The sequence below is a fragment of the Furipterus horrens genome, unplaced genomic scaffold (assembly GCF_987537825.1).
Source record: "Furipterus horrens unplaced genomic scaffold, mFurHor1.1.pri manual_scaffold_6, whole genome shotgun sequence".
In the NCBI taxonomy this organism is placed as follows: Eukaryota; Metazoa; Chordata; class Mammalia; order Chiroptera; family Furipteridae; genus Furipterus; species Furipterus horrens.
The window spans coordinates 179190205-179478562 of NW_028327176.1; the positions used below are offsets into that span (position 1 = coordinate 179190205).

The 288358-nt window shown below is 37.4% G+C and overlaps 2 protein-coding genes and 1 non-coding gene across 7 annotated transcripts; all 3 read left to right on the plus strand.

The window, feature by feature from the left end:
* The first annotated feature begins 34104 nt into the window (after positions 1–34104).
* Positions 34105–176642, plus strand: STXBP5 (syntaxin binding protein 5). Of its 5 annotated transcripts, XM_090279947.1 has the most exons (29): positions 34105–34581; positions 35829–35926; positions 60238–60319; positions 63753–63853; positions 80977–81111; positions 82767–82830; positions 88048–88131; positions 97670–97793; positions 109062–109140; positions 124716–124870; positions 126772–126844; positions 129369–129516; positions 129739–129806; positions 130061–130101; positions 132711–132931; positions 133409–133587; positions 137514–137639; positions 139224–139375; positions 146372–146437; positions 150017–150103; positions 151925–151984; positions 152085–152132; positions 156167–156217; positions 161426–161665; positions 164009–164378; positions 164644–164809; positions 168567–168678; positions 173997–174217; positions 176120–176642. In XM_090279947.1, exons 1-29 carry the CDS (start codon positions 34429–34431, stop codon positions 176159–176161), a joined length of 3546 nt encoding a protein of 1181 aa, XP_090136073.1. In that variant the 5' UTR covers positions 34105–34428; the 3' UTR covers positions 176162–176642. The 5 variants fall into 5 exon arrangements, with proteins under 5 accessions (XP_090136073.1, XP_090136074.1, XP_090136075.1 ...); XM_090279948.1 differs by lacking the exon at positions 152085–152132; XM_090279949.1 differs by lacking the exon at positions 150017–150103 and having other exon boundaries at positions 34106–34581.
* A 58000-nt stretch (positions 176643–234642) lies between these two features.
* On the plus strand, positions 234643–274668 carry SAMD5 (sterile alpha motif domain containing 5). The gene is made up of 2 exons (XM_090280689.1): positions 234643–235143; positions 274532–274668. The coding sequence occupies exons 1-2, from the start codon at positions 234700–234702 to the stop codon at positions 274592–274594; spliced, it is 507 nt and encodes a 168-aa protein (XP_090136815.1). The 5' UTR covers positions 234643–234699; the 3' UTR covers positions 274595–274668.
* LOC150007906 (U6 spliceosomal RNA) lies at positions 253130–253236 on the plus strand. The gene has a single exon (XR_016512052.1). It is a non-coding gene; the product is annotated as a U6 spliceosomal RNA (small nuclear RNA).
* Positions 274669–288358: the final 13690 nt, after the last annotated feature.

The window sequence follows — 288358 nt, forward strand, 5'->3', positions numbered from 1 at the left end:
AAATAGCAACAAAAATAATTTTATGGTTGGGGGTCACCACAACATGAGGAACTGTATTAAAGGGTCGCGACATTAGGAAGGTTGAGTACCACTGTCCTATCCACGTCATGGTCCGTAGTGGCCCCAAAGCCTTCTAGCCTGCCTTTGGATTCTCCAGGGCTAACTTGCCATGACTTCCCCTCCAGCCCCTGCACCTCTATATGCTGGATTTATTTCACCGCTGTCAACCTAGACTGGGACCCTAAGTATCAAGCATCATCATCCGTGTTCGTAATAATAACACTCACCCTGACCCTTTCTGAGTTTAACAGAAATCTACAGATGATCTTAATCATTGGGGATATCTGATAGAAGAATGCATGAAGAGATAGAAATGCCTTTTACTGGCCTCCTCCTAGCTTCCTGCTTTCTCCTTTACAGTTGCAAAACAAAATCCGTTTTCTCGTCCCACTTGGATCAACTTTCCAATGCCTCTGAAACGTTTGTAGCAACAACAATGAAGCCTCTGGGTGTTGGGGGAAGGAAAGGAACATCGTAGAGGCCTACTTTCTACAAATAATTGCCAATGCTTTCTTCCATAAAAAGTAGAATGGTATGAAGAATGTGTTTTCACTTCACTACATATATCAAACAATTTTTATGGATCTTTTACAGTCACTAAGATCTTATTTTCAAAGAACATTTATGAATATGAAATGCTTATAATGTGATAACTGGGAGGGACATCAGGCTATATATGTAATATAACAGTTTTTATAAAAGTCATATATATTTATATCCTTAAAAGTGACCAGAAAAATATACTAAAATATTAAAATATCTCTGAATATTAGGGTTATGGATGATTATAACGCTCTCTTTTATAGTCCTTTATAAATATTTTATCATGTAGAGAAATTATTTTTAATAAGAAAGAAAAACTTAACTTTTAGAAGATGTCTTAGGGTCATACTCAGTAAAATTATTTTTATATTAAGGTGATATCTGGTTAGTTTGAGTTACAGAAAGGAATTGAGGGCATTTTGAGTCTCCTTTGAAATGTGAAATACATACATCACTTGTCCTTGAAACCCAAGCAATTTGATTCTTTGAGACACTGTGAATTTGATTTCTCCTTGGGGAACTCAATCCTTTTCAGAATTGAAGTAACAGCTTTATGAAATTAATTCATAAGGTAAAGCAAGTAGAAAAACAGAAATAAATTACGAAAATAATATATGAACTAGAGATACAGTGGCAGTTTTTTTTTTCTTTCAATAAAAATTTTCATTATGAAGGATTTGATCAAGTTACTTAGCTTGAGGCCTTGGCTACAATCCTCTGAAGTTAGATATCTAATAGCTACCTTTTTTAAAGTTACTTTTTAAGTGCATGCTATATTATGATGGTCATATTCATATCTCTTAGTCTCTTTAAATGATTTCACAAGTATTAACTATGCAAAACATAACCACAACGTCCCTTTCTATCTCTGGAGATTTTTATCTTGCCAATATAACGTCATAGACATTTGAAGGTGAATTTAGAATTTATAAACAAAAATCCAGATTTCCAGCTTCTTAGAAGTCCTTCTTGGAATCTGTAGCCCAAGGGAGAGTGACCCATTCTCCTGCTCATCCCACATCCCTTTCCAGCCCACAAGCCAAAGCCAGGCTCACATGTAGGTGGATATCTACACAAAGAGCTACACTCCCTGCCACCGCCCCTTAGGTCTAGGAATAAACCGCAAGTCAGTATCACAGTGATTCTCTTGGGCTTTTCATCATGTGATTTTTTTAATGTATAGCATTCCAGGACTTTTGCTAAATATATACATTCACATTTAATACTTGCTAAGCAACATACCTTTGCTAAACATCTGTAGTATTGTTTACATAGGTTACTTCTTTTTTGCATAATATAAATAATAACATATGTATCTATCTGCAGCTTGTTCTATTACTGTAGAGAAACTCTTGGAGATCTATCTGACTTTACAATTTTGCCTTAAAATAATATATATAATTGAGATTGTGAGACTGATTGTACAATGGCCATACAATGTACTCTGACCCATAATCTGCAGCAACCAATTTAGAGAAAACCAACCCATAAGCTACAGTAACCAGCCCAGGAACCCAACCTGTTATCTGTAAGTTAGACTTGTCAGAAATCAGATCTCTATCTCTAGCATCTAGTCCAGGAAGTCAAATAATAATCCCTATAACAATCAGCTTCCCCAACAACAACAAAAAAGAAGAAGAAGAAGAAGGAGAAGGAGAAACAAACAAGCAGCCCAAGTAGCCAGAGCTTGGTTAATAACTGCCAGCTTCCCTGATTTTTGTTCTGGCTTCCAAGTTAAGACCAACCAGAGAAAGGGAAATATACACCCCTAAGCAATCGCATAGGATGCCCCACTTGTAGCTAGGGCAACCTCAGCTTCCCTAAACCAACAACTCCAATCAAATCATGCCTGAAGCCTTTCTTTTATTCAGTATAAAGCCTTTCGGATCCTCTGCCAGTCTTTCAGTTCTGCCAAACTCAAGCAATGGTGGCTAACTTTTTTGCTACAAGAAACTCTGAATAATAATCTTTGCTTGTTCTCGTTTGGTTAGTCTTTGTTTATCTCCACATGTAACAGGCAAAGGTAGTTTTCAGGCTTAATATCATTTTCACAATGAAGCAGTTGGCAATTTTAACTGTAACATATGTTTGGTTAATATGTATTTATTTATAACTTAATAAATCAGTTTTCTTTTATCATTACAATTCCATTCGGACTTATTTCCATTATAGAACTGGCTGTGCTCTATTAAAAATGGAATTTGGACTGCTTAAGGAAATTTGTGAGGCTCTTTTTATTAATAGAGTTGGCAGTAAAAGCAAACTTCTCAATAATAATTTATGCAGTAAATGATAGATGTTTTTGAGTTTTGCTTATAAAAATGAGTCATCACCAAGGGGTACTTTATATAGTGAAAAAACAATGCTCATAATTGTAGAGAATTTTTACTTGATTTGTTTAAGAAAAGGATGTCAAATCCAAAAATATAATTGATTGTATTACTGCAAAAGCATTTGGTAAGTAGAATAAAAAGGCATGATACTTAGAGCAGTAAAAATTCTAAATCAACATAGGTTGCCAAGGGACATGAGTTTCCAAATATCTTCTAAGTCCTTATAGTAAGCTGCTTATGAGATCTTCGACACAACATTTAAAAATTCAAACCATGAATCAGAAGAATTCATTTTGAAGACAGATAAAGTTAACTGGTCAGTTCTAATTCCAGTGTTTTCTGTTTTCTGCAGATAGCAGCAATGCTAGCAAAGCCATTTCCAAACTACAACAGACGTATCCCTTTCTTTTACCTTGAGTGCACATATTTCTCCAGCTTTCCGATTCTCTCCCAAATTAACCTCTTCAACCTTTCCTTCTTCGGTTATGTCAGTAAATCCTCAAGGTATAAATGGAGACAATCTACATCAGAATCCCCAAAAGGTGATTGTCAAAATCTAGATTCCTGGGCCCCCTCCCAAACCTTGTGTCTCGGAATCTCAGGAAGTAGAGCCAGAGGAAAGTGTATTCTCACGAGCTCTCCAGATAATTCCTATGCACATCTGAAATCGAGAATTATTGTTTCAAGTAATTATCTACCTCAGAAATCTTATTGAATCTCTTGGATTCACAGATGGTCTAATATGGTAGCGACAATATAATCTATATTTTTAACCTTAGCTTCTCTTTTGAAGTTCAACAGTTTTCTCTGATGTCTGATAATAAATATTTATTAGATGACAAACTATCAATCCACAGTTCAAAAATAATTAAACCAAACTTGTTATATTTGCTGCAGAAGAAGCTCCTCCCCTTTCTTCTATCAATGGTCCCATCAGTCTTCTAGTTACCAACTATTTAAAAATTTAAAAAGAAGACTCATCTTTGGCCTTTGGCCCTACATTGCAAATTCAACTGGTCACTAAATGTGTGGCTTTATCCTTTATTAAACATCTGACTGTAGCCAAATACATCTTTAAATCAATGACTATTACCTGAGCACCTATTATACGGTAGGCAATGCTGATGTAAAGATTAATCAGGCCTAATTCTTGCTTTGAGATACTTACAGTCTAACACCATGAGAATTCAATAAATAAATAATCCTCTGTGCTAAATGCTATGGTGTAAATGTGTCAAAAGTGCTGAGAGTACACAGATAATGAACCACTTAATGATTCCCCTGGGGTCTGTGAAAGGTACAGAGATGAGGCAATATTGAAGCTGATGTTTTCGAAGGATAAGTAGTTTACCAGGCAGATAGAGAGGGAAGGACACTCAAGAGAAAAAAACAACAGCAACAAGAACACAGGCTTGTAAGAGTGTGTTGGATAGAACAGTTCTTTACCTGGTGTTTGCTGGTGTCTGTGTTGAGGTTGACAAGGGGTGCTGTGGCCAAGTTATAGACTAACTTGTGTGACATGCCAAATAATATGTGGCATTGTTTTATAGGCCTTGAGCATCACCAGGCAGGCTTTTCTTTCTTATTTTTAATTAAGTTATTATATCTATCAAAACATATGTATTTATATAATATTTTACAAGCAAACACAATAGAAACAGACTCGTAGCTACAAAGAACAGACTGACAGCTGTCAGAGGGAGAGGTGGGGGGGTGCTGGGTGAAAAACATGAAAGGATTAAAAAGAAAAAACAGAGACAACAGTATGGTGACTACCATATGGAAAAGGGGGTTGGAAGGATTTAGAAGAGGGTAAAGGGGGCACAAGTGGTGACAGAAGGGGACTTGACTTGGGGGGATGACGAATACAAGACGCAGTATGCAGGTGATACATTATGAAGTTGTACACAGGAAGCCTGTATAATTTTATTAACCAATGTCACCAATAAATTCAATAAAATTTTTTAAAAAATATTTTAAAATTCAAATATTACTACAGAGTTTAAAATACAATCAGTAGATTCTCTGTTCCACCCCTCGTCATCCCCAAGTCTTGCTCCCCTCTGGCATCTACTTTCCGTAGTTAAAGCTAGTACTTTTAGTATTTATTTCCTATGTCAGAATCATAGGGATCATTGAAGAAATTTCATTGTGAAAACAACAATCAGCATCATTGAGTCTTTTCTTCCTGGTGATCTTTTCTGCAAAGAGGAATTCTCTGTTCTCCTGGCCACGGGCACAAGCCTGGTAGTCCAAGTAGAGGAAGTGAACCCAGGCTTCACTATCAGTTATATAAATTCTGACTCAATCATCCTACATTCTAGTTACTTCACTTTTCCCTGGAAAGTAGTCCCTATTGCTTAACCTGTCAAAGAAACCTCTTTCAATCTGAAGTCATGTCATTTATTTAATAGCCAATAAATCTTACATTAATTTTAGCTCTATACTTTGAAGATCCCAAGTTACGTGAATTTTATATAAGAACTGGACCCAGTTTCTATTAGACAGATGAGGAAACCGAATAGAGCTGGAGAGAAGGTAAAGTCTGGCAAATGCTGAAGTCTTCCAGTGAGAGGTCAGTAATCTATTGCCTGGGGGCCAAATTCAGTATGCTGCCCGTTTTTGTACAACAATGAGCTAAGAATGGCTTATATATTTTTTTTTTTTAAGATTTAATGTGTTTTATTGATTAAAATATTACATTTGTGCCACTTTCCCTTCCCTCTGCTCCCCTCCACCCGGTGGCCCCCTCCCTCCAGTTGTCCCCCCCTTTTAGATTATGTCCATTAGTTGTGCTTACAGTTCCTCCCAACCTCTCTCCGTCTATTCCATTCCCTCCTACCATGATCTCCAATTCCTATATCATCTCCCTCCCTCTCCCCACTCCCCCTCCCTGTTGACCTCCCCCCACTATATTTCCCTTACCCACAGTTCCTTTTCCACTCTCGTTGCCTGTTTCGTTTGCCTTTGTTTCATCTCCCTAGCTTCTGTTTTTTAAACCAGTCCCTTTAACTTCTCATATAACAGTGGTTTGGATCTAATGAACTCTTTCAGTTTTATTTTGTCCTGGAAACACTTTCTCTGTCCTTCTATTCTGAATGACAATTTCGCTGGATAGAGTATTCGTGGTTGTAGGTTTTGGATTTTCATTACTTTGAATATTTCTTGCCAGTTCCTTCTTGTCTGTAGGGTTTCCCTTGAGAAGTCAGCTGATAGTCTAATTGGGACCCCTTTGTACATAATTCTTTTCTTCTCTCTTGCTGCTTTTAAGATTCTCTCTTTATCTTTAATTTTTGACATTTTGATTATAATGTGTCTTGGAGTGGTTCTCCCTGGGTCCAGTCTCTTGGGAACTCTCCTTGCTTCTTGGACCTGCAAGTCTATTCCCTTCCCCAAGTCTGGGAAGTTCTCCTTTATTATATTTTCACTCAATTTTTCAAGTTCTAGTTCATCTTCCTCATTCTCTGGCAAACCAATGATTCTTATGTTGGGCCTTTTATAGCTGTCCCAGAGGTTTCTGATCCTCTCATTGTTGCTTGCCATTTCCTCTCGCTGCATTGGTTGACTGCTAGTTTCTTCTCCATATTCCAGTTTGTTGAAATGGACTCTGGATTCCTCACCATCTGTCTCATATGTGGTTTTGTTCCTTTCGTTATGAAAGTTTTTCGCTTCTTTCATATCTTTTTCCTGCTCTTTTGTGAATTCTGTAAGCCACCTGATAACAATGGCCCAGAACTGAGCCTCTGACAGGTTTCTTATCTGTTCATCTGTCAGGTTCTCTATCTGCTGCCTGGTGAGTTGTGTCACCGGGATTTCTAAAGTTGCCTGCCTCATTTTGACAGATGCGTTTTGTTTTCCTGGGCTGGCTGTCGGGAGCAGGGGGCAGTGCCTGCGTACGCGTCACAAATCAGAAACCGGCAGGCGCGCGATCTATTTCGCAGCCCTGTGGTGCTTTCTGTGGGGGCGGGGGTCCAAGATGGATTCACACAGTTATTCAGCTAGGAGACCGGGATCCGTCCTCCCGCCCCCCTGGGCCTCACTGTTCAAGGCGATGCTGCGGCTGCTCCCCAGCGCCGGAGTCGCGCAGGAGTCGCGCAGGAGTCGCGCAGGCCAGGGGCTTGATTGGAGTCGCGCACGCCAGGGGCTTAAATGCCTCCAGGATTTTTCGCCGCCCCGCCCCGCCGCTCCGCAAGCAGCTTTGCCTTCTTTAACTCTTACCTGCCCAAATGGCACCGCTGGTTTATAACTTCATATGTTGGGCTTCCGTGTAGCTTTATTTTCTGGAATTTCTAGTTATCCTTTGTTTTGAAGTAGTTGTATTCCACTATAGTTGTAGAGGGAGACCTAGCGTGTCCGTCTAAGCCTCCATCTTGGCCGGAAGTCATGGCTTATATTTTTAAAGTGGCTTAAAAAGCCCAAAGATGAGTACTATTTCATGATGCATTAAAATTATATGAAATTCCAATTTTCGTGCCTATAAATTAAATTTTATTGTAATCTTTCCAAGCTCAGTTTTTACATATTGTCTATGGTTGCTTTCATTCTATAACTGTATAATTGAGTTCTTGTGACAAAAATCACATGGGTTACAAAGCCTGAAATATTTATTATCTGCCGCTCTTTACAGAAAAAATTTACTGACCCTTCTTCTAACACAATTATTTGGAGCAATACAAAGAGCACCAGGTAGTCCAGCCAAAGGAAATAGATCCCTACTAGAGAAATTAGGAGAAAAAAACTAAACATGTTTTCTGCCCCTAGGACTTTCTTTTATTATATCTAACAGGTGTCATGCTTCTGGTTAATATTAGGCCACAGAGCATTAAGACTTGGCACATTTAAATTGTTAATACTTCTTCGTGGAACTTTCCATTTCAGCTTCTTACCTCACCCTCTCTTACATCATTACTGTCTATACAACTTACCAATATATCTTTAATTATCTGCTCCTCAAATAAATTGTAAGCTCCTGGTGGTTAAGAGAGGGGTTTGGGGAGGGAGAGAGATAGAGAGAGATAGCAGAGACAGGAGAGAGAGAGAAGGGAGAATGCCTTACACTCCCCTGTATTCTTTTTCCAAGACCTCAAATGATCTACTCATCCCAGGTGCTCATAAATGTTGAAGATGATGCTAATCTGCTAGGCATTATCTGAAGGGAAAAGAAAATAAATCCCTACAAAAATATATTTCCACATTTTAAGAATTGTAACAAAATAAACTTAGATGCAGCTAAAATTATCAGACCTATACCACAATGTGGGAATTTGGAGAGTACCCAAACTGTTGGTTGAAGAGTTGACCAAAAGAGACCTTTAGAATTCTCTGATTTCTTTCTCTTTGGGGCTCCACCCCCATCCCCAACACACACACACACACACACACACACACACACACACACACACACAGCTTTCAATCATTCTTCTCTGGTATATTCAGAATCAAAGGAGAAACTTCTTGACAGTGAACTAAAAGTAGAGATTCCAAATGAGCATGTGCAAAAGCATAGAGTGAAAAGAAAACAAAATCTAAAAATACTTCTAGCCAATGCAGCTTGTATCTTTATATTTCACCCAGGATTCTGGGAAAAGAGTGAATGCAGTTTTCTTTTAATTCAATAAGACACCCATTTGGCAGAGTTAACCTTTTCCCTCACTTCTTCATTGTGACTTAGTTGATACAAATTGCTTTCATTAGGCCATTAACGGGCTTCTGGCTGGTAGTCTCAGTTGGAACCTGTTGCAATAGTTCAGTGCACAAGTGATCAAGATGCTGCTAAGAAGAGGAAGCAGGCCAATAAAAAATTGCTTGCAGGCTCTGTATGAATGGAAATTTTAGACCCTTAAGAGATCCAAACAGAATCATAAATTACACTTTTAAGATGAAAGACTTGAAGATATTCTATACATTGCATGAAGGAAACCTTGGTGTATTTGACTTTAAAATATTTCTCTGTATGGACAAAGTAAGGGGAAAGTTGGAAGAAAAGGAAAAGAGCTGTGGACCCAGGGCTGAAGAACTGGACAAATGGAATGCAACAGAATGCCAAAGGCTTGAGACAGGCTTTGAGGAATGATAGGAGGAGAAAAACAAACTGGCAATCTTTCACAAAGAACAATAATGCGTACTTTGAATTCTCCTCATTCCTTCCCCTTCGGTGCCAGCTGACTGATGATGCCGAGATACAAAACTACTGTGGAGACACTTCTCCTGGGTTGGATAATAAACAACCTCAAGAGAAATGCATGTCTAGGAGGTTTGTTACTTTGCTGCTAATTTGGAACTCAAATGTGAGGAAATATTAGTACAGTCATATCAGTAACCCCAAACCATAAAATATAGCAATGAGCACATTGAGCATTCTGCATTGCCATAATAACTTTGAATATCCCTCATTGTTCCAACCATGTCTCAGATTGTAAATTGCAATAATGAAACTGAGAAACTGGCATACAGTAGACACTTGGTAAATATCTTCCAAGTGAACATACGGATGAATCAATAGCTTAATACTTCGGGGTTTGAGTATGTGGCTGCACCAGTCCTGACAGTGCAGAAAATACAAAGCCTAAAGGAGTTTGTATGTAACATGGGTGAAGGCAAACATTTTAAAGGCTCAGTCCAAAGCAGATGGGGTTATAGAATTCTGTATGAGACAATTCTTGGTGAACCATTTCTAATTGTGATAAAAAATATCAGCACTACATCAGAGAAACACATTTGTTCATTTCTTATTCAGCAGACATGACCAAATTAGTGTCTGCTCTCGTGGTTACTCTGTTTGATGGATCCTGTTTATTAAAGAATCAATGATTTCATCCTTGGAGAGAGAGAAGGATTTGCAATATTGCCTTAGAATCTTTCTTCTGTTTATTCTGTTAACATTTTGATCTCTGGAATAGTACACATTGACCACTGTGTGAAAATATTTCTTCTTGCCATTTTATAGTGTGAATAGTACACAAAATTTGGAAAATATGCTCTTTTACATGAAGTTGAAGAACTTGATTGAGTGCACATATACAACATGGGAAGGACCAGAATCGTGTGTCCCAAGGTTTTAGTCTGCTCCTTGGTTCTTTTGCTCCTTTAACCCCTCATAGATACACACCAGAAATAAATGTCCTTCTAACCTGAAAAACACGCTCTGGAATTCCCTTTTACACATTTAAATAAAGGTTTTGTTTCTACTATTCTTTAAAAATAATATTTTTGTTCAAGTATCACAAAATCAGATGTCTACAGAAGCCAGGCATGCAAAATGCAGTGGGGTGTGATGAAAAACGTAAGTGACTCTCAGCCCCAGTTTCTGGGGGACATGGGTGGTGGGGACTGTGGGAAATGAGACACAAACCCAGTGTAGAGGCTCCAGTTTTCTGAGAGGGAGCAGAAATCCAGAATTTGTATTTAAGCCTTTTAAATTTCATTGTGTTTATTTTGAAAACTAATTATAATGTAAAACATTGTCCAGGCCAAAACCGCAGACCAAACCAAGCATGCTTGTGGGCTGCGTCTAGCCAGAGGGACAGCTCACTTCCTTTTTGCGCTGCCAGACTAAGCTGCTGGGAGCGTATTTCACTCTGTTTGGATTGGCTTCCAATATATCAGCAATCAATCGCATTAAGGAAAGTCCAAGAATGTTTCGGTATCACCAATGTAGGCGAAACTGTACAGCTTCTCCAGATGGCTACTCAGCAGGACCACTCATTTGAGGTTGAGAGATGCGTTGTACCCTAGAACACACGTTCTGGAGCCAGGTTTCCTGGATTGGAATTCCAGCCCTTTCACTTACCGCCTAGGTAACCTTGCACAAGAAATGTAATTTCTCCATTGCTCAGTTTCAGGTCTGTAAAATGGAGATAATGATAGCTACAGGAATACATTGTTTACATGTAAAGTACATAGATAGTACTTAAAATAATATCTAAGTTGAGTACTATCTAATTACTTGCCATTATTATTCACAAATCATACTGATGGGGAAAAGTAACAAAAATACATATCTATCTCACATTAGACAGCTCTGGCTACCATAATTGGCCTCAGAAAACTTTCTTCTTCAGACAGAACAGGTGGGAGAATCAGGCTTCTTGTGGTAAATTTCCGCTATTTTGGCCTTAGCGCCAGATGCCATTGCTTCTTGGAAACGTCATAACTGCATAATTTTAGTGAGTAGAGTGAATACAGCAAATATTTTGAAATACTAAAAATACTAACAATTAATAGCATGTCAAGTTATCTTTTCATGTTCTCTTTTTTGGAGATCAACCATTTGAAAGTCAGGGACATTCTGTTTCAGAGTTGAAAGGCAGAAAAATCAAAGTACTTTTATTTTCCTCCTTTATGGACTAGTGAAGCATGAGACTTATTGACAGATGCCCAAGCTAGATAGAAATTGCCTTGCTATTTCATTCAAGTTTATTTTCATATTAAATGATTCTGGAGGTTTTTATTTGTTTGAAAAGTACCCAACATTCTTTTGGATGTCTAGAAATAAACTGATGTTTCCGTAACATCTATTTTACTGAAATAATCACCTGTTTTGTGAATGATAAAGGATGACATGACATCTATTTTCTGTGACACAAGCACATTTGCTCACCAATGAAATTCAAGACACACTCTGCCTTAAAGAGTGCATAACTTTCTTTTATTTCCTGCACTCTTATTAATCAGTAAAATGAGCAGACCCACCATGCTTTCCTTCTCCCAAGTTCTCCCTTCCCAAGCAAGACTGGAGAAGACAATCATAAACTCTCACAAATAATGCCGGTTGACTTGATTAAAATTGGGAAGAACATCTACCCCCGCTCTAGACCTCATCAAGCGCTGCTAGACAGTGAGGTTTTGCTCATGTGAAACCCAACCCAGGAGGCAAGAAAAGCGGAAGTACAGAAACGCAGAATCACTCCTGATGGGAGGGAGGCACATTAGAAATAATGGAGCCCACACACCGCCACCACCGCCCTCCACTTAACAGCGAAGGACCAAACCTTGGAGACAGAAGTGATGTACAAAATGTGCAACTGGGTCCAGAGGAGCCGGAAGCCTAGTCTAGTATTGTCCATTGATTCAAATATTTTTCTCTCCTGAACTGGGTGTCGATAAGCTACTAAAAGTATATTACAGTTAGATTTCCATAACTTACAACATTAACTGCTTTTTCTTTTATAACTGTTTTCAAACTCAGTTTTCCTCAAGTATAAAGGGTGGGCCATGTACATCAAAATCTCATGAGGTCCCTGAAAATTACAGATTCTCAAGCTCACCCAACATCGACTGCATGCAGAGGGGATTCAGAATTTGGGTACATGCAGTTCTCACACATCACTCGGGGTTGCCACGAACAATAAAATGTGAGAGCCCCTGACGTCTAGGATCTGTTAGGTATGTTAATAATGATGGAATTACTGAAGTAGGAAGAAATACTACCACTTTATTTATTCAGAAATTGATATACTTCAAGGTCTGAGGCTTGCAGAGTTCATCTACTTTAAGAAGTAGTCGCCTTAGAGATCCTAAATGCACTTTCACACACGGGCACGCAGTGATTTTTCATCGGGTCCCTTTTGCATCCGGCTTTGAAGCCTAGGGAGCGATCCAAGAATGAGTCGCCCTGAAAAGTCAGTGAAAGCACTTAGCTCGTATTAGGTGTGAAGGCGTTGTGTCCGGCTGCACCTCAAAGAGAAGGACAGCAGCAGTTAACCCTGTCGCTCTTCTGAAAAGAGGCAACGCCTACAGGGCTCAAGGGTTTCAAACCCAGCGAATGGCACAGGCGCTGTCATCTGAAGACAACGTATTTGTTTCACTCCATTTTTCTTTTTAAATTATACTTCAACCTACAAGAGAAAATCCTCAATAACATTAAATATTAATACGGGTTAGAGTTGAAATTGTATATGAAATTTAGAAACATGACAACTTTTAAAACGCATTAAATCAGGAAATGGCATTTCAAATATAGAAGATCCTCCGATGAACTAGAATTCTAGCTTAAATTTGGTTCTGTTCCCTGCCCTGTAGCCACTATTTCCAATTAGAGTCATTCAGTACAAACCTAACACTCTAGGTACTATGCGGGTGAATTTGGGCTTTTTTTTTTTTTTTTTTAAGATTCTATTTTAAGACAAAATATCTGTTTAAATTTAAAACAATAATGATTGGTAAATCCCCAAGGATGCATGCCCAACATTTCATTATGCAAGAGCTATTGTATTTATCCTTTTTTTTCTGAAAGTGAATATAATATTACATTATTGTTATATTATTGTTATGATGAAATATCTCTGCTTGTTACATTCTTGTTATGCATATTCATAGTGTTATTGCCACATTAAACTGAAGTTTTTTTCTCAATGACAGCTACTATTTTTAGTAAACTAGATACCCTACACTCTAATACTCATGATATTTGCATCATATAGGAAATTATGAATGTATTTAGAATAGTCAAAATTAATTTAACAATAATCTAGAATGGTGAAGAAAGTTAAAATTATTCTTCTGAACTATTGTCACTATAAAGTAGTGTTTATTATGCATAAAGTTTTCATTGCATTTTCCATGCACTTCTTACAATTTTCATGTAAAGATATATCCATATTTAATATTGTCATATATTTTATTCATCATTATATTAGGACATAGGTTGGATTTCAATGATAGCTTTCTGCAAATATTTGTGAAATAAACTAGGTGGGCCTGGTGAAATGTTTCCTAAATTTGTACTAAGTTGGTTCTATAATGATTCTTCAAGAGATTGCTTGAGAACAGTTATATCTTAAGTTTTGTTGAGAAGTGAAGGGCAGAGAAATGCCATCTGATTGGCTGACATTTCCAGGAATTAATGACCAATAATAACCCACCTCCCAGGAGGCAAATGCAAGAAACCGTATCATTTCATACATGCGGTGTTAGATGAATGCAAAGAGGTTAGTTACTTGCTGTGAAACTCTACACCTGAGACCACATTCCTACACCTGGTCAGCTTCACACTTCTTATCCTTAATCTCTCTCTCCAAAGTCCATTCTGGGTCAAAGGTCAGAGCTAACATTTACTTCTGTAGTTAACATTCTTTGGACCTTTCTTTGAAAGTCAGAAAACTAAGAGCCTGTGCTCATAATAACTGTAACATATAACTGGAAGTAGTTTTCTTTCTTTCTTTTTTGGCAAATATTTTGATTTATTAACTCTTTACATTTCCTTGCAATTCTCCTTTTTGGTAAAAATATTTGCATAAACAAAGATATATGCTACATATGGTAGGTAAATAATTAAACACTTTTTTTTAGGTTTCATATATATATATATACTTGTATTTTTTGAAGCATCCTTTGTTACGTAGAAAAAATTAGTGACTAGTAGTGTAATATCTTGGACTTAGAAATCACTCTAGGCAATTGTAGTCCATTTTCTACTTCAGAATATTAACAAAACATTATTGTATACAAACCTTTACTGTTTCCCAAGTGAACATTTGATTATGCCAACTCCAAGGTAAGCAGGAAAGAGATTACAATCCTTACTTTAGAGATAAGAAAACTGAAGGGAGGGGAACTCCAGTCAATTGACTTACTCAATATTACATAGTTAAATAATGGCAGAGCTTTGTCTAGAACATTGGCCTTCTGATGACTCACTCAAAGTTTTTCTAGTAGAATGTCCCTCAAATAACACAATTTTCTAGCCAGTCAGTCCTTGTATCTCACAACTTTTATTCACTTGTTAATTTTTCCAAAAATAAAGAACTCTATGGAATACAAAACTGACCTGAAAGAAAAAAAGATATAGAGATCCAAAGCAAAGATGTATTAAGTTCAAAACCATGTAATAAACAATCATAAAAAAATATTCTCTGGAATATTGGACTTGAGTCCTCAAAAAATCTGTAAGACTGACCTTCAGAAGGCTAATTCAAGAATTTATAGTTTCCTAATAACTGCATTTGGAACAGAACACCTTTGCAGTAATTTGCTTTTGCTATTCTATGCTGGCTATAGAAAGAATTGATTTTAATATAACCACTAGTTTTTGGTCATTGCCATTTTGGAAGAAATAACTATAAGAAAACCTGGCTCTCAATCACAAATGACATTATTACAGCTATTTTTAATTTTTCAAGATGAATATGTGTAAAAGTAAGGCCAGCATCCCAATCTTGTGGAGTCACTTCATTCATCAATGTTATTTGGGTTTTTATTATTTATTATAAATTCATATATTAAAAAGCAAGTCAAAGTACTATGGAAACATAAATCTTTTCTCTGTCGCTTACAAAGATTTTTCTGTAAATGTGATTTAAAGATATTTTTGATTGAATGAATCCAAGCTCAAATTCATGAAATAGCTGCTCTTTTGCTTAGTCAGGTTGAATGGTCTCTCTTCCATTTATCCCCAAACATCAATTCCATTTTTCTCTCTGAAGACCCACCTTCTTGGCTTATTCATTATCCCTGCTTTTTCACATTCTGTCTGTGATTTTGTAATGTAGGACTTTTTTTCCCTTTTCCCCTTCTAACCATGGACCCTGGTCCTCAATTTTCATGCTTTATAAGTCTATCATGAGTATTAACCAGCCATAATTTTCTAGTTTTCTCTTAATTCAAACTATGTCTCTTAATTCAAACTAAGTTTCATAGCTTTAACTCAGATTTTCATTAGCTATAACAACATTAACTCAGCCCAGTTTTGAGGCATGTTTCAATCAGATCCAATAAACAGGGCGAAAACTCACCTATAAATAATGCCACTGAAGCCCACCAAGTGAAGAGGGAAAACCCACAGATAAAGGAGGATAGGGCAGGCTAATACTCAAAACATGTCTACCATTATAAACACTTATAAAACATTATCTTAGTTGCTACAATAAAGGAAAATGTAGGGTATTATGGATGCATATTGACCGTGTATTCGAACTAGACCCAAAAGCGCCATGAAGGGATATATATACACACATAATATAAAACACTATGGTAAGGAATGATCCCATTTCCAGTTATGGTTCTAAGGTTATCACCCCTACCACCAATAGCATGCTGTAATCTTGACTTTCTGCTTTATCTGTTCAGGAGATCAGCCAAAGCACATAAAAGGCATATTAGAAACCTTTATATAACAGGCAATTTATAGGAACAATTAGTATGTTAACCCAGGTTTGAAGTGAATGAATAATGCTCTGATACTAACAAGAGAAAATTTCACAAAAATACATGCACTATAGTTTCAAAAAATTAAATTCATAAGAAAAGAGGGAGGAGACCTAGTTGAACAGTAGTTAATACAAAAAGGCCTTAATTTTATTTGACCACAGAATCAATATGCAAGAACACTGTGATAGAGCTACTAACAAATTAATGCAATTCTAGGCTTTATTAGTAGGTTTGGCACACACAAAAAAAGTATTGGTACACAAAACATTTTACATGGAACTCTTGGGAGTGCCATACTAGCATTCCCGACTTATAGTCACCTTGAATTCTTCCTCTCCCTTCCCCACACCCAATTAATATCAAGTCCCAGCTATTCTACATTTTAAATATTTTGTGATCCTTGTGGCACTGAATTGGAATTGGAGATATCAGATATCAGTATGAAGTCATCATATTTATATTTACACATATATTATTATCAAATATACAATACATATATAATTTTACAGAAAGAGGTATAAAACTTGTGTGCGTGTATTCACATTTCTTAGGTCTGTCAAATGAATGGGCCTAGAAGTAAAGACACCACAAAAGCAATAAGCCTATCTAACACCCAGCTCTCTTTTTCTAAATATCATTTTTCACTAAAAGGAAGCAGGATACCTAGAGAAATTGTTGAGTTCGGGGTCAGGACAGGGAAATTAAAAATGAGCATGAAACTTTTTGTTGTGCCAGAATGGAAGAAATTACTAAAATAAGGGCATGTCAAAAGGGGCAGAGGGGTCAGCTTCATGAATACTAAAAATAGTGGATGAAAGCTTGATAAGCCAGAAGATATTTACATAATTTCATAATCTAGCTACAAATCACTTACTAATTACAAAGAGGAAAAATCGTAACTTGATAATAGATTAACCTTACAAACACAAATTATTTAAGTTATCAAGGTTAACATTATTAATAATGAGACAAATTGACATTTTGTGTTTCCTGATATGATATTCTGAGGACACATCGTATCTATATTATTACAACAAAAAATAAAAAACTTGATGCTAACTGTGAGGAAACGTCAAAGAAATCCAAACTGAAGGATATTTTACAGGGTTGCTGGCTTTACTCTCCAAAAACTATAGTATCATCAGAGACTCTGCCCTACCCAATTTGCAGGCCCACCAAAGCCATTTTCAGAGACTTTTTCATACAAATGGCCTGTCTTGGCTCATGCTTCTGACTTTCCTAAAATCTCTCAAACAAACAGCATCTGGCCTCACCGTGCCCCATACCTCTTGCTAAGTGGCCCCGGGCTCAGCACTAGCAGCAGCCAGGCTAGGGTCACAGCTGGTCTTCACTTGGGAACCTCCAAGCCCGGCACAAGTAGCAGCCATCTGCGGATTGTGTTGTGGTTTGTGCCCGGTGGCCCCGGGCCTGTATTAGAAAAGTCAACCAAAGACAGAAATCTGGGGAACTGGATGTCTACTTTTGCCTGGACTCATCCAATAAGCTGGGAAGTAAATAAAGCCCCAACCAGTTGTAGGCTCTGCTCTGGAGGGAAGAAATTTGGTGAGTCACAGATCAAAAAAGTAAATAATAAGGGGAAATTGTTCATTTCACAATCACCCAGTTTTCCAATGGGTCAGGGCACATACAAGAATCAGCCAATGAATGCATAAATAAATGGAACAACAAATTGGTTTTAAAAAGGAGTACCTTTTGGGGGCATCTACATAGAAATGTTCAGATGACAGCTGAATTTTTAAAATTATTTCCTTTTCTCTGGCATAGAATTGGGGCCTTCAGGATCCATAGCTCCCCTCCCTTTGTCATGTGGACACACTTGAGAGGACGACCAACCTAAGAAGGAAGTGGGCTTGGCAGCTCTGAGTGGACCTTCTCTCAGGGAGCAGGGACAGACTGAGGCTGGCCCTGGACCTACACGAGCAGAATTTCCCCTGCTCTAAGCTGAGTCTAAGGCATCATCTCTTAGCTGTGAGTCTGCTTTTCTGAGCGCGCTGGAAGGCTAGAGTATGTGTCTTCTCTCTGCTCAGGACTAGGCTTGGCTAGTGTTTTTGTGCATGCAAAAGACACAAATAAAGCTGAATATGCACACACTCAATTAAAAACATCCAATTAAGACAAGCAAATTAACCACTAGCTATCTTGGGATAATACCATCAAAAAATTATTAATCATATAACTGGATGCAGGTCTCTGGTAGGCATCCCATAAAAAATAATTAAACTCTGTCCATCATCCAAGAGATTTTAGAACACAGAAGTTCAAATATCAAATGACCAACAGACATGAACGACCACTCAGGATTAAAGCGATTCAACATGAACAAATATATAAATATCAACATAGTTTGAGGAATGGTGAGTTCAGAAAATTGTACATGGGGGCAAACTAAAATATTTAAAAACAGTCACCTCCCTTTCAAACCATCAAGAAAACTCCTTTGAGGACACAGAATTGTAGCTCTCTGCAGAAAGACGAGCTTAAATATTTGGGAACAGGAGAATTTCCATGTACTGGTTTGTAGGAAAGAACAGGATAATCTGATAAAAGGAGAACTGGGCCAGTTTTCTTGTGGAGAGATGATACTATGCATACTTTAGAATTAAAAATGCATTTCTATTTCAAGTGAGAGAAATGAGCTGTATAAAAAGAGGAATTCCTGAACGACAAGAAAATTATTTTTGTACAAATATTGTTAGTGGTGAAAAAAATAAAAGGGACCGAAAGGAATCCAGAACATTTTCAGTACTACAGTATTACTGCCACAAAATGTTGATTCAAAAAATGTGTCTATAACTACAACCAAACAACCTTCATCACTAGTAACTATAAAGGAAGAACAGGTTTTTCAAACTATCACTTGTAAACAAAAGTTACCAGGCCAGAATTCTTTTATTATTTGTAAACACTAATAATAATGTTTATTTTTTAAAAACTCCCAAATAAAGTCAATGATTTAAGTTTTTTTTATTATATAAGTCAGAAGGACAAGCATACAATTTTCATTTAGAATTAAGTACATTTTTAACTCTTCCTCAATTTGACCTGAGAGGGATGCATTTTTTATATGCCATTATATGAAATATAATAATAATAATAGCAATAACAAAACCATTTTTACTGAGGACATACTATGTGCAAGGCATTGTTCTTTGTGTTTTTCAGGTGCTGAGTTATCTAAACCCCACAATTCCCTGTGAGGAGGTACCTGGTCTGATGGAAGAAATCAGGACTATTTACAATTTTAGGCCCTGAAACTTTTCTGAAAAAGATTATTTAATGTGGGAACAGGGCATTGTATAAAATCTTCAATTCTTAAATCCAGATATTCAGAAAGAAATGCAAAGGAGTATTATAGAATAATCCTATTGATTGAACTCAAAGATTTTTGATGAGAAGAAAATTCGGTGGATGAAGAGTTAGAGCTGGTCTAGAAGAAGAATTCATGGGAAAAGGTTTATTGAAGGGTGTGGGGGAAATCTGGCAAAGGATAGGGATTAATCTTTAAAATAAAGCCATAACAGCACAAGCTCCCCACAATCCTGTGATCTATCATTTTATAACTTGGGTTTTCACAAAGGCAGTGTGCTGTAGAAGAAAGGATTCTGGAAAGAGGGTCCAAGAAGTCGAGTCTTCTTCTTTGCTCTGCCATGTATTGGTTGTGTGATTTACAAGTCACTCTTTTCCCTGAGCTTTGCTTCCACAATCCTAAAATAGGACCAATGATGTGTAGGTGTTGTTGTGAATATTAAATAGATAATAAGCCTTTAGAACTGTAAAATGCTATACCAATGAAAGATTTTTAGGTTGTTACTGAACATTATTCTTTCTGTTCTTGATCCTTTTTCTTGTTGGCATAACAGAGTATCTTGGCATCAATTTAGAATTTATTTATGCTGAGCTTTTGAAATTCTTAAGTAGAAAGGCAGTTAAATGACAAAGAGAGAAAGTGTTTCTGAGCCTGAGGCAGGGCTGAATTTCTGACCCCACACTTTATCAACCCATATGCTCCAGTTTCCAAGTCCTAAATCAATGGACTCTTTCAGTCAACCTAGCCCGTCTCTGCCAGTCATGGAATCAATCCTTGCAAGGCCCCAGGCAAGGAATAAGCCCGAATTTGGAATCAGCCACAACCTAACAACAGATTATGCAAATAACCAGTTTAGTAAATCCATGTTGTGGTAAGAGATTGTGTGTTTTCTGATCCCGGTATGTGAATCTTGGAGATGTTCAGGAGTGCTGCCTGTTCAGGTTAACTGAACATTACTCTGCATCGTAGAGGCTAACCCGCTCCTCACCCCCACAATCCCATTAACTCAGCTGCGTCCTGGAGGGGTGGTACGGTACAATGTCAAGTCGGGGAATCAGAGGTGGCCAGTCTGTGTCTCTTAGAGCGGTGATGGCTGGAGTCAGTAGAAAATTATCATAAGTTGTACCCAAGGTCATGCAAGGCCAGAGCCGGGGGTAACAGCAGAGAATCACACAATGTCCCCACTGGAGCCAGAACAAAAGCCGGAGCCGAAGTCCAGGGTGAAACAGGACAGGATGACTGCGCCAATGAGGGTGGGATATGACAGCTGGCGGGAAACCAGCCTAACAGACCTTTCTGTTTGCTGTGCTGACACTCAGAGTAGATTCATTAAAGAGGATACAATGGAAGATGATATAAGTAGAGTAGCTATAAATATATATTTTTCTAATAATTTTAATAAATACCATAACATTTAATAAATGTTTCAAGACCATGGGGACACCAGTGTTAGGCACCATAACAGCAACGTCGCTATGACCAGCAGATATGATGCTGAACCTTCAGATTGTTATGGTCAATTGAATTTTCTCATTGTTTGGATGGGGAGCAGTCAAGAGTCCATGCAACATTTTCAAAATGACTGATGTAGAAAAGTCATCAATAAAAAAAAAATAAGTAAAAAGTTAGTGTCAGCAAAGGAAAATCAGGAAGTCAGAGATAATAAAACATTAGGAGAAAGGCTATTTATTCCAATACTTGGATAGAAAATCAACTAAAAACTCTGACCAGTGAAACAAAGTGAAATATAATGAGCACTGAGGAAAAATTAACTGACCCCTGGAGAGTGGTTCATTGAACCTAGGAGGAAGGACAAAGTCAGGGTGAATCAACAGAGTATTTGCGATTGATGCTGCTTGTACCTTTGATACAGAATCTTGAAATTTTCATTGAAAATTTCTACCCTTAAATTCCAATCATCTCCATGAGGTTATAGAAGTGTATACAATAAATAGTGTTCATTTTCATAAACTCTGAGATTTATTCCTAACTACCCTTTTTCTAAGTAAAATGAGAGGGGGGTTGGATTAAAGGCATGGAGAGACGGATAACTTAGATTCTTAGAGGAGCACAGGCTCAGAGCACTGTGTGGAGGAGCTGGGCTGTCATATAAAAGAGACCACACCGTTGATTAAGGGGATCTCTTTGATTATTTATGTCAGATTGTCTTGGTCTGTTATTGAAAAGAAGTGGAATGTTGTGCAGTCAACAGAAACCCTTGCTTGACCTTGAATCCATGACTTCAGAAAACCTGGATGTCAGGATTTTTCTCCTATGGGAAGAAAAAACAGTGTGACACTTTTCAAAGTGTGGAGTATAGAACTATGCTGAAAGTGGAAAACTAACTCTTAGGATTTTTATGATAATATTTAAAGATGAAATCCTTGATTTCCTTCTTTCTAGAGTTCATAAAAACTTATGCCAAGATGATGATAATAATAATAATATTACAAGAATGTGGAATATAATCTAATATTGTGGGATAAGAAAACAGATATTAATTAGCATAATTTTTCTCTCATTCATCATCCACCCTTCCGCTGTAAGGCTCAGAGAGCTGGGTCTCTGTTTGGCTCATTGGAAAATTATGAAAATTTTGCTGTTAATCAAATGAGACATCTTAATTTTTAAACTTAAGTTTTAAACAGAAAGGTTTAAGACACAGACAAAAGTGGTCAGGGGAAAGAAATACGTCTGTCTGCTCTCTCTGTCCTCCCCATAGAGCTAGGAGAAGAGAAGAAAGGAAGAGAGAAGTTGAAGAGTCAGCTATTAGTTGTGGGGAGTCCTACGCCTTCTGCCTCTTTCCCCAGGTGGAGTAGAGAGTTGGGGATGGGCACCCCACAAACACATCTATCTCTTCACATATCAGCTTTCTTCCTGCAATCCCTTTAAGCATAATAATCCAAAAGTAAAGAACCTGTGCCTTCTGTTTCAGGGGTGTCCAAGAAAACTGAAAGCTTCCCAGAAAAGAAAGCACACTCCCAATTCAGATGGTGTAACTAGCCAAGTACACACATAGCCTGACAGTAGGCAGGACAGGGCTGGAGAAAGGCCCTTGCCCCTGATGTGGGTCCTACAACTGGACAAAAGGATATCAAGTTGGAAGGATATGGCCTGGGCATTCCCCACTAGAAACCTGTTGAGTTTATGGCAGAATCTCAGCTGACTATCACCTGTAGGAAGTCGAGGTGTCTTTCCAAAACCATCTCTTTGTCCTTTGAAAGGTTGTGATTTACTACCAGTGCTCCAGACCTGGCAAGTCAAACCAAGGCTGAGAAACGGATACTTCTTCATTCCCCACATTGTGAGAAAGGGACAGAAAACAAACACCTTGAAAGGACTGAGTTGAAAACCTGAAATGGCTGAAAAAGCCCTGAGCCTACTTGATGTGACAAAAGACCAATTTCCCACATAAGGTTAAAAAAAAAATAGAGGGTGGGTTTCAATTCTGAAAATAATTTCAATATTTGAAAATGAAGAATGTTTCACTTCTTGCTTTGTGTCAACTTTGTGCCTGCTGCTATAATAATAGTGTTTCAAATAAGCCCTTTTGGGGATCTCTGTCCCTCTCCAAAATATGCTCCTGGATAATTATTTGGCTGCCACTAAAGCAGCAATCTGAGTTGTACAGCAGCCAAGAAAATTTCAGATCCTATGTTTGTTAATTGGACATAACAATTCATGCTCAGGGGCAGCAGGCAAAATGGGCTTTACTCTGCCAGAATTGTATTGGTGTTTAGTGTTAGGTTAGCCCTACTCCCTCATTCCAAGTTCTCTGACACTAAAGCTACTCTGCTGGCAATAGCACCCCATTTCTCCATCCGGGTATTAAAAAACACCCATTCCACTGTTCAAAGAAGCCAAGGTTTTCTGTGGGAGAAGATGAGGGTTTGCAGTTAATTAGAGCTTTGCACATCCCTGAAACTTATCACTTTAAAATTAATAAGAGCAAATATTAAAATTAATTCACAAGGAACTAGAAGTCAAAAGTATTAAATAATAATATTCTGGCATATGATCTTTCCATTTTAAATGTCCTATAAATATAAATCATAGCTTACAAATCAAATTACAGGGGGTCGGTGATGCAACTCTAGGTTTAATTAATTAAAATTTAATAACTTTTAGTTCTTAAATTATAAAATTGAGGCCCAAATGATGGCCTCTGCCTAATCTCTGCAGTGGATGTTTAAATTATTAAGAAATGATTGGGAAAAGGGGGAATCAATTAGATTGACTCTTTAAATGATTCCTGAAGATTTCAATATTTTCCTCTATATACAAAATTTGAAATGGAGAAAATTACCATAAAGAGAAAATTACTTTTGTCCTTTAGAACTTTAAGTAAGTCAAAGATGTATGAAGTACTTATATTTTTCCTAAGAGATTAGGGTGCAACAACTAAAAAAAAAACTTAGATTTCTATGTTTATAGGTTTTTAATTTGTTATCTAAAGCATGTCTGTATTTCCCCATTCTACAAAAGAAATGTTTTTAATGTTAGTGATTAATTGACTTGCTAAAGGTTTATCCTGGCTTTTACTAGAGGCCAAAAGGACCTGTTGCCTTCTGTCCCAGAGCTCATAGATTCATTCTGTCTCAATCAACTGTTCTATGCACCGGGAAACAGCAAAGAGGAAACAAAGTCGCTTACCAATAAATGTATAGTGTGTCAGGTAAGGCTGCTAGGGAGAAAAGTAAGGCTGAGTGGGGCACTGGGGTGGGAATGGCAAGTGACTGATGGTGAGTATGTTCTGGAGAGGGGGAAGAGAGCATAAAATTGCCCCTATTTTATGGGGGAAAACTCAAGGAAGACCACATTGATAAGGTGACCTTTGTGACAATTATGCAGGGACATGAAAGAAATGTTTGACTGAATAATATGTGGAAATAGATTATATAGACCAAATGTGAAGAAAGAGCAGTATTGGCTAGAGGTTGGTAAGTCCTACCCACTGCTTGTTCCTCTAAATTAAATTTTATTGGAACTCAGCCACGCTCAGCTCTTATATTGTCTATGTCTGCTCTTGCACTACACTGGCAGTGTTAAGTAGTTGTGACGGAGGCTATATGTGGCTCATAAAACTAAAAATATTTATTATCTGGCCCATTAAAGAAAGGTTTGCTGACCTCTGGTTTATGCAGAAGGAACAATAAATGCAAAGCCCTAAGGCACACGTGTTCCTGTTATATTCAGGAATATGAAGAAAGCAAGTGAGGCTATGGTGAACAAGCAGACAGTAAGCAGATGTAAGGACAGAGTGGGGACCCCACAAAGCCTTTATAAGCCATGGTAAAGAACTTGGACTTTGACTTAGAGTGAGATAGGAAACCACTGGAGGAAACTGGGTACAGAACTGACATAATCTGATTTACCTTTAAATTGTTCACTGTTTTTAGAATAGATGAGAGAAGATTAGTCAGGTATACAGTGCAATAATCCAGATGAAAAATGATTCTGGCTTCAATTAAGGCATGAAAAGTGGAAGTTGTGAGAATTTGTCAAATTCTGAAAATATTTTAAAGGTAGAGCTGGTGGGATGCACTTGAAAGAGAGGTGTGTGTGTGTGTGTGTGTGTGTGTGTGTGTGTGCATGTGTGTGTTGTGTGATAGGGAATCCAGTACAGGAGTAGGTGGTATAAGTTAGATTGTGTGGGGGGCCTAAACATCTGGAGTGTAGAATCATCATTAAAACAAAAGAAAGATTGTGGTAGGTGTAAGCTGTAGTTTACAATTGGAAGTGAATAATTTATTTTAAACATTAAATTGTAGATGCTCTTAGGGTATCTAAGTGGAGATGTCAAAGAAGAATATAAAAATAATATCTGAGTTTTGGGGAAAGGATATGAAAAGACATACAAGCTGGGGAGTCATCAATGTTTAAATAACTTTTAAGTCACATGAACAGAATAAAATCACCTAGACAGTGGCTATAGACATGATGCAATGATTTGAAAGCTACCGTTTAATTTTAATACATAGGATGGAGCAAAAGTGGGGTTATAGATGTTCATATGGAAAATAATAGTTAATACAAGAATAAACTCCGTTTCACATACTTATACTGTAAACCTACTTTTGCCCACCCCATATTAACAAGTTTTGAGCTATGAACTTTATACTCTTTGTCTCCAATCTTACAACACTATTTATGGCGTTTATATACTTGTTTTACACACGAGAAAACAAAAACTTAAGCATTAAGTGACCTGTCTGATGCTACTTAGCTAGTGACAGAACCCAGGTATGCCTGCGTCCTTGGTCTGAGGTTTTTCTGTTCTGCCATGACAAAAGAAATAGAAACACAAAAAAGTGAACATCAGCTCTGCATATTTAAATATCAAAGAGGCAGGAGAATGACCCAAGTAGGTCGCACATTAGCACTAACATGATCACCAGATGGGGGACCTCTGCCCTCAGCTTCATCTACAGAGAGATGTCCCTTTAAGGAACCCACTAGGCTGGTGAGCCATGATACCACTATCATGGACCTGCTTCCTCAATTTCCTGAATTTAACAACCTCTATCATCATGAATAAGCAGAACATTCCTAGTGTAAAAGTATATTAAGAAGCAGCCACTGCAGAGGAATTAATGCATCAATGCTACACAAATGCATTTTAGGCAAACAAAGGTTACTAAGGTTAGATGCTCCTATAGGACACTGGCAAATCCTTTATTAAATCAGAGGAAACAAACTTCATGACTGAAAATTGAGTATGAATCATTTGAAATAGCACAGAGACAGGGACTATTAGTCAGAAATAGATGTGTCTCGCAGTGCCACTGAAATTCTTACAGTGTCGCATTCACCCTCATAAATGTATTGGTTCTAAGTAAAAGTCTTGGTTGACTGATAGGCTCACATTACCTTGTCTCCAGTGGCTTCTCAAAAGTGCAGTCATTCCAACTGCTAAAGAACAATGTGGGTAAGGAAAAGCCTTATGACATCCTCCTACCTTTTCTTTCTATGGGCCTGGGCTGAAAGGAATCATCGCTTCCTTTATCACCAGAAAATCAAAAAGGGGCACATCACTCCATACTGGAGGGTGAATGGAAGCTAATCTCGATGTGAGAACCTACACTTACCCTAATTATGAAGCCACACCTTGAAGTTACATCCTCATTACGGTTATGGGGAAACCAAAAAAGGGAAGTTGTATTTGGGGCCTGTTGAACAAGACTGTCTTAGTGGAAATATTTGGGTCATTCTGGTCTGGATGAAACCTAGTGAGAGTGGTTGGAGGTTTTGGATGAATAATAGGGAATTAAGTGATTCCAGCATCTTTCCGCCTCCTCCCTCCATGCTTCCCAACCCCAGGTGTTGATTCCATGGAAGCCTGTCCTCTGGGACCGTGATAATGAGTACATACCCAATGGGCTAATGTCGCGATGGAGAGTTTGAAATGAAACGTGGTAATAATCCTTAGGAGAATAAAAAGATGATGTGCTTGGCATTAGTTCTTGCCACTCTTTTTAGGGAGTTTGCTTCCTTATGACTATATTGTGATCTTTTTAAGGGCGACAACCAAGTTGTATCATGTTTGTATTTCCCACAACACCCAGCAAAGTACTATACCTGGCACACGGTGAGCACAGAGCAAATGTTTGTGGAACAGAATGCTCAAGATCATCCTGCTGGCAGGTGCACTTAGCACCAAGACTCAGATTCTGATGCTCTGTTTTGGGAACTGCACTAGTCCTGCACCCTTCCTGTTTCTCCTTTTCTTCATAGGCTTTAGTCACTTTATGTCTCCAACATCACGATTATTATCTCTCTGGATGTATTTATGGACCAGGGAAAACTAGAGTTATTCAGGTGTACATAGTCACACGCTTCATTTCTCCTTTGTGAAAAAACATTCTTTGTGCTTCTGAGAGATTCACCCTTTATTTTTTTATTAGCTGAGTGTCAGGTAGAAGGGACTAGACGGTGTTACATAAGAAAGTATATAGACAGGGAAATGTCTGGGCAGTCTGAGGAGGGGGTATGTGAAGAGAGTGACCATGGGCTCGGCTTTCTAAGGAGAGAGTGACGGAAGTACAGGAAAACCTGCCACGAGGTGGGATAAAGTGGGGTGAGGGGATTTACAAATACATGAAGAGAAATCTGGGGAAGTTTTCCCATAATGTTTTCCTTCAAATGTTATCTTAAGAAATCATTTAGAAAAGATCTAAATTGTTCTTCAAGGCTTTGGGAGCCAGGTGTTTGTGTGTGCGCACACGTATGTGTAATTGTGTTGAGAATAAAAAGGCTTTTTAGTTTTATTTGGAGTGAGTGCAGTCAATATCTTTTTTATTGGTTTTACTAATGTTTTGGTTTACTAAGTTAGTAAGTTACTTAACAGGTATTTTTATTATTAAAAATTGCATACCAAAAGGACCTTAGTCTGTGCCATTGGTCATAAAACCAGGAACAGAACGGTGGCCCCTGCAGGTAGAATTGAGACTGTGGGTGTGTGAAAATAGAATAACAGAGCAACCTAAAAAGAGAAGATGACCAGGCTAGAGGTTACCTAAAAGTTGAAGATGATTGACTTGGAGCTGGAGGAAAGCAGATACTGTAATTACAGGTTTGTAAGTTGCTGCTGGACTAAGAGCATAGTGCTTGCTAAAAGCCTCGCCAAGGAATCCATTCAGAGTTTAAAGCTAAATACCTGGTCCTATTTTGATAAACTTCATCCTTGTACTGAGACTATGCTTACCTACCTTCTGCATAAAACCTCCAAGAGTTCATTAGTATCCCTGGCGTGTTTTCATTGTTAGTTCTAGTATCTTGGCTCTGACAGATCCTTGGCGAGAGGATTGCTCCCGCTCTCCTCACCTTGAAGGTTTTTAAAAATCATTTCTTGATTTCTCAGTCAGTACAAGTAGTAGTCTTTAGGGTTGACCAGACAAAAAAATAAAGAGTTGGCATCAAAATGTTCTTCTATAAGCAGATGACTTAGAAATGTGACACACGTGTCAGAACCTGAGATAGGAAGTAATGTGTTGCCTTGGTCAGAGGTGACTGACTCTCTTTTACTGGGTTCCCATGTCAAGGACCTCTCTCTGAGGGAAAAAAAAAATCATTCAGGTTTCTGTTAGCAAGCTAGCACTTAGTTAATTGACATGTGTTTCAATTTGAAAAAAAGAAAAAGGAAAAAGTGTGGTCTGGCAATTCCCTCAGGATCACACTGGGTATGTTTGACCTGCTCTAAGAGAATGCTTTTTAGAATATTATGATATATAATTTATTCTCTCTCTCTTTTGGGGGGAGGGCGATGAGTAGTTAGTTGAGGGGAGGGAACGTGCAGCTAGAGTAGAAAGAAGCAGAGGGACTGGGGGACTGAAACGAAATAGTAACTTTAACTGCTTTTCAAAGCTTATTCATTAACCATGGTATATTAATTGTGAGTAATTGAATAAAATACAATAAAGTACAAACTTTGTCGCCAGCTCTTCAGTCCACAGATCAAATTATAAGGAGTTATTTGAAAATAAAAGCTGAACTTTGGGTCAAGTTTAGCAAAATTCTCAAAATATTTACAATATTTAAATTCTAAAATATAATACCTAAATTAAAAAATACTGAGAACATTATTCCTTACCTCAAATGTTGTTTCCATTGTACAAATAGCATCTGAAATATATGAGAATTTATTTCAGAAACTCCTGATTGACCGGTTCCTAAGTTTTAGGAATTTGACATTTTTCTCTCACATTAGTGCCTTATATTTTACATTAAAGTGTTAATTTGATTCACTTCATTTTGTTTTGCACTTCTGGAATTTTCACTTCAACTTACTGACCTTTGTCTAGACATTTTTGTATATAGTTTAATAACACTCTTACAAATAATATTAAATAGTGACAGGTGTAATTTAAGGAATAATAAAGGCTCACTAATATCTGACTAATCTGTTTTCTAGAAAATCCAGAGCTTGACAATGAAGATCACGAAGTAGTGAATCCTGCTTGCTCCCTGACAAGACTTGTTTATTTAGCTGATGATATTTGTCAAGTCTGCTCTTGTACAAATGGTAACTGGAAATTATCCACGAGTCATAAATGTGAAAAGTAAATGGCAACACCACCCTTCGAAGTGCTAACGCCGAAAATTGAGGCATCATCCTTGCCTCTTCCCTTCCTCTCATACTCCCCATACTGTCAGCAAATCCTTTTGACTTTACCACTAAAATATCATCGAGAATCTGACCCTTTCTCACCACCACAATTACTTTGAACCATTCCAAACTAAACCACAAACTCCTTGCTAGACTATTGCAGTAGCCTCTTAACATTGGGGGAGAATTATTAGTAGAAGATAAATGTGGCAATGAAAGATGGCTATAAAATCTCTACATTTCTTTATATTCTGGGGCAGGATATGTCTAAATTTGTAAGAATATTTGATTGGAAGAACCGGAAACCCATTCAAACTTGTTTACACAAAGAAGGAAAGGAAGCGTAGCCAGTTTTCACAAGGACCAAGAACTAGAAACTGGAGAGTAGGAATGCAGACTCTACGCTTCACCTCCTTAGAGCCACTTCTCCGTAATTTGTGTCTGCTCCACTCACCCGTGTCCCAGCTAAGGATGGGCACTCTCTGCTTCAGTCCCAACTCTACATGATTTCCTGGTTTGCACAAATGATCATCTTTATGATTCAATTTCAGAATTCCAGTAGAACATGCTCTCTTGCCTTGGCTTACTTCAGAATCTGCCTCTGATCCAATCAGTTTGGACCAGGACACTTGGTCACCTGATAAAAACATGGTTGCCCAGGCCCAGCATTTCAGCAGGACTAGGAGATTCACTTCAAAAATAGTCCTGAAATAGGCAAACTAATTAATACCTCTGCTGCAATTTACAAATAATTTAAATTCAATATTCTGTTAAATGGTGTAGTGAATCAATTATTGTCATGCACACATCCTTCAGGACTCAGTAAACTGAAAGTAAGTCTATATAAATTAATGCTAGCAGGTGAGATAAATTTGTTCTACCTTCTAGAAAGATTTTGCTAATAATACAATTTCTCACTAAAATATGTTTTCAGTTTCTACTTTATTCCTCAATCAGCATCCAGCTGCCCCTGTGAGACCAATAACAGAGCCTTAGTTAGCCTGGTAGCCTTAAAAGAGATAATGAGGACTGGCAGATTCAGAAATGTTATGAATTCTTTGCTTCCGGTCTTTGGCCTTCCAACGCTAAATAATTTAATGAGCTGTTTTTCTTTTTGTATGTCAATTCTTTTATTTTTCCCTTTAATTTTCATTGTATTAACTGAGTATTATTTAGAGTTAAATGTAATATAGATATTTGTAATTTGTCAGTGGCATATATTTTTACATCTTCATCTCCTGGTACATTCTTCAAAAAGCAGGTAAGGAAGGATTACACTTGGGAGAATGTCACATACCCAAAGGCAGAATGCTGTTGACTTGCTTGGAATGAACACACTGATTCATTCATTAAACAGGACATACACACACACACAAAATAAAACTTTATTGAGGGATTGTTATGGGTAAACCTCAATGCTAGGTGCTCAAGTTTAAAATGAATAATAGAAAATATTAAGTTTTCAGTAATTTTATTCTAAACTTAAAATTTCTAATAATTTTAATTTAAATTCTTAAATTTTTATCTTAATTTAAAAACCAGTTGACCAATTAAAACTGACTTATAAGAGGTATCATGAATTTGAGGATCTATTATTTTATCTTTGCTATCCTAAAAGTAGATATTTTAGGGCTTTTGTTTTTTTTCTAATAGAATTCTGTATTTATCCTGGCCTGCTTGAGCTTGGAGAGAATGAACTGCAAGTTCACAAAGCAAAATTACAGTAGCATACATACTCCAAGCTCATCTTAAATTCCATATGTCCTCTATGAGCCAAAGTTTTGGGAATGTCAGGATGAATTCACATTTGATAAGAGGGATGAGGTATGGAAATCAAAATAAAAATTATAGTCAACAGTGGAGACCTGGCTTAAAGATCTCTTGACATCCCTTTCTCAAGTATTCTGATAGTAGAATGAAAAAACTGACATTTTTAAGTATCTACAGAGTGCTAACCAATGTAGTGCAACCTTTACATTTTTTTCCCAGTGTATCTTCACGAAACCATAGGCAGGTGATAGTATTAATCTCATTTTACACATGAGGAACCTAGCCCTGAGGAAAAGTAAGAAATTTGCCCAAGATTGCACATATTACCAAGGCCTGAATTGAAATTCATGTCTGGCAGACAACAGAAGCCAGGATTTTTCCACTACACCACCACAAGGTCTCTCAGCAAGAAGCTGTCCCTTCTCCAAAAAGTTTTATAATCCAATGATGATAAATTACCCAACAGATTTATTTTCAACCTAGATGAGAAGGTGGATCCCAAAAATCTGCGTGGGAAGTGATCTCCCTGTTTTGCAATTTATCCCTATGGAGGCATTAGTATTTTCGAAAATACTCTCTAGGTACTTTTGATTAGCTCCCCTTCTGCCTTCTGGGGCTCTTCTCCCTCCTCTTCACCTGGTCAACTTCTACTCATCTGGACTCAACTACAGAAAATACCATCATTTCCAGGACTTCTCTCGCTGGTTAAATCACCCTCTTCAGTTTTCCTCATGCACGTTTCCATCAATGAACTCATCACATTGTTTTACAATTACTTATGTGAGGTTTCCCCTCTTTTTAGGCTGTGGTGAGCTTGTGGAAAGCACGAACTGCACTTTTGCACTGTGAGTACCTAGCACAAGGTCTCACATTCAATAAAATGACTCAGAGCACTAAAATTAGTAAACAAAAATTTCAGAACTACTTGGAAATAGCTTAAGAAAATCCTCAAATTTGTTTTATTGTTCGTTGCACCCACTGAATTAACTGAATAATTCAATAACTATTAAAACACAATTTTTATATTTTTCCAAGTGTGAGGCAACATCCTTGGATGCGGAAGCCTCATAGAAAACTACATTTCCCGAAACCCCTCAGCCCCAGTCGTGGTTGGTTTGCTGACTGTTGTTGAAGGCCTGTAAAGTCAACCAATAATCTGACGAAAATTTACCTAAACGGGCAGAAGACGGCCAATCATAAAGAAGAGGGCGGGCACTTCTGTATTGGATTTAGAAAACCCTGAGTAAGCTCTTTCGTAGCTCCTCGCAGGACCCTCCGGGCTGATGAATCAGTAACCCAGCAGTCCTTCGTCCCAAACCCAGGAATTAGAATTAATCTTTATGAGCTTCTATCATTCCTTTACGTTTTCCCTAGTTTCCAATTTTCCCACGTCCTTCCTGATCAAATACCTCTGCTTCCCATCCACCTTTCCTCGTGGAAAGCACTCTTCGGGAGAGTATCTGCAATTTGAATCTCTCTTTTCAAACTTGAGCCAGACATTTGTCTCCAAGCATCCAAGCGAGATTGTGTCAGGGAAGCAGCGAAAAGGTTTGAGCAAAAACTTCATCTTTCCCTCCTTTTCCTAGCACGAGTGGAGAAGCTGCTGGGGGTTACTTAGCGAATAATCAACGTTAAAGGCGGATTGAAGGTTCTGAAATGAGTGACAGCAGGGTGTTTACTTGCACCCTCGCTCCCGCCCCCATCCACACCCACCCTAGCGTGCGGACAGAATTCGGAGGCGGCGTATCGCTGGTCCGGGCAGACACCCAGCCCTGGAGCTGTTCCCCTTCGGTAGCCTATTCCACTGGCAGCTACCTGCCATAGCCACGCTTTAATCCTACGAACAGTTTCAGGAAAGATTTCATTCCCCCAACCCCGCCCCTAGGTTTATCTCTTCCTAGTACCTTCCTAAATCCGCCATCCTCTTGCCACAGACTTAGTCGTTCTCTAGACGCACTTTTTCAAATGTCAAATCCAAATCCATCCAAAACAAAGCCCATCAATAAAGCAACAAGAATAAAATTGCAGCCAGCAGCCGGGAGTCTGTACCTCTAAAGGGCGAGAGCATAACCCCCAACTTTAAAGACCGAATTTGAAATAAATGTTTCCTGCTGCTTGCTAGTCGTCAACATTTTTACTATCCCAGCTGCAGGCGCAGCAGCTGCATATACTCCAGCAGGACGACTGGGGCGGGAGAAATTTAGCCGTGGTCTGGGATTTTCGCAGAGGATAATTTAAGCCCCGGCTCCACTCCGCGGAGGAGGGGGGCGCGGGGGTTTGCAGTGGGCGTGCGCATGCTCAGCAGCTCTGCTCCGCGGAGGCCCAGCTGCCGCCACCGCCGTGGCCGGCGCTGAAACCGCGGCTGCTGCTTCTGCTCGGGGCGGGCGCTGGTGCCGTGTGCCGAGGCTCCTGCTCAGGCGAGGGGGAGCGGCCAGGCGGGAGCGCGGGCGGTCCTGGCGCCCGAGGAAGGCAGCCGGGGCTCAGAAGGAGTGAGGGCGGGCGGGTCCGGCGGCGGACGAGCGAAGCGGAGAGCGCCGGGACCAGCGCCGGGACCCACCCCGGGCGCCTTGCGTGCGATGCCGGGCGGGCGGCGGCGCTGAGCGGCGGAGAGGCCGAGAGGCGAGCGCGGACGGAGAGCCAGCGACCCCCGGGGGCAGGAGGAGCCGCGGAAACGGGAGGAAGCGCCGAGGGACTGCGGGGCCGGGGCGGGCGAAGAGCGGCGGGGCGACCCGCCATGGACGCAGCAGCGGCGGCGCCGGGGGCGAGCCGGGGCGGCGGCGCGGCGCAGAGTCAGCCCGCGGCCAGGTGAGGCTGGGCAGAGCGGGCTCTGGGCGCCGCCGCCACTGCTGTGCCGCCGGGCTGCGGAGCGAGGCGGCGGCGGCGGCGGCTGAAGCGGCGGCCTCGGAGGAAGAGGGGTCGCCGCCCGGGGTGCTGGTGGCCGCCGCGCTCTCTCTCGTCGTCGCAGTATTTCCTGTTCGGATTATCTTCTGCTTCTCCCCAGCTGCCTCCTTCCTCTCCCACTCCCACTGCCCCCCACCCCTCCGAGCCCTCCATCGAAGCTGCCGGCGGCCCGGACTCACTGCTGCCGCTCGGGGACTCCGCTGGCCGCCGCTGTCGGGCAGCGCGGGAGCCCCGCCGAGACCATGAGGAAATTCAACATCAGGAAGGTGCTGGACGGCCTGACCGCCGGCTCGTCCTCGGCCTCGCAGCAGCAGCCGCCGCAGCAGCATCCGTCCGGGAACCGGGAGCCCGAGATCCAGGAAACGCTCCAGTCCGAGCACTTTCAGCTCTGCAAGGTGAACGGAGCGTGCAGCCCGCGAAATGTGGGGTCGTTTCACGGGGGCAGCCGGGGCTTCACCGGGGAGCCCCAGGGAATAGAATAATCGTACCGCGAGAAAAGGGCTCGCTCCTCCTCTAGAAAACATTTGCTTGGTGGGATGTTTTGGAGATTTGACATCATCTTACACCTTATCGTTGATTCCCCCCCCCCCCCCCCCCGCCGCCCCTTCACAGGCAGCAATCATTCGAGGTTGCTTCCAACTTTCTATACTGATCTTGAATTCGTATTCTTAATGAACGATCTGATAGCTTTTAGAGTCAAGCGTTTTAATGTAATTCACCAACTTCGAAGTTTCCCTTGAAAACAGTGTCTAATGAATGCTGTTAATCAAAAAGCCAAACCTGTTCAGCGAGATGTTTGCTCATTACTTTTCTTTGAGAATGCAGTAGGAGGCTTTAAAATAGGAAGCCTCCGGGTCCTCTTACCTTTGGTTAAAAAGTTAGTACTGTGATTTTTGCCTGTTAATGGCACGACAATTGCCATATCGGTCTGTAATTCAGAAAGAATGATGCAGCGAATTAATTCAGCAGCTGCTGGGTGAGAAATACAAACTTGTCTTTGTATTAGTACCTGCCTTGCTCATCATTCCATGCGTTCATATGTTAGAGTTTCTTTTAGTGTGTAGGTACACTTTTTTGTCCCAATGCCCTAAAATGTAGCAGCAAAATGCAAAAGTAAGTGTTTTACTTACTCTCATTCTGTTGTAATTGCAAAACGTTGTTTGCAATAGATATTTGAGAATTTGCTTCACTGAATCCTTGGGTCGCTTCTATGACAGCTTTTCCTTAGAAGTGCTTGCATTAGCCCCCAAATAAACAGATGAAGTTATCACACTTGAAATAATACGCGAATTGCATGTTTACACGAATTTACAGAATTTTTGACCATTGTGAACTTAGTAATTTGGTCTCAGACATAATAGTCTAGAATATTAATAAGAAATTTTTCTTCATGGAATGCTAGTATTATGGAAAAGCAGAAATTGCAGTGTGAAACTTGAATAGGTTTTGTTTGTTTCAGGTTCTATGTGAATAAGTTTTGTTTGTTGATACAGATTTCGTAATTTTTTCAAAGCAGTAAGTATATGTATCTGTGTTTTGCATCAGTTATAATTGGTTCTGGATTCTAATGCCTGTATTGACTTCTCTGTTTTTGCATTCTGTGTGCTGCCCCGCTGGTGTGATGTCACTTGCCCATCCCTAGACTGTTCGCCATGGATTTCCCTATCAACCCTCAGCCCTGGCCTTTGATCCTGTGCAGAAGATCCTGGCGGTGGGAACGCAGACTGGTGCTTTAAGGCTGTATCCTTTCATTTCATTTTATTTTCTAAACGTTTACGGTATTCTCCCCAGTCCTGCTGTGACGCTGACTAGTTGTTCTTCCTGTTGCATTCCAAAGAAATGATCTGGCAGATACTATGTGACATCATGTGGTGTTGGCTTTTCTCTAGATTATACACACATTCAGGTTATATGTTGTGGAGATCGTGAGGCTCTCAGTTTGTAGCAGCTAAACATATGTCCACATAGAGTTCTAAAGCTGTACCGTCTTGGCCAGGAGCTAGAAGTTTCTAAGGGGGCATATATGTGCTTATTCTAGTGGTCTGTTGAATAGAACATGTTCAGGACCAGGTTTAAAGACAGTAGCACAGGGTTCCTGTTAATTGGATTTTAACAATCGTGTGTGGTCGATGTTGAACTTACGGCCTATTGTTCTAAAGAATTAGAGGTTAAATGTGGCTGTTTCTGACTTGTCCATATAGAAAAATCAATAGAAGACAAATGTCTTAATTTTATATAACTAGTTATGAAAGGTTGCTATTTCCAGAAGTTATGGAGCATTTTCTTAACATAATGCAAATAGGTAAGTGTATTCTTTTTGATGTTTTCCTTGCGTAGTATGCATTTGTTAAGTGTGTGTAAAAACTGTTAGGTTAGCAGTATTCAGAACTATTTGCGTAGAGAATTATTTTTCCTGGTTATGCATGAACTATAGTATTGTCATAGCCTGTTTTCCAAATACCTACTCAGTCTTGAAGATAATTTTTTAAATCTGAACAATACAGAATACTTCTCATTTCCTCTTTCAAAACTAACATAAAATTGTGTTTGCTTTTACAAGGACATTAAACCATTTTAACCTAAATACCCTTATTTTAAAACTTAAATGTAGGATTTTTAAAAGAAAATATTGTGTTCGGTCATCTGTTGGATATCTGTTTTCTACATATTATTGAAGTAATATGTTGGTAATAAATAGAAAAAATCGCTGGACATTAAAATTGTCAAGACAAACAAATGTCAGAAAGGGGAGCTTTTTACCCCTTACATCTGGCTCCTGATAGGGGGCAGGGAACCTGCATTTAAGTTAACATGTGCTGTGCTTTTTTCTTATAATTTTATAAAATCTTTATCTCAAAGAGGTACTGTATATGGTATCACAACATGCCTAAAGTTTCATTTGATTTTAGTGGGCAGACTTCAAAATGATCATAGAAGTTTTTTCAGATGGTCCATTAAACTGTTACTAAGTGAAGTCTCCCATTCGTAGCAAATATCAGTCATGTACTCATACCTATTAAAATGCTAATGTCTGACCAGCCAAGATCCAAACTGGTGAATTTCTAAATTGTTTGTCTAAAGGGCTCTTGCCCACATATCTAGCTAGCTGAGACTAGAATACTTTTGGCTTCAGTTGTTCTGAGATTTTTATTCCTAAACCAAATGATTGGTACCTTCTAGCTTAGTACATATTCCTATTTTTCATCTTATGAAGATGGGAATGAAGTTCATTTCTGTCAGTGTAGGTACTGAGTGTTCAGTCAAACTGTAGTGACGAGCAGTGCATCCTGTTGGATCTAGATGGACTGTTTACAGCTGAAAGCTGATTCTTTTGTTGTTGTTGTTCCCAACAAAAGGATATCATCACTAGATTAAAAGACAAGGTTGAATTAAATCAGTTACTTTTAGATTATTTTGCTTTTTTTTTAAATGGGTTGAATTTTTCCAATTTTCCCAATGTAGTCTCAATTTTTTCATGATAAATAACTTTTCTTTTTCTTTTTAACAGCTAATCCACCCCTTTTGTAATTAATGTAATTATAAGGGAGTACCACTAGCAAGGCTGATTTTATAAAACCAAATATTTTTCTTAGACTTTTACCCCTACTGCTGTTGAGTAATTAGCAAGTTGACACAAGGAAGGAGTAAAAATGGTAAGCCTAATCCTAATTGCCAAATAAAAGCAAGGATCAATTGCTTTTATGACTTTTGCTTATACGCATTTTTAAAATAGTTAAATACTATATGAATGTAAATAAATTTGTAATTGCAGTTTACACTCAGACTCTATAATTTATTTTAGAACCTGTTTACTGTATTTAGAATTAAGTCAGGAAAACTATTTTCCAAATACATTTCTATTTTGCCTTTTTTTGAGATTTATATGAACATTTCAGAATGGTGAATTGATTTGTCTACCAGTAATAATACCACCTAGTCATTCCTTCTGTTAAGTTTAAGTAGCAGATCAGCTTATGAGCTTTATTTATTCTGGCTGTGACTTATAGAAAATGACTAAGACCTTTTTATTTTTATCTAATTTCCACATATGTGATTTAAGATATATTAGTTTCTCTTTATTTTCAAAGATAGACAACTAAGATTTTAGTTTCTAATTTCACAGCTCCATAGTGATAGAATATGCAGACTTGTTAGAGATCAATCCTCTGGCCCTTGTTCTTTTCTATTTTTCTTTATTGAAATTGGTTTCTTGTCATATTACACACTTGTAGCCTGTAATATATTTGTCTTAAAAGGTATCTTTAGAGCAGAAAAATTCTTCTAGATAAAGTTTGTTGTTTCCTTTAATTGTTGAGCAGAACTAAGGAGATTATTCAGAAGTATAATTGGGCCATTGAAATTTGAAATGCAAATCTGATTAGACTAGTAGAGAGTCTTCCTAAATGTTGAGGGCCCAAACTGTATTAATCTACTTTGAGGTTAAAAAAAAAAAGAAAACAGATGAAGAAAGTTACATACGATATCTCTTATTTGTAGACAAGAATTATTGAGAATCTGAATCCTTAAATAATATCTAATAGTGAGACAAGATGAATTTTATGTATCTGCTGCATTAATGTACAGCAGATGACCTAGATGTTAGTTATAATCATGCTTTATGTTCAGCCTTGGCTTCTGGTGAGAATATGAGGTTGGAATGTACTTATTGATAGGAAGCAGGAAAGCTTATTTTAAATAATTCATATAATAATGGTATGATTTAATTATTTTAATCCTCATTTTTGCCATGTACAATTTGATTCTTATGTGTGATCTAGGGATCAGAACTATTGGGATAGTAGGGAATATAGTCAATAACGTAATCACTATGGATGGTGTCAGATGGATACTAGACTTATTGGGATGATCACTTTGTAAGTTACATAAATGTCTCACCGCTATGTTGTACACCTGAGACAACTGTAATTGAAATATGTCAACTGTAATTAAAAAAAATGTTTTAAATTTCTGAAAACTATTGGGATATAATAATTTAATTATCTATTCCCATATGGATAAGTAAAAAGGGGACAAAAGTTCTAATTGAAGAACGAAGGTGTATCTAGTAATATGGCTTGGAGTTCATTTAACAAGCATTAATTAATTGTTAACATTAGATTACAAACTGTGGCCTGAATTCTGGTTCTTGTCTTGTCACTAAAGAATTAATGTGTTCCTGAATTAGGGTGGATTTTTTTTTAAATGAAGGTGCTGTATTAGATGATGATTTCGTCAGGAAATAATTCTGTGATTCCAAGTAGCTATACCATACTTGCCTATGTGAGTGTTCAAAAGAAATGAAAATGTGGTTTTTACCTTCAGAAAGTTTCCAGTCCTAACTAAAGGACTAGAACTAGATAAATATAATTGATATTAAAGCATTATTTAGGAGTTTACTGATACTGCACAAAGTTAGATTACAGGTAAATTCATTGCATTTGGTGACATTTATACACACTAGTAGAGAAGCATTCTGAATGGCAGAGAAGAGTGAGTGGGAAATTTTTCTAGACAAAGAGTGCAGGTAGAAGCAGAGAAAAGGGAATTATCACGGTAATTTAGAGGAATACTAAAGAGACTCCTTGGAATAATGACCCTGATTGAGTTGGGAGGGACATAAAGAGCCATTTGGTGGCGAACCTTTAATGTTAAGCTGGGGTTACCTGGGTATTATTGAGGAAATCATTGTAGTAACACAAGAGATGCCAATAGGAAGACAGTATGATTTTTAAATGATTATTGGGGCCATGGTGTCATGAAGGAGAAAAATAGGCTTAAGTAAAACTTCAAATGTAACTATTAACCTGTATGGTTAGTCGTCGGCAGCCGTCCGTCTCGAGAGACGATGGTGTAGCTTCTTAAGAGTCTATGCACCGCCGAGAATGGCAGTACAGTCCGACTCGGGAGTGACACGGTATCTGTCTCCTCCTGTGTTGAATCGACATCTTGCAATGACGCTGGAGTGTCCTCTCCAGTGAAGCTGAAGCTACAGAGCCTGGGCAGGGTGATATGGAGGGTCTGCTGTTGCCCATGCAGCAGACCCCCCCTCTCTTCGCAGCTGAAAGGTCCAAGGGAAAGACGGAGTCAATACAGCTTGGCTTCAGGTGCGCCGCAGGAGTTGCCGGTGTTGACTACAACGTCAAACCGCCTTAGGGACTCCGGCTCCGGATTTTCTGTTGGGGTTTACTCCCTTAGCCTTTCCCCTGAAGAGGTATGCCGCAAGGCAGCGGAGGTTTTTTGGAGTCAGAGTTTTCCTTCTCTGATGTGCCCTGACTGGAAGATCGAACCAGCGACACCTGTATGGTTAGTATAATGTGTATAAAACAGGGGTACGTAGAATGGGACCTGGAGAAGGACTCGATGAATCCTTTACATGACACTTAGACGGAGTAACTAAAGGTGATCATAAAGTTTTGCAATTATACTGAGACAGTTACAAGACAAATGGAAAACTTGTTAAAGAGTGTGGCAAAGTAATATCTGCACTTGCCATCTTTTACTTTTGTCATAGGGCCATTTTGAGAAGGTAGCCTAGACTACTAGTTTTAGCATGAGAATTTGATAAGCTTTTATACTTGAATTCCTTGGTTTTGTCGCTGAATTGAAGTACTTCAAAGCTGCTATTAGCTGTGTGGCTGCATCCATTAACCCTACTCAGCATCTCTCAATAGTGGTAGCGTTTTGGGGCGGGGTTATTCTGTGGGTTTATCCAGCACATTACAGGCTGTATAATATCCCTCGTCCCACCTACTAAGTGCCAGGGTTGCCCCTGCCCTCAGTGTGGCAACTTAGACTCTCCCATAGTCTTCCAGGAGCTCTTGGTTGAGAACTACTGCACTTGGCCCAAGTTCTTCACCAGTTAAAAAGGAATAATAACCCTGCCTAGCTCATGAAGTTAGCCTCAGGATTAAACGCCATAATGTGCATGTGTAGCTTTTAAGACCTCATAGGGGCAGTTTTGGTGAACATTCAATATAATTGTTCCTAATGAGATTTTTTCTGTGATTTTAATTTTCAGGTCCTTTATATATTTCAGCAAATAATTGCTGAGAGGCACTGTGTAGGAAGGAGTTAGTTTCATTTATTTTTATGGTTGATAGAGTTTTTGAGTAAAAGGTCTTAAAAAGTATTGTTTTTCTCTTTTTTTTCCCCCTAAATTTTATTTATTTTATTTTTAGAAAGAGGGGAAGGAAAGGAGAAAAAGAGAGAAATGTTGATGTGTGAGAGAAACAATTGGTTGCCCCTCACACACCTCCAACCAGGACCTGGCCCACAACCCAGGCATGTGCCGGGACTGGGAACCGAACCAGTGACCTTTTCAGTTTGCAGGCTGGCACTCAATCCACTGAGCCACACCAGCTGTTTTCTCTTTAAAGTGTGTCTTTAAAATGGTTGTGTTATTCTCAACTATAAATTTGCAACATTTCTATTTAGATGTAATAAAGTCATATGTTCAAGTTTGTTATACATAGATGATAAATAGATGATTGTTTAATAATTTTGCACTTGTAAGATAGCTAGTGTTAGAATGTTTGAATGCTGCTTATTAATTTAATGTTAGAATTAAAATATCAGAAAAAGGACTTGGAAATATGATTTGTGCTCAGAATAGTTAAAAGTGAAACAATTACTCTAGCTTGAATTTAGCCAAATTTTTATCTATTCTTCTTCCCTGCCAGCCTTTCTGTTCAGAAACGGAGAAACAAGAACTTAGAAATACTTTTACTTCTCAACTCTTAGCTTTTTATTTAAGATGACTTTGTATAAAAGAAAGAATGAGTACTGTGTCAGCTCTAGGTTGTGATTCTCAGCAGGGATTACCGCAGCAGGAGGGACAGGCACATTTATTTTAGAAACCACCAGAAATGATGTCTGCGCGGAAGCAGTTATTTTGCAATGAAGTTCTTGTGGAGGGAAACAATGTGTGATAAAATCTGAATGGAACTGAAAAGGGATATGTTAATTATTAGGGAATCAGGTCTGTGCTTGATAAGCCCTTCTACTTGAAGTAAGATGAGGGTTTTTGTTTTGTTTTTTTCTGTTGGGTATTGTTTTTTATTTGTTTTTCAGAATAATTTGCTCTTAAATTATAACCTGACATTGCCATTCTGAAGGAAAAAGGTAAAGGGATTTTGGAAGAATTACTTTCACATTAGATGATCTGTGTTCTAGTTTCGAGATAAACCAGCTAAAGTCTCTGGGCTTTTGTTTTTTTCTCCTGTAAAATGAGAAATTTGGAATGAATGATTTCCAAGAGTTCTAAAATCTCTAGTATCTAGAATATCTTCTTCTGTGAAGGATTTGGGGGTGCTCTGGACCATTTCTGTCAAGAGTGGTGTTTTGATGGGTTGTTCTGAGTACCTGTTAAAGAGGATGAAGTTTTGGACTCCTTCCCACTGTGGGTCCTTTGTATCCGTTGACTGCTTTCATAGTCCAAGTCAGTAGATACAAGTATAAACCTTTTCTACAAAAGAGGAAGGAAAAACCATACGAAAATCACTTTTTTGTTGATGGAACATCTGGCATTGAATACTAAGGTGGTGGGTTGTTACTTTTCTTTGTACCAGTAGTCCCCCTCCCACCCCCATCCATGAGAGATACGTTCCAAGACCTCCAGTGTATGCCTGAAACCAATTATTGTACCAGACCGTATCTATATATAATGTTTTTTCCTATACTTACATACCCTATGATAAAGTTTATTTTATAAATTAGATACAATAACTACTGATGAAATAGAACAACTATAACAATATGCTGTAATAAAAGTTATGTGAATATGGTCTCTCAGAATCTCTGGTTGTACTGCACTCACCCTTCTTTTTATGACTGTCTGAGATGATACAGTGCCTCAGTGAGGAGCTGATGTGAGGTGAACGGTGTAGGCGTTGTGACCGGGTGTTAGGTGCAAGATTTTATCACACTCCTCAGAACAAGTGCCCTATTTAAAACTTATGAATTGTTTATTTCTAGAATTTTCCATTCAATATTTTCATAATCACAGTTGACCATAGGTAATTGAAATCACAGAAAGGGAAGCCACAGATAAGGAAATCTGGGACATTTAAAAATATTATTAACAAAGTTTACTTTCTTTCTTGAGTGTTTATGATCAAGATGTCAAAATAAAATAAAATTACTTAAAAATAATACTGGGTCCCTAATCACATGATTTTACTAATTTTTATACAAGAGATTTAGTGTACAGACTGTCTTTCTTGAGTTACTGGTACATAATTTGAGTGCTAAATTTGTTAATTGTATAGTAACTTGGAATCGTAGTAACTTCCAATGTACATGTAGATAATTGGACTATAGGGGTGAGCATCACTTTAAAAAAAAAAAAAAAAAGGATAAAAGGCAAAGACAACCAAAGCTTTAACTTCAAGCGTTGGAAGTGGCCCATTATTTACAAGAAGAAAATTAGTAATCAGAGTGTCAGTATTGATTTGTTTTGTAATATTTCAGTGAGAATTTCTTGTCCTGATGTGGTATGTTATCATCAGAAGGTATGCTACTCAGTATCTTAGGATTGCAGATTAATGAAATGTTTTTGGTTTGACCTAAAGAGCTGTCCATCTGTTTGAGCATGTAACAGAATGACACAGAGAAAAGAGCACTTGACTGTGTACTACCTTTTACTTTGAACGCCTTTTGTTAAGATAGGTTTTAAACATAATCTAGTACTACAAAACTTTTTGGGAAGCAAAACAAAGTGTTTGTTGACTTGATTTTTATGAAATAAAAGAGTTTATAAAACTAATCATAAAAACCTGTTCCTTTAAAAGATACTTGAAACATCTGTCTTCTCTTAGTCACATGTGAAGTAAAGCATTCTAAGGAAAGGAAATAGTATCTTCCTATTTAATTACTTAGACTTCTTCCAATAAATATGTTCAGGCTTCTACATAATAACCCATTTCTAATTTTTATTTGCAACAATAAAGAAGAAAGACGGTGATCTTCATGTATCAATATTATAATTTTTAATAGTTTTGAAGAATTTAATATCTAGAAGTCATCTACTTTTGGATTTAACAATCCTAATTGCTTTAACCTCTCATTTTCTTGTGTTTCATTGTAAAGAAGTTTTAGATAATAGTTCTGTTTGCTGTGTAGCTTTTTTTCTTTTCTTCTTGGGCTGTGGATGGAAGGTAGACTTAGAGGGGAGGTAGGGGAAAGAATCGTTGACACAGTTTACTCCTCATTCCTCAGTGTTCCACAGTGGACCATGTCTTTAAGTGATTTTCCTTTCTTTTGCAAAATTTAATCTTTATTGTATATTTTCTCTCCATTGCCATTTAGTCCCCTCATACACTCCTCCCTCCAGCAGTCACCCAGTGTTTTCCATGCCCATGAGTTCTTTTTCCTTTTTGTTCGATCCCTCTTACCTCTTCAACCCTCCCTCTGTCACCAGCTGTCACCTGCTCTCCATCTATGAGTCTGTCCCCATTTTCGTTGTTCAGTTTGTCCAGTCGATTCCACATATGAGTGAAATTATATGGCATTTGTCTTTGACTGGTTTATTTCACGTAGCATAATGTTCTCCAGGTGCATCCATACTATTGCATAGGGTAAAATTTTCTTCTGTTTTACAGCCGAGTAGTATTCCATTGTGTAATTGTTTCATAGTTATTTTATCTGCTCATCTGTTGATGGATACTTGGGCTGCTTCCATATCTTGGGGATCGTAAATAATGCTGCAGTGAACATAAGGGTGCTTATGTTCTTTCAAATTAGTGTTTTGGATTCCTTCAGATATAGTCCCAAAAGTGGGATTGCAGGGTCAAAAGGCAGGTCCATTTTTAATTTTTTTGAGGCAGTATGGAGATAACTCAGTTTAAATTTAACTTTAGTCATAAATAGAAAAATATTTTAAGAAACAGTCAATAATACTTAATGGTACATAGTACCACAGTATGCCAAGTAAAATTTTCCTAAGTGTTTTTTGATCCTGTGAAAGAGGCATTATTTTTCTAGTGAATTCTAATTAGTATAATAATAAAGTTGATTAATTAGACATTATTTAGGGGCAGTTCAGTGATCGATTCTATTTAAGTACTCAACTTGAGACCTTTACTTTCTAATTTTAATTTAAAATATATTTACATTTGTAGATTTTTTCTAATGCTTTCATTACTGTTACATAGATATATTGATATAATTACATAATTCACTTTTATCTTTAAAAGTAAGCATTTTATAAAAATATTGTGATTTCTTAGATAGCTGCAAATGTTGATAGAAATAATTCATTTTCACTTGTGGAAGAAGACAACCTGGAAAATAGATAATGTATTAAAAATAAAAAACCTTGTAAAGCTCCTAGAAACAAATTCAGGTGCATGGTTATCGTCTTTAGAGTCAGATATATTGCATTTCCCCTTTGAAAGAATGTACATGGTACTTTAATTGGAAACTGAAATCATATCTACTTTTTGAAAAAATTTTATAGTTACTCAGTGTTTGCCTCATTTTCCAGTAGCAGTAAATGTAGATATAATATTACTCAGTAAATAAGGCTAATTTCTACTTGATTTCATTTCTCCAACTGTTGTTAGTCCTTTTGGAAGTTGTTATATAAGACAAATAAATGAAGGATGACACACTGGGCCTATCTTTATATTTATCGATGCTATGATTTAAAAATAAGCATTGATCTACAGTAACTGAGATTCCCTTAAAATAGGGGAGAATGTAAAGGCATTTATCTAAAAACAGTTAAATTTTTGGTTTTATAATCATCTTTACTTGAAAATTAAGGTTTGCTTAACATATATTTACAAAATATATAGTCTTAGAAATTGTATGGTAGTTACTGTTAAATACCAAGGAATTTTTTTTAAAATTAGGGGTATTTTTATATATATATATATATATATATATATATATATATATATATATATATATATAGTTTTGCTTGTGTGTTTCTTCCAGCAAATGCTATCTAGAACATTGACACTTTTCCCTGTGAGGCTGTCTGTTGAAGAGTGATTAATCCTACCATTTCTTAAAAGTACATAATCTTTCCTTGTAATAGCAGTACCTCTGCTTTTTCACAGCAGTCCTCTGCCAAGGGTGACTATAAATCTAGTGGCATCAACTATTGCAGTACTTTCTGCTAAATTGCTTTCCTTTTGTGCATTTTTCCTTTTTGTCTTTTGAAAAGGAGAAAAACGTTAAACCTGTTTTTCCATCTATTCAGTCTTTGTACTATATTTTTCATAATGTGTCATATTTTTCTTTTAAAATTCCCTTTATCATACTTGAAAAAAGAGCTTAGCCATTAAGCATCTGAGAATGGCTACTGGGATAAAAGATTGTTTTTAGTTGGCATGTGAGGATATATGTTCCTTCTTGTATCTTTAACCCATACCACTACCATTTATGACTGTACTTTAGAGTAGACTGAGCAAGTGGTTCATTTAAAAATATATTTATACATCAAAAGCTATTTTAAGGAATTGCCTGTGATAAATACAACTCATTTTGATCCCTTTAGTTTTAACTCCAAAACAGTAAATAATAAGAATGAGTATTTTTCAATGAGTCTTACCATGTTTATAAATAATAAAAAAAATTAATTGAAAATAATAGTGGGAGAAGTAACTAGTGGCCTATTTCAACCCAGTTAGTACTGTAATGATGTATTAGTCTAGATGCTACAATTACTTTTTTTGTTTTGACCTTCATTTTATATTAAAAGACTGCAGTTGATTGACATAATTTTTAAAATACAATTGGCCATTTATTGTAAAATGTTACAATTGTGTTGCGTTAAGGCATTTTTAAGTGTTGACCTGTGTGTTTTTCTCAGTTAATTTGATCATTTTGTTAATTTTTAACTGCAGAAATAGTGCAAGTTATAGCTTGGTTTAAATAGCAGACTAGTAGAATGTCAGACTTGTGAGTCAGCAGTGAAAATTAAGTATGTCTGCAGCTAGCTTCAATCTTAACTGTATTATTTTTTTAAATGACTTTATATTTTAGAACAGTTTTGGGTTCCCAGCACATTTGAACAGGGAAGCTGCAGAGATTTCCCATACACCCCTGTTCTCACTTGGCACAGCCTCCCGTATCATCAGCATTCCCCAGGAGAGTGGTGCATTGGTTACAATTGATGACACATCGTAATCATTCAAAGCTTATAGTTTATATTAGGGTTCACTCTTGGTGATGTACATTCTCTGAGTCTTGACAAATGTGTAACATGTATCCACCATTGTAGTATCATACAGAATACTATAATTTTATTGCCTTAAAAAAACCTCTGTTCCACCTCTCATTCCTCCCTCCTCCCTAACCTGTAGTAACCACTGATCATTTCACTGTCTTCATACTTTTTTTTTTGCCGTGTAGTATAGTTGGAATCCTGTGGTATGTAGCCTTTTCACATCAGCTTCATAGTAATATGCATTTAAGTTTCCTCTGGGTTTTTTCATGGCTGATAGCTCATTTCTTTTTTGTGCTAAATATTACTTCATTGTCCGGATGTACCACAGTTTCTTTGTCCATTCACCTACTGAAGGACATGTGGGTTGTTTCCAAGTTTTGACAGTTACGAAAAAGTGGCTCTAAACCTCTGTGTGCAGGTTTCTGTGTGGATAGCAGTTTAGACAAATACCAAGGAGCTTGATTAGTAGATAGTACAGGATGAGTTGTTTAGTTTTATAAAAAACTGCCAAACTGTATTCTAAAGTAGCCATACCGTTTGCATTCCCACAAGCAATGAACGAGAGTTCCTGTCGCTCCACCTCATCAGCAGCATTTGGTGGTGTTAGTCCTGGATTTTGGTTATTCTCACAGGTTTTTAGTGGTATCTTTTTATCTTAAGTTGCATTGTCTCAATAACATGTGACGTAGAACATCTTTTCGTACGCTTATTTGCCACTTGTGTATTTGTATCTTCTGTGCTGAGGTGTCTGTTAAGGTCTGTGACCCAGTTTTTGAATGGATTATTCATTTTCTTATTGTTGAATTGTAAGAACTCTTTGTATATTTTGGATAACAGTCCTTTATTAGATGTGTCTTTTGCAAATATCATTTGCAAATATCTTTTCAAAGTCTATGGTTTGTCTTATTATTCTCTTGATGTTCTGTTTCTCAGTTTTTACTTTTAGTGAAGTCCAGTTTATCAATTATTTTCTTCATGGATGGTGTCTTTGGTGTTGCATCTAAAAGGTCATTGCCATATGCAAGGTCACCTAGGTTTTCTCCTGTTATCTTTTAGGAGTTTTATAGTTTTGTATTTGACATTTAGGTCTATGATCCAATTTTGAGTTAATTTTTTTGAAGCGTATACAGTTTGTGTCCAGATTCATTTTTGTGGTAAGGTGTGGGGGAAGGGAGAGCATTCTATCATACTGTAATTAGGTTTTACTCTTTCAGGGAGCCTGTGAACTTCGCAGGTGCTTCTCAGTCCTCTCCTGCCCCTCCCCTTTACCCCCAGGTGAGTTAGGCTGGCTAGAGTAGGTTGGAATTGGTATTTTCTTTCCACCAGGTCAGTTAGGCGCTGATAGACTGTCAGCAGTTTGGGCTGTGGTTAGTTTCTCCTGAGGGAAGACCTTGTTAAAAACTGAATGCTCTAGTTTATTTATAAATGGTGGCTTTACCCTTCTGCCTGCTAGATGTAGGAGAGGACATTTCTCAGATATTCACTGTGAGAACCTGGTGGGGCTCATGCTGGTGAAACTTAGTCAAGTGTGGGTCCCTCTGGAGTTCCTAACTCTCAGCTTTCTCTATTTTAAGCCTCCAGCAATTCATCAATTTACAGTTTAGATTTTCCTACCCAGATACTGATTCCTGTGGAGGTGTCTGGTGGTTGGTTTATTTTGGTAAGCTGTGATTCTCTGTATTGGCCTGCCTCTGCAATTTTGGGACAGTGATTTGCTCTTGACCTCACTTATGGATCTAAGAAGAATTGCTGATTTTTAGTTTGTTCAGCTTTTTACTTGTTGTCAGGGTGGAATATCAACTTTTGAATTTCTTGTATGCTGGACCAGAAACCAGAAGTCTAAAATTTTTTTGGCTAAAAAAAAAATCTTCAAAAAGATCTTCAAAGGGAGATTTAAAAATTGATAACTGTCAATGAGGTAAAACTATAGAATAGGGGTACTCAATTATAAAAGTGTAAATAATTGTTATTTGATAAAGGCTTTGTGTTGCAAATATGGTCATAGGTCATAAAATATAAAATGAAGCATTTTTCACTATATTAAATTTGGTAGTGCTTTAAGATCTTGTTTTGAGCATATTCCTATCAATTTGATTAGAAGCTAGTTTAGGTAGAAGTAACAGATTATTAGAAGTTTGAAAAATAAGACTTGTGATGAGATATTAAGGCTATTCATGATTTTTCTATTTGAAGAAAGTCTGAGAAATTATTTAATGAATCATTAATATATATTTAAATAAATTTGTGGAATATAATCCTTAATTATTCTTATGCCCCCACAAGGTTTTCCAACTTTTCTCATCCATGGCTATACATTAGAATAATTTATGGAACTGAAAAAACAAAACATACAAACAGTGCCCAAATACAGCACTCCCTCACTTATCGCAGGTATTGCATTCTAAACTCCCCCTGCGATAGGTGAAAATCCGCAAAGTAGGAACCTTACATTTATTTTAGTACTTATATATATTTTAAGGCTTTATAAACCCTTCCCACACACTTATAAACCATTCTCAGTCCCTTATTAACCCTTTCCACACTTTTATAAGCACTACTTACCTTCTTAAACATATTCTGCACTCTTAAACCTACATAACTTTAACAACATACATATATAGTACCGCAAAATCCCACAATATAGTGAAAAATTCGCGATAAGTAATTAAATATAATATTTTTAAAAATCCTGTAATACAGTGAGGTCACGATAAGTGAACCATGATATAGAGAGGGACTACTGTATACGATTGCATTTCTTCTCTAGTTATTCAGATTCAGTGAGTTTGGCATGAGGCTTGACATCTGTAATTTTTTAAAAAATTTAAATCTTTATGAATGCTTTTGATATAGAATCAGAATTGAGAAGTACCAGTTAAATATTCAGCAGGCAGTGTAGCAGTATTCTTAGTGTAGCAGATGGTAGATAATAAACATGTTCAATACAGTTTGTGTAGAGAGGTTGCCACTGGGAAGGAATCATAGTATGTTCAGATTTGTGACATAAGGGTAAGGAAATAAGCTGGTCCTTTGATCTACCTTGTCTGCCTTTGAGGACAAGGCTGTGAGAAAGGGATGTATGACAGTCACATGAAGATGGAAAGGACCAGGAATTCCAAGTGTTAGTTTCAGAGTTTGCCCTTCCTAATGGAGTATCTGCCATTGGCCCTGAAAACCAGCAACAAAAAATGGCCATGTTGTAGTCTAATTATGAGTTTGAAAAGTCTAGTTTTAAAGTTGGAGGTGATCCTGACACTGACCAGGTAAAGGAGGCAGGTGAGGCATTTTACAGATCAGACAACTGTAGTACACACAGTGTCTTAGTTACACAGGTCATTTTCCATTTCTCCATTTGATAATCTAGCTATTTTATTTATTTTTTAAACAGGTTGTATTATATTACGTAGGATAAATGAGTTGGTCTGATGCTAAAGCCTATCCTCTTTTCATTTTAAGAGTGCTTTCATCAGTATTTCTTTATATCTCCATTACCTTTTTTATGTAAGTATAGTTGGTATACAGTACTACATTGGTTATATTAGTTGCAGGTGTACAATATAGTGATTCACATTTTTATACCTTACAGTGTGATCACTCCACTAATTTAGAGAAGATATGCACCCTCATGTTCATTGAAGCATTATTTGTAATAGCCAAGATAGGGCAGCAACCTAGGTGTTTATCAATAGATGAACAAGTAAGTTTGTACTTGACACAGCAATATTCTTTGACCACAGTGATGGTAGCATTTAGATTTTAACTTTGATATTAAAAAATAATTGCATTATGGTTAAATCTCTTCAAGACCTGTGCCATTAAAAATAAGTCATCCACTGACCTTTTATTGACAGAGTTGTAAGCCTGTTCAGAGTAGCAACACACTGAAGACTTATTGAAGACTTACTAGAATACTTACTAGAATACCCTGTTTGCTGAAAGTATAAGAAAGGTGGAAAAGAAACGGCAACAGAAGTTTTCAGGGTTTCTGATGGATTAAAATTATGTTCTTTAGTTTCTTTCTTGCTTTTTTTTTTTAACTACAGAAGGAACAGTTTGTCTTTAATAGTCTTTCTTGGTTTGTTATCAGAGTATCTACTCAATGAAAGTTACTTTCATAGCATATTTGATAATTAAATGCATAATACTGTAACTTATTATTCACTTATCCATATTCTCATCTTTAAACTGCAGGATATAAATATCTTTTCAGAAACAGCATAAGATATCAAAGTTCTCCCGGTGTTCTTCATTTTGTATGTACTCCAGTCTTCCATTTCTAGGTTGGAAATTGAAGACTATGTCACTTCTGTAGAGGGGGAATAATATCAATATTTTACCTTTTTCCTTGTTGACTGGAATCGATGACAGATTCTCTGAGAAAATATATAATCTATAAAAATCTTCATATTTTACTAAGTCTCCACCAGTCTTGATATTATCCTTCCTTCATAAAAGTAGAGGTTGTCAAAATATGTGTGGTAGCGCCTGCAGTGAGGACTTGCCTGGGAGGTGTACTTTCAGAACCTAGCGCTGGCTGAGGTCCCACTGCCCGATTCTTGTTCTGCTTTTCTGGCAGTACAGTAGGAACCCCAGAAGGAAGAGAGTAATAAGAGGAAGGGTTGCTGTCAGTGTAATACCAACCTAACAGACGATTGGAAGGTAAAATGCCCAGGCTGGAAATGTAGTTTCATGGTTAAGAAATATTCTTTTGCTTGCCCTTTTTACCTTTTAGGAGCTTTAAGATGGGAAAACATGAAGACAAATTGGTTCTCAAGTATAAGAAGCTCTGCTTTTTGCCCCCCGTTTAATTTGTCCATTATCATTGCCACCCATATCTGTAAAATAATGAATGAAAGAAGGCATAGTTGGAAAGGAACTCGTGGTTATGGAGAAGGGAGATGTACTCTGGGACAATAAACTACTAGTCTAATCTGAGGTAACATGAAGACAAGGCTCACCTACGGTGTGGACCTCGAGAGAGGCTCTTGATTCAGTGCTTCTGGTAATACTGATGGCACGTAGTAGCACAGATGAATATAGTAACGTAAGTAAACCCAGTAACAGTTTTCTAATGGGCTGTCTGATTCTGTACTGTTACTTTTCTCCACTTTAGAAATTCATCAAAATAAACTAATTTTTAAAGGTAACGTGGTTTAAAGATTAAAGGATACAAAGGCGGTTAGGATGAGAAGTAACAATCTGCCCTGCTGTCCCTGGCTTTCCCCTACTCCACATCCGGGACCATTTACTTGTTTCTATTCATGTTGCTGACTCTGTAAAGAAAACACTTTGCCGTTGTTTTTTAAATCATCACCTTTAGAAATTATCTTTTGATTTTCTGCCTTGAAAATGAGCATTTGATGCATAACTCTTCTCCCAATATAGTCATGTCACTGTTTTTACTTTCTTGTGCGTTTGTAACTTCCAATAACTGTTAAAATTATTACAGTTAATTCTTTTACTGCTGCATCAACTATGCATTCTAGCCCTTGGCTCCCCACTTTGTAAAATAAAAATGTTAACCTATCTTCCTTTTCCTTCCTCCTTTCCCACCAGCTGTCATGGAGCTACAAGATGGGAAAACATGGAGACAAAATAAACTTCTTGTTTGGTTCTAAAAGTTGAAAATGCATTAGGACTTCTTCCTCTTCCTCTTCCTCTTCCTCCTCTTCCTCTTCCTCTTCTTCTTCCTCTTCTTCCTCTTCTTCTTCCTCTTCCTCCTCTTCTTCCTCCTCTTCCTCCTCTTCCTCCTCTTTCTCCTCCTCTTCCTCCTCTTCCTCCTCCTCTTCCTCCTCTTCTTCCTCTTCTTCCTCTTCTCCTTCCTCTTCTCCTTCCTTCTCCTCCTTCTCCTCCACCTCCTCCTCCTCCCCCTCCTTCCTCCTTCCTCCTCCTCCTCCCTCTCCTCCTTCCTTCTTCTTCTTCTTCTTCTTCTCCTTCTTCTTCTTATTATTATTTTTCATTTGGCAGCCAAGCAGCATCCTATATGAGTACATTTCCTTTCTTGTGCAGTTGGCTTCCTCTGCCCCCCTTCCCTGGCCTGGACGCATTGGCTGCTTTCATCTCCTGCTTCGGATCCTCAGGCTTCTCAAGGAGGAAGTCACATCTCTGGAGCCCTCGTGTTCTCTGCCGGCCCTTCCTTAAATCCCTAACTGTCCTCTTCAGTCTGGAGCAGGGCTGTTTAGCTGTTTCTGTCAGCTGCATTGCTAGTCTGGACTTTTCCTTCATCTTTTTCTGGGTTGATTTCATTATTTCCTAGGCCCCATATCACTGGGGTTTTTTATTTGTTTATTTGTTTCCTCCTTTGATTTTGGACCAGTCTTCAGAGGCGTCTTAAGAGAGTGATAAGATGTCTAAGGGCTTGCACGTCTAAAAGTCTTCTATTATTAAATTTTTTTAGTGTTTTGATTGAATATAGAATTAAAAATTGAAAACTACTTTACCTCAACTCTGAGGGCATTGCTTCATTGTCTTTGTCTTTACTTTGCAGGTGACCTTTTTCTCTTTTTTCTTTTTTCTTTTTTGGTATCCTGTGGGGTGTCTTTCAAGTATTCATGTGACAAGATTTTAGAGTGATGTATTTAGGTGTGGTCTTATTTATCATTCTGGGTACAGTGTATTTCCATTTGAAGACTTATTCTTTAGATGATAAGTAAAATATATTTTCTTGTTATTTCTTTGATAACTTTTCTTTTTTCTTGTTAAATGTTAACATCTAAAATAATCCTTTATAGTGTGTATTTTTTTTTTTTTAATTTTCCAAGTTCCTTATTTTTTGGCTGTACTTTTTATATAAGTTCTTGGAACAAAGTGATGGCAAACATATTTGTTCAGCCTGCTATCTTAATCCAAAATCTTTTTTTCCCCTACTTTTTGTTAGAATTTAAAATTAAAATTTCCTGAATAATTTTCATCATTGTATTTTAAAAATTAGAATATATTTCATTTGATTTTTTAAATTTCTTTTTAAATTGTTGTTCTATTACAGTTGTTCCATTTTTCCCTCATTGCTCTCCCCTGCCTCGCCCCCCCCCCCCCCCCCAGGTCAATCCCCACACTGTTGTCATGTCCACAGGTCCTTTATACTAGTTCCTTGACTAGACCCTTCCCTTTCTTTCCTCCCTTCTCCCCCCTCTCCCCTGGTCACTGTCAGTCTGTTCCTTGTTTCCCTGCCTCTGGTTCTGTTTTGCTTGTTTGTGTGTTTTGTTCATTAGGTTCCTGTATTAGGTGAGATCATATAGTATTTGTCTTTTGTATATTTTAAATTATTAGATGGATATATGAATCCTCATATTTTATTTTAGAAAAGCTATTTTTTTTCCTGTGGTGTAGAGATACATACTTCTAAAAGCATAGTACTTCCTTATGTGATTGACATTCTTAATTGTTTAAGAGAGTACTGCATTTTCTTTGTTGCTTTTCATCTGTTAAATACTTCCTGTGTTTAAATCTTGAATAAAGGAAAATTTTTTAAAAATTGAATACAGAGTAGAAGGAAATAAGGAGCTTAAGGGCCAAAAGACTCAACTGCAGTCTTTATTTTTTCCTATTACTACGCTGCATTTATTCAGGTTGCTAACTAGTTAAGTTCATTCATTGCTTATGAAAGATATTTTAAAATTTATATATAAAGGGAGTATATTTAAGAATATAATATTTTAACTTGTTTTATTAGTAAATGCAATCATTTTTTGCCTTAAATTCAGTCTTTATTTTTGCCTATTTGTGTGTTGTTATTATTTATCATTCATACCAGCTAGTTTTTTGTCTTTTAAAAAAGTTTTATTGAGATTTTTACATACTGTTAACTTCACCCTTTTAAAGTGTACAGTTCAGTGCTTTTCTTTATCTTCAGAGTTACGCAATCATCAAAACTTTGATTTTAGAACATCTTCATTATCCCGGTAAGAAACCTCATATCCATTATCAGTCACTCCTCATTACCCTCTCCACCCAGTCCTTCACGCCACCTATCTACTTCCTGTTCCTGTGAATTTGTGTTTGCTGGGCATTTTATATAAATGCGGTCAAATAATACGTAGTTTTTTATGACTGGCTTTTACTTTGCATGATGTTTTCAAGGTTTGTCCATACTGTACCATGTAGCAGTAGTTTATTTCTTTTTATGGCTGAATATTCCATTGTAGAACTATACTGCATATTGTTCAGTCATCACTTGATGCACTTTTGGATTTTCCTCTTTTTAGGCTATTATGAATGATGCTGCTGTGAACATCTGTGTAGAAGTTTTGTGTCTGTGTTATCATTTCTCTTTTTAATATTCCTAGGAGTGGAATTGCTGAGTCATGTGGTAACTGTTTAATGTAGAGGAATTGCCGGTCTGTTTTCCAAAGTGGCTGTACCATTTTACAGTCCTACCAACAATAATTGGGGGTTCTAATCTCTCTACATCATCACCAACTGTTGATATTGTCTTTTTTATTACAGCCATTCTAGAGCATGTGAAATGGTTTTCATTTTAGTTTTTATTCACATATCCCTAATGACCAATGATGTTGAGCATCTTTTCATGTATTTTTTAAATTTTTGCTATGTACATATCTTTTGAGAAATGTCTATTTATATCCCCATTTTTAATTGGATTTTCTTTTTGTTGTTCAGTTGTAAAAGCTCTTTATATACACTGGACATTAAATCCTTTTCAGGTGTATGATTCACAAATATTTCCTGTGGATTGTCTTAACTTTCTTCATGGTGTCCTTTGAAGCACAAAAGTTTTTAATTTTGGTAAAATCTTATTTGTTAATTTATCTATTTTTTTCTTTTATTGCTTGTGCTTTTGGTGTTTTACCTTATATAGAAACCATGCTGTTATCTCAGGTCACAAAGATTTAGTCTTATGTTTACTTCTAAGAGTTTCATAGTTTTAGCTCTTAGGTCTCTGTTCCACTTTAAGCTAATATTTGTTTATAGTGTGAGCTAGGGGTCCAGATTTATTCTTTTTCATGTGGATATCAGGTTGTCCCAGCACCATTTGTTGAAAGCACTGTCCTTTCTCCATTAAATGGTCTTCATATCATTGTCAAAGTCAACTGATCATAAATGTTTATTTCTGGACTCTCAGTTCATTCCATGGCTCTATATATCTACCCTTAATGCTAGTACCACAGTGTCTTGATTATCATAACATTGTATGTTTTAAAATTAAGGAAGTGGGAGTCCTCCACGTTTCTTCTTTTTTGTCCAGATTATTTCTGCTATTCTGGGTCACCTGCATTTTCATATGAATTGCAGGTTCACCTTGTCACTTTCTGAAAAAAGCTGGGATTCTGGGATCCTATTAGAGATTGCCTTAATTTTGTAGATCAGTTTGGTGAATATTGCCATCTTTACAATGTTAAGTTTCATGAATATGAGATATCTCTCCATTTACTTAGATCTTTGTTTAATAATGTTTTATAGTTTTCAGTGTATAATTACTGCATTTCTTTGATACATTTATTCTTAAGTATTTTATTTTTTGTGTTATTGTAAATTTGATTCGTTGTCTTAATTTCATTTTTCAGAGTGTTTATTGCCAGTGTATACAAGTACAGTTGATTTTTGTGTATTGGTCTTGTGTTGTTCATAGCTTGCTGAACTCATTTATCGTTCTGATAATTTTTAAGTGGGTTCCTTAGACTTTTCCACATATGAAATCATATCATCTATGACTAGAGATAGTTCTACTTCTTTCTTTCCAGTCTGGACACTTTGTATTTCTTGACGATTTTTCCTAACTAGAACATCCTGTATAAGGTTGAATAGAAATGGAGAGAGCAGACAGGACATCCTGCCCTTTTCCTGAGCTTAGCAGGAAAGCATGTAGTCTTTCAGCACTAAGTATGATGTTAAGATGTCAGGTTGAGGAGGTACCCTTCTTGCTGAGTATTTTATCATGAAATGGTGTTGGATTTTGTCAAAAACCTTTTTCTGTGTTCCTTGAGAGGATCATGTTGTTTTTAGCTTTTATTCTATTGTATTATTTGATTTGTGAGCTTTATGAGCATAAGGTTGTTTACTCATTTTAATGTCTTATTTAATTTTGCCAAGAATTGCTTCTCTCACATAGCTATAGTCTCTAAAATGTTGATCATTTTACACATGAAGACTTCATAAGGAGGCTGTCTCAAAATTTCAACTAGATTTTATACAGTGCTCTAGCTTTTTGCCTATTCTGCAGGACCATAGTGCTTCATTATTAACATTAATAGGTATTTATTACCATAACTAATATGAAAAGTGAGTCTAGAAAAAATTTTGATTGCCATATTGTTTATGCCTAATTGGTTTTTATAGTGTTTACTTGCTACTAAAAGTTACTTTTGGTCTAGTTTTATACTATTAGACTAGTCTGACTTTATTATATCCCCAGGTACGAAATACTGATCATACATGCTTCCTTTATATTTATTCTCCAATTTTCAAATAACTTAAAGTTAGGAAATGACATATACATGTAAAAATTGACTCTGTGTATGTGTGTGCGCTTATGTATTCAAGGCCCAGTACCTGAATGTTAGTAGATAATCAGTAAGTAGTTCTTACATTAAGAAAATAGATTTATCATCTTAGCTAGAAATAAGTAATTATTTAATATTAATCTCATAAACAAGTACAGTTTTGTCTGGAATAGTGCTCTACATAAAGTAGGAATAAAACTGTTCTTGACCTCCATGTAACTGAATTTCTGAATTTTGCAGATACTTTTCATTCTCTTTGAATAAAATATTGATTGATGCCCGCAACATGCCAAAGTTTCAAGACTGATAGGCTATTTCCCAGGAGTCCCAAATTAGTACAACTATTTACTTGTTCTTTATTTACCAACAATCAGTTTGTATATTTCCAGATTTGATATTATAATCTTTAATAATATGTAAATTGATGAGAAATGAATGTAAAAAGAGTGGGTTTTTAATATGTAAAAATGTACACTGAATACTTTGGAAAAATTTCAGGAAGGTTAATCACATAAAATTTCCTGTCTGGTGTTTTGTGGATAAAATAAAAGATGATTGGAAAAGAAATAATGAAACTATATGAATGCTCTACTTGATTGCATTGCCGGTATCTTTAAAGTTCTATTTGAAATATTAAATGCAAATCTTGTACCTGGGTAATTCTGGTTATGTTTTTTATTCAAGAAAAACAATCCTGAACTCTAGTTAATAGAGCCACACTTAAAGAAAATGTCTTTGTCTAATATCACAAGATTAGCAAAATTATGTTTTATGTGAGAATAACATGTAAGCTAAATAGAAATTTTATGATTCTCCACAGTAACTCACATTTTGAATGAAGTTAATTATCCTGATCTGGTCATACAAGAGAAGGTTTACACTATTCGTGTAAAACGGGAATTATGGAATGGGCTAAATGGTACCAGAAAGAATGAATACTTGATCTGGGAAGATTTGAGTTAGACTCACTTTACTGACTGAAAGGGCAAGTCTCTGCTGTTGTCTGAGAAAAATGGATGAATGAAAATGAAGACATTTCTTTTCTTGTCCTATGAGTGTGTGATTTGGTACCACCAAGGGCCAGAAGTAGCAACATTAAATCTAGTCTCCTGTAGTTGCATTTGGGCAATTGGTGTAGCAAAAATACTACTATCTATGGCAATAATGATTAATTCAAAACATGCTCAATTAGTCTATGACTTTATAAAATAATAGAAAAGTTAATTGTTAGTAATAAAATGAAAAAAATCCTTTGAATATAAATATCACCTAAAAATAGTTCTAGAAGTCAAAAGGAAAAAAAAAATGGATAGAAAATAGGAACTTAATCTTTGTTACAATTATTTTTAGTTAAGAAGAACCTACGACATGTGTTAATGGGATATAGTAATAGTCTATACACCTGAGTGAATTTGTATAGAGTGCTATTATTTTATTAAATCTCATGAAATGTTATTTTTATATTTAGCTTTTTATTTTCTATTACTAATTATTGAGTAGTGAAAGGTAGATTATTAAAGCAGCATACTAAAATGCCTAACATCTTATTTCAAGTTTAGGAAGGTTAAAAGCATATAACAATGACTGGCGCATAAGTTCTGTAAGTGTTTGGGTTTGTTTGTTTGTTTTTTCTTTACTCAGCATACCTTATTTACTAAGAGTGTAGGCTTTGGAGCCACAGTGTTATTCAGATTACATCTCTGTTACCTTCTAGTTGTGTGACTTGGGGCAAGTTACTTAATTTCTCTGTGCTTCAGCTTTTTATCTTTTTATATGAGGTGAAATGATATATTCTTCATGGGTTTTAAAGATTAAGTTAGTTAAAGTATGTAACTTGTTTAATATAATGCCTGACAAGAAAATGCTCTGTTTGCTCTTATTATATGCAAATTCATATAAATTTGCATTTTAATCTATATTCAAACCTGTTGTAAAAAATTGAGAATTCATTGGTGATATAACATCGTGCCACATAGTTAGTAGCTCTTCATTATATTTTTAGTGTAAATTATTTTAAAATGACACTACAAGAACGAAAAAGATTATTTAGGAGCAGTATGCTAAAATAACATTTGTCTGCTTTTCAGATTTCTCATCTTTTTATTTTAAGTGGAAGAGAAAACTTGGGGCAGAGTAAAGTATATTAAATATATTTTGTTTTGTTCTGCACGTTGCTGTTTTAAATACTTTTTTTCCCTAATATTTCTTTTAGACCTGTAATCATTGAACATTCTGATTTTCAACAGAACTGCCTGATTAGATTAATGTGCAATAAACCTAGCTCTAAATCTAGACCTCAATAAGTAGCATGTATTGAATATCACTTAATTGGAATATTTAGAGTCTATTATATAATTTACCAAATTTCTATAAAAAGCCCACACACCCCATAAACTCCTTAATGGAATTAATGACAGCTTTGGTCGCCCAGGAGTAGAATGTTATTGCCAACATGACAGTGGAGCCGCAGTAATCCAACTCCAGTTCCTGATTAATGAGGTCAGTGACTTCCTTGAATGTCTCTTACTTATTATGAAATAGAGCCATGTCCCGTCATTCAGATTTCTTGCACTCATTCGTATTGAAATATGTAAACCAAAAACTAATTTCTTATAGGTCAGAGATAATAGTAATTTAAGGCATCATTTTGGACAGTTATATAAGTTATGTAAGATGTTTCTCAAAACAGTGTTGCAAATAGAATGGTGTAAGCTAAATCTTTTTGGTACAGGGGGCTGAATTTAAATTTTATTTCAATGATATTGAAAGTTATAGAATATATAAAAATCCATATTAAAGTGTTTTTAAAGATGAAGCTTATTACAAATAACAAACGTGCTTGTTGACAGAGTTTTGAAATACAGCCAGAAAACCCAAATCCATTAGAAACGGATTTCTGTCCGAAGCTCTTGCTGTGTCACTTATTGGTTGAAGTAACTGATGATACCTTTTTTTTTTTTTTTTTTTTTTTTTGGTAGACTATAAAGTTTGGAAGGAGCTGGAGAAACCCTATTTTAAAAGCAAACAGTGTGTTTGCAGGTTTTAAAAAGTATGGTTGGCTCTGCGGATAGATGCTCACTATAAGAAGTGACAGGCAGGAAAAGCTGCTCATAAAAGGAAGAAAGAGAAACTACTCCAGAAAAGGCTTTGCTATTCTTATGTGAGGATAATTTGTGAACATTATTTTTCCCCTAAATTCTTAAATGTGTATGAGAGAAAAAAAGATTATTGGTACCTCTGGCTTATGATAAATGTTTTGTTCATATCAGAGGATTAAAGGCATCATGGGTATAAAAAGCTAAAGATGATAAAAGAAAAATATTCAGCAAAATTAGGATCCAAAAAATAAAAATAAAAAATGTAATTGTGTAGGTTTTTAAGGTAAGAGGAGCATTATTTTTTTAACTTTAATATTCTCCATAGAGCTGAATTGTAACGTGTTAAGGTTATTGAACTCATATATGAGGACTCATATTAATATATTTTTCCTTTTTAACATTTTTCTTATTTTGAAATTATTAGATTGGCAGTTAATTTCAGAGTAGAGAGGTCCTGTGCATCCCCCCCCCCCCAGCTTCTCCTGTAGTGATATTTTATATAACAGTAATATAGTGTTAAACCAAGAGGATGACAGAACTGCTAATCTAAACTATCGAAGACATTTAGATTTCACCACCAGTTTCTACATGCACTCTGTGTGTGTCTAGTTTTCTGCAGTTTTAATACATATATAGATTCATGTAATGACTATCACTAACAAGATACGGATCACTTCCACCGCTGTAAAGGAATGTCCTCAGGTTCCTCCTTTAGAATCGCACTCCTACCCCTCCTGTTCTCAGTCCTTAATTCCTGGCAACCACCAACCTATTCTCCATCTTTATACTTTTGTTAAGGTTATTTTGTAAAGCAGTACATGAACCAATATAAATAATATATTTGTAAATTGATTACCTATACTCATGCATTTTAGCAGTCTTAAGTAGTTTATGCTGTCATTCATATTACAGGATTTTCTCTTCAATAACATTAGTCGCCAAGTTCAGGGATATGACTATTTTGCTTTATTTTACATGCTTACATGTTACATTTAAGTGCTTAAAATGACATTGCTGTTTTAAAAATGCTTAGTAAAAACTGAATATTTAAATGGGTACAGCTCTGGGAATCTGACAGTTGGGAGTAGCTCTTTTTCTTCAATTGGGGAAAACTACAGGTAAAGGGGCCACCATGGAAGCAAGTCAGCTGTTATGACTCTACATAATCTTTTATTAAGATTTTTAAGATGAGGCAAAGATGTTGAGAAGGAAGATGACAAGGTTTTGAACTACAGTGGGAATAAGAATGAAGAATACAGACCTCTGATAATCGGGATCCTTTGAGTTTCTTTGCTTCAAAGTGATATAGATTAAGAGGATATTTTCTAGTGAAGGGGAGAGTATGTGGACTTACATATTTCTCCTTTCCAGTAGTCATGTTGTAGCCATAGGAGTTACACAACAGAATAGCCCTCATAAAAATTAAAGTATTTTTAAATTAGTTTTATTCCTCACCCAAAGATATATTCATTGATTCCAGAGAGAGGGAGAGAAACATAGATGTGAGAGAGAAATATTGATTGGTTGCCTCCAGTACACACCCCAACTGGGACTGCACTTGCCTGCTAGGCATGTGCCCTGACCAAGAATTGAACCTGTGACCTTTCAGTTTATGGGATGGCGTTCCAACTAATTGTGCCACACTGGCCAGGGCTATTTCTGGAAATTAAAAAAGATACACCTGCATAGGTTCTCTCTGAAAAAGACTCCGATCTTTCAGGTCTGGGATGATACTGAGTGCCCTGCATGATTTTCACATACTGCTAGAGATCTCCGTATCAGATGTTTTTACTTTCTAAGTTAGATTTTTAGACCTACGGACATTGAAGTTACACTGTGTTGAATGCAATCTTCATTTTCCTTATCATTTCAGTAGTAGAATTATGATCTAGGAATAGTACATTCATAAAGATTTATATTAAGCCAAGTAAAACAGGAAGGTTATCTCATACCATATTTTGCTCTTTTAGTCAAGGAAGTGTGTATGGTAGTGACCACGTAACTTATAGTCTGGCTAGTAATCAACCACAATGTCCAACTAGATCCTAGTATACTTCTAGTTTATAAGATACTAAGTTTTGCTTTATTAAAGAAGTTTAAATATTTTTATACATACTTATGAGGGGAGGGACCCAATAAAACTGGAATTTATTTATTAAAAAATTGTGTATTCTTTCATGTTTAAATTTCAGTCACCTTCACAGTACTCTCCATTTGATGTAACACACCTATCAAGACATTTTTCCACTGCTCAGAACAATTTTTAAAGTCATGGATTTTGATGACTTTTAGTGCTTCTGCCGTTGTTTATTTCACCTCTTCCACATCAGCAAAAACATTTCCCTTTGAGGACATTTCTCATCCAGGGAAACAAAAAAAAAAGTTTCTTGGGGTGAGATCAGGTGAATAGGGAGGGTGGGGCATGGAGGTCATGCCATTTTTGGTCAAAAACTGCTGAACACTCAGCACGGTGTGGGCAGGTGTGCTCATAAATCTTCCATCATGAAATAGGCAAACGCGTTGAAGGAGCCTTCAGAAAAATTCACTGAAGCCAAACACAGCCTCATGACAATGCCAGCCAGTGCACTGATACAGATGGGTTCTTAGAACACTCACATAACCGGAAGCCTGTACTCGTAGGGGCCCACCTTCCAGAAAATAATTCCGGTTTTGCATCTGCTCTTTAGAATCTGGGTAGGGCAGATATTTCTCAGAGCTAAATCTATTGGCAGAACATTTAGAAATTTGGAAAGGTTTTTTTTTGGCAGCTTCTTAGTAGCTTTAATATTTGTAAATTGTGTTCTATATAAAATATATCACATTTTATTTTTAAGGGAGCTCTTGTGAGTGCCTTGGCTGATGACACCTTACATTTATGGAATTTACGTCAAAAGAGACCTGCCATTCTTCATTCACTTAAATTTTGCAGAGAAAGGTGAGAATCTCTTAGTTTTCCGTTAAATATATATAGGATGCGTATTTGTTATCTCTTGAAATATTTTCTTTGAATTTTATTCTTTGGTTTTATTTTCTGTGATGGACTTTATGCACAATCCTAGAAATAATTCAGAACTTCAAAGAATGTCCAGTGAAAAGTAAGTTTTCTTCCTTTTGAGATTCATCTTTCTCTCCAGAGGCAATCACATAAATTTCTTTTGTGTCCTTTTAGAAATACTTGCAGTCTGTATGTATAAGCAAAATTCTCTGTATAGCTTTTTCTTTTTTTTGCATAAAAAGGAAGACATATATTTTTTTCTGTAACTTTACGTGATACATTGTTTCATATTGGCACATTTAAATCGTCCTTAGTCATTTTCATAAATGCATGATACTCCGCTGTATGGAAGTGCCATGATTTGTTCAGTCAATCTTTGTTGTTAATGGGCATTTAAATCATTTTCTGTCTGCTGTTCGATTTGCTGTGTTGTAATATTGTTACATATATGTCTGTCCACATTAATGAATATATCTGTAAGGTACTTGTGGAGTGGAATAGGTTGATCACAGAAATCTCTTATATGACATATGTTTGTGCTTTGATTGAAAAGGCCTTTTTCACCCCAATTTTATTAAACATTCTTCCATATTTTCTTATAGTACTCTTAAAGTTGCAGTTTTTATGCTTAATCTTTGATTTATATAGAACTTATTTTTGAATGAAATATGAGTAAGGACTATACAGGATTCCCTCACTTATCGCGGGTATTACATTCTAGACACCCCCCTCCCCAGCACACAATAGGTGAAAATTCACGAAGTAGGAACCTTACATTTATTTTAGTATTTATATATATTTTAATGCTTTATAAACCCTTCCCACTCACTTATAAACCATTGCCAGTCCCTTATTAACCTTTTCTACACTTTTATAAACACTACTTATGTTCTTAAACATATTCTACACTCTTAAACCTATGTAACTTTAACAACGTACGTATACGGTACTGCAAAATCCCTCGATATAGCGAAAAATCTGTGATAAATAATTAAATATAATATTTTTAAAAATCCCATGATACCGTGAGGCCGCGATAGGTGAATTGTGATGTGGAGAGGGACTACCGTAGTCATCTTCCTGCCCCGTCGCAGACTCTGACCAGCAGTGTCTGCGGCGTTTGTGGATGCGACGAACAAGAACAAAATCACACGGACTGCCGGTGGAGAAAAGAAACAGAAGGGCCACTCCCTAAAGCAGTGAGAGCACCACGACCCTTGCCTGGACAGGCTTTTATTCCTTTCTGGGCGGATCACATCAAAAAAGTTACAATTCTCTTTGCTAAGGTTGCATTAGATGGTTGTTGTTTACAGATAATGAAGAAAAGAATATTGCGTATGCAAGGAAACTATAAGGATGGGAGATCTGGCCACATCCTGTCCTTAAAACAGTTCATAATAGACCTTGAGAAGTTACTTTAAAGTTATACATTAAACATCTGTTGTTTTTCAGCTCAGGGTGAGGAAGTTTTTTAGCAAAAGCAAGATTTTAAGCATTATAGTTACAATGCAGGCCTGATTCCCACGGGAAGCCGGTCTGCGGGCCTGGCCCCTGTGTGCCGCCTCGTGCCTTTCGGTTTTCCAGACCAGGGCTGAGTTACATTCACCATTGCCACGCGGACCAGTTCTGTATAGACCCCCATTGCTTGTGAGACATACTTTTCAATTTATATACATATAAAAATATGTATGTGTATATGTATGAGTATATATTATATCTTAAGTGTGTAAATGTCCCATAGTTGTTTTATCCACTCATCTACTGATGGACACCAGGGCTGCCTCCGTATCTTGGCAATTGTAAATAATGCAGCAATGAACTTAGGGGTGCTTATGTTCTTTCATGGAAGTTCTCTTAAAACTACCGCTCACTACAGGGATTCTGCCAGGATGTAGAATTCCAGCAGAAGACTACCTCTGATACCTTGCTAGTGGCGTATCCATATTCCTCACTGGACACAGGAATGTGGCAGTATGTAGTCCAGGTTCATGAACAAATACACTGCAGGTTATAATGGTATATTGTCATGGAGAGAGTCAGGAATTGATGATGGTCAGGTATGGAGTAAGGCTCTATGGTACCTCTATGGATTGTCTCCAGGGAATTTTGGTAAACATGGGTTGGGAACCCTGAGCTAGTCTATAAGGAGCCTAAAGGCACATGTCTTGACCAACAGAAGGAACCTGTGAGTCAAGTACAAAAAAAGTGGCCCTTCATGGCGGATGCAGCCTCACAGTCTACCACACGCTTCCTTAATTGAGTGCTGTAATTCAGCGCACAACCTGCATGGTTGTGTGCCATGGTCCTAGAAGTCACAAATGAGATGAACTGGTGGAGTTCCCAGTTTTGATTTCTCTAATTATTTGATAATTAGAGAATGCTTATTGTGTGCCAGCTTAATGCTAATTGTTGATCACACTTGTAAACAAGATCTGGCTGACTAGTAGAACCTAGGTGGTCCTGTTCAAAATTCAGCTTCCCCTTGGCCTTCATTAGGGCAACAATATACAAAGTACTATAGCATAAATAACCCTGGCTGGTTTGGCTCAGTGGATTGAGCGTCGGCCTGCGAGCTAAGTGTCGCTGGTTCGATCTTCCAGTCAGGGCACATCAGAGAAGGAAAACTCTGACTCCAAAAAACCTCCGCTGCCTTGCGGCATACCTCTTCAGGGGAAAGGCTAAGGGAGTAAACCCCGACAGAAAATCCGGAGCCGGAGTCCCTAAGGCGGTTTGACATTGTAGTCAACACCGGCAACTCCTGCGGCGCACCTGAAGCCAAGCTGTATTGACTCCGTCTTTCCCTTGGACCCTTCAGCTGCGAAGAGAGGGGGGGTCTGCTGCATGGGCAGCAGCAGACCCTCCATATCACCCTGCCCAGGCTCTGTAGCTTCAGCTTCACTGGAGAGGACACTCCAGCGTCATCGCAAGATGTCGATTCAACACGGGAGGAGACAGATACCGTGTCACTCCCGAGTCGGACTGCACAGCCATTCTCGGCGGTGCAGACAGACTCTTAAGAAGCTACACCATCGTCTCTCAAGACGGACGGCTGCCGACGATAGCATAAATACCTGGTCTTTGAAGATCACCTTTGGATAAAATTTTTTAAGATAGCTCCAAAGTTGTATGGCAGCTCTTGGATTAAAATGCCAAGAAATGGGCCTGGTGCCTCATGGATGAACCTTGTTTTATTCTCTCATGACTGAAGTTCAGATTTCCTCAACTGGCAGGAAGGAGAGACATGGTAGGACGGAGGAGGTTGAGTGGAGGCTTTCCTCAGCTCTGGGAATCTGTCCCCAGCCACAGAACTTGCTGCTCCTCAGTCTGAGTGTCCTTCGGGACTTTTCATATGCCCTGTAATGTATACCTTGATGGAAGCATTCTGTTGGGGCACATTCCTGTCCATCCTTCCATTTCCCTTATTTGTAGGACCATTCTTTTCTTTATACAACTAACTGCTTTACATTCAGTGTTTATATCTGTATTAAGTCAGGATAGTATAAGCTATGCTATAGTAACAAATACTCTCAAAATCTTAATGACTTAATACAACAAGTTTATTTTTGCTTACACTAATGGCCTATGTGGGTTGGCTGGAACTCTGTTCCATTTCATTATCATCTTCCAGAATCCTGGTAGAGGAACAGTCTTTACAATATTTCCAGTCACTGTGGTAGAGGATGAAAGAGAATATGATGAAGCACTCATTGGCTCTGAAAGCTTCTGCCTGAAAGTGATATGAATCCTTTCCACTCTTATTTCATGGGCCAGAAAGTCACATGGCCATCCCTAATTTTAGTCATATAACCAGGAAGAGAAAAAGCTGGATTATTTGTGAATACTCGTAATGACTACCATACTAGTTATTTTATTGTTGACACTGAAGTAAAATAAGCAGTAGCTTAATTAGTTTTCCCCTTATTTAATGATGGATTTGGGCTAACTTAATAGTTAAATCACTTTGTTTCATCATTATACTATTTACATTGTTTTTTCTTCTGTTTTACATTTGTAGACAAGACAGACTTGGGCCTTGCCATTAGAGTCTTGGTCAGAGTTAAGACAAGCTAAGATTCCCAGATAAAATGACATTTGTTTGCACTAAGTAAATAAGTATCTCAGTTTCCGTAGAATGATTTTGAGTTGAGGGATGACACAAACTTATGAATGTCGTCCTTGGTTAGCAGCCAGCTTATACAAGTTCAATTCTTACCATATTTGGTCACTTATTTCAAGGTGTGATTTTATCTTATTACCTGAGCAGTATACGTAATGGTTATGCAGGCCAACTCTGGAGGTAAACTGTGTATGTTGAATCTTAGTTCATAGGCCAGTCACTTATATTTATATCCATTTTTTTATCTATAAAATGGATAATTATTATCTCACAAAACCCTAAGATTCATATTATAAAGTTAATGTGTATAAAGTAAGAAATATGTATAAAGCACTTACAAAAGTTTATAGTATGTAGAAATTACTTATATGATTATTTTTGTTTTTAAAGGTATTGGATTTACTTAAAATGCCTACATTAACTTAAACAAGGGAGTTTACTTAGTGTTTACAGAACCAACTAATCAGAAAAGGAAAATCATTAGAGCCAGTGATATTCACTATATCAAATCTATTTAAATTATAGACAGTTCTGGGCTTCAAGTTAACACTAGATACCCTACCCTACCTCCAGCTTAACAGTTATACATTCCATGACTTTTTATGTGCCAGTCATCTGAGGGAGTGAGATAATTCACCTCAAAGAGTTTTTCTGTTCATGAGTAGGGAAATGTATTAGTTTGCTAGGGCTGCCAAAACAAGTACCACAGACCAGGGGACCTAAACAGCAGAAAATCCTTTCCTCATTTCTGGAGGCTGAAAGTTTGAGATCGAGCTGTTGGCTCTGCTGGTTTCTTCTGAGTCATCTCCTTGGCACATATGTAGATGGTCATCTTCTCCCTATGTCTTCATGTGGTCTTCTGTGTCCACCTGTGTCATATAATTTCCTCTTCTTACAAGGACACCTGTCATATTGGATTAGTACCCACTGATAGGACCTTATTTTACCTTAATTACCTCTTTAAAGGTACTGTCTCCAAGTACAGTTACATTTTGAGGTACTAGTGCTAGGTCTTCAATGTGTGAGTGAGGAGGTGGGGGGCATATTTCAGTCCAGAACAGGGAAGTAGGCTAAAACCAAAAAGGATGCAATACAGAATACTTTTTTTAATCACGAGAAGTAAAAATACTTTGAAAGTTGAAAAATACAATGTTTTAAATGTCCTCTTTAAATAGTATGTAACTTACTGTGCCAATTGCCAGGTTCATGTCTCATTAGGGATTTATCTGTTATACAATTTACACTATAAGAAATAATTAGCCAATAGTAGTAGCTACATCATCTAAATACCCTGCAACCTGGAAAGGGTTGGTCATGGAGGCATGGCCTTTAATGCCCTGTACTTCTTATGGATTGAATTGCGTCACCCAGTATTTGTGGATATAACCTTATTCGGAAATAGGGTCTTTGTGGGTGTAAGCAAGTTAATATGAAGTTATTAAGGTGGGCCTTATCTATTATGAGTGGTGTTCTTATAAGAACAGGAGAAGAGAGACAGACATACAGGGAGATCACCGTGTAATGATGGGGTTAGGGATTGAGGTGATGCCTCTACAAGCCATGGAATCCAAGGATAGCTGGCAGCGCCAGAAGTGAGGAGAGAGGCATGGAACACATTCTCTGGAGCCTTGAGAGCAGGCATGGCCCTGCCGACACCTTGATTTCTGATGGCTGGCCCTCCAGAACTCTAGGATCATAAATTTCTGTTGTTTTAAGCCACTTAATTTGTGGTAATTGGTTCTGGCATCCCGAGGGAACTAATACAATATGTGTGTCCTTCATTCCACTTGCTTTATATTGGTGAAACTTGTTATTATGCACCTTTGGGCTTATATGTGTAAAGAAGAGGTTGTTTAGTTATATCAAAATTGAGAGTTTGACAGGCAAATTATGTCTGGTGATTGCCTTAGCAATTATGTTTATGTTTCATTGACCTTCTACTTTGTTTTTCTCCTTTAAAAGAAATTTAATTGGGAGGGAGTCATGGGTTTATAAGCAACTACAGCTAACTGCTAGTCTTTTTTCATTACTTTGAGTTAGCATGATCAATATTCTCAACCATGTTAAATTTTTGCATATACGAAGCATTTTAAGACTGAAGATTAAGTTATATATATGGGCTTTTTAATTTAGATCCCACCACTATTATTGTCTAATAATTATATCTTATTCTATAATTCCTTGTTGTTTACAAAATGCTTTCACACAAATTATTTATTCTCAGGGATCAAGAAAATCTTCATCGTGAAATTTCAGGGAATAGAATTTTTTTTCGCCATAAATGTGTTAGGCACCTGAACAACTGAGTCTTCCTATTAAAATTAATATATTTATTTTAAAGATAAATATTTTTCCTTTATTCTAAACTGATTTACAGTTTATTTCTAATACTCTGATTCATAGCTCTTTCGTTTTTTAATAGCTATATCTATTAGCTTTAGAGAATAAAATAAGCATGCATGCATCTTACACTAATGATTATGTGTATACAATATCACATGGAATACATTAATAATCAAAATTACATCCTAACAATTATCAATGGAGCATTGATGTCCAAAGTCCTTTTAAGAAAAAAAAAAAACAACTGTTTGTCAAATGGAGTAATTCATTCAGATACCAACACAGCAGTGGGAGAGTTGGTGCCTATAAGGTATAGTTCAGGGACTGACTTTTGCCCTGGCATCTGATTTTCTTAGTAGCATAAATAAATTAATGTAGGAAAAGAAACTGATTTATGCATTATACTCTCATCAGAATACTACTTAAATATTGTGCTTTGCATATGTATGAGGCTTGTAATTTGCTCAGTGCACATGAATAGGGCATAGCTATAAAAGAGTATTTGGCTAGATACCAACTCTTAAAAAATGTATACAGGTCTTCCCAAGATTTTGAATAAATTCACTGCACATATTTCTGTGCAGTAAAAAATTTAATCATAATATTGGAACAAATCAGAGACCTAGAATTACAGTTTTTGTGGTAATTGCATCATATCAGCAAAATATTTTTCTTTCAAAGAAGCATAATGAAAAGTGTACAAGCATTAGACATGAGAGCAATTTGGTGGGATGATATTCAGGACTGGAACATAGGAATGGAATGGTATCCAGGCCTGGTAGGAAAGCAGACAGAGGGATCTACTTCTGTGGACCTCAATTTTAATCTACAAAGAGAATTGGTTGGTGGTATGGAAATGTGCGTCATCTTGGGAATCCTGACTATAGAGAACCACGTACTAAGATAAAATTAAAAAGAAAAAATCTGTGTTTGACGAAAGACAATTACGATTTGATGGCCTTGAAACTGTAAAAGGAAGGATGGTTAAGCAGTGTTGGGTAACTTCCTAAAATAAAATTATCCGTAACAACTAAGAAATTCCGACAAGGAAATTGGGAGAGACATTCAGAGATTGGTCTGGTTGCACAAGGGCCTTAAAATGTGCTCAGATATAAAAAGGTTATATGGAAGGAGGGGCTGTGTATTCAAAGGAATGTAAGAGCAATTTAGCTTTGCTCATCAGCGTGAGCTAAGCCTTGTGAAAAATACAGGAGACAAAATAATGAATGAAAGACTTTGTTTTTATACTTGGGGCATACAGGGGTGCACACAAGTAGGTTTTGAGTATAATACAGATAAGCAATACAATAATTAATAATACAAGAATAAACTCTGTGTTTCACGTACTCACAACTGTAAATGTACTTTTGCCCATCACAGTATATTATTCCTCTTAATTATATTAATGCAATACTGGCTCAAAAAAGTTATGTTTTAGACTGCTGAAAGGACTGTAAAATTACTGGTTGGCTTAGGAGGAATAGAGAATGGTAGTAGTGCTTCACATCTGAAAATGAAATAAAAACTGAAGACTAAATTATATATATGGGCTTTTAAATTTAGATCCCACTATTATTGTCTAATAATCATAGCTTATTCTATAATTCCTTATTGTTTATAAAATGCTTTCACACAAATTACTTATTCTCAGGGGTCAAGAAAATCTTCTTTGTGAAATTTTAGAAGATTGGTTAATTAGGTTCAGTTCACCAAACATTGGGTACCTTCTGTGTACCAGGGATTATGCTTGTTGTTGAGATTACAAAGGTGAATAAAATACTTCAATAGTTTATTGAATACTGGAAGGATATATTGTAAATATTGGAAGGAGAGAATACATATTGACTATAATGTTAAAATCGTTAGAGGAAGAAAAAAGGAAATTAATAAATAGAAGTAAGGAAAAGAGAAAAAAATCATTGAAAAAGTTGACTAAATAGGATGGAAAAACTTAAGTTCAAATGTATCACTAGTAAAATCATTAGATTTTCAGATTGAATTAAAAAACTCAAAAAACGCAACTGTTGAACTGTTTATAAAATATATACTAAAGCATAATTACTCAGTTTGAAAGCAAATGAAAGGAAAGAGGGCAAACGTCATAAAAGTTTCTAGAAATAACACTAGCAAAAATATATAGGACCTCTATGGAGAAAATATCAAAACTATTGAAGGACTAAAAGATGATGAACATTTGGAGAACTTCATAGGACGGAATACTCAAGTTGTAAAATATGTCACTTCTCACCAAAATAATCTATAAATGCAGTACTATCCCAATCAAAATTTTAACAGGATTATTTATGGGACTTAATCAGCTGATCCTGAAATTTATGCGGAGTATAGAAGGACCAAGAATAGCAAGATAGTTTTGAAAAGAAATATGAGATGGTAGGACTTATTTAATTACGTATCAAAAGCTATAGAAGTTAAAATGGTGTAATAATTACAAGGAGAAGACATATGGATTAAAACACAGTAAAAGGACTCCAGAATCACATATATTCAGAGAGAGACAGACACTTATATGACAGAGGTGACATTACAAACAATGCAGTAAATAAAACTGTGACAACTCTTTATGTATATGGGCCCTACCTCACAACTTAAATAAATTGCAAACCAGTTAAACATTTAGATGTGAAATGACCACAAAAAAATTGAACTTGGAAGAAAGTGATATAAGGAGTATCTGTAACATGGGCAACGTGTGTCTAAATAGCATACATAACAAAGCTATATTTAAGGTTTTCTACCACAGGCTTACCATAGAGTTAAAAGACAGACTTTATCCAGCAGGTGCTGATGTGTAATAACACAAGATTCAGAATAATTGGTACAATATCCTTAAAAAAACAAAACAATGACTTTCTCTCCACCAAAAATTCCTTATGTATTATATGTGTATTTTATGAACATGAAAAAATAGGGAAGGATATGTTGTTCAAGGCTTTTTATATGACTTATAGAAGGAGGAAAGACAAAAGAATAAAAACTAATAAAAATATTTGATGTAGCAAATTTATATAATGTACAAATAGGGTTATATTTGTGTGTATGCATGTATATCTATATATTCATACACACACACACACACACACACACACACAGAAGGAGGGAGGGAGGGAGGGAAAGTTCCTTAATAAAAAAAGACATAAGTCATAGACTGGAAGATACTTAGAATACACCTATCCAATAAAGGACAACCTAATATAAAAATAGTAAAATGTAATTAACAGTTGCTGATGCTTTTAGGTTACTTTTGCTTTTCATATCATTTCTTATATAAAAACACTCTAGCATCTTCATTATTTGAAGTAAGATAATTAAAAATAGAACTTTAAGAATCTCCCTTACAACAAGAAACAGTTTTTTCAGATGTTATTCATTTGATATATATGGTTTTTTCTATTTGATATTCACTGTTTCACTAATTGATACTCAGTTGATACTTATTTTTATTAAATATATTTTATTGATTATGCTATTATAGTTGTCTCAGTTTTTACCCCCATTCCCTCCAGCATCACCCCCCCCCGCCTTAGTTCATGTCCATGGGTCATGCATGTAAGTTCTTTGGCTACTCCATTACCTATACTGTCCTTAACATCCCCCTGTCTATTTTGTACCTCCCAATTTGTGTTTCTTAATCCCTGCATCTTTTCCCCTATTCACCCTCTTCCCTCTCCCAGCTGAAAACCCTCCAAATGATCTCCATATCTACGATTCTGTTCCTGTTTTGCTTGTTTGCTTAGTTTGTTATTTGGATTCAATTATTGATAGTTGTGAATTTATTGCCATTTTAATGTTCATAGTTTTTATCTTTTTCTTAAATAAGTCCCTTTAGCATAATAATAGGGGCTTGGTGATGATGAACTCCTTTAGTTTTACTTTGTCTGGGAAACACTTTATCTGCCCTTCATTCTAAATGATAATTTTGCTAGGTAGAGTAATCTTGGTTGTAGGTGCTTGCTTTTCATCACTTTGAATACTTCTTGGCAGTTCCTTCTAGCCTACAAAGTTTCTTTTGAGAAATCAGCTGATAGTCTTATGGGAACTCCTTTGTAAGTAACTCTCTGCTTTTCTCTTGCTGCTTTTAAGATTCTCTCTTTATTTTTAACCTTTGGCATTTTAATTATGGTGTGTCTTGGTGTGATCCTCTTTCTGTACATCTTGTTTGGGACTCAGTGCTCCCTGGACTTGTATGTCTATTTCCCTCACCAAAAATAGGGAAGTTTTCTTTCATTATTTTTTCAAATAAGTTTTCAATTTCTTGTTCTTCCTCTTCTCCTTCTGGTACCCCTATGATTCGGATGTTGGGATGTTTAAAGATGTCCCAGAGGTTCCTAAGCCTAGCCTTGGCTTTTTGTTTGTTTTCTTTTTTCTTCCTGCTGTTCTGATTGAATGCTTTTTCCTTTCGTGTGTTCCAAATCATTGATTTGATTCTCAGCTTCATCCCCTCCATTGTTGGTTTCCTGTAGATTTTTCTTTATTTCACCTAATGCGATCTTCATTTCTCCTGAGGTTTTTTTTATGCTGTTGAAGTACCTAATGAGTTCCTGGAGCATCCTGATAACCAGTGTTTTGAAATGTGGATTTGATAGGTTGCTTATCTCCATTCCATTTAGTTCTTTTTCTGGAGTTTTGTTCTTTCATTTGGGCCATATTTCTTCATCTCTTTATTTTGGCAGCCTCCCTGTTTTTGTTTCTGTGTATTAGGTAGGGCTGCTTTGACTTCCTGTCTTCATTTGATAAACATTGATTACAATTCTGGTCTATGCAGATTCTGTGATAAATTCTAGAGATATATGGAAATTATAATTGTGTAAGGGAAATGGACAAATTATTTTGTTGACTTTATGTGGCCTGTGGCCTATTGTAGAAAAGTTCACCTGTTAAGTTGTATGGGACAGAGCCTCAGGTAATCATTGAGGCGGGGGGAGGACCCCAGGGGGGTGACCCCTGTAACTGCTCTGTGGCTCTGTGTGGGCGAGGTCTCTGAGAGCACACAGTGCTGTTGCCTGGCCTCTGTAGTTCTGCCTGGGAGGAACCTTTCTCCTGGAATTCACACCTCACTTTCTCCCCATGTGCCGTTGGTGCCCTTCCAGCTGTTGCCCTGGTGCTGAATCCCAGAGGGGGTGGGTCTATGTAAATCCTAAGTTCATTGTGGGCCCTTTAAGAGGAGTCTCTTGGGAATCCCGCAGTTTCTTCTGCTGCCCCATCCACCACTGGTTTTTGCAGTCAGAAGTTATGGGAACTTACCTTCCTGGTGCTGGGACCCTGGGCTGGGTGCTCTGGACTACGGCTGGTATCCCTCCTGGTTATTAGCCACCACATGTGGGTGTGGGACTGCCCATTCCCATCTCTGCACCTCCCCACCTCTCCCATGCCTCTCCACGTCTCCACACCTCCTGCCCATCTGGATGAATGTGACTTCTTTAAATCCTTGGTTCTCGGACTTCCACACAAGTCGATTTTCACAATTCCAGGTGATAATCATTTCATAGTCTAGTTGTATTTTTTGCTGTAATTGTGCGCGGAGGCAAGGCATGTTTACCTGTGACTCTGTCTTGGGCAAGGATGGATATTTATTTGTTTTTGATAGTCCTTGATGTTTTATTAGGTCTCATTTCACAAGAAAGGTTAATATTTTGATTTCTTTGGAAACATTTCTAGAAGTTTTTAAATATTTCATGTAAATGAAGTTATAATTGGTAAAGAATGCAGTAGTAAATCAATACAAATGTAAAATGACCTTCAAAGATCTCTGAAGCTTATTTTTTTAAACATTTATTACGTTTTACTTCTGGATTATAGATATGATGAATATTTTTCTAAAGTAGCTATGGCAGTTCATCAGAAAAGGTATGTAGGACTACAAATAGAAAGGAAATTTTTTGAACAGATTTCAAGTTGCTTTCATCTGACTGCTATTATTTTAATACATTTCTGTGTTCATTAATGCAAACTTGAAATTTCATCTAATAACCAGACAGTGTAATGGACAGTTAATTTGAGAAAAGTACTGAATAATATCTGCTTTATTTTCATGTTCTTCTGCATTAATTCATTTGATAAACATTGACTGTGATTCTGGTCTATGCAGATTCTATGATAAATTCTAGAGAGATATTGAAATTATAACTGTATAGGAAATGGACAAACTATTTCATTTGCTTTATGTAGTTTAAATTTGCCTGTAACTTTTAGTTGGTAGGATATCATTTAGTTTTAATAATAATTATCTAACATCTATTGAACTCCTACCTGTGTGGGCCTCTTTTGAAGCGTCTGTCAGGCTTTGTCTTATTTGACCCTCAGATGAACACTGCGAGGTCGTTGTGCTTTATTGCTTAGATGCTGAGCCTCTGAGAGGCTGACTGGTTTAACTAAGGCCGTATATATGCTAGTGGGTGGCACAGCTGGAAATTAAATTCAGGCAGTCGAACTCCAGAGCTTGTTACTATATATTAATCAGAATGACAGTCTGTTTTCATAATTCCTCAATCCACAAACCTATGAAAACAAAAAAATTTAAAACAGCCTTGTGGAAGTATAGTTAACAAACAGCAAACTGCACGTATTTGAAATGTACAGTTTGGTAAGTTTTGACATAGATATGCATGCATGAAACTGTCGTCACAATCAAGATAAGGAACTTTCCCGTCACCTTAAAATGTTTTCTTGCGGTAATTCCCTCTCCCTGTTACTGGCCTCTAACTCCGTAATCTCTAGGAAACCATTGCTCTGTTTTCTTTTACAAGAGTTTAGTTTTCATTTTCTATCGCAAATGAATTACAGATTAATGGAATTATATGCCCCTTTTTCTAACTTATTTTATTCATCATAAGGATATTGAGATTCATCAATGTTGTTGCATATATCAATAGTTTTGTTTGTTTTTTTAACCCCTGAATGGTATTTTTAAGTACAGTATTCCCTCACTTATCACTTTCTAGACCCCTCCACGATAGGTGAAAATCTGCGAAGTAGGAGCCTTACATTTATTTTATTATTTATATATGTATTAAGGCTTTATAAACCCCTCCCACACACTCATAAACCATTGTCAGTCCCTTATTAACCTTTCCCACTCACTTATTAACCTTTCCTACACTTTTACAAACACTACTTATGTTCTTGCCCCTGGCTGGTTTGGCTTAGTGGATTGAGCGTCGACCTGCGAGCTAAGTGTCGCTGGTTCGATCTTCCAGTCAGGGCACATCAGAGAAGGAAAACTCTGACTCCAAAAAACCTCCGCTGCCTTGCGGCATACCTCTTCAGGGGAAAGGCTAAGGGAGTAAACCCCGACAGAAAATCCGGAGCCGGAGTCCCTAAGGCGGTTTGACGCTGTAGTCAACACCGGCAACTCCTGCGGCGCACCTGAAGCCAAGCTGTATTGACTCCGTCTTTCCCTTGGACCCTTCAGCTGCGAAGAGAGGGGGGGTCTGCTGCATGGGCAGCAGCAGACCCTCCATATCACCCTGCCCAGGCTCTGTAGCTTCAGCTTCACTGGAGAGGACACTCCAGCGTCATCGCAAGATGTCGATTCAACACGGGAGGAGACAGATACCGTGTCACTCCCGAGTCGGACTGCACAGCCATTCTCGGCGGTGCAGATAGACTCTTAGGAAGCTACACCATCGTCTCTCGAGACGGATGGCTGCCGACGACGACGACTTATGTTCTTAAACATATTCTACACTCTTAAACCTATGTAACTTTAACAACATATGTATACAGTATTCCAAAATTCCGCAATATAGTGAAAAATCTGCGATAAATAATTAAATATAATATTTTTTAAAAATCCCACGATACAGTGAGGCTGAGATAAGTGAACCACGATATAGCGAGGGACGACTGTACTGTATATGACACAGTGTTCATTCATTTATTTGTTGATGGACATGGCCATTAGGATTGTTTCCAGTTTTTGGCTATCACAAAGCTGCTATGAGCATTTGCATACAAATCTTGTTATAGGCATCTGCTTTCCTTTCTTTGAATAAATACATAGAAATGGAGGGGGATGATCACATGATACATGTATGTTTTATTTTTTGAGAAAGTGCCAGTAACTATAGTTAATAGTATTGTATATACGAAAGTTACTAAGGGAATAGATCTTTAAAGTACTCATTCCAAGAAAATTTCTAACTATATATGTGGTGATAGATGTTAGCTAGACTTACCGTGGTGATCATTTCATGATCTACACATACATAGAATCATTATGTTGTACATTTAAAACTAATAAACTGTTATATGGCAATTAGACCTCAGTTAAAAATAAACTTTAATATTATACCTCAAAAATATTCAGTGTGTATGAGATGCTACCCCCATACTCAGTAATATATAAAATATGGATTATGTACCTTTCTAAGACCTAGAAAATTTTGAATTCTGAAACCTAAATGGCCCTAAAGTTTTCGGAATGGTACTGTGAATGTACTGCTTTGTGAAGTAGTAAGGTACTGTAAAATGTTTTGTTTTCATTGTTTTTCCGATTCAGTAGACATTTCTGTGCTCTGTTAAATTTACATAAATCCTTTAGAAAGATGTTATCTTTTAAAACATTCAACAGAAAATATAGACAGTGAACTTGAAGTAATCACCTAAGTGAACATTACCTCTGGTAAATAGTGAGACCATGAGTTGCATGTACATTTATTTAATAAACGTTTCATCTTAAAAATTCTTGGTAATGAAATTGTGTATTAGTGGGAATAGCAAATGTTCTATATGCTATATCTTGCCTAATACCTAGTGTCAGTATTGATAGTCTAGCAGTGATTATTATCAGTGTATTACTCGAAATGCTACTCCATTGAAATTTAGTCTGTTTTGAGAGACACAATTAGAATCTGAAAAGATGAGCATTATCTAGTTTCATAACATACTACCTTTCTTTCCCAAAAGTAAGTACTACTAAAAAGGCAAGGTAGTTTCTGTCTTTGTCTTGAAAACAATTGAGCTGATACAGAAAATGTTTGAAATTGTTGGAATGATAATAAAGTATAATCGTCGGCAGCCGTCCGTCTCGAGAAACGATGGTGTAGCTTCTTAAGAGTCTATCTGCACTGCCGAGAATGGCTGTGCAGTCCGACTCGGGAGTGACACGGTATCTGTCTCCTCCCGTGTTGAATCGACATCTTGCGATGACGCTGGAGTGTCCTCTCCAGTGAAGCTGAAGCTACAGAGCCTGGGCAGGGTGATATGGAGGGTCTGCTGTTGCCCATGCAGCAGACCCCCCCTCTCTTCGCAGCTGAAGGGTCCAAGGGAAAGACGGAGTCAATACAGCTTGGCTTCAGGTGCGCCGCAGGAGTTGCCGGTGTTGACTACAACGTCAAACCGCCTTAGGGACTCCGGCTCCGGATTTTCTGTCGGGGTTTACTCCCTTAGCCTTTCCCCTGAAGAGGTATGCCGCAAGGCAGCGGAGGTTTTTTGGAGTCAGAGTTTTCCTTCTCTGATGTGCCCTGACTGGAAGATCGAACCAGCGACACTTAGCTCGCAGGCCGACGCTCAATCCACTGAGCCAAACCAGCCAGGGAATAAAGTATAATACATGTATATAAATTATTATAATTTGTTAATGAAGGCCTCTCATATCATCAGGACATAGAAGGAGATTATATTTCAATTATATTCAAATAACATTGCCTACGCCTGATACAGAGGATCTCTGCCCTTGCAGAGCCTCAGAAGTTAGTGAGAAGACTAGATCCTAATTCCCTTACAAGGCAAACCTGATAGGCATACAGAAATGTTGGGATATCAATTTGGGTGAAGGTGGTATTTGAACTGAATCTTGAACAGAAAAAAACTATGGGAAGAGCGGTTTGCCCCGAAGGAATAATATGCACAGGTCCTGAGTGATACTAGTGTTTAATAATGCCTGAGAAATACAGTATTATGTAGGGCAGATACAGGTATTGGACTCCTGGTTTGTTGCTTAAAGATTAAGTGTGATATGCCTAAAGTGACACAGTTAGTGGAATACATGGTCAGATTTGAAACATACAGTTGGCCCTCCATATCCTTGGATTCTGTATCCACTGGTTCTGCATCTGCAGATTCAACCAGCTGTAGATGGAACATATTCAGGGGGAAAAGGCCTTATAATGGTTTCATCAGTACTGAGCATGTACAGACATTTTTCTTACTATTCCCTAAACAATACAGTATAACAGCTATTTACATAGCATTTACATTTTATTAAGTATTACAAATAACCTAGAGATGATTTGAAATATATGGAGAATCACATAGGTTATATCCAAATAAGCCATTTTGTATAATGGACTTGAGCATCCGTGGATTTGGGAATTGGTTTCAGAATCCCCCAAGGATGCTGAGGGACAACAGCTCTAACTTCAAAACTTATCTTCATTCTAATGCCATAATATCTGTTTACTGTAAGGCCTTATATTTGAATAAGCATAAGTTTAATTAGCCTAATGAAATATTAATCTCAATGAGTAGTTAAATCTGATGGGTGTGTGTCATTTTTGCTTTTCATAGATTTTATATATCATGGCAATTACTAAAATATAGCCAGCATTTTTCTCGTTTTTAAAGCCTGTACTTTCTCCTGCAGGGTTACCTTCTGCCACCTGCCTTTCCAGAGTAAGTGGCTGTATGTGGGCACGGAGCGCGGTAACATACACATCGTCAACGTGGAGGCCTTCACGCTCTCGGGCTACGTCATCATGTGGAACAAAGCCATTGAACTGTGAGTCTGAGCGCACTCCCCTCCCTGCAAGGATCCGTGTCGTACATGATAGCATATAACAGCTAATTTTAAAATTCATATTGAGTTAAATATATGTTAGACATTCTTGATACTCAATATAAAGTAGTCTTTTGTAAGTGGTTCTGTCCTTCCGGCGGTTTACATGCTTTAGATACAGAAGTGGGCAGAAGTAAGGCGACGGTTGTGAGTCTGTGAGACAGTTTATTCTTATTCTTATATTCTTATTTATTAATTATTGTGTTTTCCATACAAACAACTGTAGACCTACTTTTGCCCACCCTGTATGTATATATACACACACATGCATGTGTTCACATATGTATAAACTAGCACAGGTTTAATGAGGAAATTATTCTTACTAGGTGAAAACCTCTTCATTTTTATTTTGTAATCACTTTTATTTCAGATGCTCATCATGCCCCACTATTGGGTTGCTACCAATGTTTGGAAAATGCTCATCTAAACTACTACTTACTATGTTTTGATAATTAATAAATGTAATGTAAATATTTGCCGTGTAACATTGCAAAATTAATTTGGCAGCTAATTTTCCTTTATTTTGATATAATGATGATTTGATTGCTTTCATTTTACAGTAATAACAATCAAAAGTGGGTGAGCTAAAGGGCTTTAAGGCTCCTAACTTTTATCACTGACTTTTCACTCTTTTAGAGTCTTATCTTTGTATCATATCTCTTTCTCTTAAGTTCTTCTTATATAATTTAGGCATAAAAATAAAAATTTAAGAATTTTGGCAAGATTTATTTTCATTGTTTCTTTTTACTTTGTTTTTAAACAAATAATTCTGTATTGTTGCATTTCACAGATTTTATGTCACTTCAACGTAATGGTAAATTTGCGGCATATAGCTTAAGTGGTGTGTTGAGACAGCTACACTAGTGCATTAAGTCTGCTTTTCCTTCCTGTGGCAGGGATGTTCTTAATGTAGCTCAGTCCCTTGGTACCAGGTGTGGGTTTCCATGGTCTGTTGTTGGAGGGGATGACAGCATCTAGTGGGTAGGTCGGGTGTAGGTGTCTGTGTGGTTTCACAAATGGCTCTCATGACATGGACTGATCTTTCCGCCCTTGGAGTGACTAGGGAGGCGCTCATTTGTACTGTGTAGGCATCAGTTTAGCTACATCTTTACCTGTGTGACTTCATCTTATAGGAGCAAGTTTATCTGTTGACTTTTTTTTCTTAAAAACACAATAGAATTTTTTCTATTATTGCTGTAAACCATGGAACTGGATGAGATGGCCTAATTGGAGGCTAGAATTGAGTAAAATAAGATAGCGATACTTTAGATGCTACTTTATTAAAAAGTATTAATTCTGGGACTTCTACCATGAGAATAGATTTCCTGTGCTAAAATACTAAAATGAAGATGATTTCCTGTATACAGTGTACTTAATTTTAAGTTTTGCTTATTTGTATCAACTTAACAGTCACTATTTTTTCTGATTACTATTTTGATCCATATTAAGAACTATACATCTGTTATTGATCAGTTACTGAAATGTTTACATCCTTCATAAATGTATCTTTATTTTCCATTCATTGTTCTTATTGTGATGCATGTATAACTGTATTTAAAATTTTAGCTGAGAAAAAAATCTTACTTTTTCTTTTTTAGGTCTTCTAAATCTCATCCAGGACCTGTTGTCCATATAAGTGATAATCCAATGGATGAAGGAAAGGTAGAATTTTTTCTAAAAAATATATTTATTACCTAAATGTATGAATTTTGTTATTTTATAAATATGCAAACTATTCAAGAATCAGACCTTGCAGTACATGTATGGCTTATGTATACATTGTGAAAAACAAGAAAACAAGTGAAAGAATTGGAATCATTCATAATTTTAAAGAACAAGAAAACCCTAAAAAAATTTAAGTTTAATAGGAACAATTAAAGTTTATTAATTTATTTTTGGCTTATTCAAAATAATTCCCCAGATTTTCTGAAAATGTTGACAAAAACTGTTTTCTTTTCATTTTGAATTCTTCTTAGTGCTTTAGTGATACAGTTTTTATAGGCAGTTATTATAAAAGCATGTTAGATTTGTATCTATATTATCCCTAAATTTTTCTTTAAAAGAGCTATATTAACAATGTAGAAATTTTAAAAATATTACTTAATTTTTTATCCTCAGAAACCAGTTTGATTCAGTCAATATCTAGCTATTGTTAATTTGGTTTTGTTAAATATATGTGAAGATAATAAAAATTTCTTTTCCATGGATTTCTATTTTCTAATCCAACCAATCTTTCAGGTAGTTCTATTCAAAGTAGAATTTTGTTAAGAGAAAGAGATACGATATAACTTTATAATGATAGCCTATGTAAATACCAGGAAATTTACCAGTATCAGAAATTAGTAAAATGAAACTTTTGCATTTATGTGTTTTGTGAAGAAGTTTCCCCAGGTTTTAACTTTTCTCAATTAGTGGGAGTGGTCAGCCTGTAGATTGTTTAACAGTGGTCTTTTATTTGCCACTGGGGAAACAAAAGGGTAGCTGTACTGTTTGGGGTTAGTTTATAATTATACAAGTATATGTTTTGAAAGAAAGTACATTAAACAAGTTAGAATAATGTGTATCTTCACTTTATTTTCTTTGGTACAAGATACTTGTTTGAAAGGCACGCCTTTGGGTGATAGGCATGGTGGGAGAATTGAAAACGTCCCTTCCTTCTACCTTGAATTAGTCACTAAGTCATTTTAGACCTTCCTTTGTGATGCCTCTTTTCTGTTCCATCTCATCAGGACCAAGGGGGTTCAAGCCATTCCAGTCCATTTTAAAATCATTTCCTGATCAATCTTCTTAGAACACCGCACTGTTATAATCTTACTGCTCTCCTGTTCAGAAGTTTTCAGTGGTTCTGCCATATCTAACAAATAAAATCAAGTTTCCTTAAAGGTAGCCCTGGGTTTCATTATCTTTGAGAACATCTTTACCCAAATGCTGTATTGAAGCAAATAGTTATTGTTTCCCAAATGTGAGCTGTTCTTTGCTGCATCCATGTCTTCTTTATGTGAGTTCGGCTGTTTGGAATTCTTTCTGGTAGTTCACTTTAATGATATTTGCTGATGAATTCCTATCCCCATTTTAAGGCTCAGATTAAATATATATTTTTCATGATATCTCTCTCGATAATTCTCATAGAAAATGCTTTCTCAGTCTTCTAAATTCACTTAACACCTTATTTGTGTAAGCTTTACAGTATTTACCACATATTAGAAATGTGTGTGTATGTTACCTTCCCTGAACTTGAAAGACTCCTTGAACACAGAGATAGTATTTGTGCAAGTTTGTATTTCCCGTAGTACTCAACATACAATGTAAACAGGAACTTTTCAGTATATACTTAATTCATTGCATAAATTGTGTGTAACTATTTATGTCATCCTCATTTTTTGAAACCTTCATTATATTATTCTCATTAGTTCCCAGAGTTAATCTTATTCAAACATTTTTGAAATAGTAAGATACCAGAATAGATTATATTGATTACCATTTATTGACTTCTACTTTGTGTCAGGCACTATGCTAACCTCTTTTTTTTTTTTTTTAATGTGTGACAGTTGGAACACATGTTTGTTTATTTATTTATTTATTTATTATCTCTTGGTTTTTCAGTTACAGTTGTCCCATTTTCCCCCAATTTCTCTCCCCCACCCAACCCACCCCCTCTCCCACAATCATATCCCTCCCCGTTGTCCATGTCCATGAGTCTTTCATACAGACTCTTTAATTAAACCCTTCCCTTACTTATCCCCCTTCTCTCCCTCTCCCCTCCCCCCTATTGACTGCTATTCTGCTCTTTGTTCTATTTAGTTCCTTTGTTTGTGTTGTTCTTTAGTTTCCTGTATTAGGTGATATCATACGGTAGTTTTCTTTCTTTGCCTGGCTTATTTCACTAAGCATAATTCTCTCTAGTTCCATCCATGTTGTTGCAAATGGCAGGAGTTCCTTCTTTCTCTCTGCTGCATAGTATTCCACGGTGTAAATGTACCACAGTTTTTGATCCACTCGTTTATTGATGGGCACTTAGGCTGTTTCCAGCACTTGGCTATTGTAAACAGGGCTGCTATGAACATAGGGGTGCATAGGTTCTTTTGATTTAGTGTTTTAGGATTTTTTGGGTATAATCCTAGCAGTGGAATCACTTGTTCAAAAGGCAGTTCCATTTTTAGTTTTTTGAGGTTATGCTAACCTTTTTATATACACCATTTCATTTGATCCTCCCAGCAAATTTAAGTGAGATATCTTTTCTATTTTACAGATGATGAGACAGAGACTTGGTGGTATTATGTGGTCAGGAGGTACAAAGTTAGATACTGGTGGAGCTGGGATTTTGAACACTGATTTTTCTCATTTCAGCCCGAGTCCTCTCTTTTATACCTCATTTCCTCTGTAAGATACAGATCTGTTCTTGATGTTGTACAGAGCTGAATTCATATTCAGTGCACCTGCTGATGCTTTGTATGAGAGAAAAATTAAAAAGAAACTAGTTAGTGGCATAAGTTACTTAAAACCTCTGAGTTATAAAATATTCTAGTAGGAATAAGCATTGAAAGAAGCTTCCAAGTTTAAGTACTTTATTTTTAAGTTAGGTCTTCTATTTTTTTAATATTTAGGAGATTATGGGGATTAAAATTTAATCACTTGGCACAGATTTCTGACATTCTTAGGATGTTAGAACTGACTTGAAGGGGTAAAGTTTACTATAACCCTTTTATGTTGTTAAGATCTGGAGGGGTAAATTTATTTCTATAAAGTTACATGGCCACTAAGTGGCAGATCTAAGACAAAAGCTTAGGTTACCTGTGACCTGAGCAATTCAGTGCTATTTACACTGTACATCATTTCTTAAATTTTATGCTTTTCCATGTCTTTTTTTTTTTTTCCTTAAGTTTTTCTAATTCCCCCGTCAGAAAATGACATGTCACATATCCAAGATATTTGGAAGGACTAGGAAAAGGTAAAGGAAACAAATACCGGTTTTTCCTAGAAGGTGTATGTATGTAAGATTTCCTGGAAAAGAAGAGTTTGGGTTATGGAAATTAACTATACTCTCTACCAAGGTGGGAAAACTTATTTTGTTAGCTTCAATGGCCCCTTCAAGTGCACTGTAGTCTGAAATCTAAATTGCCGTTTCATTAAAATTACTGGGCCTGCCCCGAACTTTGTTCATATCTCATTACATGAATGATTATTGACTACCTACTGATGACTTATGTATTCATTAAACAAATATTTGAGTGTCTATTATGAATAGGTCAGTATATTAGCTATTAGAAACATACAGATGAAAATGCATGTATTAGCATAGGAGAAGGAGCATTTTTTGTCTTTCTAAAGATACTGGGTAGGCTTACCCAAGGAAGCAACACTAAATTGAGACTGAAAAATGAGTAGAACATTGCTGAGTAAATAAAAGGGGAGGCAGTTTCAAGCAGAGGGAATACTGAGATTTGGAAAACACTGGGTGGGGGATGATGGACAGCAGAAACTGGATAGACAGTGGACAGTTTATAAAGCAAGAATGTGCATTCCATTCTCCAATGTATTCATTCATAAAGGTTTATTAAGTACCTACAACAGATCAAGCCCTGTGTCTTATGTTAGAAGTATAGTGGTGAACAAGATCAAACCAGTCTTTGCCTACATAGACTGGTGGTATTGTCTGCACGAGAATTCCATTACATTGCGTGGTGACCCTTTAGGTAAAAATAGCACAGAGTGCTATGAGTGCCCAATGAAAGGGCATTGACTCATATATGGAAGGTCAAGGAAGGCTTCACGGAGGAAGTAATGGCTAAAAGGATATCTGAAGGATCAGTAGGATTAGTCAGACAAAACATGACATTTGAATAGAGTGGCGCGATAGGAAGAGAGTGTGTGCAAAGGCTCCAAGGTAAGAGAGAGCATGAACTGAAAGATACCCTCCCTAGTGTACTGGGAACAAAGTGCGTGGTGATGGATGAAGCGGGGGAGGTAAACAGAGGTCAGACCATGATGAATCTTTAAGTCATATTTTTATTATTGAGTTTGGAATTCATCCTAAAGATAATGGTAAGGTATTAAGAAGTTTTCAATAAAAGCATATATTACATGATCAGGTTTGCATTTTAGAACTGTTACTCTAGTTACAATATGGAATGGGTTAAAAGAGGAACAAGACTTGGAATTGAGGAGACTGGAAGACCAGAAGAGATCTTGGTGTCTTTATTTTCTTTAGTTGACATACAATATTCATTTAGTTTCAAGCGTACAACATTTTTAAATTACTTGATGATTTTACCTGATGGGGGAGAAGCGCAAGTTAAGATGACCCCCAGGTTTTTGCCTTAGCAGCTTAATGGATTGTGAAGTAAGGAAAGTAAGGAACAGGGAGATAACAGCGAATACCAGGGGAGGGCGGGGAAGGCAGGAAAGAACTCGCTTTGGACACATGTACTTTGAGGTTCTTCTGGAGTAGAAAAGTGGAAATGTGGCCATTGGAATTATGAGTCTAAAATTTGGAACTAATTAATATATAGATAAATAAATGAAATTACCTGATGATGGTGTTGAATTAGGAAAGTATGTAAAGTCTAAAGCCATACAAATGTTAACTTGTAATGCTAATTTATTATGTTCTATTAATAAAAATGTACATTGACGACTTCAAAATGGTAGTTTTCTTTTTCAAAAAACTTGTGTGATAGATCTTGAATCCCTAATAATCAAAGACATAAATATACAGTGTGGTATTACAAATCACCCATGTGATTTGTAATTAGCAATGCAAATGTTTATATTATTATATTGGAAGCATATTAAAGATAATAGTTATTTTTGTTGTCTGAAAATGAATGTTTCATATGATTAATATCATTCCAGGTAATTTGGCATTTTCTTTTATTACAGCTGTTGATTGGCTTTGAATCTGGAACAGTAGTGTTATGGGACCTCAAATCAAAGAAAGCTGACTACAGATACACATATGATGAGGTAATAACATTCATTGTCTTTGCTAATCAAAAAATATTGTCACTTCTCTAGGTCAGAGCAGCTTTTCTAAGAACTTAATTGATGATTTTAGTGTAGGTAACCTTTCAAACTGCAATAAAACACACAAATATCTTTTGTATAATAGATAATATATTCATGTAGCTCAAAATATATTAAGAAACTCTTTCCCATACCAGCCATTTGGCCATACAATTCTCTTACCCCAGTACCGGTGCTACCAGTATTTTATGTAACTTTTGCAGAGGTATCCTATGCATTTACAAGCAAATTAATAAACCTTGTATTTTTGTAATTAATGATCATAATACACTATAGATACTTATAGTTTGCTTATTTTAAGACCCAAATATAGATTGATTGTGATGGATTGGTAAGTCTCTTAAGTCTCTTAAACTGTAGACTTCTTCTCTCTCTCGCTCTCTTTTTTTTAGTACTTTATCTCATTTCTTCTTTTTCGGCAATTATTTGTTGAGGGTAGAGTCTGCCAAAGAATAGATTTTTCTGTATGCATTCTTAACACTCTTAACATTTTTTATCCTCATATTTCCTATAAATTAGATAGTTTACTGAGGCTTACTGTAATTCAGGTTCATTTTTCACTTTTAGCAAGATTACGTCATAGACACCGCTGTTGATCTTCTACAAGATGGAATGTTAGTGTGTGCGGTATTAGCAGTCAGTGACATTCAAGGCCTCTATCTGTTACTGCAGAGCGGTTGCAAAATGGGGATATCCTAATTCTATACTTCCTTATTTATTTTATTAGCTAGGACACTTTAGTAAAGAGAGGTTTCCTCTTAGCTATTGTACTAGTTGAGTATACAGTAGTACAGTTCATATTAGAAAGGTAGGATAAATACTTTGTTCTTTCTGTTTCATTCAGTATTTACTCTAAAGGGGTTGTGTTGTTGTAATCTCGATTGTTACCGGTTCTTATTTTTAGTTTTACCCTGTACTCAAAGATTTAAACCTATTTGATGTGCTTCAGTACATTGAAGATACCGATTTTCAAAATATTTCATCTTTCGTTAACGAACCTTCTTTATTTGGTTCCTGATAATAGTCTTGGATAACTTTCTTGCTCCCTGTTATAACAAAGTATACCTATTAGTTCGTGAATTTTTGTCCCGAACTTAGAATAGCATTTTTTTCTTCTTCTTTATGAAACTGGTTTATTTCAGTATGTAGTAGTATTTGACCAAAAATTTGGATATTGATAATTTCCAGTTCAGTGAATGGAGCTAGGAAATGTGTAAATGGTTTTGCTTGTTTGTTTGTTTTTAAAATAAAAGGTGTCATGTCTTTGTATTGATGGTTTCAGTTACTCAAACAGCAGGCTATATTGAATAACTATAGCGATAATTGGAATACTTTATAAATGACTGCCTGTTGTCCTTGTAAGCGTAACTGAAAAAGAATTCTCTTTGTTTTCATAGCTGTATACTTTTTGTTTTTCACGCTTTTAGTTAGTAAGCATGGTTTGGCTCACCAATTCATATCTAGAAGTTATAAAAATAATATTTTAATATAAGAAGTTTTGATCTATAGATCTATTTTTAAAATTGACTTTTTTATTTTGTTTTTTATAACTTAAATTACTGATCTTGGCTTTAGCCATTTTGGAGTGACGAATGACGGACCGGATTTACCGTCTTGCCTAAACTAATACATTGGAAAAAATATATGGAACAATAGTTTTTAAAAATAAGGCAGCATGTAGTAAAGAATAGGCCTTAGAGAGGTGGTACAAACAAGGTGAGCCCTTCAGTTATTATAGCTTATGGCCTAGAGATATTTTTTAGATCTCAATATATTAATGAAGCCCAACAATCTCCCTGAATTGTAGAGACAGAGCTGGGAAACTGGGGAAGCCAAAACGTCTGTAGCTTATACAGCAAGACACCGGAGAGTAGGGAGGTACCTAGAGAAGGGGTTTTAGAAGTCTGCAGGGAGCTCCCCAGCCCGAATCTTCAGTTGACTACCAATAAGTGCATGAGTGTGAGAGGCTTAGAAAGGATCTACTGGAAAGGAGTAGGTAGAACAATCACTATAGCACACACAAGACAGAATAGTTCACATTCCCAACACAGTGGAGAAACTTTGTAATGCACGGGGCATCAGGAAAAGAACTCACAAAGGTATTGCCTCAGTAGCAGGACCAAACTAGTCCTATACTAAAGACTGGCCTAGCTAGCTTAACAGACCTGAAAAACAAGCCATGGAAAATCCAAACCGTTTCCAAGTAATATAACTACATTCTAGAAAATATTTAAGAGGTGATAATAACCCACCATAAATTTCACAATAGCGACCATCCAAATAAAACTTTATGAGGCATGCAAAGAAGCCAGAAAATATGATTCAAAATGTGAGAAAATACAGTTAATAAGAAGAATCAGAAATGACACACATGGTAGAATTAGTAGACAAGACAAATACAGTCTCCTGTTGCAAAAGGACATGTTGGTCAGTGACGGCAGGTGTGGTGGTGGTATGCCATGCAGCCTGTATGTGGAGTAGGCTGTACCATCTGAGTAAGTGTAAGTATACTCTGTGATGTTTGTGCATCAGCTAACTCACCTAATAGCACATTTATCAGAACGTATCCTCGTCATTAAGTGGTGCATGACTGTACAAGTGTCCCCTACTTTTTGAAAGTTCATGTTACTTCACTTCTGCAAACGGCCTACATTAGTATAGGACTTTCACCAAAAGAAATCTGAAGAGGATTTTCACATTTCTGAATAAAGGCAGAAAATGAAATTAGTGACTCTTCAGCATTTGTTTTATGGTGAGGCTTTTAGAGAAAGCGTAAATTCCAAGGAGAGAGAGTGGCACTTCCAAGTTCCTTTCTGGGTTCTACTCAGCCTTTCAGCATCAAGCCTCCATAGCTTTGAGCCGTGTCTGTGAGCATCTGTGCTTTATCTTGATGTATTTTGTGCATTCACTAGCAAAATGTGTCCTAAGGTATCAAAAAACCTTGAGAGAGCTTGTAAGGGTATTATGCTTAGCATAAAACCAGATGTAATTAAACATTTTGATCGGGATGAATGAAATAATGACATTGTGTGAGCACTGAATTTTAAGTCTGGAAATGCCCCAAAATTTTAAATATAAATTAATGGGAATTGCTTCTTTGCTTTATGCCATTTTGACTTACAAAATATTTCATAGGAGTGCTATATTTTTAGATAGCAGAGAGAACCTGTTATTATAGACTCAGTTGTGTTCTAGAAGGTAAATGAAAGCATGAACATGTTGAGAAAAGATATAGAAGACTTTAAAATACAAATAGAATTTCTAGTGATCAAAAATAAAACATCTCATACAAAAAATTCTCTGAATGGCTTTACCAAAAGATTTAATAATGCATTGTGGAAAGCAGTATACAGATACCTCAAAAAGTTAAAAATAGGTACTTAGGAATAGCCGTGGGGATGTAAGTACAGTATGGGAAATGGAGCAGCCAAAGAACTTACATGCATGACCCGCGGACATGAACAATGGTGGGAGCATTGCTTGACGGAGCGTGGGGTGGTTGGTAGAGGGGGACAAAGGGGCAAAATCAGGACAAGTGTAATAGCATAAACAATAGAATAAAATTTTTTTAAAAGACAGCTGAAAAGCCTTTATTAGTATCAGTAAAGTAAATATCAGGACACTCAACATCATTGTCAAGTACATATGGAATATCCACCAAGACAGTAGATTGCCATAAAATCAATCTCAGTACCTTTTAAAAGATTGAAATTATAAGAAATAAGGTTTACTATAATAGAATTAAACTAGAAATTAATAATAAAAAGGTAAATGAAAAATTATGAATATTTGAAAATAACATACTTTTAAATTACCTGTGGGTCAAAGAATACAAGAGAGATGAGGAAGTATTTTGAACTGAAAACTAGTATTAAAATCTGACATACAGAAGTCTATGGAATGTGGTTAAAGCATTCATCATAATATCAAATGCTTACGTTATAAAACAAGAAGTCTCAAATCAGTGGCTTCAGTTTTCACCATGAGAAACAAGAAGAGCAAATTATATAGCCTGAGTAAGAAGAAATCAATGAAATAGATAACAGCAAAGCAACAGAATAAGTTGACAAAATTAAAAGTTTGCTTTTGTGAAATTCAATAAAATTGATAAACACATAGTCAGAGTGATGAGAAAAAAGATAGGCAGACATAAATGGGAAATGGGATGATATCACTTTACTTTAGACAGAAATACAAAAAGACCGATAAGGAAATACATACAACTCAATGCCAATAAATTCAGTGATTTAGATGAAATGGACAGATTCCTTTAAAGAGATCAGATGCCTTGAAAGTATCAGAGTTCACTTAAAAGATATAGTCAAATTGAGTAGTTTTCTATTTACCAAAGGAATTGAATTTTTTAAATTTATTTGTTTGTTTATTTTTTAGAGAGAGGGGAAAGGAGAAAGAGAGGGAGAGAAACATCACTGTGTGGTTGCCTCTCACTCGTGTCCCCAACTGGGGACCTGACGTGCAACCTAGTCATGTGCCCTGACTGGGAATCGAACCAGTGACACTTGGTTCTCAGGCCGACACACAATCCACTGAGCCACAGCAGCCAGGGCTAGGCATTGAATTTTTAATGAAAATGTTTCCCACAAAGAAAATTCTAGGCTCAGAGAGCTCACTCGTGAATTCTACCAAATAAAACCCAGTGTACCCAAACTCTTCCCAAACGAGAGGAGGAAGACATACTTCTCAACTCATTTGATAAGGCCAGCATTACCTTGATACTAAAACCAAAGCCAAATTATAGGAAAACAGCAGACTTATGAATAGAGATCCAAAAAGACACAGTCATAAAATTTACTCTTAGTAAATATTAATATACATAATGACTAGGTCTTATGTTTAATACGGCTGTAAACATAAGCTTTAACTTCTGTGTCAGGTGAACTGAACAAAAGTTTCTGGCTATATTTCCATTAGTTCATACTATTTTATCATGTTCTTGGTTCACGTAGAAATGTTTTACCAAGTGTACCATTTTAGACATTCAAGAAATTATTGTAGGTCTAATTTTAACTCACTAATGAGGGTTAAAAATTTCTGGCCTTCATAAAGTATTGCTTCTGTCTCTCCCACTCCAGTATTTACATTCTGTTCAATGGTATATTACTCCGTTCAAATTCAATTTTTTAAACCCTGGCTGGTGTGGCTCAGTGGATTGAGTGTCGGCCTGCGAACCAAGTGTTGCTGGTTTGATTCCCAGTCAGGGCACATAACTAGGTTGCACGTAAGGTCCCCAGTTGGGGGCGTGAGTGAGGCAACCACACAGTGAAAAAAAAAAAAAAATTCAATTTTTTATACTAATATATTAAATGTCATTATGCTATTAATTTGGAACATTTCTAATACAATAAAATTTCTACTTGGTAGCTTTAATTGTTCATTTGGTCTCTTGAAGGCCATTTGGATGAGTGGGAGTATTGGGAACAGTAATTTATTTTTGTCCTTAAGCTTTTGTTGTTTTTGTAACTATAGTACTTCTCTAATTGACAAACTCTCCCACCTTTTGTTTAAATTGTAGGTTTTTGAGTGTACTTGGGTAGTATTCATAATTTTCTCTAGATATTTTCTGCATTTGATATTTCAGTTTATAGAAAATTATATTTCTTCAATGGACAAAAATTTTAGGCTATAACCAGTATTAAAATATCAGTATTCTTTTACTATTAAAGTGTTGGTAGAAATGAAATGCAGCATTATACTTATGAACCTCTTTATTTTATGGTTATTCTTTGTCATAGTATCTAAAGGCATTTATCAGTGACTTTTTTTATTTTGGTATCATGTGGGTTTTCCTAAGTAGACTGAGAAGTGACTCATAGAAATACAGATAGCAAAATACAAAGAAATAATAGTTTGTGTATTGCTAGTTCAGTGAGTATGTTTGTATCTCAAGACTGTCAGAAGTCTTTTTTAAAAGACTATTTAAATAAGATATCTTTGTACCTCACAGCATTGAAATCAGTAACAGCTTCAAAGGAATTATTTGTTTACAGATATTAATTGAAGCATTTATTCCTTTAAGGTCTTTTTATTTAATATTTAGACAGGTGCTTTTAAAATAGCTTATTTTCTGCTTTTTTCCTTCTCTCTCTGTCTCCCTTCCTCTGTCACATACATACACACACACCCCAAAGATAAAACGGTACTTAAAAGACTGAATAATTCAGTCACATTTTCAAAATAGCTAAGAAAGTTCCACTTGGGTTTATTTTCATGGAAATGACAGTGTTTTCAATTGGTGCTTGTTTAAAATCTTAGTAGAGACTGCAACTATAAATAATTTAATGTTTAATATGTAATAATTTTATCAACTGTCTTACAAAATGTATTTTTCAGTAATTATCTTTTTCAGTTATCCAGTACTACTGTTGTCTCCCTTCTGTAGTGGAACTGATATTGGAATGTTCACATGTTAAGATACTGGGGCCAGAGCTGCACAACTTAATGGATTATTCATATGTACAAGAAATAATTCATTCAGTGCTTGTGCTTATCTTACTATTAGATTACATGAGAATAATAAAAATAGACCTTTTTAATATTTAATTTCCAAGTATTTGCAAGATTATTGTTTGAAATCAAGTCTACATTATAAAATTATTTTTCTTTTCTCATTTTGTTCAAGTTTTTCTTAAGATTTTAGCAACATTATATAATTACACTAGGAATCAGCGTTGCTTTTGAATTGACTATTAAGATAAATCTTATATTCTAGGAGAACAGTGTGGTTTTTGATATAAGTCTGCTAAAACTATTAATCAGTATATGTATAATGTGTGAGCGGCTGTACTAAGATGTATATACAATTTTTAGTGTTAAGTGATTCTAATAATACCGATTAATTTGGAAAACCGGCAGGTAGGGGATTTATTCAGTTTCGCTACTATTTTGAGTTAGAGTATAAAATTTGATAAATAGCCTGTTCTCTTTCTAGAAAATAATTCTTTACAGCACACTCTTATTTTCTAAGAATAACGGGAAGCCTCATAGGTACTACTTTTGTCAAAGGCTAATTAGATATTACTCTTAAAAAAATGAATCAGAGTAAGGATTTTTTTGTTTGTTTTTTTCTTTTTTAGTATTATCAAATATAAAAATACTGCGAGCCTCTTAATCCATTAAGTACTTCATGAGCTTTATTATAGTTAAGATATATTTTTGCCAGACATTGCATCTTTTAAAGAACTTTTGGAATTGTACATACTGCTCCTTTGTGGTTTATGACAATAACCATATCATTTCCCCTCCTTCTCTCTGCCCTGAATTCATCTTTTTCCACAGCCTTTGTACATGTCTCATTTATTGGTGCTCTTTTGCTTTCCATTTATTCTGCCCTTGAGCTCTCTTTTTACCTGTTTCTTTTAATTCATCTCTATCTATAGTTTTCCATATTTTAAAAATCATGTAAACCTCTTAAGAATCTCCTGGATATTTTATATTCTCTTGGGAAAAAACAAGCCTACTTAGACACAAAATTCCTCAACCCCAAATAATCCTTTCTACTTTATATCTCATATCTTCTCCAGGGAATTATTCAGATTTGCTCCTCACCTATCTTTTAGTGCTGTGCTTGTGACTGATTTTGTTACCGAGATTTGCTTTTCCCACTTTGTTTATATAAACTTCAACTTCATTTTCCTAAGAACACTAATGAATAAATTCAATTATGTGAATTATACATATCAATATATAATTTATATGTGGCATATATTATATACATATGCTTTGTGTATATAGATATACTACATATATGCTATGTAAGTATATATAATATATAGGCTATATGTGCATACATATGTAACATGTAATAGTATTAGAGCGAGAATATTAGACAATGAGATCCTCTATCAAGTTGAATTTGTATTTAGAAAATTGCAGAAATAATAGAAAAACTTGGTCATGTTTATTGCATGTAAAGTTCATTTTGTTTTTTTCTTTAGTAGGATGTTTTCTTTAATGTTTTTCTAACTGTTATCCAGAATAATTGTGAACCACTGGTCTCTATAATTAGTACTTATTTTTGGACTGTTGAACAATTTAATATCTTAATTGCAGGTATTTTTAAATAAAGATATATTGTTTTCTTTGGCAAGTTAGAAATACCAGTTTTCCATTTATGAAAATGTACATATTTTTATATATAAGATTAGAATTTTTTTATATGTTCCAGACAATACTTGTAGGTCTCTCTTGTATTGCCTTATCACTTTAAAAAGTAGATTTAAATAGCTTTGCCAATAAGTTTCTTAGCACTACTTATGTTTTGCAGAAATGATGTATCTGTTAAAGGGTTGCTTCTTTTAAGATTGAGTTTGTGGAATGTCATATGTAATTTAGAATAAATTTATTACTGTTTTAAGATTTCATTTAGAAATTTTTAGAGATACTTTGAACCTAAAGCATTGCGTTAAATATTGGCATTTGGAAAAATTCTGATTATCTCTATCCATTGTCATTTAAATTTTGAAATCTGATCCATAATACTATATTGTTGAATTTAACTTAAATTTATAAGCATTGAGGAACCCAAATGAATGAACATTGAATGAGAGCATAGTAAATGTTGACTTTGTACCTATGCGGAACTTTTAAGTTTTACTTACATGATTTTTGTGCTGTACTCTACAATCTGACACTCTACGAGGGCAGCTTTCAACAATTTTTGACTATTAAATAGAACCAGAGTGTATCAGCTTGAGTTGAGAAGTAATATAAGGAACCTGGGAGAGTGATTAAAAAAATTTTTTTACAGACAAAAATTTAATATTAGAACAAACAACTGAAGGGTAACATTTGGTTATATAAAAATATTTTTTGGATCATTCTTACGTGACTTAAAACTATAAAATAAATTTCTAGTCAAAAGAAGGTCTCTTCAGATTTTAAAATATGCTTCTGTACTTACTGTGAGAAATGAATAACATGTTTTGAAGGCCAGTCTGAGGTATTTTTAATTGATCTTAATTCCAAATATACATTTTTGTTTTCTTAGAATTTTACTTAATTTGAAAAATTTGTTCTATGTCAATGCAAGTAGTTTTTACGTGGGATATTGGTTGTAATTACTTGGTATTTTATATAGGAATAGTTTACTCTTAAGAAAGTATAAGAATACATTTCATTTTCCTGAACTTACAATATTATACACACACACACACACACACATACACAAATATATATATATATATATATATATATATATATATATATATATATATATATATTTCAGGCTGGTTTAGGGAGTAAATAAAGTAAAAATAATTAAAATAGTGTCAATACTAAATTACATCTTGTGTTGCAAGAGGGCTAAATTATTATGGAAATGTAAGATTACCATATTGTTTCCAGTTTGGGAAATATAAAAAAATTAAATGAAAATGAATTACAATATAAATTATTAATAGCTTGGTGTTTAAATAAGTTTTTGTTTTAAAAATTTTATTCGTCACCCTTTTTTTTATAGGCTATCCACTCTGTGGCTTGGCATCATGAAGGAAAGCAGTTTATCTGCAGTCATTCAGACGGCACCTTGACTATATGGAATGTGAGGTCCCCTGCTAAACCTGTACAGACAATCACTCCACATGGTAAGAATGTATCACTTTTATTTTATTTTACTTTTTTAATGGAAATCACTAAATTTAGTCATCATCAGTAATCAGTTGAAAAAAGTAATGGTAGCAGAACATAATCTGTAGTTCTAGAAGAATCTGAGATGGACTCCAATTCAGGACATTACTCTCAGAGGTGTGGCTGATCGGTTCACACAGTGACGCCCTCATGCTTCCTTACATACCGTCCTCAGATCCCATCCCATTACTTATTCTGAACACCTGTTTTAAAAGACTTTCCCAGTACGTGAAAAATAAATTACAGTCAGGGCAGGGCATTTCCTTTCCTCAGTAGAGGAATGGTGAATCCATTGCTTCGCTACTTCATCAACACGTATTTCTGTTTAGATTTTAAAAAGCAACTCAGCATAAGGATTAAGAATGTGTGACTTCTGAATAAATAAGTCCAAAATTAAAGCATAATTAGAAGCCTGTCTCTTATATTTGTCATGATATTTGGAACATAAGCTAATGAACTGTTAAAATATAGTCTATCCTCTTTGGATTTGTTTTCCTGTTTGTTTATTTATTTATTGTTTATTTATTTATTTGGAGGACAAGGATGAGTCTAATTTTGATGGGATTAAAGATAATTACAAATATAGAAATAATGTGTAATAATTATGTAATAAAATCTCAACTATTCATAGTTGAAATAGCATATTTGAACTTTGAGAAAATGAATGTTAACATTTTTTGAATATTGTTTCACTAGTAGTTCAAAAGTAAATAATTTTGTGAGTACTGGAGGACTGACTGACTTTAAGCTTTTGTCCTCTTAAATTTATCAATTTGCAAGTTGCTAATGAATATGTAATAGTTCATTAACATACTTGGAACTCTGTAGAAGGAATTTTATACATTAGTGTCAGGAAACCCCCAGTCATCCCTAGGGAAACTCACAGGACTCCTCAAAAATGATGCAAAGCAAAATCAGTAAATGGAAAAGGCATGTGGGCTGAAGTCTGGGGGAACGAACCATGCCCAAGTATCCAAGAGTCCTCTCCCAGGGGGCTCACACAAGGCCTGCTCAATTCTCCCAGCAATGAGTTAGTACCACATGTCTGAAATGTTTTCTACCGGTGAGGCTCACCTGAGTTCGGTTTTCCAGAGTTTTTCTTTGGAGTCAGGTTATAGGCATCTTCTGCTTCAGCGCATGACAAAATTTTGGACTCCCGCAAGGAAAGCAGTGATTGGTCGTAAACTGCCTTGTTGTACAGACCGCGTAGGCCCAGTGTGCCACCCTTGTCTCCAAAGTCAACTTACCAGATGCCAACCAAGAGCTAACTTTTCAAGCCAGCCTTTCCAGAGACAGCAGTCTCAGGCCTGCTATGTTAACTCTTTTCTGCACAAGTAGTATTTTTTTTTTTTTTTTTTCAATTACAGTTGTCCCCTTACAAGTAGTGTTTATAAAACATAAAAGTTTTTATTAGGGAATTTGTTAAAAACAGATTATGAAAGCCTTTTGTGATGTGTGAGTGGAGCCCAGAAATTTGTATGTCTTTATTAATCTGCATTCTACAACCCCACCTTAAAAAATTTTTACCTAGCAAATTCAGGGAAATCACATTAAAGAAACTGTTCTTAAAAATGGTAGTATATTGAAGGATATCCTTGTAGCTATTGCTGATATTTCATTGCTTGCTTTAAAATATGAATGCTTACTTTAAAAAATAACTGGTACATTCTGAAATATTACAATGTAGATATTAAACAGTAAAATTTAAAACTTATTTTATCTATTTGTAGCAGTGTGGATTTTAGACTTACCTGTTTTGTGGTAAAAACAACAATTTTTGAAGCTAATTATTGTGATACACTTTACCACTGCTTTGTAGCAACAAGCATCTTTCTGGAAAAGCATGTATTTTAAATTTGCTACAGATCTATCTGTGCATATGTCCAGGAGACAACCCTATGGTAGCAGGTTCCATTTTTCTTTAATACATTTTTTCTTCCTTTTGTTCGTGCCATGGCCCCTAATCTTGGTATTGCCCCTGAGAATTCTCATGAATCTTAGAATCCCAGTCCCAGTGGAACCTAGTAATCCAGAACATCAAAACAGTAGATGATTAGTTTAGAACCTGTCAGAAGCAGAAGAAAATGAAACTAGTATCGAAGATGCTAAAAGTGCTTAGTATTAGTTTTTCACTTTTCAGTTTATGTAATTTTTTTGGTAAGAACAGTACAAAAATATTTTTTTGAACCATTTGAGAGGAAGTTATCAAATTACTGCCCATTTGCCCTCAAATATTCCAGCATCTGTTTCTTAAACACAAGGACATTTTCCTGTATCACCAATATTTGCCTTTTTTCAAAAAGGGTCTACATGTAAATTAGATTTAGTTGTCATGTTTCTTCAGTTTTCTTCAGTCTGGAACAGTTTTTGAGCCTTTTCTTGACTTTCACAACTGACAAATTTTTAATATTATAGGTCAGTTATTGTATGGAATGTAACTCACTTTGGTTTTGTCTGATATTTCACTGTGATTAGATTTAAGTTGCACATTTTTGGCAGGAATATCCCCAAGGATTGATGTGTTCGTTTTGCATCCTTTCAAGTGGAACTTGTATTTGATGTGCCCTGTATTGGTGTAATCTTTTGATTAAGCTTCTATTTGCTATGTCTCTCCATTGCAACAGTATTGTTTATCCCTTTGAAATTAATAAATATTTTTTATTGGATTTGTAATCAGTATTTTGATTTGAAGGTATTTTGGGACTAGAAACATACTGCTCCTCATCAAACTTTACCCTCTGATTTGAGGATCTGATGATGTTTCCTGGCTGAATCAATTACTACTGTGATGGTTGCCAAATGGTGATTTCCTATTTAATGTTGATCCTATTTTTATATAAAAACTTACCACTTTGAAAGTCAACTCTTAGAGGTGGCATAAATAAGTTTCTGTAGAGTTTATAGTATCTTAGCAAAAAAGGGTCATTAGCTAAAATTATTTTTAAACAAAACAAATAATACTTATTCAGTGTTTTTCAATATTAGAATCCAAACAAAATGTAAGTAAAGAAAAATTTTTCTGTGGCAGGTGTTAAAAAGTAGGATGGGATTTATTGTATAATATAGCAGTCTAAAAATGTAAATGATCAGAAGTTTTTTATTTATAAAATATGAAATATTTCCAATAGTAGTAATATTTACTTCTTACTGCTAGTGGTAGATAACCTACCAAAATTGAATTCATGTCCATAGCTGAGTTCCATGGCAAAATTAAGTGCATATTTTGCATTAAAGTATGATAATCTGTTATACCCTAATAAGGTATCATATATTCCAAGTATGCCATATTTTTGTATATAACTTTTAGTATGCTAAATGATTTGATGCATCAAAATTTGGGTTGTTTTTTTCCCCCCCTCATTACTATTACTAAATTTAGGGGTTTTTCCTCAATAATTAAAGTGTTGTGGTCTCTTGCCCTTACACTCTAACAGACAGTTATGATAAATTACTTTAAATGTACTAGACTTTTAAAATTTTGTCCAGGTTGGGTTTTTTCATATTTAAACCCATTTAATGACTAAGTATCTTATTCCTAATAAAACATTTGTAAGTGTTACCTTGATAACCAGGAACTAATTGTACTTTAAGGCTTCTACCGGTATGATATTTAGTGTTAAGAATACCTTAAGATATCCTGAAGAATCTGTGAGAAGACATAATGCTCCACCAGCCTAACATGGAGTTTTCAAGCCAGTAGACTTGTGGTGAAGCCCTGATTCCATAGTTCCTGGCTCTGTGACTTTGGGAAGTCAGTTAATATTTCTGAACCTCAGCGTTCTCATTTATACCTAGAAGTAATAATTGACGTGAAAGAACCTAGAAGTTGTGATGTACTATACATATGTGATTACAGTAAGTCTAAATCTGGAAATGTTATTTACTTGGTAAGGTGGGCCCAAAAGAGTTAGATAGTATAGTATTCTCCAAAGTGTATTTCACAAATACAAATTTTTAAAGATATTTATTATTTGTATTGATTTATATACTTAATATATTTATTTTATGTGCCTTTTCCAAGACTTATTTGATTTGGTATCTCTTACTCACAGACTACCTTGTGGTTCTCTAGTGGTCCATGAAATATAGTTAGAGAAATGATGGCCTAGTGCTGGAACTATAATTGAATTATGAGATAGTTCTCCAGATTTTCCAGTTATGTTCAGTCATTAGCCTTGGATGACATCCTTCACTGCTCAAGTTGTTGATAGTGGACTCTTATTGTGAGGGACCTAGCAGTTATTTGGAAAGTGATGGTAAAATGACCAGCAAAGGAGAATAATTTGAATTCATTTAAGAATTTGTAGGGTAATTTTACTATGTGTATCAAAATGGCAGATAGTTTTTTTTTGAAAGTCTCCATTTCTGTATCTTAAATTACTCAACGTGATTTTTTTATTAACCAAAACAAAGACTAAAAAGTGATACTCCCTTTAATCTAGCTTTTATGATTATCAAAGAACATTTCCCTGGCAATCAGACAACCTGGAATATAATTCTAGCTTTGCTTTGTATGAAAAACCCTGTGGAGATAATTACTATTCTCTGGCCTTGGTTTTATCACACGCAAAATTAAGCCAGATTTGGTCCCATCTTGGTGGGTTGTTAAGTCCGTATTTATCTATGCAGAGTCTAGAGGGTAAGCTCTGCTTCTGTTTTCCTCCTATGGCAGATGGGCTTTCATTGTTTAGGAGGGAAGAAGTTTGATAGTTCTGCCAAGGCTCACATGTAGTCATCATGGTTAAGTGATTTGCTGCCCTGTAAACATGTGTGTGTGTGCTGTATGTATGATGTGTTGCAGAGCACATTTGATTCTCAAAGGAAATGGGGATGCTAGATGGTCAAAATTAATAGGTGTCCGCTATAGGTAATGACATTTTAAAATTTAGTTGCTGGAGCTTTTTCATAAGTACAATCAATAAATGTATCAAGGAATAAACCATGATTGGGGAACTTTTATTAAGTGTTAATGAAGAAAAACTAAAACCAAAGTTTACAAAAGTAAAAGTCATTTTAATTTTTTTAAGGATGTGACCTACAAATAATTTTATTAACATCCTTTTAAGATTCATCTAAAGCATAAAAATTCAATAATAAATAATAAATACTTGAGTTCCTTATTACCCCAGTTTATGTATTTGAAAGGACTTACCAAACTCCACAGAGTATACTCAAAGTAAGACTTTTATTTAAAGGCAAAGGACGTGGTCTAGCAGGAGAAAGAGAACGCAGGCCAGCATTCTGCCGGATGCCCATACGCAGACCCCCATGAGTCCTTATGTGCACACGTGCATTGTGCAAGTCTCCTAGCTCCACTCGCAAGAGCTGACTTGTAGGAATGCAAAGAGAAACTCTCAAGAAGGCCCTTTACATGTTAAAGCCCTTCTCGCCAAACCAGTTAAGCTAGCTGCCAACCCTCAGTAAAGCGACAATACTGGGGTCACCAGGGAAGTTTGGGGTGTTTTGGACCTTGAACAAGCACATCGAAATCCCACTGCCTTTAACCAAGAGTAAAAAACCAAATATATGTGTGTGTATCCAGTCCAGCTGTAAATCAGCTCTTTCACACTCATTAAGGACTATTTCAGACTAATATTATTAACAATGTGATTCTCTATTTTGAATCATTTTTTTTTCTTAGAAATCACTGTTCAGTAGAAATATGTGAGCTGTATGTATTAATTTTACTATTAGTATAATTTACTATTATACTAATAGTAAAAACAAACAGGTAAAATTAATTTTAATAATAAATTTTATTTAACCCAAAATATGCAAAATATTGTCAGTTCAACATGTAATCAGTGTACAAAATTGAGATATTTTACATTCTTTGTACTCTTTGAAATCTAGCGTGCATTTTACACTTAAACACATCTTAGGTCGGACTCGCTACATTTCAGGTGCTCAGTAGTCATGTGTGAGCGGTGGTTCCCATACTGGACATGCAGCTCCGTCCTGAGAACACAGCTGCTGCTTCACAGCTGTACCTGTTAGAAGATGTTTTCTACATTCTAAACGCAAATCTAAAAACTTAGGAAGCACTTGTTTTTGTCAGTGATCCTCCCTTGTTTTTAATACATCTTCATTCAACAGACATTTATCGATCATTTCCTGTGTATCAGAATTTCAGTATTGGATATATACTGCCCTTGAAGAACTCATAGTCCAGTGAATGGAAATGATCTGTGAGCTGACAGCTATATTACATTATGCTAAGTGCTGAATTTCACAAATTCAGGTTATATGAGCTTGATCATAAAGGATGAGTGGGGTGTTATGAGACAGAAAAGAATATAAAAGGTCATTTTAGTCAGAAGGTCCAAAGACATAATCAAAAACAGTGTTCTTGGAAAACTGCGAAGAGTTTAATATGACCAGAGTTTAAACTTCCTGTGGGCACATAGCAGGAAACAAAGACAGAAACACACACCATAGCATGAATATACACCATAACACATGACAGAGTTTCATTTTCGTGATGGAGACCTACCTCTTAATGATTTCACCAGGAGAAACATCAGGTACGTCAGGTGAGCTGCGGGCAGAAGCAGGAGGCCAGTTAGGGAGCCATTGCATTAGTAAACCATAAATAATTAAGAGTTCAGTTTTGACGGCAAATAGGAAGAACTGGACATACGTGGATAAAATTTTGAAATTAGAATCAATAGAACTTGAACCAAATAATTCATTGTGGCTGCGTGGTTGATGGGAGTGGGAAGCAGGACATAGTAATAGGCAAGAAGAAATCAGATGCGATGTGGAGGTTTATGTGATTGATCAAGTGAAGTTTTATAATTAACCAGAACTTTCAACAGTTTACCAAGGTAACTCACAAGTACTTGAAAGAACAAGCACAGAATTTTGCTACTCAGGTGGCATAGCAAGTAAGTAAAATGACACCTAGTGGTAAAATTTGGTGATCTCGTGAACATCCTTTAATTTACATGTACTTTATAAGATCTTAGCTAGGGCCTTATTACTAGATTTGATTTTGAAAATGGTTAATCTTGAGTTAATAATGAATAAATTAACTTTTCTGGAACATAAGCAGTAATCGATGAAATAATTCTTAAAACCTGAGTTGAAAAAAAAACATATGCAGATAAAAAGGATGAATTTCCAATCAAGATTAATGAAGAAAGGTCACTATAAAAACTGCAATATTTGGATTTCCAGAGATAATGAAATTACCCTGTAAGTATTCTAGGGAAAGTTTACTTAATAAAGAAATTAAAATTAGATTGCTTTAAACTTTATTATAAGTTTAGATGCTAGACACAATACAGCAATATTGAAAGATTGTTGAGCAAGACAAAAGTTAAGAATATTGTACCTAGCCAGGTTTTATGCAAGATATGTAAGCAGTAAAAAAGGTTCAGAAAAGATAACACCTGCGGTCATTCTTTAAAAATTGTTATAGCCATTGAAAGATTACCAGTGAATACTGAAATAAGTTAAATTGAATTTTAACTGAATCATTGTTTTATTTCATTAAAATATATATAACAATTTTTTTAATAAATGTAAAATTTGCACCTGTAATATGAAATTATAACAGTGTGACACTCCCGTTAGAGCTTTGGACGGGAGAAGATAAAGCCTGATGCTGGCCTTCTGCAGAGCAAACATGTAAATGCTTGATGGAAAGGCCCTGGGTCTCTGAACAGATGAAAGTAGAGGCTGAAATTCTTACTTTGTTGTACAGCATGAGGGAGTACTTTCCAGATTTAAAGCTCTTCTTTCCCATAGTTTTCCTTTTTCCCTCAATTCCTTCCTCGCCCTCAACAATCGAGTCTTCTCCCCCAACAGTCCCTTCTTGTACCTAGTTCTGGCGTTCTACCTACCTGCATCACTAGTGCCTTCTTGGTTCTCATACACTGGGATGACAGCGGTTCAAGATTCCATTGCACAATCATTTCTGTTTAAAGAGGCAAAGAAGTAATCCCCTCGGACCTTAAGTTAAAGAAAGATTAGTTGCTCTAATACCAGTTGACGCACGTGTATTTATACAAACTTAATCTAATAAAGGTGACATTTTATATTAATGGGGAAAGCTGCGATGGTTCAGTAAAGAGTGCTGGCAGTTGCGTACATATATTACAACCTGTCAAGTCGTACACTTTCAATATGTGCACTTTAAATTTTTCACTGAGAAGACTGATGATGTATTATTAATTAGAGGAAAAATATCTTCCTTATATCCAAACATACTTCAGGAAATAAATAATTCAATATAATAAATGAAAAAGAAAGCAATTACAAAAAATTGCAAAAATAATTTTTATGATTTTTGTGTGGGGAAGGACTTCCTAAGCATGAAATCCAAAGACAAGAAAGACAATAAAAGGCTGTTAGTTTTTTTTCTGTATACATACACACACAAACATACATCATCATACACAGATGGGGTCATATCATGCAAGTCCCTTCTCCCCCAACCTTTCCCCACATTCACAGCCCAGTCCCCTTTCCTGCCCTACCAACTAAGCTATGTTAAAAATCTCACAGGTGTTCTTCCAAAATACATATATTTCTAAAAATCATATATGTGAGCACACAATTTCTAAACGTGATTTTTTTTGGTTATTGTTTTACATAAAGTAGAATTATATTAGGTTGTTTTGCAGCCTGCTTTTCTTGATGCTCTGTACTTCAGGAAAATCTCCCATGTTATCTGGCATAGCCTAATTCCTTCATTTTAATGGCCGTGTAATAGCCAATTGTTTAACAGTTTTTCACAATTTATTCAGCAATTCCAAATTAATGGGTTTTCAGTTCTTGATCACTACTAATTATGCTGCCATTACCATCCTGTATGTATTTCATAGGAATTGGTTCTTCTGTACTTCTAATAAATGTTCCCAAACTACTTTCAAAAAAAGCTGTATTCCTCACATTTCTACTAGCTATGTATGAGTAGCTCTTTTTCAGTGTTCCTGCCAGGGGTAGGTGTTATGTAGCTCATTTAACTTTCTGCCATTTAATTTATTTTAAACTCCTGTTTCCTCAAGGTCTCAAAGTTCTCCAGAGATGAGTGACTGGAACTTTGACCTTCTCCTTTCCCAGGTCTTTCTCCTCGGTCATGTACACAGCCTTGGACATGTGTACAGCCTTTTAGATCCCCAGGAATATGTCTGGTTCTTTAGGGTTTTATTTTAAATTCCTGCCGAGGCTCTTAACTTGTTTCAACTGAAACCACAACCCTAGGCAGCTAGATATTGCCAGGAGATTGCTTTTATTTCTGTGATGCCCTAGAGGGTGGGGCCTTTTGTCTCCCTGAGCGGATCTGTGTCAAGTGCAATTACCACAAAACCTTGAGAAAGTAGTTTTCCAGGGAGCTACAAATTAGGACAAAATACTGAATGTACTCTAGAGAAGTTGGTTTTAATAAAACAGCAAACAAATTTCAGTCCTCTATGTTGGCTCATACCTTTTCTTAGCTCTACCTGGACACTGAGCCGGGAGTGAAGGGGTTAGAAATAGCCCTCCATCAAAGCGTTCCAGTCCACCTTGTCTCTGAGCTGCAGTTGTTTTTATTGGGTAGGCAGTGTTCCACTTGTTTTGTGGCTTTTGTTAATTTCTAGCGTTTTGAAGTGTTTAACTTAAGTAGTTTTGCTACTGGTTTTTGTTTTTGTTTGGGGGTTTTGTTTTGTTTTTGTTTTATTTTTTTTGGTGGAGAAGCGAGTTCACCAAAGTCCTTGTTGTCTCGTTCTGGAAGTTAATCTCATTTCCTGGTTTCCTTAGCTATTCATAGGAATTGACTCCACAACGTGAACTTTAAGGTCATTTTATTCAAGTCCAAGAAAAGCCATTAAGAGTCTAATTACATTAAATTTGTAAGTTAATTTTGGAAGAATTGACATTTCAGGATTTTAAGTTTTCTTAACTAAAAATATGACAAGACCAATGTATATATTTAAAATGTGTAATTTTTAAAAATTGCTAAGAATTTAATCACAAATGATACTAGGGAAAATATTAGACACAGCATTAATGACCTTTGAATATTAAATTTATTTTTAAATATAGAGATTATATACAAGCATGAGTATAAGTGATATAAGCTATTTTTAAAAGAAGAAATATATATGACCAGTAAGCCTAAAAGTATTTAGGTATTTAAAAATACAAATTAAAATAAGATACCCTTTCCATCCCTCAGATCAAAAAAATAAATAAATAAAAAATAAAAAAATTGGGTAAGGTGTGGCAAAATACTTATATTGTTGATTCAAGTATAAATTGATACAGTCTTTCTGGAATACAGTTCTACTCAGATGTCCTTTTTGTAGGAATTAATACAAAGGAAAAATTACTAATTATTCACGTATTAAATAGTTATTGAGCACCCATTGTATGCCAAACAATGTTTGTCACCAGGTATACATCAGCAGAAAACACAGGCACTTAAAAACCTTTGCTTTTATGCAATTTAATTCTTGTTGGTGAGGCAAGAAACAGACAAAATGTAAAAGTATCTTAGAATGAGGTAGTTACTATGGGAATGGGGAAACGGGGAAGGGGGACAGCTGTTGGTGTTAGAGGTATGTGTTTGGGATCTTAAAAAAATATTGTTTAGGATGATTAATCTCTAAGAAATGGACATAGATGTCTTATTTTCTTTACATTTTTTTCTGAGTTGTTTCTCCAGTGACCGTGTGGAATTAGATAATAGAAAGCGACAAACATTTTTTTAAATAATTGATAAATTTTGACAGTATGAGTCCCTGACACATTTTATAGAGATTGGTATATTTTAGCAGGCTTCTAGATATTGCAGTGGATGAATTTTACTTTAGGAGGATAAATATAAATGAGTTTCTTAGCATGAGGTTTTAATTTTGTAGCCTGCCACACTTGGGTAAACCGATTTAGATTTATTTTTCTCAAACTTAGCTATATTAAAACATAAATTCATTTAGCAAATTAAAATTTTATTTTGCTTATCTGCAGTTAAGAAAATTGGGAAGACTTAATTTATCTTACTAAAATTATATTGCATAGATGTTACAACCTTATTCATTTTATTTACTTTTCAGCACTGAATTTCAAGCAGTAAATTTACTTGATTATTTTAAATATTTTATATTAAATACTTTTTTCAAAATCACTTTTATTTCATGGTGGGTTTCATTATATTTCACTTTCATTTTTAATCTGTCAATGTAAGAATTTAGAGTAACTTAGAATTTTAGAATTTAATGCAGGAAAATATATTTTAGGAAAACAGTTAAAGGATGGGAAGAAGCCAGAACCATGCAAACCTATCCTCAAGGTGGAGTTCAAAACGACTAGATCTGGGTAAGATTTTACTTCGTTGCCAATACGTATTCATTGTATATAATTGCTCAAATAGCACTGAAGGCTGTTCTCTCATTATTTTTGGAGGCCTACTTTATTTCACAAAATAACTAAAATTGGTAAATTTAGAATAAAATACTTTTTTGTGTTTCTGTCTTTAGCAGTTTTGCTATGCATCCTGGAAAGTTTGAATTATTTTTTTTTATCATGGTTCCTACATTCTGTTGGATTAGTTTTCAATTAACATAGAGTTCCTTCGCTAGTAAAAATTGTGAAATAGCAATGAAGAAAAAGTGATTTTAAAATTAACCTATTTATACTCTATATGTTAATTATGAAATTTTATATGTATCTTCAAAAATTAAATCTCATAAGATTTGGCAATACCAAAAATAAGTATAGTTTAATATTAAAGGAAGTTAGTTGTATTTGAAGACATTGATTGCCTTCATACATGAATTAGATACAATAATTACATAGTTTTTATACTTATTATATCTTATGTTATACCTTACATATATTTTTTTGTATGCACCGAATGTTATATTTTAAAATTCAATTTAGGAAACAATTTTTTACACATCTCTTTCAGCTCTACAGGGGTTCTTTTCTTTATGTCCTAGTTTCCAGGTAAAAGTGTGCAGTTTTATTTGCTGCAGCTATGAGTGAACGTATGTAGCATATATCATCTATGGGTCTTGAATTGTGGTTCCTGGGCCTGCAGCATTAGTTGAGAACTTACGAGAGGTGCAGATTCTTGGACTCCACACCAGACCTCCTGTATCAGAAGCTGTAGCAATCTGGGTTTTACTAGACTTACAGGATGCACATTAAAGTTTAGAGCAACCGGTACATTTCTTGTTTACCAGTTTATAAGCACTAGTTATTATCACTGGCCTACTTCCCTTCTAAATCTATGCTTCTTCAAATCTCATTTAATTCAGCCCTGTTTTCATTTTGAAAAAGACACTAGGCTGAAGGACAATTAAAATTGACATATTTTCCCCCATGATCCTCTTTATTCTTCCTCTGGGATACAGCAGATGCACTGTGTTCAGACGGTAGGCTGAATGGACTCCAAGAGGAATAGCATTGGTTTAATTGACTGTGGCATCCCTTACTGTGTGACCTTTGACACAGAGTTCTTTGACTTCTTTGTGCTTCAGTGCCCTCATTGATGACATGAATGTGATAATAGGTCAAAAGGTGGTTGTGATGAATTGACATAATTATGTATTTAAAGCATTTCACACAGTGCCTGGCACATAATAAACTTGCTATAAATGGTTGCCCTATAAATGGCAGCAAAATAAATAAATAAATCAGCAGGGAATGGGGAACAAAACCAAAAAACTTGGTATTTATAGTTCAACGTAAAATGACTTGGGTAAACATTTAAACTAACAGTCCTATTTATCTTTTAAATTATCTGTTCATTTTAACGTATTGATTGACAACAAAGGCAAAAGTCCAGGGAAGACTTTCTTCCCCTCTCTTTATTCCCATTTTCACTCCTATGTAATGGTAATATTTGTGAGTTCTGGGTTTCATACAGGATAGCAGCAGTACTTTTCCTTTTATAGGATCAGAAATGAAAAGAAGTCTTACTTTTTTGTAAGCATTTATACATTCTGTAAAATAGATCAATAGGATTCTTTTCTTGTAGCAGTCTTCTCCGGCTTTCCAATTTCTTGTTTTTCACCTGGGATAAGACATTCATAAGTTAAATGGGTTCTTTTTTCTCACTCCATGGCCTCTTTTCTTGACCAAGGTCCCCAGAATCCTGATGTGTAGCCAGCATTGCGATCTGCCGCACTTCCCCCTCCTGCCTAGAGCAGACCCACCCCGGACAGCTCTCACCTTTGTCCTGTCCTATGCAGAGGCCAAAAGAAGGCATTCCCTTAGTTCCCGTTGACAAATTACCCAACTTTATTAGAAGAGCCATCCTTTCCTCCTCAGGTTCTTCTATATTTTCCTCTCTTTACCTAGAAATCATTCTAGGCAAGATGCCCTCTTATCCTGTATAGCTCAGCATAAATGTCGCTACTTTAAGGATGTCTTGGTCACATTGACTAGGTTGGGTCCCCCGGTAGTATACTCCCAAAGTATGCTTTATTCTTCCTACCTAGAACTTATACTTGTCATTAATAATGAAATTATTTGTTTAAAGCATATCTTCCGCTCACGGAGAGTATGAGACATAACTGTCTCATTCTGATTGTCCAGCTCCTAGCGTAGGGTTAACTGAATGTGAGGAAGAAAACGAGAGACTGGTACAGAGAAAAACATAGCCATAAAGAATTAGCTGTTACCTGTTAAGGATAAAAGCATAGTTTAACTCGGAGGCACAGGTAAACTCTGACAAAAAATGGGATCAAGATGTGTAACTTTTTATGTATTATACCCAGAGAGATCAGACATAGGGATCAGTGACAATATCATTAATGTAGCTTTTTAATAGCACTGTTATGAAAGATATGGCAATATCCTTTAAATGGCCTGTTCTTTATAAAAAGTCAAAATGTAATTGTTAAGTCATTTCTATGGAAACGTTGCTTTGGAAAATGAATGTGACTCAGGTGTGAAGTCCTGCAGGGAATGGGGCTCGTGCGAAGTGGCTGAGAGAGTGAACTCCAAAGCGGGAAGCCCTGGAGCTGCACCCTGCCTCAGCTGTTTACTCACTGGGCAGTATCGGGCCAACCCATGGAGCTGCTGTGCCTGTCTCCTCCTCTGTAAGATGAGGACAATCAAACTGAGTTTTATAAACCACGTGGAACATCCTCTTTGAACCAGTTGTCTCGCATATTAGTTGTCTCAAAGTAGCATTCGATAACCTCTAACAAACCTCTAACAGGTAGTTATTCTCTGGTCTTGCGTTCAGAAGCAGATGCATGAGTGGCAGGGTTGACCAGGCTTTATAATAATTAAAGAACTTCACTAATATTCTTCCCTAGATAGAGAAGCACTGTGATTTAAGGCAGTGATGGTGGTTTTTTTTAGATATCAGGTAGTAGTGGTCTATTAGTGAGTTCTGAAAATAATTTTGTTGGTTGTAACCATTGATTTAAACTTAGAGATTAGAATAGGAAATAGCAGAGTGCACTGTACATTTTAAGGGTAAGTATTGGTTCATGAAACTTACTCAGTTGTTTACATTTATGTATCTGTGTATTGTATCATGACGTAAAATGCATTGCTTATTGTATCATGAAGTAAAATGCATTGCTTATGATGGGTCATAATTATAATATTAGAAAGCCCCACATTAGTAGATATAACTCAGTTTTTTTAATTGTCAGACTTGAGTTCAAGTTCCACTTCTGCTGCTTACTCACTGTATTATCTTCAGCAAGTTGCTTGACCTCGCTGACCCTCTCTCCTTACCTCAATGAACTAGGAACAGTAATTCTAACTTCATAAAATTGTTGTGAAGAAATAAAAGAAATATAATGTGTTTGGCACGTTTTAGGTGTTTGATTAAATTGTAGTTTCTTCTCTCCTCTACTTCTATACTTTCTTTTCACTAGTAGACCACACATGAAGTTGTAGGCTGGGCTAGATTTTCAGCAAGATGCAACTCTGGATAGGTTCAAGTTTTCAAAAAGGTGCTCTGATGGCCTCCCTGCAGTTCCGCACTACACATCATTAGAAGGTTTAGTTTCTCTTAGGAAATGGACCACCATTAAATAATCAGTTTGAGGGGAAATGTCTCTGGTAGGGAACCTAAAAGTATATATTATTATAATTCAATTTGGCAATTTAGTTACATTTAGAGAATTATGACTGAAAGAGTACTTATCCCTTTTCATCACAACACCTCTGTGGCAACCTTTTATGTATGGAACCAGAGAATAAATATTTAGGCTGTGCAGCCCATTGGCTCTCTGTGGCGACTGTTCAGTTCTGCTTCTGTGGCCCAATAGCAGCAATAGATAATTAATAAATGAATGAACGATACTGTGTTCCAGTAAAACTTTATTTAGAGACTGAAATTTGAATTTCAGGTGTATTTTTTCAACTATTTAAAAATCTAGAAAGCATTTTTAGTTTGGAAACCATGCTGAAATGGAGAGTCTGCCAAACCTTGATAGGCATACACATACTCACACAATATATGTATGTATTTAACTATATTATCTGTAAGGATAAGATTTTGGCTTTTGGGTTTATTTCCCCCACTCTCAGGTGCCAGACTGTGTTTTCAAGTGCTTTAGAGTATAAGGTAATTTCTTAAGTTTTAATTTTATATGTTAACTAAAAGCTTAGGTGGATTACCTATATAAGAATGTGAAGCCCTGACCAGTGTGGCTCCATTGGTTGGGTGTTGTCCTGCAAAGCAAAAGATATGCCCGTTCCATTCCAAGTCAGGGGTCAGGGCACAAGCCTGTGGGTGTGTAGGACAGGCAACCGATTGATTTCATGTCTCTTTTCCTCTCTTCCTCTTTCTCTAAAAATAAATAAATAAAATCTTTAAAAAAAAACAAAACAGACTATAATAAAAGTTCAGGGTACATTTGTGATATTCTGGTTCTGAAGCTATATTAAGCCTATTTTAATAACACCTGCAAACTTGTTACCACTGAGGTTTTTTTTACAGTTCCTGGGGCCTTATTTCCAATGAAAGAATCCTAACTTTCCAAAGCCCAAAAGGAACTTTCTGCACAAAGATTATTTTTTTTTCCCCAGAACACATGCTCACTCTTGTAGTTTTATCTTCTTCACTGTAAATTGTTCTTTACTAACTATATCTGTTTAACATGCTGTGCTTACAAAGTGCTATATGCATATTTATTTAGTCTTAGCAACAATCCTATGAGGCAGGTATTATTATCCCTGTCTTAACAGATGAGAACATTGAAGCAGAGAGGTTGAGTAACTTGCCCAAGGTCCTACAGCTCATAAACTGAAGAGCCCAGATTTAATTAAGTCTGTGCCTTTAACTACACTTACACTCTCTTTTTAATGAAACCTACTCTCTGTTCACATTAACCACCAATCCCCAAGATCATAGTTATTATACCTGCAGATCCCGCAGCAACAATTGCTTTGCTGAATTACCTGCTAAAAAACTGCAGACGAAGAAACTTCTCTCCAGTTCATTCACAGATATGTTGACCATTGAGAATAATGTTTTGGACTTGGAGGTTTTAGTAATAGTCTTTACATCAGTAAATATGTTTGTTTAGTCTTCCTTTTACCATACATGAAATTTCTGCTCTCCTCTGTTCTCTTACCACCAATGTTTTAGAGTCAGCAAATGTTTTATATTTATTCTCTCTCCTTCGTTCTATTTCTTGCTAAGTCATAGCAACAAGAAGAGAAACTCATTTAGATATTATGCCTGCTTTCAGAAACAAAAGGAGTTTCTTTTTGTATTGTCTTAGCAATTCTTATATCCTTACTTGAGACAAAAATAGCATCTTACGTCTTGAACTCAAGGCCCTTACTTAGGTGGTCTGTTTCCAAGTGCCAAGAAGAAGAACTATTAATAGGGGAAATGAACATCCATTATTTGGTTACTATATGCAAGGTATTATGGTATGCAATTTGAATGCATTGTCTTTCATACGTCTCCTAACAGCACTGTAGAATGGGTACTTTTATTGTCTTCATATTAGATACTGAGTCATAAAGAGCTTACGTTAACTTGACCTAAGAAGTCACAGAGCTGGAATTTGAGCCCAGGTTTGTCTCCAGAGCTGGAGTTCTGAATTAGCACACAGATAGTGTGGGCTAGGATAGAGCCATCTTAATGATTCACAAGTCATTCCATTTGCTGAGAACAGGAGTAGCTTTAAAATTTCCTAGTTTATCCAATCTTAATGTTAACATTAATTAAAACATGCTCAATACAAGTAATCCCACTATTATGAATTGAGAGATCTACCTATGCCTTAAACAGGCTGTATAACTTAATGTAGGTGATCCCAGCTACCCAGAGGACAAGAGAGCTTCATAGATCACTTCTAGGTTGAAAATTTAATTCTAAATTAATGAAGTCTAGATTAGATTTTATGATATCTCATTGGGTCGTAGTACTTGGTCTTAACACTTGTTTAGGAAAAGTCTACAGGAAGATTTACATTTAATTTCCTTTAATGGGCGAAGACCTCTGTGAGTTCTTAGACTCTTAAAATTTCAAATGCCTCATCAGATAACTGTCACTGTTTTCATGTTAATTTTACTATGTTGATTCAGAAATTATCAGTAGCGTTAGAAACATACTTAGGAGCCTCCCAGATTTATCGTAATTATGTTCATTCTCTCAAAACCAGAACATTTTCTCCCAGTTTTATTCTTCAAACCTGGTTCTTAACTAGGGTAAGTTATCATTCACTCTCTTAATTCTAAGACAGCATTTGACTTGAAATGCTGTAACACATTAATGGTATAATCCACATAACTAGAAAACTAAGACTCCTAGATTGAGAGCTGCCTTCTGGCATTGGAATGCCTCATTTAGTACCTGTGTAACTTTATGCTATTTATTGAGTTTGGTCCAGGGCTTCATATCAGTTTCAAGTGCCAGGATCACTCTATTTTTAAACTTTCCTCTATATTATTTTTTAATTCATTACTGCTAATTAAAACTGATATCACATTTTTAATTAAGTCTACTGATATATAAAAATCCCTTTTGGGATCTTTGGCAACTTTTACTTGTTAACTGTGTTTGAAAGTAAACATCTGTTGAGCCCACGAAGTGCATTCCGCCAGTGGTGGTTGCTGAAGTGGAAGTGGCGTTGCATGATGTGAGAAAAATGAGCACACCCAGAATGGTTTCCTGGTAGTTCAGAACCCTTTAGAGCGAAGGCTCCCAGCACTGGTGTTTTCTCCTGAGAGATGCCAAAATAAAGGGGTGTAGAAAGGAGGACTAGTAGAGTCTGAACAGGGGGGAAAAACGGGAAACGCAGGATATCATATCCTTGAGGTGTATATAGAGAATAAGTTAAGCACTGCTATAGAAAGATTGATTGGGAGGATAACAGAAGGAAGAGTAGAAAGTATACCAGGTCTGTCAGGAAACAGTCCAGCCATTGTTAATATAATGAGAATGGTTTGCATGACATTGATGTAACCTGGCAGCCAAGGAGAGTGAACTGGAATGCACATGTGTGAACAATGAGGACTTCACTGTACTAGTCAGTGGTGGCAGCAGACACCATTGAGTGAGCATGTGTACTGTGTGGCTGTTGCATTCAACATGACGGAACGAGTAGACCAGCAAATCTGCATCAAATTTTGCGTTGAGCTTGAACATTCCTCTACAGAAACTATTTGGATGATTCAGAAGGCCATAGGTATGAGCACCTGGTGATTGGCAACTTCGTCATGAGAATGCGCCTGCGCGTGCATCATGTCTTGTTCAGAGCTTTTTGCTGAAACATCAAATCACCCAGGTGACTCAGCCTCCCTCCAGCCCAGATTTGGCGCCCTGTGACTTCTGGCTTTTTCTAAAACTGAAATCACCTTTGAAAGGGAAGAGATTTCAGACCATCGATGCGATTTAGGAAAACATGACGGGGCAGCTGATGGTGACTGGGAAAACTGTGTGAGATCCCAAGGTGCCTACTTGGAAAGGGACTGAGGCATCATTTTCTTATGTACAATGTTTCTTGTATCTTTTTCAATAAACATCTCTTTTTAAAAGTACATGTCTACATACTTTCTGGACAGACCTTGTACATTATGGGCAGGATTAATTTTTTTTAAGATTTTATTTATTTTTTAGAGAGGGGAAGGGAGAGGTAAAGAGAGGGACAGAAACATCGATGTGCTAGAGAAACATCAATTACTTACCTCTAGCATGGCCCCATCCAGAGGATCTGGCCCACAACCCAGGCATGTGCCCTGACTGGGAATCGAACCAGCGACCTTTCAGTTTGCTGACCAGTGCTCAACCCACTGAGCCACAGAGGCCGGGGAGAATTAATTTTTAGGAATACCTTTTTAGCATCATTTCAAACACTTGAATCCAGGATGTAAGGGCATATAAAGAAAGGAAAAAAAATAGAAAATACCTGTTAATAACATGTATTCAGTGAATTCAGCATTAGAGATAAGTAGCAATTATATCTCATGAGAAGAGTAAGACAGATTTTCGTTTTCATTTCAAATTAAGGAAGCCCTCCATATGGCTAATGGTAGAAAAGACAGCTGTTGGCATCCGAGACACTGAGAATGAAAAGGGAACAATTTTGTAAGAAAGGTTTTGCATCAATTTACTTTTTTAAACACTAAAGGCATTGTCATATGTTTATATGATCCAGATACATTTTTCTGGAAACATTTTTTTTTTTTTTTTTTTTTTTGTCCACCGAACCACGTCCTAGGATTAGGATAAGTTTGAGGTCCTGAAATGCAGCATTGAAGTAGGTGAAGTAGGTGACAAGAATAAAAAGTGTAGTAGAGGGAGTGTGCTGCCTGAAGGGTGGAGGGACGTGGGAGAATTAAATCACAGGAGGTGAGACTTCTCGGCCCCTGCTGCGATGAGCAGCACTTAATACAAATGCCTGTGGAATAACCTCTAATTTATATAGTTATTCTTGAGAGGCTTAGGAAGCAGGAAATTCTTCATCATAAATTACATTTTAGCATAGTGTACATGAACACATAGTAGAATGACAAATATGGAAATGTTAAAAATTGGCACTTTTCAAAGTATTTCAGAAGAAAAATGTATTCTTTTATGAACGTATAATTCATCCACAATTATTAATCTCATTTTTAACCATCGTTAATGTCTTATTCTCTGAATTGTTTTTGAAGTATCTAGGTTTTTTAAAAAGTCATGTCATTTAATAAAATCCTCACAGGACCTGTAATTCTACCATTCTAAAACATTTTTTTTATTTGTTCATGTTCCCTAAATCTTTTTTCAATGACTTAGGGAATCCACTTTCACTTGATTATATTCTTAGAGCATATTCAGTTTGGTATTTTTTTCTACATGACATACTTAAAGTATTACTAGTTTTTATTCGTTTTTTTCAATAGTTTTAAGGGCTGTGTACTTTACTATTATAGGTTACAATGTAGTAGTGAACATATTCTTTTTATAGTATAAGTAGTACATATCTTCTGTTGAATTATTTCTTTATAAGAAATTTCCAGTTGTGAAATTTTGAAGATAAAATATTTTTATGGAACTTTGACAAATTGCCATATTACTTTTCGGAAATATCTGTGGGCACTTTAAGTAACTGAGTATCAATGTGGGATGATTTTAGTTTTATTTTATTCACTAACTTTAAAAATCAGCATCTATGCTTTATAACTATCTTAAATTCTATAACCACAATGGCTGTTGTTGCTGGAAGGAGAACCTGCTGTAGTAATAGTGGGTTGAAGTTAAACTTCTTTGTATCTGCACACAAAGCAGCAGTGACTCAGAGAAACTTTCCAGTTTAATTCTTTGCCATCAGTCGTCCAGTTAAGTATTGATGTTTTGTTAGGGACCAGAAATGATGCGTGTGCTTGTCTCTACCCTCCATCTAGAAACTGTCTCATGAACTTAACAAAATTAATGTTCATGGTTATTATTCACTTGGAACAGTTCTTCTATTTCTTAAATCCAAAAATAGAATTAAAAACCTTGTAGTGTTTTAATGTGTATTATTTGCAAAAGAGCACATTTTTATTTAAAAGCTAATTGTTTTCAAAATTGTTACTTATTTGACAAGGGTATTCAAATATGCCCTTCTTATACTGCCTCTAGTTTATTCATCTTTCTTTTCCTACTACTGAAGTTTATGCTGAGCTTTCCTGCAATTTCTTCTCTTAGAGCGGTGCCTTTATCATCTAAATTGGTTCTCTGGTGCATCCTTAAAGCTAATCTAAGGATAGGTTTCTCATCATTATTTGTCTTAATCTACATTTTTTTCATTCCTAAAAAGGCTTTTACTTATGATCTATAGACTGAGTATCTTATCTGTGTTATGGTTTACTGATTATTCTAATACATTTACTTGGCTGCTTATAATATATTTTAACATCAGCTTGTATGATTTAGATTGTATGTTTCTAGAGGATAGGAATCAAATCCATTTTAGAACTTGTCTTGGATTAGCGAACATTTGGTCTTCCCAAAGCTTCCATGGAGACGTTTAGTCCATGATTTGCTAAGAAGGGTTATTATTGGTAATATAGCCACAACACAATTGTTGGACCAGTAAAACATGATACTATTTTTTATGTATTAATCCTGAGCCAAGAGAATAAGTAAACATTATGGGCTATTTGAACCCAGGGAGATTTTCTGAGTGTGGATGTTTTTGACAGGATCAGATATCAAGGACCTTTTTGCATGGAGCAAATGTCTCTGTGGACATTTTGAAAAGGACCAAATTTCAAGGACCTTTTGGTTTTGGTGTGGATCAAATGTCCCTATGGATTTTTTGGACAGGATCACATATCCTGCAAGCCCTTGTCTGCAGTAACTGAGTTTGAAAACTAGGCAGTGTTCCCTCATAGGTAAACTTTGAAATGATACTTGTTACACTGAGAACCTCATATGCAGTCTATTTAATTACTGATTAATTCCACATAACAAAGACTATATTGAGATTTTAGATTTCTTTTGAAACAATGCCTAGTTGTTATGTAGTTTAATTTTCTTTTCCTTGATACTTGAAAGAACCCAAAGTAATGAACTAATATGAATTACTGTTTTGTCCTCATAAATCTCATACATCCTAAATAGCCTGCATATTAACACTATAAATGCATCAAAATCCAAAAGCATAATTTCTGTGGAATTTTTATGTTTAGGGCGATTCTAACAAAGTCTGTCTTAATCTTACTGACTAGTGTGCAGTAGATTTAGTGGTATTTAAAATGTATGAGGTCTGTCCAGAAGGTATCCAGCCATATACTATGAAAAATAGAGACATTTATTAAAGAAGGTACAAGATATAAGAAACAATGTACATAGGACAATGATGCCTCAATCCCCTTCCAAATAGGCACCTTGGGACCTCACACAGTTTTCCCAGTTGCCATCAGCTTTCCCATCATATTTTCCTGCATCTCGTCAATGATCTGAAATCTCTTCCCTTTCAAAGGTGATTTTAGTTTTGGGAAAAGCCGGAAGTCACAGGGCACCAAATCTGGGCTAGAGGGAGGCTGAGTCACCTGGGTGATTTAGTGTTTTGCCAGAAAAACTACACGAGACATGATGCATGAGCGGGTGAGTTGTCATGATGAAGCCACCAATCACCAGGTGCCCACAGCTGCGGCCTTCTAAAGCATCCGAATAGTTTCCGAAGAGGAATATTCAAGCTTAATGCAAACTTTGATGCAGATTCGCTGGTCTCCTTGGTCAGTCATTTTGAATGCATGCGAGGACCACACAGTACACATGCTCACTCAATGGCATCTACCGCCCCACTGACCAGTACAGTGAAGTCATCATTGTTCACACACGTGCATTCCAGTCCACTCTCCTCGGCTGCCAGGTTACATCAGTGTTGTGTAAACTGTTCTCATTATATTAACAGTAGTTGGACTTATTTCGGACATACCTTGTATATTTGACCAACACTTTTTGGGATACCTAACTAAAGTCAGAGGGGTGCATAGGTAAAATATGCATTCTGTGTTCCGAGGGAGCTCTTGATACAAAAGGGAAGTAGATAAACAGCAACAGCTAATTTTGGTAAATACTGGAAAGGGGTATGCAGAAGGTACTTTGGAATGTACGAAGAGGACCCAACTCATTCAGGGTAGGTGGGTTGAAAAGGTTTTTTCTGAGGAGGAAATGATTGCATTGAGTTTTAAAGGAGAAATAGGAATTACCCAAACTGAAAATGAGAGGAAATCTATCTCAGGCAGTGAATAACTTATACAAATGCTATCGTAATAATATAAGCTGCAGGTTATTAAAGCCAAAACTAAAGTAATTGTGGAGGTGTAATGGAGGAGAAAGTTCTTCATTAGGGGTTCTATCATATATTTTTACTATATATTACTTTGCTCAGCATGCTGCAGCCACACTGGCCTTTTAGTGCCTTTCAGACACCAAGCTCATCCTGACTTAGGGTCTTTGCAGTGGTTATTCCTGCTGCCCAGAATGCACATCCTTTCCCCACTACCCCAAGATCTTTGAATGGCTGGCTCCTCTTCATTCTGGTCCCAGCTCATGTCATTACTACAGGGGCCTTTCCTGCCCACCCCATCTTACAGTAATGCTTCTAACTCCTCCTTCACATTCAGCCTGTGACTCTTAACTGGTTTTATTTTTTTCACAACATTTACCATAATATGTTTACTGTTTGTCTAGACTAGGCATGAGAGCACTGTTTTATTCTCAGGGACACAGGTGCTCAAAAAATATTTGAGTAAATGAGTGGGTAGTATTAATAGAACCCGGGTGAGCAAATTGGTTATACAAAAGGCTTTTTGGGTAGAAGTGCCTCCTTAAAGTAAAGAATGCTTCTCATAGAAACAACTTCAGCCAAAACTATTGTCAAGATCAGTTGGGGGAGGTTAATCAACAGACGAAGAATATATTACTTCCCTGAAGTGTCTAGCCTCTTAAAAATTCCAATCGATATTATAAAATGTCTAAGCTAACAGCTTCCTAACTTTGATGTCTTCAGCAATGGAGGTCTTGGGTAACACCCAACATCATTAAAAGGACTTCTATTTAAATTCTACTTAAAGGGATGGAATAAAATTATATTATCTCTAGACTTTATTATAACATCGGAAAGTCTTAACCTTTCACTTAAAAAAAGGAAATAAATTCTCTACCTCTATAATTCATATATTATCCTAGAAATAATCTAGGTTCCTAGAACATTTCTTAGAATTCCAAATGCCAACAAAGACTTTGAATTATGTAGTTTCACTGTCTAGTATTAAAATATTTAACTTTCTTTATGACTAATTTCTTCTTGTGAAATATTTACTTCCTGAATAGTTACTCTTCAGAATTTGGGGCATTGTAATGAAAAAAAACCTAGGAGTTCATAGGTGATTTCTTCCTGGAAAATTTAGATAATTTTTTAAAAACAGCACATAAAACAAGACAAATAAAAGTATATATATATGCATTTATTTCTGGATTGGGGAAACTTATTATGAAAAAGAATATTATCTTGATATACCTTTCAAACTACTTCTTACCCATATTTTTTATTGTATTTTTTTTCCCCTAAGTTAATAATGAAGTTTAGCCAGTTTACAGGGCCACTTAACACTTAGTTGCTTTTTGAGAATAAACTTACCCAGTTGCTATGGTGTTATTTAATACCATGTTAACAGTTTAACTGCCTAGTAACTGGTCATCCACCTAGCAATACCTACCCACTATCTCCATGGAAATTTTATTCTGTAATGTTTAACTCAGCATCTCCTTATTCATGGTTCTTACATTAATAATACCTTTTTTTTTTTTTTTTAAGTTGGTATAAGTGAAAACACACTTATCAGACTATTCTTGAACTATTACATACAAAAAAGCTGGCCCAGGCTGCTATATAAAAGTTTAAATTGCTGGACACTTCACCCTTCTTCATAGTATTTTATATTCCACTGTATGCTGTATTTCAAAGTACAGAAGAGAGAAGATGTATTCTGCTCATTCATTATATGTGATAAAAAGTGGAAGAAAATTAAATGCTCTTTCCTGACCACAGTTGTCATGGTCACAGTGTGCAAAGGTACTGCAATCGTGAACATACGGATTTAGTTCTATTTAGGACAGAATTTTAAGTTCTGATTGCTGTCACTTAAGCAAAAATAAGGTTGCTCAAATTAATTTAGTGCTAAAAAATGTAAATGATAGTAAGCCAGGTAGTGATGAGGGTAACCTACATGTCTATTCATTTATTTACCTACAAGGCCCTATTTGAATACATCAATGAACAAAACAGACAAGACCCTGTGCCCTCATGGGCTTACATTTTTGTGCGCTGAACAATAAGCATAATAAATAAATTAGTTTTAGCAATAAATGATGTGAAAAGTAATAAAACAAAGAAGGATGACAAGGATACATGAGGGCATAGTTTTAAATAAGAAATACAAACACATATATACACAATATGATATTTTATATATTTTAAATAGGTAAAATGTTTAAATATAAAAAACAATTGAGTTATTTGACCTAATATTTACATTTACTTATAAATTACACACCTGTGCTACTGCTACTCTAAGTAAATGTTAGTGAATTTTATTGATTTAGATAAAAATAAATATGATTTAGAAGTTTTAATTACCGCCCCCGCCCCCCCAAAACTATTACAGGAAAGGAACTTTTCACAAGGAGTGGTGATGATTATTGTGTGATGATGATAACACTAGGTAATTCTTAACTGAGGGTGTGTTGTGTGCCTGGCATCAACCCCAATGCTTTGCATATGTTAATTAATTCATAAATATCTCAGAGTACTTATCACTCTATCTCCATTTTATAGATGCAGGAGGTAGGCACAAAGAAGTTAAGTACCTTGTCCAAGATCACTCAGAAAGTAAAAAGAGAGCAGAGATTAAAAAGGCATGTTAGTTCCAGAACTAGCACTTGTTACTTTTACATATTATTACATACTGCTTGTACTAGATCTGAAGAGCAAGATGATACAACATACAGGCTATAAAGTAAGCATTAAGCAACTACCTAAAAATCATAAATTAAGACATTTAAGATAATCATATACAGAACATTTTAAATCATCTGCATTCTGTACCATAAATAAGTACCCCGCCAACAAATGTAAACACATAAGGCAGAACAAGAGCTAATTTTCTTACAATACCAAGTCCCCTTACAAATCAATTAGAAAGGATTACTAATCCTTTTCCTAAAACATGGACAAAAAACATGAATAGGCAAGTCGAAGGTAAAAAAAATATACACAGATTATGAAAAGACATTTAGCTTTTTCTCTTTTGCCTATTTAGGTACACAGTTTTAAAAAGTGGGTCTAAAAATGTATTAAATTTAATAGTCACTGATAGGGAGACTGAATTGTAGGGCTAATTACAAGTGGCAAGCTGGCAGCTGAGTGATGTGCTTGGGAACTGGGGTTTGAGAGCCAACCAGCCAAGGTTCCAGGAGAGAATTAAGCCCTACAGAAATGATTTGAGTGACTTTTCTCAGCTTTCTCAAGGGTGATTTGTACCTGGCACAGTCTTGATGCCTCAGTGATAAGTCAGTTCATTATGTACAATGGATGCCTTAGGGCATTAACATTCCTTTTTGGAAGGCCTGGCTGATAAGAATGGAAATAAAGGAAGTCCATTCAAGAGACTTAGCAGCAGAAACCCAGAGAGAATCTTTTGACTACTATGTAAAGAGGATAACAGAAAATATTTTAGGGGCCAAGAGGAGGTCTGAGAGTCAGATGTAGTCAACATTCATTCCTATTACTTGGTAATTTTCAGGAATTCACCTGGTTCTTACCTAATGCAGTTACAAAATCCACATGCAAATATTCAATTAAATGATGCCTAAAAATGTTAGAATTTAAGATTTGATTATTTCACTAAATAAAACATGATATAGCAAGAAAATAATTAGTCTTCACCATGCTATTTATAATCCTAACTATGTATTTTATTTCCAGGGAACCTTTTATTATTTTATCAGGAGGTTTGTCATATGATACTGTAGGAAGAAGACCTTGCTTAACAGTTATGCATGGGAAAAGTACTGCTGTGCTAGAAATGGACTATTCAATTGTTGATTTCCTAACGTTATGTGAAACGCCATACCCAAATGGTAAGCTTTGCATCTTTAAAGCTCTTTCTCTATAGATACCCATATTCAGAACAAAGACCTGTGTGTTATTTCAGTAGTTTCCTTAATGTATTGTGCACTTTCTTCTCGGAGTATGTGCTGCCTTCATAACTTTGCAAATTTTATTTCAGAAGTTGATTTTGCTGTATTACATATTAGCAGTAAGTACCTTTGTAGGTCCGGGAAGCGCTCCACCCCTGGAAGTGACAGCAAGGTCCCATAGAAAAAAGTAAAACTTGCTGCCGATGAAGATGATGATGATGATGACGAGGACGATGATGACGATGAAGATGATGATGATGATTTTGAGGATGAGGAAGCTGAAGAAAAAGCTCCAGTAAAGGAATCTATATGAGATACTCCAGCCAACCCCCTGGCTGGTTTGGCTCAGTGGATTGAGCGTCGGCCTGCGAGCTAAGTGTCGCTGGTTCGATCTTCCAGTCAGGGTACATCAGAGAAGGAAAACTCTGACTCCAAAAAAACCTCCGCTGCCTTGCGGCATACCTCTTCAGGGGAAAGGCTAAGGGAGTAAACCCCGACAGAAAATCCGGAGCCGGAGTCCCTAAGGCGGTTTGACGTTGTAGTCAACACCGGCAACTCCTGCGGCGCACCTGAAGCCAAGCTGTATTGACTCCGTCTTTCCCTTGGACCCTTCAGCTGCGAAGAGAGGGGGGGTCTGCTGCATGGGCAACAGCAGACCCTCCATATCACCCTGCCCAGGCTCTGTAGCTTCAGCTTCACTGGAGAGGACACTCCAGCGTCATCGCAAGATGTTGATTCAACACGGGAGGAGACAGATACCGTGTCACTCCCGAGTCGGACTGCACAACCATTCTCGGCGGTGCAGATGGACTTGGGAAGCTACACCATCGTCTCTCGAGACGGACGGCTGCCGACGACGACGACCTTTGTAGGATACACAGAACTACCCACATTAAGAAATATTTTAATATTTGGTAAAATACTATGCACTAGTCAAGGTTCTCCAGAAAAACACAACCATTTGAGATAGATATACATACGGATAATTTGAGAGATTGGTTCATGCAATTGTGGAAGCTGTGATTAAGTCTAAAATTTATAGATCAGACCTGCAGGCTGGAAATTGAGGAAAGAGTTGATGTTGCACTCTTGTGTCTGAGGACACAATTGTTTTGTTTTGTTTTGTTTTGTTTTCCCCAGAAAGTTTGCCTTTGTTCTTCAGGCCTTCAAACTGATCTAGGGTAATTTTCTTAGAATCTACTGATATAAATGTTAACCACATCTAAGAAAAATACTTTCACAAGAACATCTAGACTAGTGTCTGACCAGACAAATGAGCACCACAGCGTAGACAAGTTGACACATAAAATTAACCATCACAACTTGCAAAAATTTCAAGAGGAATTTAAATCTGGATCTTTTTTACTTCATAGGAAGCTAATTGAGATGTAAAGATGTAATGCATTTTATAGTTAGCAGGCATATAAAAAGTATCCGACATAAAAGCTATATAATATTATACTACAACTCCATTGGGTTTCTACGATATCCAGTAATGAGAGCTCTTGTGAGTATTTGGATTTAACTTCTGAGTTTGTTGGCCATATCCTGCCTTGTAACTTGCAATACCGTCGAAGTTATTGTGGACTTCTTGTTTTACTCACTATTATAAAACTGAAATAATTTTGTATGGGTTATTATATAGCTTTATCTCATTTAGAAAATACTACCTTAAATTATATTAAGTACAAGATGAAAATTTTAAATACGTGAGAAAATGGAACAAAATAAAAACCAAGCAAAAATATTTATTATGTAATTTGCTGTCTTACATATTTACTTATTTAATTTTGTTCTTCTTTATTTAAAATTATTATTCATATATTGTTTTCCTATTCCAGATTTTCAAGAACCATACGCTGTGGTTGTTCTTCTAGAAAAGGATTTAGTACTTATAGACCTTGCACAAAATGGGTAAGAAATAAAATTTGAAAAGCAGTTATTTCAGTATGTGATGAAAAAAAGATTTTTCTACCATTCATTTTTTTCGAAAATACTGCCTTTATATCCATAACCTTGGCCTCTTTTTAGAACTCCAGATGCACATTTCTACCCATAAAATTTCTCTAATATATTGATCATATTTACAGAGTTTCCATTTTTTAAATCAAATTTGTTGGCTTTCTGAAATTTCATATGACTCAATCTAACACTTGGATACTCTGGGGACATGTAGAATCACCTTGTCCAAAATTCATTTCATCACACAATTGACCTGCAGATAAAATCTTATCTTTTCTCCAGCCCTATTCACTCCCTGTTGCAGTGTGTCATGAATTCCACCATCAGATAATTTTACATGCAGCACCAATCTTGTTCCTCTCCTCTTTAAGCCACTATAGTTCCCTATTGTTTTTTGATTTAAAAACACCTCAGCCTGCTACCATACACATTTGGAATTCAGGGCACCTTTCCAACTTGATTTTTCACTGTTTTCCTGCAGGTGCCATGTTGCCTAGAAAACTGAGCTGGGTGTTAAACAAATGTCACACTTTCCCGTCCTTTCTTACATAGTTTCCAACAGCTGAAACACTCCATTTGCCATCAAAAATCCATATAACTTTCAAAGTTAGCCTTATTTTTTTCTTTAGTTTTTCTCTATTCTCTCTTAACCAGACATACCTAATCTGTACATTTCCACCACAGCTCCTTTGCCACTTTTTGTGGTATTTGCCATATTCTGCTTTTTCTAACATAGATAGTATTATGTTTAGTTATAAAGTTCTTTGAATAGAAGAAATTGTACTATCTATTTGTATCTCTTGAGAGATAATCATTAAATATGTTTTTCATTGAGTTTACCCATTCAGTATTTTAGTATTTCTCAACTGGGGGCAACTTTGTCCCCCAGGAGATATTTGGCAGTCTGCAGACACTTTTATTAAGGGGAGGGGATACTACTGCCATCTAGCGGTGTAGAACAGAAATGCTGCTAAACATTCACAATACACAGGATAGTCCCTCACAGTGAAGAATTATCTGAATCAAAATGTGAATAGGACTGAGATTGGGAAACTCAAGTGTAAATGAAGTGTATTATTTCTCTCTTTTTAAGGCATTCCTAAATTCACATCAACTTAGTTACATGCTACCTGTAATAATCAATTGTTTGGGTTTTTTTTTTTAAAGTAACTATCATTGTAGAATAAAGGAATTTTAAAACATTATTTTCTAAATGATAGTCCTGGAATAACTTATTCTTAATGTGATTTAAGTTTTTTACTTAGGTAAGTTTTTAAATAGTGAGATTTTCACATGTGTTCTATACTGAGATATATTTGTTGAAGAAAATATCGTGCAAGTAAACTTGGAGTAGGCATTTTATTTAGCAAGTGCGTCAGTGTAGTAATAGTAGAATTATTGAGCTAGAGATTATATACTGTATTTATAAAGAGATAAAAGTTGCCTGTCATTTTTTAATGCATCTGTTGTTTTGTCATCTGTTTTTTTATGTGCGGTTGAGAAGGAAGTGATGACAGCTGAGTTCACTTTGAAGTCTAGGAAGGGCGTCTGATACTTTTCTCCTCTTTTTAGTTATTGTCAGTAGTAGGCTGATCAGTACATCTAATTTTTTCAGATCGGCCAAGTCTAAACTTACTAGACTTTTTAGCTGGTTTCTGGTTTTCTAGGTATTGTTAAGTAATCATGCTCATTTCCAAGGACTTTAATGCGAGGAAAGAAATATTATTGTATTTCAGTTAGATTTTACTTTAATTTTATGATTTTTGAAAGCTTTTGCTTTATTTAATGTAATTTTATATATGGAAAACATTTAAGATAGGATTTTATTTAGATTATCACAAATGAGAGCATTTCTATATCAAATATTGCATTACACATTACACTGATGGAGGGAAAAAGGAGAATTGAGCATTTGTATTAGCTCTACCTGTATAAGAATGAGGTATCTGTTAATTGAGAACTTATGGCTTAATGGTTAAGAACAGAGTTTAAATTCTGCTTTTTGCCAGTTAGCATGCCTTTGGCACGTTACTCTAAATCTTTGTTCTTCAGTCAAGTGCCTACATCTTAAGTTTGGTGCAAGAATAAATGAGGTAACTATATATAAATCACTTATGCTAGTGTGTGGTGTATATATGTTATGTGGTACCAACTGCATCTTTTCCATTTACCATTCTAAATGAGCAACTGTCGTTATAAAAGATGGCACTTTTTTACATGTATGCATATGTTAAATCTATTAAATCTGCTAGATGAATGTAATTTCCAAAATTCTATAGAGAAGAACGTACTATGCTAATAGTTAAAATATAAATTTAGATAATATGTTATGTGGACCTTCAAAGGATGTTAACTTCTCATTAATTAATAAAACCTTTTACATTCCAAAGCTATAAATTTTTAAAAGTTTTCATTGTTGTATTATAGGTAATAGTTTATTGAATTAATGAATAGTTTTCTTTTCTTGTTTTTAAAGATACCCTATATTTGAAAACCCCTACCCTTTGAGTATACATGAATCCCCTGTTACATGTTGCGAATACTTTGCTGATTGTCCTGTGGACCTTATTCCTGCCCTTTATTCTGTTGGAGCTAGACAGAAGCGCCAAGGTTACAGCAAAAAGGTATTGAACATGAGTTTTAGTATTTAATGTTACATTAATACATCAGCATTTTGTACCTGTCGCCTTGAGGTGTTTGTTAACACCGAATCCTTTGCTATAGAAAATATATGGAAAATCCTTTTTGGAAGCAAAGTATGTTGTTTACCGTTCTCATAGATGCAGTATATATGGGGGTGCATGGCACACTTGCAAGTTGCTTTATACAGTGATCTTTTCTTTCAGGAATGGCCCATCAATGGAGGTAATTGGGGTTTGGGTGCTCAGAGTTACCCAGAAATAATTATTACAGGGTAAGTAAAAGTCTCTTTCACCAAGTAAATCAGTAATAGCTAAATATAATTAAGACTACATGAGCATTAATTAATTGGACAGATAGTGCTTTCCTTTATGCTGAAACATAAGAAATAAATTATTGTCTATAAACTGATAATTTACCCTAAATTTTTCCAAATTTTGGTGACTATCTTTTTAAATAACAATAATGTCAGAAAACAAAATGTAATTTTTTTTTTAATCACATTCTTAACTCATTTTCTTTTCATAGGCATGCTGATGGGTCCATTAAGTTCTGGGATGCTTCTGCAAGTAAGTATTTTGAATATTATTGTTATATTAATGTTATATGTTATAGAATAATTGCTTTTATACAACCTGTATTATAATAATTGCATAACCAACATTTAATTTGAAATTTGGAGGCTATAAATATAATACCTATTAATCAAGTATGTGAATTTAGGATTTTTAATAGGTTAAAGGTATCCTTCAGGCTATTAGTACTTCTCAGCAGAAGTAGTCAAATCTTTTCTTCAAAATTTCTTCAAACCTTCTTTTCCTAATTTAGAGATAGGAAAAGCAGGCATGTGTTTAAAATCAACAGAAATTTGTATTGTAATTTTCATGCCTGATTCTAAACATATATCACAAAATTTATATTGTCTCTTTGAAATATTTATGGTGGTTATATAATGGCAAAAAGGGAAAGAATGCTTTGTATGGATAATGTTTACAAAGCATACATAGCAAGCACTCAGAATCCAGTTAACTCAGAATATGTTATGTTTCATCCTCTAGAAGTGTTAGATAATATTGGCATCTTTTGTAGAGAAAATATTAGAAAATCATTTTAGGAAGCAAAATGTTCATTATTTGTATTTATTTATTTATTTATTTATTTTTTTTCCAGATTTAATGTGTTTTATTGATTAAAATATTACATTTGTGCCCCTTTCCCTTCCCTCTGCTCCCCTCCACCTGGTGGCCCCCTCCCTCCAGTTGTCCCCCCCTTTTAGATTATGTCCATTAGTTGTGCTTACAGTTCCTCCCAACCTCTCTCCGTCTATTCCATTCCCTCCTACCATGATCCCCAATTCCTATATCATCTCCCTCCCTCTCCCCACTCCCCCTCCCTGTTGGCCTCCCCCCACTATGTTTCCCTTACCCACAGTTCCTTTTCCATTCTCGTTGCCTGTTTCGTTTGCCTTTGTTTCATCTCCCTAGCTTCTGTTTTTTAAACCAGTCCCTTTAACTTCTCATATAACAGTGGTTTGGATCTAATGAACTCTTTCAGTTTTATTTTGTCCTGGAAACACTTTCTCTGTCCTTCTATTCTGAATGACAATTTCGCTGGATAGAGTATTCGTGGTTGTAGGTTTTGGATTTTCATTACTTTGAATATTTCTTGCCAGTCCCTTCTTGTCTGTAGGGTTTCCCTTGAGAAGTCAGCTGATAGTCTAATTGGGACCCCTTTGTACATAATTCTTTTCTTCTCTCTTGCTGCTTTTAAGATTCTCTCTTTATCTTTAATTTTTGACATTTTGATTATAATGTGTCTTGGAGTGGTTCTCCCTGGGTCCAGTCTCTTGGGAACTCTCCTTGCTTCCTGGATCTGCAAGTCTATTCCCTTCCCCAAGTCTGGGAAGTTCTCCTTTATTATATTTTCACTCAATTTTTCAAGTTCTAGTTCATCTTCCTCATTCTCTGGCAAACCAATGATTCTTATGTTGGGCCTTTTATAGCTGTCCCAGAGGTTTCTGATCCTCTCATTGTTGCTTGCCATTTCCTCTCGCTGCATTGGTTGACTGCTTGTTCCTTCTCCATATTCCAGTTTGTTGAAATGGACTCTGGATTCCTCACCATCTGTCTCGTATGTGGTTTTGTTCCTTTCGTTATGAAAGTTTTTCGCTTCTTTCATATCTTTTTCCTGCTCTTTTGTGAATTCTGTAAGCCACCTGATGACAATGGCCCAGAACTGAGCCTCTGACAGGTTTCTTATCTGTTCATCTGTCAGGTTCTCTATCTGCTGCCTGGTGAGTTGTGTTACCGGGATCTCTATAGTTGTCTGCCTCATTTTGACAGATGCGTTTTGTTTTCCTGGGCCGGCTGTGGGGGGCAGGGGGCAGTGCCTGCGTACGCGTCACAAATCAGCGACCGCCGGCGCCTGCCTGTCCGCGACCTATTTCGCAGCTCTGTGGTGCTTTCTGTGGGGGCGGGGGTCCAAGATGGATTCACACAGTTATTCAGCTAGGAGACCGGGATCCGTCCTCCCGCCCCCCTGGGCCTCACTGTTCAAGGCGATGCTGCGGCTGCTCCCCAGCGCCCGGAGTCGCGCAAGCCAGGGGCTTGATTGGAGTCGCGCACGCCAGGGGCTTGATTACCTCCAGGATTTTTCGCCGCCCCGCCCCGCCGCTCCGCAAACAGCTTTGCCTTCTTTAACTCTTACCTGCCCAAATGGCACCGCTGGTTTATAACTTCATATGTTGGGCTTCCGTGTAGCTTTATTTTCTGGAATTTCTAGTTATCCTTTGTTTTAAAGTAGTTGTATTCCTCTATAGTTGTAGAGGGAGACCTAGCGTGTCCGTCTAAGCCTCCATCTTGGCCGGAAGTCCTGTATTTATTTTTTTACAAAATTTCTCGTTATGCATTGTTTTCAGGTTATCTAAATTCATCAGGATGGGGTTTTTTGCTTTTGGGTTTTTTTTTAATGACTGCAATGAGTAATGAATACTCTTTGTTTTGGTCAATGAGTACAGTGAATGCATTATCTGAAAGTGTAACAGAGAAATGTAGACCTAGGAATAAAAATATTGTTCAAATAAATATAAGCTATTTTCTGACATAGTATAACTGAGTAAATATTACCTTATATTTGTTTTTTGTATTAAATCATCTAATATATATTATCTTTTATCTAGTAACTCTACAAGTATTATATAAACTAAAGACAGCTAAAGTATTTGAAAAGTCCAGAAGTAAAGATGACAAGCCAAACACAGACATTGTAGATGAAGATCCATATGCCATTCAGATCATCTCCTGGTGTCCAGAAAGTAGAATGCTATGCATAGCTGGAGTTTCAGCTCATGTCATTATTTATAGATTCAGCAAACAAGAAGTTATTACAGAAGTCATTCCGGTAATGGTCTCATGGTTATTTCAATGTCAGAAACCTGACATTTTAAAATTTTGAATTATTTAGAATATTTGCAGTCAGTTTTGTCTAGGATTTTTAAAAACACCTCAGTATTTACATTGCCATTTATCTTGTTTTGAAAACTAGCATATTTTTATGCATATCTTACTGAACATTTAAAACTTTAAATACATTATGTTTCCTTTGAACAAAGCTAATCTGAGTATGAGCATCCTCTTAATATGATATTAACAAATTGCCAGAAATTCTAAAATCATAATGTTTGTTTGTGTGTGTGGTGTGTGTGTGTACTTGCACACATCCACATCACTTTATAAAAGCTGAGTCAGAAAGAGTTTTTTGCTAAATCCTTATCTTTAGAAATCTTGCTAATTTTTACCTTTAAAAATGTGTGTATAAACTGTAAAAAAATGAACCATATTTACTGGGAGTGAATAAGCTATCTTCCTTTTACAACAGATGCTTGAAGTTCGATTGTTATATGAGATAAATGATGTGGAGACCCCGGAGGGTGAACAGGCCCCGCCTCTGCCAACGCCGGTGGGGGGCGCCAATCCTCAGCCCATCCTTCCCCAGTCTCATCCTTCCACCAGTAGCAGTTCCTCCGATGGCCTTCGGGATAATGTCCCTTGTTTAAAGTAAGTTATTAAAAGGTACAGATGTTTTGGAAATTATCTTTTAGTTTAGATAAATTGTGAGCCTTAATACGCTACGGTAACATTTCTCTGTGATGGAGTAAAATGGCATAAGGACAGCTCTGTCTGTGCTTTGCTCTGATTGATCCAGCTTACATTTCTGTGGCATCAAGAGGAACATGATAGCATTCCATGATTTTATCCTTAAAGTATGAAGGTGTTTGATCTGCAGACAGTGGACCAGCATGGATCTTCCCTCTGCATCTGCAGCTCAGTCTTCTAAACCATTGCTGGTTTTCAGTCAGGATTTATATGTGATGAAATGTATGTTTAGACTGCTTTCTACCATTCTGAAAATTTTGTTTATTCGGCCTTTCGAATTTCAGTTGCTTTGTAATCATTTACTTGTCTTTTTCTGAATCTTCTATAGCACCACAGTGTCATTATATAAATACCTTTTCTGTAGCATTCCAAATCTGCATTCATTTTGCTTTTATACAGGAATAAATTGGATAAAGTTTTCCTTTTTTCTGTCTGGTTTATATTATTTAATGCTTAAAATGTAAGGGTATGGGCCTTAAATATGGCAGAGAAATAAAACAATGAGGAAAGAGTTAAAACTCAGTGAACAGTTTTATGAAGAGTGTGATTAAAAGTATTACATTTACAGAGAAGACAGGGTAATACTGAGAAGTGGTTATGGAAAATGTCAAAGAGATTCAGTTACACGAGGTGGGGGGCGGGGGGGGGGGTGCGCAAAAGCCAGACTGTAGTGGATTCAGGGTAGAGAAGGTGGTAAGAGAGAACTTTGCGTTAGTTGAAGAACCAGGCTTTGTACTGCTTTGCTTTAGATCCCCTAGAATCTCTTCTGTTGGTGAGTAATAGTTCAACAGTTGCTGTGGACAATGTCTGTGTAATCAAAAATGTAGTTACCCCCAAAATAAGGCAGATTTTTTTATATCACAATTATTTTTAAAGTATAACTTTAAAATTTTGTATGCATTTACGTAAATTTGGGATTGTGTATTCTATGACTATAATTCTCAAATGGGGATGATTTTGTTCCTCGGGAAGCATTTGGCAGTATCTGGAGATATTACTAGTTGTCACACCAGGGGAAATGGGGGTGCTACTGGCATCTAGTGCATGGAGGCAGGGGTGAGGCTGAACATCCTGTAGGGCACAGGGCAGGGCAGGGCCCCACCGCAAAGGATTACCCAGTTCAAAATGCCATGGTGCCAAGGATGAGAAACTGCTCTGACTGAAAACGCGTAAGCCCTGAAGTTAGCGCCTGCATGGCTCAGAAGGGTCTCAGATTTCTGTCCTATCTCCTCCTCTCCTCCTTTGTCGTTCTCTCACATACAGACCCTCACACCCCCTTTTCACTATAGTTCTGGCGCCTATTTAGTTAGAATAAAACTTGGAAATACAGAATTCTCCAGTACACTCTTCCCTTTTGTCACTTACTCAGTACTACTGTACCTTAAACTTAAATTTGTAACATTCCCATTAATGCCCTTCCTTTTGATTTTAATGTTTATTTCTCCAGCTTTTTGTTACATTTAATTTTTATTAGTGTATAAAGTACAATTTTTTGGAGCTTTATTTTGGTAGCATATTTTTGGTAAGATTTTCGAGATTTTTGTGCAAAATGCACATACTCATATTCATTAGTGACTTTTATCACAGATCAATTTGAGTTATATATATATTTTTTCCTTTTAATAATCTTCAGGTAAACAGTTACTTATTAACTTCACATTGTTTAAGCCCATTTTTAAAAGTCAGAAATATAACCAAGTTGAGGTTATAATAACTAATAATGAGATTTTTTAATTTTTTTTACAAATGCCTTTGTACCTAATTGGTTGGGTTTTTTTTTTTTTTCTTTTTTTTTAAGACACATTTTCAAAACAGCTGTTCGCTCTATTCCTTTTGCCAGTAAAGTTTTATGTTTGTTTTTACTTAAGTATTTGAACTGTGCTTTTGCAGGACATTTGTCCAGACAATTGTTTTGAAACCACAAAGCCTCCAAACATTATTTTGACATTTAAAATACGTTTGTACAAATTGACCTTTTTATAAAGGTTCAACCCTTGTCTTAGTCAAGGAACATGTATGAGTGACCCATGGACATGGACAATGGGGTGGGGATTGACTCAGGGGCCGGGGGGCAGGGTAGGGGAGAGTAGTGGGGGGGGAAACAGGACAACTAGTAGAAAAACAATAAAAAATAAACAAATTGATTTATATATCAAGAACATTAAAATGGTAACTTGCATGTAATCATTGTAGACATGAAACATAACACCTACCTGCTCCCATTTTGTGTTTCAAAATCTTACATATTCTGTCATTTCTTCATATGGTGTCTAATTTTTTACGTGTTGTGGATTCTGCAGCCATTTTGGCTGCCTTATTTTTGCTTAAAAACTTTTTTTGTTTCTTCATCTGAGTAAAATAATTCCATGAGTTTTGTGTGTCTTCATCACTTAAGTCTCAAAAGTGCTTATATAGTCATATGTACTTCTAAAATTATCCCTGAATGGCTGTTCCCGCTCTTGAGAATCTATTCTGATGAGCACATTAAATAAGCCAGAGGGACAGTGGATACTTCCTTGAACCTCACGTAATCATACAGGGAAAAAACAGTACAGTCAGACTCGGGCTTACGCTTACGTCAACAGGGGCTGTCACTGGTGGAGGTGAATGCTATCCAGTCTTTATTTCTATGCCTTGAGGTGGACAGCTGCAGCTAACTAGTGGGTAGATCCGTGGGGAAAATCAGAACTTCTGCCTCAGCCAGTGTATGTAAGTTCTGAGTGTATTGCCTTGCAGACCTTGCATGGGCAGAAGTGATGTAACTCACTCAATACTAGGAGTAGCCATTTATGTTTACCCCAAAATTTGGACAGCATACTGCCCCTTTTCTTATCCAGAGTGAGAATAGCAAGTACCGCAGCAAAAGGTCAGGTGTCATGGTCTTCACTAGAAGAACCAACTAAATGACTTAAAAAGGTTCTTACCTGTGAGTTTGGGGTCAAGAGATTCAACTTGGAGTGTTCTTACTGCTGCTGTTCTTTCATACGTTGTCACTCTAAGGCAGAATACTCAGAATTGTTCCATGTGTTTTACAAGAGCAGTTATTGGAGAGTCTGTGCAGTCAAAAATGTCCTCACCTTGGGGACTAAGAAGTACATATAGGTAGTTACAGAAGAGCCACAGGGTGTGAAGTACAGAATAGGAACTTGAGTAGCCAAAGAACTTACACACATGACCCATGGTCGTGAACAAAAGGTGTGGGAGTGGCCTGAGGGAGTGGAGGGTGCTGGGGAGAGGGGGAAATTTTGGGAAAAAATCAGGACAAGTGTAATAGCATAATCAATAAAATCGATTTTTTTTAAAAAGAATTAAAAAAATGTTTCTCATCTTAAATCGAGGTATATATTTTTTAGAAAAAGTCACACACAAAAATAAATTGCCAATATGTTTATTCAACCTCAGTCTTTAACGTATATTTTTGGCGAGTTTTCATGTAGTTAAGCCATATTTATAAGTTTTAAGTTTGCTTTTGTCACTTACATTTTTTTCTGCTTCTTAATGCCTAGGCTGCTGCTTCTCATTCTTCTCCCCAGCACCCCCTGACCTTCTCCCCCCCCCCCCTTTCTGCCCACTTCTCCCTTGCTCTCTCCCTCTACCCTGTATGTGGAACATACTACACATGATTTATTTCTTTTATTTTTTTTGTTTATGTACATGTTTGACTTCTAGATTAAATGCATCTAGATGATAGGATTCTGATTTTTACTCTTTAAAATACCAGTACAATTTCATATGCAAAGTTATTTTTGTATAGTTATTTATGTATGACTCTTTAATTACATAAGCTTAATAAGAAATAAAAGGTAACATGTTTTCCTTTATTACAGAGTTAAAAATTCACCACTTAAACAGTCTCCAGGTTATCAGACAGAGCTAGTTATTCAGCTGGTATGGGTAGGAGGAGAACCACCACAACAAATAACCAGCCTGGCAGTCAATTCTTCTTATGGGCTGTAAGTATAATTTCTGTGTTTCTTAGTCTCACCATGTATTTCACACATTTTTAATTTTTGAAATAGAAATGATGATCTTTATAGTATCACTAAAAAGTTATATAACTTTCTGACCAGATTTAGTGTTTATTTGGAACACAATTCTGTTCTGAATAATTACTCTCTGTATGGTCATATTGCTTCCTGATATTAAGTCAAATGACTCACAGACCACTGAATTATTTGAGGTAAAGGTTTAAAGTCTCAATATCCTCTCCTGGATATACTTTCAAAAATAATTTCCTGTTATTAATAGGTATAATGGGTGTCTAACAATGTTGACCCAAAAGACTGTATACTAAACTGCTTCTATAAGTGGTCTACCTTAGCTATATAATTTATTCTTTATACTTACAAAGTTAACTTGCATAGATTTTACAAGCATAGTAATAGCTTAAGAAAGTGTTCATCTGTAGTACAGGTGTACTTATAAACTCATGCCTTCAAGTATATAGTGTTAATTACACATACTTTTATTATAACGTTTATGTTGATATTAAAATCAGCATTGTGGTATAGGAGAAACCACATGCTAACTGTTCAGTCCCCGACGTGCGTTGGTCACTGTCTCCTTCCTCCATGTAGCCTAGGGACACACATTCATCCTCTTCCTCTTCCTCTTCCTCTAGCTGTTACCACCCACTCTGTCCCTTACAGTTGTGCACCCAACTAAGACTGGTTATGGACTGAGACAGTTTTCTTTCATGCCTTTTATTTGCTGTCGCGCAATGTAAGGACACGAACCTCCTTTTTAATATTTTACTGCCCAAAACCATAAAGGAAACAAACAGGGAATAAGGAAAAGAAACCACACAAAGTTTCAAAGGAAGCTGCAGGTCGATTGATCACAGGCCTCATTTGGTTCACAGTTGTTTTTTGTTTAGCCCTTTTTGTTTATTTTTAAAATTTGAACTAGTTGCCAAGATTATTTGATGTGAAAATCCATATTTAGAGTTTCCACTTCCATCTGATTACCTGAACTGTGTCTCCGTTCTTGCTTGGCAACAGTCAGCAGGAACCGAGTTGAAGTTTTTTCTCTTTAAATGTGTTGTGCTCTATCCAGTTCACCACCGTCCTCACCTGCCTGTTCTATTTACTTATAGAGCCCCTCTGTGCATTTCAGTTTTCTACTCCTGACGTAAGGGATCTTAAAGGAATAAAATGTATTCGTTCATACTCGATTACGAAAACTTTCTTGAAGATACAGTTCCCTGCTTTCCCAGTAGAAGGAAATATCTTCCCCTGAGAGCCTCAGAAATAGATGTCACATTGCTTAGGCTAAGGATTTATGTTTATGATCGAGTTGCAACTCCTGTGTCAGATTTTTTCTTTAATGATATTTGTTGTAATCATTAATGTGTGCGGAAAATCTACACAGTTCCATGAGAAGCCGTATGTAAACTGCATTTTTATGTCTGTGATAGTCTTCTGTTTAAAGAGGAATTTTCTCTAAGACCTATCATGCTTCTTTTTTAGTCTGTTATAGACTTACCTTTTCTTGGAATTATTATTCGTGCTAAAATATTTTCTCTTTTCCTATTCCAGGGTAGTTTTTGGCAATTGTAATGGCATTGCGATGGTTGACTACCTCCAGAAAGCGGTACTCCTCAACCTGGGCACTATTGAATTATATGGCTCCAATGATCCTTATCGGAGAGAACCCCGGTCTCCTCGTAAATCTCGACAGCCTTCAGGAGGTAAAGAAAAAAATCCTTATTTTTAAGATTTCTGTAACTGCTGAGTTACTTCTGTGACTATAAGTACTTCAGTTAGGTAAATAGCTTGTGTGATTTAATCTGTAATGTGTAAAGTGTCAAAAACTAGTAGAAGGTTGGAGCCTCTTTTTTTGTTTTATATTGTTATTAGATTTTGCTTTTGTTTTTAACATTCTAGGATTTTATTTAACGTTGGGAAAGAACCACAGAATCAGACTTCTTTAGCTAAATTATGACAGGAAAATTTGCCTCATTATAGAACAAAAGTTTACTTGGAAGTTTTGTTCTTTTTGTTTGGTATTGTGAGGCCACAATTAATTTTTTTAATGATTTAACTTTAAAATAGCTATTTTCCATGTGCAAAAGTAGATGCAGAAGTGAATTTCAATTCTTTGAAAATGTAGTGTTCTCAGATAGCCTGACTCAATGCAAACCCAGATCCGTTCTCTTCATACATCCTTTTGTGTTTGCTAGGTAATCAGTCTTACTTTCAAATGTTTTAATGCCAGTACCTCATGGAACACATGTATAATTAGCCGTCTGTACCAGTACTCAACTTTTTCTTTTTTTCCCTTTTACCTCCTTGCTCTCACAGAAAATTGCTTTGGGCCTCTGGCACTTAGGGGTGTGTTAAAGAGGCCTCCAGCAGTAACAGGCCTGCATGTTCCAGGCTGCCCAGACCCTGCCCTGCAGTCCCTGGGACTGGGGAGAGCCCTGTCTCGGGCTGACTTAACCCATTTGCAGATTGCCAGTGTACCATGGAACACTGGGAAACTCTGGCCTCTGCTCGCTCACTCAATCCCGCTGAATTAAATTCTCTCTGAGGTGCATTTCTCAGTTGCCCTCAGCACATTATTGGCTAATACGATCTGTGTCACAGTTCATGGGAGAAGAAAAAGGGGATGGCACGTAGACCTTACTCTCTTGTTGGTTGAATTCTTTTTCCATTTTTGTTTGTATGTGTCATCATGTTGTCATGTGTTGTCTTCAGCAGCAGTTGTCCCAGCCATACCATTCTAGTATCTTTGTCTCCTCTTTTTTCCTTCTACTTTTCATTGCTTCCCTAAGGTTTGCTGATTGTGACTCCTTGCATGTGCGGCCTTACTAGCTTATATTCTGAATCTGTGAAAAAACTCCGTTCTTCTTTTTTAAGTAAGTTATTTATTCCATGTCAGTAAAATCATGGCTTGTTTGCTTTTGTCTGTAAAATCATTGCTTTATTTCTCACTTATTTTTAAAAAAGCTTATTAAAACACTGTCTTTATAATAATGTACTCATTACTTAAATTCATCTCATAATATGTGTATGAAAACAGCTATTGAAATGTTTGTATCCCAATCCAGTTTCTTTATAAAGTAAGGAAATTAATATTTAGTGTTAGAAAGTTAGAGCATTGTCATAATAGAGAAGTTGTTTTTTTGGGGGGGACAACTACTGTTTAACAATTTTACCACAAACCTTATAAAATATTTTTTATTCCTAAAACTAATTTCTTTTCTCCTTGATACGTCATTGTATTTACATAAAATTGCTAGAAACTAACTGCCCAAATTTATCCAAGGATAAAGACCAATTTTGCAGTGTAATTTTAAAAATAGTTTTTCTTAAATTTCACAGCATTCTGCTTTACTCTGGAGAAAACTCCATATTACTCATATTATTATTTGATTCATTTTATATTGATGAGTTACTCCTCCTGTGCCTAAACATCTTGAGTTTTTCTTGCTCAGTTTAAGATATTTACTTATTGTTACTATGCTCACTTTAATAATATTTAGGATTTATTTTCAATTAAATGAATTATTTTAAAATATGCCTTGATATTAAGAGTATTTTTGTCTTAATTTTAAAATATAATTATTTATATTTCAAATAAAGTTAAATGTAGAGTAATTGACACTAAAATTCTTTAATTGCATTGCTGCAAAAATGATAGTCTTACTAAAGTGTATATTTTATAATGTAGTCTTGAAGTATAGCCCAAACCATCCAACTATTCTTTTTAATAGATCAGTTTGAATGGAGAAATTTTTGCTACCAATAGATAATTATATATTTTCATAAAGAATAAGGTGTCACTTATGAAATTTTTTTATAAAACATTACTGTTTAAGTTTAAGTGTTTTATAGCTATATTAAAATACAGTTGAACTATTGACTAAAATAGTGTCTTCATAATAACATTTATGAAACTGTCACAGGGACAAGTAATGATGGAGCGTTTCAACTACCTGTCTGCTAAAAGTCTTAATTCTAATATAAGTGAAATGTGTTAATATATGTCTAGTTTTGCTGGCCACTTTTTCACGTCATGAAGCACACAAATGGAAAATTTCTGTTCTGGATATCATTCTAAACCCCAAATAAGATCTTATTTGTAATGTGAAAGCAATAGACACATAAGAAAATGTGCTTACTTAGTCCTGGAAGTTGATAAGTATAAAGAAGGAAATTAGCTGGCTCTGTCTAACTCTATCTAGACTTTAGGAAAGATATTTTCAGAAGTTACAGAGAGGAGGCTCTAAAAATAAAAGTTTTGACTATACAATTGCCAGTACTTTCAAGTAGGTTCAATATTGTCAATAAGATAGAAAAAGAGAAGTAGCTATGGGAGCCTAATAGTACCAGTTGAAATTTGCATGTGTGTGTATTATAGGAAAAAATAATAGTGTATAAGAAATAAGTGATACACTCAAAGATGGATAAAAATGTTGCATAGATGAGTAAGTACTGTATTGAATTAAGGCTGATTTCCAAAAAACAATGTGAAATATAGCAAAATGTTTATTTACAATGGAAATAGTTAAGGAAGGATTAAGACCTCATTTTAAGGATGATTTGAAATGATGGTTAAAAAAGCAATGTAGAAGTAAATAACTTTTTCTCAAATCTTCATTAATAAGAATGATTTTTCTCTCTAAAAGGTATAAAAAATTAATAAAGAGAAATTAAAGTCTAAGCTAAATTATATAAGGAAGACAGATCAAGCAATAATAACGAGCTGTCAAGAAAATTTGTGAAGAGAATTTGTATAGTACTCCTAATTAAATGAAAGTCAAATATTTTATAAATCAGTAAATTTGATGTATAAATCATTCAGAATTCTAGAATGATTTACTAAGTATCTGATGTCTTGTGTGCATATTGAAAATAGAGGTATCAATAGAAGTCGGTGGTAATTTAATAAAAGTCAGTTGTACTAAAATTAATATTACTTTCTTAATCTGGTAACTACCAGGCTGGCTCATGGTAGCCTGTTGACATGTTTCCTCAAGTTAATCAGTATTTGATAAAGAGTTTTGTGGTGGTTTTATGACCTAGACAGGTAGAAGTGACCTAAATACCTAGTTTAATTTGATGATTGCCAGGTTGATTAGACAGGAGTCAGCAAACTACTGTCTGCAGGTCAAATCTGGCTCACTGCCCATTTGTGCACGTAAGTTTTATGAGAACAGCACCATGCTTATTTGCTTATGTTTTATCTATGGCTGCTTTTGTGCTACAACATTAGAAGTGAGCGGTTGTAACAGACTGGCTCCAACAAAACCAATCTGGACCTTCACAGAAAACTTCTGCCAATCCCTGGATTAAATCACAGGACCTACTGAGTCCGTTGATAACATGATACTAACTTTTATGTAGTGTGCCTCAGTTGTGAATGTATTATGTGGAATAACATATGAGTGTCTCTTGTTGAGCATTTTAAACAGTAAATTAAACCTCTCGTTTAAACATTTGAAAGGAAGGTGTATATCTCTGACAATGACAATCAAGTTTACTGTCTCTGGAAGTAATTAAGTGCTTGTCACTGCACAAGATACCCAAAACACTCGGCGCCTCCATTTCTTTTGTAACCCGAGGGTAACACTGTCTACCTTATTGGCTGCAGTGAGGGTTAAATGAGTCAAGCACTGAGAACTATTTGGCACATAAAAAACACTTAGTAAATATTGGTTATTACCAGCTAACTAATTGGCTTGGGATACTTTTGGGCAAAGCATAGATAACTATATTGCTAGGAATATTTGTTGAAGGCAGTCTGGTAGTAACAGAGAAGATGGATTAGATTATATGCTACAGAATTATTCACATATGTTAATTCAATTATTGAATGCATTTACTGAGCACCTACCATGTGCTCTGCACTATTATGGGTAATAGAACAGAAAAAATCTCTGTCCTCATGGAACTCATTATACTGGAAAAGACAGACAATTAAAAAGATAAGTAGTATATAGTAAGTTGCATAACAGTGCTAAAAGGAAAAATAATTAAGTTAGAGATTTGAAATATCAGTTACATGGGTGTTAAACTTTAAAGAGAGTATCCAGGTGACTTTTGAGTAAAGATTTAAAAGAAGTGAGAGCTATTATCCATGAGAATGCCTGTGCAAAGAACATTTCAAGCAGAGAGGAGCAAGTTCATTGGCTCTGAAGCAATATTCCTATCGAGTTCAAGGTACAATGAGGAGTAATGTGGCTGCAGTAGAGAGAGAGAGAGAGGTCGGGAAGTACGTGAAAGGAGAGGAAATAAAGTCAGAAAGGTATACCATAGTCATATGCTATATGCTATATGCCACAGTCATATATCATAGGATCATATACATCAACCAGGCACAGAGGGTCGGACTTTGACTTTTACCCTGTGTCAGATAGAAGGCATTGAAGGGGTTTTAACTTATTCAATAATTTATTATCTAAATTAAAGAGTCTCTATCACATGCTGTAATTTACCTTCCTAAATGTTTCTTCCTAGAGAAGAAATGGGAATTTTATTGTCTTAAAGAATGGGAATTATATCACATAGTACATTTTTATAGTGTTTAATAGCAGTTTACAAAATAGAAAAGGCTTAAATTTTCAAAATTGATTATTTTTTCCAGTACTAGGCCCATTGTAATACTAGAGAATATTACCACTACTATTTATTTATTTTTATTGAGGTATAATTGACATATGACACTATATTAGTTTCAGGTGTACAGCATAATGATTCAATATTTGTATACATTGTGAAATGATCACCACAGTGAGTCTAGTTAACTTTTAAAGTTACAAAAAAATGTTTCTTGTGATGTGAATTTTTAAGATCTATTCTGAGCAACTTTCAAATATGCAGTACAGTATTATTAACTATCGTCATCCTGCTGTACAGTGCATCTCCATGACTTATTTTATAACTGGAAGTTTTTGACCCCATTCACCCATTTGTCCCATCCCCACATTCCCTTGCCTCTGGTGACCACCACTCTCTTTTCAGTACCTATGAGCTTAGGTTTTTTTGTTTGTTTGTTTGTTTTTGTTTTTTACAGGTTCACATATAAGTGAGATCATAACGTATTTTGTCTTGCTCTAATTTCATTTAGCATAATGCCCTCGAGGTCCATCCATGTAGTGGCAAACGGCAAAATTTCATTCCTTTTAGTGATATTTCATTGGGTTTGTGTGTTTGTATATATATGTACATGCATTTTCTTAATCCATGCATCCATCGGTGATACTTAGGTTGTTTGGGTTATTACCATATATCACTACCATTTAAAGACCTGCTATCATTTACATAAACAAATATTTTGTCAAAGATTAAATGCATACCTGTAATTGCACCTATCATTTTAGAACTGAAAAAACTAGTATTTTTCTAGAAACACTAGTTTGATGAATGTTATAAAGAAAACTGATTGTCATTCAAAAACTTTCTACCCAATGAAGACAAATAATGTGTAGTTCAAAATAGAGAATCCTTCTTATAAACTCAATTCAGTACTCAGTGTTTCTTGAAAGTATTACTGTAAGAGCTTTCAGGTGACTGTAGACATTGTGACATCATATCTTCTACCAAAGGAATGGAAATGCAGATGCTGGTCATATGTGCACATCTGTTACATCAGCGATTTTCAACTGGTGTGCCTCAAGAATTTTTAAAACATGCAATACCTGACTATTGAGTCAGGGGCACTGACTTCTTCCCTTAGATTGCCAAATTAAAAAATAACAACAGCTAACCCAACAATAGCCATCCAGTGTGAATAAATCAAAAATATTTTTAGTGTGCCACAGAATTTTAGTAATTAGTTTATATGTGCCATGAGGTGAAAAAGGTGGAAAACTGCTAGTCTACGTGACACCTGACTTTTTCAGAAGCCCAGATGTGTGGCCCTTGTCTCTTGCCCAGCTACGCCAAACTTCTGATGTGTTTTTTGTAATTTTTGAAGAATTTGCAAGAATTCTTTTTATTTAAGTCACCAAGCAAATTAATATTCATACCAGTTGTTTACATTTGCCATGTCTTTTAAGGTCTTGTCTACAGCATAAAATATCTTGCTGTGTTTTCTCCTATGCATTTAGGCCGTATTATAAGATAGATTAGTTTTATATAATTCACAAAAGAAATCTGTAAAAGAAAGTATTTATGTAGAACTTTAAAAAAATGTGATTGGATAGTTTTTAAGAGTTATAGCCTTGCAAAATGATTAATGTGCAATATTTTAAAATTGGAGGTACAAAGTATTTTTTAATTATTATTGAAAAATATTTAAGGGAGGTGTTTGAGACATGCATAGGGGAAGTCACTCTGAGTTGAGGGTCCCTGTTATGTAACAATCACCATATTTACTACCAGTATGTATTCCCCCTCAAGAGAAATCTAGTAATAATTATATCATGTGCCCCTCAAATTACTGGTTTTAAACAAAATTTTGCGTTACATATAGTGTTCTCTGAAGGATAGCAAATTGTCTCTTGAAATTCTGTTTCTTATGTAATTGATGACTGTCATATTAGATTGAGGTATTTTAATAAATTTGTTTTTATGTTCCTGTCTCAAAACTAATGAGCATAGTATCAATGTCAGGAGTCTTTTAATCTTCAGGATTTTTTTTTTAATGGACCATCATTAAATGTGTACTACAAATAGGAGGTAAAACTGCATTTATATAAATCTGTGGTGTGATTTGGTTTTTGGTTTTGTTTTTTTAGCAGGTCTATGTGATATTAGTGAAGGGACTGTAATTCCAGAGGATCGCTGCAAATCTCCAACTTCTGGTAATTAATTTTTTGTTTCATTAATAACTATAATTCTGCAAAACCCAACATAGCATATCAGTATTCATTTTTATAGATAAGCATTTAAAATGCACCTACAAGGAACTTCTGTGTCACATATTTATTCTTAGTGTCATAACTGCATTTTTGCTTTCTCATTAAGTGAAAAAAAATGCTGTACATAAAAATCTACAGCTGTTACCTTTTAAGGGTGATGTAACTATTCACTTAGATTTCTAATAGTTATACGTTTTTAGGGAAAATATATTTTACTTCTTACCATTGGATCAGATGGTTTAGTGCTGCCCAGTCTTGTCTTTGCTCTAGGCATGCCTGTCATCAGTTGGTAGACTAATACTCTAATCCTTGAATAATATCCATTTAAATATGAAAGGTTTTTAACATTTGTTGTCTAATGGTGTCTAGACAATTAGAATAATTGTAGACTACTTATATATATTCTTGTTTTATGATCAAAGTAATATCTAGTACAATTTTATAGCTGTATTAAAGTAGTTGTCCTTTCTTATTTATATTTAAATCTTTATGTAACTTATTTGTATAAATTAATATTTTAGAGGAATTTTTAGTAGCTTTTGAGTCTCCATAAGATTAAGTGGATCCTGAATTTATTGTTTTCAGTGGATTGAAAATTTGCTAATCTTTAATAAAGTTGACTTCATAGATTTAACTACCATATTTATTAAATCATTTACTAGGAATTTTCACCAACTTTCTACTGGAAAGATAGTTCTTAGCATAGGTAACATTGTTCTTAGATAGATTCTGATCCTTAGCTGGTTCTACTGCATCAGAAAGAATCTTAAGAATGCATTTTACTTTACTCCCCAATATTTTAGTTTAGCATTTTATTAGATATAGGACTGTAAAAGCTTTCGTGATATTTTGTTTTTAAAATTACATTCTGTTATTGACCAAGTTAAACATTTCTTAAAATATATCCACCTTCAGGTTTCCTTAATCTTCAAATTTCATATTTTAAATTCACACGTCAAACTAATAAAACATTGATCTATAGGAATCACTCGTATAATTAGCACCTAATATTAAGTCTGAGCATTGGTAGAATAAAGTCTGAATGAATAATATGGAGCAAGTAACTATATTTCCCATCTTAGAGGACTAGAGCGATTTCTAAATTTGGAATTTAGAATTATAATATTTGTTAATTATTGCTGCTGCTTCTTCTGATTACATACAATACTGTTCTGTTCTTCTCAACTTCCCAAAAGGCCATGTGAATGCAGTAGTCATTATAAGGCTATAAGCAAATTGAATGTATTGGACATGAAACATTATCTTTTACTACATTAAATGACCATCAAAAGTATTTTAACAAGATTGAGGCCAAATAAATTAATACTCCTTTTTGTCTTAAGCCAGACTTCCAATAGGTGTATATATCTAGCAATTTGAAATAACCCAGTAAAAAGTAATTGTAGATAAGTATATAAGGATATTTAAGTATATACCATATTTTTCGCACTATAAGATGCACCTGACCATAAGACGCTCCTAGGTTTAGAGGAGGAAAACAAGAAAAAAAATATTCTAAACCAAATGGTGTAGTAAAATATTTAATAAAATATAACAGAATAATATTTCAACCATGTAAAGTGAACAGCAGTCAACAACGGTATTAAGAACCATCATCACTGTCATTAACAAACGAGGAGAGACTTTAAGGTTCAAGTACTCTTCTAGTTTTTTGGGAACCCCAAGAGCTCATCATCGCTAATGTCAGAATTTATGAAGCTCAGTTGCTCACAATCACTGATATCACTTTCTTCGCTATCTTCGTACTGACCAGACGCCCTGAAATTCAGCAGTAAAGTGGGACATTTAAGCATCCCCAGGGGTTTCGCGTGGGCCCACCGCTTTCGCTTCTAGCAGCTGTCACCACCACTGACAGGTCAGGTAATACACATCACGGTCTGTGACGCAATATTTGCTCCATTAAGACACACAGACATCTTCCCCCCACTTTTTGGGAAAAAAAGTGCGTCTTATGGAGCGAAAAATATGGTAAATATAAAAACTAAGTAAGATAAAAACTCTCCAGATTCTCTCTTTCTCATACCAAAGAAATCCAAACATTGTTCAACATTTTCAAATATATTGTACTCTTTGGTCGATATGAAAAGACAGTGTAGTTTTAACAGAGAAATTTATATGACCTCAAGTATTATTAATAAGTCGCAAATTCTTACCTATATATATATAAGACTTATTCATTTACTTTAGCTCTTGATTTTGTTGTAAAAGATATAAGCATTCTCTGAAGAATTACATCTATCTCTGCTTATCAGGAAAGGCTACTTTTACAAAAAACAAATCAGACTTTAATAAACACTAGTTCTGCCTCAAACATGTTTCATATAGCAAGAGATAGATGTCAGTCATGCTTAACTAGTCAGACATACCGTAAGAGTTAGAATAAAATTCTGGAAAGCTACCCCTTTGACACTATATTGTTACAGCTTGTGTCTTTCACTGCTTGTCTGTTTTTAATTATTAACAGTAGTTTTGCTACCTGTCATGGGCCAGTTGTCTTACTACTTGTACATTTGTAACTTTTTGCCTTTGTTTCTATTAGCATTCTAATATGGAAGTAAAAGAATAATTTATTATATTATTTTCACCAACACATGTAAATTCTACTAATTTAGGATGATCAGAAAGGAAGCTGGGTGGGGCGAGTTTGAGGTGAATGTGAAGAACCACAAGGGGATTATTAAAACCACAAGGGTTATTAAAACCATAGAAAGTTGTAATGAAATTACAAACCTCAAATACGTTCTACATTACAGTGGAATATAAATAAGGCAAATAAATAGTTAAATGGTACATTATGGATTATTAATACCAATATGATTAATAGAAAATTCTTGGTATCAATGAAAGAAGAGGAAATGTATTAACAGCGTGTTGGACATTAAAGTGAGCCCCTCATAAATACTAAGAAGAGGATGAGTATTTTAGAAATGAATATGCCCTTTATCAAAACCACTGTATTTACTCAAACTAATACATGTAAAGGAAGAGAAACTTTTTTGAAAAGGTTTTAAATTTCATAATCAAGATTTGTTATCTCATCAGTTTAGTCAGTATCAAGGTTCTGTTCAAAAATAATTTGCCTCTCCCATTTATTTTTTAAATAAATCAGTCTTAGAAATATAAAATCAGTTCTACCATCGTAAATTAATGTAGAAAATTGCTCCTTTGTCTCTGTTTGATCTTTATTTTTTTTAAATTCATTGCTCCACTGAACACTTTAGTAATGTTGGGAATTTATTTTTGCACTGCATTCAAAATATGTTTGTATATGCGTTTATGTTAAAATGATAAAAACATTTGTTAGGTTATTTCAAATTGAAAAAACCACACATACCATGATATAAATGGTGCCTTCAGGAGTTGTTGTGTACCCTAGAAAAAGCAAAAAGCTGTAGACATTTTCTATGTTTATTTAAGCAGTAATTTGGTAAATCTATTCAAGTAGGACATACTGAAAACATTTTTTTATCCTCAACCGAGGATATGTTTTATTGATTTTAGACAGAGAGGAAGGGGGGCTGGGAGAGAGAAACATGGATCAGTTGCCTCCTGTATGTGCCCCGATTGGGGATCGAACCCACAACCAAGGTACGTGCCCCGCACAGTGATGATGGAAACCCACAACCTTTTGGTGTATGGGTTAGCGCTGCACGCAACTGAGCCCTGACCAGGGCTGAAAACATTTTTGGAACTTTTTCGTGAGCTCTAACATAATTATGATAAGCAGTGGTAGACATTTTCAATTAGGAGGAAAAATCTATAAATCTGCTTTTTAAATTTACAGTTATGCCTTATGTTGCTTATTTTAAGTTGGAAATACTAAACATTTATAATTTTATACTTAATATTTAGATAGGTTATCTTGCTACTGCTCTACTTTCAAATATATGGAAATAACACAGGTATTAGTAAATCTTGTATATTCATGTGGCTATATTCCTTAGTATCAAAAGGAACAGTGATATTTTAAAATTGATAGCATCATCTTATAACCATTGTTATTTAAATGTGAGTTGTATTTATATGAAAAACAAGTATACTATTTCTATTCCTGAAAATGTTATTGAGCTCAATGTTACCTATGTGATTTTTTTATATGGGATTTACAAGGATCTGTAAATGCTATTTAGCAAAACTTACTTGGTTTTTAAAGAGTAATCTTTTAAGACTATTATAAAGTAATTGGATCCTGCCAGTGTTGGCAAGTTTTACTTGGTCTGTGAAGAGTCACCTTGAGGATATTTTCCATTTGGCCAAAGGGAGGTCAAATTTTGAACTTGTTAAGGTTCAATGCTTTCACTGGGATAAAAAACGGGGGACCAGAAAAAACTTTTTGTTTATTGCCAGTTGTGTTTGAGATATTTGCTTCTAGTAGAAAAGCTTTATTCTTTTGGCAAGTGTTTATTTAGTGATTTCTCCAGGAAAGCCTTTCACTGAGTGCAAAGGTGATACCAAGATAAATCAATTGGTGCCCAGCTTTTCAGAAGTTCCGTCCAGTGGGAAAAGTCAGCTGTTTGCAAACTTAAAATATAAGGTATTAATTGATCAGCATCATAAGAGAAGTGTACAGATAACGTGTTATGGGAATTCAAAGGAAGAGAAGTGATTTATTTGCAGTTGAGGAGATCGAAAAATTTAAAGGATGAGATACCATTTTAACTGTATTATAAAAAATAATTTAATTCTAATAAAAGTCAACTAGGATACTACTTAAGATTGCATTCATAATAAAAGATGTGTTAGAAATTAAACTGAAAAATTAGAAACACCTTTTCAAAGAAAATTACAAATAAAATTATAATAATCAGAAGTCACAGCTGACATAAAATATAATATTTCTTACCTTATAAATTTAAATATTTGAATATAGCTAAAATTGTAAGTATTAACCTCAATATTTTAAAGGTCTCTATGGTAATAGTAGATTTTGTAGATCATTTGAAGTTTGTGTCTAGAAAGCTAACACTTAAATAAGTTTTGCCAGTATAACTGTACTTGTACAGGGTTCTTAGTTCTACTAGATAAACCTTATTCAGTTAACTAATATCAAGAATTTTTTTTCCAGAAAGTGTTAGTTGACCTCTACTTATATTTTTCTTTATCTGTTTTCTAACATAAAATATGTACCAAAATTTTTCCCAATGGTTGTAATTTATTAAAAATACTGTAGATTAGAGTTACTATTTATGTACACTACGGATTGTTTTACTGTTAAAGATAATGCACTACTGACTACTCTTCTTACTGTAATATTATAAGAATTCTTGTTAACGATGTTTACTTGTGGCCCATAGTATGGGAACTTGTTTTAGAAGTTACCAGCTTATTTTGTTTGAACTTTTCCTTGTGACAACTCAGAGCTTGTGACTGACCGTTTGCCTGTTCCTTCCATTGTCTTCATTTGTGTAGGTTCTTCATCACCACACAATTCAGATGATGAGCAAAAAATGAATAATTTTATAGAAAAGGGTATAGTATCTTTATTTTAAAGTATTTTTAAAATTATGTTTAATTCATTTAGCTTACTTTGAATAGATTTTGACATTTTATATCAAAATATTATTTTCAGTGAAGACCAAAAGCAGAAAGTTTTCCAAGATGGTAGCCAGTGATCTAGGTAGGAAATAGAAATTTCTATTTTGTTTCTAATCCTTGCTATATGCAATGCTAACTCAATACCAAAAAATTATCTAATGCATTGCATTTATATATATTAATTTGTTATTCCTATGCTAAACAATCTCTTTGGCTGTGTTTCTTCTAAACTCATTGGGCAACAATTATTAAAAATCAGTAAAATTGGGGTTGCAGTTCTTCCTCTGACTTACAGTGTGAGTTGTTCTCTTAATTTTTATTTTTGCTTTACTTTAAAATAAAGCAGGGTTCAATTTATGCCATAAGTAGTACAATTTTATACTCCTACATTTTGAATTTTTTTTCCTTTAACATTTTATTTATATTTTCTTCTACCTTTATTTCATGTTCCTCAGTTTCAAGGAAATGCTTCTCTAAAAGATTGACTCTTTTAGTCTGTAATCTGCACTGTCCTTGAGTTAAATGGGAATTTTCTGAAACCGCTCCCTCCCCCCCAGTAAAAATGAACAACGGAGGGTACTTCATATTAATCCTTTTGTTTTTATGAATAGCTTTGAAATGAATTACTCTAAGATTGACAAAGTCCAACAATGATGGATGAAATATATAATTAAACATTAGGGACATAATGAAATTAGGATTTTTGGTCATAAAAATTTGGATATTCTCTGAAAAATTTTAAAGGCTTGAGAAATACCATATTTGAAAAGAGAATAAATTTAATCTTTGACTTAAATCTTAAAACTTTTGTTATAGTGTTATTATATTATTTATTTCCCCCCAAATTTCCATCTCATATTTTTTGAATTGTATTAAATCGGATGAATTTCTAGACAGCTGAAATTGACTTAGTTTGTCTCAACTGACAAAGTTTACTATATAGTAAAATTAAATTGTAAAAACTCTTAAAAGTATTAATAGTATCCATACTGCCTGCAGGTTGTAAATTGAACCCTGTTTAGTCATATTAACGTTGGCTGACTTGGCACCTCTGGTCTCTTTTAAAACAAGGTGGTTTATTCTTGGGCAAAGGGCTCTTCATTTATGGAGAATCAATTATTTACCTCTGTATTTGTGGGGTTTTAGTGAATCAATTGGTAATAGTTATATCACTTAAATTAATTATGTACTAGCATTATAATTTAACACTTTCTCAACAAGATTTCTTTATAGTATCTTCCATCTTAATAATACTGTAGAGGTTACTTTACTGTTATATAATGTAAAAAGTTAGAAGGGACTGTCCTACATATACTTAAGAACTTTTAGAATTTAGTTCATAGGAATTCTACCTTTCATGAAAGCAGCTTTGTACATAATTAAATTTTTGGAATAATTTCTCTGTCTGGTTTTTTTATCCTGGAGTTATATTTCCTTTGTTAAATATAATGACTTTCATTTTTTCCTGTATATTGAATGGACTATGTAACATGAAATATCTGATCTTGAATATTTGAAAGACATCATTTAATGAATTTCTTAGGGCTGAGAACATTATTGAAAGTATAATTCTTTGATTATAGTCTTGTTTTATTTTTATGTTATTAGCAAGTTTTTCTTTTTGTCATGCCAGTTTTTGTAGTTATATTTATTGGGAAACATGTTAACTTTATTGAATTTTACAAACTTTGTGAGTTGCGCAGTTATACATGATTATTTTTTACCTGCAGAAACCACTGTAATATCTTCTATTTTACATACAATTTTTTGTTTTTGGTTGGAATCTTTCAGTGTCTTTTTAATCCCAAGATATGTCCAAAGGTATACAGAAGGAAAGCTGACTTATAAATTTGTTCTTCATTCAGATGGAGACGGCCCCATTTTAGTCTGTAAAGTTTTTGCAGCTTAAAAAAAAAGACATTGTCTGTTTCCCTACATTAATGTCTAGTTTTGTAATAAGATTTGGCATAAAATATGCTATTTAAAAAAAAAAAAAAACATAATGTCAATGAAGCATTGTGAAAAAATTCATAGGATCTCCTGAAGTCCTTTCTGTCAAGATGTGTTTTGCATATGAAGCCTGTGGTGTCAAAGTACTGAGAAGACTCCTTGGGCATTCTGAACTCACTCTTTCCTGTCGGCCAGTTTCATACTTGCTCTGAAGTATCCTGAACCTCATAAAGTTAGCATCCTCTCTTCCTCAACCTACACACATTGACAGCTGTAGCTATAGGCAGTCATGCAGTGGCTTAAAGAAGTATAAGAAGGAAGCCTAGAGCCTCCGTGGTTGGCACTGGGGAAAGAGCCACCTGTGTGAAAGGCTGACTTTGTCCCTTAGTTTCACCTACTCAGGTTTGATCCAATTCCAAATTCAGTCCCGATCACTATACTTAACATTTCTGCATTTTGTAACTAGTTATTGAAGTTTGTAAATGTTTGTTGTGGAGTTAATGTATATACATACTGGGCTGATGAATTCATCTTGGTTTTCATCTGAAGGTGCTTTCAGTTTAGGGACCCTTTCTGCTCTACCTGTGGGCCGCTGACCAGCATCTGCATCCTCTGGGAGTCTGTTAGAAGTGCAGAATCGCAGGCCTTAGCCCTGGAGCACAGAGTCAGAATCTGATTTAACAGGATCCCCAGCTGACTGGTGTGCATATTCAAGTTTGATAAGTACTAGTCCCAAAGGCTTGGAATAACTGGGTCAAAGTCATCATGATGGGGTGGAGAGAGTTGTCCACATCATCTGATTCTGAAAGAGTACCTTTCAACTGTACCAGAATGAGTTTTCTACTTCACAGAATATACACGTTGTACAGATATTATCCGATTGTGTCCAGTTGGTGAAAATCTCTGAATTCTCTCAAAAATGTTTAATACTGTATTTTAAAATATGGTTTTGGAGTATAATGTCTTCTAATTTTAACAGAATTGGATATTCAATATAATAGCAACCATTTATATGAGATCAAGTAACTATAGATTTCATTTGGCTATTTTAGTTTTGCATTACGTTTATTTTTTATATGAGATTGATTAAATTGGGGTGAAAATGGGAAAAAACTGATTCATATTTGACCCATTGTTGTTTTTTATAATAAAGCTTAGAAGTGAAAACCTGATTTCCCCCCACTTCTTCCCAGGTTGTCCAATGCCTCTTTCCTCACATTGGATTTGCCATTTTCTTAGATGTGGAAGTTACGTCCAGTGACTGGATTTCTCTTTGTTTACATGGTGCTCTTATGGACTAGCAGGGTCTGTGCTTTAAATATCTCCTCACGGTCCAAAATTTCACCTGCTGTGCGCATTCATGTATAACAAATGCTTTTGAAAAATTTCACATGGAAACCACTGTTCTATTTTGCATGCACTGGCACTAACCATATAGTTAAGCAACTCCTAACTTTAAATCACTTCCGAGATTAAGGCAATAACTGATCTTGAGGATGGAGAGTGATTTATTTTTAAATTTTATTCTTCTAATACTGAGTAAAAAATCAAAATATCTGTAGTTCACATTTTTGTAAATATTATAATTTTAGATTGAACATGACTTTGTTTTTGGCTTTTCACTGAAATATAAATACAGGTGTTAACTTATATCAAGAAATGGTTGAGCTAAATGATTTTATAATGTAATCAAATATCTTAATATGATTGTAGATATAGATTCATCCTACATTCTAGAGATTAACTTAAAAATAATGAATTCAATAGCTATGAAGATGAGGAGATGGAACAATTTTATTTTACTTACCCAAACTCAGTCTTATGCCTCCGATGTCCTTACCTACAATACCTTCCTTCTGAGAAATGACTTTGCTTCTCATAGAAGAGCCTAACATTTTCCTTTGAGCCTAAGAAATAATAAACAGAATAGAAAAGTCTTCCTTGTTGAAGTAAGAGCTTCAACCACAAAAAGATATTACAGAAAGTAAGTACATATTAAAAAGTTGAAAATAGGATTTATTTTTCCACCCATATCATTAATCATTCAGATTATCTTAGCATCTAGATTTAGTAACAAACATTTGCTTCTGTCTTCAAGAGCAGTTGGTATTAATAAATATGAATCAAAGATTGTTCAGAAGTTTAAAAATCCATTTTATTTTTCAGCAAAGATGTCAAGGAAGTTAAGCTTGCCTACTGACCTAAAGCCTGACTTAGGTAAGTAAAATAAATAAAAATCCATAGTAGTTAAACTCCCTTTAATGGGAAGACAAGGAAATCAAAAGATTTAAAATTAACGTAAACTAGATTTTCATCAGAAATCAAGTTTAAAATGACTAAGACATTTAGAATACCATCTGTAAATTATGAAAGATATTTATGAAATCAAGCAAACCAGAATAATACATGACCTTAGCCCTCTCATGCTTATATCTAAACAAAATTGAGTATAAGATTAAGATTTGTGCAATTTCAGATTAATTTCTATTAAAAGTTGTTATATCACATTTATCCATCTGAAAACTTTTGAATTCTACAATTTACAAATTTATAAGAATTTAATATTTTCAAAATAAATTACTAGTGTTTTGTATTACAATAACTCATTTCAAGAATCATTACTTTTTCTTGATAATAAGTTGAAAAAATTTTCTTTCTATATAGCACTTTCTGTACAACTAGTCCATTAGGATGGCAGAGGGAATATATTCACACATTTCTTTTGCTTTATATGCAGCTTAAAGACAGGTCCCTGATATCCCAGGATAGAGACAAATGAGATTTCAATAAAGATAACAAGATTGTATGTAATAAATACATAAAGCATAGCTTATTTTTAAACATTTTTATTTCAGAAATTTCTGTTGCCTTCAATTGAGTAGGAAGTATGACTGTGAAGATATTACCCATCTTTGTCTTAGAAATAACTATTTTCTCCCTTGCCTTTGCTCATGCGTCTCCTCTTCCCACTGTTCTTTAGATTCCTTGACTATCCTTTTATGTGTGATACAAAGTTAGGTATTGGTCAGTCTCACTGTACTCATTTGAGTGTTTCTAAATCATAGTCTTATATCAGTTGTACTGATAGAAAGCATGTGATTATGAGTGAGTAGTCATAATATCTTCTGCTGTCATTGGTAAAGGGTTCCATTCCTGAACACAGGAAAAAGAATTTAATAAAAACCTGTAGTATCACTGGTATTTGGGGCACATGGATTAATCCTAGAATGTACAATAACATATATTTTGAGAAGGGTATAGTGCCCATCACTATAAAAATACAGGATGTATTTTGAAGCCAATGTGCCTGAGGCTTACAATATACAATTTTTTCCAACAACAAGATCCAGAGTTTTACCAGACTCTCAAAGAGGCCTAAGATTTCAATGATGTGAAATACTATAGTTAAAATGGTTTTATATCTTTTAGTATCTTAAAAATGAAGAAAACACTTGTAAATACTTTTAAAATTAGGGAAAATATCATAATCATTTTTCAGAAGAACATTCAGTTATAAATTATGTAAATAATTTAATCAAAGTGTGTATGCCATGCTTTTCTAGGTCATCTTTTGTTTATGTTTTAACTTAGGTGCCTATGTAAATTCCCTAAGCCAATTATAATCTTGACTGACATGTGCCTTGAAATAGTCTGTTGTCTGAGTGATTTCCTTCAAGTCATTGTGCTGCTGAATTATCTTTTGATAAAGATTCTTAGCTGGTAATTGTTTGCATTGGCTGGGGAGTTAACGGAGAAAAACAACTACATTGATAGGCTCAAACTGCCAGATACTGCTGACAGGTGAGGCTGTCGGACTGTCCTGCAGCTCTGAAAGCCTCTGTGAGTAGAAACCACTTTTGCTTACGGGGAAATCGCGCGACAGCCCACTTTCACTCTAGCCTCACTGTTCCTGAGTCTGTGGGCCACACCGCAGGAACCATGGGTGATATTGTTAAGACTTCTGATGTCACTTTTCAAGTGTCAGCCACAGGGGGCAACACATCAAACTGTTACATACTTTTGTGTCAATTAGTTTTTTTGTCCTAGTTTTTACTCTGACCAAATTCACCTCTGGCATTATGTCTTGGTTTGGGGATAGCCTTTTTTTTTTTTTTTTTTTTTTTTTGCATTAGGCTCTTCGTGGGGAGGGGAGGAGAGGATGCTGTGTACAGTAGACGGTTCTGGGCATCCAGAGAGTAACATGAGAGCAATGATTTTATGACACCATTGTGTCAACTACGGTGGGTCAAGGCATTAATGGCCAATTTATCTGAGTTTAGATCTGCCAGCAAGACCACTCATCAAGGTGTGTGTGTGTGTGTGTGTGTGTGTGTGTGTGTGTGCATGCATGTGTGTGTGTGCGTGCATGTGTGTGTGTCTAAGGACTGAACTTTAATACTCAATAATAACCAAAATCCTCCACTCATATCCTGTTAGTGATATGACTGATCCCTTGTCTATCCAGAGCGGTCTCATGGAAAGTTTTAAACTTGGACATGGGCACAAATCCTAACTCTTCCATTAACAGCTTTGTCATCCTGGGCAAGTCATTTAACCTGTCTGAGCCTTTGCTTTATTAATTAAATAGTGATGATAATACTTTTCAGGGTTATGTGGATTCAATAAAATGATCTATGTAAAGTGTTATTATAGTGTATAACACATGGTAGGCCTTGCTTAATAGTAGCTATTTTAATTTCTGCTGTTGTTACCAAAATTAAAATTTTTATGTGCTGTGTTCATCTTGCACAGTTTCTAAAATTTAAGCCATGGCATATAACTTAGTAACAGTCAGGGGAAGTTGTAATTCATGAACTATTAGAAATTCTAACTTGTTTTAAAACAGTTCTAGGCAGATAAAATAAGCAGGTCAAAGTTGATTCTGATTCACTTCATTTTCCCATTTGATCTAGCTTCAGAAATTTCTTTAGTAGTCTAAATTTTAAAGGGAAGCATATAATAAATATGCATTTGTAGTTCGTGAATTTTATGGTTAAATTAATTAATTAAAACATTGTTTATTTGGCCTGCAGATTAACATCTGAAGTATAGATTGTTGTGAATCATCTACTGTAATTTTAATAAATATCAGCAAGAATGTTCACATAGTTTAATTTACATTGAGATTTATATTGTCAAATTTTCTTGTATCATTGATTTCCATTTTTATTACTAGATCACAACTGAAAATACATGCTCATTCATTTTGTATTTGTATGTTTTATTAAAGTAACAAATTAAATATTTTTGTTGCAAAAAATTTAAAAGTTCTGTTATTAAAATAACTGAGAGCTATAGAATTAATATTTGAACCAGTATCATATCACAAACTCTCCATAATAACCTATTGCTTGCTTATGGAAAGTTGTTTCATTTATAGTAAGTAGTTCTTTACTACTGTATCATAATCTGTAATGGAAAGTACAATCTCAGGCAAAAAGAAAAGACATTTTTAGATACTATATTTAGAAATGTTCCATGCTGTTGCCATAACTAGAAACTTTATGGTTTTCAGGGCTAGCTGTTAGCAAAATTGTTGTACATAATTAGTATTTGGGGATATATTTTTCAATCTATGAATTAAATTTGATTATGAAAAGCTCTTGGCATAAGTAGGATTCAATTATACCTTTTTTATTTAATAAAATATTTAGAATTCTAACTTTTAAAAATAACATTATGAAGTCATTTCACAATAGCATTGAAAGCATATGATTTGAGGAATGGTTTATTTGAATAGTAGAAGCTACTAGAAATTTTAGTATATCCCAGTGATGCAGCAGAAATGCATTGTTTTAAATACTTTCAATTTTAGATCTGTGTTCAGCAAGTATTCATTTAATGTTTTCATATGCAAGGCATCAAAACGTAACAGCCCTTATGTAAGGAAACTTAAAGTCACTTTAGGGTGAGGCCTAAGACTAGTTAGAAGTAATCATGGAACAAATGCACTATTCGTGCCATGGAAGAGATAAAAAAAAAGACACTGAGATTCAGAAGAACAGCTACATGGTTTTAAGAATCAGGATAAACTTCATAACGATGACATTACTTGAGATGCAAAAGAAGCACAATCTTGATAAGTCGAGAAAATGGTGAGGCAGGGGCACCAATCACAAGCCGAAGTCTAGAAGCAGGTGAATGCAGGCGGTATGTGGAGAACACCGGATGGCCCGGTTTGTTTCCCACAGTGAACCAAAGCAGGTCGGCACTGGAAGAGAGGGCCAGGAGGGTAGGCTGGAGATGTTTGTGGAGAGCCTTAAGCACTTGAATACGATTATTGGCATGATCACTGAGGAACCACTGAGGATTTTTAAAATAGAAACAGTAGAGTTGTAACCATACCTCATATGATTTGAGTTGTGTGGTGACAGTGACAGTGAAGGGGGGGAGATTGCTTGGGAATTGTGCAGTAGTCTGTATGAGTGGTAATGAAGGCCTGGATTTAAGATAATGGGAGTTGACTGGTTATGGAAAGAAAGAAAGAGAACTTGGGAATAAAACAACACAGGACCTGGCATCCCATCAGGTGTGTATGCAAAGTGAAAGGGAAGAACCGAAACTGCTACTCATTCAGTGTCATTCCCTAGGAGGGCTGGTGTGTCATTGAAACAAAAAGTACTGTTAAAAGAATGTAGAGCCTTGGGGAAATGACGTGTTTTTATTTTGCATAGTGAGACATAACAGAAAAATTTCCCATACCCATTTTGAAATGCAGTTCCAAGAAATAAGAGGCCAGGGCTTGAGACAGACTTGAAATGGGCCACGGAGACAGCAGCTGAAGACACGAGGGTTAACTGGTATTGTTTACAAGTATCCCTGTCATTGCAGACACAGCCAGGAACAGGGGGCAAACCTGATACGAGTTATACATTGTGACGAAAAGTCCCTTAGGTGAATGTGGAGTACAGTTAAAATGGCATTCAAGGAAAATGAAAGCTAAATTTTTATGGATTTAAAGGCTTTCATATGGACAGATGTGTGGGGGAAAGGTGGATCATACAATAAATTTGAAGGTAGAACCGAAGTACTTCTAAATGCATTTTTAAATGTAGAAAATTGAAATACCCACTTTTTTAGTTCTGCCTAACTGTGATAGTGTTACCGATGGAAGAAGGAACACCGTGAGAAAAGAAGGCGCGAGAGCTGAGATTAGAAAGGCAGCCAGTACGGCCGCACAGCGCTGCGCCAAGAGCCTAAAGACCACACACCTGAAAACTCCAGTTGTCCGTGTGCATTTTCTAATTAAGCAAAGGGAAAATTATTAGCATAAAAATAAGTTGTTTTTCTTTTCAGTTAGAAGATTAAAATTAAATATGTTACTGCTACTGCCTTTTTTGCAGATTAACTATTTAGCCATATTTATACCAAACAAAAAAGTGATATTTTATAACTTGAGCAATCTCACACTTCAAATCGTTTTAGATGTAAAAGATAATTCCTTCAGCCGATCCCGGAGTTCAAGCGTAACCAGCATTGATAAAGAATCCCGAGAAGCGATCTCTGCTCTTCATTTTTGTGAAACTTTTACACGAAAGGCAGATTCGTCTCCGTCCCCGTGTTTATGGGTTGGCACTACGTTAGGAACAGTGCTTGTCATTGCACTGAACCTTCCCCCGGGAGGAGAGCAAAGACTTCTTCAGCCCGTAATTGTGTCTCCGAGTGGTACGTATGCTCTTGCGCTGCCCTGATGTGGAAGGCTTGATTTACTGTAACATGATAGAAGCCTTTGCCTTTCGTTTTTGAATGAATCTAGGAATTCTGAAATGTAAACGAAATGGGAATTGTTACAGTCTTATGTTTTTAATAAAGGAATACATGGGGTAGATTGAAGAACATCGTTTATTTCTACAGCCATTGGGTTTTGCATTTTTTTAAAACTAGGATCATGTCTAACATGTTGACTGTAAGAAAATGAAAAACAAAAACAAAACAAAACACACAGCCCTGTTATTCTGATGCATTCCAAGATACCTCAAAATATTATGTTCTATAAGCAAAATGTTGATATATGTATAGGAAAAAAACAATAATAGTGATTATCACTGAATAGTGGGATTATAGGTAATTTTTATTTTCTTTTTCCTGATTTTTCATTTTTTAATTTCCTCCATCAAACATGTATTAATTTATAATAAGAAATGTTTCTAATAAATAAAAATGAGAGAGGGATTACATATAGATAATTTACTATTAATACATTAAAATATTTGGGATATTTTTAACTTGCAATGAAATCAAATTAGCTTTAAACTTACTTTGATATAAAATAATTATCATGTAAGAGGGAATCTTTGAGTTGATCCTCACTGGTGAAATCTTTGAGATTTATTTTTTTTAATAATGTACCTGTTTTAAAATACAGTAGTGGCATTGATGCCATGTTATCTGTATTATAACTGAGATACCGTAACTGAGATATATATAACTGAGAGCTGTGTTTTAAGCAAATGGGTTTCTGTGCTTAAGTACCTGAAGTAGTCTACTTTGTTCACATTTTTTTTCCCTTCAAGAGCAGAACCCAACAGTTATTACTACTCTGCTGGAAAACACAAAATCATGCTAACTATAGGACAGGCTTATATTTAAATATTACCTTGGTACATTTTCAGAAAATCTGCATACTGGGATTACTATATCTCATATATGGTCACGTGTACTATAAACCGTTCCCAAATTAGGAAACTGTTTAAAAATAGTTCAATCGTCTACTTGACAAACATGGACTATAGACTAAGGTTACTAGACTTAGCAAGTAAAATACAGAATGACCATTTAAATTTGAATTTCTGGTAACAAATACTTGTTAACATAAATACAATATATACCACGCAGAATTTGGAAATATAATGCATTATCTGGGACATACTTATACTAAAATATATTCATTATGTATCTGAAATTCAAATTTAACTAGGTATTCTTTATCAGGCAACCCTGCCATTGAGAAAACATATAAATGCAGAGAAGAAAGGAAATGATATTTTGTCTTCTAAGAAGAATTTTGAGAGAACATTGGGAACTCTTCCTCTTAGAAGTAAAAGCAAATAATATATGGAAAAATTTTTTGCAAACTATAAACTATAAAAGGATAAAGTTATTATAAAATGAAAAATCTTAAAGTAACTGTTGTAGAACACTAAATCAATTCTACACCCTCCCTTCCATTGGTTTCCAAATCCTTAATATTAATGCTGTCTTTTATCTTACTTAGAAATGAGCATAAAGCGTATTTACATTTTCAAGGATATGGGAGGAAAAGGAATTCCATTAATTAAATCAAGTAAAGAAATATCACCCCTAAGTTAAGACTATAATTTGACCAAAATGACACCTTGAATGTATTTGGCATTTACTGGTTAATAATTTTAAAGGAAATTATGATTTTTGAAGTAATGTATAGAAATATGTGGAATTTTTTGTTCTCATTGGCCCTGTAGATGACTACTGCCCATTCAAAATGCAATGTGAGCCACATATAGAATATTCAGTTTTCTAGTAGCCATATTAAGAAAGTAAGAAATAGATAAAGGTCATTTTAATGACATTTTATTTAGTCTCATATATTCAAAATATTTTCACTTCAGCATGTAATCAGTATTTTTAAATTATTGAGATATTTTTCTTTTAATTTTGTTTGTACTAAGTCTTCAAATCAGCATGTATGTTACTCTCACAACATGCCAGTTTGGACAAGGTGCATTTCACATGTCCTAAAGCCACACGTGGTGCGTCTGCTTGCTCTCGTACCCGCCGGTGGTACCTTTGCCCGGTATGAGAGAAGACATTTATCTGTTTGGTGGCACTCACCTATTTGGGGCATGTAATATTAATCTATTTCCAGATTCAAATATCTCGAGTTTGGATCCTGTCAGTAAGCCAGTATACGGTTTCAGCTTAGTATACATTCTGCATATTTTTGAGTGTCTGTTTTGTGTCAGAGATGGAATGAACATATTTACGGTATGGATTAACCTATTTGTTATCTATTAAATTTACACATTTTAGGCACTATATTGAGGTTAAAAGGGGCGATCCTGAGAATGGCATTCCTAGACACCACGGGCTGCTTAGTGCCACCTGCATATGAATCCTGGAGAGAACACAATGTTCCTGAAGAGAAAGATGAAAAGGAGAAATTGAAAAAAAGACGGCCAGTCTCTGTATCCCCTTCCTCTTCTCAGGAAATTAGTGAAAACCAGTATGCAGTGATATGTTCTGAAAAGCAAGCGAAAGTCATCTCACTGCCAACTCAGAACTGCGTTTATAAGCAGAACATTACGGAGACCTCGTTCGTTCTTCGTGGAGACATCGTAGCGTTGAATAACAGTATCTGCCTTGCCTGCTTCTGTGCCAACGGACATATTATGACTTTCAGGTAAGAGTTAGATTTTTTTTTTTTTAATACATAGCATTTTGAAAGAAATTATTTTGTTTGTTTACAGTTTTATAAACTGAGAATTCAGTTTTATTCAGTGAATAGTGAGCCAAGTATATGAGGAAAACAATCCATTTTCTAACTCCCACTCAAGTGCACTAAATCGTAAGATTCATAAGGCCCCTGCCATTTTTTCCCTCTGTAATATTTTAAGACTAAAACCTACCTTGTTTATTATTAACAAGTTTTTTTTTTTCCTCTCAAGTTTGCCAAGTTTAAGACCTCTATTGGATGTGTATTACTTGCCCCTCACAAACATGCGGATAGCCAGAACATTCTGCTTCACCAACAATGGACAAGCATTATATCTTGTTTCACCTACAGAAATCCAGAGACTCACTTACAGCCAAGAGACCTGTGAAAATCTTCAGGTAAATAACAAAAACATTACTATAGTTTCTTCAGGATTGAAATATTCTCTATAGTCCCTTATAAGGTCTGTCCAAAACCAAGTAAGTCAGAGTTCTTAGAAGAGAGAGAGAGAGAACTCTAGAGATCTGCAGAGGGTTCTCCAAGAGTCTTCAGTAAAGTAGTATTCAGCACCTGTATGTAGATAAGCTCTCTACCGAGGCAAAGAACCATCTGAAAAGAGTAGAGGAAATTGTACCCTGGTGCCAGGGCCAGGAACAATGCCTATTCCCAACACCCAGATGGAAAAATTCATAAGTATGCTAGTTTCCTGAGGCTGATGTAACAGATTGTTATAAATTTGGTGGCTGAAAATGACATACGTTTATTCTTTAAAACTTCTAGAAGCCAAAAGTGTAAAATAATTTTCACTGAGCCAAAACCAAGATCTGGGCAGAGCCACACTTCCACCAGAGGCTCAAGAGGAGAATTGTTCCTGTTTCTTCCGTCTTCTTGCTGCTGCTAGCATTCCTTGACTTGTGGTTGCATTACTTCAATCTCTGCCTCCCTGGTCACATTGCCTGCTCCTCTTCTTCATGCATCAAATCTCATTCTGCCTCTCTCTTTTCAAAGGACACTTGCAATTGGATTTAGGACTCATCCATTCAAAATAATCCAGTATAATTTCCCCATGGTAAAATACTTAATCAAATCAAATATTACAAGGTAATATTTATAGGTTCCAGAGATTAGAACCTGAATGTCTTTCTATGGCCATTATATTATTCAGCCTGCTTCAAAAGGGAATTGGGTAAACTACTCGAGTTTTGGCTGTCTAGATAGCTGGTAGTCCAGATCCTCCACTGAATGGAACAGAGGGAGAAAATCTTGCCTCTGGTAGACTACCTGCCGCAGGGTTGGCAGATAAAGCCAGGATGGTATGTGACGTAATGAGGATAGTATGTTGGCTGTGAGGACAGAGATTCTTTCTTTCTTTCTGTAAGAACGGTGTCGCTCAGATAACCATGAGGAGGCAGCGAGCAGAGAAAAGAAGTTTATTTGAGGGAATTAGCAAGCGGGGAGGAAGCTGTAGGGTGAATGGCCTGACTCCGGGGTCCTAGGGAAGGAGGGGCTGTTTTATAGGGGGAAGGAAAAAGAGACTATTGAATTCAGTCGTTATCTCACAGCTGTGAGTCTAGGGCTGATCCAGGCCAAACGGAGCTCGGGTTGATGTACCCCACTATTGTGGGAAACTCCCAGGCAGCTGCAGGTGGGCGGGGTGGGGGGGTGGCATGGGAACCAAGGCTGTCACTTTCCATTTAAAAATTTCTTGTAATGTTATGGGTTTTATCTTGTATACATAGATGGGACTAGGAGTATAAATTTATTTCCAAAATACCCACTTTTTAACAATCTCAAAAATGTGAATATTTGCATGCTTCTTAAAATTTTTGATAGGTTATTTAGGTTAACTTTATAGCTCAAGACTATATTCATGAAAAGTACATTTTTTTTTAAACGTTTTATATGGTTATATGATTGCTTGTATCTTTTCTCTGATTTTCTTGGTTTTGAGTCTCCCACTAGTAAGTTAGATCTTATTATGTTTACTTTTCCTACAACCCTTATTTGTGTGTTGCAAGCACAGCAGTTATTTCTACAATGTAAGGGAGAGTTATTCCCATGAGGTTTATGACATATGTACTCACCAACAGAAAAGTCCTGGTTCTTGAAGTTTTCTACAGAATCAATGGATATATATTAGTGGGGAAAGAAAAAATGTTTTGGTCTCTTATAGTGAGGAATAATGAACCTTAAACTGAGAAGTGCTCCAGACCTATGAAACAAATCAAGCAAGATCCAAAAAGATCAAACTTGTTTTCTAGTATCCTAGATAAAGCTCAAGATGACTTAGAGGAAGTAAAAAATATCCAGCACCCAACAAGGTAAATACCATATTGTCCGGCATCCAGCCACATTACCAGGCATGCAAAGAGACAGGAAAACATAACCATCGATGAGAAGAAGAATTAATGAATAGAAACCAAACCGGAACTGACACAGATGTTAGAATTAGCACAGAAGACCATTAAAATAGTTAAAACTGTATTAGTTACAAAAAGTTAAATGAGGACATGGAAGATATAAAAGACCAAAATTGAACAGCAAGAGATGAAAAACAGTGTTTCAGATGATTATATTAGATTGAATTACAACAGATTATACAGTGTAGAAGAAAGGATTAGGTAACTTGAAAGTATATCAATAGAAAAAACAACTGAGTATTTAAACTTGCCAAATTCATAACATTCAGACGTAGTAGAAAAGGAATTCTCATCAAATCCATTAGCTCAGCTTCCACCTTAAGAAACTGAAAATGAAGAACAAGTTAAACCCAAAGCTAGCGAGAGAAAGAAAAATAATTTTAAGTGGAATCAATGAAATTAAAAACAGGGAAAGTAGAAAAACATCAATGAAACCAAAAGCTTGATCTCTAAAACAAATAAAATTGATAAGTAAGACTGATTATGAAGTTACAAATTACCAATATCAATAATGATTGAAGTGACATTGCTATAGATTCTACAAATATTAAAGTGGAAAAGGAAATATTATCACCAACTTTATACCAATAAAGTAAAAAACTAGATATTAATTGCAAATGGACAAATTTCTTATGAGACACAAGTTACCAAAGCTCACTAAGAAAAAGTAGATAACCTCTGGAGTGCTATATTTATTGGAGTAATAGAATGTGAGGTTAGAAACCATGGACAAAGAATATCTCAGGCCCAGATGACTTCACTAGTGAATTCTATAAACATTTTAGGAAGAAATAATGCCAGTTCTATTCTTTCTGAACTTTCTTTCCCCAGCCCTCAGGAAGAAAATAAAAAATAAAAAAAATTTAGTTCCAGTGTAATAGTGTAAGTACAGCAGAACTGGTGCCAAGAACCAGTACTGTATATGTGTGATAACTATTTCTCTTCAATGGGCAGAAATACAATCCCACAACCTCACTGTACTTTTATTTTACTTCTAAATCTTTTCAAAACAGCCTTGTAAATAATGTTGCTACTATCCTTCTCTTTCCTCTCTCTGAGTTATCTACGAAGTCAATAACGTGTTAGTAACCTTTCTTATCTCCAACTCCTACCATTCCTGTGCTTGGAAGAACACTGATAGTAATTCAGAAATCTGACAATATGGAGAGAAGCCTTCCCATCTCTCGGCCATACTTCTGCAATTTCGTGTCTGTGTTGGCATAATTCTCTTCCTAGCTTATGTTTATGAAAAAATAAGTTGCTGTATCTTTCTAAATCACTGATTTTTTGACTCAACTGAAGGTGGTAATTTCAAGACTGTTTCATCATCATCACACAAGACTTTTAACTTGGTAGTAACTTTTCTTTCTAATGTAGGTGAAGCTAATTATTAATCAAGTTACCAATTCTTAATAATAAAAGTTCTGTGAAAGTTTTGTGAAGATCGGAATCTTCTTTCAGTTTAAGCAGCAATATCATCTTTGCTTGAGATCTAAGGAAAATAATCTAGCTAAAGTAGCAAGCAGCAAGTTAGCCTCAGTCGATTAGTTTTAATAACTTACTGTTGGACTAAGTCAATATATATTCGATCCGATCATTTGGAATGTGCTCTTAATTGTTTGTGAATCTCCGCAGGTGATATTACAAGCCTGAGTTAAGAGTTTGTGATGGTTTTGTGAGTCGTGGTTTAGTTTCCCTGACACTTTAACAATTCCAATGTGTTCTGATTTTGAAGGAAATGTTGGGTGAACTCTTCGCTCCTGTAGAAACACCTGAAGCACCAAACCGGGGATTCTTTAAAGGCTTATTTGGAGGTGGTGCACAATCTCTTGATAGAGAAGAACTGTGTAAGTTGATCTGCTTAATTTGGGCAATATATCTTAAAACAAACATTCAAGCCATATATGTTTTTATACATGTATATATTACTTAACCTTTTTTTCTTTGTCACAACAATTAATGTATCTATGTTTTAGCAAAATACATAAAATTATTTTCTGTGGCTTTAACCCAATTCAGGAGATTATTTTTTCCCAGGGAACCAAAATCAGAATAGCTTCAGGTAGCTAAAGTTAGTATTTACAACTTGGTATGCATAATTTAGAAAGTATCTTTATTAACTGTGATCATTATTATTTTAATTGATGACCTTAATTTTCGAAATGTATTTTATCTTACCACATCTCCAGAACTGTTCTCATTGCACTAGAAGCTTATTTAAAATAGCAAAATCTGGCTCATTTACTGCCTTCCACATAAAGGAAACAAATTAGAAATTGCTCTTTGAGTGAACTAATGAATCAACAAATGTTTGACTTATCTTTCGAGTAGTAGGAGCTATTATCTATCCTTGAATTTCTTTTCTCTTATTTTTTTCCCCTAAAATATTTTAGAATTTTATTTTTGTGGTTAATTAGAAAAGACTTTAAGAGTAAGTACCAGTAATAAGCAGTGCAGTGCAGTATAATTTTACTTTAAAAACTTACCTAGATGAATGAGGATTAGTCAGTTTTAAATCATTTTTTTAAATGAAGACTCTTCAAGTCATGGAGGACTTGGAATAACCATCTGACCAAGGATAATTATACAAATTTTAAAAATAACATTTTAAAACTTTTAGAAACACCAAAGAGTTAATAATCTAGTAAGGACAGTATCCATGGGGAAGAGTGAGAACCCAGAGTAGTGAGCTTGGCAACCTGAGGCCACTTTTACCCTAAACTATTTTGAGAATGTGAAGCAGGAGGCTGAGATACTAGACTCTGTTAGGACTAGCAAGTAACCTGTTGAATTCCAAGAAGAATATTTTGTTATAAATTCACAGCTAGATATATCATATGAAAATATGGTGTGTCAGAGACAAAGAACACCTGTAAGGTGGCTAAAGAAAAATAATAGATACCTTTGAATAAGCAGGAGACTGACTTCTCAACAGCCAATATTATTCTGTACATTGACAGGAGATAATACTTAACCTAGAATTTTATACTCAAAATATCCCTCAAGAATGAGACATTTTTAAACAAATGGACAAATAAAATAAGCCTCGCCATCACACTCAGGGGAACTCTAAAGGATGTACTTTAGAGAAAAATTAATCCTCAAAAGAATGTCAGAAATATAGGAAACATTACTTTGGAAAGAAAGTAATAAATACATAAATATAATTATATAATCTCTATACACTGTAAAGCAAAGGCTCATGGTATGTGTATACATACATATGCATATAAATAAACAATATGACCCCAAAGTTGCATAAAAGCAAGGGAGTTGGAAAGGGTAAATAAAAGGGTAAGTAGATTTCAGATGATCTGAGACCCCTAACTTTTTTTTTTGAGAGAGAGAATTGTAAAAAGTTTCCATTAGCATTAGTAAGAATGCATCTTATAATTTCCAGGAATTAAGAGAGTGGTCATCTTTAGGTGAGTTGGGTGGGGGCCATTATTCTGCCAACAATAATCTTAAAAAATACCTTAGAATAACTTTTAACAGGAAATGTACAGGACCTCCATAAGGAAATAGAGAATTATAAAACTGCCAGGAAGTGAAAGACCAGAATAAATGGAGAGAAATATCATGTTCATGCAGTAGAAGATCCAGTGGAAGACATCAGTTCTCCCCAAACTGATGTATGCATTTATACATATATATGCACACTGCACCCCACCCCACCCCGCAATTCTGTAAATGATTCTAAATTTTATATGGAAATTCAAAGGGTCTCACCACTTCTATTTAACATTGTACTAGAGGTTTTAACTGGGGCAGTTAGGCAAGAAAGGAAGAAAAGGTATGCAGATTTTCTTTTTTAAGATTTTATTTATTTATTTTTAGAGTGAGGCGAAGGGAGGGAGAAAGAGAGGGAGAGAAACATGAATGTGTGGTTTCCTCTTGCCCCCAACTGGAGACCTGGCTCGCAACCCAGGCATGTGCCCTGACTGGGAATCGAACCAGCGACCCTTTGGTTCACAGGCCAGTGCTAAATCCAGTGAGCCACACCAGCCAGGGATATGCAGATTTGAATGCAAGAAGTAGAAATATCTCTATTTGCAAATGACATATTCTTATATATAGAAAATCTTCAGGAGTACACACCAAAAAAAAAACATGTAGCTGATAAACAAGTCTAGCAATATTGCAGGATATAGATCAACCTAAATAATAAATTGCATTTGTATACACTGGCAATGAACAAACTGAAAATTAAGTTAAAACAACTCCATTTTTAATAGGATCAAAGAGATAAAATACCTAGGAATAACTTAACAAAAGAAGTGTAAAACATACACTAAAAACTTCAACACATCATTTAAAGAAATTAGACAGTAAATGGATCGACATCCTGTGTTCATGGATTAGAAGATTTAATATTGCTAAGATGCCAGTCGTTGGCGGCGGCAGCCGTCCGTCTCGAGAGACGATGGTGTAGCTTCTTAAGAGTCTATCTGCACTGCCGAGAATGGCTGTGCAGTCCGACTCGGGAGTGACACGGTATCTGTCTCCTCCCGTGTTGAATCGACATCTTGCGATGACGCTGGAGTGTCCTCTCCAGTGAAGCTGAAGCTACAGAGCCTGGGCAGGGTGATATGGAGGGTCTGCTGTTGCCCATGCAGCAGACCCCCCCCCTCTCTTCGCAGCTGAAGGGTCCAAGGGAAAGACGGAGTCTATACAGCTTGGCTTCAGGTGCGCCGCAGGAGTTGCCGGTGTTGACTACAATGTCAAACCGCCTTAGGGACTCCGGCTCCGGATTTTCTGTCGGGGTTTACTCCCTTAGCCTTTCCCCTGAAGAGGTATGCCGCAAGGCAGCGGAGGTTTTTTGGAGTCAGAGTTTTCCTTCTCTGATGTGCCCTGACTGGAAGATCGAACCAGCGACACTTAGCTCGCAGGCCGACGCTCAATCCACTGAGCCAAACCAGCCAGGGTAATAAGATGCCAGTAGTCCCCAAATTAATCTATACATTCAACATAATCCCTGTTATCAAGCAGTTGTTAAGAGTCATATGGAAATTAAACGGATCCAAATAGACACACACACAAATCTTGAAAAAGAAGCAAAAAGATGGATTTTTGATATCCAAAGCTACCACAAATCTGTAATCATCAGGATAGAGTGCTACTGGCATAGTGACAGATACAGTGACTAGTGAAATAGAATGGAGAGTCCAGAAATAAGCTCATACGTGTTTGGTCAATTGATTTTCTACAAGAATGTCATAAAATTTCAGTGGTGAAAGAATGGTCTTTTCAACAGATGGTGTTGGGGCAACTGGATACCCACATGTGAAGGAATGAAGTTGGACCCCAACCTCACACCACACACAAAAATTAACTCAGAGTGGATCAAAGACCTCAATGTAAAGAGCTAAAACTATAAAACTCTTAGAAGAAAAATATAGGTATAAGTCTTTGTGACCTTAGATTAGGTGATGGTTTCTCAGAAATGATACCTAAATCACAAGCAACTGCAGAAAAAATAAATAAGTTGAATTTCTTTAAAATTAAAAGCCGAAGAACACTATCAAGAAAGTGAAAAGGCAGCCTACAGAATGCAATACAATATTTGCAAATCATATATCTGATAAGAGTCTACTATCCAGAATATATAAGGAACTCTTACAACTCATCAATAAAAAGACAAATAGTTCACTTTTTAAGTGTGCAAAGGGATTGGATATTTTTTGCCAAGGAAATATACAGATGACCAATAAACATGAAAAGCTGCTGGACATCATTTGTCATTAGGGAAATGGAAATCCAAACCACAATGAACTGCCACTTTACTAGGAAGGATGTAATCCAGAAGATGTACACTAACACATGTTCTCAGTAATGTGGAAAAATTGAAACCTTCACACATTGCTAATAAAAGTGTAAAGTGCTGTAAACTGATAAATTTTGTCAGTTCCTCAAAAAATTAAACAAAATTATCATGTGACCCAGTAATTACGCTCCTAGGTATATATGCAAGAGAACTGAATGTATGTTCACACACAAACTTGTGCAGATGTTCTTATGAGCATTATTTATAATAGCCAAAAAGAGAAAAACAACTCAAAATGTCCATCAGCTGATGAGTACCAAAAATGTCATCTAGTCATACAATGGCATATTATTCAGTCATTACAAAGGATGAAGTACTGATACATGCCATAACATAACAGCATCTTTTACGTCAAAGAAGCCAGGCTTCAAAGGCTACATACAGTATGAATCCATTTATATGAAATATTCAGAATATGAAAATAGAGGAGAGAATTGATTGCCAAAGGCTGAGAAAAGGGGGAAATGAAAATTGGTTGCTAACAAGGTTGGGCTGTTTTATTGTAGTGATGAAAATGCTCAGGAATAGATACTGATAATGGTTGCACAACCTTTTGAATAAACTAAAAGTTTGTGAATTGTTGAGCAAGTTTTATGGTATATGAACTCTATTTCTAAAGAAAGAAATTATGCTGGGGGAAGAGGAACATGGCAGCAGTCTTTAACAGAATTTGGCTTGCAGTACTTGAGCTGTTTCAGTAGTTTAGGGTCTGGATAACGAAGGGAAGGGAAGCAGTGAATACCTGAGATCTTTTGAAGGAAAAATGTGATCCATTTGGTAAGTAACAAGATGAATGGAGAGAAAGAAAGGAATGTAACTATCTAACTTTTGGAGCCTAAAATAGAATACTGAATAAATTCTTAATTTTTCTTTACTTCTAAGCTGATGTATAGTATTTTAAGTAAGACAAAACATGGAGTAAATTAAATTAAATCTCCATATTTAAATATAAATATGTATTTTAATTTAAATGTCTTTAAATTAATTTAGCTCCAATTTTTTCTACACTTACGAGCAATTTTTACTGTTAGGCAAATTGGTATCAGTATACTCATTACTCATTTCAATAAATAATTACCAGCCTCTTCTTTGCACAAGTCCTGTTGTATACAGAATATGTTCTATAATGTACATTGTGTCTTGCATGTTTGAAAAAGTATGTAAAAATTAAAACCATATGATAAAAGAAAAACATGTATTAATTATAAAGTGAAATATATAAATATTTCGGTTATATTGTCATTCAGTGTAAAAGTTATTCTCGTGCTATCAGGTAGCAGGATTTTAAATTAGTAAAATTTTCATTTTTTGAGTTACGCTTTCATTTATCAATTCATTCAGTTGGAGAATCTTCCTCAGGAAAGGCTTCAAGAAGTCTTGCACAGCACATCCCTGGCCCCGGTGGCATTGAGGGCGTGAAGGGGGCAGCATCTGGAGTCGTCGGTGAATTGGCGCGAGCCAGGCTGGCGCTTGATGAAAGAGGGCAGAAACTGGGGGACCTGGAGGAAAGGACCGCAGCCATGTTATCCAGTGCAGATTCATTTTCTAAACATGCTCATGAGGTATGTCTGTCAAACAAATATTTACTTAAACAAAAAAACCTCATTAGGATAAGTATGAAAATTATTGTGTTTATAGTTTTTTTATAACTGTGCATGAACTTTTTTTGTATTCTCTGTAAAATGCAAATTCCTGATTCTTGCCACCAGAGGGAACTATTACAAGAATGTCTCAGTAGCTTTTGGTCTTTTACTGAAGCTTATAAATCCAAGGGAACCTGCTCACCATCAGGCTTTTTCTTTGCAGCTGTTTCTTAGGGAATGCAGTAACAAAGCTCTTTCCTAAATGCCTCACAGTCTACTACCAATTACTGTGTCCCCTAGAAGGAAATAATTTCCCTCTCTTGATTCTTTAGGTAGATGTAAATAACTAAAACCCGCAAACACTGTTATTCAAATAACAATACTGTATCTGTCAGTAGACCAATTCAAACAGAGGAGTAGTAAGATGCATTTCTGCAGTGAATTCATCTTGATAAACTAGGGAATCATGGTGGAGTTTAGAAAGGGATTCTATAAAGTATGGCTTCCTAACTGGTCCTCTTACAAATATGCTTTGTAGGCCAGCATAGTACACAGAGGTCTGCCATTCCTTGATACTTTATGTTGGACTACGTCACATATTCCATTCCTAGCCTACACCTTTAGGACATTTTGAGTTTGTTGTCTGAAAAATCCGTATTAAGGTTTTGTGTTTGGATACCCAATCTACCAGCAATAGATCTCCAGTATATTTTTCAATCAAAAGTCATCTCTTTATTGCTCAAGAATGCTGACACCTGGAATGCATAAAAGAGGTAACTTAACCTGGACAATTTTTGCCAGGGCCTTAAAGAGATTCAGAGACTCTTTTGTCACTCTTGGTACTAGCCCGATGCACACCTCAAATACTGCCTAGCAGCCTTCAATTTAGGACAGGAATTTTATTGTGATCTCTAAAGCATATAACAAACACTTCAGTCAATTTCAGAATATATCCACATTCTAAATAGTTAGCTAAGAGCCCAGTCTCAGACTGCTAGCTTTTCCCTCCTACCAGATATTCTTGAGTCATATTTTAGAGTCTAAGGAAGACAGCACATTGAGTTGGTTAAGGTCATGGGTTCTTGAATCAGACAACATGGACTCAAACCGAAGTTTCACCATTGTGTTACTTTGGGTAACCCTTTCGAGCTTCAGTTCTTCAATTATAAAATGAAGAAGAAAATAATGCCTAACTCATAGAGTTGTTTTGAAAACCAAATGAAGTCATGTAGAGAAAATGCGTAATACAGTGCTAATTCAGAATAAGGGCTCCGTAAATATTAGGTGGCAGTAATAGTAGTATTTTTAACCTTTCATTTCCAAGTTCTCTAAGCATCATTTTTAGTTAAAATTAGAGAACTGACAATTACCTTATTTATAAGTTATTAGCTTAGAATGTACTTGAGCCAAAATTTAATTGCGTCATATGTCTAAGAAATGTGAAGGTCTATTAGGCTGGTTCTTTAAAAAAAAAAAAGTATTTCTTGATTTTAGAGAGGAAGGAAGGGGAAGAGAGAGAGAGAGTGAAACATTGATTTTTATATAGTTCTGTGTGTTTATACCTTCATTGGTTGATTCTTTTATGTGCCCTGACTGGGGATTGAACCCACAACTTTGGAGTATTGGGACAACGCTCTAACCAACTGAGCTACCCAGCCTGGGCCTGGGCTAGTTTTTAATAGTTATGGACTTTTTTTTTTCTGAATGAAACAGTTCTTATTGCTTTTATTATAAATTGATTTAAAGTCAACAATATAGTAACACTACAGAATGTTTCAGAATGATACAGTGTTTTAGAAAAATAGAGAAATCAGTTATAACTTACAAATATTGTTGTTCTGGCATTTTTTAAATATGCTTTTCATGTTTTCTCTCCTTTAGATGATGTTGAAATACAAGGATAAGAAGTGGTACCAGTTCTGACCCCCAGAAATCCAACTCAGTCCAACTTCAGCCAAAAGGAAAAAGAATTTTCCTTTTTCATTTCATTGATTTTACTTTAGGAAAGTTAACATTGAAGGACATTCATCACTGGATGCTGTTCTTTCCTAGCACAATCATGCACTCTTTTACCTCAGTCACGTGGCTTTACCTGAGGAGCGTTCACACACGCTCAACGTATGGCGTGTGCCAGCTCTGAGATGACAGTTTGGACACGAAGCGGGTCACACGTTACAGACGAAGAAACAAAGCGGGATGTTGAGGAGACGTGCAGGGACTATTCCTGGACCAGTCCTGTGTTAAACTTTCATATGCCGAAAGGTGTGTGCAGTCAGGTCTGCCATCAGCGTTTGACTTCTGAGGGAGGAGCAGCAAGTTCCAAGTTTCCAAGTTCCGAACTGAAATGTGATGTTTGTCTTGCTGACTGAGGCCCGAACAGCTGACTTGGACTTCTGCTACCTTACACTGGTCTTCAGTATCATTAGTGAAAAAGAAACAAACTGTGTGTTACCGTATCTTTGGACAGATAAGCTGAATGGTCGGCTTTAAATAATAAAAACATACACATCGTCGACTTGTGTATGGGCTACTCTTGGATTCTTGTTATTGTATACTTGTGTTTAGTCCATATTTTGTCAAAATCAAAACAAGGTGATACATCACTTTTCATTGAAAAGAAAAGTGTGGAGCAGGACTGAACTGCTCATCGTTCTGGGAGTTTCCATGTCATGGCTCTGCAGTGTGGGGAGTGAGGAAAACCTCCATTGTGGTGAGGAGAATACTTCAATGTCCCTTGTCTTTGTCCTCATTAATTCAGCTAAAGGTGAATTTGACCAAAATAGTTACTGGTTAAATTTGTAGAAATATTGAAATTGGCTAAGTTTTTAATTTTGCTTGAATTTTTATAAAATGTTTAACCAAATGTATCTTTGCATTATTTAATTAAAATTGCTTAAAAATTGTTTCATTATTTCGGTAAAGTGCTCAGCTCCCTTTTTCAAATGCCCTTGATTTGCTAACAGTTCCAGTACACTCAGGTGATGAGCCAATTAAATCTTAGCGCACATGCCGTCGCATGGAAAATTACAAGCATCTCTTGTCAACAGTTATCTATATAAGAGTCTAGTCTGATGACCTACAAAATATTTTCTATAGACATATACTATACATCTGTACATGTCCTTTCAAGGTTTTAAGAAGCCAAAGGAAAGGGAAGTATGTGCATTTTTGTAACTAAATTATTTCTGTATTGGAATACAATGCAAATGAGACCATCCGAGGACCATAAATGACTGGTTTCTACAGCAAACAGGAAAGAGGCAACTCAGTAGACCTTGGAAGTAGGTAATCTCGTAACGCAGGCCTCTGAGGTTGTCATTGATTGTTATTAGAGCAAAATAGAAGCATTACACTTAATGAAATTTAAATATTTTCTTCTATAAAAAGTTGTTTGAAACTGTTTTCTTTTTTTCATTGCGGTAATTATAGCACAACTTGATAGTGAACACTGGTTGTTTTTCTATTCCGTGTGATCATTAAAGTTATATTCGTGTACACCACCTTAATTTCACAGTCTGTTACGCATCTTTTCCTCCTCACTCTTTTCATTAATGAAGCCTTTTTGTTTACATTTTATAACGTGCACTATGGGATACAAAAGTTTACATGAAAATTTTCTTTAATATCATTAGAGAGGGACTAAGTATATGTGATAGAGATCATTGATAAAGCCAAAAGAAATATTTTAACAAAACAGTACTTTTCAAAAGTTTTTGAATTTGTAGAAAGTATCTATTAATGACATATTTGTTTCATTAATGTCAGTTGTATGATGAATATTCAGCCATTTACCAATGGCTTAATTTGTATTGTATATTATCTAATAAACCCATTTTTCCATATGTCACAGAATTTATTAGGCCCTTTTTTAAAGGTCCAGTTACAGAGTTGAAGTTGAAAAGCACTAAATAAACTTAGTGTATTCGTTGATGAACTCATTCATGTGGAAGGGCATATTAGCTGTAATTACTTAATTTGCTACATTGTGTTAATTGTATATCCACTTCATTTTTACTGTCAGTTTTCCTGTTGTATATAAAATGAACCGATCTTGTAATTATTTTCAAATAGAGACATAGATAGGTTTACCTGAGATGGATTTTATAAGAAAATTTTAAATCAGTATTTTGGGTTTTTCTGTTTCATTTTTAAATTAATCTACAAATTATGCACAGCACACTAGAAACTTAGGATTAGAAAGCTGGAAGTATTTTTGAAAATAGGAAATAAACTTCTCGAAGTTATACTTGATTCAGTCTGTAGATAAGAGACAGTCTGCAGGAATAACTAACCCAGGGACTTTATTGTAATTTGAGAGATAACATCTCTATTTTTTTCTTTCTAAATGCAGAAATAGTCACCAGCAGGCCAAGATTTCAGGAAAACAAACCAAAAAAAGTCAAAGTAGAAAATATTAGAAAAGTGAAAGATGATGTGTGCTTCCTCGCATTTGTCCTTAGCTCTGAAATCATTGAAGTATTCATTGATTAGCAGGTTGTGACTAGGAAGTGGTTCCTTATCTCTATCACATACCCAGTTCATTTCACTCTTCAGACTAACGTTCATACGTATTTGCTTAGAAGTTGTAATTGAAATCTTATATGCTGAGAGATTCTGTATATTAGAGCCATTTGAAGCTTTGCATCATCTTAATCCCGTTCGTTTGCATTTCAGTTGTAAAAAGCGTGTCCAGAAATGGTTGTGGATATAAAACTGAGCTATTGCTAACTTAATCTGATTTTTATACGGATGTGTAAAAATGCTGCTACTTGTCTATGTTATGTGTAGTGTGTTAGTTTAATTAAGTACAGTACTTTAAAGAAAGAAGCATTTCCTTTGCTTAGAACTTCTTAATTGTAGGCACTGCTGAAGTTTTTCCTGTAGATATTGTGAGTGTTTTAAACAAGTCTGAAAGTGTTACATACTTTTAGGTGAGGGGGGGGCAATGGGGAGACAGCTGCGGAAAGGAAAACCGTGTGAAAGACACCACGGAGTTCCAACTTTTACCCTGATTTCTAGATTCCATATCCGTTTTGCTTACGGCATTTTCTCATGTGACATTAGAAAAGCTATATCCAAAGGTAAATTTTTGTGGCAAAGATTTACTTTACATTTTAACTTTTGGGATTTTGTTTATTTGTTTTTTTCAAAATAAAGAGCACTGAACTTTAAACTTGAATTTTTTCTGCACTTTTTTAGGTAATGAAAACTTTTTATTATCATTTAATCCACATTTCTCAGTTCAAATCAAGTGACACATATGTAAAAACACCAAAATCATAAATATGCTGCTAGCTGTACCTTAAACAATTAAACTGATCATAGTTTTAAAACCTTTAATAGGTTTTTATATAGTTTTCAAGCATAAAATGTAGTAAAATCATTTGTTGTACATTTCAGTGTTCTAGGTTTAAATTACTTCAACACTTTCAGATTTGTTTTAAGATCATACAGTGACATGTTATATTTATACATACTCTAGAGAATATACTTTTAGTTTTCAAATGGAATTTTTATAAATGTACTCTTTAATTTTAAAAATGGTGAACTTGTTAAGTCAAAGTACTTAAAAAGTATGTATATTATCCATACAAAAAGTTATGTTTTACGCTTATAATAAGAAATACTGGTATCTCATATGGAGATACAATTAATTTTAAAGTATCATACATCATTCAGAAGTCTTCACACGTGACAGGAAAGATAATATTACTATGGTTTTTAAAACCCTCTATTGAGCATTTTCAAACATTAATTTTATTTTGGGGGAAAATACCCACAACAATCATTGCAAAATCTTTCTCAATAGCTGCAGCTTGCTGTTGAATGCCTACTTTACCTATTGTTTTAAAATATATATATTTAAAATAGTTTTCCAGGTATTTTCTTCTACCTTTTTTAAAAATAAATTTCCAAAAATGAAAACAGAGTTTATGTATTTTTGTCAATGAAGGTTTTTATTTTGTAGATTATAGAATTTGTTCCTTATCAGTTTGATACTTGATCAATATTCCTAGGATTTTTAATCTGTATTTAGTTTGAAAAAGAGCACTCCTCTAATGTGTCCTTTTTTCTTTTCCCATTTAGGGTCTTTGTTCTCTTGGATTGAAATTTATACCCATAATTATTTTTAATTTTAAAATGAATGTGAAGATACTATTTACAGTTTTTGTTGATTACATGTTTCATCACTCAGACCAATTCCTTGTAAAGTGGTATGGGGCTTATTTTTCCTGTGAACATTAATGATCTTACTACTGCCATAGACATTTTAAAGGTTCCACGGGCAGAAAATAGTTGTAACAACAACATGAATTAAAGGGAAAACTTTAGCTTACCTTTCTCAGCTGAATTAAATGGTTTTAATAACTTCCCGGTTATCACGGTTATAACATGGCTTTCTTCAGTTATTAATATGGTCTAAAATTATTAGACACAATCATTTACAAATTGAGTACATTTAATTTCTCTTTATTACACTCTTTTCATCAGAAAAAATCATGAATGTCAGTTTTGCCAGTGTTTTGCAATGAGGTTCATAGTTTAAGCTAAAATTTTATAATGTGTGAGATGTAAATAAATCAGTAATTTATTGTAGGCGGTTTTGCTCAGGCATTTACAATGGTCGTAGGCTAATGGCAATGGAATCCGATTTATTTGGGAGTTTCATTTTTTTAAATACTTTCGTTCTATGTTTTGTGTTGTTTAAACTTTGCTTCAACTGAAGACAGTGTAAGGGATTGACAACAGACTCATACCAATAGGAAACAATGCAAAGAGGGCAATCATGTTTTAAATTTTTTAATTACTTTTTTTGTAAATAAATGGTACTGTGATACTTTAGGTGTGACCTCCGCTTAACATGGTAGTTAGAACCAGAAAAACATTTTGCTTTCTAGTTATACTATTGGTTCATTGTAAATGCATCACCAAAAACAATATGAAAAAGAGCAAGATTACGTTTTTCTCTCGTGCAGGGGCAAGCATGCTTGGTATAGAGCTCTAGCTTGTGTGCACCTTAAACTGTACGTACAGGTAGTGTTCAGTTGCTGCACTTTATTTTTTTATATATCTTGTTCAGGCCAGTAACTATCTCAAAGGTGATTGCTGGAATATGCATTTTAAGTACGGTTAAAAAAAAAAAATCTCTGTGTACTACTTCATTTTAAAAAACATCCAAAAAAGCACTATTGCAAACACTAAAAATGTGTTTAACTTTGTAGTTATTTTCCATTCCTGTACTTTACAAACTGTCATCACAGCGAAAGGTTTAAAATTAGGTAATGAAATATTTTTGTAAATAAATACCATGAAGCTGGTATTTTAAAAATGTACTATAAATTAATGTTTCTGGAAAATGTTCATATATATGTATATGAATGTCTCTTTATGCTGAAGGGCTCTGATTGGGCAAAAATAAAATACTCTAATCTCTCCTGAAACTAAACAAGCCCTTTTTTCTGGAAGATTTGTTTTAATTTTTTTTTTCTTCTCTGAATTGTGGAAGTAACCCATTAATTTAACCTAAGCAAAGGGAAAGTCAAGTTAATTGAGTAATTCAAGTAAGCCAAGCTATATTTTTCTTAACTGTTGGGACTTTTTTGGTAAAAGTCACCTGCCCCTATATTGGGTGGGAGTCATAGGCACTAACTGTAGATGAACACTTCTCGGCTAGGCCTGGAGTGTACAAAGGTACTCCCTGGACAGCTTCGGGGATGCAGATTCAGACTAAGGGCACTGGGGGTGGGGCCTGACTCTGCATCTCAAATAAGCTCCCAGGTCATACAGGTCCTACTGGTCCCTGGAATGTACTTGGAGCAGCGAGGCCGTGGGTAACTGCTAGTTGATGCTGTCAGTGCCAGAGTTCAATCACTGGTACCGAAAATGAACATCCAATCAACGGGTCTAAAATAATGTAACTTAAAGCAGATTCTCATTGCATTTCAGAATAAAGACTATGGTAATTCTATTACTATTCAATTGAAGGTTTATTTGGTGTTGAAATCTATCTAATTATTTCCGCCCACATGGTGGCAGTCATGTGTCACCTTATCGTTAGAGCGTTTACCAAGCACTGATAGCGCCCTGAACCAAGACTGCAAATATTAATTTCCATGTTAGATGCTTTTTACCCAGAAAAGCATTGAAGTCTTAGATATGGAACAGACAATATCTTACTAAATTATTTGTTGTAAAGTGGTGTAGATTATTTGGTACAGTGACCTTGGTTTATTATCAAAAAAATTTCAGTAATTTTTCCAGAAAATATAGGCATAAAAGGATAGAAATTTAAAAACTAAAAGATTGTCAGCATGCCTCTGTAGCTTTCTAAAGAAACAATTAGGGTGTGTTCTTTGTAAATGGGACAGTTCCATCCACTGTTTTAGAGAGAAATATATTTGTCATTGTAACGTCACATCAATTGGCAAATTTTTATTTTTCCCCATCATTTAAAGAAATACAATTTGTATGTCAAAGTTTCATTTTTGTAAAATGTGGTCTTTTAAAGAAAAGACTTAGATTCTAAGTCATTTTTTTCAAATTTTGTTTGACATCAATACTGTGTATTCTGTTCACTCAGAATTTAATGGAAATATTCAAACCTTTAACTCGGATCACATTTAACTTTATACTATTTTAAAAACGAAAACCCTATAGCCTTTCATAACTGCCTTTTAAAACAAAATAAAAGTAAGACATTTAATTAATTAAAACAAAGGTGAGATAATACAGGAAATGCTACCAGCAAAGGAAAGTAAACAAGTGTGAGGATTTCATTTAAATACCAAACTCAAGTTCTTCATTTCCATGTCTGTTGCAAATTTCTGTCAGCCATGGAAGACCTAAAGTAATGCTGCTCCGCAAGGGTTCTGAGGGGCAGGGAACCAACTGTACTACTACAGACTGGGTGTCTGGGTGTCTCCTCCCAAGCGGGCGACCTCTGTGCATCTCTTCTGGGCTGACTGGGTCTCTGAATCTTCTCCGCTTTCTCATCTCTTTCCCTCTCGCCTCCCTCCATTTCAGGTCTGTCTCCATCCTTGATGTCTCGCCCTAAATCTCTTTACTCTTTAATAACGATTATTTTAACCAAGCACATTTCTTTGCAGATTGGGGGAAGGGGATACTAGAATTCTTTGTTTCTCAGGTTCCCCCTAAATATTGAGTGGATTTGTGAATTTTATGAACAGTAATGCGATCTCTACTCATTGTTGTAACCTCCAGACATTCAAGATCTCAGCAAATAAAGCAAAAACAATTTAGTACCCAGAAGGCCTGGGCTGAGCAGAGGTTTTTAGCAGTGAGAGAAGGCACTATGCTACCAGCCCCAGATCCTGCCCTAGTACCTTCACTGGGGCATTTAACCAGATGATGATTTCACTTTCAAGTTCCACGAGTCCAATGAATCATTAGCATTGTATGGGTGTAAAAATCAGACGAGCGCATTTCAGAAAACGTAACCCTTCATGTTCCCTTAACAATAATATGACAACGGATACCATTCATCTATGTAGTGGTTCTCCATTTGAGCATAGGATCTCCTGGAAACCTTGTTAAAATTCAGACGGCTGGGCCACACCGCCAGAGTTTATTAGGAAGCCTGGAGTGGGGCCCAAGAATTGGTATTTTTAACAAGTCCTGAGTTGACACCATGCTTTCAGAATCCTGATCTGGAGCGATGCCCTAGACCCAGTTTCCCCTTTATATCCCAAGTACTTTGGATGTTTTCTTTACTATTATCTAATGAAGTTTATAGATAATACATATGCCTATATGAGCAATTTTTAAAGCTTGAAATGATGTCTTAATATACCAGAGATATGAAATGAGCATGATTTATAATTGTTTAAATTATTTAAATATGTAAATTCTAAGGTCACACACTAGAACGAAAAAAAATTCACACCAATTTCCAAAACAACAGGGCGATCTCTCCTTCTGACCTCCCTCCCCTTCCAGCTAGGACTGACCTCCACCTTCTACCACATGAACCATTGGCCTAGAGTTAATAAGACCAGTATCTGCTCACATCCAGAGGGGCTGTCAAAAATATCTTCAAAAGTGATATGCCATGATGTGTATAAGAAAGCACAGAAAGGAAGTCTAGACTACTCAAAAGCATGTTTTTTTAGCACAGTTTCACTAATTCCTCTTATGTGCTCATGTTCTCTTTATGCTTTCGAACTAGTCAGAGTGGATGACCCAGTTAGCACTTGGTATATTTATGCCTGATGCTCATGAAACTTAATACCTGGTGTGGTTCTCCTAACAAACACTCCTCTTGATAAGGCAGAGCACTGCACTGCATCCATTTATAACATCCTATTGCATAGCCTTACCAAATGGTTAGGCTATTGGAAAGTTTACTCCCTGATCAAAATTCAGTGAAGAACTGTTGGTTCATTGTTGTGCATCTTTGTGGTGTGTTACTCCAGGGAGCCAATTCAGGGTGCATTTATTGCCAACTATCATCAAGATATAAGATCTTATTAAAATTAATATGTAGGGGCCTTCAAAATAGAACAACCAGAATTTCAGTGCCTGCCAGTTATTTCTAAGTAAATACATTCAGATTTATAAATGTTAATGTACTCTCTCTGGTGAAGAGAGTAGATACTTTTTGCTGTTCAGCGTGGTTTGATATATTTATCAAATTATTTATAAAATATATATAAATAAATATAAAAATTGCCTGAACTTAGGAATCCAACTCATAACCCCCATAACACTTCTCATCGCCCATTAGCTTTTGAATTTTTAATTGCTGCCCAAACATTTAGTGCGTTCTCTCCCTCCCTTCCCTCTCTGGCTCCCAGATAGGCAGTAAGAAGAACGAAGGACCTAACCTCTCCTCTTCCTGAGTTTCAGGTAAGATGCCGCCCTGTGCCACCGGGTTTCTGGACACTTGGGGAGCTCTCACGGACCATGCCATCTGGGCACCTCTGCTATCGTGCCACCGTGGTGCGGAACTCTGAACTGCAGTGGGCAATGGAACCTCACTCCTTCCTCCCCTCAGCGCTCACACTTTCAGTGAGTTCCATCACTCCTTGCAGTGAACCCCTGAAGCTGTCAGGCTCAGCTCTGTCTGTCTCTGCCCCAGCCTGTAAGATGACCCTCTAGTGTGAGCAGATAGGATAATACCATTCCATATGCACCCTGTTCAGGCCAGAACCAACACTCTTAACGATTAAACCCAAGCTGCCATTTTGCCTCAAAGCTACTGTGTATACCATGAGCTCCAAAATTCCGTTTTGGATTTCAAATGTTGGCTTGTGTTTCATTCAGCAGATCTTTACTGGGTACCAGGATGTGTCAGATTCTGTTCTGAATACTGAAAGTAGAAAAGTGAACAAGACCAAGACCCTGCCCTGGAGTCTGCATCCCGTGAAAGTAATGTCTTTCTTTTGGTCTGTTTCTTCAGGAGTAACGCTAACTTGAGGACCAGGAGGGTGAAGTGCCTTTGTTACCTGTTCAGGAAAAAACAAGGCTTTTTGTAGATGGGGTGAGGGAATACATCATGGAACACGTCAAATCATTTCCCCACCATAGGTATTTATTAGGCAGCTTCTTCCTCAACACCCACATCTAAACTGTCAGCAACAATTCACCTCATAAATGACTGTCAAATGCATCCTTTCTTGCTCTCCTGCTCAGGGACTGCCCCTGCTTCAGCACATTATTACTGGTTGAACCCCTGATTGCACCCTTGATGGCCTCCCATTTTCAGTTACCTCCCTCTCCAGTTATTTTATTCCAGCTCCAATTAAGCTGTTCTCTTTTTAAACTTTTCAAAAGCTCCCCGGATAACCTATAGTAAAGTTCAATGTATTGCTTGAACTTAATGGTCCATCTTCCACCTTCCATGATTCTGGTACCATGTACCATTTCAAACTCACTTCCCTCATCTCCCTCCTGCCCCAGCAACATGTGCTGTTGATTCTATGTGCTCTTGTTCCTGTTTGGAATAACCTCCATTGCTTTCTTAGCTGAGAAAAATCCCGCTGAAGCTTTATAGCCAAACTGAAATGTCTTTTTTTCCCTTGGAAGCGTGCCATCCCCCGAGGAGTAATTAATTGCTCTCTCCTCCCTGCTACAGCAACCATTTCCTCATACCTCTAGTTGGGTCCTCATCACAGCGGTCCAGCCAGTTGTTCACCCATCTACTTCCTCTCTAGACGGAAGAGCTCCTTGAGAAAAGAGCCTGTCCTATGCGTCTTTGTAACTTGAGTGTGTGGCATATCTGTCAAGTAGGAGATGCTAATTAACATTTGTTGCTAAACTGATAAAACTCAAGAGCTTTCATAGATATGAAAAAATGTATGTGAAAATATATGCATGTTTAAATATGTAATATATATTCATGTTTATGCATTTGTATAAATAAGTAATATATATTTTATATACATTGTGAACAAGGGAGGCCAGTTAGGAGTATAATATGTGAAATACATATTATATATTTACACATATACATAAGCTTTCATACATAGCCACAGGCACACATATTTTTGTACATTTCATAATTTGTCTAAATTGCAGTATCTATATTTCTGTCATACCTATTCAGTAGCTGCTGATAGTTCTTTTGAAATTTCTTCATATACATAAAATACAAAATCTTTTTTTTTATTTTGAAGGAACTAATATTTTATATGAAGGCTTTTATGTTTCTGACAGGGCTGAAAACTTGACTGATTTCTGAAAGCTCATTATTAACTCTGTAATACTTTGTATTCTGTGCAGTGTGTCTGTATTTAATACTCTGTTTAATTTAAATTAGATTGCCTGCACAGTAAACAAGACACAAGTCAGAGGTGTAAGTTGGAGGGAGGAATCTGGCAATGGCAAGTCACATCAAAGGATGGTTTGAAATCATTCTATTTCATGACCACTCTTTAAGTACTCAGAGAAGAACATTTAAATTCAGGTTTTTAAATTAAAAACTAGAATACTATGATCCACAGGAGATCGCTGTAGTCTTATGCTTCTTATTGCCTTTTTTTTCTCATTAGTCTGTGAAAGTTTCACATGGAAAGACTTAAAATCCTCACTTGAAACTCTAAAGAAAGATGGAAATTGTAAAGGGGTAAACTAGTAAGACACGGGTAGTGTGTGCTGGCTTAAAGACCCAGAGCAAAGAATATCACCGAGGATCAAGTAGGCTAGTCCATAACGAAGACGAGTCAACTCTCCGAGAAGACGTCACACTCCGTCGGGGGGTAGCTCACGAGCACGTGGTGGGACCGTAGCCCACCCACCGTGCCCTGCGGTCGTCCTCCCGAGGCTGGGGCTGTGCAGCGCGGGGGCAGCTGCTTCCTTCGCTGCCTCTGTGGCTCCGAATGCTGCAAAGGGGGCCTAACGCTGCTTGTGCCCCAGAGGCACCGAGTCTCGGGTCGCAATGGCTCCTTTCCTTCCATGGTGCAGCCCTAAAAGGCAGGTTCGGGCACAGTCCTCAGGACCAGGAGGTCATCCTTGGGATTAGACCTGTCATTGGCCTCCTTTTCTATACGCGGCACACGTTTCTCTTCGTCCGCCAAACCAGCCTGGCGCAGAGTTTCCTAACCAGCCCTTCGATGTGCAGCGTGGGCTTCATTCGGGAGCTGCCTGTTCTCAGGTGCAAAAGTGCTAACGCGTCCCTAGGGTCCGAAGCCCAGAATGCAGAGGGCAGTGCCGCGGCTGCCTCCCACGGGTGTGCAGGAGAGCACAGTATGCGTGTTCGTGGGTGCGTTAGTTTTCTTTTCCTTAAAGCGATCTTCCCACGAAAAAGCCACGAGTGCAGCAAGAATTCCCTGGTGGAGTTCTCCGTGGAGAGCCGGGACTTCTTCAGGATGCGGGGGCCCCGTCTCCTGGACACCTTCCTAGTTCTATTCCTAGTAGTTATTCCCCCACGACTGTGACATCTGTCCCCCCCTGTGCTGTTACCTGCGCTGCACGTCCCTGTGCGTTGTCTGGGGTACAGCGCCCCTGGTCACGACGCTCTGGGATCCTCTCCACGCCGCGCTGTGGGACGGAAGGGAAGCCTTCACAAGGCTGGCACGCCTCTTCCGACCTCCCAAACTGTGACGACAGCCTGTCATGCAGTCAAGACTGGGAAAAATCCAGGAGCAATAGCGACCAGGCTTACCCCTCATTTTTTAAAGATAAACTAGACATCACACGCTAATCCTAATATTCAAATCTACTAATATGGTTAATTAGGCTTAGACAACGTCATAAATTCCGCTCATTGTAGCAATTGCACTGGAACCCACCTGAGACCCCCTTGCCTTTCTCTGCTCTGACTGTAGAGCCAACTATGTATCTTCAAACACACCTGGGAGTTCTGCGCCCAGTCTCCCTCCTAATCCGCGCCCCCCGCTTCCGGTTCAGGGGACACTCTGACTCTGAACTCCAGCGTCACTCCAGCCTTAATATCCTGTGTGGGTCCTGCTTCAATTTCACTTTCCCAAATGAAGTGCCCTGGTCAGAAATCGGGAACCCAGAACTTCAGGTTTTCTTCTTCGCCAAGACTTAGTCCTCCCCCAGTGTTCCCCACCTTCCACCTTCCCCTTACGCCCAAAGCACAAGCAAATGCTGTCACCTCTGCCTCCACCGTCCACACAACCTGTCCACCTCCCTCCCTCGCCACCGAGGCCACCCTCTGTGCCTCCCCCTGCGGTCCCCTCCAACTCCAATTGGCCTCCTGGCCTCCACTCTCCCCTCTCTACAGTCTGTTCTCCATTCAGAAGTCAAGGCGATGTTTTAAGTAAATAAAACTCTTTTACTCCCTGATTAAAGCATCTCATGAATTCCTATAACATTTAAAATAAGAGCCGAACTCCATATGGAGACCGACAAGACTATTCATGGTCTGACCGCCGCCTACTTCTTCTCTGCTCTGAACTCTAACCACTTTGTTCTTCACTTACCGTGCCTGAGTCACCCTGGTCTTTTTCTTAAAAATGTCAAGTTCATTCTTCATTGTTAAATTCTTTGTATTCCTCCTGCTAGAACGTGGGCGCATTAGTCTGTTTGGGCTGCTCTAACAAAAATGTCACAGACAGAGTGGCTTATAAACAACAGAAATTTATTTCTTACAGTCTGGAGGCTGGGAAGTCCAGCCTCAAGGCATCAGGGTGCTCACGTTCTGGTGAAGGCTCTCTCTTGGGTGGTAGGCTGCCTACGCCTCACTGAGTCCTCCATGGTGCAAGGCGCTAGGGAGCAATGCAGGGTCTCTCTTGGAAGAACATTAACCGCATTCATAGTGGCTCCACCTTCAATACCTAGTCACCATAAAACAAAGTCAAATTTTTAAATATATAAACATTTGTAACATGTATGACAAGACAAAAAGTGACATTTCTAAAGTACAAGAAGCTCCTATTAATTAAGAAAATAATTTTTAAAAACTCAAAATAAGCAAATATTACAAATAGGCATTTCATAGAGGAGGTGATTCAGGTGTCCCACGACCACATAAGAAGATGTTCATCTTCACTTAAACTCAAGGGAAATAGGAAAGTAACAATGACTTGTCAGTTTTTATTTGTTCAATTAACAAAACTTGTAGAAAATGGTAAGATCTAGGCTGAGAAAGACTCGGAAACAAGTACTCTGTTCATTGCCAATGAGATTTGTGAATGATCGGCACCTCCTCCTCTTGACTCTGGGCTGACCTTCAGCGAGTTGCTTGACAAACAAAACACAGATGAAGTGACTGAAAGGGACTCCAAAGGCTAGGTTGTAAAGAGCCTCGCAGATTCCCACTGAACCAAGATGGCCACACTGGAGAGACCCCTATTTTGCAGATGGCGAGGAGAGGCCCTGAGACTATATGGAAAAAGAGAGAGAGGTCTGGCTGGCCCTCAGCTGTGTAGCCCCCGAGACCTGCAAATCATCCCAGCCACGACCCCAGATACAGGGAGATCTAAAACCACATCATCTCGTCACTGATTCCCACTCAAACTGCAGAAGCCTGAGCAAAGGAATAGATCGGTGTTGTCTTTAGATGACACTAAGAGTTGAGATGGCTTGTTGGGCAGCAATGACTATCCAGAGCAGGAGTAAATGCTACTACCATTATGTAAAGTAACCTGATAACACTACTAAAATAAAAGCATATAACGCCTTCCAAACTAGAATGATTACTCCTTGGAATCTATCCCAAGGGAAATAAAAGCACCAAGCACATAGGATATATATGGACAAGAATGGTTATTACAATATTTTTGTTGCAGGATTAGAAAAAAAGGACCAGGAATGAGACAGATAGCCATCACTGCAGGCACATCAAATATATTATAATGCGTGTTTTGAAAAGGATTAGCGTTATATCACTTTTTTCAGAAGGATTCTATAAATTAAAAGAGAAAAATATGTGGAAAAGAATGTAAAAGATGATGTTTTTGTAAAGCAAAGAGTAAGGAAAAACACCCCCAAATATAATCTATATATGGTATATGTCGGCGGCGGCGGCAGCCGTCCGTCTCGAGAGGCGATGGCGTAGCTTCTTGAGAGTCTATCTGCACCGCCGGGAATGGCTGTGCAGTTCGACTCGGGAGTGACAATCCCTGCCGCACTTGTTACAGGTGAAGGCAGATGGCTGTATATATATATATATGGTATATATATGTGTATATATAAATGGCATATTTCATTTAATAATTTAAGACATCAAAATTGCAGAGATGATAAATTGTGGGAAAAAAAGGGGCGCATCCCAGATCTGATGTGATACAGCGTGCATATGAAGTACACAGACTGCATAAAGAGGCCCCAGCTTGTTAACACAGCGTGGAGACCTTGTGTTGGCAGTAAAGGACGAGAAAAGGAGAAGGGTGACGAATAAGAAAGGAAAAGGAAATGCTTAACTTTAAAAACACACACATGATAATATTCCACTGACATAAAACATGTGTTTACAAAGAAGCTAGACTGGAAAAGAAATGTAAGTCTAAGAGAAGCCTGTGGGAATGCCTGTGGAAACTTTCAAATACAAAAAGCAAAATAGGGAGTAACGGACATGGCATGAGTCTGCTTGGGCAAAAACAAGCAAAACACCTGCACGTGTGTCTGTCTTCGTGAGCCTGGAGAAGGCTGTGGATACTCCAGCCTGGATGTGATTGTTCTTTATAATCATGTGTGGCATGCATTATTACTCTGCGATATTTAAAAAGTAAATAAAATTAAAATGGACAAAAATGGAGGGGGAAAACTACATACTTTTAGCCATTTAGCTAAAAATAAATTTTGGTACATTGATTTATATTTCAAGTGTCCTTGTCAACACCATCATTATGATCATTACCATCTCTGGGTTGGTGACCAATTACAAAATTTAGCCTGGCAGTCCACATGTTTTCAGTATCCCAGTCTATGGTCAACATTTGTGTCACCACAATTAACTTAGTTCGAATATTTGTAAAAACCCACCATTGATTATGCAAAGAATTAAGGGCCTTATTCATAGCTTCACACTGAAAAAATTAATGCATGTGACCATTAAGAACAGATAAATAAAACTAAATCTGTCCCCAAGGGCAACTTTTTCTTTCACTCTTTGGACCACTGGAATTAAAGTCAACAGAACTGACCGAATCGGGGTCAAATGTCTTTCTCACTGTGTGTTCATGAACAGATTGTTTCTCTCTCTGAGGCTGTTTTGCTCATTTATAAAAGGGAATCGAAATCCTTACTACACCTGCTTTAAGGATTGTTACAAAGACTAAATGAGAAAATGTGTGTGAAAACATTGAGATTATTACATCTGGCATGTGAGCGTGCTTGCTAGATTCCCAGTGTCTTGTTAAAGAAACAGTGGAAAGAGAAAAAAAGAGAAAATCAGAGACCCAGGATCCTTTCTCAGTCACGGTCTAGCAGAGCAACTAGGGCCAATCCTGTCACCGTTTGTGGATTTAATTTCTCCATCTTTTGAAGAAGCTGATGATAAGGTCTGATGACCTTTTCTAGTGCTTTATGTCTAATACTTAGAGCAAAATCCAACTCTCACATGTGCAGTTTTAGAAGGTTTTTTTCTACAGATGTATTATTTGTATTTCTTTGGGGGAAGAGAAGTCTTAAGTTCTCTAAAACTCCCCAAAAAGCTAAATGTCATTTTAACTAAATGTGCTTTATTCACAGTAAGACACCAAGACTATTTAGTACTAATGGATAATGAAAAGTACTGTATTCCACAAGGTCCAGATAACAAATGAAGACAAATGTTTCTATAAACCTCTCTCCATAAAAGTATACAATCTTCATTTGTCTTCAGGGGTGACATCTGTTTCCTTAAAAATATTTCCTTTATTAGATGCATTTTAGTGTCTGGCTGTGCCTCTTCACGATCCTTACATCTGCTATAAACTGTCAAGCCCTCAAATCTCTCAGCGGAGACCCGGTTCTGCTGACTTCCTGCACTCCTCCTGCTGATGGATGGGCTCTTTCTGAGCTGCCCGCAGAACAAAACACACAAATCGCACTTCGCCCCCATTGTGTTTAAGGTCCAGCAGAATTCTTGTCAAATACTGTATTGCACGTCTGCCTCTACTCACAGAAATGCATGGTTTTCATAATGAAAAATGTGTTTTTAAATGAATATAAGTGCACGTGCATTCAAACTAACTTTTGTGTTTTTGTTTTGTTTTTAACTAACTCAGCATCTTCCTTGACACAGGTTTCTATATATCGGCCACCTGCCCCAGAGAGCCAGTGGCTCAGACCAGCTATCTCTGAAACGGTTCATTTTAGATGTCAGCTTCACTGGCCCATGAGGTGCCCAGATAGTTGGTCAAATATTATTCTGGGTGTGTATGAGGACCTTTCTGGAAGAGACTAACATTTAAATTGGTAGGCCTAGGAAAGCAGACTGCCCTTCCCAGTGTGGGTGGGCCTCATTTGGTCCATTGAAGACATGATAGAACGCAAGGCTGAGTAAGAGGCTACTCCGCTCACCTGTGTGAGCTGGCCGTGGTCTTCTGCTTCCGACTGGAACTGAAGCCATGAGCCCTTCTGGGGCTCCAGCTTGCCAACCTCTGATCTCGGGACTTCTCAGCCTCCATAATCACGTGAGCCAATTCCTTATACTAATCTCTCTCTCTCTCTCTCTCTCTCTCTCTCTCTCTCTCTCTCTCTCTCTCTCTCTCTCTCTCTCTCTCTTAAATGTATTTAATGTATTTAAAAAGATTACTTATTGGTTCTATTTATCTGGAGAAGTCTTGACTAATACAACCTCCATACAACCTGAAACTTTCAATGTCTTTCTTAATTTGAGTCCCACCCTGATCTCCAGCCTCATTTCAGGAGAATATTCCATTACTTTAATCACAGCATTACAGCGTGCCAAGCACTGTGTCAAGAGCTTTAAATGTATTACCTCAGTCTTTATAACCATGCCTGAGGTAGGCCTATTTTTATTTTCATTTCACAGATAAGGACGTTTACACTCCTAGTAATTCTTGGAATTCAACCCAAATCTGGCTGACTCCTAAATCCACACTCTAAGTTCAGGTGCATGCTATCTCCACAACTTGGTAAATGAGCCTTTCTATAACAAGGCCACATCTTTCTGTCCATTTTGGCCTCATTGCCTTAGAAAGATAATCATTTTTAAACTTGAATGCATAACAGAATTACCTGGCAATTTAAAAAAAAAAATCTAAATTGCTCAGCTTTAACCTTCTGTGCTACAGAGTCTCTATGGTGAAGTTCAGGAATCTGTCTTTTCAAGTTTCCAGGTGATGCTAATAGATCAAAGCTCATGTTGATGTTTGGGAATAAGGGCCTCAGGTTGTGCCCGTGGTTCTCAAGCTTTAGCACACATCACAGTCACCTGCAGGGCACGTTAAGACACCGGCTGCTGGGCCCCACCCCCAGGGCTTCTAATTCAGTAGATTTGGGGCGGGATCTAATCAATAATCCGAATCCCTAACAAGTTCTCTGCTTATGCTTCTGCCGGTCCCTGCACCACACTTTGAGAACCTTTGGGTTAGGCAATTCTGCTTGTTTTGAATAGTCTCCTTTGTACCTTCCTCTAATCCAAATCTCTCCTTATTCTTCACAACACCTGCCTGCTTCAGCTCTTAACTTCCTTCCTCTTCTGTTTCCGGAGTCATCAAGCTTAGCAGGACCTGGCAGTCCTGGTGAACACCAGGATAAGGAAAAAGCATTCTCTTGCTGTTTCTGTCCTTCCCTGCGGCCTCCCTTTCAGAAAGGCCCAATAGATATGTTTAAGGGTCACCTGGCATGTCCACCTGTGCACATGCTCTCTGCCACTGACCACACGCCTCCTGGCCCCCAGCCCACACATCTGTTCCAGTTCCCTTTGATGACACTTACTGTGAAACTGTCCACCGTGAGACTGTCCACCGTGAGACTGTCCACCGTGATAGTGTCCACCATGAGACTGTCCACCATGAGAGTGTCCACTGTGAGAGTGTCCACTGTGAGGCTGTGCACTGAGGATGTGCACTATGAGACTGTCCACTGTGAGGCTGTGCACTGTGAGGCTGTCCACCGTGAGACTATCCACCGTGATAGTGTCCACTGTGAGGCTGTGCACTGTGAGGCTGTCCACCGTGAGACTGTCCACCATGAGACTGTCCACTGTGAGGCTGTGCACTGTGAGGCTGTGCACCATGAGACTGTCCACCGTGAGGCTGTCCTCTGTGAGGCTGTCCACCGTGATAGTGTCCACTGTGAGGCTGTGCACTGTGAGGCTGTCCACCAAAGGCGCAATTAGCTAGTGCGAATTTATCGTGGCCCCTAGACTGAGGGCTCCCACAGCTGCCTGTGCCGGGCCGGCCCTCAGCTGGCCACACCTGGGGCACACAATGCCCCTAAGACAGCCGCTGTCGGTTGTCATTCCCAGACTCTGAGCCAGGGCTCTTGCCCTAGGAGCCAGGTGTGAGACCTGAAAACCTCATGAGGTGTAAAGTTGTGTCTTCTGATCCTCAACCCCCAGTTTCTAGGCTGTGACGGACTCTTCTGTGAGCATGAGTTCATTGTTCCAGAGCGCCTTGGTCCCTCTTGCTGGCAGGACCCCTGACAGAAATACCCTCCTCACCTTCCAAATCCCTGACTGTGTTTGAAGCTGAGCATGAGTGCAGCTTAAGCTCACAATGGAACCAGACCACACGTGTAATACTTAGAGGTTTTAAAAGGAAAACTTCCTAAAGTCAAGGATTATTCCTTATAGTATAAAGTTTTTGCTACTTATATTTGGCCCGCAATGCCTACAATAGTATTAAAATACATGTGGTCACCTCATAACTCATCCCCAACTTGTCACCAGCAACCTCCCCCAACAATATGCTTTGCAGTTTTCTGCTCCTCCTCTTTCCGGGCCAGCTCAAAGCCTGCTCCTTTAAGAACCTGTCAGCCCCATCCCCAGCCCACCTCCAATAGATTTTCTTACTCCTTGGCTGTAAATTTCTCTTTCTTCCACCAGAGGAGATTTTAGGAGCCTCTTCTAGCACATGGTTTTCACCTACACCAATCCCTGTCCCCATCCCCTACCCTACTCCCAGCTGGGAGCTGGCTGATCCAGACCAGTTGCCTCCCTGCCCCTCTCTCTTTGCTGGTCCCTGACCTAAGGGCAGCCCCTGAACCTCCCCCCATTCACCCTTGTACCCCACACCCTAGGGACTGAGCCTGAAGCACAGAGACTTGAAGGTGCAGTTGGAGGATGTTGGGGAGACTCCCTCTCTCATTTTACCATTGCCTTAGGAAATCTCCTAGGATCCCCTTGACACGCTACCAGTCACTCTGGATCAGATAGGCATTTTGCCATCCACGTACCCTTCAGGGCCTGCTTTGGTCCAATTACTACTGGCACTTTCATTTCTGTTGGGTCAGAACTCCCAGATCCCCAAACTAAAGGTCAGCTCTGCCAGCTCTGTGCCCGTCGCCACCAAGTTCAAAGCACTTTTATAGCTTTGTTTCATAATTAAGTCTAAAATTGTTTTGCTCTATTCTTACCAACACAGTTCACTGTAGATTCTGTATTTGTACACATACAACGCATACAGAAATATCAAGGTCTATGTATAGTCAACAGCCAAGAGTTCAGAGTTCAGTGCATTGGTTACTCATATGAGCAGTAGATAGAATACAGTCATTCTTTTTTTTTTTTTTTTTTTCATTAAATTAGGTTTTCCTCACTTCACTTGTGAACTTCTTTCCTTTTCATCATCCTTCTTGACAGAACTATTGCCATTTTTGCTTTTGGGGGCTAGGGATTGTATCCAGTCATGAGACTTATGTTGTGTACTTCTCTAACATCTTTCCTGCTTCCTTATCAAGCTTGAGTGTCTCTCCAGAGTTAGACTTCTAAGTGTTTTGTAATTATTTTAATTCACAGTTCCATTATTTGCAATATGACTCAAATTTTAAAAAGCACCATCATGCTCAGGACTCTGAAGTTGTTCCCTGAAACTTACCAAAAAAACACTTAAAACACACATATCCAAGAGGTTCTTTTTTTTTTTTTTTTCTTTACCCTGATTTCACTTGACTGTACCAGAGATGGGATGAAGGATGACAGCAGATCTCACTCATAAAATGGCTAGACATTCAGAGACTGAGAGTTCTGGCAGTGGCTTTGACATTCGCATATTTATAACCCCAGGGAAATTGTTTAAGCTTTTTCTCTGGTCCATGACACACTTGTCAATTCATGTAGGATTTATGATAAATGTCATGTGTTATCTCTGATAGATGCTGAAAACTAAACATGGGATTATCTCTTTAGCAGGATAGAATAATTAGCAAATTCATTTACTACAACAGTGGTTTCTAAACCCTAATAATGAACAGAACCACCTTTTGGGCCTTTGAGAAATTCAGATATGAGTCCCACCCCAAACCCACAGCATCTAATTTTTAAGTAGATCTCCTGATGCATGGCCAGGCTGGAGCAGCCCAGGAGGAGAGGCTGGAGAATGTCTGGCAATGAGTTCTTACCATCCATCTTTCAGGGAAATGAGTTCAAACTTTTGCCATCCTGCTTAAGGTATCAGTAACTGATGAAAGATGACCACGTTTGAATATTTGCAGACAGGCCACATTTGGAATCCATTCTGTTCACTGCAAGGCTGAGGCTGTGAGTGTGCTCATGAACCTTTTAATGAAACCAGACAGGGGATTTTACTTAATGATTAGTCTTTATTAGAATAAAACTCTAAACCAATGAAGAGAGGAACATAAAGTCAGAATTTTCTATTGTATAATTTTCTGCTGTGTATTTTAAGACCTTAAGTATGTTGGATGAAGTGAAATTTAGCCAAGTTGTTACACCACCCTAAAGGAGAGCCTTGAAGGAAGAATCTCAGGTGTGGAAGTGTGCCTTTGGGGGTTAGAACATAATGTGGCTGTTCCGCAAATTCACCACCTCTTAGGTAACTCTCTACCAGAAAAAAAGTCAGCCCCCTCAAAGCAAAAATTTTCTCCCAAAAGATGGGTTCTTAAAATTTCTCTCAAGAATATATGATGCCCTCTTCTATCCCCCCTTTTTGTATATTCTTTTACTTTACCCTGCCACTTGAAAGTAACTCTCTGAGTTAGCGGCTTACAGCACACCAAGGATTTAATCTCTTCTAATACAATAGAATTGCGGGTTGTAAAGAATATTTAGAATAGGCTAATGTAGCTGGATCAAATCTCTCCATCCTTCTAATCCCCCTTCCAAAATCAAAGGTTTGTCTTGCACTTATTGTTCCTCTAATAACTATGTCAGTTAAAACTGGAACTTCAATCCACCTGTTGGCTTACAGAGTGGGCACAAGTAGGTTTGCAATTTTGAGGCACTGCTGTGAGAGTTTATTCTTGTATTATTTCTTTCTTTATTATTTATTGGTATTACTGGTCTTCTTACCATTGTTATTATTTCATATCCTTACTTACAATTTATCTTTTAGGTAATGATGGCTAGTAACTTAACCTTCTTTTGCCCACATCTGTGTAGGCAAAACAGTTTCCAGAGTCTTAGGGATTTTCATTGCAATGTTTCTTTGTTTTGTGTTTCATGGGTTGCTTTCTAACTATCCCTAGAATTCACCCCTTCATCTCCATTCCCAAAATGCCCCCACCTGGCTTACAATGGCAGCTTCCTAATAGCTCACTGGTATCTCTAGCCATCCTGTATTTAACAGCCAGAGTGATCTAGCACCTTCTATGCAGGGCTGGCTAGTCCTTTCTTAAAATCATCTCAAAAACTAACTTCTCAGTCTCTACAGCAAAGACATTTAATAGATTTTATATTCCAACAGACCTAAGGACAACCATGTACCCTTGATGAAAACGGTCACATATTTTCGGTGATGATGATCAGAAAGATGAGCCCCAAGGCAGAGTAAGTGGTGTTGGAACAGTTCTGTTTCAGCTCAGGAATTCAGAGCAACAAGATCTCTGTTACACCATCCTGTCCTCTTCCCTGTAATCCCATCCCCTCCTCAAGGGATAAATACACATTTAGCACTTACAAGGAATTCCCTGACAAAGGCAGCCCCTTTCATATCTCTGGGCCCCTGTTCGTGAAGGGCATTCTGTTCATGGAACACCCCGTCGGGGGTCCATGGTCAACAGCGTGGCACAGTCTGCGTGCTGTCCCCAGGCAGGTGCTCACCCTCACAGCTGTCCTCCGCAGTCCTCCGCAGGACTGGCTTAGTGACAACTCTGCCAGATTTCAGGCTCCAGGGATGGGCTTGCTGCTGCACTACGGGTTGGCAGGAAAATGCACTTGGGCTTGAGGCTGGGACTCCTCCCCACACGACTTCTTTAAGGCCAACAGAGCCATTCAGGACAGGGTGGAAGATTTATCTTTGGATCTGGAAAGGGTGTTGATGAGGCTAACTGAGGGGGTACTGAAGAGGGGAGAAGGACACACAGACTCTGAGGATTGTTCTTTTTATACCAACTTGCCGTTAAAATAAGGGATGTAAAAATAAGATAAAATGCTAAAATGAGCAATGAAAGCAAGACAAATATAGTGAAAGAGAAATAAGACAAAGTGGTTACCCAGAAAATAAAATAGCGTATATGGAAGTCCAGCTATAAGAGATAACAACAAGCCATCTATACTCTAATTAAAAGAGCTTAAAGTCACTGATAACTGCTCTGAGGAATAGAGGTTAACCAGTTGGGTGGGTATTTTCAGAGAGAGGTTGCTTAGTCTGGTGTGGGGCTGCACTCATGAAAATAGCTACCTAGTCTCAGGAAAGGGAGGGGGCTATGTCCATCCCATCCCCCCTCCACCATGGGGGAGGCTGGGGCAGCCTGGAGCAGCAGGACCAGGGTCCATATTATGGCTACTACTGGAAGCCAGTGGAGGGATTCCTGGGTCTCCCTAGAATAGACACAGAACTCAACTGCCTGGGCCCCACAGGCTCCTGGGAGTACCCCCAGGTCACCACTGTCCATGAGCGCCATCTGGCCTGGGTGGTGAGAAACGAGGCCTTTACTCCCCTTCCGCCCCACCGAGCCTTCAAGGTCGCTTTGGTTTTGGGCATGCCTTGTGAGTCAGCCTTCTCGTTATAAAGTTCCGTTATTTATGATTTAAAAGAAGATCTGTACCCAGTTCCACTTTTGGAACTAGGAAATTAATCTTTAATCAGACTAAAAATAAAGGTGCAAGGTCTGTGCTACAAGGGCTTACTAACAGCAGTCATAAGGAGACCACGTTTTCACATTGAACTGGATGAACTAGACCAAAAGGTGAAAAAAAAAACAAAACAGAATCATCTGGGATCTGACACATTCTCCAAGCCTAGAAAAAGGTCTTGGATAGCCTGTATTCATATAATGAGTTTATGTCTTCCCCTCTGTGTGTCCCCAGTTAATTACTTCAGAATACCACTTTTATTCTGCTCTTTATAATGTCACATAACCTTGATGGATCCCAGCCCTGTGCCCTGTAGGTGGTATCTGTCAGGGTGCTCTGTAGAAAGTCAGGCCCGGCCTGGCTGTGGAGAGACAGGGCACCAGAGTCTGGAGGAGAAGACCAGGTGGACACCTGGGATTTTCCGATTAGATCTTTCTGGTTAACATCTCGAGGGAAGGAGTTGAGGGGATGTGGAAGAAACTCGGACTGTGTGCATGTTCTCTTCCTCATCAGACTTTCACCCAAATCCGTTTCTCTGTGGTGGGTGTCCGGTGGTGAGCCTCAGACTTCTCCACAGCATTCAGGGGAAATTTGAGGTTCCAGGAGAAATAAAAAGCTGATCCATGAATAATATACACAGTCAACTTTTCATTAAAACAGAAAGACAATAGAGGTCTGGAAATAGGGTATCTATGGAGTCTTTGTAAAAACAAAAACAATAGCAAACAACTGAACTGGAAGCAACAACCTGACCACATTTGACTTAGTGATGCTTTCAGACTCCCACCCTTTGGAGGTCCTGGGCTGTCTGTGTTGTGCCCGTGAACACCAGGACCCCTGTCACCCCCATGTACCCAGGGCACAGCAGATGGGCCTGGAGGAGCAGAAGCCACGCTAAAGTCCTGACTCGGCCTCATGCTTTCAGGATCATTAAGAAACCATTAGCAAGGAGGAATGGCTGCTTTACATGAGAATGGCACTGATAGACCTATAATTTGTAGAAATGAAAATCGTTAATTAAAACTGTAGCTTACTTCCCCACCCCACCCCCCCGGGATCTCATTTTACCAGTGGGTTTTCATGAAATTCAAACCCTCTGGTAGAATTTGTGACCCTAAAACGAACATTTAAGAAGTAGGAAAAAGATTTTAAAGTCTCACTCCCTAAAGCTGACAAACTACTTCATTCAGAGCTTCTGTTGAAATTAGATGGTGTGTGTTGATTTTTTTTTAAACGTATTTCAGCTTCTCCCACATAGAAGTGTAGCTCACCATGAATTCCTGGTGATGCCCACTGTGGGTGCACAGCATCTCTTTGAGGGGCATTCATTACACAGCACACTGAGGTGCAGAACGTGAGTGGGGGCCACAGCACCTGGTTCCTGATACGTGCTGCACACTGATGGCTGTGCCTCTGTAGATGTATCAGTACGGCTCACGTTGTTACCACCAAGAGACAAATAGCACTAGAGTGCCTATTACAGACCTAGGGCATCACAAGCCCATCATGCACAGATCATATGCTAAATGACCAAGGATTCACTTCCAGTTTTGACAAAGGATATTAATTGATTCACATAATTAGACATGCAGGGTTGGAGGATACCACAGAAGTTGACTTAACCCAGTAGTTCCAACTTCACGTCTGTAATTTCTTTGGCTTTCTCCAACGCCATGGTTTGGTCACCCAGCTGGGAGCCAGATGACCTCAGCATCTCCCAGGCTCATTTCTATTCACATACACATACAGGGTTATCAGGAGGCCCCTTCCAGAAGCATGAAGAACTTTCCAAGTCTCGGCAAACACCTCATCACATCTCACTGACTCATGTCTATTCCTGAACTAAACTCTATAATGGGGGATGGATTGTTCTTAGACCCAGTGGATGAAGTCAGCCTTCCCCAAGGAAACATGGTATGAGATATAGTGAAACCAAAAACCTTTCTCTTAATAAAAATGCTTGTTGGACAATAAATGCAATGATAGCTGTAAGTAGCTTCATAAAATGAAGACATTCCGAGGTCAAACAGACATTTGCTCTCCAGAATACGCACTTGGACACCTCTGCACTGAGACTCAGGCTTTCTGAGAAAGGCGACTGGAATGCTGGACCATCGATGAAACTCATTAAGTTATACCCAAGCTTCTTTGGCTCAGTGGACACTGCAGGCATGGATTTGATTGCTTTTCAGAAACTCTTGGCACTTTTTATACAATAAGTGTGATCTGTTTTTGGACTGCCTTTGGCATTGTTTCCAAAAGAAATTTTCAATTATTTTTCCCAGACGACAGCAAAAGCCCATTTCTTAAGAAGAAGTTCTAGTTTTATCTACTCTGTTGTAGCTGCCTAAAATCTCAGGTTCTTGGGGGGCAAAACCCCCATAAGGTCCAGAGGTTCTAAACTCAAATTCCGGTGCTCTTTTTGCCATACTTATAAGAAAATGTAATCTGTTTTATCTGGGGTAAACTGCAAATTACTTCATAAAAATAATGATTCCCTACTTTGGATAAGTCTCAGATTTTGCAGTGGATATTGACATGTGTTATCTTTATTTTTCAACAAACCCATAATATGCCATTTTAAGGCTGAGAAAAACAGCTCAGACAGGTTGAGCAACTTGCCCCAATTGCTTAGTCTGGAAATGTCAGCGCTAGACTGGCGCCCAGGATTTGTGTTCAGTCCACTTCTCAGGACATCACCATTACCTCTTAACACTTCATCTCAAGATGAATGACAAAGCCTGAATTCTGAATAAGCCCATCCACCTTGACTCACAGAACAGGAATTCTTTCTAATCTCTGAATAAGGCTCAAAGGACAACCCATTATCTTCTTCCTAATTCTTTCTGTCTCTTCTTTCCGTTAAGTCATGTCATCTTCTCTGGCATTGTCGTGACTATTGCATTCCATCTCATCTCCACAGCAAAAAAAGGGAGTTACTCTGGATCTCATCAAACAGGGTAGTAGGCTTAATGTAGGACATTTCAGCCTGGGATGCACATCTTCTATTTGGGAAACCCTCATAGACAATTAAACAAGTTCAGAAAATTTTATTTAGACAGAAAACCCTTTTTTTTTAATCCAACTCCTTCCTCTGAAACTCCTTTCATAATGAAACTCAACCTACTCAAAGGTTCTTGCATAAGTTTCTTTTGATTGTTTCCAGAAGTCAGGGTGCAGGGATGTAGAGGCTCTTCAGCAATATACATTAATTGAGTCAGTTTGTGGTATAATTAACCTTGAGGGCTTATATTTCAGATAGATTATCTGTTCCAAATTACTCAGCATATTTGCATGAAGTTGCAATTCTTGGGCTCTATTCAAGATTTTCAAAATCAAAATATCTGGGAGAGAAGCGGTGGAATCTGCATATTAAACACAGACCTGGGTTATTCCCCAGCCAAAGTCTAAGAACTGCTACCTAAGAAGCCAAGGTCACTGGGGTTCACAGTGCAGCCACACAGAGTTCTCACAGAGCTTGGAAATCTCTGCACTGAGATTCAGACCTTCTGAGAAAGGCAACTGAGATGTTAGACCATCCATTAAGCTTATTATAGCTGGAGGGGCCTCAGGGATTACAGTTCAAATCCAACAGACAGATGAGAAAACTGAGGCCCAGGCCATGTAGGTAATTAAGGAAAATTACTTTTTGATATTATTCACGCTACCAAACAAAACAATAAATTGACTCTTTCTGCTGGTTTTCAATCTCTGTGGACCCCAGGCACTCCTCCAGCTTCCCACAATCATAATATATATTGTGTCTTTACAAGTGTTGAGTTTAGTTGCAGCTGATTAGTTGACATAACTTTATATCCTCTACGTCCTTAGCCACACATTCATTAACAGTAATTAATTTGACTCAGAAGCTTTCCTTCAAAATACAATATCTGTCTTTTTAAAGGCACAAGCATTCATGGTACCCTGAACAGTTGCGAGACCACAGACAATACGCTTGCAGTGTTCAATGGGTTAAAGAACCCTGGCATCCAATATGAACTTGCAGAACAATGACTTAGTAGAGTATAACTGGCTGTCAGGCCACGTTCTTACAGGCCAGTTCTCAGTTGCCAGTTTCAGAAATGGCTTAATCAGCTCACCCAAAAGTGACTAGGCAAATGGTACTGACAAGAGATGATGTGGTAAGCTCAAAATATGATGGGAGGATTTACAATGAAAAACACAATAATCAGTAACTTCCAATACTCATGTCATCATGGTAGCATAGAGTCATCTCTGGGAGACAAAAGACTTAAGTGTATCAAATTGGCAAGTAGGCCTGTGAGTCATTCCTATGCATCTGAGACTGAAATAGATCTGTCTTGGTTACTTTTCTTTATTAGGGAGCACCTGGCTCCTCAGATTTTTGTGTTGGTCATCTCAGTGATTTCCAACATTTCATTGGCATTGCTGGGTTGTATATAAGTGTATTTTAAATTTTGTAACAACCTACTAAATTGTTTTCCGAAGCGGCTGTAAAATTTTGCATTACTCAGCAATGTGTGAGAGTTCTAGTTGCTCCACATCCTTCTCAACACTTGCTATTGTCAGTTGGAGCTATTCTAGTGTGTGTGTGATGGCATCTAATTTTTCTTTAACTGGCAAGTCCCTGGTTATTAATGAGATTGAATATGTTTTTATGTATCTATTTGCCATTTGTATCTCTTCTACCATGAAGTCAAATTTTTTGCCCATGTTTGCCTAGTGTTTGGTGGTGTGTATCTCAAAATTCTGTGTAAGTTTTTAAGATCTACAGCTAAGATTTTCTATTTTGATTTTTATAGCTATTGTAAATGGTACTCTAAAAACTTTTTCAGAACATTGCTATATATAGAAATATGAATCCATTCTGTGTTGACCTTGTATTCCATCCTATGACTTGCTTATCTCCCATACTGGCATTAGAAGTGTTTTTGTACATTTCTTTGGGATTTTTTATGTAAACAATTACGTCTTTTGCAAATAGGGGCTGGTTTATTTCTTTCTTCCTGTCTATCTGTCTGTCTATCTATCTATCTAGTTTTATTGTACTGGCTGAGACTTTCAGGACTATGATCAATAGAAATGACAAGAGTGGATATCCTTGCCTTGTTCCTGATCTTGGTTATTTTATTTTTGAATTTTAAAATTCAAGCTTAGTCCTTCTTTATATCTTCTGCTTCTTTGCTGAGGATTTCTATTTCTCCATTTGTTTCCAGAGTGTTCACAATTGCTGGCTGAAGTATTTGCATAGTAGTAATTCAAGTCTTTGTCAGATCCTTTCAACGTTTATATCATCTCAGCATTGGCATCTGTTGATTTTCCTTTCCTGTAAAGTTGAAATCATTCAGGTTCTTCATATACTGAGGAATTCGAGGTTGTATCCTGGACATTTTTAGTATCATATTATGAGGCTTTGGGTCTCATTTCAGTCCTATGGAGAATATTGTCATTTCTGGTTTGACAAGCAATTGATCTGGTTAGGTTCAGGCCACAAAGTCCACTTGCCAATGTCAGTTCTATTTTTAAAGAATTTACAGACTTATGCACATTAATCTGATATGTATGCCACCCAATTGTCAGTTTGGGACATGGATGTGATTAATAAAGAAAAGAAACAGAAATGTCTGCACTCCTGTTCCTGAAGGCAGAAGTAGAAGTTTTCTCCTGAGGCTTCTCTGTCTGATCTTCAGTTCCCAGTTTTGGGTGTCAAGCTGCACTGCATTCAGACCAGAAGATAACAAGGGGGGAAATGGTAAACTGTCAGTTCAGTAGTAACTTGAATTACTACCTCTCCAATCTGCCTGGCACTATTTATTTTTCAGAGTCCTCTTATAGATTCCCGATGCACCTGTCTGGTTTTTAGTTGCATTAAGTTAGGGAGAGAGAGTGGCATGTGCTTACTCCACCTTGCCTGTAGCTGGAATCCTTTTTGCCTTTTTATAATCATTGAATTTTTGACAGCTTTATTGTATACCATAAAATTCACCTGTTTAAAGTGTACCATTCAATGTTTTTTAATATTCACAGAGTTGTGAACTACCATCACAATCAATTTTAGAATATATTCATCATCTCCCAAAGAAATCCCATGCCTATTAGCAGTCATTCCCCATTTCCTCTGATCTTCCCTGTATCCCTAGTCCTAGGAAACCATTAATCTTTATGTTTCTATAAATTTTCCTAGTCAGAACATTTAATATGAATCGAATTATACAATATGATCTCTTGTTACTGGCTTCTTTCAGTTTTCAAGAGTCACCCATGTTGTAGCGTGTATCATGACATCATTCTTTTATTGTGGAGTGATTTTCCATTGTATGGATATAACCCTTATTATTTATTCAGTCCTCACTTGATGGACATTTAGATTGTTTCTACTTATTGGCTAATATGAATAATGCTGCTAGGAACATTCCTGTATAATATTTTCTGTGAACATATGTTTTCATTTCTCTTGGGTATATACTTGCTGGGTCCTATGCTAACATTTTGAGGAAATTCCAAAGAAGATAAATTATTTTACAATCTTATCAGCACTGTATAAGTATTATAATTTCATTTCTTTACATTTGCTCTCCCTTTGTTTTGCCACTATTTGTTGAAAAGACTATTCTTTTCCCTCTGAATGGTCTTGGCATCCTTGCCAAAGATCAGTTGATCTTTAATGTGACAGTTTATTTCTGGACTCTCAATTCTGTTCCATTGATTTCTATGTCTGTCTTTATGCCAGTACTACCCTGTCTTTATTGCTGTAGCTTTGTTTTGGAATCAAGAGATGAGAGTTCTCCAATGATTTTTTAATTTTATTTTTGCCTTTTTTTAGGTTCCCTGAATTTATGTACAAATTAGAGGATCATCTTGTTAATTCATTCAAAGATGCCAGCCACATTTTTTATTGTATTGAATCTGTAGATCAATTTGGGAGATATTGCTATCTTAACAACATTAAGTCTTCCGAACCAGAACATGGGATGTCTTCCCACTTATTTAGACCTTCTTTAATTTCTGTCCCCAGTGTTCTACACTTTTCATGTATAAGGTTTACACCTCTTCATTAAATTTATTCCTAAGTATTCTGTTTTTATGCTGTTATAAACAAAACCTTTATTCTTAATTTTATTTCTGCATTTTTTTTTATTAAGTCTATTGAATTTTAACGTTAAGCACTATTAGTCCCTGGAAGTCTCATTTATATCTCTTATTGGCCTAGTCATTCATGCTTTAATATTGTTTTTAACATAAAATCTGATCCAGAACCAGCAGATACAGAAATTATTCTGTATCTTATTATTTCAATATCTGAAGTCTCCACAGGTACATATGTTTTTCATACTTGTTCTCTCCTATGTCTCTCTCATGAGGTTTCTTTCCTCCTTTGGTTAGTTCCTTGGAACATTAAGTGTAGAAAGGACGTAAGGCTTTGTTTGAAGGTGTTCATAAAACACGTGGGTTTGCCTTGCCCACTCCTTGGAGATGCTGGTAACCATGATCACTTAAAACTAAATTTTTAGGTGGAGTTTCACTGTACAGGAAGTAGGTATTTCTGTTCCAAAAATACTTGAATGTTAGGAAATCTTCTGAGGAAATCTGTGTTTTTTTTACCACCCAGAGCCAAATTTGAGATGTCTGCTAATCCTCCCTTTGGGTGGCACTGATTTTCTATTTTATCCTAGTACTGAAATTATCATCCTTTGTAAGTCTGGCTTTATGTGGGATTCCACTGTCCAAATCCCCACTCTGACCAAGCTTCAGATTTTGTTTGTAGCTCTTTAAATCCCAAGTGCCTCCAGGGATTGGCAAATATCATGGACCAATAGCACTACAGCATTTACATGCCACTCTAAATTTGTACTTTCTTATCATTTTGCCTGTATTATTATTTGTGCTTTTCTTTTTGCCAGCTCAACCATGCATTATAAAATACTTAAAACAAAATTATGCTGCAATTTTCCTTTCTCTTGAACATTTAGTCAGCAATGTTGCCTGCAATGGAACCTAATTAATGTCTTTTAAATTTTACTCCAACTGAAGTTAGAAGGTGTGGAATTTTATTCTAGTTTTAGCAGCATGATCTTTGGTAAGTCTTTGATTCTCTCTGTTTCTGTGCCTTAGTTACTCCATCTGTGAAAAATGAGGAGATTGGACTAAATTATCTTTATGGCCCCTTTCAGCTGTAAATGTTCATGACTCTTAGATGCAATAATTCCTAACTGAACAGGAACTTTGATAGTTATTAATCACATTCAGGGAGTTGTTTTATATTGTCAGGGATGAGGTATTTCTACTCAAAAGTATAGCTTTTCTCTGACCTGAGTGGCTCATTTATTTTCTCCGAGAAAGTGGAAGTTCTTCTTATTTTGTGGCCTGTACATCTGATTGATGGCTAGTGTAATTTCACTTCAAAATACTATAAAAGTAACACAAAGTATATCAAAGTAGAATTTTGTATTTTCCTTCACATAGATTTTTTAATAGCACCCCCCAAAAAAGTAAAATAACAATATTGTAGCCTTCAAAGGTCTTTCATAACTACGACTAATGTCTTTTTTATTTTTAAGATATGGTTTAGATTTCTTTCAAAATGTTGTTGATCATAAAAATTCTCCCAAAATTTCTAATGACATTCAGAGATAACTATATTTTTAGCAGAATCAACACTTTCAAAGCCCTTCAAAAAACAAACCATAAATCGGCGGCAGGTGTTGAAAAGGAAAAATCTGCTTGAAGCAAACGCTCTGTTTACTGCGGCGAAACCGTGAATCATAGAGGACAGTAAAACCCCAAAGTGTTTCCCTTCTGATATTTAAAGCTGCAGGAGCAAATCTGTGGCCTTGAAATTATGAAATGCACTGAGACAGTACAAAAATACATTATTCAGTTGCTTGCTACAGAATGTGATTTAAATTGTCTTTTGTCCCATTATCGTTGGCTCTTGGGCACTTAAGTTGAGGCAGATGTATGAATATCTCATAATTAACAAATGTTCCTCTGACAAAGGAAGTAGCTTAATTTGGGGGGGGGGGGGAGGCTTTTCTTTCTGTCTCCATAACTCCCCCTCCACAGCTCTGTTTTCCATAGTCTCAGCCCATGACTCCACTGACTTTAAAAGCAAATTAGAATCTGACCTCTTAACTATTCTCACTTTGCTGAACTTAAAAGCCACTTAATTAGTTTGCTACTAGGATGTATCAGTAGAATGACTGCATCTAATATAAACAACAGAACATGATGGTCCAAGACTATGTGGGTTCAGAAAAAGATTTTGAACCTGAATTACGGTCAATGCTTACAGGACATCCTGGACAATGTCTATGACTTTATCCTACATTTGTAAGGTTGTCACCTATCTATAAAGCCTTAAAAGACCCATTTTGCCATGTTTGGTGTGGTAACGTGTCCCTTGACAAAAGTAGAAGTTCGGAAGTTCTTTTCTCCAGGGTGGTTTTGGCAGAGCCTGTTTATTCTAAACAAATGTGAGGGGCTCCAAAAGAAAAGTAGCTTCATCTACTTCTCCTGCCCTGCCTGCAACTCACAATGCATCCAGCACTCCAGCCACTGAGGACCCCTGGCAGGGCCACACCCTTATTCCCTGAGCTACTCAAGAGCGGGCATGACCTTCACAATGTGAGAAAGAGATAGAGGAGGCTCTGGCCTTCAGAACGTTGATGTGCTCTGTTCCCACACCACATGACCGCTTGGGGGAAGCCCAAAGACATGGCCTAAACTCTACCCTTTGGGCCCAGACTTAGAAAGCAGGATATAGGTCCTCCTGTGTATTTCCCAAGATGGTTCAGTGATTCAGAAACCAAGAAAAAATTTCCAAAGAAGGGGGTGGTTCACTGCACTGAGTGCTGGGAGGGGACAGTGAAGAGCCTCGGAGCTCGAGCTCTGGAAGTGATCGGTGATCTTTGGAGAATACCGTAGAAAGAGGTTTGACCGGGAGGGGCTCAGGAGAGATGCCAAAATAGAGGCTGTGTAGAAAGATACTCGCTAATTTTGCTGTAAAGAGTTAACAGGCAACAGGGATGTACCTAGAGAGGGTCATGGGGGTTCAGGAAGTGTTCTTAAGAAGGGAAATATAAGAAGAGTTTCTGTGCAGGTGGGAATAATCCAGTGGGCTTGGAGGAATCTGATAAGCTGGGGAAAGGTGAACTTGCAAGAGCGGCCACTGCAGGAGCAGCGCCATAGAGAAAGTGGAGGAGAGGGACCCATGGCTCTGGTTAACAGGTGGGGGGAGTTCTGGGTGTGCATATGTCTCCTGAAACAGAAGGGCAAGCAGGCAGGAGTGTGAATTTTATAGCATGGGAAGTTTTCAGCTAATTGTGTATTTTCACCAGGAATTAAGGCAAGCGAGAACACTTACTCTATTTCTACGTGTTAGTACTTGAGGCTTATAACAGAAAAAGAAGTTTCTACTTAAAGAGGGTGCAGTGAGACAATGTGAACAGGGACGATTAAAAATATTAAGTAATATGGTTACTCTAATAGAAAATAACTCATTTTCTATATGCACATGATTGGGGGAAACAAACAAATGAATTTGAAATAAAATCATAATATAAAGAAATAAATAGCATAAAACCTTGCAAAGAGTGTGTCTTCCATACTTATTTTAATTAAAGAACTTGAGATACAGAAAGTAAACTAAAGGTCAGTGTCAAAAACCAAAAGAAAGATCGAAATAAAGTAAAAAGTAGATACATCATAGAAAGAAACAAAGGTAGTGAGAGTAGAAATATCACTAAATAGCCTTTGCGTGTACCGTCATCATTTCCAATGGAGCCACTGTGAACAGGAAGTTTCTCTCAGGCTGAAGAACCCCTGAACACTAAGAAAATGATTATAACTGTTATTAAAGGCATAAGAAAGAGCATAAAGTTCAATGAGACCCTCTATGTGGTTGGTTGTTAAGCAGTCTTTTTAAAATTGATTTTAGAGTGGGAGAGAGAGAGAAAAGCATCAGTTTGTTTTTCCAACTTACTTATCCATTCATTGCTTACTTCTTATATGTGCCCTGAGTGGGGATCAAATGAGCAACTCTTGGTGTATTGGGACAACACTCTAACCAACTGAGCTACCCGGCCAGTGCTGTTAAGCAGTCTTAAGAATGTCACAATCTATTGTGCTATTTTCTTATTGCAGTCTCATGAAATATTGCAGATTTTTCTCATATTATAAAGATATTTGCTTGGTTTTCAGCTACCATAGCTCAAAATCACTGCTCAGAAAAATAATGAACACATGTTATAAATTTGGACATAAACTAGAACTTAAAAAACAAAGCTACTGCTTTGAAGATATGAAAAAATTCCATTAATGAACTGAATGCTTTGTAAATTGTTTGAAGTATAAGAAAGTAAATATCTTATGAAAAATAGAATAGCAGATTCCACTGTTGTAATAAGTTATATATCCAGTATGATATCTTGCATCTTTAATATTTCAGGGAGAAAAAGTTATTCTAGAAGATAATAATGAAACTTAAATCATTCTGTTGTTTGTTAAACCATTTATAGTCAAAATAAGTTTTTGAGATCTATTGGGCTTATTTCAAATTTTTCAAAACAATATATCATAAATTAATTACGTACAACGATAAATTGCACATTTATGAATTTATTCTTAGGTATCTACTTTTTATCTGCTTGACTATATTCTAATTATGAGTTTTAAGCTGAACAAACTGGATATAATAGAACTACTGGGTTGGTCAAAAAGTTTATATGTTTTTTTTCATAAAATAAAAGACATATTTTTCATTTCACCAAAAACTTTATTGCTTTGGATATTTTGAATATATCAGCATGGTATAACGTTGATGGTTCTCAGTTAAGGTCTTGATTTGATCGCTATCAACTTCAATTGGTCTACCTGACCATAGAGCATCCTCCAGCAAAAAGGCTCCAGCCTGAAACTTCACAAACCACTTCTGACATGTTTGATCAGTCACAGCACCTTCTCCATACTCTGCACAAATCTTTTTTTATGTTTCAGTTGTGTTTACCTTTCTTGAAATAATAAAGCACAATATGCCAAAAATGTTACATATTTTCATCCATCTTCGGTATTAAAATGGCTACACAAAGATTCACCAATTCGGTTAGTTTTTTAAAAAATGCATGCTAATATGACAGCTATCACAATACAATCTAACCAAACTATTTTGAATAAAGTTAAAGACAACTAAGTGCTACTAGAGACATCTTACAGAAAAAACAAACAAAAAACCATTTTGGCCAACGTAATATTACATTTCAGATATTAAAAGAAGTATTTCATAAACATTTGGCTTACACACTTAAATAACCATGAGGCATTTTATCTGATCATAAGTCATACACCTAATGTAAATATACATCAATCTATTTGATTGCATTGTGTTTTCATATGCCATGCTTACAGGTCTCGTAGTAAGGTTACTTTTAACTTTTTAAAATAAATATGGCTTGCAAGTTTTATTTTTCAATCTTTGAAATTACATACTAGGTTTTGGACTAAATATATTTGCCTTAAAATGGTAAATATAAAAAATTGAAATTCTTTTACACTCATGCCTTTGAAATCCTTTTAAAAATCAGTTTATTCCAGGTGCTTTGATAATGTTTTATCAAGAATTAATTAGTATGTTAACCTAATGCAGTGAAAAAAAACATATAATTTAGGGATGTGAGACATGGGGTTGATAATCCTTTGTCATTTGCTTAATAGTTACGTGACTATAAATGACCCTCAGCCTCTCTGAGCCCTGTTCTGCACATCTTAAAGCAATAAAAATACTTATTTCAAGGCCTGTAGTGAATGAAGTGTGCAAAAGATAAAGTTCTCAAAAGTGCTTTGTACAGTGAAATACTAACACTATTATTTTAAAATGGAAATGTTTCTGACTTTGTCTTCCCCTCCTAGTGTCTCTGAGGTCTTCCACATCTATAATTGAATCTGCTATTTTCACTTCGTTAATATTCTAAGTTTATGCTAAAACCCAAATGCCACCATGCTCGGGAGGCCACACATTAGTACCTTATTCTTTCCCAGTTTATCTATAGGGTACAGGCTCAGTGCTAGGCAGAGGAGCGTTCAGCGTGACACACTAAACTTTAAATAATGGAATGACAGAAAAATTAGAAAAACGTTAGGTAGAGCTGGTACAAATGAGACTGATTTTCATTTTATTGCAAGTTCTTTTTGGCTGCTATAATCATTCTACTATACATATATAAATACAATAGACATTAAGTGTTACAAAAGAAAATAATTCAGAGAAATAGCCCAATAATAAAATTGTAGTAATATATGTTACTCTAATAACATGACTCCAGTTAATCCATATGATGAAAGTATTTTCTTTACCAATAATTTGCAGAAATTAGGCAAACTCTTTAACACAAGTTTTCTAGGTCTATAAGTGTCTTGTGGATTTTTCCACCAAGCATGTCTTTACTGATCTTTTTAAGAACATCAACCACTATCATTCTGTCATCCATTCCAAAAGTATTCACTAAACACCTACCATATGCCAAGAAGCATTTTAGGCAATGAGTATGAGCACTACCCAAAACAGCCACTACCCCTCCCCCCACATCGCCACTCTCATTGAACTTACTTTAAATATTATGTTAAATAATAATAAGTTTTAGGGAGAAAAATAAAATCGGGGAATGGTGCAGGCTGTATATGAGAGGGTGAGTTTTTACTTACTTATTGGCTTGGTTGTCTGCTACTTTAATTAGAGCAGTCAAGGAAAGCTCATTTGAGCAAAGACAGATGCTGCAGGGAAGAGCATTCCAGGCAGAGGAAGCAGCAAGCGTGCAGGGTCTGAGGGCAGAAGGTGAGCACCCGTCACACTGGAGCATCAGCCAGGAGGCCGTGTCCCTGGACTGGAGTAAGGAAGTGGGAAAGTTGTCAGAGCCATAGGGCTTGTAGAATAGTCTAAGACAGTAGCTTCTCCTCCAAGAGAAAGGATGAGCGAGAAAAGAGAGCACCGAGCAGAGGAGTGGCCTGGCCTGGCTTACGTCCTAACAGGATCCCTCTGGCTGCTGCGTGGGAACAGATGGTAAGGGAATAATAGTGGACAGAAGCAAGGAGACCTGTTAAGAGGCTACTGCAGTCAACCTGGCCAGAGATGATAGAAAGATAGTAGTGATTCTGTGCTTAAGGTATTAGCATCATGATTATTAGCAGTGGTGGACAGAAAGAAGAGTAAACATAGAGTTCCGAAGAGCCTATATTTATAAGGTAGGAAGAGAAAGAGAAACCTGCGAAAACCAAATAGTTTCTGTGCTCTAGGAGATTTATATCTCTGGTGGACTTCCAAAGCAGGAAGAAAAATCAAGAAGTTGTTGTGTTCTCATGAGGTAGCAAGACAAGGACATGTGTTCTCATCACATACCTCCCACATTGTACTGGGTGCCCTACCCAGAGTAACAACACTGAAAGAAAAACACAGAATACATGGCTGGAAAAGAGAAAGTAAAGCTTTCTTTGTTGTGAAATAACATGATCCTTTATGTAAAAATCCTTGAGAACATACAGAAAAGCCTACTAGAACTAATGAGTTTAGCAAGGTTATAGGACACAAAGTCAATGTAAAAAAATCACTTACATTTCTTTGTAATTTCAGTGAATGATTAGAAATTAGAATTTTAAAAAATATATTTGTGGCAGCAACACAAATATGGAATACTTAGGGTAATTCCACATTGAAAACTACAAAGACATTGATAATGAAGATTAAAGAAAATCTAGACAAATACCCCACTCATGAACTGAAAAATACAAAATTGTTAAAATGTCAACTTTCCCCACATTTACACTATAGATTCTATGCAATCCATCAGGCTTTATTATTATTATTATTATTTTGTAGAAATGATAATATTCTAGGCAAAGGCCTAGAATACCCATATCGACTTTGAAAAGGAAGAACAAAATTGGGAGATTTATACTATCTGAATTCAAGGCCTGATTACTAAAGCAATAGTAATCCAGACAGTTAAAATTAGTCTAGATATAGACATATAAATCAATGGAATAGAACAGATAGTTCAGAAGTAGACCCACACATACACAGCCAAATGATTTTCAGCAAATCAATGGGCAAAGGACAATCTTTTCAATAAATGGTTTTGGAAAAATTGGATATCCATATGTAAAAATAAAAACTTTGCAGAAGAATAACTTTTGGTGGTGGGCAAAAAATAAGAAAAAAAAATAAATGTTGACCTTTACCTCACTATATACAAAAATTAATTTGAAATGGGTCATAGATATCAAGTATAAAAGTAACAACCACAAAACTGGAAGGGAACAGAGGAGAAAACCTTAGTGACCTCGAGTCTTGCAAAAATTCTTAAAAAGACACAAAAAGTATGAACCCTCAAAGAATAAATTGATAAAATGAACAAAACTAAAAAAATTTGTCCTTCCAAAAACAATGTGAAGGGAATGAAAGATAGGATATTATGGGAATACAGAGTAAGAAGTTGCTTCGTTGCAGCTACTCTAAAAAATGCAAGAGGGACATCCCCTCCCTAATTTTGGTTCAAGCGTCAGGACTGATAATGCCCCCTCCCCCTAGACACACCCCAAATGGATTTGGAAACGTTTATTATTTGCATAATTAAGGTCTCTTGGGAACTAACTTGAGAAAACGAGGAGTGGAGACAAGCTCAGGTTTTCACTGAGGTCGAGGGGTACGGCCATGGGAGAATTCTTGCCAGTGGGTAGCACCCGGTGTGGTTGGAATCTCCACGCGAGAAAAGGAGTGGTGAGGCTGAAAAGCCATGGGCAGCGCAACATCAGACCTGGAGGCCGACCCTTTATTATAGTCCCCAGCCCAGTTTTAGGGGCAGAGGGTCCCCTAAAGGTTAGCAAGTTTTCCTAGAGAAGGCAATGCCTGACATAACATGAATATTAAGAAATATTTATTTATTTAGTTCTTATTTTTTGTTTGCATTTGCCTATAAATATAATTGCCAAAAATTGAAAAAATACAGAAAACCATAAAATAGAAATAAAAATTCACTTACAACCTCACCATCCTGAGATAACCTTGGTTAACATTTTTATGCAGTTCCTTCCTGTCTAGATTCATATGATAATTAGAAAAAATAAAATTTTGAAAAACAACATAAATTTTATTATGCTATACTTTTCGGTACATTTACTCTTTTCTCCATGAAGTCTTCGTATAATTGTTATTTTCGAACTTTTTATATATGAAACTTAACCTTTATATTCAGTTTTGCGTACTGTCTCTGGTAAGGTGATTTTTTTAAAACATGGCAGAACTAAAACAGCTATACTTTTAAGAAGTTTGCAAATATATAATAGGGCAATGTTATTTTTACAGTGTCTATTTTCATCTTGCCATCAAGAAACTGCTAGAATTCAAGCTTGACCTTTCCCTTTCAATGCCTCTAGTAGAACTAAGAATCGCCAAAGGACCAAACATCTCACACTGCTCCATAAAGAATGCAACGTACGTTTGGAAATCCACATTCCTTTACCTCTTCTTCATCTTTCAGGTGCTTAAAGAACTTGTCAAATTCAAAGGGACAAACAAGCACAACCTTTCATGTTTAAAAAATATCAAGGAGGATTGGCAATGATGCTTCTAAAGACGGATAGAGTGGGTTTTTTTTTATTCCTGTAACTCTCACTTTTTCAAATTCCTCACTGCTATACCTCAAATTATTTTTCATTGCCACCACTCAGGGGCAAATGGGAAAAAGAATTCTCTGTCAAGTCTTGCCTGTCACCTGTTCTCCCTAGCATATCTGTTTTTGCTGTATCGCGTTAGTGAATATCAAAGCACAGAGTCGAGTATAAAGTATAAAATGAAGTTAGCGCGGGCCTAAGACAAAGGCGGTGCTATTGGCCCTGTGCTTTGCAAAGGCAAAGGAATGTGCAAGAGCCTTTGAAAAACCTTGGTCCTCAAGGGGGTCCCCAGTAAATCCCCGTATGGGTAGTGGAAAGAAGGCTGACTGTGGATCATGGTCACATTCAGCGTGGGGCAAAATAGGTCTACAGTTGTAAGTATGCGAAGCACAGTTAATTCCTGTGTCATTATTTAGTAGTATTCTATTATTTTCCATCCGAATAACTGTACACCTACTTTCGCACCACTCTGTATTTCACTTCCTTTACAGTGGAGACTTCGTGTGAGGTATATAATACAAGCGTGTGCAGACCAACTGGGGGAATCCATTTTGGATTCTGCTCTTGGAATCACTGAGCCATGTGTTTTCAGAGATTTATGCAGAGCACAAAGCCTAAAACATTTCTCTCGTGTCAGGGTGACCGTAGCCAGGATCCTCGCCTCCACACACAGGCGTTTTCATTCGCCTAGGTCACCCTTATCTAACAGAATTCTTTCTGCGTAAGCATTCCATAGCTCAGACTGGCTGGATGCCACCTTTGTTAATTTCATGTATATATACCGGCCCCCGCTGTTCAAGAGGTGTGGGTGACATTGGCTCCCATGGCTCCCTACGGTCCTTGCACACTGCCACGGGACGAGACTGAGGGCGGATGACCCCTTGGCCCCTGTTCTCACTCGCCGCCAGGAGAACTGGAAGGCAGATCCTGTTCTTCCCGTCCTCGCCCGCAGGAGCGAGATTAAACAGGTGTCAATTCCCCCTCCAACGCTCCACTGCCGTTTTTCCCAACGCTCCACTGCCGTTTTTCGGCCTCGCGGAATCCAAAGTAAACCTGGCTGGGGTTGAACGCCTGTGCTGCTGCCATTTCCGATCTGGCCCTTCACAGGAAAAGTTGGGCGATCCCTGCATCAGTTTCCCATGTTGACACAGAGAGGACTGTTTATGCCAAAATTTGTCAACAGTTGGTAGTTAATTGGGCATTAGAAGTAACATGGGTTAATTTAAAATAATGCAAGAATGTCTAGAAATGGGAGTATTCCAGGAAAGGACAATGGAGTCACATGGCATGTAAAAAAACAGGTGGCTTTGGGAGAAAGCATGTGGCCTGTTTAACTCATTCTTAAGGCCTTGCTAGTTCCTACACCTGGACTATATTGCAAGACTAGCAAGCATAAATCCTATATACACAAAGAAGTTGCAACCTCATCAGCTGAACTTGGCTTGGACCTATGTATTCTAAGCTATAAGAGTCCAGTTTGTCTTCCAAGAAGATTAATAATAATAAAAATAGTAATAATAACAATGTTCATCAACATTTACGGAGCTCTTACTATGTGTCAAACACCATTCTAAACACTAGAGAGTAAATAACTTGCCCCAGGCTGTGCAGCTGCAGAGATTCAGAAACAGGACACCGGAGTAGGCATTGTTACAGAAGATCAGATGCTTAAACATTCTGTACACCAGCTCCCCAAAGATTCCAGTCCTCTGTGGCAGGTGGTCGGATGACGGACCCTTAATAAAATGACATGGGGAGGGGAGGGTTTCTGGAGAAGGGCCCCCAGAGAGCAGAGTCTGGAATGACAAAATTTGGTGGTGGTTGCAGTGGGAGGATGCATCTCAATTGTTCCAAGTGATTCTCAGCTGCAGATGCTGAAAGTCTTTGGCCCTCAGGCTTATCTGTACCTATTTCCTGAACACATGTTGTTCAAGTTGGAGGACGAATCATGCGCATAGACGTTCCCATCGCTTCACCCCGTCTGTACTAAGCCCATGTTAGGGTTGTCAAACTGAAGTTTCCTCTACCTCCCCTGTCCTCCAACCCCCAACCCTCCGGTGTACCTTCCATTTGAAATGGAAGGGCTGCCTTCCTAGTTCCTTGTTTTGTGTTTCCTCCATCATGCATTCTCCCTGCTGGTTGCTGCTCAATGCTGTGCACCTGCCATGTTTTTAACTATCTACCCTCCAAGTGATGAACACAGTTTAACTCCAAGGCCCTATCACCACAAATAACATTGCAAGGAACACCCTTAGAGACCTTTGTGAGAACGTTTAGGATATGTGCACTGGAGTGGAATTGCTGAATCTTTGAACCAGTCTGTACCCCACCCCCCAGCAAGGAATGAAACCTTCTATATACCAATATAAACATACCTCATACCAATATATTGTATAGGTATTGTATTGAGCGAGGTAAGGCTTGGCATTTCCAGCGTATTCTTCACATCATTACCAGCATCTAAAGTCACATGTCAGACAGCTCATCACCACCTCCAGGCTGCAGGCCCAGTCCCTCAGCATGAAACTGACTTAGCACCTCCAGCTCTCATTCTATGACAGACCAGTTGAGCACTTATTTATGGTCACCATCAGCATTAAGCTCTGCTTCCTGCCTTGCAGAGGGCCCTCCAGGACGAGGGGTGAGTATCCTTCATGTCCAGAAGGCCTTTCACAATGCCTCGCCTAGGGGCACCAAGTGTAAGAGTGTTGATGGAAATAAACAGAAAACAGAGGACAAAGAACCAGTTGGGGAGGGAAGATGACTCTATTTGGGACAGATCAAATTAAATGATCAATTTAATTGGTAGTGAGACATTATGTACATTTGTCCTTCAGGAAATATAGAACTTTGGGTCTAAAGCACAAGAGAGAGTTCACGAACAGAGTTGCAGCTCTAGCTTTTGAGTCATGGTAAGGGAATCGGTGAATTGCATGGGGAAGTAGAACTATATTGAAAAGAATTGTAGAAAACAGGCTTATTTAGCAATCAGAAAAGGGTGATTGTTCACCAATTTGGGCCCAGATGACAAGGCTCAGTAAGAAAGATTTAGCAGCAGGAAGGAAATCAGTGTGGTGTTACCAAGGCCATGAGAGGTTTGGATGACAGGAGGGACTCATGTCCCGTTCTACAACACAGTAGGTCAGAATCAGACTAAGCAGGGGCTTCAGGGTCTGAAAATTTATATCTCAGGAGTGTCTTTGATGGAGCCCAATAATTTGTATTGATATTAAGAAATAAATGACTGTCTTTCTACTTATCTACAGATAATATTTTGAACTTCCTTTGGTCTTAACTCAATTGTAAGACACTTGAAATATCTCTTTCTATGAAAGGGAAATTCAGAATGTGATATACTATTAGAGGAAAAAATAGAATTTTACCAAAAAAGTCGTGTTAAAATATTTTGCTTATAGATTACTTTAGACTGCGTAGGACACTTTAAAAACCATTAGGTAATTTCCTAGGTTCCTTTGAACATGCTGGAGCTCTGTATTTTAAAGAAAGGCACAACCTTATATCTTTGTGCCACATACTAACATTGACATGATTTGTGTCAAAGAAATCTACCCTTACCTAGAAATTTCACAAGGAGCTAAAAGATATATGGATATAAGCTCTGTGAGGTTACATAGTGTATCATTGTAGTCTTATTTATGATCTAGTATGTTCCTCACAGAGTTTCTGTTTTAATGAACACCTTAAGATTTTTGTCAAAAAAAAAAAGTTAAACACTTCCTCCATTAATCTCATAGAACTTTGTAGAAAACATAGTTTTTTCAAAGATCTTAAATTTAGACCTCTTCAGAAACAGTCTACTTTATAGCTTTCCTATTTTATAAATATTTCATGGGGATTTTTCTAAGTTATATCCACCTTACTTCTACCAATCCAAAGCATTATATTTCAGTATTTTCTGGAAAGAAAAAAAAAATAGCCTTAAGTCATTTTCCATTATTTCTAGGTATAGAATTAATGCAATAAAATTTAAAGAAGAAACTCTTCCTTTCATATAGCTTTTGTGCTCATTTATTTTATTTCCTTTGAGCCTGAAATTTATGTCTCTCTATGCTCACCCTGGCTTGTAAATCATCTTTTCCCATCTACACCACTAGTCTCAGCCCCTGGAAAAATATTTCTGAGTCCTGCGCTTTCCTTTCCCGCAGCATTTTCAAGGTGGTTAAGTTATATTAAGGTGATTTCAATTAGAGTGTAAGTTGGGTTATCTGGGATTCTATTAAGTACAGCCATCCCATCCCTGTCCCTTTAATGTCAAGACTGGTACTTCTTTCACCAGTTCAGTAACTGATGCTCATAATTATAACCATATGTCTTCTGAATCAAGAAGGTTGTCAGTATGGTTTTAGTAGGTTTTTTATTTATAACAATCCTTTTAAATTTTGTAATCCTACATAAATAGGTTCTATTAGATTATTTGATTAGGTCAATTCTTCCTGTGGTTTATGCCATTATGTATCAGAAAGACTGTCAAACTTCTAAGTTTGATTATTTCAGTTATTCATTCTTTATATGTCAATCTCCCCTTGCATTTTACTCTGGATTTTCTTCTAAGTCAAGGTTTAGTTAAAGTAAACCCCCAGCCAGCTCTGCCCCTGTACCTGAGCATGTGGGACCTACAGAAGGAGAACACAATCCTGCTGACTGGTCTTATTAAATTTATGACCGTAAGCCTCCAGTGTGACCCCAGGATTCCTGGCATCCTTGGTCAATTTCTCCAGTCAATTCACCCTCCCACTCCCTAGGATGATTGCCTCTGTACCATCTCATGTCTCCCTCGCCCTCCTCCGCTTTCTCAGCAAATGACCTCACCTTTGGTTATCAATCAGAATAGGACTTCCACATCCTCCCATCTCCAAATTCACTAATCTCCTGTGTCTGGCCCCACAAAATCGGCCAGTTACAAATGAAATGAGTCCACTTTGCTTCTAACCGAGTCCAGACCCTCTCCTCTTGCCTGGATTCCATCCCTTCCCGGCCGCCCAAGAGCTCTGTTCCTGCATCACCTGCTTCCCGCTCTTCCTGGGCCATTTGCCTCTATAGTCCCACATGCAGTAATTTCTTCCATTGCTAGAAACGCCCTTCTTTTCCCACTTACCCTTCTCCAGCCCTTGCCCCATTTTTCTGATTCCTTGTAGTTACATTCCTTAAGGCAACTGCTTATATTGTCACCTTCAATTTCCCCCCTCATCCTCTCCTAAGTCTACCAGACTGATACTGCTCCCAGAGAGGCCGGGAATTGACCTCCCTGTTGTCCAGACCAAAGTCAGACTTCATCTCTCTGGACCCCTTAGCATCGATGGACAGGGTTGCTCGTTCACTTCTTCAAACAGCTTTATCCTTAGTCCCCAGATCCCTACCCACCAGCTGCACCTTCTCATTTTCTCCTGGGGCTTCTCAAAGTCCCTTCCAGGTTGTTCATTCAATTGTTCATGCTCTCAAAGTCCCTTCCAGGTTGTTCATTCAATTGTTCATGCCAAGCATTGAGAAGTCAACCTTAGCTCCTCTCTCCTCAGTCCACATCCAGCAAGTACTATTATTAGTACTTAATAAAATCTGAATGCTTCTCACCACTTTTGCAAATATAGTGCCCATGTCCAAGGCCTTGCGAGACCTACTGCAGTAGCATCGTAAGTGGTCTCACTGCTTCTATTCTTGGCCCCTGGTCTCTGTGCCATGGACCAGCCAGTGTAGTCCTGTGAAATTATGAATCAGCTCATGTCCCCCTGGTCAGAACCCTTCAGTGGTTTTCTGTCCCATTTGGAACAAGCTCCAATGTCCTTGCAGCAATTTGGTTCTGCCACTCTCCCCGACGCTCACTTTGCTGCAGCACACAGGCCCCCTTGTTTCTCCCCAAACATGCCACACTTGGTGCTGCCTCAGGACCTTTGCACTTGGGGTCCCCTTTTCCCACTCCTTCTCCCAGATAGTTCATGACATTTTATTACCCTCTACATTTTCTTTCTTTTCATATTTTTATCTTCTCTTAAAATAATAGTTATTTATTTAACTTCCATGAGAATAGACACTGTCTTTCTGGGGCGCTGTTGTACTTCCATGCTTGAAACAGGGCCTGAAAGATAACAACACTCCATTAATATTAAATGACCAAAAAAGTCAGTCAATGACAGGAGGTGTTTCCCAATTTCTGAATTCTAGCTCCATGCTTTGTGCGCTGGACACTGCTCATGTTCTTTTGGGAAGAGCTCCATTCACAGTTCTGGTTCTAGCGCCTCTCCATAATACCTCTTATCTGTGCCATTGCCAGTCTCATTCTGGGAAACATAGTGGTCTGTTTTAATTATAACGGGCCATCTTGTGTCCATCTACAGGCTTGCAAGTCATCCCACAGAGCAATGTGGTAGTTTGCATCACCTATATATTCGCTTAACTTGTTGTGATGGAAATTTGTGAACACATAAAATAGCAAAGAGAATAGTATAATTAACCCAATTTAATATCACTCAGCTTCATTTAACTCATGGTTCGTCTTGTTTTATGCATTACCACCCTTACTTCCACAGATTATTGTGAAACAAATTCCGGGTGTTATATATTTCACCTGTTAAAATTTCATCTCCAAAAATATAGAATATCAACATCAAAAAAGAAAAACACTCAAAACTATAATAACATTATTACACCTAAAATTTTATCAATAATTTTGTTGTATCAACACATTTCTAGTCATTATTCATATTTTTCTCATTGTCCTAAATAGTTTTTAACAATGTTTGCTTGAATCAGGTTCCGGTAAAGAGCTATATTTTAAAATTGGTTGATCTGCCTTTTATGTCTCTTGTCAAAGTTCTTTCTCCTTTCTCTCTCTCTCTCTCTTCCCCCCACACATTTTATTATTTTTGTTCAAGAAACCAGGTCATTTTTTTCTTCTGTATAATCTTCCTTAGTCTGAAGTTTGCTTTCTGTATTTCCCACCTGTTCATCTGTTGTATTTCCTATAACTTGGTAGTAAGATGTAGAGCTTTGATCAGACTCAGGCTCAGTATAATTTTTGCCAAGACTATTTCACAGGTAGTGTCTACTTCAATAGCAAGTAATAACGTCTGAATTTCTCTCTTTTTTTGGAGGTTGTCCCTCATTGATATTAAGTAGATCAGCAGTTATCAAACTTTTTGTCTTATGAGAGTATTACACTTATAAAAATTATTGAGGATCCTGCAGAGCTTTTGTTGTATGGATTTTATCTATTAATATTTATTTTATTAGATTTAAAACAGAGACAACTTTAAAATATTAATGTTCAAAATAACAATAAAAATGTTTACATGTTGGCATAAATAACATTTTATAAGAAATAACTATATTTTCAAAATAAAAAATTCATAAGAAAAGAAACATTGTTTTATATTTTTACAAATCTCTTTAATGTCTAGTTTATTAGGATATAAGACAGCCAGATTCTTCTTTCTGTTCATGTTTCTGTATTCAATCTCTTGCTTTAGCTGAAGTACATCAAGAAATACAATATCACAAAGATGTGTAGTTGGAGATGGAAGGATTATTTTAATACCTTTTTTTAGATGATTGTAGATAATCTTATTTGATACTATACCAAAACTTGACATAAGGTAGTTTCTTAAAGGTTAGTTGCAGTCTGAAATCTGAAACCATGTCAATAAACTTTTTCTATTCTGCTACGTTAAATTCCATTGGCTTATCTTGCTGTTTTAATAGATCTCTTACCTATGTGTGATTTTGTGATATTATTTAGAAAATATTGAGTCACTAATATACATAGATCCTCCAAATGTGAACAATTTATTACTGAACTTCAAAAAACACATTCATTAATAACCATTGGTATATATATTTAAAGCCTATAAGTACTGTCAAGCTCATGGTGGCAAGTTCAAATTTTCCAAAGTTCAAATTTATATTTGAAAACTTGAATCTTACCACTGGCAACAGATACTATCAATTGTTCTCTGAAAGTTTCAGGTTTACTTCATTCATTTTCGAGAAAATACCTGCCAAATACTCAAATCAGAATAGCCATAATTTTTCTGTTAGAAATTCCTTCAAATGGAAATTGTGTTCCATGAAAAAGTGGCTAGTTTAGCTGGCAACTCAATCCCACAGTTGTTATCAAAGAGATGACCTTCAGAGGTCAATATTCAGCATAAGTGCTTTCCACATATTCCCACTTTATGGCATAGAATATTTTTTAAAGTACTCAAAGGTCAATATTTAATACAACTAATAATTTTTACTGCTTAACTGGGACATTCTTTGGTAAAAGTGGCTTGCTTTTTTCTTGCCGTATGTGTTGGTAGAGAATGCAATGACTGTGACTACTGGTGGTACAGTTGGTGCCACTGCCTTGATTGGTGCTGAAGCACCAGCAGTTTTGCCGACAATCACTCTTGTAACATCTTAGTATTGCCATGAAAATAATGTTAAACTTGTGGTCCCCCTAAGAGAGTCCTAGGGAATTTTACCTTGAGATGTACCAGTAGTTTCATGACTTTATTAGGAGTTGTTAGTGATATTCTAATTTCTTAGCTGTGATACTTCTTTAAGAATTTTCTATTCATCAATGACTTTGTTTCCGGAGGTACAAATAAAAATTTAAAAAGCAGAGAAAGTACCAGTTTTTAAAATAATGAAGGGGTTCTCTAAAATTTTCTAAAGGTCACCAATTAGGGTTCCATTAAAATGTCAAAGAAACTTGTGTGATTTGATCAACTCATTATTAATAAATGCTCAAATTATTCTGTCTTTGTCTGGTGGGAGCTTCTTCAGGTCAGCTCCTGAGTCCTTTTGACATGTCTAGCAGTCTTTGATAGACACCTTGCCTTCTGATATGACAAAATTTCTCAACTAATCTAATTCATTTCCTTCATCATACCTAGAATCAAGCATTTCTTTAAGGAACTGTTTCATGAGAAATGATATTAGAGAATACAATTTGGGTGCTAGAGGTTGTATTACTTTTGTGTAAGTATTTTGTTTCTAAACCTTTTTGTAAACACAGATTTTAAAAAGTGTGTTTTTTAAAAGATAAAATACATAAATTCTTATGGACACTTAAAATCAAATTTTAGGACTATAGAGTTTTGTTTTTAAACCTCATTGATTTCAGAACTCTATCTCTTTGCAATTATGGTAAAAAATCTTATATCTCAATGAAACCTACTCATTTGATTTATACCCTGTTATCTAATAATCTCTGCATAATAATTCAAATGCTGCCAACAACGGTGTGATTACTGAGAATAGTTCACTGTTTGTTGCTGTGGTTGTATATATCTATTCATACCTCTTCCTCCTTAAGTAAAAAGTGATTCACTATAAGTACTTTTCTCCATTTTGCTTCCCCCCCACCCCCAGTACATAATGATATATACTGGAGATCAGCCCATGCTAGTGTATGGAGATAGTCTTCATTTCTTTTACCAGTTGCCAAGTATGTCCTTGTGTTGATTAATTGCAGCTTATTCCTTCAGTCCCTTATTGACAGATATCTGGGCTTGTTTCAATATTTAGCTGTTACAAAGAGTGCTGTGGCACAGCACATTAGGTCTTCTGTATACCTAAACTTTAAAAAATGTTGCTAGTATATTCTTGGGAGACATTCCTAGAAGTGGGCTTGCCAAATCAAAGGGTAAATGAACATTAGCTTTGCTGGATCTTGTCAAATCCCCTCCATAGGGGCTAGGCTGGTTATTCATTTATTTTTGTTCTCATCTCTCTGGCCACCATTTTCTCCTCCACTTGGAGGCGCTGGTACAAGGACCCATTTATGCTTCACCAGCTGTCTCCCTGTTAAGTTCTGGCAAGAGCATGCTGATGTTGACTGCAAGGCAGGAGAAAGAACGGGGGACTTGCTTTCTACTCTGTTCCCGCCTCCTGTCAGGGTCACCCCTGAATGGCTTTTAATCCAGTAAGGGTAATTACAGTTTCTAGTTTTCTCCTCTGCTAGAACCTTCTCTGGGGTACCAGCCTCAGCTGGTCACCAAACCTCCCTAGAAAGCTCTGCTCTGCGGGGCCTCCTTGGAACTTCTGAGGGACTTCTACCATCAGATGGTGCCCCTTCCTCAGAGGTCTGATCCCAGTGCCCCGGTGTCATTTCTCATAACCAACCGGACAGCTTGGCTTTGTCAGCGTCCTGGGTCTGCACTGGGCAAAGGCTCTTCCTCCAAGTTTCTATATTCTAATAATCCCAACCTCTTTCCTTTGTTTGTTCCCATCATGTCCTTTGTTAAGGACAATAGCTACTTCCTGAAGTTACTACATCTGAAGTACTGGATGGGGGAAGGATTACATTAATGTGAACTTCATTTTTCTGACTGACAATGAACAATACAAAGTTTGTATCACTTTGCATTTTTACTTTCTATCTGTGAGAATGTTTGATTTTCTACAGCCTTGTCAATAAATTTGTTGCTAAACTTTTAGATTTTTGCTAATAGGATAGGTAAGAAATGGTCTTTCATTGTAGTTTGAATGTGCATTTCTTTATTTTGAGGAATGTAGAGAATGTTTTAAAATTAATATCAATTTTCATTTTTACTGGAAACTCTTTAGCCCATTTTTCTATAGAATTGTTGACTATCTCCTCTACTTTTAGATGATTTCTTTGGCATCAGCCATATCAAGCCTTGATTGTCATAGAAGTTCTAAAAACGTTTGCACAAGGTGTCATTTGTATTTTGCTAATGGCACTTCATGTTTTAACTTTTATTTGTTTGCCATGTAAAAATTTATTATATTTATGTTATCAAAGGTACAGATCTTCTTTCCCATTGCTTCTGGAAATTGAATCAAAATTAAAAAGTCTTCCTCACTCACGGGTTTACAGAAGAATATATGTGTGTTTTCTTTTGATAAGTATATTGTTTCTTTATCTTTAAATTTCTGATCCATTTGGGATTCATCCAGCTATACAGTATAAGCAATGTATCATTTATATATTTATCTGGGTAGGTCCTAAAAACCTCCTTTCCTTGCCTATGACCAGCCAGTCCTTTGAGGTCAGAGCACATGGCCTAGGAGCATGGTCCTGAGTTCACGGCTATGGTCACAGCTGTGGGAGTCTGGGCTCACTCAGGCGGGCAGCTGAACAACCCCAGTAAGGAGTCTAAAATTTGTCTTTGGTGAAACTGATAAGCTGAAAAGTTTTAAAGATTTATTCAAAACATTTACTATTCCCAGGTTTGTCAACCACACTTCTAGAAAGGGGCTTTGTTGGTCTAACGATCTGATGCTCCACTCAGGTCTGGTGTTAACGTTGATAAAAAATGGTCTGAGATTTCATATGTATATCAAAAGTGACCTCAAAGGCCAGAGGTAGTTTCAAAGCTGCAAGGTACTCCACCTGCCTTTCTCCAAAGCTGGAAAAGGGGCAAGACTTCGGCTTTCATACAAGCTCTGTCTACCTGCAGGTATCTTATCAGTTAAGGGTTCAAGAGTTGTAGAGTAAATATTTCAATAGCAAATTTAAACCCAATAAGAAGGAATGAAAAATTTCAACACGTTAAATTACCTTAACTCAAAAGACACAACCTTTGACTTCATGGTCATCAAGAGCCAAATAGATCTCAGGAATTTTTCCTCACACCTAAATGGAAATAAACTGTTAGATTAGAATAATGAATATTCATTATTCACTTTGGGCACCTGGTAATAAATTGAGTGATTTCATGGTTATGATTATGCAAATAATTTGCTCTTGTCTGAAGTAGCTTTCATCAATATCACCTTACCGACATGTTATATAATCTGATTTTGGGTCCTAAGTTAACTTTGCTGATTTAGATGAATATATATATACTCCTATGAGCTGTTTATTATTGTTTAACGAAATACTCCACCTGTAGTTTTTACCTTAGGGAATACTGAACTAATCTTTACCTCCCCTTTGTGAGTGCATTTTAATTTTCTTTTTTTTCCCTGAGGACATACTTACTAATTTTAGAAAGAGGGTAAAGGAGGGAGAAAAAGAGGGATAGAAACATCAATGTGAGAGAGGAACATCAATCAGTTGCCCCTTGCACATGTCCTGACTGGGGACCAAACCCACAACGTAGTCATGTGCTCTGACTGGGAATTGAACCTGTGACCTTTCTTTCAGTTTGTGCCCAACTAACTGAGTGACACTATCCAGGACTGTGAGTGCATTTTAAAATATACAATGTTTGGGGGTTACCAGAGATAAGAAGATTATATATATATATATAAATACATCTCATTTTATTTTCTATCTCCCTATTAGGCTCTTAAGTGGCTCTCTTTCTTTCAGTTACCTCCAGGTCTCTAACTTTTTGAACTTTTTTTTTTTACTTTTCTTTCTTAAAGAAAGGCCTGTTATAATAGCAATGAATAATCTATAGGCATCCCTACTGTTGCTTGTCTCTCCTTCTCCATATTCAGTTGTCACACACAAGTATAATGTACACAGCTCAGACATGTTAACAGATGCCCCCACCCAACATGCCCCCAAGTAAGTTGCCAACCCCACACCTCACGCCCAGTCACCAGAGAATGGATCGCATGACCCATCCATCACTCAAGTCCATTATTCTCATTTCTCCCTGTGGCATATGTTCCTTCTAGATGCTTTTTTAGCTCATGGTTTATATAGAAGCAAGACATATTCTGCATTGCAAGATTAATATTATATATCTTTGACTTTTACAAGGCTAGGTATTCTGGAGACTGATGTTTAATAGATGTTAAAGGAATTTAATTTTTATACGCCCTACCTGTGAACATTTATCTTCAGAATAAAATGGTGTGAAACCTTACATGACACCAAAAAAATTTCAAACCAAATTATTTTCACTCTATATCCTTAACTCAAGTTACGGAACCTGAGAAAAGTAGGAAAGTTGTTTTTATAGTATTTAGAATTTAAAACCTGAATGTAATCATTATTAATTTATTACACTGAACGTATCAACAGGCATTTTGCCAGAGTTATTACCATTACAAAATAGTTTTTAAAACGGTGTCTGAAAAGAACCTTTCTCTACAACCCACTTTTCCATTAATTTTCAGTAGGCAAGAAGTCCTCTCTGGGAAAAACAATCTGGCCCCAAATATATTAACTAATACTCAGCAGGATAAATGTTTTGAAAATTTTTGAAAAAGAAGCAACTCTAATAAAGCAATACCACTCAAAAATGCTTGTGATGTTAGTGGTGAAATGGCACCAAACATTACTGGCAAACGGACCTCAGTTCAGTACCTGAGTTCTGGCTAAGAAAGAACTCAGAGCCAAGAGCTGAAATTATAAGAGAAAGTTCATTTAGAAAGTCACAGAGGTAGAAAAAAGTGAGCCAGCTGGGCTGCGTGGGCTCAGGAAACAAGTCACAGAGGCAAAAGGAGGGTCCTTGGAACTTAGGAGAAAGCAAACCAGGATCTACGCAGGGCGGAGGGGTGGGGGATGGGGTGGGTGTGCTCCAGAGAGAGCTTGGGTTGGGGGAAGGAGAGGCTGAGGAAAGGTATGGGTGCTCCAGAGAGTCTTTCTTGAGGGTTTTTACCTGGAGGTTCCAGGGGAGGATCAATGTAGAAGCTTTATTAGCTTTCCAGGTGTGTCTCCTCAGGATCGTGGCCTCCACTGATTGGTCAGCACCAGGGGCGGGGGTCATTAGTCCTCAAAGCTGATCCTGACGTCAGCCATGGCGCTGCCCACCTGGCTTTTTTGCTTTTCTGAGCCTAGAGATGAAACACAGCTGAGGCTTAGATGTTACCTCTAGGGCTTAATGCTTAATGCAAGGGCTGGTATGGAAGTCATATGAGGCTATGACTAGTGAGGTGCCAGAGGAGGAAAGGTCAGGGAAGGGTCTGAACCACATGGCCAGATATAAAAGGTCGGGGAGTCTAAACCATATGACCAGCGATTTGCTAGGGAAGGAAAGTGTACCCTGGGAGTGAGGTCCCACCCTACAATTGTCCATTGCTAGGGACCCCAGGGCTTCCTGCCTTGGGTGATCTTCTGTACCTGCTCTATTGACCTTGCTCTACGCATGCCTGTCTACCACAGTAATATTATAGGTACTTGACAATGTGTGTGGAGTAAATTAATTTGTGTTCTAAGGCTGTGTTTAGAAGTATAATACAACTTTTAAAAAAATCTTCACTTGATGTTATGCTTATTGATTTAGAGAGAGAAGAAGGGAGAGTTGGGGGGAGGGAGGGAGGGGAGAGAGAGAGAGAGAGAGAAAGAGAGAGAGAGAGAGAGAGAGAGAGAGAGAGAGAGAGAGAGAGAGAGAGAGAGAGAGAGAGAGACATCTATCGATTGCCTCCATACACACACCTCAACTGGAGATAGGACCTGCAAAGTAGGTATGTGCCCTGACCCAGAATCGAACATGCAACCTTTTGGTATATGGGATGATGCTCCAAACAACTGAGCTACCTGATTGTCTGGATGTAAAATATAGTGCAATTATAAATTTTGCCTAATGTTATGGTTCATGGAATTTGGATAATCAATTTTCATCTTAGTAATCTTCCTAATTCATGAACTAACATATAAAGCAATCAGTTTATTCTCTACACATTTAAAACACTGAGATTTCTCCAGTTCCAATTAATGAAGAAAAACTCTTTTTGCTTCAGGCCCGGCACTGAAGTGCCTACTTAATAAATACTTGATGAATAAATGAATGATTTTGATAGTAGCCAGGCACTTACAGCAAAAATGAGTTGATGCAGTGCATTGTGAAGAACATGTGAGGAAACAGATCTGGGTTCTTGTCACAGTTCGGTCATCAAGTAGCTGTGTGACCTTGGGTAAATAACTTGACCTTCCTGAGCCTTGACTTCCACCAGGCAAGGTGGATGTTTGGGATGATCTCCAATGGCCTTCTAGTTCTAAAACACAAGTTCTAAATGTTAAAATTAACCAATTGTTCTTGCCAGTTTTACTTTGGACTTCAGCTATGGATAGAGAGACACATCTTGGCTATAAAACTTCTGCATTTGAGATTGCATGTAGTATCCCCTACAACTAAATCTATAAAAGGTTCAATTTGTGAAGGCAAGCAGTAGAAAGACAGAATCCTGAGGGTGTGAACAAGTGCAGGAGATCTAGAAAAGACTTTCTCCATAGTTCACACTATGAAGTCTCCTGAGAGTTTCCTCTGGATGTTGCAGTATCTAAGTCTTATTTATGGCTGATTAACAGCTGATGAATTTACAAAAGGCTTCCAAAGAGGGCACCAGAATGCTTTATTTCCTAACCGGATAGCGACATTGCACATAAATTAAGGAGAATCAGTGCTGCCTGTTGGGAGACACGTGAACATGGCAGGTTAGTTCTCTTCTCGGTCTTGATTTACTGTATGACCTTGGGCAAGTCATTCATCTTCTCCCAAACCAGTTCCCCTAATTCTAAAGTGGAAATAAAAGTACCTGCTGCCTTCACTGAGGATTAATGAGATGAGGTGAATGTCTAAGCTCCCAAAGGGGAAAAGCCTGTACACAAGCAAGCTAAGAGCTGTGAAGTAGCACTGCTGGGCTACTTGTACAATGTGGGAAAGAAAACAACACAATAATAAAACTTGGAGCTGTCAAGTTCTCTAGACTAAAAAAAAAAAAAAGAAAGAAAGAAAGGTATCCCTCCTTACAACCAACCCAATTTCTCTGGCGTGCTCCACAGCACCCCCTGGAGACAGGGGAGGTTAGTAACTGCAAGGCAGGCAATGCATTTACTCCTCCGGAGTTCTAACCCTTGCTCCTGTAAGAGTGACACCTTGGGAGTAAGTTCTTATTCTGTAAGATACTGGATAATAATACTACATACCAGACAGACAGGTAGATAGATAATGTATAGACGCCTAACATATAGCAAGTTCCAAATAAACATCTGCTATAACTTCTGCTTTATAGCAACGTAGTTCAAGCCACTGGAATATTTTTCTCCCCAAAACGAAAGGTTCTAATGAAAGAGCATGGCGTATAAAGGTAAATGTGATGTAAACGTTCGTTTTTAAAAAGGTGCGTGCGGGAAGAACTAATGTAACGCCCTGAAGCTCACTTTCTTGGGCTGAATAAAGAGTTTGGGGTACTCAGACAACGCCTTTTAAAATTCTCCCGCAGGATCGCGCGGGGGCGCTGTGAGTCCGCTTTGGCCACGGAGAGGCGCGAGCTGTGGGCCGCGGAGAAGGCTGGGTGCTTCCAGCATCCGAGCGCCAGGGAGAAAACCACCCACCAGGGCCCGCGACCCTAGCTCGGGTTCCTGAAGGGCTGGCCTGGGTGACAGGGGGAGGGAGGAGAGGGGAGGCTACTCGTAGCCCTACAGCTCTTTGCCCACGCCCCCCTCCCCCTCCCAACCACGTTCCTTTTGCCAGCTGTTATTAATGTGGGATCCGCGAGTCGCGGGGCTTGGGAACCCAGGCAGCAACCCCCCCCCCCCCGCCCCACTCTCTGCTCCCGGAACTGTAGGGGATATTTTTGGTGTGCCTAAGTCTGGTGTTGTCCTAGACAAAAGGACCGAAGCTGTCACCTGATTTTAAGGGGTATGTGTCCCAAAAGAGGTTATAGCTTTTCTGATTTAAGGAAAGAGGGACCTCTCCGCCAAAGGCCAAATGCGCAGGTCTGGGAATGACTCTGAAATCATTCGTCCATCTTCAAGGTCGGGGCTAGCTAGCGTGTGGCACGCCCCACGCGGACTCCTTCAGGAGAAGTCCCGTTCAGGTCCTGAAATAGCTCAGGTGAGAACTGCGAAAAGGGACCCGGAGACAGTAAACCTCGACCAAAATTCTCTTAGCTCCAAGAAGAGATACTTAGGGGCATTTAGACTAGGTGTTGGGTCTTTTCCACCTGCTGCTCCTGTCCCCCCCCACCCCCGCCCCCGGACCTTGCTCGGGCATTGGGCACGATGGGAAAACTCGGATGATTTTGTTATTCCCTACAGAGAGAGTGCCGCGGGCGGAGATGTCCGAGCGTCCCCTGTAACGCGAGTTGGGTGGTGGGGTATCCACGTCCACACGCCCCAAGGACAGGAGAAGAGAAATCTGCTTTCAGGGCTCCAGGGCTGAGTGCCTCGCAGTGTCCCTGGGGGAAAAGCCAGCCGGGGCACTCGAGCATAATGCAGGGTGGGGGGACCGGAGAGAAAGTACAGCGGAGACCAGGGTAAGAGGGGCCGGTAGAAAGCGTGGTGGGGGGCCGTGCAGAATGCCAACCGAGGGGAGAGTACAACCCATCCCAAACTTTCGCAGACCCGGGGGGCCTAGGAGGGGAGAGCCAGGCAGAAGCACCAGCCACTCCCGCTGCCCAGCCTGCCCAGATGCAGCGAGGAGGGGCCGCGGGAAGCACGGGCTACACGCGGGCAGTACCCGGGTCGCGCCGACCCGCGGGGCCGAAGCGACGCCGCTCCGGGCACTGAGCAGCACTTCACGGAAGCAGCCAGACCTCCAGGCTCTGGCCCGCACGCGGGTTCCGACGAAGGGGGATCCGACGCGGACTGGGAAAGGAGAAGGGAACTTGACCTCACAGCCTCGCCGGGCCAGGTGGGACCCGTGCAGGACTTGCCCTTGGGCAACCCGCGGGCGCGCAGGCTGGAAGCAGGGAGGCTGGGGAGGAAGTGAGCGCAGAGATTCCCACGGTCTAGAGAAATAGGATTAAAAAGAAATATGAAAAGCAATCCAAGCAGCCGCTGAAGCCCGGCAGTTTAGAAGACACCCCCCTCCCCACTAGGCGGGCGACAGTGACACGCACTCGCGAAGACAAGGCGCTCCTGCGCTGCCGCGGGTCTCCGCGGAGAGCCTCCTCCCCGGCGAGGGGCGTGCGTTCAGACGCCGGCGGCGGCGGCCGGAAAACGGGATGTGCAGCGCAGTCCCGGGACGGCCCGGGCTGGGGAAACTCCGGGGCGGCCCCGCCCGCCGCTGACCGAGAGCCGGTCCGAGGGGTGTGCCGGGCCCCGCCCGCCTCCGCCCCCTCCCGCGCCCGCTGCGCGCCCCTCCCCGCGGCGGCAGTGGCCGCGGCAGCGCTTCCAGGGGCGGCGCGGAGCGGCTCGCACAGCCGCCGGTGCCTGCGAGCTCCAGGCTGCTTGGGGAATTCACTTCGCCGCTTTCCCGCTTCTCCGTCCTCAGGATTCTTCGGATGGCTTTCAGTCTCTGGCCCTATCCTTGCTTTTAAAAGGAAAACTTTGCTGCCATTTCGTTTTTCCCCGTGGAGGAGAGGATTAAAAGTTCCGAGAACTGGTGCCGCCCGTGCTGCTCGGGCGCCGGGGCGCGTTTGCCGGCGGGGCTCGCGTCCCACCATGTGCACCAACATAGTTTACGAGTGGCTGAGAGCGCTCCAGCTCCCGCAGTACGCGGAGTCCTTCGTGGACAACGGCTACGATGACCTGGAGGTGTGCAAGCAGATCGGGGACCCCGACCTGGACGCCATCGGGGTGCTGGCGCCCGCGCACCGCCGCCGCATCCTGGAAGCCGTGCGCCGGCTGCGGGAGCAAGACGCTGCTGCCGCCGGCCTCTACTTCACGCTGGAGCCGCAGCCACAGCCCGCGCCTCCCGGACCGCCCGCGGCCCCCCACCCCACGCGCTGCCGGGGGGAGCCGTGCGGCGTCCCGGCCCAGGGCACCCGCGGGGACCCCCGCATCAGGGAGCTGGTGAGCTACCCCAAGCTGAAGCTGAAGATCATGATCAGGGATAAGCTCGTCCGTGACAGCATCCACCTGAGCAAGCCCCCGTACTCCCGCAAGGTAAGGAGGCGCCGCCCGGGAGGCGCTGGGCGCGCGGCGGGAGGGGACACCCAGCCGCTTCATCCCAGGCTTGGCAGCCCATTCCAGGTGACTCAGGGGAGGCTAGAATGCTTCGGGTATTGGGGATTCTCTTCTATGTTCTTTCTGTCTTCGCTCTCTATTCCTTTCTGCCTGGCGTCACTAGCGGCTAGTAAGATCTTAGACCCAGATGTTCATTCTAAACTGGGGCCAAGTCTCTGTGTGGTCTCCTGTGCTCACCTGTCCGCAGCTGGACTCCAGAAGCAAAGGGCAATTCCCGATACTCTGTGGTCGAGTTTGGGTCTGAAGGGTACCAGAAAGATGCTTGGTATCTACATTATTTCCCTTTTCTACTTCTTTTCCTTACCTCTTTGAGCAACTCCCAAGGCAAAGAGTGGGAAATCAGGATCTGTTGTTCTCCGTTCCATAAAGTCAAGTCCCAGCACTGCTGCCCATTTGAAAAGTGAACCAGTGTCCTGAACATTTTGGTGGAAAAGTTAACAAAACACATGTCAGTTCACTTGGAATACGTTGCTTTGACTTAAGCATAGAGAGGTGATAGGTGCTGAAGACTCTGGATCTAATTGGGCCAGTTGCGGGTGTACTGACAGGGTCTGCGCCAGTCACCTGTTTGGTTCCGTATTGATCTTGAAGAGACGAAGTAGGTACAACTGTGACTTTGAGAAAGCCTTAGTGGCCTTGCATTTGTGAGAGTGGGAGACAGCACAAGGACCTGAGATTTTCAGCACCCCCCCCCCCCACACACACCCGAGGAATTCCCTGGGCACGGAGCCTCAGGGAAGAAGCCAGAAGTTCTGGCAGCTTCTCTGTGAGGAAGGCTGAAATGTGGGCTTGGGCATTGAATAATTAAGTAGCAGGAAGTCTTACTTCACACAAGGCTTCTGCCTCCACCTGGATCTGTTCAGCTTAGGTTTCTCCAGCCCTCTAGCTAGACGGTCCTGACTTGAAGGGGAGGCGGGGAGATAGCACAGGTGATCCCCCAGTCTGCTGAGAAGTGAGGCCTGGGGCGGAGAAGGGAAGATGGTGGTGGAGATGCTGCAGCTGGAGTAAAGCTCTTACTGACTGAAGGAAGTTCAAGTGAAAACTTTGTAAAAAGAAGATAACAATACCTAGGATGGACTCAAATAAAGGGTTTAATATTATCCATACGTTATTTTGCAAGACAATTCAGATAACCTGCTTGAGTGTATAAATTTGTTTTCTGAAAACTATAAAGAGGACCCGTGTGGAGGACAGTTTGCCTCAAATTAAACCCGTGGTCCGGTCACCCGCTGACTGTGTTAGTGATGTGTGCCCCAAACAGGAGAATGGAGGGGAGAGCATGCTTTTCCCAGACTGGTATGGTTTGAGTTATGTCTAAGTGTGGAGAGAGGGACTCGACCATCAGTGTAACAGCTCATTTCTGGAGTCAGCAGGTCAAAGGAGTTCAAGGTCAGACTTTTGTGACTTACATCCCAGGAAGTGAGGTGGGCTGATGTTGAGAGATTGTTAAGAACCTGGGCACCTGGTAAGAAAGGGAGGCAGAGAACAAGAGGTGTCATTAGGCCTTGCTTATTTTTGAGGAAAAGAGCTTAGTAATGGAGCTGAGAAAGCAGGGGTGGGGATTGGGGAGTGGTAGAGGTACAAGTGGTATACCATAAGTAACACCTTTGGATTCTGCTACTTAAAAAGACATACTTAGATATCAAACTTAGAAACTGAAAAAGATTCCTCAGTGCAAGAAGATTGCTTCCAAGGACATGAAATGCTTGGGCATAGACTTTGGACTGTGGACTTCTGCCTGGGTCAATGGATGATATGGTAATGCATTTGAGTGAGTGCAGTTTATAGAAGAAAATTTCACCTTGCATTGCGATACCGTTTACTTTCCATGTAAATAATTGTTTCAGTCAACTCCTATATAAGTCTCATAACAATAATGTTTGATAATAAAGATAGATTCCCACTCACATTCTGTACATATTTAATGGGGACCAAAAAAATGGGGCTGACAAACTTAACTTTAAAATTAATTCTGTTACTGCATGTCTATATGCTTGTTACAAGAAAAACAAATACTGAAATTGAAACTAAAATGTGATTAATGTAACCCCAAACTGAACTTGCCTGTGTGTAGTGCCAGATCATATTAGTCATTATGAATTTGCTTATACGTGCATTGTATCTTAAGTTTTGCATTTTTTAATTACACATATATCAGAATTTGTTTTCTGATGCAATTTATTTCTTTGCAAACAGTGCTAGGACTTTTTTTTTTTTCTTCTTTAATTTGATCTATGCGATAATTTTTCCAGATTCCTTGGCTTGGTCATGTTCAGAATGTGTAGTGTCCATCATGTGCATTTGGAATTCTGCTTGTTAGGGCGGGTCTCACCTTTCCTTCATTTCCTTCATAAGTCATTTGCATCGTTGATCCCTGTGATTTCTTGTACTGTGATGAGAATATCAGCTGGCTTGCAAGTGGATTATACAAAGGGTGATCAAGGCAGGAATAATGGAAATGTGACAAAGAAAAGAAAATTGAGAAATTTTTTCCCAAGAATCACCTGGGAGGGCTGTAAGATTTAGGATTTGCTCCAGTGACATTTAATCTTCCTGGGTGTTGCACTACAATAGAGTGTTTATTAACTCTTATCATCAATTGCCACTCCCCCCTCTCCGGTGAGTTAAATGTAAGTTAAAAGTAAGTTTCTCTTTGTGTTACAGAGGAAGTCTGTAGCTTTGGAGAAGCAGGAGCTTGGAAAGAGCACCTGGACTCCGGTCCCTCTCCTGCCTTGTATTTAGCTTCTCTGACTGCTGTGGTTTCTACCTTAGTGAAATGAGGATCAAGTGTGTTCACAGGGTAGGGAGTAGATAAAGCTTTTCATGCATCATGGAGTTATGTGACCAAGCTTCTCTCTGCCAGAGCCTTCAGGCTCCAGGTTACTGCGGTTGGCAGGATGCAAAAGCCTTGCCCTCAACGAACTTGCAGTCTAGCAGGAAAGACATAAAATGAATGAACAATCATGATTAAGTGTGACGCTTTGATAGGGAGCCCATGCTGTGATGGACAGGTGCGTCCTGCCTGGTGTGCAGAGAGGCGGGGTCAAGGCAGGCTTTCCAGAACTGGAATTTGATCTGAGAACCAAAGGTTGGGGGGACTTAGACTGAAGAAGAGGAGGGTCTAGGGTACAGATGTTCTAGGCAGAGAGGACAGTGCGTGCGAAGGGCAGAAAGGGAGGAAGTGGAGCATGCAAAGGAATTTAAAGGAGTGTAGCCTCGCAGGAGCCCAGAATGCTGGGAGGAAGTGGCAAGAAATGGAGAGACATCTCTTGGCTGGTCCTGGGTGGCCTTGAAGTCATATTGAGGAGTTTGGCGTGTATCTCCAGGGGGGAGCTACTGCTGGATCCTGGCCAGAGGCAGGGTAAACAATGAGGAGGTTGCTGCAGTGTCAGGAGAGACTTGCTGGTGGCCTGGACTGCTAGTGACAGTGGGAGAAGAACAATGGAGGTCATTGAGTGGCAGAATGGACAGAATTTGGTGACTGTTTAGGTGACAGGGTAAGAGGGGAGCGGGTGGGGATGACATGCAGATTTCTTGTTTAAGATTACAATGCCATTCCCAGAGATAGGGGACCCAGAAGAAGAGCAAGTCTGGGGAGAAAGATGTTGATTTCAGGTTTAAACATATACTGTCTGCCTGTGGTATATATGAACATAGTTGTCTAGTTGGCAGTAGGAAATTTGGCAGTAAGAGAGGAGAGATTCCGGGGCAAAAGATCTAGATTCAGGAGTCATCAGCACGTGGGAGCCATGGGTGTGAATGAGCTGTTGAGAGAGAAGAGAGGGGGTTACCAGGACAGGATGCTGAGGGACACCAGGACTCAGGAGATGAGCAGAGGAAGAAAAAACAGGGGAGGCAAAAAGGGGGAGCAGAGAGGTAGGTAGAGGTAGGTAGCAAGTGATGTTTTGCAAGCCTGGCAACAGTGAGGCCACAAGGAGGAGGGACTACTCAGGGGGACACGTTGTGGTCAAGTAGGAAGTAGCAACCATGCTGTCGGGCATCTCTGAAATAGCAGGTTTAGGTGATGGGACCAGTGAGAGTGCGTGGGAGCAGGGAACACAGACAACCAGTTCTTGGTGTGTGTAAGACTTTTTTTTTTAAAGAGCAGCTTTAGGTTCACAGCAAATTGAGAGGAAGCTGCAGAGGTTTCCTATATCCCCTCTGCCTCCACACATGCATCGTCACCCCCATTATCAGCATCCCCCATCAGAGTGGTACACTTATGCCCATGGATCAACCAACGTCGATGGATTATAATCACCTCAAAAGTCCCGCGCTTACATTAGGGGTCACTCTTGGGGTTGTGCATTCTGTGGATTTGGGAAAATGCGTAATGACGCATACCTACCATTATGGTATCACACACTATTTTCACTGCCCTAAAAATCCTCTTTGCTCTGCCCACTCATCTCTCCCTCCCCCCGCCAATGATTTTTTTTACCCTTTCCACAATTTTACCTTTTCTAGAATGTCATATAGTTGGAGTCAGATAGTATGTGGCTTTTTCAGATTGGCTTCTTTTACTTAGTAATATGCATTTAAGTTTCTCCCATGTCTTTCCATGGCTTGATAGCATATTTCTTTTTTTTTTTTTTCTAATTTTTTAAAAAATATTTTTAAAAATAATTTACTTATTTATTTGTTTATTTATTTATTTTTAGAGAGAGGGGAAAAGAGAAAGAAAGGGAGAGGAACATCACTGTGTGGTTGCCTCTCACTTGTGCCCCCAACTGGGGACCTGACGTGCAACCTAGTCATGTGCCCTGACTGGGAATCGAACCAGCGACACTTGGCTCGCAGGCTGACACTCAATCCACTGAGCCACAGCAGCCAGGGCTAATTTTTTTTTTTTTTAATAACAGCTGAATAACTCCTTTCTCTTTAGCATTGAATAATATTCAATTTTCTGTATGTACCAGCCAACTTTTTGACAAAATTAGACTAAGAAGATAGACCTGAGGTGATAGCTAGAGGAAGAAGAGAGGCTTTGGGTCGAGGGAAGAGTTTTGTGGATTTGTATTTTTTTTTTTTTTAAGGGTGAGAGAAATTGGAGCATATCTAAGTGTTGGTGGTGAGGATCCAGGGAAAGATAGCAGTGAGGACATGGGAGAAAGGACACAAGTCAAAGGTCAAGGTCTGGGAGAAGGTGGGAGGGAACTGTGCCCTGAGCACTGAAGGGAAAGTGGATTCACTTCCAGTGAGGGAGAGAACCTTCGCAATGGTGGACAGGAGGAGAGGAAGGATGGCCGAGGGGACTGGGAACTTTATGGGGTAACCTTGAAGAGCCCTAATTTCTGTCTGACCTTCCAACACCAGTGAGGGGATGATGGAAGGATTCAAGTTTTATGGGTTAGAAGGTTGTGCTAAGTTACAAATATTAGGTATTATGATCTGGTGTTTATAGGTATTCCTAAATATAAACATGACAAAATAGTGTTTATAGGATATGCATAACTGCACCTATATAAAGGTACCCTCACTATTCATGTATTTGTGCTACAGAATACAGGCTATGCATGATGTTTTCTTGAGTCCTGTGAAGTTTGGCCATACTTGTGAATAGGTGGGAATGGTGTGGAGCTATAAAGGCATTCTCTTTTCTAGAAGATTGGAAAATTGGAAGGTAGGCCCTACGGAGGATGGTGGATGCGTGGAGGACTTCTCCACTTCTTCACCTAAAAAAGATCTCCTTGCCACACACTACTCATTAGAACTGTTTGAGTTAGTGTAACTTTATTTAGTAATGCTGTAGGAGCATTAAACTTCATTCACATCTTGGCACAAACGTAATGAAGTTACAAGATTCTCATGGTACTAGGGCTGTGAATGGACGTTTGGGAGAGGCGGCCTGGCATGAAGGCTTTGGGAAGTGGCCTGGAGCCAGAGGGGAGGAGACAGAAGTGTTTAGAAGGGAAAGAGGGAGGTTGGCAACCATATGCTGTGTCCTTTGAGTTCTGTCTTGAGTATCGGCAGAAGCTGAAGTGACAACAAACGTTCCTCCCGCTCGAGAATTCCTCTGACTTCCAAAGTTATCAGGGACAGCCTAGAAGTGGACAAAGTTCCTTTTCCCCAGCTCAAATATATATCCTCAAGTATCCTCAGCCTGGGCAAGTGAAGGCCCTTCCAGGCTTTTCTGTTTTCAGTCCCTGATTGGAACACTGTAGAAAGAAAGGCAGGGGTGGGAGGTTAGAGCTGGGGGGTGTGGGGGCAGGCACTTCTGTGGTCAGATGTCTATGGAGTTCCCATATATATGGCCCCTCAGTGCTGCAGGGGTTAAGAGCACAGGTTGGAACCAAACTGCAGAGTTCAAGCCCCAGCTTTGCTCTGGGCTGGGTCACCTTCGGCTCCTCTATAAAAAGCAGACACCATTAATGACTACTTCTTAAGGTTCTTATGGTGATTAGACGAGCTAGTTTTTGTGAATTGATAGAGGCCAACATTTGTGTCATTTTCCTATGGCTGCCATAACAAAGTACCTCCAACTGGGTATATAAAACAATGAAACTTATTCTCTCTCCGTTCTAGAGGCGAGAAGTCTAAAATTAAGATGTTTGTAGGGTCTTGCTCCAATAGCCTAAGGATCTGCCTTTCGTTGGCCTGTAGGGACCACCAAAGGCTTTAAACAGCATCTCTGTCTGCCACTCCCACTTCAAGCCTGTTGTGTCTGCTGGGTCATGTGCCAAGGGCAGAGCAGCTGGAATGCAGCTGGACCTGTGGCAGAGCCTTCCCCTGTTCTGAGCCCAGCTCAGCGCTAGCAGTTTTTCCAGTCTCTCAGTAAATGCACCCGAGCAACACATCCAAATGAGGAATACCTTGCTTCCAAAACCCAAGGAAGCCCATTAGGCCTGGTGCCTCTTTTTTAGTTGTAGGAAGGGCCATTTGCAACATCTTATCCTCACTATAGAAAGGATATCTCACTACGCACCACAGCGCCCCTGGACATTTTACTGAGGTAGAAGGCCCCTGAAGTTTTGATGGCTTTCCCACCTTACTCGTGGAGATGTCTTACCAATAAATTTAGAGTAGCTGCTACTTCTTGCTCCCTAGGTCCAAGTAGTATAATGTCATCAGCGTAATGGACCAGTGTGATATCTTGTGGAAGGGAAAGGTGATCAGGATCCCTGAGAACTAAATTATGACATCGGGCTGCAGGGTTGCTATGTCCTTGAGGTAGGACAGTGAAGGTGTATTGCTGGCCTTACCAGCTGAGGGTGAATTGCTTCCTGTGGGTATTAACAAGCATCAAGAAAAAAGCATTTGCCAGATGAATCGCCTGGCTCCTGGTGGGCATTCCCTTCTGTTGGCTCCTATTCCACTCTACCTAGCTTTGCTTGGACACATTCGCCTCTGGTCATGTGTCCTGTGTGTACAGAAGAGCTGGTCATCTCAGGTCTCATTCCCGATAGTAGTGATGTGTAGCACTTAATCAGTGGTATATTTTTAGTACAAATGATCTCCTATGTGCCTGAGAATACAATTGATGGACATGATTTTAAAAACATATATAAACATTTCAGAATTTAGGTATTCAGAATTAGGTTGTAATCTTCAAAACAGGCACTGGGTCGATGACAGTGTTGCAGTTACTCAAGACATTTCTGGAACTCTGGCAGCTGCAGGACACTCTTCAGAGCATCTTCGTGGTGGCAGGCTTCCTTCTAAGGTGGCTCTGGTTTGGGGTACAATAATTTGGAATCAAATCAGACAATTAAAGAGTAATGACATTCAATAAAATGTGAAATGGCAATCAGAAACTGACAACAGAATGAGTTTGGTTTTGGAATTTATATTTGTAATCCTCTTCCTATTTTTGAACCCTTAAAATATGCTGTTGGGGTATAGCCATGTTGCAAATATGGAAATTCCTCTCAAGTCAAAAGACAAAAAGCAATTCCCTATGTACTTGCAAAGAGCAAGGCCTGGTCATGGACTCTCCAAATAGATAATTAGTGTAAAGGTGCCCCTGGCCCTAAAAGAGATGGAGTAGATAAATTGTGCCCAGATATTAGTAAACTGCAGCACTCAGTGGAATTACCTGGATTTGGGGAGTCTCATGGTGTTCTTATGGTTTTTCATTGGCTTGTCCTGTTCTTAGAAAGCTGTCTTCCCTACGCTGCCATCTTATGTCTTAATGAAGTCATAGTTGTGCTCATTCTTTCTTCCTCACTTTTGAGTGGAAAAGAAACTAAAAACAAAGGGAGCTGTATTAAATATGGCCTCATGAACCTCGTCAGCTCTTAGACAGTTGTCTAATGTATACCATAAAAAATAAGAAAGAGAGAAATAACTTTTGATAAAAATGCAATTTTTGAAAGATGATGTACGTGCCCAGATTCTGGTTGACCAGAAATATGTTCTGAAATGAATTTTCTTGAAGTAAGATGACTCAGATGACATGGAGTTGGCCAGGGCTGGTCCTTGAAATAAATAAGGGATATCCTAAGGTATTTGGAAGAACCTCGACTGTGGTGAGGGACAGTATACCAGGAACCATAATGGTCATAGCTTCTCAAGGTCATGGCCTGTGTAGAGCTGGAAACAGCATCTAGTCCTTGGCTATAACTACGGCTTACTACTACTTCTACTAGCACTTGAGTTGAAAGGCTTTTAACAGGTATTTTCTAAGTTTTATGGGGGAAAAATTGCTACTTCAGATCAACCACTGATTTGGACAAGGAGAGGCCTGGGAGGAGAAGGAAGGGCATCCCTGTTTTCAGTCAGTATAGAAATGATTAAGGTCACATAACTAGATCATGCCAAAAGGCATTAAGTCTCTCTTCTATAGAGACTAAGTGACATCTAATAGTTTAAAAAGTTTTCATTACTGCTTCTAATTAAAATAAATGGTCTAATGAGCTCTAAAAACCTTACTGTTATGTTTCCATAAAGTTATAAATATAAAAAATAAGACATATTTCATTTGGTCTATGTTAGAAAAATGAGGAAAATAGTTGATATGTATTCTTTGTTTACCAAAATCATAATCAGCAGATTTTCCAAATTATAAAGCATTTCCCCTAGAACATTCCATAATTTTATAATAAGATTGGAAGTGTATCTACTATATCTGACACCAAGAGTGTCTCATTATTTAATACCTCACCTCTACTTGACAAAATTATTTTAAGCAATAGTCAAGGAATAATACATAGTAATTGATTTCTTGATACCTTTTTAAATTTTAAAGCAAATAAAAATTAAAGAATAATTTCAATTTTAAAGTATTTAAATTTAGTAAAAAATATTTCACTATGAAATAGAATTTACACTTAATCATACACAGAACATAATTTTATCACCATCTTTACAGGAATTGTAGCTTTTATTTCTGTATTCTAGTTTTATTGCTTTGGCTGGAATTTTATATAGCAGTGTTAAATAATAAGGATAATTATGTATTCTTGTCATATTCCAAATTTTAATGGAAATGCTTTTGCTATTGGCTGTCAGCTTAAGACATGCATGATGTTAAAAAAAGCATCTTTGTTTTCCTAATTTTGTAGGCATTTTTATTGGGAATGGATATTTGATGCTACTAAATGTCTTTTTAGCAACTAAAAATAATTGAGTCTTTTTCTTAATGGGCCTAGTGTTGTTATGTGTTACATTAGGATATTTCCTAATATTAAACCATCCTTAACGTAGCTGACTTGAAGTAAATAACAAAATGATGTCTTTTGAAGTAAGAGGAGGAATTTTGTAATCTTGATCCCAGGTCATCTTGGCATTCTTTTACATTCCATAACCTTTTTTCATCAATAATGTTTGACGTTTGCCTTCTGTTTGGTAACTACTCTGACAGTTATTGTCATGATATTATATACACAGGGGTATAAGGCGGGCTGCCTCCAATGCCCCAGCTCGGTGGGAACTCCCTGTCCAGCAGAAGTTTCAGGATCACGGATGAGTGAGACAAAATTACCCAGACATTGTCTTTTGTCTGGGAGGAGGAGAGGTGACAAATCTATTAGTGGAGAAGAACCTTGAATGTCCTCTCCTAGACCCTTTGGTTGAGGAGGAGATTCAGGAAATACAAGGTCAGAATTCATAAATCATCAATTAGCTTTTAGAAGCTTGGGTTACAGTTGACAGCTACTGGTTGCCAATATCAGTGTAAAGAACACAGTGACCAGTCTGTGTCAGGGTCTGTTAAACATCCTGACACCATACTGACATTAGGTACAAGTCTTCATACATATTTTGCTACATACTGTTTATAATTAACTAAGTGATAAGAAAAGCAGAGCAAGCTCTAAAGCATAATATGCATTCTTTAAATCCAATTCCCATGGGGACATTCTGAGTGGTCTTTGAGTCATGCCTGCCTCTGGCCTTCTTGGTGTTCCAGTCAGGTCTTACAAGGCTCTTAGGAGCCTGGGTCATGGCTTGAAACCACATAGAACGGTCCCCTACAGGGATTGACAAAGGTAGATTTACAGTTGTGAGTACACAAAACACAGTTTATTCTTGTAGTCTTCTTTATTTATTATTGTATTATTTATTTGTATTATTTATCTTATTTTTGTTATTATTCCATACCCTTACTTTTGATTTATCTTCTATGTAATGATGGCTGATAATTAACCTGCTTTTGCCCATCCCCATATATATGTCAAAGTGGACATCCTTTGGATCGCTTTCTGGAAGTTGCACTCTCTGCCACTGAAACAGAAGCCACAGGTTGTTCAGTTACAAGGGACTTGATTGCCCACCACCAGAAAAAGGAATTGTTTATTTAAAGGTTATACAGATTTAGATTAATATCAGATTTCTGCTGTCAAGTCTTACTTTCTTTAAAACACCCACAAACACATAGTTCTGCCTCCCCTTGCCCAACCAGGCTAGTTTTATAACAGAAAAGTCAAAGGTTCCATTTTCTTCCAGGAAAATAGGAGTCCGCGGCTTTGTATTTCCAGATACAGTTCAGCTTTACTAGCGGCTCCCAGTCATTTGTGCCTGATTTGCAAAGTTTTGCCTGTGTCGCTGTGTTTTTCAGCTCTTAATCCAGAACCACGTGGCACCTTCTTACCCACCCAACCTTATAGCCGGCTGGTGGGGTGCTTCCGCTCTCTTTCAACCCATGTGTTTCTCTCTCTCTCTCTTTCTCTTTTTTTTTTTTTTTTTGCTTAATGGCTGCCACCTTATTTTTAAATGCCTGACCTCTGTCTGTGATGCAGTGTATAGTGACCAGTCGCGGCCACTTGTAGAACTTGACTCAGACCCCGTAAGCTTTCGTCACCATTCTATGGTCAAAGCCCCTCCCATCTCCTTGGAGCCTTGGAAGGGCATGGCTACTTACATACTAAGAAACTAGGTATCTCTCAGGGAAATGGCTGTGCTCCACTGAACCCCATCCCCCATTTCCCAAACCACTGGCTGTGGGAATTTGGGGGATCCCTCTCTGTAACATCGCCACCAGCACAGAGGCAGTGACAGCTATGTGATACGGGCACTGGCATTGCTCCCTTGTTGCTCACGAGGCAATAGCCATGTAGCTGTGGGTAACAGTTTAGTTTTCTGGTTGTGCAGACACTTGGCTTTTGAACCAGTGGGCAGAGACTCTGAAGGGGGTGAGGTGTGAATCCCTACTGATTTTACTGTTTTCACAGCTTCCTTCCACTCTTCCATTCACGGCCCCCGGCCCCAGCGCCCGCCCCCCACTCTCCAGCAAATCCTCTGCTGGCTTCCTGCCTTCACCCCATCCCAGGCCTTTTACTGGAAAATACAGATGGGGGATGCTGGCCAAATGCCACGTTAAATTCAAAACCCTTGTAAAAGAAAGTGAAATGGCATTCATCTTAATTTGAATTTTTGGCTTTGCATAGAAACAACAGCCCAATGTGTAACAAAGATAAAACCGAACAACTCTGTTGATATAGAATTATAACAAATCCTTGATTTGCCTGTAAACATTTGTTAACAGGTCAAATGGAATGATTGTTTTTTAAGGGCCACTGAAGCAGGGGTTAAAGATGGGGTACAGGAATGGTGCATTTCTCAAGGAAATACCCACAGCAGGTTCTGCATTCAGCTGAGTTTGCAGAAATGGAGACACACACAGCTCCCCAAGCCAGCCAGCCATCATGCAGTACAGATAGCACCACTTCAAAGGAGCCATGTATCAACAAGAATGGAGCATTGCTGGGTTATGAAGGGCTCCTCTGGGAAACTCTTGATTGACAAGAGTCGCACTGCTTTAAGTAGCAGCAATATTTTTGTAGCCAGGAAGTAATAAAGCCATAGTTAATCTTTATAAAGAGAAAATATTTTACATTAAAAAAAAAAAAACCACCGAGCAGTTCTGGGACTGACTTCTTAACAGGATCTGCTTAGGTGAAAAGTAACTCTACCTAAATGTGAGAGCTGAAGTCGTTGATTTGCTAAGTTGTTAATTACATCCCCGATCAGCGCTCTAGTCACTCCCGTTTATAAAGCATCTAAGAAAGGATGGAATGAGTTGCTCTGTGGGATCACACAAACCCACTCTAGCTCTGGCTTGTTTAAGCTTGTACAGTAGGAAAAAATTCAAGATATGCATACTGTATCCATTTTAGATTCGAGTTGAGCCACAGGCTATGCAAAGTAATTAATCTTTTTAGTTCTACTTCATTACAGAGAGGTGATGGAGAGTTGGAGTTAGGTTGGTGACATTAACTTTGTGTTTTATTGCTGTCATTTTAAATCAGAGATTTTACTGTCATTTCTTGGCAGAATGGTTTGGGCCAGTGTATTTCTCTGTGAATAGGATCCCTTATATGGAACATGGTGGTGGGCTGTGCCTCCTGATGGTCTCGTGATTGTTTATTAAAACGCTGACTAACACGCTTGAGCTGCTCAGCCGCACTAGTCCTGCTCTATGACAGGAAGTATGATATTTTTATCACCCCCAACATTGCTGTTTTGAGGTTCACATGCTAAATAATATTTATATGGACAGCGATTTGTAGGGGAAGGAGGAGAGTGACGGGGTTCATTTGAAAGGAGGCAATTTGCAAAAGCAAGAGCTCCGAGAAACGGTGATCTCAGCCTCTATTCTGAAAACCTATCCTTGTGCGGTGATTTCATTAATTGTGAAAACTTGACTTATTCTTAATTCAGCCAAATACCAATTACTTATGAATGTTTGATTTCCCTCTTCACGGCTGGTGGGGACTTCAGTCATTTGCCTCACTCTTCCTGTTGAGTTTGGAAAGGTAAAATGTTATTTTCCATTCCCATTTACATTTACTGTTGTTTTTAGTGCAGACTTGCACTAGTTCAGATAAGCTTCCAGCTGTTGGAGCCTCTTCAGGACAGCCTAAGGAAACAGCTTTGAAATATGCAGAGTAATAATAGCGGTGACAGTCTACATTACTTGTTTAAGTGTGCTTTCCCACATTATTTCATTCAATTCTCATAAGAGCCCTCTGAGGGAGGTGTTATTTTTGCTGTCCCTGCTTAATAGACAAGGGAAATAATGCTTAAAGGGCTTAAGTAACTTGTCCAAAGTCACTCAGTAGGCAAATCTCATTTGGAATCCAGGTGCACTGACCCCAGAGCCTGTGCAATTCCACCTAAAAACATTGCATAAAGGGTTTTTCTGTCTAGTCGTGGGTTTGGGAGTGGATGAGTCCCAGATATTTTTATTGTTTTTAAGAAAATTAATAGCATACTAATTAGTGCAAATTTCAAAGATGGTATGGTAAATGAATTCATATTTTATATTTGATTTAAGACAAGGAGAATTCCTTCATTCTCTCAACATGTACTAATTACAAATACTGATCAACAACAGGAGACGAGAAAGTCATATATAAATCAAACCACACCGATTTGGTGACCGAAGATCCTGTGAGTCTTCAGCATCCACTGATGAAATGATTAGCAATCATTAAATATATATGATTGCTACTGTGTTATGCACTGTGCAGAACAAATATTGGTTCTCCTTGGTTAAACTGGTCAGGAGTTTTTGCCACATTAATGTCTTTGCTAAATCCATACCTTGCTATTTTAGTTTATAAGTTCTTAAGATCCCCGGCTTTCCTTCTTTTAGACAAGTGGAGAATAATATGGGAACCAAGCCCTTAATCAAATGATTCTTTTCTTACTTGGAGTAGTTCTTGAAGCTAATTTGAGTTGCTTTCCTAGCCTCCAGCACCGCTTTTGAATACCCATAATGGCATATGGTGTTTGGGATTTGGAAGCAGTTGAAAGTCATTTTGGTAGTCAAGTTAGCTAGTGCGTAGTCCTATTTTTAGTCCCAAATCCCAAACGACCAAATGAAAAACAAAGCAAAACAAAACAAAATGTGATTACCAAGTGATAAGGCTGGTTTTCTCAGAAATGTACATTTCAATGGAGAAGTGATTTATTAATATCTTGATAATGTATATAACCCCACTATTGTAATAAGCATAGTCTCCCAACAGAAATTACCTTTAAAGATACTTATTTTTGCATATACATTTTTATTTACTTAAAAAAATCTATTTAATCATTTGTCATAAGTGTCCCCTTTGCTTATATTCAGTATTTGAATGGTCTTTTTTGCTATTAAAATTGATAACAAATATTTGCAATTCAGAGGATAACAATGATAAATTTACAGAAATAGGCTGTCTTCTAGACCTTAACTATGAATGGGAATTAGACTGTTATGAAGACTTAGTTGAAACATTGTCCGGTTCCAGTAAGATTGAGCCCATGTTACATCTGTGAACATCACGTGTGTTTGAATTGGAATATGTCTAGGATACCTTCAGGTCATTCAAGTGTGAAAAAGACTCACATACTAAATATGAGGCTTAATTTTCTTGGAAGAAAAGAGTTTAAAAATAATGAGAAAGCTTTGGTTATACTGTATTGCCCTATAGGATAGAAAACTTGTTTTAAATAATATTAAGCTCTAGAATTTTGATTTCGCTTCGAGTGTAGAAATTCTGAAGAAAATATTGCTCCCTCTTTAACCATGAGAGCAATGATGGATAACCTACAATAGCATACCTTTATTTTTTCATTCCATCAGAAACCTGAGGTCTCTAGGCAGTCAGGTGATCTAAATTTCAGGGAGAGAAGGGACATATCATCCTTTTATCTTTGGCAGAGCCCAAGCTGGAGGGTTAGTAGCCATCAGAGAAGATATAAAGAAAACAACTAAATTTTTTTGTGAAACTTGAAAAGCTATTATAGTATGGGCTAGCACAATTTCAAATTTTCAGGAGCCCCTGGCATACAGAGAATCTGTATCCCCTTGTCACTTCGTACCATAGGGCTCCACCAGATGCTCATGGGAAAGATTGGGAATGGGGCAGGAAACCAGAGAGACCCTCAGTGGTGCCAGCATGCAGGTGGTGATCAGTACCTCTAAGGGGTAGACACAAAATCCCCCCGTGTCCCAGAACTTCTGTCAGAGGACACAAACACCGTCATATAGGCAGGGGATGGGCAGGAAACCTGACCAAACACTTGGATCCAGGCAAAGATTGGCAATTGTTAGGATAAGGATAGAAAATATAATCTCCCAGCCTTGCACTAAGGCTAGATCAATCCTCTTTGCACCAAGGGAAGGGTGGGAAATTCATTTGTGCTCAGGATTTAAGCTGATGTTAAATAGAGGTCCGCCATAGCTGAAGAGGATCAGGCTTAGACCCAAGACCCAGCAACAATACTGGGTGGTGACTGGCTGTTACTCATGGGTGGAAGAGGTAGGAATTCTGAGAAAGCCGCATCTGAGAAGCTCACATTCACACGGTCTGTCAATGACCAAGGCCGCAGCAGGAGAATGAAGCAAGCATGTTTTGATGCCACCACAAGCCCTACATGGAGTCAAAGCCTGAATCTGGGGAAAGAACGTGGGCCCAGAGAGGCACCCTTTGTTGCATAAGTGTGGAGAGGGAACGCAAAGAAAAACCCTCTGTCATTAAGAGGTACAAGCTTCCAGTTATAAAGTAAGTCAGAGAGATATAGTGCACAGCGAATATGGTCATTACCATCATAATAACTTTGTATAGTGATAGATGGTTATTACACTTACCATGGTTATCACTTTATAAGGTATATAACTGTCTATAATTACTTTGTACACCTGAACAGATATACAGATATAATATTTTATGTCAAGTAACATTTTAAAAAATAAATATTTTTAAATTTCCCTCAAAAAAAACCCCCAAACCCACACCCATTTGTCACTCAGAACTCACACTAAACATAAGGTGGCTGGAATCTGCCACTGGAGGAATTCAAAATATTTGTTGCACTGAAGGTTACCATAGCAACAATAAAATGCAAACCCACCTCAACAACTTTTAGATTGACTCAACTATGCACAATAGAAGTCTGACAGCAAAAAAGAGGTGCCCATTCCAGAAGTAAATGTAGGTTTCCTCAGTCTCAGCTGTTCTTTCGGATAGAATGTTTTGCATTTAATTAAAAATTACATGATATACAAAAGAAAAAGGAAAAAATTACCTACCAAGAGAAAAAACAGTCACTAGAGCTAAACCCAAGAATGGCCAGGATGTTACAACTATCAGATAAGAACTTTAAAAATAGTCATTAATTATAAAGTATATACCATCCTGCCCAGGCTCTGTAGCTTCAGCTTCACTGGAGAGGACACTCCAGCGTCATCGCAAGATGTCGATTCAACACGGGAGGAGACAGATACCGTGTCACTCCCGAGTCGAACTGCACAACCATTCTTGGCGGTGCAGATAGACTCTTAAGAAGCTACACCATCGTCTCTCGAGACGGACGGCTGCCGACGACGACGACCATCCTAGTATAAGATGGCAAAAATAGGGGAAGTTGGGTATGGCTTTATATGGGAACTCATAGTACTATCTTTCAAATTTTTCTTTAAATCTAAAACTATTCTAAAAATAAAGTTTATTAAATATTACTTTGTTAGGGAATACGTTTAAAATATATTGTTAAGGTTATAAAAGATCAAGCCAGAGACTGGGAGAAAGAATTTGCAAAGTGCCTATCTGATAAAGGCCTGGTAACTAGAATATATAAAGTACTCTTACAGTTTACTAATAAGAAGAAAATCATTTCAACAGGGAAGTGGACAAACATATCTTCACTGAAGAAGATATATGGATTGCAATTATGCATATGCAAAGATATTCAACATCATTAGTCATGAGATAAATGCAAATTAAAACCACAATAAGACACCTTTAGTATGGTTAAAATTAAAAAGCCTGTCAAAACCAAGTGCAGTTAAGAATATAAAGCAAGTAGAACTCATACATTTCTGGTAAGGATGCAGGATGGTCCAGCCTCTTTGGAAAATAGTTTGGAAGTTTCTCATAAAGGTGAACAGAAGTGGCCCTGACCAGTGTGGCTCAGCAGGTCAGAGCATTTTCCCGGATCTGAAGCACTGTGGCTTTGATTCCTGGTCAGGGCACAATCTTTGGTGGTGGGTCAGATCCCTGGGCTAGGCATGTACAGAAGGCAACCAATTGATGTTTCCGTTTCTCCCTTCCTCTCTGCTTTCTCTCTCTCTAATAGCAATGAAAAAAAAAAAAAGTCCTCTGGTGAGGATAAAAAAAACAAACAAAAAGTTTCTAAAAAGGTGAACAGAACCTTACCATAGCTTACCGTATAACCAAGCAGATCTTCTCATAGCTCCCTACCCAAGAATCATTAACCACATGTCCATACAATGACCTGTATATGAATCCACATAGAAGGTTTACTTAAAATAGCCCAAACCTCCATCAACTTGTGAATGGATAAACAGATTGTCATATATTCATAATATGAAATACTACTGAGCAAGGAAAAAGAACAAATCACCAATACTTGCAATAGCATGGAAAACCTCAAAAGCATGCAAAATGAAAGAAGCCAGACACAAAAGACTACGTAGTAGATGATTCCATTTTATGATATTGTAGAAAAGACAAAACCAGTGCTAACTTTAGCAGCACATATTTAAAAATCAGAATGATACAGAGGAAATTTGCGTGGCCCCTGTGCAAGGATGACATGCAAATTCATGAAGCGTTCCATATTTTTATATTATTCAAATAGTTTTAGATAAAAATGCTATTGAAAGGTACTGCAAAGTTATCCTAGTACCTTTTTATTTTTACTTGAAACTTTAAATCCTTTATAAAGACAATAGCAGGAAAAGTGTACCTTTTAATAATTGATGAATATAAAGTGTTTGAAAAATTTAATTTTCTTCTATGTATGCAGACTCAAAATATGAGGGGGCCAGAATACAACAGATCAAAACTAATTTTTTTTGTAGATAGCCATTACATTTTTTCAAACTGTTTCAATACCAAAGTGTATTCTATTTAAGAGAATGGTCTCATAAATTAACTGATGTAAGGGTAGGTGCTGATGTTATAGTTTTTTATTAAAAAATAAAATATAATACAGTGAAACTCACTGGGCTATATATAGATAAGAAGGGTAAGTTACTGTATTTAAATTTTATCTCAACAAATCTGTCCAAATGCTATTAAACTCTAGAACATGTGGTAGGTTCTCAGAAAAAGATTTAAAATGTAATTTAAAAAATTATTTGGCAACTTTTGTCTATGATAATGCTATCTGAGGGAACTTAAACCAATTACTTTACTTCTGGGGACCTTAGTTTTCTTATCTATAGGATGGGATAGGAATCCTGTATATCCTATATAATTTTTTGGTGATTATTTAATTAAATTGTACACATAAATGGCTTAGAAAAATCCGGAGAACATAGTAAGTACTCCAGTAATGTTATTTGTGATGCTGTTGATGTTGCTTTAGCTTCTGTACATATTAGGGGACTAAAGTGTTAGATCTCTCAGTATTGTTGACCTTAAGTAAGAATTTACATGCATATTACTATTTTATTTCAAAAGTGATGTTTGATTATACTATTGCATAGATGCATTTATGCATTGAGCACTCTGTGTCAGACAGCGTTCAGTGGTAGAATTACTTGCAGAATAAGACTCAGTCTGTGCCCTGCAAAACTTACTGTGAAAACAGACCAGTCAGTGGGGGATTCCAGTGCATTCACTGTGACAGTACGATGAGTAGGAAAGGGAGCCTGTTGTGGGAGTCTGTGAAATAGGATCTAATCTGAGGGGCAGGAAGATTTTATGAAGAAGGTGACGATGTGTCTGATCCTTGAACGCGTATGTTTTGGAGGCAAGTTGGTCATCAGTTTTGCCTGTTTGAGACCTTTTGTGAAGTCCATGGGACACTACTACGAAAGGAAAAAAAAGAACTTAATCTGTGTGAAGAGTATATAATCTTTCAGTAAGCTCAGTTGATATCCAAAGTATAGGTAGCTAGAGGTTACAAGGGATGTGATTCTACCTTTTTCCCATTTTTGACCGGGCATGGCTGTTAGTCTCAATGGGATGGTCAAACTTAAACCACAGCTATCGGCATCCTAAAGAGAGCAGTTCAGATTTTTACTTGAGGTGTGCACATGGTAATCAGTTTCTTGAGGCAAAAATCAATTGACACTTACATCACAAAGTTTGATGAAGAGAGAACCATCTGCCCGCCTACATTAGAGAAGCACCAGTGACTGACTGTTCTTGCCCAATTCTGCTTATTTAGCGGGATCAGTCTGTTGATATACTTACCAGTAGGCACAGAACTCTCTGAGAAAGCTAGCATTCCTTCTGGAAAGCTAGATGATTTTATGATGGTGATAAGACATCACTGTGTATACCAATCTTAAAGTTCCATTAAGCAGACACAGGTACACCTTCTGGCCATTATTCTTGAATATGCCACAGAAACCACACCTGGCCTTTGGACATTTCATTAGTGTCACCTACATGCCAGTCTCTTCAAATGGCCTGCTGAAAACGAACTCCTGAGGCAGAGTTCATTGACGATAAAATGGCCTTGTGGCAGTTCAGCTAAAAAGCATGAACATTTGCCGAGAGAATGGAGAATAGTGTTTTGCAGGAAAAAATATTATAAACCTAGGAATTTTTAGGCTTAGATTTAGTGAGTTTCATATTTTTGTTTAGTTCCGCACCATAGCATATTACTAATTATTATTGATATTATTAATTACATTCAGCAAATATTTATTGAACACCAAGAGTATCTAAAGCCATGTTAGGTGTTAAGTGGGGAATTCAGAGGTAACTAAGGTATTAATTGCGCCCTAATGGAATTTATCATCTGGAGGAAGATCTTTATCTCTACAACCATTTCTACCTCTGCCTCTGTATCTGTATATACCTAAGCGTGTGTGTGTGCAGACACACACAAATACATCCACAAATTTATACATAATAAACATATATAGAAATAGGTATATATAACATTTCAATGTGATCTGAATGCCAAAATGAAGTATAAACCAAGTTCTATGGGCGAACCCCAGAGAGTGCTATTCATTTTGAGTGGGTGTTTGGAGGATCTGTACAGAGTAACAGGCCTGTGGAGGCCAGGCAGGATTTCACTTGGCAGAGCCACATTGTGGACGAGAAACCAGAACCTGAGGGCACCAGACTGTGAGTTCTACAAGGATCTGGTCCATTTTACAAACTTGTATATCCAGCACCTCGCTACAAATCTTCATTGAAGGAATGAATGGCGCATCAAAGAGCGTAAGCAGAATTTCAGAGTAAAGAAAGTGCCGGGAAGAATGATGAGTAGTTCACAGTGGGTGTGCAGGGCAGAGGCCAGTGGTTCCATGGTGTGGGTGCAGCTCAGGACTGGGCCTGGTGGTTGAGGGACATTCCTCTAGTGCGAAGGAGTTTAGAATTTATTCCACCGCCTGGGACCTGTCAGATATTTTTGATCTGGATTGTTACCTACACCTATTTATTTTTCAAAGCTCCTTCATATTTTTTACCATTTTTAAATTTCTTTCCCATTCTCTTCTCAGGAGGTCTTAATCTTTTTATCTGCAGATACCTCATTTATTTTGTACCCCCTTACCCTCTATCTTCTGAGCTTTGGTTTAAAAAATTTTGTCTGCTACATTACTCCCATGGTAATCAATTAATTTTTTTGGTTTTTATTGGTCAGAAGCATAATATTCATGCACAGGGCAATTCTGAAAGGATTGAACATGTATTTAATCACCGACTGTTTTAATTTGCTAGGGCCACCATAACAACATACTACCATCTGAATGGCTTAACCACCAGAAATTTATTCTCTAGCATTTCTGGAGGCTAGGTAGGAGTCCAGGATCACAGTGTCTGCAGGGTTAGTTTCTTCTGGAGTTTCTCCCCTTGGCTTGCAGATGTCTGTCTTCTCACTGTGTCCTGACATGGTCACCAGAAGTTGTGTGTCATCCCTGCTCTCATCTCCTAATTTTCTTTTCCTATAAAGCTACCAGTCATATTTTTAGGACCCACCCATATGGCCTTATTTTTCCCTAATTACCTCTTTAAAGGCCCCGTCTTCAATACCATCACAATCCGAGATACCAGAGGGTACGATTTCAACATATTAATTTTAAAGGGGGACATGATTCAGCCCATAGCACTGACCTATGGAGCTTTATCCATGTTATAACCCCTGACAAGAAGTCATGTTGAGGTTTAAGCCAATCCACATAGGGTGGGAACCTGAGCTTGAATCTAATTGCTCAGAAGCTGATGGAACTAGATTGTTGCCTAGTAAAAGTGATTTCTTCTGAAGAGCTCGGTCTATAGCAAATCCAGGAGCAGTGCTATTACAGTCATTTTAAGTAAGTTTGGAAACCATGACCATAAATCCATAGCATTGTTGTATGACATTTACTAGAGAATAACGAAGAAAACAAATGCTAAACGGTACTGTTAATAGGATCCCAGGCTCTCAAGTCAGAGGCACCAGGCCCCATCATTTTTGATCTGTATGACCTCAGGAGGTGGCTCAACCTTTCTCTGCAGCTCTTTCCTTATATATAAATGGCAGATAATGATGTTTCCTACCCCATAAGATTGTTCTGAGGGTTAAATGAGAAAAATGTGTGTCAAGCACTTAGCACAGTCCTTGATATGTAGTAAGCACTCAGTAAGTTTACTAATCTAATATGTATTCGTTGTTAGCTATTATTAAAGATGAAGATAATAGATCTATTCACAGGCATGTTAGCAATAGAACTGTTAGCACAATATTAGTTTTTACAGCCATATTTATGCAAATTGAAGAAATATGTTTTCTTAAGTTGGCAGTCAGATGTTCTAAATGCTTTAAAAACATCATAAGTATCATTTTGTAACCTTATCAAGTAAAGTAGACTACTTACTCCTGTGTTATGGAATTATAATATCCTTTTCTTGGCCTTATTCCAATAAATTGATGACTACCAATTTAAATGTAACTTGGTGGATTTATCTTCTGAAATTGAACATTTGATTCTGTTACTAGTATAAACTTTTAAGTGTCTAACTTATGAGGTATACAGACAAATAAGTTATTTCTTTGTGTTGTTAAGGTACACGGAAACATCGGATGTCATTAGCGCTTCCTTGTAGATAACATCATAGGAAGCCTTCCAGGAGTTTTGCATAAAGTAAGGTCGGACTCAGAAAACACAGAATACCCTCATCAGTAAAGATTTTCCTGGACCTTAAGTACATCCTGCCTACTTCATCTCTACCTTAGAATAAAAGCAGTCAGTGTATATTAATACTTCTCATATCACTTATTCTGCTAATACTATACTCATATTAGAATATTTTGAAATGTCCAACAAAATAAGTCAAGAACTTATAAATACTTTGTAATATAAAACTGGTTTAAAATATTATCATCAAATAATTCCTTCAGGGTTTGCCCAGTTTATATAATGCAAATGGTAACTGAGATTCTTATGATTTATATTGTGTTTAAAAGAATAAAGTTAATTTAAAAGATTTATTAATTTTAGAGATGGATTGAGAGGGCATTTTAAAACATCATAAAAATGCTGGGGTTCTTCAGCACTTTTTCTAACAGTGCTCTTTTCTTAAAGCGGATTTAGTCTTTTACATACACCAGAAGATTTTTTCCTGAAATCTAGGTTCTGTTTTAAAAAATGACAAACAGAAACATCAAACAAAAATGGTAAGAGTTTTTGCCACAGGAAAGAAAATAGGTCTTGTCTGTGTTTGAGGTTTCTCTTTAGCAATAATCATAGATTTTTAACCACAAACAGAGATGACATGGACAGGAATCGCATTAATATGAGCACGAACACACAGGTACATGGGACTTGTTGGCATTTACCTTGGAGTAGGGCCTGTATGTAGCGTGCAGCAGGCAGGTGCAGACAGCTCTCCTAAGTGATAGGCATGTCAGTTCTCATTTCCCTTCTGCACTGTGGAGCAGCCCACAGTGCCCTCTGGAGCCTTCCGACTCCTTCCCTCAGCTGGCATCTTGGAGACAGGCCACCCAGCCTCAGCTCCTGCCTCCTCAGCCACAACTGGCTTGTGGGTCTTGTTTCATTTTGGCTTTTAAATCTTTGTGGTTTTTGTTGAGGACTGAGTAATTAACGTAATAAGCAGAGCAACCAGGGAGATGCAGACCTTGCAGACAAAGGATTTGTTGTAAATGCTGAGAATCCCTGGCCGAAAGGAAGAGAGTGGGAGTGTAAAGTCCTGGGCCTGGAGTTGAAGAATGAGAGGTGGGGCCAGGCAAGTGGCTCCCCAATGCTGGGAGAAGAGTCATGTTCTGGGTTCTGAGCTCTGGGTGTTTTGCATTATCAGCCTGTTTTGCAATTTCCGCTGTTTAATGTCTTAATGCGTTTTTCTGAGAGTGACAAAATCATGGTACACATATCCAAATTAATCCAAGTTAACCTCTGTCTGAATGTGACCTACTTTCCATTATAATTAGCATTATTTAAAATTGTAAACTACTGTCTTTAACTAAAACACTGTTAAATAGTGTTCTGTTTATAAAACATATTACCTTTTTCCCCCCCTACTCTAGAGCCTTCCTGGCTTGAGAAGTCTATGTAACAAAACCAGAATGTATACTTCAGTTATCCCAGGACATTTAAACTTCCATGGATTTAAAAATAATAGTTTTTTCTGTTTTAAAAAATTGTAAGAGTTAAAGAGATTCTTTAGGCTTGAAAACACTCAATAATTTTTGTCCTCATATCTTAGAAAAACACTTTAATTGTGTTTATGTGAGTCAAGTCCAGTTCACATAGGAAATCTACAGTAAAGTCATAATGGTCAGTTGTGATTATGTAACTTGTAGGATTGAATTTGGCAAAGCATTTAAAATATTCTGCCTGAAATTGCAGTATTTAATTATAATCTCATATTATTAGCAAGATAATTGCTGTTTTAAGTCTGCTTAGTTTCATGAGATGTGAAGGCAGGCCAATGCGTTATTCTGCTCTTTAGCCCCAAGGCCCAGCGCCCAGCAAATGTTGCACTGAATGGAATGTTCACTAGAAGGTCTCTTGCATCCATTTGCATCTTATTCATTAATGTGTACACACCTATCAACCAACATTCATGTCAGAACTATACTCATTATAATATAAGTTGTATAGGTTGGCTTCCAGTTCAAGAATGTAGCCTGTGGCAACAGACGCATTCTCTGAGAGTCAGTTGGATGAGTGGAATTTATAATAAAAGGTATTATAGAGTTTATTATTCTTTTGTAAATATTGTGCTATACATCCTTTATGGCAGTAAAATTTATAGTAAATTTATGAATGTGTATATGTGCATACATTTTCCCCCTGAAGAGCCAGTTATTAAATGTTTAGCGGCACCCCAACTGAGACCTCACTATTATAATACCTTCTATAATTTTTTGTAGTAAAGGCTACCTGAAGTTCTTTGGGCTGTATTTTACTGCCCATGGCATGCTTATGTGCAGTGCAGCGTGCCCCAGGGATGGTCAGGTGCTGGGTAGGAAAGAGTCTGGCAGCACTGCCATGGGCAAGGTCAGCACATTCAGCATTCAGACTCCAATGTAATGTAGGGGCCCGTGCTAATCCATTGAACTCAAGGGTAAAGCCAGGTTTTATGAGGCATGAAGCTTTTAAAATCGAGGGGACCCTTTTCAAGGAACAGAATACACAATTAGGTAAAAGGCCTGAGAAAACCCAGGTAAGAAGCCCCCAGGGTTCCAGCTTCATGGTAGACGTGCCTTTGATCAAGCAACAGGAGCGCTGAAGAGATCAAGCAAGCTTTCCGGCTGAGATTGGGAAGCAGACTGCGGGATTCACAGGGGTGGCAGATGAGAGCATCACTGCAAGTCTACTAGGACAAAGAGCCCTGTATTAGAGAAACAGATCCAAAGGGCATATGTGTGTGCGAAAGAGAAAGAGAGAGAGGGAGAGGAGAGGGGAAAGAGAAGCGAGGAGGGAGAAGAAAGAGATGGAGAGGAAGAGATGTGCCATTTGCCCTTTGCTTGCCTTGATTTGCTTAAACACAAGCGTACCTTTTGACAATTTGATATGTCGTGTGACTCCATTGTTAGAGAAAGTTCTAATGAGAACAAAGTCAGAATTATGTAACTTAACTTATATAAGAGTACAAAGATTTTAATTTTATTTTTAGAAGATGAAGAAGCTTCTCTTTTGAAGATTTTATTTATTTATTTTTAAATAGAGGGGAAGGGAGGGAGAAAGAGAGAGGGAGAGCAACATCAATGTGCGAGAGATACATCGATCAGTTGCCTCTTGCATGCCCACAAATGGAAACCTGGCCTGCAACCCAGGCATACGCCCTGGACTGGGAATTGAACCAGTGACCCATTGGTTCATAGGCCAGCACTCAATCCACTGAGCTATAGCAGCCAGAGCTAACTTTTAAAAAATTTACTGAGTCAGTCTTTTGCTGTTTTTGTGTTTGATTTGCTAAATTGAATATAATGATCAAAATATATAACATTTAGGTCTAAATAACATGAGAAAGGACACCTAGTTCTAAAATAATGCAAATGTTAAGTATTTAAAATTATGGTCAATTTTCTTAAGTACTTCCAACAGATAGCTATTGTTTCTCTTGATGAACTTACAGTAGTTGATAAGAAAGGACAGAAATTTGTGAAATAGTAAATGCATAAATTCAGCAATAGCTTAAAGCAACAAAAATGGAAAATCTGGATGGTTTTTAAATAAACTAAGATTTTAAGTTAGGAAAGCGAATTCTTCCGGGTTGGCTGATCTGGAAATTTATAACCTAAAGAATGGCATCTGAGTCAGGTCTAGACCTGAACTGGGAGGAGGAGGAGTGGAGGTGTTCCAGAAGAATGTAGAATATAAGCAGATACGTAGAGTGGAAAAAAAGGTTCAAGGGAGAACAAAACGCTCTCTTTTAAAAGATAATAGAAAAGGTATATTTAAAATTATAAAGATACTCAAAGGAGTCTAACACCCTTGAGGTGCCAGTATGCAGTGAATAGAAATTTATAATGCCTATAATTTATAAAAAGACTCCCTGTGGTAGCTCAACCTCATTATAAGGAAACTGTTGGTTTTGCAGTGCTGGGACCTCTATTGTGGACATCGGGCAAATCAGCCAGTCAATGTATAAGTCTTTGATTTTAATAGGGTGATCGCACAGCATGCTCAGCCATGTAATGTAAACAGTCCATACTCTATCTACATCCATATACTCATGTGAGTTCCAGTAATTACGGACTACGTTTAAGAGGCAGTTATTAAATCATTCACTATTAAACATACGCAGCAAGTTCTGTTCCCAGTGCTGTCATTTCTCACAATGGCTTGGGGCCTCATCCTGTGTTTACTTCTCATAGGCACACAAGTTAGTAAGTTGTCATTGTTCCCTTTTGTAAATTTATAGTAAAGAGATTTAATGCTGATCTTGCAGAGTCTGTTGTAGTCAGAATTACATCCACCGGGTGATTCAGGAGGAGATGCGCTATTTAATAGCCTTTGTGGGTGGTATATGCAATTTGACTTTTTCATTTTATTATTTTTGTGTGTTATGGTTTGCTTTAGAAATGTAGCATCCTGAATGAATAAGAAACCATCCATAATTTTGCTCTAGAATTCACTCTCTAAAGTTAGCAGGGTAAAACTCTCTTACCTTATTGCTCTAGACAGAGCAAGTGTTTTCAAAGATAATTCTGAATAACTGAAATTCTTTGGCAACAAAATAATTCTGAGTAGTAATAGAAAATTTATGGTTTTCAATTAGACTTTGTAGGGCATCATAATTCCAGTTTTATATTCCATGCAGTTCAGTGTTTTGGATTTTTTAATGGGGCCAGTACAGTAGTAATAAAAGTGATTCAAAATGCACCCAGTAATTACAGAGATTTGCTGTTGCCTTTGCGTTAAAAATGATGATGATTTACACTTAGTGAAATTGCGATCTGTGGCTCTATTTAGGGTATTCTTGCTATTAAGCTGCTTATTAGTTATGGTCAGTGATTTAAAGCTTAAAAGCTACATTAGAAGGCTGTAAAATAATTTATTCTTTAATAGATAATAGTAAATTTGAAACAGACATTGGGTTAATTATAATCTTGTACATTAAAGGAGATGTATTAGCCTTTGTCTCTTCTTAGGTCTTTGGAAATTCATTTCAGATAAATGGAATAATGGGTGATTGGGTTAGACAGCCTTGTTTATAAATAGTTAACATCTTTTCTGAATATTCAGGGAAAATAATTTTACTTCTCATTGTGAGTCCTTCTCCTTGTTAAACAAATGCTAGTTTTCATTTTATATTTGTCCTTGTACCAGGTTGACATTGCTTAAATTCAGCTGAAAAGATTTGGGAATGGGGGTAATGGAGGACAGGGAGGGAGTTAATGAGAAGTGCATTCTAAATTGGCATTTCAGGAAGGAGTTTTTCATTATTCCTGTTAATTTACATGTACATATGTGTATATGTATTTTAGGATTTATATGCTTCTCATTGTAATTTTATATAAGGCAGAAATCCAGTGTAAATATCAGATGTATAAGAATATGAATTTCTTATAACAGTAATTAAATTTGGTATTCAAATTCCTATGTTAATGTTTTTTTGCAATGCTTGGATGTTATACTAAATAAAACAAAGTCACAGATAAAGAAATTCTGCCTAAACCTGTTAAATCAAGTGAGAAAATATATGTATATTATTCAGGATAATATGATATTATTAAGCTGTGCTATAATAAGAAGAGATACCACCACCCCCCACACACACATATTCCCCAATTTCAAAACCTCAGTATAACAAAAACTTATTTTGGCAAAGTCCAGAGTTTTTCAGTAGAGGCTTTCTTCCATTCAGTGATGCAGAGATCCAGGCTCCCTCCATCAAGGGGCCTGTCACCTCTACACATGACCTCCTTAGGAACAAGAGAACTGAAGATCAGCTCAGGATATTTTTTAAGAGTATGGCCTGAAAATGACTTCTGTTATTTCTGCTTACATCCCTTTGGCCAGAGCTTCATCAAATATCCCCAACCTATTTATAGGGGAGCCTGAGAAGTGTAGTCTTCCTTGGTGCCAAGGAGAAGGAAATGGAAGGGTATTAGGTGAGCAGGGCTTCCTCTCCTGCGGTACATAAGTGCTTCTGATCTCTCTGCATGTAATCATGGGAGTTTATAAATGGAAAAATGCCACAGACGCATGACACCTTTTAAACAATTTCATGGTCTTCCCCATCTCTCCCCCACCCTACATACTAAAAATTGGAAAGAAAATCATAAGGTTGTATCCACATTCCTCTCACCTGTGACTTAGGCACCTCTTAGTTTATCGTAGACACTCTGCCTTTTTCCTTCCTTTAGAGAGGTTGGTGGCCCAGTACAGGCATAAGGCCACCACTGGGCAAGGTAAATGCTACAGTGTTTTCCGTCAATCTGGCCTATCATGGGTCCTGCTTTCCCATCAGTGACCCTCGTCCTCAGTCCCTCTCTGGGAAGTCCTTTCTTTTCATTAGAGTTAATGTCATACATTCTGAAAGTTGGAAAGAGTCATTATTTAGCTGTTTAACATTAGAACACTTCAGCTGATAAATCTGATTATATGTTGTATTAGTTTTCTGTTGCTGCATGACAAATTACCATGAATGTAATGGCAAAAAATAACACCTCTTTATTATCCCATAGTTCAGTAGGTCAATATTCTGGGAGAAAGCAGGACTGGGTTTTCTGCTCAGGATCTTATGAGGCCAAGTCAAGGTGTTAGTCAGGTTGGTTTCAGATCTGGAGCATTTAGGGGGAGAATCTGCTTCTAAGCTCATTTAGGTTTTGGGAGAATCCGCCTCCTGAGGACTGCAGATCTGGGGTCCCCATTTCTTTGTTGGCTGTTAGCCATGGGCCACCGCCTGCATCTAGAAGCTGACCGAATCCTTTCCCATACAATGCCTCCATCTTCCAACTTGCAGCGGTGGGTCAATTCCTTCTCATGCTCGCCATTTCTCTGACTTTCTGTCTCCTAGCCAGAGAAACATTAAGCCTTGAGAGGACTAGGTGAGGATTAGGCCAGCCTGAAGAATCTTTTTGTCATGTAATTTAACCTAATCACGAGAGTGATATCTCATCATATGTTATTAACAGGTTCCACCCATACTCAGAAGGGAAGGGGTCAGACAAGGCAAGTCATTGGGGTCATTCTTAGGATTCTGCCTCCTTTATGTTTCCACCTAGGATAGGCTAGAAAGGAAGTTTTTGTTTAGTGGAACCTGTATTTTTGCCCAAACACGTATTTGAAAAGGAAGATTTCTTTGTGTACTAGAATTAGTTGTGGATAGGGGAAAAAGGGGGGGCTGGGGTTGGTAAGGGGAGAGGATGAATTTTCTTTCAAAGACTTAGTGACATACACAAAATACATAAAAAGCAACCTGTAGTTTTTCTCCCCTGAAAATGAAGGCAGAGTGTGATAGATTGTATCAATGGACTTTAAATTGTCCTTCTTCATTGCCCCTCCCTGTAGGATTCTGTGTCCCTGCCTTTTGAACTAAGAATAGGTAGATGGTGTGCTTTGGTCAATAAAAAGTGAGTACAGTGATATGAAGCTCTTCCAGGCAGAAGCTTTACAAAACTGTGCATTGTTCACAAATTTAATCTTTTCCTTGAAATCACCATGACTGGCAATGTTCCTGACAGAGATCATTTTGTCACCTTTGGTTCTGGAGTGAAGAAAATGGCATAGAACCATAGTAGATCCAGGTTGGATTTGCTGCCTGAGACAAAAACAGAACCTTTGTAGTAAGGCATTGAAATTGTGGGGTCATTTGTTACTGCAGCGTAACTGGCCTATCTTGACTGATACAGGTGCCTGATACTTGTGTGCACCATTTTAAGTAATATTGGCCTTAATGTATTCCAGCTGCTGCTAAGCAAGCAGTTCTACACAGGCTTTAACTAGCAGCCTGACCTCTCGTTGACTTAAGCCCTGCCTCCTGCTTTATGTCCAGGTGCTCCCCTGATTTTGTCATGTACTCCAGTGAGAGCTGACTGGGCACTTACAGGGCATAAACAGGAAGTGCTTGGAGATTGACACCCACAAGGCAAACCTTGACACATGGGTAATAGATGCTGAGGGATAAATGTTTCCCCTTTCCTTCCCGTATATGCATGGTTCTGAGATGCATTTCTTAAGGTTCTTCAGGAAGTCTTGCAGAATTGAATGACACATCACCAAGTGGCCAACTCCATAAACATTCTCGTGTTGGTTTTCCCTCCTTTATTTTACTCTCTTTGCCCCTGACTTCTACCCTCTGGGATCACATTCCCAAATAAACTGCCTGCACATAAATCTTTGTTTCAGGCTCTGATGGGGGAACATGACTTGTCACCAGTTAGACCCTCATTTAATTGATCCGGTCAGAGTATTAGCCACCACGAGAGTGAATTATGTACGTAATTCAGCAGCATAAAGAATTATGCTGTGTATTTATAGAAACTTGCAAGCATAAACACTTTGCCACTCAGCCTGGAAGTTATTGTTAGATTTGCTGATCCAAGAATAATAAGACCTTCCTCCTCCCCGCCACACAGATTAATCCGTCATTAGTTTCAGTCCATCCTGATGCCATAATACACAGTTGTTGGTTGGGAGGAGTTCATGTTTTCGAGATTTAGTAATTTGTTGAATAGCATGTTGTTAAGAAAATGTTTATATGTTATAGTGCAGCTGAGGTTGTGGTAGACCTGTGTGTTGCCCTTTGACTTGGAGTTGCCAGTCCGCTGACAGTGCCAAGTGGGCCCTTGTCTGGCATCATGGGAAATGCCTTGTTTGAGAATTGAATTGGTAAGGTTCCCACAGCATCTTAGCTCTGTTTCCTCTTTGCCTCCTCATCTGTCTACTCCCTAGAAATCTTAAAATCACAGCATGCTAGAACTCCTTATTTCATAGGTCAGAAACAAGTCCATAGATGTTAGGGAAAATGATGCACTTGCGGGGGCAGGGAAAAAATGGAAGGGGGTGTAATCTTGGCTGTTAAGAAGATATAGTTCTTTTTGACATAATTAAATTCTTGATTGGGATGCTCTTAAATGAACCATGAAATTCTAAGCACTTACAATTCGAGCTTGATTTTTAACTAAGGCTACTCCCCTCCCCCCAAACTGAATGTTAAGGTAGCAGATGCATAACTAATCTTAGCTGAATCTATATTAAGAAATCAGCAAGGTGTCTTTATTTAACCTGCATAATCTGTGAATATAATGTAGTGTTAAATAACATGATTTTGCACATTATGTTCCTAAAATAAAAACAACTTCTTCTTTAAAGTGATAGTAAAACACAATAATGTGAAAGGTTATTTTTATATTTGTTCTCAAAGGGAATGAGAAGAACAGAAGGAGAGAATTGAATAACTTGATTCTAAATGCATATGTTTAGTTTAAATTCTGTTTTATCTGAGGCGCAAAAGTCAGCTCTTAGGATTGCATTCTATGCCATAAGGGGACATGACTGTCAACAGAAGGAGGGAGGATTTAAAATCCGTTGTTATTTCTGGTTTTGAATTCTCTAAAAACTATCCAATCCATTGAATTTCTGTGTTTTTGCTTGGGGATGTTTCCATGAATCTGTGTTAGTTCCAGGAAATTTGGGTCCTTTCTATTATCTCTGGAACCAGGTGTGGTTCCTGCAGAAACTACATGGGATTATCTGTTTCCCTGTTTGACGTCTTTGCTGCAATAGGTCAGATTCTTGGAGGCGAAAACAATGAAAAATGGTAAGGCCCAACTGTGGAAGATTGTGTGGATAGGAAAACCAGCTATTCTGATTTAAGACAGAAAAAAATGTTGGCCTCTAGCTTCTTGAAATACTGCTCTAACCAATGCAAGGGTATAGCTACGACACTCGGTATTTATTGAAGTAGGTATTCTGGGGTCTGACTTTCAGTTGGTGAACTAATTTTTATTTTAATGTATTTGAATTTCTTCAAGAATGCGATTTTAGCTACAGTTGATTCTCATTCCCTGGGAAAGTGGCTGCTAATCCAAAGATAACAGATCATTGAAGAATGAATACAAGAATCCTGGAAACTGTTTGGGTACTAGCCATTGTGAGTGGGTATCTACATAGGTAATATGTCTTGTATAAGTTTATTTGAAGGCGTTCTTAAATTTTTGGTCACTTTTAAAGCAAAAATTTTTCTCAATCAAAGGGCAGTAAGAAAATTGGAATATTGGGATTACTCTTTCTTTAATATGTGTGTGTATGCACACACACACACACACGCACACACACATGCCTGGTATGTGTGTGGAGGGTCTGTATCTTAAACAATTAAAGAGGTCTTCATGCTTGGACAAGCTGAGAACTTCTGCTATGGTAGTTACGTTCTATAGGATATGCCTCACAAAGCTAAGTGAAAGTTTTCAAAGTTAATGGCTAGATGGTGCTTAAAGCATACACATTATTCATGATTTATTCTAATAACATTTGTGGATGATTACCTTAATGCTGCTGCACATTTGTTATGTTTTGTTCTGATGATGTGACTAAGTATCTCTGCTTCTTTAGGGATGGTTTTATATCACTCAGTGATTGAACCAGCATATAGAATTCCATGCATTTTATGGAGTAGGTGTTAGAAAACACATCCAGACACACATAGCAATGTACAGTGTGCCAGATACTGTTCTAAACAGTTTTACAAGTAGCTGGTTTAATCCTTACAACAACCCTGTGAGATGTAGGTACTACTGTTATTCCAAATTTTTTTTTTTACGGGAAACTGGTGCAATTAGGTGAAGTAATGTGCCCAAGCCTAGCCATCCAGGAAGTTGGAAACCTAGGGGTTCATTCCAGTCTGCTCTTCTTTTCCTCTGTTTCAGATGAGGAATTACCCCTCCCCCCTCTAACACTAATCCCTCCTGTGGTATCTGCTCTTGGCCCCAGTAATAGTCATGGTCCATAATTATGCCTTTATTTTCTTGCATTTAGTCTCTGTCCCTAGAATCCTTTCGCTCCATCTATAAACATGCTCAAACTCCCCCTTTTGTCTTGAAGGCACAGGCCCCTCCAGCTAACATTTTGTCTCCTTAACTGTACTTTAAACTTCAGCAAGGAGTAGTGACCTAGCCCCAGCTTCATGTTGTGACGAGCTGTTAATTATTATAAATTGTTGAAAGAACAGTCTAGAAATCCCAACAGTCAAATCCTGATAATTTCTTCCTGGTAGAGATAAGACATGGCTGGAACTGTAGGCAGGGGGCAGATTCTGACTTGCAGACCTTAACCCCTGTATGGGAATTTAGCATATTCGGAGTATTCAGTGATGAGTATTTGAAGGAATTGGGATTTGCATAGTTATTCAGTTGGAAAAAATTATAAAATTGGTTAATACCCTGAGGATTGCATAAACAAAGGCGCCTTTATCTTTTAACCCCTGAATTTATTTCTGTGAGTTTTCTGAATAATAAGCAGGTGGGGAAATGTCCAGCCTCTCCGGTTTCCTTTGTATTTGCTGAAAACCTGCAGATAAGTCCTGAGTGAAGACTGGAACCATGTGGGTTGCGAAGAGGAGAGGGAAGCAGTGCCTTTTATTAGAACTCACTTCGTTTGTTCAGGAACCAGGTAGCAAATCAGTATTTTCCAAGGACACAACATGGGTGATGACAAGATGGCGGTCTACAATATGTGTATAGCATTTGGATATTTGTGCTTAAAGTAAAAAAATAAATAAATAAATAAATATATATATATGTGTGTATATATATAACATATATATATATATATATAATTAAAAATTATACATAAAAATATTCTGGAAGAGATCAAACAGTTTTCTAGTCTGTGGAGTCCCTAAGCCATGGCCGATAGCTCAGTTGGTTAGAGTGTTGTCCAGATACACCAGGGTTGCAGGTTCCATTCCTAGTCAGGCCACATACAGGAACCAACCAATGAATGCATCAGTAAGTGGAACAAGAAATCAATGTTTTGTTTTGTTTTTTTCTCCCTCCCTCCCTCTCTTTTCCCCTCTCTGTCTATAGTCAATCGACCAATCATTCAATCATTCAATCGATCAAATGAAATCTACCTTGTAAGACTCCTCTAGCAGAAAAAAGAACCTGTGTGTGCCAGCTCACTGGCTAACTCAGCTCAGCCTCCAGCCTGGGGTCTGGGTCGCAGCCTGGGCCTCCCCAGTGCAGCAGCTGAGAAAAGGCCCTCTGAGGCCTTCTAAGAACTGCGAGATGACCATTCAGATACATATGGGTTTAGTGAACATCGTCGGCAGCCGTCCGTCTCGAGAGACGATGGTGTAGCTTCTTAAGAGTCTATCTGCACCGCCGAGAATGGCTGTGCAGTCCAACTCGGGAGTGACACGGTATATGTCTCCTCCCGTGTTGAATCGACATCTTGCGATGACGCTGGAGTGTCCTCTCCAGTGAAGCTGAAGCTACAGAGCCTGGGCAGGGTGATATGGAGGATCTGCTGTTGCCCATGCAGCAGACCCCCCCTCTCTTCGCAGCTGAAGGATCCAAGGGAAAGACGGAGTCAATACAGCTTGGCTTCAGGTGCGCCGCAGGAGTTGCCAGTGTTGACTACAACGTCAAACCGCCTTAGGGACTCCGGCTCCAGATTTTCTGTCGGGGTTTACTCCCTTAGCCTTTCCCCTGAAGAGGTATGCCGCAAGGCAGCGGAGGTTTTTTGGAATCAGAGTTTTCCTTCTCTGAGTGAACATAGGTGTATATTAATAATTATTTCTCCCTCACAGTGGCAAAGGAATTTATACTCACATCTGACTTGCTTGACTAAAGTTTCCCGATAGGAACTTACTTGACTGAGAAATTCCATGTGAAAATTATAGTGTGAACAATTCAATCAAACAGCAGTAGTCGTCGGCAGCCGTCCGTCTCGAGAGACGATAGTGTAGCTTCTTAAGAGTCTATCTGCACCGCCGAGAATGGCTGTGCAGTCCGACTCGGGAGTGACACGGTATCTGTCTCCTCCCGTGTTGAATCGACATCTTGCGATGACGCTGGAGTGTCCTCTCCAGTGAAGCTGAAGCTACAGAGCCTGGGCAGGGTAGTATGGAGGGTCTGCTGTTGCCCATGCAGCAGACCCCCCCTCTCTTCTCAGCTGAAGGGTCCAAGGGAAAGACGGAGTCAATACAGCTTGGCTTCAGGTGCGCCGCAGGAGTTGCCGGTGTTGACTACAACGTCAAACCGCCTTAGGGACTCCGGCTCCGGATTTTCTGTCGGGGTTTACTCCCTTAGCCTTTCCCCTGAAGAGGTATGCCGCAAGGCAGCAGAGGTTTTTTGGAGTCAGAGTTTTCCTTCTCTGATGTGCCCTGACTGGAAGATCGAACCAGCAACACAGCTCGCAGGCCGACGCTCAATCCACTGAGCCAAACCAGCCAGGTGTTAAACAGCAGTAGTAGTGTGGAACATTATATATACTGTTCCCACAAGAGATATGAAGAAGTGTAAGACGTGCTTTCTGCCCTTGGAGAACTTCACAGTTAAAATGAGGCCCACTTCTCTCTAAGCAAATTCCCAGCCTTCCTTCGTCCCATAATGACAAGCACTGGGATGTGGCTGAATGTTGGTAAACTTAGCTTGAGAAAGTCATGACGTGAAAACATCTTTTGTCCTGTCACCAATGGCCCAAAGGTCCAGGAAGAGAGGAGTCTACATTTGTACTGTCATTCCTAATTAATTTTCTCCTACGAGACAGTTGCTCCTCGGTTGTAAACAAATTGCATGGACTGTTAATGTATAGTCACCAGTTTTATTTATTTTTTTATCCCAGAAACCAAATGTGGGAAGTCTATGTCTATTGGGTCTATATCTGCATTGGAGCTAATACACTGTTAGAATAATATCGAAATAAAGAAATAGCTTCTAAATGGGTTAGCCTGCATACGATTCTGATTGCCTCTAATTAGGGGGAAATCACAAGCTAAAAAGAGTAACAGACTTGAACTTCAGTTTAAAATCAGAATAATAAATGGAGAAAAAAATGTAATCTCATAAATCTTAATTTTTAGCCATAGGATTATAGTTTATTAAATAGTGTTTTCTGCCCCTCTGTGCTTCTCAGATTGGAACTCTAACATAGATTAGAAGAATTGCCAAATATTTAGGGAATGTGAGACTCCCCCCCCCCCCCCCCATGATAGCCTAGAACAGATTAGACTGAGAAAGCCGTACGGTTCAGCCTAAGAACTCTGTGATGGTGAGGGGTCTCAAAGGCCGGTGAGGGGAGAACTTGGTCAACTAGAGGATAAACCTTTCAGTAATGTTTCCTAGAAATAGGCAGATAACATTACAAACTGCTGGCATTCGTGTCTTACAGACGCTGTCCATAAAAATAGCAAGACTTCAGGAGCATTAATGGAACCAAAAAAATAACTTGCTCTTTATTGTTCCAGAGGTTTGGCTTTCCTGAAATTTGAGAGAGGGCCAGATGTGAGGCCCTTCCTTTCATGATTTCCAAGTCAGCCCAGTGCTACATCCAAAGAAGACTCTGCACACATATAAACAGATTATTATTTTTCTTGGCATGAAGAGCGAGCTTTTTTTTTTCTTTCTTCCAAGAGTATGAGAGAGAATTCAGGGGGAATGAAGTGGGGGTATGCGTGGGGGCAGCAGCTGTGTGGAATGAGCCCGGACTGGCAATGCCTGTTTGTCCGGAAGACTTCTCTTCTGCAGTGAGCTCCTTCGAGTCGGTCCGAATTTTTAAAATCTGTTCACTTCTATTCGACTTGGACAGAAATGGGATCTGGCAGGAGCAGGGATGTCGTGGTGCCTGTCAGCCCCCCGAGCGTGGCGGGGCGCTCGTGCCAGCAGAGTTCCGACGTTCGCGGTGATCGTGAAGCGACATGTGCTGGGCTAATTACTGTTCTCGGCGGCTGCTCTCACATCTTGAAACTCTCCGTGACCCAACTGCGGAAATCCTGTTTGTCTGCCGCCCACCCGCTCCCCCGAAGAATGAAAAACAGCCACTTGCAAGGCTGGGCTTGTTTCATGAATGCGATTTGGTTTTTGTTGAGCCGAGGACACCAGAGGCTTCCGAGGCTGTGAGCTGGCTGCTGGATTTGAAGGACTCCTCATCTTTAGAGAAGTTTAGTGCGGAGGGCGGCTGCACTTGCTAGATGATAACCTTTTCCAAAATCATTTTCTTCGTTTTCATAGCACCTAGAATAAAATGACCTTTCATGGTAGGCGAGGCCATCTTCCTGGCTTCAGGCAGAGCTATAGCTAGTAGGGTGACATCTGAGAAGCTTCTGTTTTAATCAGAATGTCCTCAAGATGCTGCCTCCTTTCCCTTAGTAACTAACTGTTAATGCTGTAACCTGAGGCCCTTTCTGGTTTTTTTTTTTTCTGACAGAGAGAGTGAGTTATCTTGCACTCCAGAGTAACTGTAGATTTTGGTATAATGTCTTTTCATTTATTCACTCACTAGAGTGTTAAAAACCAAACAGTTTTGCCTCCTTTATATTAAGGTGAACTTCCCCTTTCTCCCCACAAAAGAAGGATTGCATGTCATTTTTTCAAAGTTTGTAACAGGAGGTGATTTTAATAGAGAGAGATTGGCTTGATGGTTTCTTTGAGTGACTGTTTAAATATATTAATTAATTATGTTATTATTACTTAGAATTACAGGGAAAAAAAGGCCTGAAAATAGCTTGATTCTCTGGAGAAAGAAACTTTCTGAGCATGGATATTAGCACTTTCTTTCCACATAGCTGCCTTTGCTGGGAGCTGTTACCCAAACTAATTAATAATGATGTATTAGTTAACATCTTGCCGTCAGCAGGTGTGAACAGGGGTGAAAATGGCATGTGCTCAAATTGTTGCATCCTAGAGAGATGTGTACAGTTGTTTTTCAAAAGAGTCTTTTTTTAATGATGCTTGTAATTTGACTTAGTTTGTAAGGCATAAAACTGGGGGCAGGTAGGAGAGATACAGACTAGAAAAAAGCAAAACAAAAGCAAGCAAAATAGATTCCACCTTTTCTAAAAGCTTTTCCAATTAAAGGCGAAAACAAAAACCTAACAAGGAGACAGTTGAGTCCTTCCTGCCATCTACAAAAACTTAGGAAAGACTCAGGTGTCCTTTCTTCCTTCGCGCTTTCCTTTCTTCCTCTCCTTTGTCCATCTGAGATCTGTCAAGGGAGTCTTGGCACAGGGCATGGCAGTGACAGATGGCCAGGGAACTGGGATCTGTTGCTGTCTTTCAGTTTTGGAGGCATCATTGTGACAATGAAGGGGTTAAAACTGTCAGCACCTATCAGAGCTTGAAGATCATTAGTGCAACATCAATCCCAGAACATCGATGCAGGTAACCACACAACCGCAAATGAATTCTGCTAGTTTACTGCGTTGGGAGAAATCCTTACTAATCTCCTTCTAGCTTTTGTACAAGCCTGGTTTTTAAGTACCTCTGTGAAAAAGTCACTGTTTCTGCATGCACATGGTTAGGATGAAAAATGATTGTGAATCCGTTTTATTTTGGAAGGTGCATTTTAAATTAGCACTTGCAGATGAAAATTAAATAGATATGCACCCTCCGAGCATGGGAAATATGGCTTTTAGGATGGTCCAGTGTGCTGTTACTCTGTTAGTAACTATGCTGAAGTGTAATATTGAGTAATGTGGTTTAGGAGGGCAAACTTTTATAAGATACACATTTATTTAATTTTGTGCTACTGCCTTGTCTTAGAAGACACGTAAAAGGAAAAAGGAACAGACCTCTTTAAAACAAAAGAAGCAGACCTCTTTTAAAATGAAACTTTAAAAGAGTAGGCTTGAGATTAGAATATACTTTTGTTTATTAGCTTCAAAGAGACAATGGATAGATAAAAAAGAAGAACTTAAAGGTGTTTTTCAAAAGTCTAGGGGGTAACAAGAAAGGGACAACTCTGGCTTAAAAATAGGAGCAGGAACCCATGCTGAACTAGGGGAGGAATGGGTGAAGGAGAACTTCAGTAACCCCGCTATGTTCAAATCCACAGGTCCCAATGGCTGGCATCCTAGAGTACTTAATGAACTGGCTGAAGTCATCACAGAACTGCTAGATATCATTTTTGAGAGCTCGTGGAGGACTGATGAGGTGCCTGAAGACTGGAAAAGGGCATATTTAGGACCTTCTTTCAAAAAGGGAAATGGATGGTGACCCTGGATATACTCATCAGCTTAACTTTTTCCTTGGAAAAATTCTGGAATAATCAGTACACTGGGTAACTAACTTACAATAGCTAGAAATGAGGCAGTGAACTGTTATACAGTAACAAGTACTGAGTTCATTTTTAAAGGACACATCATTGTGAGATACAGTCTTATGCGTACTTTGGGATTCTTCCCTCTATTCTGTGACTTCTTGATGAACATGAATGAGGTTGGCTAAGGTTTGGAGTTTAACTAATTTTAAGTGTAATACCAGACAAAAAGCAGGTTTCTGGCATTGGCCGGTAATTACATTATTTTTAAATTAACCTTTAACTAGATAATAGTAGCTCTAATTTTGTATTTTATCCTATTTTTCTTCACTTTACATAGGACTGTGTTTTCATAGGATGAGATAGTTTATATAATTTTATATTGAATAGTTTGGTGAGTGAATTCTTATTTTAAGGTACTTTATATAGTCATTTCACATATAGGTACATTTATAAAATTAAAGAACACCACCAAATTAAAGAACACCACCAAAGGAAGCCATTTTTTCCCTAACTTTTCTTCACAAACTTAATCTGGCTGAAGTTCAGTGTTAGGACCCATCAGACTGTCTTGTGCTGACACACACACTGAGCAGGAGTCAGTGGCGGAACTTGGTGCTAGTTTTCTTCATTTGGGGGGCAGTTGCCATGGCCGGTGCAGAGCCTTGCCCCCCCTTGCTCCCCAGGGTCTGACTTCAGGTCTGTGGGGGCAGGGAGGTGGGCAGTGGCAATGAGCTCTAAGGAGGTTGCCGCTGATCTGAGAGATACGCGCACTTTTCTTACATATTGTTACATATATCGAGTACACATGCATTTGTGCATGACTACTGTTAAGCCACAATGTTCAAGCGAGTCATGGCCTTGAACCTATGCCCCCGATTTATGTAACAATAATTAAGAAAAGAATTTACTTGTATTTCTCAGATCAGCCCCGACCTCCACCTGGTCAAGAATCCTGTCTAACCACAGCCAACAAGGAGAGTAGAATGAGGTGGGAGGAGGAAATGAAGATGCCCCTAGTGTTTTTCTGATTCCTATTGTTCTTGCCTTTGGGTATTGGGAGTGTTATTTTCTGCCGAGAAAAAGCAACTCTTTTATTGGACCAAAAACGTAGTGAAAAGGAGATCATTACAAAAGCTATAGATACGCAACAAGCTCCCGAGTCAGGCAGCTTCTGAGAGGAGCTGAGCAGTTCCATGTTGCCGAATCCTCGCTGTGCTACTGAGAAGTCCTTAAGAGATGTAAGTGTACCGCAGGGTTGGGAGGCTCAAGAGCTGGGAACACTCAAGGAAAAGAAATCTACATTCATTTCTTCCTGGTGCATCCTGGTCCCTAGGAATGGGGGGAGCAGGTCAAGTCACCAAAGGTGATTTGATCACAATACCACATTGAAAGTCCAAGGGTGATATGGTTTAGCTATGTCTAGAGATTAATTTAGATACTAGATAAACTCAGTCTCATTCTTAATGTAAATCCTAGGAAATTAAGCTCTAAAAGCATGTCCAGGGTGTCCTTTAAACTATACATAGCTTGCAGTTCCATCAGGATTATCCAAATTTTAACTTTTCTAGTGAACCTAAAGTCTTTAAAATTAACAAGCCATATTTTTTAAGGAGTATTGGATGAGGGTCTATATAGATCACAGATATAATTTATTATGATAATAAATGGGTTCGTGTTAGAGACCTAATGTCCAGCTGCAGCATCTGTGATAGATACGTTTCCCAGATGTACATTTACATGCATGTGTGGATCTATTGCTAGAAGGGACCCTGTTTCTGATAAATCTGTTATTTTCAATGTGGGCCTTACGATGCAATCTAATGCAATCAAAAAGGGGAGGTTCTTTGGTCACGTCAAGGTTTATTTTCTGTTTGTGTAATGTCCAACTTTAATTATCTTGCCCAATTTAAGCCTTCTCTATGTGTCTGCTGTTGGATTTTGAAAATAACAATCCTCTACCTAAAATAAGAGTCACAATCTAGAACAGTAAAATAGCCAATGGATTGTAAAGACTTCTTACCTAAAGCTAGAGGAAGAAAATTTTTAAATAAGCAGAGAAGTATTTCCTTAACTTATTTGCATTAAATCAAGATGAGGTAAGAGTTAGAATGTAAGAGAAAAGTAGTAGCCATGCCATGAATTGTATCTGGTGATAATTACTCTTTAAAAGTCACTTTTTCATGTTTTTTTTTCTTTTATCTCACATTCATGATATTCTTCATTTTTTAATGTAAAGGGAAGTAATTGAGGGACAAATACATGATCAAAACTAGAGGATTATCTTGATATATTTTTCCTCGGACATCAGAGAGATTAATTACTGACGTTGACATCCTAATAGTGAAGAATTTGGAGGATTATAGCAAAATTTATTTCAAATTCATTTTAAAATAAAGTTTGTGGGAGTGAGGAAAGAAAGATTTTATTCACACACACACACACAAAAATCTTGACGTAGGGAATGCATAATTACGAAAGGACTTTCTTTGCATCAACATAGAATAGCTATACTCAAGCAGTTTCTAACATCTTGGTGCTGTGAAATCAGCAACAGAAGCAATAAGAACTGAGCTTTCACTTTGGAGTTTGTCAGATCTTAGGCCAAAATCGAGATTACGTTGATAGCCTTTTTTTGTCTGTGGTGAGTCTAAGAACATAAGCTATGGTGTGGCACGGGGAAGGACCTGGAGCAGTTGTTAAACTCATCACAGCTCTTTATGCTTGTCCATAAGATGGGAAAAAGAAATACCTCCTATAGTTCTTAAGAAGCTTAGGCGTTCTGCATCCTACAACCACACAGTTCTTGGCCCAGTGCGTGGCACATAGTAGGTGCTCAGTGTCTCTCTCCTTTTCCTTCTTTACTCTCAGTTACCTTCTTTATTTTTTCCTGAGATTACCTTAAAACTGACAAGGAAACTCAAGCATAAATTGCCATGTTCTTATTGCTGCCTCAAACCCACTGAATAAGGCCTCCTTGCTTTCTTTTAGGAAAGATATGAGAAAAAGTTCTAGTAGCCATTGCGTAATTGTTTACCTACTAAAGGAAAGAATGAGCAAATTCCTAAGGCCAGCACTTGTCCAGTCTGGGAAATAGTCACAAAGACACATGTGAAAGTATTTCTCGAATTGTCCTCTTATAACAGCTTTAGATTGTGAAGTTTGAGGTGCACATTAGTGAGGGGCATATGTGTATTTTCCTGTGATTTTTATGACTTGACATAAACTAGAGTGCAGAGGGGCATTCCCCCAGAGCTGCATCTGGGGAAAATCAGCCAAGGCATGAAACAGATGATGGTGAGTCAGCAAACTCGTCTCTGAGAGGGGAACCCAGGTGCCTATGACTTGGGAGCACCCGCCAGGAAACTGAGACTGTTTCCGGGGGAGAGCTGGAAACAGGTCCCTTGCCCGGACATTGAGAAATAACAGAAGGACAGGTTAAAGAAAATGAAAATTTTGGACAGACTATTTGGTTTATATAATTTTGTTCATGTAATATTTAACTAGGCCTCAAAATACCATGTTCTGGAAGGTGGAAGAGTTCTGAATTTCAAAATAAATAAGGAATAAAGAGTAGAATATAATATCCAGACACATACACAAGAATGATCTAGAGCCTTATCTTAAATTGCCAATTCTCCATTCAGAACAAGAGTCAAGTAACAGGGAATTCTTAGAAGACATTAGCTGACGATGTGAGTTTAGAATAAAGCCATAATAGATGCTGTATTAAATTACACAAAACAGGTCGTGCAGAGCAAAGCAAATCATCTAGGCTTGCTTTCCCTTTAGAATTTCTGATTTTACTCTTATAACAGCCTCAGTGCTCATCAGTTAGATATCCCTACATCAGATGTTTTACATGATTAGAAATTCCTATTCAGCTTTCTATTATTAATCTCTAAGGAGAAAAAAATCAAATTAAGTTTCTACTCCATGATCACTATTTGAGATAGTTCCTTAAAAGGCAAAAAGAAGAACAGTTTAGAAAAATGAACGACATAACTATGTTTACTTATCAAAATAGATGTTTTCTTTTAAATTGTTTAAATTCCTGAAAATGAGTTCAATTTTTTATTATTGTTATACATTTTAGAGGAAAATGGGAGGTAAAATTTCACAGTAAGAGCAGGTGGTATTTTATTTTATTTTTTGACAATTTGACCAACATTTCTTTCACTGGGACAGAAGGAAGACAACTTTTAAGTGTTATTTAAGATAACAAATGTCTTTTCTAGATGTACTCTGTAACATGCCCTGTATCAGACAAATTTTCCCTTATTATTCCAAAAATGGGATGCTATATTGCCTGTATTCAGGGCAAGGTGGTATATTGATTGGGGCAACTGTTAGAAATTGTATTGTTAATTGCAATTCTCTCCTGTCCCCCAAGCTTGACAATACTCTAAGGCACTAGTTGGGTTAGTGGGGCCATTATTCATTGAACATTTCTGCCCATACAGAAATGCGTGTGTAACCCCAAATAATCAGCCTGTGCACATCTAAGTCGCCAAGCGCAGAGCCATTCTAAGTGATGGCTGCAGGTTTGGTTTTGTACGTGTAACTGCAATGGACATTCCCCCCACTTTCAGTTATTGTTTTAAAAAGGGGTTGTGTGAGGAGGCACAGTGCAAAGCCTGATTGGAAGGCAGTGTGAACCGTGGACTGTGTGCCCACGCAACTCTGCGATGTGCAAACGTGCTCATCCTTCAATAAATGTTGTGGCTATCACAGCGGTTCCGCCTCGGCTTCTTTTGTCATCGTTCACATTTTGATGAATGGAATAGAGTATGTGCATTGTTTCCCTTGATGACATATACATGTTTACAGTACTGTAGCCTTATGGTTAGCACAGGAAATTAGAGTTCTAACTCAAGGAAAAAAAAAAAAATCAAAGCTTCCTTCCCATCCTGCATACACAATTCAAATAAATCATTATGATGTCCTTAGGTGCTTTTATGTGATTGTTACATCAGTCTGCATTGTGACGTTCTCCCTGTTTCAATGAAAAAAGTATTCCTGAGGGTGGGAGCAGGCAATTCTGTGCTAGCAGTGGTGGCCCACCACACAGAGGTGGGCTGGTGGGATATATTAGGTGGTAGGCAGGGTTATGTGTGGAGTTTCTCCACAGGTGGTCCTGCTGTGGTGCCCACAGCCCCCAGGTCTCCATTACCCAAAGGTAGTTGTGATTCAGCTGCAGATAAGTGGCATCTCAGTCCCAGCCTTACCACTTTCTGGTTTCAGGCCCTTCAGTAAATGCAATGATTATTGTAAATGCTTATTAGTAAACTAATTAGCACATGGTTAAGCAGCCCAAAAAATATTAAAGAAGTTTTGTTGTAGTGTTTTGGGTTATGTGTAAATGACATTGGGATATGTTTGGTGATTTTGAATGGCTGTTTTTATTCCCCCTGTGTACATGAGGAGAGGACAATAAATTTAAGGCAGGAATGTAGAGTAAATATTAGAAAGAAATATGTAAAAACTTGAATTCTAGAAATAAAAAAGAACCTTAGGATAAGCTACTCTGCTTCAGAAATTGTGTAGTTAAAACACCAAATTGACAAGAGTTTGTGACCTGTGCATGATCACATGGGATTGGTGGTAGACAATGGAGACTTTTGCAGATCCTCTAACCTTTGGTCTGATACTAGATCCTAAATAGTACACCTGAAGTCATCTGTGGCATCTTCCAAAAACACCCATCTTTCTCTACTGGCCTTACCATCAACTTAGGTCAGTGTTTTTCAGGATGTACCTCCAGAACTTTTGTTCATAAACTAAAGCTCCAAGCAGCCCCAGGGCTCTGCAGGAGCTGAAAACCTAATCTTTCAGCTTTGACATCCTAGGCTTCATATCTTCCTTGATCTACAAAATATGGGCAGAGGATATGAAGAGACAGTTCTCCAGAGAAATCATATAGTCAGTAGACATATAAAAAGGTGTTCAACATGACTAATCATCGAGGAGATACAAATCAAAACCACAATAAGATACCACCTCACACCAGTCAAAATGGCTGTCATCAAAAAGACAAGAAATAAGTGTTGGTGAGGATGTTGGGAAAAGGGAACCCTCATGCACTGCTGGTGGGAATATAAATTGGTGCAGGTACTATGGAAAACAGTATGGAGATTCTTCAGAAAACTAAAGATAGAACTACCCAGCAATCCCACTTCTGAGTATTTATCCCCCCAAAAAGAAAATACTAATTTGAAAAGATATATGTATTTCTATCTTTATTGCATTATTGATATTTATAATAGCCAAGATATGGAAGCAACCCAAGTGTCCATTGATAGATGGATGGAAATGTGGTGTATATATATATATATATATAACATGGAATATTATTCAGAAATAAAAAATGAAATCTTGCTATTTGTGACAACGTGGATGGACTTAGAGTGTATTATCCTAAATGCAATAAGTCGGAGAAAGACAAATACCATATGGTTTAATTTACATGTGGAATCTAAAAACAACAACAAATGAACAAACATGACAGAAACAGACTCATAGAAACAGCGATTAATGGTTTCCAGAGGGAAGGGGATCGGGGCGGATGAGTGGCAAAGCTGAATAGAGTGAACAGCATTGTTCCGAGTTTGCACGGCCACAGATGATGACTGCAGTTAGTGTGGTGACTACCTGGTACAGTATGTAACTGTTGAATCATTATGCTATACACCTGAATCTAATATAATATTTTATACCATCTATATCTGAATTTTAAAAAAGTTTAAGTCTTCTTTGATTTATGAGGCATATTTAGAAAAGTCAGTGATATCGGTGGGCAGTACTAAAATACATATATATTTAAAACTAAGAAGTGTTAGTTTGATAAAGAACAGGATGATAAGATATCATTAATAAAAGCACTTCACATAAGTCAGCTTCTAAAGTATCCCATCTGAACCTGGAAAATGAATACCTTCTAGTCTCATTCCAGGCCATATGCTTCCCTGCTGAGGATTTTTTTTTTTTTTTTTCAATTTAAAAGAAGAATCTTGAACAAGTTTAAATGAAAAAAAAGAAAAAAGCTACTCTTTTCCTCCCACTAGAATTACCCTGAGGACAGAGTGCATTCATGTAGTTATGGACACTTTTTTGGCCAAGCTCCTCTCCTTGAAAATGTATCCGTGTATCTTTAACAGAATGTCTGTGGAATCTCATCTGTTTCTTTGTTGAATAATGAGCACCAACTTTGAATTGTGTGTATTCAGTGTGTGTTATTTTATATCCAGTGTGCTCAATCAATTTAACTTTGTTTTGGAAATTAACCCATGTAACAGCATTTGCAAAAAGAGCCCTTTTGAGCGAGGAGTATGCATTTGGTTTTTTCTAAATCCTGACCTCTCAATGGAAAGCCCTGAATCCAACTTTGGTTTTCCTGGTGAATAGCTAAGTTGCTTTTTTTTATACCTTTATTCTCTCATCTATAAAAGTGTCCAATGAACAGCATTACCTAACACGCTCTGTGAAAGATTTGGGAAACAGTGTCTGACTAACCTCATGTTGTTTAGAAAACAGTCAGTGACATGGTCTGGCTTTGTACTGTGACCGGCAGGAAGCCGTGAACTCACCTGGTCCATCCCCACTGGTGGTGTTCCCCGCTTTGTCTTCCGTAGTTCCTGGTGGTGTACTTTCTGGAACTTGGTAGGTGACTCAATAATTCAGGCAGGGTGCGGCAAAATTAGGTTAACAGGTGTGAGTGTACAAAAACACAGTTAATTCTTGTTATTAGTGTATCATTTTCCATATGAACAACTATAAACCTACCTTTGCCTCACCCTCAATGAAGGACTTTCTCACACCCCGAAGGGAACTAAACACTGAAGTCGTATGAGTCGGTTCCACCAGGGTATTTCCTCGTTTCAGGGAACTTGAAGGAAGGCTGTGACATTTGTGTTAGAAGGAGAGAGCATGCCTTTCACCCCAAGACCCAGGAAACCAAGTTTTTCTTTATCAGAATTTCACCTTGGGGTGTGGTTTCCTTGTTATTTAGGTCCTCTTATGTTCCTGTTTTCTTCTGTATAAAATCATAAAGGTAAATAATTTATGAAACAAATGTACACACTCATTTAGGTTTTCTTTGCAGAAATGTATCAAACGTTGTAATTTGTGAAGGCACACAAAAATACTCAAATGACATACCACTTGAATTATGATTTTATTTTGGTCATATTTTCTTAATCCTGAATTGTAAGAGGGTTATCATCTATTCCTGTGATAATACTAAGAAAATATCTATCTATTTCTGCAATTAAAACTTATCAAACTATGATTAATATACTTATCACATACATGCCAGCATATGGGGTGCTGCTAGACAAAATTAAAAATATTTTGATAACCTGCCCTACACAAACATTCACTTCCCTCATAGATTGCATTTTAGACACACTTCCTTTTAGAAATATTTAATATAAATACATGACCCATGATTTTGTCCCAGGAAACAATTACTTCTTCCCTGAAGTTTACTTATAACTGCTATCAATAGAAAGGCAAAAAAAAAAAAAGAGAGAGAGTTAAAAATTTTAGTTCGCGGTTGTTCAGACCTGGCTTTGAATCCCACAGAGCTGTTGAGAATTACGATCGCTTGACCCAGAGGTAACTTGCAACTACACAGTGATTACATGACTTCTCTTTCTTTTGATTCCCTGATATGCAGGAATCATGTGGAGGGGAGGGAAGAACATTTAAGTTTTGGACTGACAAACACCTGGATGCAAATCCCAGCTCCCACACCTGGCTGGGGGAATTTAGGCAGGTTACTCAATTCTTCCAGTCTGTGTGCCATCTGAAAAGTGAGGTTGACAATACCCCCCTCACAGAGGTCTTGTGGAAACAGAACAAAATAATATGTACGATGACCCTAGAGGAGGGTCTTGTGTTGGAGTAACACCAGTTCTTACTACATAGCAGCCAGGGCGGTGGGGGCAGCAGTGGGCAGGGGGCTGGGAGGACAAATGAAGAGAGATGTGTGACTCATGAACTAAAATTGTTTTTGAGATAACTTGAAGAAATAAGCTTACATTCTTGACTTGATTATAGAAAGCATTAAAAAGTATAATAATAGTGCTCAGGACCATTCAAAGCACTTTACATGTAGTTTCTCATTTAATCTTTGTAACGACCCTGTGAGGTAGATGTGATCATTATTCCCACTCCACAGATGAAGGTAAAGACAGAATTTTGGTAACTTACCCCAGACCACACAGCTAGTGACCAGAAGTGCTGGAATTTGAACCTCCACAGAACGTCTTTAAGCCTGCCCTTTTAACCTTTATATTTATAGGGGCTAATGTAACACAGGGCCAAAATAAAAAGGCTGTAAATTAAGAAGTGGGAGAAGCAGATTAATGACAGTGGGGTTAATCATAAAAGAGGGGGTGTTGAGGGGTCAGGAGACCAGGCAACAAAGGTATCAAACATAATGCGTTTTTTCATCAAGTCTAAGATGCCCTAGAGGGCAAAGCACCAGTATGCAGCCCGTTTGACTATCCCACAACGCTGCTTTTTAATTAAGATTTTTATTTCAACTTATTGACAGAGCTCTCTTAGACTTCTCTATACATAGATGTTCAGGATTTATCGCAAACTTACATGGCAATAAAAATAAGACTAAGCACCATGAGGTAGCCCTCCCACTTTTTTTTAGGTAGACTTTCCTGGATCACTTCTGGACCCTTGTCCTCACCGTGTCCCGTGCCAGCGGGGGCATCGCTAACACAGCGTGTCAGAGGGCACTGTGATCGTCTCTGGGCTCACCCAAACTGTCGACACGTTTAGATGCTTGTATTTTCTTGATCTTATCTGAGATGGTCTGCAGAAGGTTTTCAGACATTGGCTCATTTTTCTTTTTTCCCAAGAGTCCTTAAGGGGTTTGTTGGCTGAAATGTCGTGGGCTTACCCCTCTGCGGGTGTGCCATCCGGGATGGCTGCCACATTAGCGCGTGTGCACACGGTGGCGATTGCCCCACTAGCTGCCAGTCAGAACTAACTAGTTCCCCATCGGTTGTCCTCCACCCTGACTTCACACATGTTTGAAAGTGAAAATGCATGTATTTCAATCCATGAAATATGGCCTGTCTCCGAAGTTACAAGGGAGTTTCAACCACCTGTCTCTCTTCATCTTCTGTCACTTTAAATACCTAAGGAAATTCACTTCACCTGTAATTCTGACTGTCCTTCGATTTATAAAACGTTGACTTGTTGTGAGTCTTAGAGATCCCATGTATTAAGCACACTGCACGTATTAGGTGCTTGAAATGCAAGTATCCTATTACTCCAGTTTTTAATTGCTTTTGTTTTCCTCTAGTCTATAAGGAGTATTTAACTGCCATTTGAAATCACCTTATAAAGTCTGAGAGAAAAATTATCATTTTGAAATTTTTTAATGCAGTGAAAGTCATTTTCTATTACACAAATTGGTTTTGTCTTAAGTTACTGATAATTTTAAAATGTCTTTTTAATGAAAAAACCAGTAGGCAGCCTCATACCAATGTCCAGGACTCCCTGCCGACTATGAATATTCTCATGATGCCCAAATTGAGAAACTAAGGGACCAAATATTTTTTATAGTGGAACTTTGGGTGAGACAACCTAATTTCTTCTATACTTTTAATGAATCAATAACTGAAGTTGGATACATAACAAATTATAATTTTCAGTGGTTCTCATCTTGATAAAATCTCAATGTCTTCATTAGAAGAAAATTATTTAATTGTTTTCACCAAGTATAAAACAAGGTATCATTTATATACATATCAATACAAAGAAGGTCAGTCAATAATTTGATAGCTATAATTGATTAAGACATAGTCTGAAACATTAAAATCATTGCCTCAAATTATTGAGTCTTCCTCCCTTCCTTCCATCCTTTCTCCTTTCTCTCCCTCCCTCCCTCCATCTTTCCTTCATTCCTTCCTTTCTTTTTCTCTCTTTCTTTCTTGGAACTGACAACAAAATGAATTAAGTGTATCTATTTTAGCCCACGAGTCCTATTCATCTGCTTTTATTTTTCTATGCTTTAATCTTCTTCCAAATACATTTGAAGAATAAGTAAATGTGTTTTCTGAAAATCTTGGCGCATTTCCTGGGCTTTGGAGGTGTGAAAAAAGGGTTGATAAAAAAAGTGATTTTTGAAGGGAAAATTAAGTCTATACTTACATTTAAAAGCTCCAGAGACATGATTAATATGAACCATAGTAGCCATTTTCATTAAGGAAAATAGCCAGGTTGTATTTGATTTTGATGAATTATTTTTTTAAAAGCATGTAACAACTGAATATATATGTAAATCTAGTATCTAATACTTAATGTTTTATAACACAAACCATAGTGTCATCTTAACCAATAGTTGGGAAGTAATAAACTGATGAAGGTTATATTCCGGCATCGAATACACTATGACAGAACTCCAATCTATCAAAATAATAGCTCTGTTAAATGCAATGTAGGGAATAAGGCAAAGCCTCTGACTGTGTCATATGATGGAGAGAAGTTGAAACACATTTATAAAGCCCACTTCATGGACTTATGTATAGCTGAGGGAATAAGGAAGGACAAGAAAGTGCTGTGTACTTGACTTACGGCACCTCAGAAGACGTTTATTGCCCCTCTGCTTGATAAGTTTTTTGAATCTTGCCTTTGAATCTTTCAACACTAATTAATAGTTGCTTAAGGTTTAATTATTTTGTTACTGTGCTGCTTAGCTGTGGTATTAGTAGAATGTTTTTGGTCTATTTAGATGTAACTTACTTGGCTTCATAAACGGTAAATAATGTTGAGCAACTAAAATACAATGCTCGTTTCCAGATCCACCTCCCTGAAGAAAAGTATCCTTAAGTTAGAAGGGTAACCTGCCTGCTCTGGATAATGCTGGAGATGCTGAGGAAGCTTTAAAATCACATTAGTTATAAAACACTATATGAGAATAAGTATGTCCTTACAGTAAAGGATGAGTTCATTCTTTGCATGATTCAAAAGTCATTCTGAGGCATTATCTAGTTATTGAAAAAACTGAAGCCTAATTTTCCCCTTGATGGTGACATTGGTTATCGTGGACATGAAGAATGATAAATACAGGGTGAGGCAAGGGTAGGTTAACAGTTGTTTGTATGGAAAGTAATCAATAAATAATCATCTGAGAATAAACTCTGTGTCTCTTGAACTCACAACTGTAGCATTACTTTTGCCCCATCCTATATGAATGGGTTATGGCCCACATTCTGGAGTTTAAAATGCTTTCAGAAAATTGAGAGTTAACATCCAAAGGAAAGCATGGCAGAGGTTGAACGTTATTTGTGGTATTAATTATTGATATTTTATCTGTAACATCCAGAGGAATATCTGCAAAAAGTGAACAAGTAAACCAACGCATACTTGTTATAGATGATAAAACATGGTGCATAGAAAAGAGAACACAAACATCAGTGGAAAGAAAAGAGTCAGATGTGGGTTTGAAAGCTTTCCTGCCACTGAAATCCATGTGGCCTTGGACAAGGCACCCCACCTCTGCAGCGCGGTGCATCTAGTAAGTGCCAGTGCGTGTTAGCTGTTGTCATCATAATCCAACTTCACATTTTGACCTGTATGCTATTAAGACCGTGGGATGTATCAAGGCCCAGCGAATTCCTTAATGATCCAGTTGGAGGAGAATTTAGGGAGCAGCACCCCATGCAGAGGCCACACTGGGCTCTGAGGGAACGCAGGAGCAGCGGACAGAGCTTTACCACATGTAGGGGGAGATGGGGGTGCAGAGACCTCAAAGTCTATCAGAAGAAAACGGCACTGATGCCAAATAAACTCCTCAAGCGTGGTGAGGAAGTAAAGAAAAGATGTGTATAATTTGATGAACAGTCTTAAGAGACGGGTAGGATTTTGGTTGTTGGTGGGAGGGCGGGAGTGGGGTGAAGGAGGGAGGAGTTCCCAGGCTGGGGAGCCTCGGATACAGAGGCCTGACAGGTGAGAGTGCATATGGTCTTTTGGGAATGAAAGGACATTGGCCGGTGGCTCTGGAGTCCAGGATGGGTAGGTGACTAAGAGGAAAGGTGTGTAGGTCATACCTTGGAAGCAGCCTGAGATCGTTCAATGTTATACCCAGATGGCATACTCTATTCTATAGGCTGGGTATTTCAAACATTTCTTTCTCACGATATAAAACCAATGGCATTTGCATGCCCAACATATTTTCATGTGGCAAATACATCCTAATCCTTATTGGTGCCACTGTGGTAAGTACCAGAAAAACCTAGACATACATGCTGCCATCGTGAAGATTGTATTTCTAAAGAAACATGGGTTTGGGTCATTTAGTGCTGGCTTCTACTTTCTCCTTCACTCAAAAAGGCATATCAGAGTGCAAATCTATGCTAACCTGGTTATGATAGGAAGAGCCTAATGCATGGACATGAGAATCATGCACAAACTACCACTTGAAGTATCCCCACTAGTGGATTATGGGTACACTGAAGACCACTACCAGCTCTTCTGGACCCCAGCACCGACAACCCCTGCTCCGGTGTTTGAGGAGGGAAATGGTATGATCTGAGAAAGAACCAGAGGCTGCTAATACCAAGGTTCCCCTGAATGCCACTGACCTAGGAATCGACG

Coding starts and splice junctions, on each gene's coding strand:
- STXBP5 (XM_090279947.1), top strand. CDS start 34,429: ATGAGGAAATTCAACATCAGGAAGGTGCTGGACGGCCTGACCGCCGGC. Junction 82,831..88,047: donor ATCCAATGGATGAAGGAAAG/GTAGAATTTTTT, acceptor CTTTTATTACAG/CTGTTGATTGGCTTTGAATC. Junction 126,845..129,368: donor ATAGACCTTGCACAAAATGG/GTAAGAAATAAA, acceptor TTGTTTTTAAAG/ATACCCTATATTTGAAAACC.
- SAMD5 (XM_090280689.1), top strand. CDS start 234,700: ATGTGCACCAACATAGTTTACGAGTGGCTGAGAGCGCTCCAGCTCCCG. Junction 235,144..274,531: donor AGCCCCCGTACTCCCGCAAG/GTAAGGAGGCGC, acceptor TCAAATCCACAG/GTCCCAATGGCTGGCATCCT.